The 220,597-nt window shown below is 41.9% G+C and overlaps 7 protein-coding genes across 14 annotated transcripts; 3 read left to right on the forward strand and 4 right to left on the reverse strand.

Annotated features, from left to right (window-relative positions):
* Window positions 1-8,710: 8,710 nt before the first annotated feature.
* On the forward strand, window positions 8,711-26,515 carry ASH2L (ASH2 like, histone lysine methyltransferase complex subunit; the record flags this gene model as incomplete). 2 transcript variants are annotated; one of them, XM_080929111.1, is made up of 17 exons in its annotated part: window positions 8,711-8,886; window positions 9,392-9,455; window positions 9,605-9,750; window positions 11,179-11,267; window positions 11,841-11,935; window positions 13,583-13,678; window positions 14,689-14,784; window positions 16,058-16,133; window positions 16,980-16,997; window positions 18,519-18,612; window positions 19,897-20,114; window positions 21,387-21,554; window positions 21,812-22,005; window positions 23,578-23,670; window positions 24,713-24,811; window positions 25,717-25,776; window positions 25,867-26,515. In XM_080929111.1, the coding sequence occupies 17 exons, from the start codon at window positions 8,711-8,713 to the stop codon at window positions 25,972-25,974; spliced, it is 1,890 nt and encodes a 629-aa protein (XP_080785237.1). In that variant the 3' UTR covers window positions 25,975-26,515. The 2 variants fall into 2 exon arrangements, with proteins under 2 accessions (XP_080785237.1, XP_080785238.1); XM_080929112.1 differs by lacking the exon at window positions 16,980-16,997.
* A 2,795-nt stretch (window positions 26,516-29,310) lies between these two features.
* Window positions 29,311-33,741, reverse strand: STAR (steroidogenic acute regulatory protein; the record flags this gene model as incomplete). The annotated part of the gene is made up of 7 exons (XM_080928509.1): window positions 29,311-29,424; window positions 30,294-30,387; window positions 30,753-30,937; window positions 31,036-31,194; window positions 32,413-32,540; window positions 32,759-32,869; window positions 33,678-33,741. 7 exons carry the CDS (start codon window positions 33,739-33,741, stop codon window positions 29,311-29,313), a joined length of 855 nt encoding a protein of 284 aa, XP_080784635.1.
* Window positions 33,742-39,636: 5,895 nt separating this feature from the next.
* LSM1 (LSM1 homolog, mRNA degradation associated) lies at window positions 39,637-53,106 on the reverse strand. Its single transcript, XM_080928383.1, has 4 exons — window positions 52,940-53,106; window positions 47,640-47,708; window positions 46,200-46,315; window positions 39,637-40,236 (listed from the first exon to the last, which is right to left on the reverse strand). Exons 1-4 carry the CDS (start codon window positions 52,983-52,985, stop codon window positions 40,066-40,068), a joined length of 402 nt encoding a protein of 133 aa, XP_080784509.1. The 5' UTR covers window positions 52,986-53,106; the 3' UTR covers window positions 39,637-40,065.
* Window positions 53,107-53,477: 371 nt separating this feature from the next.
* BAG4 (BAG cochaperone 4) lies at window positions 53,478-68,515 on the forward strand (the record flags this gene model as incomplete). Of its 2 annotated transcripts, XM_080928802.1 has the most annotated exons (5): window positions 53,478-53,750; window positions 60,587-60,691; window positions 64,247-64,504; window positions 66,314-66,565; window positions 67,449-68,515. In XM_080928802.1, the coding sequence occupies 5 exons, from the start codon at window positions 53,478-53,480 to the stop codon at window positions 67,932-67,934; spliced, it is 1,374 nt and encodes a 457-aa protein (XP_080784928.1). In that variant the 3' UTR covers window positions 67,935-68,515. The 2 variants fall into 2 exon arrangements, with proteins under 2 accessions (XP_080784928.1, XP_080784929.1); XM_080928803.1 differs by lacking the exon at window positions 60,587-60,691.
* A 12,668-nt stretch (window positions 68,516-81,183) lies between these two features.
* DDHD2 (DDHD domain containing 2) lies at window positions 81,184-110,488 on the forward strand. Of its 4 annotated transcripts, none has more exons than XM_080929006.1 (18): window positions 81,184-81,264; window positions 82,345-82,570; window positions 83,192-83,382; window positions 85,130-85,219; window positions 86,173-86,293; window positions 87,026-87,115; window positions 89,002-89,137; window positions 91,528-91,736; window positions 91,984-92,051; window positions 93,767-93,883; window positions 94,934-95,029; window positions 97,049-97,132; window positions 97,248-97,403; window positions 98,138-98,240; window positions 98,368-98,538; window positions 99,862-100,021; window positions 101,256-101,363; window positions 107,726-107,950. In XM_080929006.1, exons 2-17 carry the CDS (start codon window positions 82,351-82,353, stop codon window positions 101,335-101,337), a joined length of 2,094 nt encoding a protein of 697 aa, XP_080785132.1. In that variant the 5' UTR covers window positions 81,184-81,264; window positions 82,345-82,350; the 3' UTR covers window positions 101,338-101,363; window positions 107,726-107,950. The 4 variants fall into 4 exon arrangements, with proteins under 4 accessions (XP_080785132.1, XP_080785133.1, XP_080785130.1 ...); XM_080929007.1 differs by lacking the exon at window positions 107,726-107,950 and adding an exon at window positions 110,389-110,488 and having other exon boundaries at window positions 81,213-81,344; XM_080929004.1 differs by having other exon boundaries at window positions 81,213-81,344.
* Window positions 104,002-109,663, reverse strand: PLPP5 (phospholipid phosphatase 5). 2 transcript variants are annotated; one of them, XM_080929010.1, is made up of 7 exons: window positions 109,589-109,663; window positions 107,674-107,782; window positions 107,428-107,518; window positions 107,049-107,112; window positions 106,491-106,615; window positions 105,708-105,878; window positions 104,002-104,627 (listed from the first exon to the last, which is right to left on the reverse strand). In XM_080929010.1, the coding sequence occupies exons 1-7, from the start codon at window positions 109,651-109,653 to the stop codon at window positions 104,467-104,469; spliced, it is 786 nt and encodes a 261-aa protein (XP_080785136.1). In that variant the 5' UTR covers window positions 109,654-109,663; the 3' UTR covers window positions 104,002-104,466. The 2 variants fall into 2 exon arrangements, with proteins under 2 accessions (XP_080785136.1, XP_080785137.1); XM_080929011.1 differs by lacking the exon at window positions 109,589-109,663 and adding an exon at window positions 107,898-107,990.
* Window positions 110,489-113,567: 3,079 nt separating the features above from the next.
* Window positions 113,568-215,203, reverse strand: NSD3 (nuclear receptor binding SET domain protein 3; the record flags this gene model as incomplete). 2 transcript variants are annotated; one of them, XM_080929009.1, is made up of 24 exons in its annotated part: window positions 214,775-215,203; window positions 180,541-181,262; window positions 173,168-173,239; window positions 171,933-172,095; window positions 163,125-163,279; window positions 159,803-160,318; window positions 156,986-157,112; window positions 150,098-150,198; window positions 147,796-147,841; window positions 144,753-144,883; window positions 143,695-143,823; window positions 142,966-143,092; window positions 141,098-141,295; window positions 140,506-140,676; window positions 132,540-132,686; window positions 129,192-129,348; window positions 125,612-125,814; window positions 124,931-125,043; window positions 124,221-124,490; window positions 119,360-119,476; window positions 117,156-117,297; window positions 115,376-115,482; window positions 114,416-114,617; window positions 113,568-113,800 (listed from the first exon to the last, which is right to left on the reverse strand). In XM_080929009.1, the coding sequence occupies exons 2-24, from the start codon at window positions 181,216-181,218 to the stop codon at window positions 113,568-113,570; spliced, it is 4,305 nt and encodes a 1,434-aa protein (XP_080785135.1). In that variant the 5' UTR covers window positions 181,219-181,262; window positions 214,775-215,203. The 2 variants fall into 2 exon arrangements, with proteins under 2 accessions (XP_080785135.1, XP_080785134.1); XM_080929008.1 differs by lacking the exons at window positions 113,568-113,800; window positions 114,416-114,617; window positions 115,376-115,482; ... (10 more) ...; window positions 143,695-143,823; window positions 144,753-144,883 and adding an exon at window positions 145,640-146,892.
* Between the last annotated feature and the right edge of the window lie 5,394 nt (window positions 215,204-220,597).

Consider the following 220,597-nt stretch of genomic DNA (forward strand, 5'->3'; position numbering starts at 1 on the left):
TGGAGATATATTTGCAAAATTATACTAAAACAAAGTAGAATCTGGTGTTCTGGACACACATACACTGTTACATGCACACACCTACACACCGGGTATAAAATGGTAGGTGTGTTGTTGGATGATAATTGATTATTTAAATATGTATAGCTAAGAACACCAAAAATGGGCTGGGGAGATGACTCAGCAGTTAAGAGCACTGACTGCTCTTCCAGAGGTCCTGAGTTCAATTCCCAGCAACCACATGGTGGCTCACAACCATCTGTAACAAGGATCTGATGCCCTCTTCTGGTGTGTCTGAAGAAAGTGGCAGTGTACTCATATACATGAAATAAATAAATAAATCTTTAAAAAACACCAAAATATATACATTTCAAAGAATCATTTATGTTTTTAAACCATATGTGTGTGTGTGTGTGTGTGTGTGTGTACATGTATGTATTTTTGTTTATGAAGTAAAAATGGCTCCTGGCAGAGTATGGGTGTTTCTATATAAATGCTTCTACTGTAATGTGATTGGTTGCTTGAAACCATCAAACCGGCCCCTCATCTATTCCTTGTCTAATCCTTCTCTTTTTTTGTTTTTTATCTCTGCTCTGTCAGTAAAACCTCTGGTTCAACAGAGTTTAGAAAGAGATGACTCCCCTTTAAGTCTCTATTTCTTAAAGATTTATTAATTTATTATATATACTGTAGCTGTCTTCAGACACACCAGAAGAGGGCATCAGATCTCATTACAGATGGTTGTGAGTCACCATGTGGTTGCTGGGATTTGAACTCAGGACCTCTAGAAGAGCAGTTAGTGGTCTTAACCACTGAGCCATCTCTCCAGTCCCCTAAGTCTTTATTTCAAAGCTGTAAGAAATGTCATGCCTTACCATTTGTATGAGTGACAGGTGGAGTTTTAATCTCCGGTGCTGAGCCTGTCTCACTGTAGTCCTGGTTGTTCTGACATGAGGTGATAAGAATCTGGGGAAATACGTGCTCCTCTGGAGCCCAGTCTTACCAACTTGTGTAGCACACTATCTCCTGGAGACAAAGAAGGCATTTCCTGAACTGTCCTCTAAGTTCTTCTGTCATTTCTACTACAACCCTCCATTGGGCTGTGGCAGCATTAACACTATTGTTGTTAGGATCTCTGAGCACCAGTCTAGAACCTTCTGTCCAGTCACTGAGCAAGGTCTAAAGAGTCTTCTTAATTTCATAGTTTTATTATATGTCAATCACAATGATTGCTTGGTAGACTTATTGCCGGCATTCCATGTTTTAAAGAGCGTATTTAACACTAAGTGTGAGAAAAGATGTTATGCTAAGTAAGTGTGGTACTGAGGTTAGAGGATCATGAGTTTGAAGCCAGCCTGAAATAAGAGGTGAGACCTGTTTCTAAAAAGGAAGTAGGGGGCAGAGGAGAGATGAAAAGAGAGGAGAGGAAGGGACTGGAGGGGGAGGGAAAGAGGTGGGAGGGGCGAGGAGGAGAGAAGAGAGGTGTTGTGGGGGATGGTTTTGTGCCCTGAGTATTCAGATGTTGATAACTGCTCTGGGAGAGGTAGTCAACTATCTCCTGTCTCAACCTAGTGCGGAAAGTTGTTTTCCATCACCTCTGATTGGTTAATAAAGAGCTGATCCGCCAGTGGCTGGGCAGGAGAGGGAGAGGCGGGACTTCCGATCCCAGTGAGGCAGGTCCCAGGTGGAAAGAGAAGGGAGATCTTCAGGAGAGAGTCGCCATTGGGACGCGGTTGAAGACGGAGGCCAGGACGAGACCAAGATGGCAGGTAACGCCACAGTGGCTGGGAAGTGACTGGGAAGTAGGCCAGGCCATCATAGCCAGGTTTGAATAGATCAGACTTTGCCCACATGTAGTGCAAGAGCCTTATTTAAAAATGTAACGGCCTCTGTATTGTTATTTGGGAACAAGAGCAGGCATAAAAAAAAAAAACAAAACAAAACAAAAAAAAACTGTACTTCTACAAAAGAGAAAAGAGGAGAGAAAATAAAAAGTGAGCTGGTAAGATGATGCCAAGGCTGAACACTTGAATTCAATCCCTAGACCCATACAGTGGGAAGAGAACCAGGGGCTGCAAATCGTCTTCTGACCGCCACGTTTGCAGTGCCTCTCCCACCCCACCCTACTCCCCCCCCACGCACGCACATGCGCATGCACACGCACGCAAATACATAAGAAATAAATGTGATGATTTTAAGAAAGGAATAAAGAAGGCCCGTGAAATGAAATAACTCAACAAGTAAAGGACCTGCCAGAAAACCGGAGGACCTCAGTTAATACTCAAGGGCCAATTCCTAAACTTTGTTCTCTGACCTTCACATTTGCCCTGTGGCCGACTCCGTCCCCCTCCCCCTTCCCCTCCCCTTTCCCCACACATCCACACCCACACCCCTGGCGCTCACGTGTACACACACACACACACACACAATTCATTTAAAATGTAATTTAATAAAATGTTAGGGTCCGAGATTGGGAATAATACACCATGAAAACCAAATTAGAACCAACAAGTTTCTTTATTCAAAAAGGTGATAGTTAATATATCAGGAAGATGGCAGGGTCCAGGATCTAAACCATGTCAGCGGGGACAAAACAGCAACTTTTTTTTTTTTTTTTTTTTTTAATTCTTTAATCTCTCTTTTTAGTAGAGCTGCTCCCTCCCTCTTGGTCCGAACCCAACCGCTCACTATCCCATACTTCCTCTCCGCTCTGCAAGAGGATGTCCCCACCTTCCTCACCCCACTCCACCCTGTGTTCCCAGTCCCTGAGGCCTTAAGTCTCTCTAGTGTTAGATGCCTCTTTTCTCACTGAGTCTGGACCAGTCAGTCCTCTGCTGTAAACATGTTGGGGGCCTCATATCAGCTAATGTATGCTGCCTGGTTGGTGGCTGAGTGTCTTGAGAGATCTCAGGGGTTCAGGTTAATTGAGACTGCTGGTCTTTGGGGTCACCCTCCTCAGCTTCTTCCAGTTTTTCCCTAATTCAACCACAGGAGTCTCTGGCTGAAGACTGATCAACTTTTTAAAGCAAAAACAAACAAACAAAAAACCAGGAGGGGTAAGGTCAAGGGTAGTGGCTACCAATCTGACATGCATGTTGGATATTCCCAACTCTTTCACACCTGGCATCTTAAGTCAGTTGTTACCAGTCAAATACCTCATATGGCTTCCTGATAACTTGGCCTGGATGCCAATCAGAACCGCTTAAGCAGCTACTGGATTTCAATCTTGACTGGGTGCTAAGCAACAAAGCATAGGATGAGTTACTGTGGTTTAAATTCATATGGGGCACCTGGGGACAGAAGCTGTTTCTGGGAATTTAGCTGTTCCTTAGAATTCAGCTTAGAGATGGGGACTCTGAGGCTAAAGTGGCCTCTAATAGAAAAGATGCCAGTAAGTTTTGCAGTCCTTTTCAAAATGGAGAAAGAAAAGAGGGAAGGAGAGGTAGTGAGGAATCATTTTCAGAGCTGGAGGAATGGCTTAGAGGACCTACGTTTGGTTCCCAGCGCCTACGTCTGGTTGCTCACACAACTCCCTAGAACTCCGGGTTCAAGACATTCAATATCTCTGGCCTCATTCATGTGCTTATCATACACACATGCGTTTGATTCTGTGATCAATTATGTACCTACATGTGAGCACATTCGTAGGGAGGCTTGTAGCTATTTGGAAAATAAGGTCAGACATGTCCACGTCATGTATTCAGACTGCTTCTGCTTATACTGTTATTATTTTTTACTTCCTTGACATTCACCATTTAATATTTTCAACAGTATGTTGTCTGGGCATCATTTCCCATTTTCTTTCAGACAACTAAGCCCTTTTTGTCCCCTTGATATTTTATCATCAGTACATGCTGTAACATGGGACTGGGGAGGCGGCCCATTGGGTCTGAGGAACTTGCCACCAAAGCCCAAACCCACAGGAGAGAACTGACTCCCAAAGGTATCCTGACTCCAAGTGTGTGCTGCCACACACTCAGTAGGTGTAATTTTAAAATTAGGAGCGTGTAAGTGGGACTAGGGATGGAGTTCCATTGGCAAAGAGCCTGCCTGGTGTTCATGAAGCCCTGGGTTTGAACCACGTCCAAGCAGGAATGGCATCATATGCTTGTAACTAACCCGTGGAAGTGGAAAGTTCAAGGTCATCTGTGGCTCTACAGCAAGGCTGACGGTAGACCTTCTTGCAAAGCAATAAGCAATCCTGGCATGGTGCACACTTTTTATCCCAGCCCTTAAGAGGTAGGTGCAGGCCTATCCCTGAGAATTCCAAGCCCGCCTGGTCTACAGAATGGGTTGTAGGCCAACCAGAGCTACACAGTAAGACCCTGTCTAAATAAATAAAGAGGAAGGGAGGGAGGAACTATTGCCAATAGAGTGGTTACCCTCCAGAACTTGATGGTAAGACACTTTTGCTGAAGAAACCACCTGCTTGCATCATAGAAGGGGAGATATCAAGTTTGAGGTGACTTAGAAACTCTGTTTCTACTTGCTAGCTTTCCTGCTGCTACAGTGTATAATGTAAGCTATCAGAGAGAAAATAACCATCAATTATATGCAGCTGTGAACCCTGAGCTACAGGACTAGCCTGGCAAGACATGCCCACTAGTACCATAGTGGTGTGAACACCATGGGGTAACCAATCACTTTCTGGTTTGTCCTAGTCTACAAGATGAAACCCATACCTGGTACTATTGTCAAGTCAAGAACCTGTGACTAGACAGGTCATCCGCCATAGAAGAGAACCTCCTACGTTTATTCTGCTGAATGGACGTGGTATTTAGCCAACTCCTTATGACTTATAGTATAAATGCATCTCTACCAGCATCAGGGACTATCTACAGTAAATGGTATTAACAGAGACCTACACCTGGTCAACGTACAGAGAACAAGAGAGATCAGAATGTCCAGACCTAGATGGGACATCTGTACCTCCTCCTGTACCTGCTAAGAGACTGCCTCAGCAAAAAGGCCAACAGCCTTAAACTAGATAGATGTCTCTGTATCTGTCTCATCAGACCACAAGCAGGATCCCGAAAGCCCTGCAATAGAAAACTGACTCCACTTCTCCCAGAAATCAATTGGGAAAAGCTCATCATCTAGGGGTGGGGCTTCATGCCCACCCTCCCCCTCCATATGAGGATTTGGGATGGCTTGGCTTTCAAGTGTTCTTATGTGTTCTTATGTGCAGCTGCCCTGTGGCATCCTGAAGGCACATCTTCCTTGTACTCATTCACCTCTTTCCAACCCCTCTTCCACAGGGACTCCTGAGCCTTGGGAGGTAGGGTGGTTTTTACCAAGGGTCTCTCAGGTTCTTGGTTCTTTTGCACAAATGTTTGGCTGAATCTGCTAACATTATTCAAAGCTATTTTCTTGAAGAAACCTCAATGTCTCTTTAATCAGAATCCCACAACCCTAAGGGATGGGGGACATACTACTGTTCTTTCGGTAAATGTACGTGTCATCAGACTGCCTTCTGAGTGTTTGTTTAGAGCACTTGATGCTGCTCTTAGCCTTTTGCCAGAGAAGCTTTCTCTTTGCAGTGATTAATGCAGAGACTCATAGGCCAGTGCTAAGACTAAGTGTTGGGTGAGCACTTAGCTTTGGTGAGACATGTATATGACCTACCACCTCCCAGCACCCACCCGGCGAGCACCACTGTCTTCTGTCCATGGAATGACTATTGTACTCATAAACTTACAGCAGTTGTGATTACTTGCATAAGATGGGGTCTTGTTAACATTTTATCTTGGATGGGGAAAGGGCTCAGGAGTATTGATAATTAATGGTTGCTATAATAAGGGAAGTAATTATTTTTCAGCGATGTAGCCACTAGCAAGTTGTCCGTGCTCTGAACACAGTCCTCATTGTTGATTAGGGTTCCTCATTCTAGGTCCTGTTAGCATTTAGAGTAGAGGAACACTGTTGGGGACTGTACACTGCAGAATGATTATCAGCCTTTATGACCGTTACTGACCTGATGCCAGGAACACTGTGGTTTCCCCCTCTGAACTTTTGGCTATAGGTTTGTCATATACAGCTTCCATAATGCTGAGGTTCTTCCTCTTCAGTGTCTGTCTGTCTGTCTCTGACATATATCATGAAGGCATGTTGGATTTTGGCAAAGGTTTTTCTGCAATCACATGAGATGGTCGTTTGATTTCAATCTTTAAATCCATCTATTTATTGACTTCATATATTGAACCATTCTGGCATCTCTTGGATAAAGCCAACATGGTGGTGGTAGATGATCTTTTTAATGAATATCTGCATTCAGTTTTCAAAAATTTTAATCAGGGGTTATCAGCTAATTGCAGAGATTGGTTAACTGTGGGGTACCCAGTCCCAGTGGATACATCTCTAACAACACACCTAAGGTTCAGAAAACATTGAGGGAGATGAGGATAGAAATGCTGTACCAGCCAGAGTACTGGGAAGTCTGCTGTGAGATTATGGCTACTAGGAATGATACCACAACAATATGGCTGCCTAAACATGATCCAAACGATGGCAGTCCCAATAGACATATATTAACATGGAAGGGGGAAATCTCAGGGGCCTTGCCGCTAGACAATTACAGACCACTAACAGCTTGTGAAAGGAGGAAAGTTAGTCTTTCCGAGGAGGTTATATAATACCAAGTGGGCAGCCCTGAAATCAGCACAAACAACATATTTATATATTTTATGCACAAATATATTTACTACGTTTAAGATAATAATGATAATAAAAAGTCATGAATTTGAGAGAGTAAGAGGAGAATGGGAGGGGTTGGAGGGAGGAAATAATGTAACTATTTTAGTTAAATATTCTTACATTATAAAAAAGAAACCTTAAGTCCCCATTCACACAATACTGAAAGATGAATAGGCTCTACCTCAAGATGGTTGTGACTCACAGGGAAAGTGCTTCATACATGCTGTTTTTGGGGTAAGCATCTCTTTGTTGATAGGATGTGCTATCACCCTGGGGACACCACTTAAAAATTTGTCAGTGGCTCAAGATGTGTATGTGGAACAATTTAGTGGCTGTTTACAGTAAGCCGCCATTTCTGTGATGGGGATTGAACCCAGAGCCTCAAGCATAATCGGCAAGTGCTCTCCTACTGAGCCACATTCCCAAATCTATTATGGCTCTATTATTTTTGCTTTAAAGTTACCCTCTTTAATTTTCATTAATAGATATAATACTAAAACACCCTTCTTTGGTCTTCTAACACAGAAATCTTGTATATTGTAGGCCTCGAGCTCTTTATATAGCCAGAGATGATCTTGAACTTCCATAGTTCTGAGATTATAGACTCAGAACTGTATGCCTAGTTCTGCACGTTAAGGCATCGTTCCCAACCCATGCTCCTTTTAGAGAGAGTTTACTTTTGAAGGAATATGATCAATGGTTTGAATGAGAAGTGTCCCCCACAGTTTTGGGGATCAGAACACTTTAGTCCCAGTCAATATGATGTTTGAGGAGGCTTAGGAGGTGAACCTTTGCTGGAGGAAGTATGTTACAAGTAAAAAGTAGAGCTGCTTCCTTGAAGTTCTCCCTCACTGTGCTTGGCGATTCTGGTAGAGAATGCAAGCTTTTATTTAGTCTTACCTTACAGTCACCATTCCCATTGCCTGCTGCCACATCTCCGCCATCATGAACTCTACCTCTTTGAATCCCTCAATCAAAATAAAGTCCTGTTCTTGCTTGTTCGTGGTGGCACTGGAAAGTCACAGTGATCTAATCCTTAAGTGTGTTTGTTTTAGATCTAGGCTCTACTAAAATGTACTCTAACTTTAAAAAAAGAAAATGCATGGTTAGTGAGGTGGTTCAGTGGGTAAAGGAACTTGCTGCCAAGCTTGAGCTGGATTTTAGAACTCACATAGTGAAAGAAAAGACTGTTCTCACACTGTTGTCCTCTTACCTGTCCAGCGCACCATGGTATATGCATGCCCACACATCTTATAAAGCGTGTGTGCACACGTCGGGGGTGGGGCAGTTTGTCACCACAGAAGTGGAGACCATATGCTTCCCACTCACTCCAGGGTTTTAACTATCAGTTTCTGCCCTTCTTTTCGCTAAGCATCAAACCCGGCCGAACTCTGTTCTCTGGTAGCAGATTCTCCCCTCGGGTTTTATTTTTCTTCCTTGATCTAGCTCGTTGTGCTCCTAGAGTGCATACATAGTATTTCTAGCCGCCTCTGGCCAGTTGTTTCCCTAACGTTCTTTCCACCAACTACCTCGGGTTCTGGAATCAAGGCTCTGTATCTATAGTCTCTCCAAAAGCCATTTGGAAAAGGGCTCTCAGCGGCCAACCACTAAGTTACAGAAGCTCACAACAGGTGTGAGCCAAAGGGTGCTGGTTTGTTGTCGTTTGGAAGTTTCCTACGTCTTAGTATGATCGTTTGCTCGGCACAGTGTAAAGGGGACTCTCAAATCCTCATATTCGCAGTGATTTCCACTCCCAGCCATGAAAATGAGCAGATGGTTTTTAATAACGTAAACCCTAGAGGAAAGCAAATGACAGACCTAGTAACCGGCTTCCTTCAAACCTGAGTAGTCCGAGTCGCGCCCTGCTTTTTCTGACCTTAAAGCGGCGGGCTCAAAGTGTTTAATTCACTGGTGAGAGGTGGGCTCAACAACAGGTCTTTACCACTTTAAGAGCGCCCTGCCTGGCGACAGTTCACTGCACAGTTGTACTCTCGCGAGAGCTTGGCAAGTAGCAGCAATGGCGACGACTGGAGCAGGTCCTGGCTCTGGAGTGGGCTCCGGCCCTGGTGCAGGAGCTCCTGCAAATTCCACAACGGCAGAAGACCGAGAGACGGAGCCGGTGGCTGCTGGGGCTGGAGAGGGGCCGTCTGCAGCTCCGGGAGCGGAGCCCAACTCTGGAGAGGCTGAAAGTGGGTAAGACATCTGCAGCGCACGAGAACGCGCGAGGGCCCGCCCCTTGTGGAACCGCGGGGCTCGCGCCGCTTCGTGCGGCCCTCCAGACCCAGGCCCTCCCGCCAACGGCTCAGCCTGCTCAGTATCCTCCGAAACCCAGCTAGCTCCTTGGCGGGTCGGCTCCGAACTGCGCCCCAGACTCACTTCCATCAGCACCAGTGTGAGCCAAGCGTGTTTTCCTCTCTCCCGCCCTTGCACCTTGTAAGACTTTGCTGGCCACTCTTCCAATACTAGTTCCTGAAACAACCTAGGAAGGAAAGACTTCCCGCTCCCGCAGGACGAACTCTTAAGCTGTGAACACGTTTGTCTTGATAACCTCCCTCCTAATACTTGGATTGTTTTCTTGGGCATCCAGTTGAGGACGTGCTTAGCCAGAAAAGACATACAAGTAGGAAGTCCGTCAGTATTTAGATCAGTGGTTGTTTGTTTTGGAATAGGCATTTTAGTATTTGTGTTTTCCTTATAGGGATGCAAACTTGGTTGATGTAAGTGGTCTGGAGACAGAATCTTCTAATGGAAAAGATACTTTGGTGAGTTTTTTTGTTTTTTGTTTTTTGTTTTTTTTTTTTTTTTTTTTTTGGCCTTTGGAAGGCAAACTAGATCTTGCTTTAAAAATTTTAATCTATTTAATATGTAGTCAGTCAGGCCGTTTGATTCTCTTATTGCTCTGTGGCTCCAGGAAGGTGCTGGAGATACTTCGGAAGTGATGGATACCCAGGTGGGCTCTGTGGATGAGGAGAATGGGCGGCAGTTGGGAGAGGTCGAGTTGCAATGTGGAATATGTACAAAATGGTTCACGGCTGACACCTTTGGAATAGACACGTCGTGAGTACATTTCATGGACTTACAGAGAGTGCTTCATAAAATTTCAGCACAGTTCTGGAGAGATGGCTTGGCAGTTAAGAGCACTGGTTGCTCTGCCAAAGGTTTGGGTTTGATTCCCAGAATGCATATGGCAGCTCAGCATGGTCAAGGAACCCCAGTTCCAGGGATGGAAGGGAAAATTAGATAATCATATTTTAATCTAAAAAAAATTGACAATTATTTTTAAGTATACCCACCCCCCAAATCAGTGAGTACTGTTTTATGCTCACTCTAACCCTATTCAGTGACCAGTATGCTGACTGGAGAATTGTTTCCATTCCTTCAGCATATTTTTAAGTATCGAGATGGGAGCCTTATTAGGTATGTATGTGGGCACTGCCCTTGCTTTTGAACTTACAAGCTGATTGGGAAACAAGTCTGTGCAATTAGAAGGGATTATGTAATTAAATTTGAGACAATATATTTTGTGTATTTTGGGTTTGGTATTTACAGTGGGCAAGGCCTATTATGAACATTTGAAGATGTAGTGTTCATTTGTAGTGTATTTGCCTACTATGTGCAAAACCCTGGGTGGATCACCATCACTGGAGAGAAATGTTTTTAATTTCTTAAAAATATTGAGGTGCTCAGTGCTTTTCATGTCTAAAGTATACTTTGTTTCCTCTCTCATTGCTTTTAATGCACCCCAATTGGTATCTTATGGTTTTTCCCAGGAGGAAAAAAATACTTATTTCTAAACCTGTACCTGTTCTGGAGTTAAACTTGTATTATGATTCAGAGCCAAAGGTCTCCTCTTCTGTGGAGTAGGTCAGTAGGACTCAGTGTGAATAACTATTAGGGCAATCAATGGCTCTCTAACTACATAGCACTGGATGGCCTGGGGTACCCTTTGTAGACCAAGTTGACCTTAAAATTGCAGGAATCTGCCAGTCATTGTACCAGTCTTCGTTAGTTTTGAGGCCAGGCTAGGCTGCATAGTTGAATATCAGGTCAGCCAGGGCTGTACCTTAACACTTTGTCTTGAAGGGGGAAAATGTTTATTGAGTGGAGCTGGTTGTGCACACTGTAATTCAAGTACTTATGAGTCTGAGGCAGGAGGATCACAAGTTCCAGGTTGTATGAACTGTAGCTAACTCTAGAACAGGGTCCTAATTCAGAAAAAGCCAAACAGTAGGCTAGTGAGAGATATACTTCCTGAGTAAGTCTTGAGACCTGAATTTGGTGCCTAGAACCGTATGAAGTTGGAACAAGTGTACTGAGTCACAGGGTTTGTGCACGGTGGGACATTGTACACCCTGGGCATGTTCCCACACATGCATCATGTGTACACATACTACTTACTACTAATGGTAATAATACACCCTTTAAAGGAAGACATAGAAATGTGTTGAGTGGTTCACTAATCTGTATATTCTGGCTCATCCACAGGTCATGTCTACCCTTTATGACCAACTACAGCTTCCACTGCAATGTGTGCCACCACAGTGGGAATACCTACTTTCTTCGGAAGCAAGCAAGTAAGAACAACTCCCGAGTAGTTTAAAAAGATGATTGTCCCATGGAAAACAGAGGAGATCTGAGTTAGCACACTTAGGATATGTTTGCCTATGAGCTGGTTGGATTTAATTTGATATTTAGCTCTGAATAATTGCAGTTGCCCATTTCAAATCAAGTTATTACTTTACTTTTAGCTGCTCCCATCATTATTTTGTAGACTGCTGTCTTGGTTTCACTACCTGGTAATAGCATAAAATACCCTGACAAAAGCAGCTTAAAGGAAGAAGGTTGTAGAGGTTTACAGTTCCAGGTTCATTCCATCATGCCTTCACAGAATGCGTTATCACAGCAGCAGGCATCAGAGGGTCCAGCCACACTGACCTCATACTTGCAATGCAGAGCTGGATGGTTAAGGGCAGCCTAATCTGATGGAGATAGTCCCTCTTTGAGACTCTTGTTAGGTGGTTTTAGATTGTGTCAAATTGAAACTAACCATTACCCTTATTATATTGAATATACTCTTGTTGGTAGAAATTGAGTTTTAACAGGTATATCTTTTACCTTTTTTTTTTTTTTTTTTTTTTTTTGGATAGATTTAAAAGAAATGTGCCTTAGTGCTTTGGCGAACTTGACATGGCAGTCTCGAACCCAGGATGAACATCCAAAAACCATGTTCTCCAAAGATAAGGTAGAGTTAGAATTAATGCCATTGCAATATGCTAAAGAATCAAGTGGAACTTCTAGATACCCTCTTTAGCAAGCATGTTCTCCTCAGTTTTTATTAGTAAATCATGTAGTAGTTAATGCTATTTTTTTCCTTATCTAGTAGATGTCATTTGGTTTAGCTGTTATTATTATCAGTCTTTAAGTAAAACTTGGTTGGTTTTTTGAAGCAAGCAGTCAGCTGTTTCATAATCAGGTCTGGTGTAAACCAGTCTCTAGCCTTGGCTGACCTGGAACTGGTATCTTCCAGCTCACACACAATCTGCCTTAGCCTTTCTGTTTCACCTTGTTTCAGAAAACAAAAACCTCTGTCCTTGACTCTCCCTAAGGTCTCTGGAACATTTCTTTATACAAGCTGACTGCCTGGTTTCTGACTTCATCCTTATCCCTGTGGGGAAAAATATTAATTGGCCAGATGAGGGCCATTCTGTGCTAAGGCCCAGAACTGCTGGCAGAGGTGGGAAGGATGGGACCCGAGACAGTGCCATAGGGAGTTGTAAATCGCAGTTGTAGAGTGTCCAAGTGACTAGGACACTGTAAAACCACATTGTATTGCAAATCAGCAGGCTCACACAGCTCCTGCTTTCCATGGCTTTGTTGTTTTCTCCTGTATCTGCGTGAATGTCACGCAGCTTTCTTACATAACTGCCATAGTCCACTGAAGTTCTGACATTCGATTGTTTGACATTTGACCAGAAGAGCTTTGTCACCTTGACAGCCAAAACCTTTTGACATGTCCCCACAAGTTTCTTAACTACTTTCTGGGATGACGGTGCTTTCTGCACATTTTCCCAATTCAGATTTTCTGCCTGTTAAATGCTTAGTTTTCATAGAATAAACTATGCTGGTGATAGACTTTGGAAGACAATATAAAATGGTGCTGATGTGGCCAGCAGACCACGGTCAGACATTGTTTCAGTCAAATAAGCAGGAGCTGGCAAGCAGGGGCCACCATCAAAGCAGCTGGAAGGGAGCCTGGTAGAGGCGGGTGCCTCTTTCAGTTCATGTGGTTCTTTCTGGTTATAAAGCTTGTAAGAAAAGACACAATGACGTCAGGATGTCTAGTTGAAGGTTCTAAGTGATTAGTAATTCTTAATATTAAGACCAAAAGTAGAACTGTACAGAATAAACTTATAAAGAAGAGTGAGGTTTCTCTAGGTTGTCCAGAAGACAGTGTTCTCAGGACATAGAAACAAAAGCCAAAAGCTCAGACGTCATCTTCCACTTGACAGCCACAGAAGAGAATATAACTTCTATGGGTTATAAGTGCTGAATAGCTAAAATCTCTATATATTCATTTGAAATTTCCATAATCTATATATTTGGTTGGTGGGTTGTTGTTTGTTTGAGGCAGATTTTTATTCTGTTGCCCTGACCTTGAACTCATAGCCACTCTCCTGCCTTAGCCTTCCAAGTGCTGAGATTGTTAAGCTCGAGCCACCCTGCAGGCCATATGTTATTTTGAACAACTGAATATTTCTTTAGTACCTAACAGCTACAGCAGATTTTTGTTTTGATTGTAATGAAGTGTTTGAAAAGACGTGTGTGAATGTGTAGTGTAGAACTTTGAAAACAACTATAATTCTTAGTATATTTTATTTCTTAAAAATAGGATATTATACCATTTATTGATAAATACTGGGAGTGCATGACAACCAGACAGAGACCTGGAAAAATGACTTGGCCCAATAACATTGTCAAAACAATGGTAAGTAAATTAAAACTGATTAGATATCATCAGTTTCAAAAAGCCAATATTGTTTCTAATATATAAATTCTATTTTGTTTCAAATAATGGCTGAGACAATGCAGGCAATTTGATATTAATCATTGAATGAGATACAGGTAGTTACAAATTTTAATTTCTTTATACAAATTCAGTTAGTTACAGTCTTATGTGAATATCATTTCTCTTCTAAGACTGCTTTTATGTGCTGAAACCTTGTCTTTCTCTTTTTAAGATATATTTGTTTTATATGTACATGTATGTGCTTGAGTGTGTGTATGTATACTAGAAAGGGCCATTGGATGTCCTGCAGTTAAAGTTACAGATGGCTTTGAGCCACCTCATACTGATTCTGGGAACTGAACCTGGATCCTCTGGAAAAGCAGCAAATGCTCCTGACCACTGAGCCATCTCTGGTCCAGCCATCTCTGCACACCACACTTTTGCAGATTTAATTTTACATTAAACTTGGATATATATTTTCTTTTTTTATTAGATAAGAAAAGTCTTGTTCTGAACATTGACTTTGGAAGTAATGACAGCACTTGAGGAGAAATCTGCTTAACCCAGACAAGAAGAGAGGAGGGTTGTGGTGCACTGACCCTCACTGTTCTGTTATTTTTAGGTCTCTTGTAGGCCAGGCCTTGAACTCTGTGTGTAGCCAGGGGTGATTGACCTCTGACCTTGCTCTTCCTACCTCAGTGTTGCCCTGCTGGGCTTCCATATGTGAGCCGCCATGCCTAGTGTTTGTGTGGCACTAGGGCTCAGACGCAGGTCTCCCTGCATTCTAGGCAAGAACTCTGCCTCCCGCTCCAGCCTGAGCAGGCTCTGAGTGCTCTCACTTGAGTCATTACGGCCATGTACTCATTTTCTAAAGAGGAACCTGGGGGTTTGAAGAGTACAGTTAGGAATTAACCGTTTGCAGTTAGTGAGTGAATATCTGCACTTTTAAGTAAAATGTTCACTATTACTAAGACACTGTTTCCTTATAGAGTAAGGAAAGAGATGTGTTTTTGGTAAAGGAACATCCTGATCCAGGAAGCAAAGACCCAGAAGAAGATTACCCCAAATTTGGACTTTTGGATCAGGTACATTAATCTTCCTTCATAGGATCTCTGTCTCTTTTTCTCACATAGGAAGTGTGTGCACTATGTATAGTGGCTGTAGATGCCAGAAGAAGGAGTTGGAGCAGAATCCCAGAAACTCTGAGTTACAGACAATTGAGCTGCCGCGTGGGTGCTGGGGACTTGAGGACCATTGGGACAGTGGCATGTGCTCTTAATCGCTGAGCCATCTCTCCAGCCCCATATTCTTTTTTATCAGAAGCCATGTAGGGGTGGTGAAGCATGTGGCTGGAGATGTGGTTGAGTTGATAAGAGTCCTTTCCTGGGAGTCATGGAGTACTCATGATAGTGCACTAAGGAGGTGCAAACAAGGAGGATCATAAGTTTGAGGCTAGCCTGGGCTACATGAGGTCTTGTCTCAGAAAAAAAAAAGTCCAGAACAACAGCATGAGTTTGTATCCTTGGTTCCCATATAAAAGTCTGGAGTTTGCAGTCATCTTTTTGTCACAAGATCTCACTGTAGCCCAGGTTAGCTTAAACTCATGATTGTTCTTTCTGCCTCAGCTTTCCAATTGCTGGGGTTACATGTGTGAGTCACCATGCCTGGCTCAGGAACCGGTTTTGATTCTGGTTGTTCCTCCGTGTTAGGGCTTACTTTTTTCTAAGTTTTTTTTTTTTTTCCCTAATCTTCCTATTATCTGAAATTTTGGTCCTAAAAGCTTTCTTTGTTGTAAAGAAATTTTGGGGGAAATCTGTGTTACTAGACCTTATGGGAAAAAGAAATTTCAATTTTTTTTTTTTTTATTGTAGAGCAAAGGACATATTGGCAACTAAGAATATTTGCTGTAAAGTGTCTGACTTGCTGTCTTTTTTGAGATGAGATCTGTCAGTGTGGTACAAGCTCAGGAACTCTATCCCCAGCTACCTTCTTAGATGCTGAGGTGAAGCTGATTTGCTGCCCCTGAAGGGGACATCTCAGTGGTCATCTGTAGAATGAACAGTGAACATTTAGTTCTGGCTCAGAATGGGACGGCTCAGCTGTGTGGGTCAGAGTTCCGACAGCGGGCAGAGCGAGGAGACCCAGCGTCCTGGCCTGCCGTGCAGCTCTCCCCACCTGTGACCTGCTGCACACATGCTCCTTTATGAATTCTTGAAGCATCCAAGTTGAGGACCTTGCAGCTTGCTTTTTAGGATATGACTTTCATTTTCTGTACTCTAATTTTGTCCATTTTTGGAGCAGTTGCCAGATTAATTTGCTCATGTGGCCTTTTTTTTACTAGGCTATTTCTTCTTCTAGGATCTTAGTAATATTGGTCCTGCTTATGACAACCAGAAACAAAGCAGTGCTGTGTCTGCTAGTGGGAACCTAAATGGTATGTGTTTAAGTATCTTGTGGAGCTTTGTGAATGATGAAAGTCTGGCTTGCAGTTGGGGGTTCTTTAGGAGGAGCCAAATCCGGGTAATTACTAAAATGCTTTTAAGTTTGGAACTGAGATTTTAGCAGCTCACTAAACACCTGGGAAATGATCATGGAAGAGAGCTTTTGTCACTTTACAGCAGTTTGCTCTTATTACTGTTATTACACATTAATTTTACATACTGGTGTGAGTACTTTGGATTTCTAATTATGCATACATTAGACATTAAGAACATCCATCCTACCAAATTCAACTAGGACCGAAGTGAGACAGATTTCAAGACAGTGTATACTTTGAAAGTTAGACTTCCTGTGTTTTTGTTAGATTCCACATCAGTATGATAATAATTATCAGTATGATAATTTCCCACCTAATCTGGGAAATTCATTTGATCTCTACTCCTTTTTCCATGGCTCAACACTTGCTTGACAAGCTGCCTTTATCAACCTCACTTTTCTTGCCCTGAATATTTCAGCATATTCATATGTCAGCATTTCTGTACGGGTCACCCACTCTGGCATTTCCCCCCTTGTTGGTAATCCAGCTAATAGAAGGAATTCTCTTTGCTGCTAATCTAATAAAAAAACCATCGGGGCAGGCAGTAGCTTAGTGGATATCCATCCCACACATGGCAACACTCATTAGCTTGTCTTTTGGAATTGGAGCATCTTAAATATATAATTCAATCCACAGGTAACTTTCTAAGGTGTGTTCGCAATGCAAGTATATTGTTTCTGTTCTTACGCTGTGCTTTCCCTTTCGGACTCTCGACAATACATAGTGCCGCTTCTGTTCTTACAGGTGGAGCCACTTTGGGAGGTGAATTCCTCTCTGTCTTCTTTCAGCCTCAGACTTAAGTATCTTGTGTTTGAAGTGCTTTTTTGCTGAGCTTTGGTAGAAGCTAAACTCCGTAATTTAAAGCATTGTGAAAGTGGTGTGGCAGCACTTACTTTGTAGCTGTAGTTCCAGTTTAATGGTGGAAATAAAAGCTTGATGTTGTCATATTCTGCCTAGCATGGCCAGCCAGCAGTCCCCTTCACTGTTGCTTACTCTGTTGAAGCAGCGCCACGTGGCAGTAGAGGATTGGCAGGCTTTTGATTGATAATCATGTCATTTTAAGTGTTTAACATTAAACCTTTTATGAGCTGTATGAATAGCAGCCAGGTTCATAAAAGGACATTGTGCATTCATCTGGTACTGTGTGTGCAGAATATGACCTGCTCTCCATGTCCTCCTCCTCTTTATTGCAGCAGAGCTGCTGATAACTTCCAAGCTTGTCCCAAATTTACATGTAGTACTCTATGCAGTTGTTTACATAAAGGTGTTTTCCTGCAGTTCAGGGACTGTTTTCTGGAAAGAGAAAAACAAATTGAGAGGAATCATAGAAATGAAAAAAAGTTAAAACTACTTCAAAACACATAAGGCAATAGTCTTGGTGATCTAAATGTGTACCTAAGTGTGGTAATATAAAATATATGAATTATTTTATTTGCCCTTAACTTCACAAGCCAGGTTAATGTAACCTACTGGATTCATTGGCACAGTTTAAGTATATTGATACTTAACTCAAAATTGCTTACTAAATTTAAAGCTTCTGTTCTTTTATGTATAACCATGATAAATTTACAAACACTGGAGAGAAACACCTTTTTAATATTTCTGTTTTTGTTTTCTATGTTTGATGTACTTTTGTCTTGTTGGATATTCGAGTGCTTTATGTAGACAATACCTTAATATGTTATGAAATACATCATGCAGTTGAAGCAAGTGGACCTTGACCTTCAGTAAGGACATTTTTATTGATGTTTGTATTAAGTGTTGAAAAGCATAGCCCATGCAGTGTTTTCATTCTTTTTAGCTGTGGGTGCTTGGAATGTGGGTACAGATGCATTTGTGTCACAGTCCCTTAGGAAATGTTTGGAAAGATGACTTAGCTAGTAAAGGCACTTACTGCAAGCCTGGCAACTATAGTTCAGTCCCTGGAACCCCTGTAAAGTACAGAAGTAATTCTACAGTTAGCCTTTGATCTCCACATATACATTAGTTAGTTGTTTGCTTGGTTATTTATTTGTTTATTTAAAGAAGAAAGGAAGGTTGAAGATGTAACTCAGATATCGGGTGTACTAGATTCATGTGACCTTACTGTCTGAACATTGGTCAGGGATTTCAGCTGTGAACAGCTGATCCTTTCAAAACCAGGCTAAAATCCAGTATAGGTCAAGAAGAAAACCGTCTGTGATGTCACACAAATGCACATTGGGAATGGTAGTCACCATGGACTTTGAATGCCCCTGTGCCTCCATAGTGGCTCTGTGAAAATGATCTGCCTTCTCTTCCAAGGGGGGATCGCAGCAGGAAGCAGTGGGAAAGGAAGAGGAGCCAAGCGTAAGCAGCAAGACGGAGGGACAACAGGGACCACCAAGAAGGCCAGAAGGTGTGGTCACCCCACCCCACTTAGTCCCTGGGTATTAACTGTGGGCAGAATCCACTGAAAGGGAAAGGAAAGGAAGGATAGTCTTAGGTTTTGTTTGCTTGTTTTCGGTGAGTTCTGAGCCTCTGTTAAGACAGACTAACTACAAGTGAGGTCTTCCCTTTTATGAACTCATTACTATAAGATAGATGCTTGCTCTGGGAGTATAGCTTAGTGGTAGAGGGCTTGTTGACATGGTGAAGCCACAGGTTGAATTCCCAGCATTGAAACAACAAACAACAGTCCTAGTAACAGTATTTTCTGTTCTGAGGAATAAAGTTCCCTTAGGAGGTCCTGAGGCTCGATGGGATGTGGAAACAAAGCTTATTCCATGTTAGCTCCTTAACGTCCTGCCTCTCCTTTCTGTGTCTCTTCCTTTCCCTTTGTCCAAAGCTGAGGTGATAAAATCTAGGTCACTTCTGATTTAGACTGGCAACTGGGAGTAAATCTCCTGCCTCCGGGTTTCTGTTCTTTGGTTTATAAACTAAATGACATAAAGAGAGCTGGAGATGTGTATGGCTCAGTTGGTAGAGTTTCCCCTAACATATGCAGAGCCCTGAATTTGATCCCCAGAACTGGATAAACAAGAGATGACAGCACAGGCCTGCAATCCTTACACTGGGAAGACAGCAGTAGGGGGATCATAGTTTCCAGGTCATTCTTGGCTACCTAGTTAGCTGGAGGCCAACCTGGGATTCATGTTGTCTCAAAAATTAAGTAAAGCAGGGGCTGGAGATACGACTCAGGTTAAAAGCACTTGTTCTTGTAGAGGACCTGGATTTGGTTCCCAGCACCTAGATGGTGACCCAGAACCATCTGTAATTACAGTTCCAGGGGAATCTGATGCCCTCTTGTGGCATCCATGTACACCAGACCATGTGTGGTGCATAAATATGCATATCAGCCAAGCATATACATAAAGTAAAAACAAGTCTTTACAAAGTAAATGGGCTAAAAGAAAGCAGTCACGTTTGCCCTGTTTCTCCTGTGCCTTCTTCCCTCAATGTGACTGTTCTGTTTGACATGTGTAAAGATTACCCAGGAGTTAGTTGTCAGTCCCTACAAACTACAAGTAATTTAACCAAATCTTTGCAGGGCATCAGGTGATTTATTGAAGTTAAATGAAGCTTTTGTTGTAAACTTGTGATTTCCAGAAACAGTAAACCAGAGTCTTTTTTATAGGACAGAACCCAGGTGAACTAGAAAGAAGGGAGGATTCTGTCTTCATTTTGCTTCTCTTTTTTTCAGTGACCCTTTATTTTCTGCTCAGCGTCTCCCTCCTCATGGCTACCCTTTGGAACATCCATTTAACAAAGATGGCTATCGGTATATTCTAGCTGAGCCTGATCCTCATGCCCCTGACCCAGAGAAGCTTGAGCTTGACTGCTGGGCGGGAAAGCCTATTCCTGGAGACCTCTACAGAGCCTGCCTATATGAACGAGTCTTGTTAGCCCTTCATGATCGAGGTGTGTTAAGTTTTAATGATCATTTAGGAAGAGGGAATTGTAAGTGAGAAAATACCTCTATCAGGTTGGTTTGTGGGCAGTCTGCTAGGCATTTTCAGGGTAATGTCCCATGACTAGTTATTTTCACTGAGTACAACTTTCAAATTTGTACCATCTCAGTACAACCACATAGGAACTGAGCTTTCTGCACACACTCTGTGGGAAAGAAACTCAAACAACATCCAAACCATAGCACGTATGCTCACATTAGTGGGTCTCAGTGCCAGATGACTTCAGATCCCCTGAAGTTGGAGTTATAGGCAGTTGTGAACTTCCTGACATAGGTGTTGGGAATTAAACTCAACATCCTTTGGAAGAATGCTCTTAACTACTGAGCCATTTCTTCTGCCCTTGTTTTCCATTTGAATAGCTTTATAAGTACTCCAAATAATCTCTATAAAAAAGTGATTTGAGAAAGTGGTCATCTTGTATGGTGCTAGTCTCTGAAGTTGGTTGTCACTTCAACTTGATTGACTGCTGAGGATTAAGCCCAGGTACCGTGAGTGTGTTCACCGTACAGCTAAACACTGAGTCTTCAGTATTGCCAGTCAGTTACTTAACCTGGGCATGGTGGTACATACATGTCATTCCAGCTCTCTGGATGCTGAGTCAGGAGTATATCTTAAATTTGAGGCCATGTAATGCATACCTGGCTCTCCCAGAGCTATGGTGCAAGGTCCTGTCTAAAACAAAACAGTGTCACTAAGTCCCTCCCACACTCAATTGGAGTGAACTGAAATGTCTCTATAGAATCAGCATGTAGTCAACAGTCAGGAAATGTGCATCTCGATGCCGCCATTTCTCAATTCCTCCTTGGGTCTCCTGATCATCCTGCATTACAGCCTCCCTAAGGAGCAGTTTTTGGGTTTTGACTGTGTTGTAGTGATAGACAGTAGCATTCACAGAGACTGATGGAAGGGACTTAAACTAAGCTGCCATAAAGACCTGACTTAATACCTCTTACCTTATTTCTTTCTTCTTTACGATTTTTTTTTCTTTTTTTTCCCTTTTTTTCTTTTTTGTAATTTGTTTTGAGACAGGTTCTCACTATATCACCCTGGCTGTCCAGGAACTCAAGGAGATCCTCCAGCCTCTGCCTCCAGAGTGCTGAGATCAAAGCTGTGCCCAGTGCCAGCTCTCTTTGGGCCCTTTTTATAGTCTCTGTGTAGTCCAAGGGACTCAGGTCTCCTAAGTCCCTGAAATAACTACTGACCTTGGACTCTCCCACTCCAGCTCCCCAGTTAAAGATCTCTGATGACCGGCTGACCGTGGTTGGAGAGAAGGGCTACTCCATGGTGCGGGCCTCTCATGGGGTGCGGAAAGGGGCCTGGTACTTTGAAATCACTGTAGATGAGATGCCACCAGATACTGCTGCCAGGCTGGGCTGGTCCCAGCCCCTAGGTAAGCTGGGAGCACTGTAAGGGCCTCACAGCAGGGGTAGTTGACTTGGGGTTTATCAGATCATGGTCTTAAAATTAAATTCCTGAAGTCACAGCCAGTTTACTACTCTTAGAATACTGTGAGAGATTGTTTATAAGCAGTTTACAAAATTGGTCAGAAATGTATACAAAGAAAAGTAGAAACTTTTTTTTTTTTTTTTTTAACAAACTAGTTAGTTATAGTCCTCTGATTTCCACGTCTCTTTTTCATTGGGACAGGTAACCTTCAAGCTCCCTTAGGTTATGATAAATTTAGCTATTCTTGGCGGAGCAAAAAGGGAACCAAGTTTCACCAGTCTATTGGCAAGCACTACTCATCTGGCTATGGACAAGGAGATGTCCTAGGGTTTTATATTAATCTTCCTGAAGATACAGAGACCGCTAAGTCACTGCCGGATACTTATAAAGATAAGGTGAGATTGTCCTCCTTCAATGGCACCCTGGCTTTGGCAACCTGTGGCAGTCAGTGCCTATACCTATTGCTTGACTTCTTTTGTGATGGTGACCCCTGGTGTGCGTGCTTTCCCTATCTTTTGATCTGAACATTTTCTGACATAGCAACAAAATTGAAAGGTTTTAAGGTTTAGTTCCTGAATGGTCACCTAACTTCTACCATTAACATGTTATCAATTCATTCTTTTTTTATTATGTACCAGAAGGACATTACATTCTTATAATCCCCTAATAAGTATTTCAGGAAATATATCATTAGCCATTGTTCAGCCTTGTTTACATATGTATGTATAAACATATGTTTATATATGTGTGTGTCACTTTTTAAATGAAATATATAAATGCTAAGATTTATCAGGTACAGACTTTTTTTCACATCTTAAAAAAAAAACAAGGATTTTAGTGTTTAGAATCAATCCTAGAGCCTTCTACATGCTAGGCTGGCACCTCAGCACTGAGACCCACTTTACCTTTTTCTTTTTAGGTTTTTAATTTGTTTTTATGTATGAGTGTTTTGCCTGCACGAGTGTATGCCTGCCCACAGAGGGAGTTAGATTCCCTGAGGCCAGAGATAGTTAGGCACTGTCATGCAAATACTGTGAATCAACTGGGTTTTCTGCAAGAGGAACAGTTTCTAGTGGTGCACTCCGGCAATCTCAGCAGTCAGGAGGCAGAGGCAGGCGGACTGTAGATCACGTTCCAGGACAGCCAGTTCAACACAGAAATTCTATCTCAAAAAACAAAAAAAGTAATTTTTTTTATTTTTTCTTTTATGAGTTTTTTGCCTGCTTGTATGTGTGTGGTTACCTGGTGTCTAGAATTTAGGACAGGGAGTCCCCTAGAACTGGACTTACAGATTGTTGTGAGCCAGGTCCTTTGGAAGAACTGCCAGTACTCTTAACTGCTGAGTTCTTTCTCTAGCCCTCTATCCAGTTTTGTTTTGTTAAAACTTATTTTATTTTTGTTTTTTAATTAATTTACTTTCTTTCATAGGCACTTTGTGGTTAAAAAGTGTGCGTATATAATTCTCTTACTAAGGGCCTTTTAAAACATGTTTAACAACCATGCACAGCTAGTTTCTTTTAAGAAATTAGCAGGGCTGGAGAGATGATTCAGTGGTTAAGAGCGCTGATCTGTTCTTTCAGAGGTCTTGAGTTCAATTCCCAGCAATACATGGTGGCTCACAACCATCTGTAATGGGATCGGTGTGTCTGAAGACAGTTACAGTGTACTTATATACATAAAATAAGTAAATAAACATTTTTTTGAAAAAAATGAAGCAGTTAGCAACCAGGTATAGTGGGTCATACCTTTAATTTTACTATTTGGGAGACAGAGGCAGGCATATCTATTAAGACCAGCCTGGTCTTCAGGGTGAGTTCTTGGGACAGCTGGAGCTACATAGTGAGTGTGGGGAGGGCGACAGCTCTGTACAAGGCCGTGGCACTGTCTGTGAGTCTGACTTCCTTTTCTCCATGATGATTCAGATTCTCTAATGTATCATTTTCTTTTTTTCTTACTGCACTTTCAAGGCTTTGATAAAGTTCAAGAGTTATTTGTATTTTGAAGAAAAAGACTTTGTGGACAAAGCAGAGAAGAGCCTGAAACAGACTCCGCATTCTGAGGTGAGTCAGTCATAAACATGTCAGGGTAGTAAGTATTTGAAGATAGAGACTCCTTGAGGATAAAGGGAGGCAGCTGAGGCTTATGGGGACTGAGGGATGCCTGGTCCAGCTGCCTGCAGCTAAGAAGCCCCTTCTGCCTATATCCCAAACTCCTTCTGTTCTCTGCTGCATAACTGTGTTCTTCTTGGGACCGTAAAGAAAGGGCTACAAAGTCAGTGACCTGAAAAGGAACAGTGTAGGAGAGTAGAGAAGCCAGTAAGAGAGAGATTCTTCTTATCGAAGGAGATGCCAGCACAGAGGGAGACCAGAGAAGATTGTGCTGTGTCACTTGGAGATAACCAGGGGCTGGATGCTCACTTACTGTTCTGGAACTCTCCTTGTTTTCCATTCCCAGGAATCAGTCCTGCAGCCCAAGGTCACAGCACAATCAAAGGACTACTGCACACTGAGTCACAATCAGGGGCCAAAGATAAGAAAAGAAAGGGGAGTGGGGAGAGGTAAAGCTCTGGAAAGTCATGGGGGTCAGTAGATGATGCCTGAGATGAGAAAGAGTTCTGTTTGGTTTTTTATGGGGGGGAGGAGGGGGAGATTAAAATTTGAGTTAAAAGCTGAAACAAGCATACTAAAGGTCATGCCAGGAAGAAATCTCTGATCATTCTTAAAAATACAGAAAGATGAAAGCTGGGTATGTGGCAATGCCATATGTAACCACAGTGCTTAGGAGAGGTACACAAGGGGTTGAGGGTCACCCTTAGCTGCTGAGTGAGCTGGAGGCCAGGCTAGACTATGTGAGACTGACCCAGTCATTCCTCCATGGAAAGGATAGTGAGTAATGGAATACCAAACTGTTGGCTATATGTAGTATGGAAATTTTAAAAAAGCCCACCTAAAGTGGCATATGTAAGATGTATGTTATTCTTAAAATGAGCACTTTAGATTAGTGTCAGTCTGGTAAGTGTTCTGTTCTGCAATTGAGTTGTTGTTTTTTTTTTTTTTCAAATCTTTGTGAAATTCTAAAGTAAAACCTTGATCTTTGTTTCAGATAATATTTTATAAAAATGGTGTCAATCAGGGTGTAGCTTACAAAGATATTTTTGAAGGTGTTTACTTCCCAGCCATCTCACTGTACAAGAGCTGCACGGTATGTACTGCATTTGGTCTGCACATTAACTTCAAGGAAGTATGTGGACAGGTTGTGATGAAAGCCTTTGATTTGAGAGGAAAGTGATGTTTAGGAGGAAATGGGCACATCCTCTGGGATGCGTGGAAATGTACATCCATTGTATGTCTCAGTGTTTGTGTGGGTGATATCAGGTGTGACTGCACTGTGCTTTGCAGGTCTTGTTTGATGGGAAAGATACAAAGCATAACCATTTATGAACCATTGCTGTCACATGTTTGGTGACTTGCAATTGGTGACTGTTGCTTATCCTTTTAAAAAATACACACACAAGCATACATGGGGTGGGGTGCAAGGGGAGGAGTATAGGGAGTGAGGAGAGAGGGTTACCATGCTTAGTGGTGCAAGCCTTTGATCCTAGCATTTGGGATACAGAGGTTGGCTGACTTCTTGAGTTCAAGGCCAACTCAGTCTACATAGTGAATTCTAGGACAGCCAGACCTATCTTAACAAAATAATAATAAATAAAAAATTCCTGCCCTTACTGCTTGCTTAAAAAGGAAAAATTAGCACATGGAGATTTCCATGTGTTCATTAACTTCTATTGAAAGATGAGAAAATCTCTAGGTTCCAAACAGAAATCCGTGAAGTCTGTTTCTACCTAATGCTTGATAGACATTAGGATGTTGGCTAGGTCTAGCAATGTTGGCATATGTCTGTCTTGTTTGTTCCAGTTAGACCTTAAGTATCTTAGAGACATTGTTCTTATTTTGAAACAGTGTCTGTAGTTTTCCTTTAAATATCCCTGACAAATGAACTTGTTTTTTTTTTCTCTTTATTTTGTGTGTGTGTGTGTGTGTGTGTGTGTGTGTGTGTGTGTGTGTGTGTGTGTGTGCGCGTGTGTGCTTGAATTGAACTTGTTGCAGGTTTCCATTAACTTTGGACCATCCTTCAAGTACCCTCCAAAGGATCTCACATACCACCCTGTGAGTACCATGAGAAAGCCTACACTCACTCTTGGTCTTCCTGTTTGCTGCTCTGCCTCTGTAGTCACCCATTCTGTTTTGCTTCCGTAGATGAGTGACATGGGCTGGGGCGCTGTGGTGGAGCACACGCTGGCCGACGTTCTGTATCATGTGGAGACAGAAGTGGATGGAAGGCGTAGTCCACCCTGGGAACCGTAACCGAGCCATGCTTCTGATGACATTGTGAAATGATCCTGGGGGTTTGCTTTTGTTTATATAAAGTGTCAAGTGTTTTCCCAAAGATGCTGCAGTACACTTTCATCAAGGTAAAAGGCTAGTTGAGACTGCAGTATTGCCTGCCCTTCAGCATTCCCCCCCCCACTCCACCTACTGCTCTGAGTGCCGTAAATCAACTGCAATTCTGAAGCGCCCATGAGCTCCCTGAAAAACTGGTGCTGTGCCACTGACCTGCCAGCGAGGGCTTGTCACTTTGCTATGTATTCTACACGTGAGTACTCATGCTCACACAGATAGCTCATGTAAAGATGTTTCCTCCCCCTGGTTTCTGGGGAGGCAAGCTTGTTTCTGAGTGGCTAAAATCAGTAGCAGTACATTCCAGAGCAGTCTAAAGGCAGTCTTCTTGGTGTGGAGTTTGGGGAATCTGTGAAGCTAGTGAGGTTCTACAAACTAATTGTGAAAGGAATTTGCCTGGGGGTTTAAAAGCTAGATCTTTCTTCCAATAAAACTTGTTTTCAAGCTTGTGTGATACTTGGCTTCACTTGAAGTTGAGTTCCTGTTGGTGACTGCACTGTGAGGTGGGGTGGGAGAGAACTGGCAGTGTAGGACAGGCTTCTGTGGTACCAACCCCACTTCTGTTCTTCTCTCCAGGCACCCAGGTGCTTTCATTGCCCCGTGACAGTGGACTCCCAGATAGCAAGAGCATAGAAGGCCTGGAGCTGCCGTGTGCGGCTTGTCCTCTTGCCTGCCCTTCTAGTAGCCAATGCTTAAGATCAAAGCATGACAATGAACCTGCCTTTCAGAGGACCCCTTAGTGCCCTCTGCTTTTAAATAAACCAGTCTGTGGCAAAGCCCTATAGTTACTAAAGACTTTCCTATGTAGTTTTTGTTTTTACCTAAGTACTAGGTAAAGTGATTAACCAGGAGCTAGATAGAATGCAGGATTATAGCATATTCCTATTGTTCTTGTCGTGCGCCTAACGTCTTGCCAGCAAAAACGACTCGAGGCAACAGGATTCTTCTGTGAACAACCTTTATTGTAACGAACTCTTGAACAGGGGACTCCGAGGAAGCAAAGTGCACTGCTTAAATACGCCCAGGAGACTTGTGCCGCTACCTGATTGGTGCGCCCTCCAGTATCTCATTAGCATGCCCGGAGAGCGAGCTGTGACGTGCATGGTACATGCGCACTACTTCCCTGAGGCTGGACAACAGCTCTGTTTGCTGAATCATCCGCAGGAAGCCTGCGCCATCTTTGGGTGCGGCACAAACGGCAACCAACGGTTCTAATGATTTTGTTTTGTTTTGCTATTTAAGAGATTCCCTAAGGCTCTAGTGACTGTTGTCTTAACACAAATGGCAATTCTGTTACACATTTTTTTGCTTTGAGGCAAGGCCTGTCTACATAGTCTGACAGCAGAGACCTGCCTTGCTCTGCCTTCTTTAGGGGAGTCAGTATTATTTTAAGCTGGGGTCACAGCCTATCAGTTGCTAGATACCCACTAAAGCAAGGACTAGTCTGAGAAAGGACAACTCAGCTTATAGTGAGGTCATAGGTGTTAAAAGGACAAATGGGAGGCCATTGGGACCACTCTGGGTTCAGTTTTTCAGTCCCCTCCTTCCATCTCTGTGACTTCCTGGAGTTACCAGTCTTAGTGGCAAGGATTATGACACACCGAGTCATTTTGCTGGTCACAACTTAGGTTTTTGTGATTTTTTTTTTTAAGACAGGGTTTCTCTGTGTAACAGCCCTGACTTTTCTATAACTTTCTCTGTAGACCAGGCTGACTTTCTCAGCGATCCACCAGCACCTGCTGGGTTGAAGTTGTGTGGCACCATCACCTGGTTCCCAATTTCTATCTTTAAAGTGTAACTTCTCCAAAACCTAGAACAGGAATGTTACAGCTTTACTGACTTCTACCTATTTATCTTCTTAAAAGGTAGTTCTTTAACCCAAGCTGACTCTCATCTGTTACTAACTTCATAAACAATAGGTGTAATCACTTTATCTTAGTGTTATTTAGTATTTATCATTCAGTACAACTTTTAATTAGGTCAATGAAAGTTCTGTCATAATCTTCCTGCCAAAGAGCTATTAATCTTAACTCCTAACTCTGAAGAGTTGTGAGATGGTCTCCCTGGAGTCCAAGCTGGCCTGGAATTTAGGGCAGTTCACCTGTGCCATCATTTGGAGTGTTGAGATTTAAGCTATTGCGCCACCATGCCCGACTAGGGTTCTGTTTTTAGTGTTTATGGGTGTTCAGCCTACATATTTGTATATCTGTGTGCCATGTGCAAGCCTGGTGCCCACCAAGGCCACAGGGTATCAGATTCCTTGGGACTAGAATTATAGTTGTGAGCTGCCATGTGGATGCTGGGAATCGAACCTGGATTCCTTAGAAGAGTAGCTTGTGCTCCCAACAGTTTAGCCATCTTTTCAATCCCTGGTTTTGTATTTTTGAGACCGTCTCATTACACAGCTCTGACTATCTGTAGACCAGGTTGGCCTCAGTATTAGAAGTCCCACCTGCCTCTGCCTCATGAGTGCTGAGATTGAAGGCAAGCGTTACCACACTGGCTTTTAGCTGGAGTTCTGTAAGAACCAGTGTAGAGTTGTATTTGTTATGAAATTACATTTTTACGAAAAAGTCTAAAACGGTCAAATGAATCTCCAGAAGTTTCATTCCTTTTAATGAACTAGGAGATTTAAACCCAGAACTCTAATGAAGCTGTGATTCCTAGCACCAAGTCCTTAGACTGGGGTTTGCTGTATACCGGCTGAAATGTGAGTGTGTGGTTCTTTGTTGTCATGGGATAAAGTCGAGAAGTCGCACAATGATTACTTCCTTTCTCTTTAGAGAAAAGTTGGAATACTCTGGGTAGTTTTAAGTTCTGGCCTTCTACAGAGGAGCAGAAGGCCACAGAGTTTTCTAGGTAAGACCTTGCTTTGTGCACACACTACCTTCAGGTAGTGTGTAGTGGCATTTGGAACTCATAAGACAACTGTTCCCCATCCTTAGCACCTCCTTGTCACATCAGCTGCTGACATTTTTAGTAGGGTTTTTTTAGATCAGCAGGCCTAAAAAAGGTTTCATAGATGCCTATCCCTTAGCCTTCACTTCACAGTTAGTCAGTGGGAGACACTGGAGGACTTTTATTCTAAGCCTCATTTCTATTTTCCTGACAGTAGGTTTTACCAGTCAGTCCTAGTGTCTTAAGGTAACTACCCCTCCCGTTGTCATTAACTGAAGATGAACAGACTTGCAGGCTTCTTGTGAGAGCTTCCAATGCCCTGCAGGTCGATGTGGTGGGCAGTCCTTAACATTGGGCCTCAGAAGCAGGGCTGGACTCCAGGCGCTTGCGCAGGTGGCTGGCAAACTCGATCTGGGTCTGCGATAAGACCTGGTTGATGATGGTCTTCGGCAGCCACCCCTGGGGTAGAGACAAGAGTGTTGGGATCCTGGGCTCAGTTCTGTACCCCACATAGGCAGGGGTACTTCAAAGTTGGTCTTATTGGTTAAGGGTACAGCCTTTGCTACCCTATTGTTAAAGATAGATTCCCAGTGTGATCCCAAGACATCTGTGTCACCTGAAAGGTAAGAATCATTACCTACTGGGCCTAGGATCACCTCTTTTTAAATGGTCATAAATATACATAAAACTGATTAAAAAAAAGATTTATTATGTACACAATGTTCTGCCTATGTGTATGCCTGCACACCAGAAGGGGTCACCAGACCCCATTATAGATGGTTGAGAGCCACCATGTTGTTGCTGGGAATTGAACTCAAGATCTCTTAACCTCTAAGCCATCTCTCCAGCCCATAAAACTGATTTTTTAAAAAGCATTTTACTATGTTAGCTCAGACTATCTTGGAATCTCAAATGTGTGATCTTCCTACTTCTGTGCTCAAGTACTGAAATTTATGACACTACACCCAGCTTTTTAGATGAGCTTTTGCAAGCGTCCACGGTGGCAGACTAGCAGGTCCATTGCCTATCCAACAGCCCTGAGACTATCAAATGCAAGAGAAAGGCTGGCAAGATGGCAGAGGGTCAGAGTTCCTGCCTGACAGTCTGAGTTAAGTTCCTGGGACCCAAAAGGAGGAAAAGACCCAAGTCACCAGTCCTCTGACTTCCACATTGCTGTGACACGTGAACACCTACGTTCACATGTACACAACAACAAAGTATTTTAAAAAGTCGAGAACAAACTCAAGAAGCGTCTCCTCTGTGTTGGGGGACGAGAGCATATTTTTGTTACTGCTTCCTACTCCCAGGCCCTCTCCCGTGCCTCTCACCTTGAGGTCAATACTGAGCAGCCAAGTGAGTTTGGTCTTTGAAGGACTTCCGGCCAGTGGATGAAGCACCATACAGGTGGGGCCATGTTCAGCTCTGGCAGACAAAGAGAGTTCAGACAGGACAAGTGAGAATTCTTAGGCTGTGTACTTACATCCTTGAATTTTAACAGTTGGCATGGGTACTAGCTCTTCAGAACCCTCTGGTGTGGCTGAAGGCCTTAAGCTGGGCCACCATTGTTAGACCTCAAAGAAGCCTGCTCCTAGCTTTGCAAAATTATTAGGACTCTTAGTTCCTGGGAGGGTAGAGCAGACCACCTGGCCATGGGGGCTACACTGGCCATTACTTTCTTATTAAAGCTGAGAGTGGGGTAAGGACTGTTTTTTTTTTTTTTTTTTTTTTTTTTGGAGGTGGGAATCAGGATTATGACTGTACAGTTTGGAGACCACTGCCAGTTTTACCTGATGACACCGCTTTGCTCGGGCATCTCCCCAAAGTGTGTGGCCATGCCTGCCAGCACACAGGTAGAACCTCTGCGCTTGGTACAGCGGACGCTCACAAAGTCTCGGGGCCCCACCAGGTTGCCTGCTGCTGCTGCAGCCAGCTCATGGGTGATGACTGTGTCTTTTCCAATCTTCTGTAGGACCTAACAGAGAGTTGGAGTTAGGACTCAGCCAGTGGTAGGCTAAACACCCATAGTTCAGGACTGCATTCGCTTGGTTCCCACACTTGGGTTCTCGTCACCTTGATCTCCTTGACATTTGGGTTCCATTCTCCCATGGCCTCCATGCGGTCCACAAGTTCTTCATAGAGTCTGTCCATGGGCTGGTCTACCACCACCTCCAATCGGAACACCTTGCCCACATCTGGCACCACCTTACTTAGTACTTCATCCCCATTCTCCTGTTAGGAATAAAAGAAAGCCATGGGGTTATGGTTAGAGAAAACGATTCCTTGCTTAGGTTCTAGACAATACTAGGAAAGGGGACAGCAGGTCTGTGAAGAACATTAGGGTATCCAGATCATGACCTACTGTCCTGATAATCCAGTAGGTAGACACTGTAGCCACAAACCTTATACTTCCATCGGAAGAGATACTGCGCCTTTTTTTTTTTTTTAAGATTTATTTATTATCTGTGAGTACACTGTAGCTGTTCAGACACACCAAAAGAGGGCATCAGATCCCATTATAAGATGGTTGTGAGCCACCATGTGGTTGCTGGAAATTGATCTCAGGACCTCTGGAAGAGCAATCATTGCTCTTAACCGCTGAGCCATCTCTCCAGCCCTTGCCTTTTGTTTTGATGCATGTTGGTCGCATGGGCAGGTTCAACTGAAATAGCCCATAATATATGTCACTTTAGAAGAACCTGGGGCCAGAAAGTTTCAGGGATTTGCTCAGGGATGCTTAGCAAATAGAGTCTATTAGTATATTAGATCCTGTTAGTCTATTTCCAGTACTATAAGAGCTTGAGCAACAAGATGTTTCATCTGAACTTTGGGTATTGGACAGTGTAAACTTTTGTTGAAGATAAGGCCACCAAAGTAGATCTAATAATAGAGCTACTGGTTTTAACATAGGTTTTGCTTCTGTGTGTCAGGACGAGATCATATTAGACACTGAGCTCATACTGCCACAGTAGTTGAGAAGTACAGAATGCACAGTACAGAATGCACTCTAGCATGATAGTTCTTGTAATGGTGGGTGGTATGTCCTCTAATACGTGTGGGTTACTGAATGACTGCACTGCTTTCTGAGGGGAGTTAAAAAATAGGGATAACGTTTCTTAATGCGGTCTTATGGAGGAAGGGTTATCTGAGGACATACTTCTTGTTTGCGTGTTATGAGTAAGGATCTTGCTATGTGGTCCTGGCTGAGCTGGAACTTGCTACATAAACCAGGCTAGCCATATACTCCCAGAGAGCCACATACCTCAGTCTCCTGAATGCTTAGATTAAAAGGAATGCACCCTCACCTCTATCTGATGATATTGAGAGTTCTCCAGAGTAAAACTACTTGACTGTTTATCAATTGTGAATGCAGTAGAAATCCCAGCAGGCCTTGGGCATGGTAGTGGGATAATCAGTAATTGCAGGTTTTCCATAGCTGCCTTTACTTACCTGCTGGCTTTCCTTCTTCCAGCCTTCCTGGTTGTTGAGTATGCCCAAGGCCTTTTGCATAGCCATCTCTCCCTGCTGGATGTAGGACAGCTCCTGGTCACTGTAGAGTGTTGCTTCCAGTTGAGAACCTGTATTCATAGCCAAGGAAAGAAAGAAAAAAAAAACACAGCTCTCATCCCTTTACCCTCTGAATGTGTTCAATCCTCTGAATAGATGAGATCAAAGCCATAGGGTCCTGCCTGCAAGTCAAGGTAGACACAGGAGTTGGCAGGGGACCAGATTCATGAGCAACATTTGCACCTTAAGACCCATCACTGGCAGAAGCTCAGAAAGCCCCAATATTTACCAAGCAGAGAGCTCCGACGCCGAACCTGACCCATCCACCCAGGACTGGGGTCCCTTAGTGCTCTCCAGTTCAGCTCTTGGCCAATGGCCAGCACAGCTTGTTGCCTCAGTCCTGCAGGAAGGGAAGGAAACTTATCAAGGAGCTAGAAAATCCCTGAGAGAGGAGTCATTCTGTCTACTCACCACATTTTGAGCAAACTGGCTCAGAAACAGATCCCAGCAGGGACCCCAACTACAGCCACATTTCTTAACTCAAAGTTCAGTGTTAAACTTCCTTTAGCATTTCCAGGGCCCAGAAATCGTTTCCATCTTGAAAAATAGGGGTGGGCTGGTCAGACCTCGCCCTTCTTGGTAATTAACAACAACCTGGGCCTGCTGTTAACTAGAAAAAGGCTGCTTGGATAGCAAATAGGATACAGTCTGTCTCCTGAGGGTTGCCTCACTAGCAAGGTCTGCCTCTTGGCTCTCCAGTGACGAGAGTCACCCCACTATCCTTTATGCTGTACTTCTGCCCAGCTTTCTTTCCTGTTTATCTTCTTCCCAGACAATGCCTCAGACTTGCTTCTTAGAGTGAAGGCTAGCTTCTGTATTTCTCAACTACTGTGGCAAAGACTTGCCTGGGACCTTTGGTATAGACTCAGTCCAGTCCTGAAGGAAGGTAACATCAGTACTGGTTCTAGAACAACTAAGGCCTTAGAGTACAAGCTAGAAATTACAGAATTTGGGTGAGATATGGCACCTTAGTAACCATGGCAGTTTTTTAGGTGAAAATCTGAGGTCCAGAGAAGAAAAGCTTTACTCGGGCTCTCCCAGTTAAGAGGCACAGCTGGTACCAAAGCCTGGGTGGCCATCCCTCACCCAAGATCTTTCCCACAAAACTGTTGCCTAGAGGCTCTTGGCTCTCATGCCCCGAGACTCACCTTTCATGTTCCGCATATGTCTATAGGAGCTTCCAGCACACAGCTTGAACGTAGCTAGTAACATGCTTTCTTCACAGATACGGCAGTGCTACAGTTGCTGCTGCTCTCAAGGACTTGTTCTTCCTGAGCCTTTCAAGGTTCTGAGTTCTGCAGCTGTGGCTCAGATCAAGCGCTCTGCCTTAAATGCTTCCAGCGGAAGGCTGTGCATCATCACTTGAGATAAAAAAAAGCCATCAGTCATTGTGCAGAGGGTCAAGGATGGAATGATTGCCTCATACTGCAGTGCTGGCCGAGGTGGGAGGGGGCTGACTGCGTAAAGGGAATAGAGCAGACCAGACTCCACAGGTAGGGAAAACCAGTAGTCACCGATGGGGCTGAGGGTATATAACTTCTCCAAAGTTTTAGATATAGACTTCAAGTTCTGGGTTCAGCAATCACTTAAATGCCCAGTGACTGGGGTGAATCAAAAAGTATACTCTGGCTAAAAGAGGGAGCTAAGGTAAAAGAACCAAAACGTGAGTTCTTGCAAGAAGACCAGAGCCAGGCATGGTGGCACACACCTTTAATCAGCTCTCCCAGGCACAGTCAAATAGATCTCTGTTGAGTTCAAGGCCAACCTGGTCTACATAGTAAGTTCTAGGACAGCAAGGGCTACACGGCGTGACCCTGTCTTAAAAGAAAAACAAGCTCCAAGACCATCAGGTCTGAAAGATGCCAATGGCTGAATCAAAGACAAATAGGATGTCTGTCAGGGCTAGGGCAATATAGGGGTGATAGCTCAAGTCCTCAGGCTGGCCTCGGTTCCTCCCACATGGGGCCTCCTGAGCACCCCATGTGTTCAGTTCATTCATTTGCTCACACATTGATACAAACTCCATTCTAACTTATTCTGGGGACTATCTGGATATGAGATGACACATCCAGTAAACTCTCAAGGCAGAGAGTGATTTAGGCCTAAGTTCCACCCTGCTCCTTGCTCACCCTTTCTGAATGCAGGTAAGGCTGGCCAGCCCTGCTGCAGGACTTGACCTGTGCACAAAGGTGAGAAACACAAATAACTTGGACATTCATTCTCATCAGTCTCTGCAGGTATGTGACCCTGTGGTACTGAGTCCAGGTTCATACGTCAAGAATGTCGTCAGTAATGTCTAATCAGATTTGTTCTGTCCCAGACCCCCGCCGCTGCCGCCAGTAGGATACTTCTGTATCCTGTCATGACTGTCTCAACAAGACGCAGTGCCTCAAGGCAACTGGATAAATGGATATATATGGAACCATACAGGACAAATGAGGCCTACAGCCTGCATGTCTGTCCTGGTGAAGTTATGTGAAAGGCCTTGTGGGAGCTGCTGCTGTCTTGAGGCCCCTGAGGCTCCAAGGTCTAGCTTGTCCCAAAGGCCCACTCTTCTGCCAGAGTTCATTCGTGTGTGCCCCAGCTTTCTTGTTCCCACGGTAAACACCCTCCTAAGTGCCCACTAGAGAGATGGAACCCAGTTCTTGATTCTTGTCAAGTGTTTGGATGGAGAGATGACTCAACAGTTAGGTTCACTGACTGCTCTTCCAGAGTGCAATTCCCAGCAACCACATGGTGGCTCACAATCATCTGTAACGGGATCCAATGCCCTCTTGCGTGTTGTGTGTCTGAAGACAGCTGCAGTGTACTCATGTACATAAAATAAATCTAAAAAAACTGTCTAACCTGGTCCGTCCCCGAACTTGCTATGTAGCTCAGACAAGCCTTGAGATCCTGATTCTCCTGCCTTTAGGCATGCCCTGCCACACCCTTTTCTTTGGGATTAATTCCCACAGGTACTGATTGCTTACCTCAAACCACTGTTGGCTCCAGCACTCAGTTCCTATGTGGACAAAGTGTTCTTATTCCTCTTTTGGACTTAATAGGGAAGCAGAAAGGGACACAGGCACACCTTTGGTTAAGGAAACTCGCCCACAGGTGTTACTGCCAGCCCTCAGTCCCAGAGAAGACAGAAGCCTGCTGTTCCTCTGCAGCCTGTACCTAGGTGTGCTGGCAGGCTGGCTGGCCTAGCTGAGTCCTACCCATTGCTTGGTACACGTGCTACCACAGACACACGTGGGCCCTCCTTCAGGGAAAGTGGTAGGGAGTTGGGAGGGGGTTGTGGGACAGGCCATACAGATAATGTTCAAGGCCTTGCTGTTGCCATTCTGTGGAGAATTATGGCATTCAAGGAAGGAGGGGGTAGTGCGGGCAGACTGGAACACTGAGGCATACAGCTGTTGCTGATGTCAGAGACTGCCACTGACTCAGAGGGGGTGTTGAATGACCTCCCCCAGTGCCAAGACTTCCTCTTTTTATCCTTTCCAGGCTGAATGACTACTTAACTCTTGCTGTTCCTCTGAGTAAAATGGTCAAAAAAGGTCTGGGCCCTCTGATTCTGGGCATCTAAATTTGGCTTTCTCTTTTGATTAGAGCAGAGCCTACATGGAAGAAACCAGATGGTTGGACAGAGCAGATGAGAAGGAGCAAGGCTTTGGAACAGAGAAGAGAATTCCATTAAGTACCCAACTACCCTATATTGAATGTCCACTATATCACTCAAAGGCAGGTATTTTGCCTGTACAGGGTGAGGGAGAAGGGAGCGCCATGCAGAAACATTCCTCCCTCTGCTTCTGTAAATGCTTAAAGGCATGGGTTGCCTTGCTCAGCACCACTAATGCTCTCCCCCTACACACACACCTCCCCCCCCCACCCCTTGAGTTCTATAAACGATTTGCTTTCAATGTATGTCTGTGCACCACTTGTGTGCTGGGTGCTCATAGAGGCCCAGAAGGCATCAGGTGCCCTGGAATTAGAATTACAATTGTGAACTGCCACATAGGTGCTGAGAACCAAACTGGAGTCCTCTAGAAAGGCAGTCAGTGCTCTTAACTGCTGAGCCTGAGCCATTTCTCTAACCCCTTTTTAAAAGCTGGGGAGCTCACTATGTTGTAGAGGCTGGCTCTGCCTCAGTTTCCCTAGTAGCTAGGAACTATAGGTGCACACCCATTTACCCAAACTTTACTCTTGATTCTTAGGCCACTTGGTAGCTGTGAGACCTATTGAGCAGAGAACAGCAAGGGCCCACAACAGAAAAGGACTTTGGAGTGGTGATGTGCAAGTAAAGAGTGGACACTTGAGTTTAGTTCCCTGGAAGACCAGCCTCAAGGCTCCTCTAGTAACCCCAACAGGGGTCCTAGCTCACTCTCCACCCGTGTTTCTCTGAGATGTGTCTTCAGAAACTTTGACACAAATTCTTGACACCTGGAATCTGTGGCTTGCAGCTAAGGCAGTGCATGCGTCAGCTGACCTCACCTTTTGGTATGCTACTGGTCCCTGCAGGGTCTTGAGTCACCTTGAGCTCACATCCATAGTCTCACCCATGTGTCTGTCTTCCATGAGATTTAGCCACTCATCGTCTATGCTTCCAACAGCTTCACAGGGATCATTCAGACATTGGGGCTACATGATTAAGCAGATAGAAGATCCCTCTACTGGTTTTGTTTAGTCACGAAAGGATCTATGTAGCCCTGGTTATCCAGAAACTGTAGACCAGGCTGGCCTCAAAATCAGAGAGACGCTGTGCTGGGATTAAAGGTGTGTGCCACCAGCACTTTTAAGGACTCATATAGCCCAGGCTGGCCTCCAGGTCATATTGTAGCAGAGACTCACCCTACATTTTCTACCTTCTGCCTTTCAAATGCTGGGATTATAGGCATGTGCCCATACAGAAGAAATCCCACTTTTTAAAGATTTTATGTTTTTTTATGAGTATACTGTTGCTGTCTTCAGACACACCAGAAGAGGGCATCAGATCTCATTTCAGATGGTTGTGAGCCACCATATGGTTGCTGGGAATTGAACTCAGGACCTCTGGAAGAGCAGGTCAGTGCTCTTAACCTCTGAGCCATCTTTCCAGCCCGAAATCCTAGTCTTAAGAATGTACTCTAAGAGATTGACAGTAAATAATGACTTTTGTCAGCTGTCAATAGTGAGAAATGAAGTCAGAAGGGAAATGGGTGGGGTGGGATTTTTGAGGGCTTTCTCCTGCTACTCGGATGCTGGGGGCTAGAATCCAGGGCCTTGTGCATGCTAAATGAGTTTTCCCTCACTGCGATCCCTTCCAAAACTAAAGATGGTATTTTTTAAGGTAGTCAAGGATGGTGAAACTTGAGCAGAGATCTTAAGGTAGAAAGAAAAACATTCAGGCAGTGGGAAGGTATTCCACTTAAGATGACCTACCCATGCAGCAAAGTTATTCATCAGGGGTTGAAATCAAGGCTAGGACAATCAAAATGTACACACCAAACCAGACTACAATGCTTTTCAAGTATTTGAGTCACTCTCAGAGGCATGTATAATGAAGTTAGGTTACATAATATACTCTTTCATCTGTTTTTGCACTTTCCTCTTCTTTTTATTTATATGAGTACACTGTAGCTGTTTTCAGACACACCAGAAGAGAGCACCGGATTCCATTACAGATGGTTGTGAGTCACCATGTGGTTGCTCAGGACCTCTGGAAGAGCAGTCAGTGCTCTTAACCACTGAGCCATCTCTCCGGCCCCTGCATTTTCTTTTGAATTCTATTTAGAATAGAGAGTAGAGGATGTTGTGGTTTAATAAGCAGAGAGCATGAAATCAAATATGAAGACCCTGGGAGACATCAAATGCCTGAAATAGACATGCTCAGTTATTTCTGAGTGCAGATGGCGACAGTGCTCTGGGGGATCTTGTTCTCCCTGCTGAAAGCTGTTGCCTGAGCTGGTAGGAGCTTTGACTATGGACTGGAATGGTGGCTGTAGTAAAACAGGAGCGTGTCTACAATGGCCAGTGGACAGAGCACTGCTCTTCAGTCTAAACACAGGGAAGGGCAGCTAAAGCAAGCCATTCGGCTGAGAAGCCAGAAATAAGAGGAAACAGTCCTGACAGTGTAACTTTTATGATTAATTCCAGGCTGCCGCATGATAAGAAAGGGAAACCTCATACAACTGAACCTTGCAAAGAACATGGGTTCAAGAACAAGACTGTCCCTTTACTTTTATGTCCTATCTGTTGTTACACTGGAATTGTTTGACTAATACTGAAATAAGTGACCTACAGCTCTTGAAGGTGCTAAATGTTCTGAACCAGCAGAGTTCAGTCATTCTGCTGTCACTGAACAAGGATGTCATTGGACTTAGGCATGTGACATGTGAACTTTGCATATTCTAAGCAAGCATTCTACTGCTTACTGAGTCACAACCTCAATCCAAGGACAGTAACTTCAAAAAGTATGTCCTTCCTATAAAATACTCAACAAGAAAGAATTCATGTGCCAAATGGCTTACAGATTATTTTAGACACCTGAAAACATAAAGTGTATTCCATATTGCAGTATGAAATAATCCACAAACATCTTAGGAAAGAGTACTATTGTCCACAAGATTATTAAAAGACAGATGTATCCAAGATAAATTACTGAGAATCATTTCAGTCTGTCAATAAGCCAATTTCTACATTCTGTGCACTAAACCACATTGCTAAAAAAATATGGCATCTGCTAAGACTGACCACACAATCATTGCTCTCCATCAATCAAGCCAACAAAATGTGGTGTCATTATGAATCAATTGTCACTAAACGCCATTTGAGGGTTAATTTTCTGTATGCGTGTGTGTTTTGTTAGTGAAAGATGGAGAAGAACGCTATTCTGAAGACATTCTTATAGTTTTCTAAACCAGAGGCTTCTGCTGTAACCAGTGCCTTGAAAACTCCCTTCTTCTCAAGCTTAAAACCTTACAAGGTACAACTATAAAAATGAGAATGGGAGGCCAGCAGCAGTACAATGTCTTCCTGAGCAGCAGCTATGAACAGCAACATCCTCGTGTATAGATGCTCATGCCTTATGTTGCAGTAGGGAATTTTGTCTTCTCACCAGAAGCAACTCCATTTTGTGAAATGACAGTTCTGAGATTCATTTTTTATTTACAAGTAAAAGAAATATTTTTGAAAAGAAATGTAAACTCTGAAATAAGAAAAGCAATATCAAGACATGATTCTTGGCTCCACAGTGACACGTGTGAAGGAGATCATGCTACTGTTTCTTTAACAGTAAACCTTGGCATGGGGGAGTGAATCCCACCTGCAATCCCTCAAGCTAGAGGTCATCCTGGTTTACATAGTGAGTTCTAGGTCAGCCAGGACTATGTGTTGAGACTATCTGAAGAAGAAAAGCAAATATAATATGCAATTATTTTGTTTAAAAACAAAATCCCATGATTTCTTCGTGTTGGCATCCATGAAAGAATAAGATCACTTTTCAACGTGATTCTCTGGTGGAATGTGTGAGGTCAGGTGACAGCACCTGCTCTCTAGAGCAGTCCTTGCAAGGGATTAGTATTCATCCAGAGTGTCTGCACGAGGAATGGAGAGACCCCGATCTTTAAGGGCCTGGACCTTCAGCTTCTCGGCCTCCAGTCTGGTCTGCTGTTCTACCCTCTGTTCCTCTAGGATCTCTTCAATAGACACCTGCTGAAGGGGTGTGTCGCTCTCCTTTTCCAAGTCCTGCAAAACAGGCAGGTTTGAACAACTTTCCACCAAGACCAAGAACAGAAAAGCGTATGGCTCTAAAGACAAACAGATACCAGTATGTAGCTTAGAGTGTTTTTGTAATTGTGGTGAGGCCAAAGTACCCTTCTTCCTGCAAAGAGGCAGCAACACTGCTACACAACACATGAATCCAGAATGCACATGGGGGTTGCTATCAGCTCATTGAGCAAAAGTTCAGGTTATATAAAGTCCCATGTTATGGTTAACTTTAAATTAAAGAATAACTTTTCTTCAAAATAAAATTTGAGTTTGGGAGATAACTTAGTGAGGAAAGTGCTTGCTGTGCACATGTGAAGACCCAAGTTTGAACCCCTTGAAGTCACATAAAGCCAGACATAGTAGTGCACACCTACAATCCAAGTGAACCTACAGTGAGATGGGAAGTTACACAGAGAATCCCTGTTAATGGAGAGGCAGCAAGCCTGGGGTGCAGTGAAGAGACCCTGTCTCAAGGGGCAAAATGAACACCGATAGCCAAGGTCATCCTTTGCACGCTACACACACCTAAATCTGTACCTGCACTTACAGTATACCTTTGCTAGTGCGTGCACGAGCGCATGCACACACATAAAAACACTGCTCTAAGGCTAGTTACAGATATTATGCTAACTATGTAGGATATAAAAAAATTATTCAAGCCATGGTGGCTACAGAAGAGTTTTACAATCTCAACATCAATTTAATTTCTGGGGTTTGTTGCTCAGGAAGAAGTTACAAAACCTTGATTCAAATGTACACCACACTCTTCGTATGTTTCACTAACTAGGAGTCTCTAAATAATGATACTGTTTCCTCTGTGGCAACCATTGATAGAAAACATCATGAGGCCAGGTAAGTCATTTTAGTTTGGTCCAATGCATTATTTCTCTAGTAATTAAAATAATTCCTTTTGAACAGGGTTTTTCTCTGTAGTCCTGGATATCACAGAACTTCTTTTGTAGACAAGGCTGGCATCTGCTCTCAAATGCTAGGATTAAAGGCACCCACCACCATGCTTGAATAAATTATTTGGTTTAATAAAAATACTTCATTTTCCTTACTTCAAAAATACAGCATAGCAAATGTATACTATAACCAGACACTTTGATGATAATTTGTATTTCTCGTATAGAACACAAATACTTTGGTGAATATTATCAATTTTCAGATGTAGGTCAGTCTGTATGTTATCAGAAGCATTGAGTCTATGTGTATCTTCTGGAGCTGTGTTTTTAAACTTTGTGTCTCTGCATGTATGAAGGGTTTAGGACAGCTTGGTGTACCATCCACTCCTCCCACTCACTTGAGTTATGGGACTTCAACCCTGATTGTCAGCCTTGTGGCATCTCCTAGACCTAAGAACTGTTTCTGCTCTGTGGTGCTAGGGATCACCCAGAGCCTGAGTATGTCAGGCGAGCATTGTATTGCTTAGCTACATCATCAGATCAGGCGCATCTATGACTTAGAACAAAACCAAACCCATTATGAAAATAGTGACTAAATTTTGTTTTCATTTAACACAGCATAGTATACTTTAATATTTAATAGCAAACGTTGTATGTAGAACTAGAAATGAGCCTCACTTATCCATTTACCCTTAAAATGTATAGGTATTATTTATATTTCTATAACACAGAAAGTCTTACAAAGTAGCAAAGTATTGCTGGGCTCCCCCTACTAAGCCCAGACAGGCTCTTGGTCATTCAGCAAAAGCTGTCCTAGAATTCACTCTGTAGCCCAGGCTGCCCTCATACTCACTGTCCCCTGCTAGTGACTACTGGGATTACAGGTGTGCCACTACAGCAGGCAATATTCTTGTTTCTGTGATAGATTTTTTAAGATTCATTTTTATTTTATGTATATGAGTACACTGTTGCTGTCTTCATGTACACCAGAAGAAAGCACCAGATGGTTGTGAGCCACCATGTGGTTGCTGGGAATTGAACTCAGGACCTCTGGAAGAGCAGTCAGTGAGTGTTCTTAATCACTGAGCCATTGATGGATTTCTTTCTTTTAAAGATTTTATTTATTATGTGTATAGAGGGTATACCTGAAGAGGCTAGACAAGGGTTCAGACCTTCTAGAGCTGGAGTTAGAGTCAGTTATGAGATACCCTATGTAGGTGCTGGGAAGGAACTTTGGTTCTCTACAACAGCAGGAACCAATTATTGAACGATCTCTCCAGTTCCTTTTATGATTTAAAAAAAAAAAAAAAAAGTGCAGATGTTCCAGTCTGGATGCTGACTGACACATGCCTCCAAGGCTGCAGGGCTCAGCACTTGTGGTATCAGATGGAGGACTCTTACCAGATTAGAAGCCACACAAGTTGCATAAGTCACCTGGGTCAAAGGTTATCTGCTAAAAACTATATAATCACTCATCCCTTTCCTCATAGCTCTGGGATGAAGAAAAGACATCTTGCATCCTGGTTTTTAGCTCTCTTCCTGGTTTTCAGTGTGTCACTCACTCAGCTACTCACCATGATTGTGAGACAACCATCTCTCGACATCTCTGTCCTTAGGGCTGGGATCCTTCGTCATCAAGGCAGAATCCAGACACCCTTTTTTCTTTTCTTTAATTTTTGGAATTAAGGCCTTGCTCAGGCTGGCAATAAGCTTGCGATCTTCCGACCTCAGCTTCCATGCCACCGTGGGTACCATTAGAGACTACTTACAGAATGTAATGTTTTTCTAAATAGATTCTGGTTATGAGTTTCTTGAGCTTTAGTACATAATTTCTTCAGACTGATTGCTGATTCACATAATCATCCTTTTTTTTTTTTTTTAAAGAAATGTATATGTGCACTGTGTGAGCCCTCAAACTTTTTAAGTTACAGATGACTGTGAGCCACCATGTGGCTGCTGGGAAGTTAACTCAGGTTCTCTGCAAGAGCAGCCAGTGCTCTTAACTGCTGAGCCATCTTTTCAGCCCTACCACAAAAATAAATAAATTAAAAAAATGAGGCATTAATACATATTACAGCAGTATTTGGCAGTACATGCAGGTTCATGTGCATGTACAAGTAAAGGCTGACATAGGGTGTCTTCAACTATCAAACCTTCTGAGTCATAGTCTCTCAAGGAACCTGAAACTATGTGCTAGACTGGCGGCACAAAACAACAAAAAAACCCAAATCAGCTGTTGTTTTCAGTCTTTACTTTCTTCTTCCTTCCCTCTCTCCTTTTGTGATGTTGAGGACTGAACTCAGGGTTCCATACATGACACCCACGTATATTGCTACTGAGCAAACCAACTCCTCCTGCCCCATTTATTTCAGCCAGTCTCATGGGTACGTTGATTTTCCTAGCAAACCCAATAGGATTCAAGGTTAAAATATACTTAAGAACATGTGAATAAAAACATATCTATGCCATACACATATATGCATACATATAATCATCTATTATGTAATACATATAATCATGAAGAACTTGTAACTGCCTATTTAATTTTACTTCTTAAAATTATGTGTGGGGGTGGTATATACATTTGACATATGTACCCTGTGATCCCCTGGAGGGTGAGTTATAAGCAATTGTGAGCTGGGAACCAAACTCAGGCCCTCAGAACAGTATGTGCTCTTAACCACGGAGGCATCTCTCTAGTCCCTAACTATTTAAAGGGACATATACCACTGTGATAGACTCCACCTCGAAACTGTAGCTCTTAATGTCAGGACAGGTAATTTAACTCTAAATTTCTGCTATTGAGATAAAACACTACATGATTGATGAATGTATTTGTATTATGAATGTATATGAAAATGCTTATTACATTGGAGCTCAGGCTAGCCTCAAACTCACTATGTAGCACAACACAGCCTCTGTGGTGCTTTGAACATGCTTGACCTAGAGAGTGGCACTAAAGTGTGGTCTTGTTGGAGGAAGTGTGTCACTGTGGGCATGGGCTTAAGACCCTCATCCTAGCTGTCTGGAAGCTGGTATTCTGTCTGCCTTCGGAACAAGATACAGAACTCTTGGTTCCTCCTGCACTGTGCTTGCCTATATGCTGCCATGCTCCCACCTTGATAATGAACTGAATCTCTGAACTTAAGTGGAAACTTCTAGTTTCTTTGGAAAGTGAGTTATATCAAGTGGTGTTTTGCTGGGGCAGACATGTGAAAGGATGTTTTCCTGAAGCAGACACAGGTAAAGGACGCATAATGTTAAGAGGGAAGGTAAATATGACCCAATAGACGGATGGTATTGGTGCACCTTGCCATTTCTTACTGGTCATTGTTTGTTGTGACTTCATAGAGAGAAATGCGCAAAAAAAAAAAAAAAAAAAAAAAAAAAAAAAAAAAAAATTCTGGTGGTGTTCTGGCGGTTTCTCGCCATTGGCAAAATGATGTCAGCCAACACAGACTCGTGGTGTTTTGCTGAGGAAAGACCAGTGGGAGGACACATGTTTTGAGGGAGTATATAAACAGAACTCAACAGACAGTGACTGGGAGCTTGCACAGCTAGCTCTGCAAGGCTTCACTGTTCTCCAGTCTTTGTCACCGGTGACCTGCACTTCGTTGAGAGAGGCCCAGCAGAGAACTACTTCTGGTGTTCCTATTTGCTGGTCCTGGTGCATATTCAGCAGAGGGAAGCCTGGTTGTTTTCTGCTGGGTCATAGCACCACTGCTGATTTGTGTTCGCTATCCTGACACTACTGAACTGGACTTCTAATATATATCCTGACAACACAGATTGGATTTGCTCCAAAGAACTATTTCTAAACAGGCCCAACCCCCAATATTTAATAACCTTTCTTTCCCACTACCTCTGGTGGATGGTGGGCTAGAAAGAAAGTTAAAGCATTTAAGACCCTTAAAAAGTAGGATTTGAAAAATCTAAGCCTACACTGAACCTGTAAGCCAGTTCCAATTAAATGTTGTCCTTTGTAAGAGTTAGTCATGGTGTCTGTTCACTGAAGTAAAACCCTAATTAAGACAGAAGTTGGTACTAGGGACTGGGGTATTGCTGTGATAGGCCTGAGCATGCTTTTGTTTTGGAAGAATGTAGGTAGGTTTGGGGACTTTGTATTTGAAAGCAGTGGAATGCTTTAGATGGGATTTAATAGGCTATCCTAGTACGAATAAGGACTCTGTTATTGAGAGTGATTTGAATTGTAAGGACCTGGCCCAAGAGGTCTTATATCTAACTTTTCCACATGTGTCAGCTTAATGGAACTATTTGGGGTGAATAAATTGTTTTAAAATTATTAGATGTTCCAAAACCTTGTATTTTCATTCTCAAGTTTGTGTTCTAAAACTGATTTCACTGTGGGCTTGGGCTTTAATACTCTCAGCCTAACTGCTTGGAGGATGGTCTTTTGCTGGCAGCCATTAGAATAAGATGTAGAACTCTCAGCTCCTCCAGCACCATGCCTACCTGGATGCTGCCATGTTCCCACCTTGATGATAATGGTAGGAACTTCTGAACCTTTTCGCCAGCCCCAATTAAATGTCCTTTATGAGTTGCCTTAGTCATGGTGTCTGTTCAAAGTAGTAAAACCCTAACTAAGACAGCCTCAAACTAGAGGAGTTCCACCTAGCACAGCGTCCTGACTGCTGAGATTTTACACATGAGTCACCACACTGAGCAATGTTGTTTCTTTTTTTCCAGTTGAGAGAATGGGGAACAAAACATGTGTGTGCAGCCCTTGCACAGGCCATGTTAATCTTTGTGCTGTTTGGACCTTAGTGTGTGTGCTACTGAAGCAGACACCAACAATATTGTTTTCTATCAGATGAAGCCAACAATATTTAACTAGTGAGATCAAATCTTTAAAATGCCAAAGGCTACAGATATCTCTGCAGTACTGCTCTAGCAACTATAGCTTCCCTAGTTGGTGGCTTCCTGTGAGAAGCTTGGTAAAATTGGAAAGCAGCAGCCAGCATCAGTACCCAGCATCAGAACCCAGCCCCACAACAGTTTAACAGTCTCACTTACTATTTCTCCTAGTAGGACCACATTTTCTCCTCTGACCACGAAAATCCCTCGAGGAATATCACCGTACTTTTTGCCCACATGAATTCGCTCCACAGTCTGATGGAGCACTAAGTTAGCTATAAGCACACAAAGAAGAAACAGATATTCAGTTCATATTGTTGACTAAAAAGGTCTATAATTCAATTATTTAGTTATTTTTTCTAATTTCACCAATTACAATAAGCCATTAATGAGAATGTGTTTATTTTAGGGGGTCAGGGACAGGGTCCCACTGTAGTCTCAGCTAGCCTGGAAATTATGATGTAATCCAGGCCGTCCCAGCATTTGTGGTGATTCTCCTGCTTCAACTTCTTATACATACTGAGATTACAGACATGTTTAGGAGACCTTCAATAAAGAGTATTTGATTACGCTGTGTTAATGAATGACGGTGGCAGGAGAAAGTTACTTCTGTATCCTTTCGCCTGTAGTATCAACATAGTCCCTAGAAAAATAAAAATGAGTGGAAATCTAAAAACTTGAGCCTAGACAACTATCAAGACCGAAAGTCTGCATTTTAGAAGGAGAGCTTCTTTACTGTATGAATATATGCATGTGACGACTTTAGTGAGATTTAATTTTTTTTTTGGTACTTATGACTTATGTAATCGAATCTAAATGTTATGGATCAGGACATAGCAATGATTTATATCTTCATGCATTGTAATCTCAGTATTTGCTTTTTATCTCTTCATAGCACTTCAATGAATTTAACTTAAGATGTAGAACATTAACTTGTTAAAAATATTTTTCTCCTTTGAATTAGTCCTATTTGTCTAAAGTAAAACAGAAGTTGTATTGATTTGGTGTGAGACGGTTCTTGATCTGTTTCCAAAGTGACCCTCTTGCTCTACCTATAAAGTCCCTGGTACTATAGGCACATGGTTGTTTATACCTCCTACAGTCTACGGTTTCACCTGTTTCCCCCTTACTTAAATCCAGTGATCTAGCACATGACCAACAAGTGTCTGTGTGAACTGAGAAGTTTCTTACTGGCTTCCCTCAGAAGGTGCAGACTGACTACTGAATCTCATATCTTCCTGTATGTCAGCTACTGAGCTTATGTGTGTTCTGCCCCAACTAAAGTTTCAGGAAATGACTTCTACCCTATTTTCATTGGATTGAGAGGGATCACCTCCAGGAAATGATTTTAAGACTAGCTTTATTTCTATCATTTGGCTCCCTCTAGTGGGGAAAATAAAAACATCAGTGAAAATCAGTTTTAGAACACAAACTTGAGAATGAAAATACAAGGTTTTGGAACATCTAATAATTTTAAAACAATTTATTCACCCCAAATAGTTCCATTAAGCTGACACATGTGGAAAAGTTAGATATAAGTAAATTTCAATATGAAGTAATGCCAAAAAAATTCAATGGGATTATATAACCAATACATACCAAACTGATCAATGCTTCTTAAAAAACCTATAAGTGTCCTTCCATCTCGAAGTAGGACCAAGTGCTTTTCTGGGGAAATGAGAAAAGATCTTTAAAACAAAGGTGTCAGTTTCACTGAGCTTATAACTGTCAATAAAAATTCAGTTAATAGCTGTGTAAGCTGTACCAGACCCTCTTTTAATGTATTTAGGGTGGAGTTCAATGTAAAACCTGAGAGGTAAGACTGTAGTCTGGGATTTAAATGACATCAGCACTGCAAAGACTTGGAGCAGTTAGTGCTGCAGAATTAGAAAAGGACTCTGAGGAGCCAGAAAAGCAAGTGCTTCCAGCTCTGATGTTACATTTAACACTTTTAGTGTCACAATTTCTCTACCTCAGATAGAGAAGCTTAGTTCAGATGGTTTCTATAACCTAGCTGGGCTCAAATTCACTATTTAGCTAAGGATAACCTTGAACTCTTTAACTCACTTTCTCAACAGTTACAAGCACTCTGGTGCCCTCTTCTGGTGTGTCTGAAGACAGCAACAGTCTACTCATAAAATAAATAAATCTTAAAAAAAATGATTTAGATTTTTTTATATGTGAGTATACTAGTTCTCTTCAGTTATAACAAAAGGCGCCTCAGACCCAATTACAGATGGTTGTGATTACAGACCATGTGGCTGCTTGGAACTGAACTCAGATCCTCTGGAAGACCAGCCTGTGCTCTTAACTGCTGAGCCATCTTTCTAGCCCCCAACCTTGAACTCTTAAATGTCCTGTTTCCATCTAAATTCTGGAATTATGGAAATTCTATTGAATTAATTATTGGCTAAATTTCTATTACCTTAATTCTAGAATTACTTCAACATTTGCTTACAATCTAAGAAACATGAAAGGAAAACAGTGCTTTAGAGTAGCTGGATGTGTAGCTGAGAAGCAATGCCCCAGAGCCCTAAATTCACTCCCCAGAACCAAAACCAAAATTTAGAAATGCCTCAGACATGCAAGAAGATGTGATCTAGAACAGAAATTCAAGTAAAAGCTTTTAAAAACATATGTTGTGTTTGTCTATGTACATGCTTGGGGAGACGCATTAGACTCCTTTAGAAGCAGAGTTACAGTTTTCAGAGAACCGCGAATGTGGGTGTTGGAAATTACTCTGGTCCTCAGGAAGAGAAAGAAGTCTTGTTAGATTGAATCAAACATTTACTGAGAGCTCTAAATCAGCAGTTCCCAACCTGGGGGGTAGCAATCCCTTTGAGTTCAGACGATCCTGTCACAGAAGTTGCATATCAGACATCAGATACTTATAATTCATAACATTATTAAAGTTAGTTCTAGATTTTGAGAGAGAGAGAGAGAGAGATATCCATGACCCTCACCAGCTTGTTTTTAATTCTTCTGGTTTTTTAAAACAGTTTTTCTTTGTTTAGCTTTGGTTGGTTATCCTGGAACTAGCTCTGTAGACCAGACTGGCCTTGAACTCAAAGATCCATTTGCCTCTGCCTCTGGAGTGTTAGGTTTAAAGGTATGTGCCACTACAGTCTGGAAAATTAGGTTATAACGTACCAACAAAAATAATTTTATGGTAGGGAGTTACCACAATATAAAGAAGTGTATTAAAGAGTTGAAGCACTAGGAAGGTTGAGAACCATTGCTCTAAATTATTCTGAGGTCTCAAAGTCACCAACTTCATGAATTTATACTTACTGAAGGATGAAAGCAAGATAATTACATTTTGTGATAAATACAACAGAATAAGAACAGTGGAATGAAGGACACACCAACACAGCCAGACTGAAGAGAGAGCTTTAAGGTGACAGTAAAGAACGTGATAAACATCCTTTAGAAAAGCAAGATTTTAACCACTCATTTCTTTAATGCTATACATAAAGTACTTTTGGGTCTTTTTCTTTTTAAGACAGGGTCTTACTATATAGCCCTGGCTGTCTTGAAACTCACCTACCTCTGTCTCTGCCTCCCAAGTGCTGAGATTAAAGGTGTGTTTCATTATGCCCAGCTCAAAAAATAAAGTACACACACCAAGCAAGGTGTTGCAGTGAATGCCCTGCCCTCACACCCCATAACCCCTAGGGTTTCTCTGTATAGACCAGACTGTCCCGGAACTCACTTAGTAGAACAGGCTGGCTTCAAACTCACAGAGCTGGCTACCTCTACTAAATGCTGGGATTAAAGGTGTGTGCCACCACTACCCAGCATAAAGTACTTTCTGTCTGAAAAGAGGGGCAATGGCCTTTTCAAAAGGAATGTCATCATTAGGCTATAATTAAGTACCATAAGCAAGCAAATTTTAATTATGTAGGACTTAGAAAAGAAACTGGACCTATCCCAGTTGGATCTTTAAGGATAAATAAATTTTGGCTATGAGAAAGGGAAAGTGGAAATGAAAAGATTGGAGAAGTCTGTAAATTAAGCATAGCGGGAAAGTAGCATATTCACAATCGGCTCAAAGTTAAAAGAAATAGGAGCTAAATTCAGAAAGGTATTGAAGGCAAGTTTAATTTCAAAAAATGAGGAAATATTAAAGATTGATGTATAGAAAAATAGAAAGTTATGATGCTCAAGTATGTCTAGAATATCAAGTATGTCTAGAGATTTAGAGAAAACAAAACAAACATGTAACTCAGACCACACATTTTAGAGAACAGCAAAGTCCAGAGAACTAAGGAAACCCACAAGAACTAGAGTTAGAGAAACCAAGAAAATGACAGAGGGCAGGTGATATGGCTCAGTGGCTAAGAGCACTTACTGCTCTTCTAGGGAACCCAGGCTCACTTCCCTGCACATCTATCAGGTAGCTCACAATTGCCTGAAACATCAGTTCTTGCGTGAACATGATGCACATAAGCATACAGGTACACATACTTACACATACATTTAAATATATACCCAAATACACAACCCAATGTACAGTGCTGCAGGAGAGAACTTATAAAGGGAAGGCCTTACATTTATGCCTATGAGTACAGCTTCAAGGGGCTAGAGAAATGGCTCAACAGTGAAGAACACTGCTCCTCTTGTAAAAGATGGGGTTTAGCTCTTTTCTAACTCTAGTTCCAGGGCATCTGATGCCCTAGTCTTTTAATCCTGCACACATGTACAATGTAACCACTCTGGCTGTTCTGGAACTCACTCTGTAAACGAGGCTGGCCTTGAACTCAGAGAACTGCCTGCCTCTGCCTCCTGAGTGCTGGGATTGGAGCCAACACTACAGTTTTTAACACCAATATTTTATAGACCTAGACAGAAGGAATGCTGTGATTTAAAGAGGCCAGCCTGGCAGCCACCCCTTCAAAAATGAAACCAAATCAAAAAAAAAAAAAAAAAAAAAAAAAAAAAAGAACAAAACCCTAAAGTTTCTGACAGCAAAATCCAGACTGTAAAGATAGTCAGAAGAGTCAAAGCTGCCATGACTCAAGACACGGAGGAATGCAAGTCTGATGGACACACAACTGAGCACATATATGAGCTAGAAAGATAAAAGCATAGTTGAGCCAGGCATGGTGGCACACGTTTTAAAAATCAGTGATCAAGGTAGAGACAGGGACATTCTAGGCTAGCCAGGACTATAGAGAGATCCTCCTCAAAACCCAAAACCAAATCAAACCAACCAAACAACAACAAACGACAAAACAAAACCAAAAACTAGAAAACCCAAAAAGTCTTATAAAAGACTGGGACACTCTTTCTGTATGTGTCCTAATGGGGGACTAAAGGGTTCTTTTGTTTGTTTTTGTTTTTGTTTTTTTTAGAAATGGAGAAAGTCTAAGATCCACAAAGTACAAGAAGGCTTGCAAAGACAAACAAGTTTAGTGAAGCGGCAGATTTGTTGTTAGGGGCTTCACGTAATTGAGATAGCTAAGGGAAGGTGAAGGTAAAAAGCTCCACCAAAAAAATATTTCATTATACTTCACAGATAGGCTTATAAAGTGGTTAGTGTGTGTGTGTGTGTGTGTGTGTGTGTGTGTGTATATATATATATATATATATCTGCAGATATAAACACATGAGCAAAGTTTAATATATCTGTCCCAGTTAATACAATCATAGATGCTCTCTAATCTGCAAACTCACACAGTAAATTTATAGACTTTTACTTGTTTAAAGTCGTATAAGTCACTACTTTTGAAGTCACAGGATTAAAATGATGTTAAAATACTGACTACAGAGCAGAGAGATAGCTCAGTGCTTAAGAGCCCTGGCTGCTCTTCCAGAGGACCCAGGTTCGATTCCCTCTTCTATCTCTCCAGCACCAGGCAAACACACACTGCACATACATACATGCTCATATACATTTTTTTTTAATGCTGCTTTAGAAGTTCTATTTGGGGCTGGAGAGATGGCAAAGTGGTTAAGAGCACTGACTGCTCTTGTAAAGGTCCTGAGTTCAAATCCCAGCAACCACATGGTAGCTCATAGCCATCTGGTTGTAATCTGTTGCCCTCTTCTGGTGTGTCTGAAGAAAGCAACTGTGTACTCACATAAAATAAATACATCTTAGGGGGGAAAAAGATCTGTTTGAGGAATCATTCACAGGTAAGAACTTAGAGGGGAAAATGAAAGTGGGGGCTGGAGAGATGGCTCAGAAGAACACTTGTTGCTCTTGCAGAAGATCTGAGTTCCCTTCTCAGCACCCATACTGTGACTTTAATTCCACAGGATCCAAAGAAAAGGTCATCTGGCTTCGTGGATACCAAGCAGTTTAATTACATGTAGACAAGACATGAATATACAGCAAGTAAAATTAAACCTTAAAAAAAAAAACGAAATTGTAACCTCTTGGTATGTACAAGACTAACTTCCTTTTAGTAAAAGCAAAACTGTCGAACAGAAAACAGTAAATCTGAAGTGACTTGGCATTTGCAGAAAAGCCAGTTCTTACGCCCTACACCTGTCTCTACAACTTTAATCTGAAAGTGCTAATGACTCTCACAGAAAAAGAAAACCGCCAAGTGGCTATACAACAAAAGCCTGCGTTCACTGCTAATTAAATTCAACTGCTGTTGTCGGAACATTTTCGGGGGTGGTGTGTCCTTCCTATAAGCATTCTCCATCCATCCATTGTCAAATATAACTTTGAAATGCTACAGTGAAGGGCAGAGCACGCGAAGGATGTCGCCTGGACCACTTGCGCCCCTCAGAAGGAGTTTCACAGCTTGGGGGACAGGGAGGTGTCACCAGCTCAAGGACAGAGGCAGGTTGGGGATGGGCTCCGAGACTGTGAAGACAGTCCCGGGCCCAGGGATCACGAAAGGGTCCCACACCAGGCTTCTCTCGAGGGAGAAGTAGGCACTCACTGTCGATGTCCTCGATGAGGCTGGCGGTGCCGGGCATATAGTTCATTTTGAGCTCTCTCGCAAGGTTGTACTGGACGGCCGCGAGGGCGCCCAGTCGCCCGTCGGCGGGACGCGGACGGGAACCCGCCGCTCACCTGCACCTCCAACACCGCTAGTCGCCGGAAGCGTTTCAGGTTACCCCACCCACTTCCGGTATCGCCTGTCCATCCACCAAAAGAGGCGTGCCGGGCGTGCGGCCGCAGACAACGTTTTCTTCCTCTCTAGTCAGTGAAGTGAAGTGCAGGTAGGAAGGGCGAAGGATAGGCGTTTCCTCACGCGTGGCAAACGCTGTTCCTCGCCTCACTTTCCTGCTCCGAGGCCCGGGTTGACCCGTACGATCCATGACTGCTCGGCGCTCGGCGTGCAAGGGGCGGGTCCGGCTCGGGATTGGCTGTAGCCGTCCTAACCCCCTTCACCGCTCGCCAATACCTGTCGCCCGCAAGCGCCTGCGCAATGGGACGACCGTGGGGGGCGGGAAGCGCTTCGCGGCAGCAAGCCCATGTCGGCCCTGAGGCGCTCGGGCTATGGCCCCAGTGACGGCCCTTCGTATGGCCGCTACTATGGGCCCGGGGGTGGCGATGTCCCGGTGCACGTACCTCCGCCTTTATACCCTCCGCTTCGCCAGGAGCCTCCGCAGCCTCCGGTTTCCTGGCGAGGGCGCGGGGGCGCCCCGGCCGAGACCACCTGGCCGGGAGAAGGCGCAGGTGGCGATGGCTACTACCCCTCTGGAGGAGCCTGGGCAGAACCGAGCAGAGCCGGAGGAGGCCACCAGGTAAGCTTCGAAGTCTTTTCCGGGGCTCCGGTAGGGAAGTCTTGGGCGGAGGTGAGGACATTAGGGGCTTTTTACTTAGGGTTTGTTACGACTCGGGTTTCTGATTTGTTCTTCTGGGAAGGGTGCACAGACGAGGACTGGAGATGTGAGGGGATGGGTGCTTGGGTTCCGTTTGTCCCTTCGTTTTTACTTCAGCCATCATAAGTGTGCCTGTTACCACGAAAAGGAAAAAAAAAAAAAAAAAAACAGAAAAAATTATTCTGCGCTGACTTCCTAAGCTTAGTAGCAAGCTGCAGGATGTCTCTCCCCAGAGCGTAGGTTAGCGTGATTGGGCTGTAACAATTTATCCTGCGTGGCTAGGGGAGCTGCAGCCCCAGTCCTTACTCAGCAGCCCCTCCCGCGGCGAAGGGATCGGAACGGGGCGGGCTGATGATTTAGTTCCTTATCACTGAAGCTCTGCCTGGAATTGACTCAGGAGTAATCAATGTTGTAAAGTACCTTTATGTTCTATTTAATCATCACAAGACTACAAGACAGGTGTTATTAATGCTTCCCAGTTTTTGAATGAAGAAGGCACTGAGAGATCAACTTGCTTAGTCTGTTTGGACCTGTAATGTTTTATTGCATGCATGCATGCCAAAAATGTATTTCTGTTTTCTCCTTGTATGGGGCAATCATTCTAGGATGGTGGCACGCATCTTTTGGCCTTCATAACATTCTTATTTGCTGAAAATTAATTATAAAACTCACACACCCATGATGGGATTGTAAAATAGTACAGTGCTTCAGAAAATAGCTGGTCGTTCCTAAAACTTCTGACAGAGAATTTATGATCTAGCAGATCTACTTGTAAATATATGTAAATATATGCAAGAAATGCAAAACAAGGGAGTGGTGTGAGCATTTAATCCCAGCACCCTGGAGACTGGCAGACCAGCCAGCCTAGTCCACATAGACATAATGAGTTCCAGTACAGCCAGGGCAACATGGTGAAACCCTGTCTCGAAAAAAGAACAGCAAAAAAACATGTCCACATAAGATTTAATACATCTTTTTAGCATCATTAATGATAATGGCCAGAAATTGGAAATAACTTGTATAGTTAGTTATCAGCTGATTGCTGGATTAACAAACATGGCTTACATTTTAGAACAACATCTAGAAAGGTATGAATTCCATCCTTCACACACACACACACACACACACACACACACACACACACACAAACTCTCATATTTGTTTCAACAAGGAGTGAACCTTGAATAGATCATGCTTGGTGGATGTAGTCAGTCACAAAGATTGCATTTCATATTGTGTGATTCCATTTATATGTGGTGCCCCATAGTAAGTAATTCCTCTAGACAGAAACATGGGTGGGCTGCTGGGTTGGGGGCTGGAAGGAAGTATTGAAAACCTGGGCTTTGAGGTGATACAATGTTCTGAAGTTGGTGAGGGTGGTTTCATAACTCTGAGTATCCTAAAAACCACTGAACTGTACATTTTAAAAGAGTAGGCTAAATTGTTTCTCTATAAATTGTATAAGAAGAAAACCATGTATCATTCAGAAGTTAGCTGGGAAAGAAGGATCCCTATGTACTGTGCTGATTCAGGAAGAAGGATGGAATAAGTAGGCCGATGATCTACTTTAATCACAGGATCTAGGAATGAAGGACTCAGCCCTTAAGTACCCAAATTAAAGTTGAGTTGATGAGAAAAAGGAGTGGAGCTTTAAACTGGCTTCTATCGAGTTTGCTATATTATTAAACTAAAAGTTTGTCTTGTTAGGGAAAGACTTACAAAAGTTCAAGTTCAGCATCACGTAAAGAGTTGGAGTAGAGCTGTGGATATAGGGTAGGTTATAGGGCTAGAGTAGTTTGAAATAAACTGGAAATATATAATGGACATCTGTAAATTTTGTTGTTTCAAGACTGGGTTTCTCTGTGTAGTCCTAGCTGTTCTGGAACACCATCTGTAGAGCAGGCTGACTTCCAACTCACAGAGATCCACCTGCCTCTGCTTCTGCCTTTGCCTATGCATGTTATCATAGATGTACATTTTTTTAAAAATCCACAATCTTAGCTTTATTGATTTTTACTAAATTTTATACTACTTATCTGTGAAGTTTTAAAATAAGGAGACGGCACACCTTGCAAGTATACAGACTTGGGCTTTGCGTCCCTAGAACCCACATAAATGTCGGGTGGCTGGGATGGTTCACCTGTAATTTCATTTTTAGAAGGTTGAGAAGGATCCCCAGAGCTAGCTGGCTAGCAAGACTAGCTAGCTGGCTGTGTGGGAGAGCTCTGGGTTTGACTGAGAGACCATGTCTTGGAGTGATGTAGAAGAGCTATGGAAGGAATCAGCCTCAGGCCTCTCTATGCATGTGCATCCCACACAGGTATGTTCCCATACAACTAAGACTTGACTATTAATTTTTCTAAGATAGGGTCTCTTGTATTTTAGGCTGGCCTTGAACAAACTATGCAGCCATGGACGATCTTGACTTTTTCAGCTTCTTGCCTCTATCTCTCAAATGCTGAGATTATAGGTTAGCCCCACCCTTCCTGGGTTTTAAATTAATGTATTTAAAACAGCTGGTGGTGGTAGTACTCGTCTTTAATCTCAGCGTTTGGGAGGCAGAGGTGGATGGATCTCTGAATTCAAGGCCAGTCTGTTCTACAGAGCAAGTTCCCAGGATAGCCAGGCTTCATAGAGAAACTGTTTCCAAAACAACAAAAACCCACAAAACAACCAAACAAAATTAATATGTTTAAATGACACGGTGTAAGATTGGAGATCTACCACTTTCATCTTTTTTTTTTTTTTTTTTTTTTTTTAAAAAGAGAATGTCCAAGGCTGGAGAGATGGCTCAATGGTTGCTCTTCCAGAGGACCTGGGTTCAATTCAGCATCCACATGGCAGCTCTCAACTGTCTGTAGGATAGGATAATATTTTTATCCTATTGCCACTGTTCTTGATCAGCCACCAGAACTGGGTGGTAAAATCTCATTGTTGAAGACACCACATACTTTCTTTGTAGGACATAGAGAAATCAAAGTGAAACTGAGCTGGAAGCTTTCTCTCTGGCTGATTTTCACAGTGCCTGGAGTTGCTGTGAAGGCTGCTTGAGGAAAAAAGTTTGTGAACAGTCCTAACTAGATATGGATGTTGGTGTCCAAGAATGGCCTTACAAACCCCACGACAGGGATAGTTTATTGAGCATACATCCCAGGACTGGTCAACCAGGGCCATGGTCCAAATTCGGGAATCGAGCCATGACTCCGAGTTAGATTCTGCAGGTTTTTTTAAGCCCCAAATCCATAAACATCTGTGCCAAGTTATTCCACCAATCAGGATTTAGAGATGGAGGGTTTCCTTAGGACTAAGTCTTTATTGTACATTTATCCTCTTTTCATTGGTTGGGGGTATTCAACTGTGGCAGGGGACTTGCTTTGTCTTAACTTGTCTACCAGGATGGGACTTGTCTAATATTCATGTCTTGTCTTGACAACCAGGATGTCAGTTACCCAGATACATGTCTCTTTCTGCCAAGTAGGATGTCAGTTCCCAGGAAGTCTTGGGAATTTAAATTTTACTCAACCACTACTCAAAACGGAAGTCTTATTCCAAATAGTTTTTTAAATTGCTTCAGCTGTTTCTCTTATGTTGGGGTCCATCCCTGGGGCAGCTTATCTTTAAAAGGCAAGCACATAGGTGCAAGAAGTGCTGTGGGCGGTTGTTTCAGGTCCAAGCTTATGGGTAACTACAAAACAGTTGTACTGATTTCTATTGTGATTGGTTTCCAGGGGCACAGAACATAACAGAATATGCAGTCAACTCGGCATTAAAAGTTTCCTAGGAACAGCAGAAACATATGAGGTTTCCTTACAAATGGCAGGCTAGCCAGGTAACTGTTAACCTAGGCCTTAATATTGTAACCTAGGTTCTAACAGTGGATTCATGCTAAACCACTAACTTGCCTGGCAAGATGTGCCTGCCTACCTCTGTGGTGGGGTGGCATGAATGCTATAGAGTTCCTGAACACTTTGTGTTTGAGTCCCACTCTGCAGGAGAGAATTCATGCCTAGTACTGTAAGCCTGTTCAGAACCCTTTGGCTGGGGAGGTTATAGACCCTGATGGGGAAACTACTACTACTGTTGTTTTGCTAAATCGGCAAATTGTGCCTACCAAAGATCTTCCTTCTAATTATGTCTATGTTCATAGATTAGTGCTGTTCTCAGGTTTGGTCAAGGGTTTTTTGGTAGGGTAGTTGTGTGTGTGTGTATTGTAGTGGATGGTACTAATAATGCTCCTACTCAAAACTGGTTACTGTCCTGTTGAATGCTGAGCCCTAAAGAAGTCATGCATTTTATTCCCTTCAAGGATCAAAGAAGGTTATGGAAGTGGGAGTGGAAAGACTAAGAGCCAGAGGAAGGAGAAGGGTGTTATGAAAGACTGTCTTCTGGGCATGACATGATGGTTGCATTGAAGTCGTAGCTGCTGTGATTACCTGTTTAAGACCTACACACCACTGGGCTCAGCAGCATTCCATCATTGATAGAAGAGAGGCTCATTAGGCCCCACCTTTCTGAGGATTTATAGGCCATAAACAGAAGTTGGTAGAGAGTGGCTGACAAGGCACTCCCCCTTCCAGAGGAGAATGACAGTTAATAATTGCTGGGGATGGGGTTGGAGGTGATCTTCGATGATATAGCCACTGTTATGTTGTCGGTGCTCCTGTAAATAAACCCTCATCCATGATCATTTGAGCAACCGTAATTAAAAGTACTTAAGAGATTTGAGGTGACAAAAAGTAAGATTGTCATGAAAAGTGAGACTGTGAGCCTACTGACTGTAATTGTTACAGTGCTGAGCGCCACCGGAGCCTAAGGTAACAGTGTAAAGTGGAAACAGGTGAAGTGCTTGGCACAGGCCAGAAATCCCAACTTTTGAGGTAGATTACAGGAGGATAGAAAATCTCAGGCCAGACTGGCAACTCCATAAAACCCTGTCTCAAAACAGCAAATACCTAGGTATGTGCCACACTGGTAGGACACTTGCCTAGCATCACAAACTCTGGGTTTAATCTCCAGTATGGAGAAAAAAAAATCCAAACTAAACAAAAAAAGCTAGAGAGCTGCTTGCATTTCCTCTACACAGCTAATGACTGCATTTCAGTGTTTGTTTTTTTTTTTTTTTTTTTTTTTTTTTTTTTTTTTTTTTTTTTGTGAAGTGATTTTGACTGATGAAGGAAAAGCAAGGATTGTAAGAGGAAATGAATACTGTGGAAGGTCCTGGTTTAAATGGAACCTTAAGGATTCACCTGGCGAGACTGAAGATTTAGGCTTGGGTTTACCACAGCTAGGACAGTCAGCTTCAGCGCCTGTCTTCTTGGTAGAGAGTGTAGATATACAGTTGCTCTAGGTTTAATCCAGCAAAACAATAAACCATAAAACCATCTACATAAAGGAAATAGAAGTGGTTTGCTATGAGCCAAAAGTGCACTTAAACTGCAAGTTCAAAGCAAAATAGCTCACCTTTCAGAAGAATAAGAAGATCGTGTGTTCAGCTACACAGAAAAGTTTAAGAATTGGTTTGGAGGACTTTTATAAGAGTTAGTGCCTTAGTGCACTGTTTGAAGACAGAGCCTGTAAAGATGATACTATATATAAACAGAAGGCTTGGGGTAGGAATACCAAAAAAAAAAAAAAAAAGTACTTGTGTAGTAATAGTTTTATGTTCCAAAGTTAATATAATTCTAAATAGTGATGAGTAACTTATTTTGTACTAGTTAAACAGGGTAAATATTTCATATTTGAAAGTATTTCAGGTTTCAGATTTTTTAAAGGTTTATTTATTATTATATATATTATATATATAAGTACACTGTAGCTGTTTTTAGACACACCAGACACCAGAAGAGGGCATCAGCTCCCATTACAGATAGTTATGAGCCACCATGTGGTTGCTGGGAATTGAACTCAGGACCTCTAGAAGAACAGTCAGTGCTCTTAACCACTAAGCCATCTCTCCAGCCCTCAGACTTTTGAAAGCATAAAACATTGTGAAGGCAGCTCCTGAATCTAAACATGACAATTATTTATGTATAACTTTTACATGTGACTTTGAGAGTAACTGTACAGCATTTTAATGTTTCTGCATTTTGTTTGTTTTGCTTTGCTGGGGATGAAACCCAGAGCCACTAATGTGCTTAGTCAAGTGCTGTGCCATGGAGCCACACACCCATTACCATATTTTGACTGCAGCTCATCAGATCAGATCAAGTATGATTTTTTTCCTCTTGGGATGTCATATCAAAGCTCTGGATGTCCAGAATTAGAGCATTTTGGATTTCAAGTTTTCAAATTTTGTATAATCAAAGTGTACTGATGAGTGGTGGTGACTGAAGTGGAGAAAGGCAAACTACTGTCTGTGGTTTGACTGGTCCCATTGAGGTAGAATCATTTTTATTATCACTTCAAGTGGTGTGCCATATAATGCATAAGACCAGTGGTTTACTTTGATATTCCTCTTCTTAAATAATGATTATAATGCTGCTGTACTAGAGCTCCTTTTTTGTCTTTTTGATTCTCCTAAGCTTGCCTCATGTTTTGCTTGTTTTGCTGTTTAACTGGTATTAAGAGAGAATTGGACCTGTTAATGCTCTCTGTAAATCTAGTGCTAGAAGGCAGAGGCAAGAAGAGGGTTGTAAGTTTGAGGCCTTGGTGGTGTAGTAAATTTCAGGCTACTTGGTGTATGTAGGGAAACTCTGTTGCAAAAGAAAGTATCAACAGCAGGAAAAATGTGATTTAACTTGTTTCCCTTTTTTCCTTAGGAACAGCCACCATATCCTGGCTATAACTCTAACTACTGGAATTCTGTGAGGCCAAGGGCTCCATACCCAAGCACATACTCTGTGAGGCCAGAGTTACAATGCCAGGTATGGTTGATAATGGGCAGATCTCTCCTCTCCTCCCCTCCCCTCCCCTCCCCTCCCCTCCCTTTCCCTCCCCTCCCTTTCCCTCCCCTCATCTCCTTTTCTTTATTTCCCTTTTTCTTTCCTTTCTTTGTCGTTGTTTTTTGTTTCTATGTCCTGGTTGTCCAGGAATTCACTCTGTAGATCAGACTGGATTTGAATTCACAGACACTTACTTCTCTTGAGTGCTGTAATTACCTCAGCTTTCTTTCTTTCTTTCTTTTTTTTTTTTTTAAGACAGTTTTATATATAGCACAGAATGGCCTTGAATGTCTTGACCCTTGACCCTCTTAAGTGCTAGGTTTATAGGCCTCTTACCACACCAGTTTTGTTCAGTGTTAGGGATCTCATTCAGGGCTTCTTGAACACTAGGTAAGCACTCTGGCAAGCTTCAATTAAAACAATTATTGGCATATATTAAGTATATGACAATGGATTTCATGACATTTTCTCTCTTTTTATTAAAAAAAGTATTTTTAAAGATTTATTTATTTAGTGTATGTGAGTACACTGTAGCTGTCTTCAGATACACCAGAAGAGGGCATCAGATCCCATTACAGATGGTTGTGAGCCACCATGTGGTTGCTGGGATTTGAACTCAGGACCTCTGGAAGAGCAGTTAGTGCTCTTAACTGCTGAGTAATCTCTCCAGCCCCCCCCCAATTTCTTATTGAGATCAAGTCACATGACATGTTTATGAGAACTATCTCTGCAGGAAATAATTTTATGGACAATGTGATAACAAAACAACGATTTCTCTTCAGGGACCATGTTTTGAGGCCACAGCAGCAAGTGGAGGTAGTGTGGCTCAGAAAAAGCACCATCTTCTTTGCTAGCAGGATGATCAGAATGGCTTGACTAGAAATGGAGGAAAAGTGGTCAGCCAGAACTAACTGGAGCTGAAGTGGTGGAAATGGGGTCCATTTAGAAGAGAAGATTTACGTTGTAGATGACTGGCAGATTAGCTACATACTGTGGCTGGCTTATTAGTGCTGGCTTTGTTCTAACGACATGCAATTGGTCAGCCAGGAAAAGTAGTAGCGCCAGTGCTTTAATTGTGTCAGGTATCTGGAGCCATTCAGTATTTGTTTTGGGATGAAGGACAACAAGATAATTGTAGCTATTAACAAAGACCCAGAAGTTCTGAGGTTCCAAATGCAGATATGGGCTAGTCACACATTTATTTAATGGTTCCTGAGATACTGAAGAAAAAATAGGTCAAAGTCATAATCATAGCTTAAGAAAACTGTCAGGACTGTGGTGACTTATTCCTTTCTTCCCAGATTCTCTACAGAACAAGTTCCCAGACAGCCAGGGCTACACAGAGAAACCCTGTCTGAAAGAACCAAAAAGATAAATTTAAAAGAAAGAAAGAAAGGAAGGAAGGAATGAATCTATCAGTATTCTGCTGAACTCAGAAATTTATAGTTTTAGGGAAAAATTCTAGCAGCAGCCACAGTGTTCTTTAATGAACCGATTATTATATTCCTTTTTAAATTATTTATAGTTCCAAACAGTTACTTTGTGAAATTTTCTAATTCTGTAATATATAATAAAGCTTTTAAAAATGTAAATTAATTAATGTAAGTGTTTTAAATATCTGGAAGCTGGGCATGGTGGCACATCTTTAATTCCAGCACTTGGGAGGCAGAGGCAGGCAGATCTCTTGAGTTTGAGGCCAGTATGGTTTATAGAGTGAGTTCCAGGACAGTCAGGGTCACACATTAAAACCCTGTTTGGAAAAAGAAAGAAAAAAAAAAAAAAAGATGGAGAGGCAGAGCTGAGGTGAATCACAAGTTCAGCACTAGCAGAAGCTTCACAGAGAACTTAAGAGTAAGACCCTTATATAGACAGACATAACACTGAAAAATCAGCAAAGAATGAAAATAACTTGTTTGTGCCATCCTAATGTGACTGAGTTTTTCAGTGTTTAGTGTTCTGTCTGTGTGAGTGTGTGCTTTGGTAGTTGAAGTGTGCCATAGTGCACTTGTGTAAGTCAGAAGAGCATTTTTTAGAAGCTCTTTTCACTGGATCAAGGGATTAAGCTCACGTCATTAGGCTTGCAAAACAAGCACTTTTACCCATTGAGCTATCTACTGCCCCATTGCACATTTCTGTTTGCCTGTCATGTGCGATTTACACACTCGATGACAGGAACTTCTTTGTTCTCACCCCCATAGCTCTCAAGCTTTTGAGTGCTGGAATTAAGGGCCTGTGACACCCAGCTTCTTCCTCATTTTCTTTCATATTAAGGACACACACACCCAGCTTCTTCCTCATTTTCTTTCATATTAAGGAAAATTTTAAACAAAGGTAGAAACAAATATTCCTCTCAGCTTCAACAAGTCTCAGTTCTTGATCTTGATCTATTTATCTTTGGAGTGTTTTGAAACAAATATCAAATAGTGTAGTTTTGTCTCTTTTAAATAAACTTTTAAGTATGTGTATTTAAGAACAACAAAACAAAAAACCCTACCATATTGTGGTAGTTTAAATGAGATTGTCCCCATAGATCCTGACATCTGAACAATTGGTTCCCAGTTGGTGCGACTTTTGGGAGGCTTAAGAGGCATAAGTCTTGTTTAAGGTACTTCTTAAGGCATATTTTGTTTCTGTGATTTGTTTCTAAAACAGGTCCTGCTAATATAGGCCAAGGTCTTCTGCCTCATAATCTTCCTGCCTCATCTTCCTTAGTGCTAGATTACAGGTGTGTACACACAATTAGGGTTCCTCCCTTCCCTCAAATAGGGTCTCTGTGTAGACTACTAGCTACAAGCTTGAAATTCTTCCTGGTATATCCTGCTGGGAGTAACAGTTACAAGAAAACATGATTCTGTGTGTTTAGTATTTTAAAAACTAAACTAGGCAAATAGTTTAGTGGACAAAGTGCCTTCCATGCAAACATGATGACCTGAGTTTGGATTTCCAGAACCACATAAGGTCTGAATGCAGCCCATGTGTCTGTATTCCCTAGCCTGGAATTTAAAACTAAATAAGAGGTCCTGTGTCAAAGGCAAGTGAAAGACAAGGACTCTCTCTCTCTAGGTTGTCCTCTGACTTCCACAAGCATGCTGTGACATATGTATCCTCTGCATCATACACATACTCACATCACACACACACACACACACACACACACACACACACACACACACACACACACACATCACAGTCAAAAATAATAGAAAATGTTTTAAAGTAATAGTTTCTGATTTTTTCCCCCTCTATCTTGTTTCCCAGGATCCCTAGAGTTGCCTCCTGTGGGCACAAGCTCTATGCTTAGACACTGTTTTATCTGTCATCACGGTGTAGTCTTCCATTGACGTACTATAACTGACAGTCTCAGCCTGATTATAGAGAATAGAGAAGAGAAAGAACACCTCATAGACTGCTTAAATAGCCAGTTTGTCAGTTACAGTTTAGTTTACTTCCTAAAGTTTTCAAGGTTGAACTTTGAAGGCACTGTATCCCTTCTGCTCATTCATCTTTTCCTCACTGATTGCCGCTTTTTTTCTCCAGAGTCTGAATTCTTATGCAAATGGAGCATATGGTCCACCTTACCCTCCGGGCCCTGGAGCAGCAAGTACTGCTTCTTATTCTGGGGCTTACTACGTACCTGGCTATACTCAAAGCAATTACTCCACAGAAGTTCCAAGTACTTACCGTTCACCTGGTAACAGCCCAACTCCAGTGTCTCGTTGGGTGTATTCCCAGCAGGACTGTCCGACAGAAGCGCCTCCTTTGAGGGGTCAGGTTCCAGGCTATCCTGCTTCACAGGTAAACAGTTTCCCATGAGGGAAAAATGACTCTTATTTCCTGGATTTTAAATTACCCATTTATACTGATGCTGTGTAAGAAGACAACTAGAGCCACACATACTGTGTACACCTTTAACCCAGTTTTCATGAGGGAGAGGCAAGTGAAGCCCTTTGAGTTCATGACCATTCAACACTATATAGTGTGACCTTGTCTCAAAAACAAAACAGAAAAGAAAATGCTGTAGATATTCAGAGATTATTTGACAAATGAAGGAATGGGGTTTCTTTTATATTGAAGCCTAAATGTGACCAAGCCAGCTCAGTCAGTCAACAGGTTTTCCAGGGCAGGAGCAAGGACTAAAAAGAAAAGACAGACAACAGTATAGCATGACTCCAGCTGGTTCTGAACCTGAGGTAGGTTTATTTTTTCCCAATCTGCTTTTATACTATTTTTATTACATGCAAGTAATAAGGTCAGTTCTAGGTTAAGGAACCAACAAGACAGTGAACACAAAAGTCAAGGAACAGGCAGGGCCATAACCAAAGTCCTGAGATCACTGTTTCTAAGGACTTATCAGAGTGACAAAGTTACCTGAAGCTACTTCTCCATCCTAACCCAAAGTCATACTCTTGCCTGAAGCCTACCTCTTTGTTCTAGCCTAAAATCATATTCCTGCCTGGGCTTACTTCCCTGTCCTGGCCCAATATCAAATTCTTGCCAAGGGACCCCAAAAGCTCTCTACATAAATGGATTTGGCTTAAGAGACCTTAAAATGTCATAATTATAACTCTTTTTAAATTCTAAGCTATTTATTGTTTGTGTGCATGATTAGAGTTGTGAGGGATGACACACATGTACCACAACCCATGTGTAGAGGTCTGAGGACAACTTTGTGGAGTGTGTTTTCTCTTTTCACTTTTTGTGGGTTCCAGAGATCAAACTCAGGTCCCAAGACTTGCACAGCAAGTGCCTTTACCCACTGAGCCATCTCTCCAGCCCATAATTTATAATTTTTTTTCTGTGGGTTTTTTTTTTTTTTTCTTCTTCTTCTTTGAGACCAGGTCTCAGTATATAGCCCTGGACACCTGGAACTCCCTATACAGATCTAGTTGGCCTCGAAGCAAATTGCCTACCCTTCCTCCTGCGTGCTGGAAGTAGGGACATATGCTGCCACACCTGGCTCCTCTTTTGTTCTCTCTTATTTTTTTTTATTTTTAATTCTATGTGTACTCTTGTGGCTGTGTGCTCATGTACATGAATGAAGGTGTGAGCCACACAAAAGCCACAAGTGTGAGCACTTCTGGAACTGCTGTGACGGGTTTGGGAACCACCTGATGTGGTATGTAGGACTTGGATCCTCTAGAAGAGCAGTATGTACTCTTAACCACTGACACGTTTCTCCAGCCCCCACAAGATTTTTATAATACGTCTTTTGTTGTTGCTTGAAAGTTTCCCTAACTTAATCTTTTCTAATGCTGTTAGGTGTTCATTAATATGCTGTGAGTATGCCAAGCTTATTACTGTTTGTTTTGAGATCACTTCTACTGTCTTCATATATATAGTGTGTGGATTCAGTTATCTGTAGTGTTGTTGGAAAATAAATGCTTCATTCAGTGAATTTAAAGACTAATTCATGAGTCTTTCACCAACTCTGTTCTTTGTGTTTTGGAAGCCAGGTTTTCTCAGGTGTGGAGAATTTTTGGTAACTGATTAATGAGTTACTAGCAGGTCTGGACCTATCTGTGCTATTTTTATTATGTTTAAGCTTTGGTTTTTTTTAAGTAGTGACCAACCAGCATACCAGCATATTTGTTTCTCTCGATCTAGAACCCTGGAATGACCTTGCCCCATTACCCGTATGGAGATGGCAACCGCACTGTGCCACAATCAGGAGCAACTGGACGACCACAAGATGATGCATGGGCTTCTAGTGCTTACGGGATGGGAGCCCGTTATCCCTGGCCTTCAGCTGCACCCTCAGCCCCCTCTGGGAACCTGTACATGACTGAAAGTGCTTCACCATGGCCCGGCAACAGTTCTCCTCAGCCACCTCCTTCCCCTCCACCCCAACAACCTCAGGTAGGAGGCCTTCCAAATGCAGTTCTGATCTCTAGGCATTTAAGAGGACACAAGGTGACACTTCTGGATTAGTCAGTTAAATGCAAAACAGTTGGTGGCTACTACCCTAGCTTAGTTTTTTTCTTATAAACAATATTATTTGGGGATTTCTTTTTAAGGTTCCTATCTTTTTTGTACTTTTTCATCACTTTTTATGTGTATGGATATACTGGCTGCCTATATGTCTATGGACCACATGTGTGCTTGGTGCCCTTGCAGGCCAGATCCCCTGGAACTAGAGTTACAGATAATTATGAGCTGTCTTGTAGCACTGAGAATCAAATCTGGGTCCCTGGGAGAGTAGCCAAAGCTCTTACCTGCTGGCCATCTTTCCAGCACCATATCTTTTTTTAAAAAAGACAGGAAAATGCCTCTTGTTTGCTGTGATACCATCTGAATATTAAATAGAATTGAGAGATGTATTTTACAGCCTCAGGACATGCAGCAGGAGGGAAAACCAAGTGAAGTAGCACACACTGGCTTGCATGTTGGCTTTATATAGGCCACTTTCTGCTTTTCCTATGCTCTGCAAGCGTTTACGATTTGAGAGAAACTAATGATTAAGTCACTGATCAATGGTGAGTAGTAAGATTGGTTGGAGAGTGTTCACAGGAATGACTTACACTGAGGTAGATCCCAACCATCACACAAATTCTGTGCCTCTCGCTTGAAAGGGCTTTCCCTCTATCTACAACAGTGTTGACATCTGATGGTTACTCAGGAGCCAGTTTTTGGGAATCTTTTCAAGTACTTTCCTGGTTGGTAAAGGATGTGTACTAACATTTCTGATGTTGACAGCTTTCCATGAAAACAACTTTTCTTCTTTCTGTCTTCTCACTCCAAGGACTCCTCGTACTCCTTCAGCCAATCGGGGCAAAGCGTGAACCGGCACGGCTTTCCTTGCAGCGTCCATCAATATGAATCTCCGGGAGCAATGAACAATGATAGTGCAGACCTTTTGGATTCTCAAGTCCAATATAGTGCTGAGCCTCAGTTGTATGGTAGTGCCAGCAGTGAACATTCCAGCAGCCAGGTTCCAAGTAATAATCTCCCTGAAGAGTGTTTCTCTTCAGGTGAAGGCACTCCTCCAAGTATTAAAAAAATCATACATGTGCTGGAGAAGGTCCAGTATCTTGAGCAAGAAGTAGAAGAATTTGTAGGAAAAAAGACAGATAAAGCATATTGGCTTCTGGAGGAAATGCTGACAAAGGAACTGTTAGAACTGGATTCTGTGGAAACTGGGGGCCAGGACTCTGTTCGTCAGGCCAGGAAAGAAGCTGTTTGTAAGATCCAGGCCATACTGGAAAAATTAGAAAAAAAGGGATTATGAAATAATTTGAAATGCAGGGGAAGCCTGTTGCTGATTTGGCCAAAGAACTGTTTAATTTGGTTAGTTCCCATTTTTTGAAATGCCTGTTGTGACAAGAAGCAACACATTCCAACTGACCTAAAACTTGAATGGAAAAAAACTGGAAAAGCCTGCAGAGGAATAGAAGAGCAGCAGCGACAAGATTCTTTTCAGTGTTCAGATGACTGAACATAATGGGAAACTGGAACTATCAGGATTGCCAAGTAGACCTACCTTCTTAAGAAACCCACGGTGTCTGGAGGCTGCTGCTTATCAGATCACAGAAGGGAGATGGACTTTATGTATGTAACAGGTTGTCAAAAACCTGAGGCAAACAGGCTGTTTTGTAAGCATCTGGACTGTCCCATTTTTGTGCATTGTGACTGCATATACTTCATGTGTATATTATAGCTTAGACTCTTGGACTTCTGTTCTGTTTTCTTACTGCAGGTCACAAATGTAATACTATTCTACTTCTTCGTACCTTTTGTAGTGGTATGTTTAATATAATCAAATATTGGCAGCCAGATAGATGAGCAGCTCTGAATGAATTCATATCCTTTTACCACTTGAATATATCTCAGTGTGTAGTGGGCTCAAGTCATTTGTCTCCCTTTCTGTGCAGCATGTTTCCTTACGTTCTTCCCACTTGTGCTCTTCATGACAGGAAGGTCACTCTGAAAATTACATTAACATAAGAATGACAGTGTTGGTGGGCATTCTTTGCTTTGTTGTATTTGGATAAAGATCCACTTTGAAATTGCTTTTTTAAGAAAAATATCTTTTGGCTATTGCTATTTCTATAAAGAGCCTTATGATAAAAACATGGAAACTTAAATGCCACAGTTAGTGTGCATAGTGACTGCAAAAAAGTAGCAACTATGATTTAATAACACCATTCTCCATTCTGTAGATCTGTGGGACAGATCTGAGCTCAGTTTATAGTTGATAGAAGGAAAAGAAGATTCACACTCAGGGAATGAGTCAGCCATAGCTGAAGTGGAAAATTCATTATTTTCTTTTAATTTAAATTTGGTCTTTATTTAGTAGGATAAATTGCATAGAATTGCCTGTTTCATAAGAAAGATATTATTTATTATTAATAACAATTTAGAGCCAAGTTTAAGAAAAGGGGCCTGTCTTGGCTATCCATGTATGTTATTATACAGAGACAAGTTAACAATTTACCGTTAAAACCTAAAGTGAGATCTAGCATACACTATCCACTTTTGCAGCAAAGGCAGTTTCTTATTAAAATACCAAGGTGATGCTTTTTTCTAGGCTAGTGGGCCTTTATGTTAAGTCATACTAGACCTATGGCCATCCTTCTACACAAGAATCAAACAAATGCCAACATAAGAAGAAACGTAGTAAAAATATGGTCTAGAGGCTGGAGATGTGGCTCAGTAGAGTTTTTGCCTAACATTCATGAAGTCCTGGGCTAAATCCCCAGTATTATATAAACTACCTAGAGGGATACACACCTGTCCCAGCATTTGGGAGGTGACCCAGGAACACTGCAAGTTTTAAGATCATCCTCAGCTACATAATAAATTCAAGGTCAGCCTGAGCCAGAAAAGATCCTGTCCCAAAAAACATAGGATAAGTGATTCACGAAGTGATCATTTTACTCCAGGAGTCTGTACTTTTTAAAAGACTTTATTTGGCTGGGTTTGGTGGTGTACACTTTTTAATTCGGGCAGAGGAGGCAGGTAGATCTCTTGAGTTCAAGGCCAACCTGGCCTACAGAGTTCTAGATCAGTCAAGGCTACAGAATGAGTGAGACACTATCAAATCCATCTCTATCTATCTATCTATCTATCTATCTATCTATCTATCTATCTATCTATCTATCTATCTATATCATCTGTCTGTAGGGTGTGTGTATGCTTATGCACATACGTATGTGTTTTATATTTATGAATTTCAATTTTGAGACAATTTCATGCTGGGTTGGCCTTAAACTTTGCATGTATCCTAGGACAACCTAGAAATTCTTGTCCTCTTGCCTCACTTTGTTACACAGTTGTGTGCCTGGTTTATGTGGTGCTGGGCAAGCAAGCACTGTACTGAGGTATAGCTGTAGCCCTGATTCTCTTGTATAGGAGATATATATATATAAAGAGAATATAGAAATGTTTTTAAAAGGCTTTCTAAGCTGGATTAGTGGCACACACCCGTCACCCCAGCACTCAGAGGCAGTTAGATAAATCTCTGAATTTTAGACCATCTTTGTCTACATAGTGCTAGGCTAGCCAGGAGTGAGATCTCACTACCCCTGGAATAGTTTTCTATGAAAGTTTGACAGTTGAAAATTTAGGAGGAGAAACCTTAAAGCCGTGTTGCCAGTGAGACAGTGGTAGATTCAGATAAAACATGTCTGCTTATGCTGCCCAAGATGCCAATTAATGCACATCCTTCATTTGTGTATATGTACATGTTATGCACAAATGTGTATATATGTATATATGTGTGTGTGTATGTATATATAACTTATTTTTTGAACTATTAACATGATTTTAAACTTGCAGAAGAGTTGTAAAAATAGCGTTCCTGCGTATCTTCTATTCACCTTCCCCTTGTTTTGACATCTTCTCTAATGAAAACATTTGTCAAAATGAAAGTTAATAGTGCTGTTAATATTAGCTGAAGTAGCAAGCTAAAAGTAGATACTTTATTTATCTTTTAAGTAGCATCCTCGTAACTGGTCCAGATCTATTTTGCAGTTGGTTGTCTGTCTCAGTAGTCTTTTGCTCTGTGACATATCATAAGGATAGCTGGTGTTGTCATGTGTCTGGCGTGGTTCACATCGAGCGCTCTGCTAAAGTGGCGTCTGCTAGGATCCTCTGCTGTAAGCTTTACCCTGCTTTCCTTTGTAATTACTGAGTACTTGCTAGAGACACTTTGAGACTATGCAAATGTCCTGTTTCTGCTTAGAGTTTGCCTTTTACTATCTCTCCTGGCAGATCTTGCTTGTGGCATTTACTACTGTGGTGTTTAAATGGTGATTTTCTATTCTCATTTCTTCTATATTTAATAATTGGAATTCTTCTGGAAGGAACTGTGATTTCTGAATTTATATTTTTAATTATAACAAGATATTCAGGATAGGTATAAACTGAGAACTTAAAGATATAAATTATGTTAATTGATTCCAGTGGCCAGTATCAAAGAAAAAAAAGGCAACACTTGTGACCTGTTTTTGAAAATGTAATGAATTTAAGAAGGAAACTAGCATTTATGATTTGTAAATTTTGTTAGACTTTTGACTTGAACTTGATTTGAAACTGAAACAATTTTCTTTTGAAACTCACATCTAGACTTTTTTAAGGTGTCTTAAATTTATATTACTTTGGGGGTCATTTTTGTCAAAATCTTGAATAAAGTTACCTACACCTGGCATGATAAACAGCTGTCTTCTCTCTAGCACCTTTGTTCAGGTAAAATGCCAAGGATAACAGACCAGCCTGATGACATTTCTGGAGCCTGGTGGGTTCTGTCTTCACCTACTGCTGTGTGCTTCTTTTAAATGTTTTTAAAGGAAGAGGTTTGCAAAAACAACAACAAAAGGAATAGTGCTTTAGTTAGTTGGCATAAACAATAACCTTTAACTAGTTTGTTTTGTTTTACATTGGAAGGTATAGACTAAATTGTCTTTTAAGGAAAGTCTTGAGAGGGTAGATAGTTGATAGAGCTTCCTTTTTCTTTTTCATCTTTGATTTGTTTTTTAATGCCCTTCTTAAAGTTGTGTATTCAGGGCAGGTGAAATGTCTCAGTGGGTTAAGGTACTTAAACCCAGACTTGAGGACCTGAGTTGAATCTCCAGGACCCACAGAGGGAAAGAAAAGACCTGACTCTGCTTTTCCTATGACTTCATGTGTGTGTCTGCCCCATCCCCCAAACATGCACATGCACACTCAAAAGTATGTTAAAAAATGTACATTCTGAGTTTAATGAGTCAAATCATGAAAAACAGCGTTCTCCTGGTCCCACTCCCCTCTTTTCCCTCTGAAGGCAATCACTTACAAGTTTTAACAGTGCTTGCCCCTTTATCCCCAGCATTGGGGAAGCAGAGGCAGGCAGATATCTGTGAGTTTGAGGCCAGCCTGGTCTATAAAATGAGTTCTAGGACAGCTAGGGCTGCACTGAGAGTCCCTTATTTTGAAAAACAGGTTTACTATTTTATGTGTTTTGGGTGTGTTGCCGGCACGTATGTGTGTTCAATGTATATGCCTGTTGCCCTTGGAGACCAGAAGAGGGTATCAGATCCTCTGGAATTAGAGTCATAGTTAAGAGCTGCCATGTGAGTGCTGGGAATTGAACCCCAGGACTGCAAGAGCAGTAAATGTTTATCTCCAGCCCTGGCGATCGCTTTCTAGAGTAAAATATACTTTGGAAATGTATTGCTGACTTTTAAATAACACAGTTGTATTTTCTCTCTTAGTCTCTTAGTCTGCAGATTGGCTTTGAGCTTGCTCTGTAGCCCAGGGTAGCTTTGGAATGTGCTCTCCTGTCTCAGCCTGCTGGAATTATAGGGCTTTACTGCACCCTCCTGCATTTCCCACAGGATGATAGGCGTTTCTTATTCTGCCACTTCCACAGTCAGGCACAGTCTGTCCCTCCCTTCTTCTTGCAGCCATATCCTTGCCATCACTAATCAAGGCTCAGTGCTGCCTGTAGTGAGTGGTGATTTCTTGAACAGCTAGTTTTCCTTGTAATTAATGTTTGTCTTACTTGGATGCCTATGTCCTTAATGGTCTCTTTGGCCTCTAAGTATTTTCTCAAGATATGTGCTTTATTTCATTTTCTATCAGATTCCTGGGGAAGTCTGCTGGAGCCTTTTTTCATAGGTGGAGAACTCCCTTTGCTTGTTTTCATGTATTGTATGTTGTGATTATTTGTATATGCTCTCTGCCTAGGGAATGGCACTATTAAGAGGTGTGGCCTTATTGGAATAGGTGTGTCACTGTGGATGTGGACCCTCACCCTAGCTGCTTGGAAGTCAGTGTTCTGCTAGCAGCCTTCAGATGAAAATGTAGAGCTCTCAGCTCCTCCTGCACCATGCCTGCCTGATCCCACCTAGATGATAATGAACTGAACCTCTGAACCTGTAAGCCAATTAAATGTTCTTAAAAGACTTGCCTTGGTTATGGTGTCTGTTCACAGAAGTAAAACCCTAACAAACACGTGTGTGGTTTTGTTAGTGGTGGTAGTTTTTTGTTTGTGTGTATTTTTTTTTTCTTAGCTTATTTCAAGAGATGTATTTTTAGTAGCTTCATGGGAAGTGTTTGATTTGAGATAATGTGTAACTTAAAGTGTTAGTTTTACCAACATTGGACAGATAGTTTATTAGGTGAGTATAAATACTAGAAAATGGTTCTTTCCCTTCCCCCTCTCTCCCACGTGCTCATGGCCGGCCTCTACTCCTCTACTTCTCTCTCTCTGCCTCTACCACCCTCTTAACTCTCCCATGACCTTAATAAACTCTATTCTGTACTATTAAAAAAAAAAAAAAAAAAGAAAGAAAATGGTTCTGTTGTCTCAACTTTCACAGTTTAGTTTCTAGAATTGCTTCTGAGAAGTGTGTGTCCCTGTGGTCATCTGTATAAGACCCTTTAGAGAGGGTGCTGGAGAGTTGGCTCAGCAGTTAAGAGCGCTGACTGCTCTTCCAGAGGACCTGAGTTCAATTCCCAGCAACCATATGGTGGCTCACAACCATCTGTAATGGGATCTGATGCCCTCTTCTGGTGTTTCTGAAAACAGATACACTGTACTCTCTAAATATAATAAATAAATATTTAAAAATAACTTTAGGGAGAGAGGACAGCTTCATATGCAGCCTAGACTGATTTCATACTTAGTATGTGGCCAGTGATGGCTTTGAACTTGTGATTTTCCCCATCTCTAGCTCTCAAGTGCAGGTTTATGTGGCTATTCCTGTTTTGTTTTTTTAAATGTGGTTTGTTTTTTTTTGTATTGTTTTAAGACAGGGTTTCTCTATGTAGACAAGGCTGGCCTTGAACTCAGAGATCCACCTGCTTCTGCCTACTGAGTGCTAGGATTAAAGATTATCTCTGCCAGGTTAGCTTGTAAGGTTTTTAAAAATTGTCATGAAATTTAACAGTGTAGTTTTGGTGTGGGTCTATACATTTTGGGGGTCATATTCATCTTAGAAATCAAGCATTTAAATGAAATTTTATTGATTTTTTTTTTTAATTTGGCTTGTTAAGTTCCTCTCTTACCTAGGCCTACCTTTAACAGAGTTACTACCCTACATTACCCCCTTTTTTTTAATGGGACAAGGTTGGCAGCCCTGCAGTCTTAGAACTCTCTGTGTAGACCAAGCTGGCCTACAGTTTACAGAGATCTTTCTGTCTCTGCCTTCTGAGTGCTGGGATTAAAGATTTGCACCACTATACCCAGCTTGCACAACTATTACTTTATCTTTTTCCCTTGACATTCTCTTTGTGTAGTTATAATACTGTACATATTATTTATTTTTATAAATAAATGTTTATTTCCTCTTCCTGGATTATAGACTTCCTCTAAAATTGCCTTTTAAAGTTTACATTTTTGTTAACAGAGGTATTTTTCATTTTTATTGGATATTCTCCATATTTACATTTCAGATGTTATCCCCTTTTCTCCCCATCCCCCCATCTTGCTTCCATGAACTCTCCCAATAACTCTCTCCCACCTCAGCACCTTGGTGTTTGTTCCCTTACACTGGGAAAATGCACCTTCACGGAACCAAAGGCCTCTCCTCCTATTGATATCAGACAATGCTATCCTCCACTGTATATGCAACTGGAGCCATGGGTCTCTCCATGCGAATTCATTGATTGGTGTTTTAGTCCTTGGGAGCTCTAAAGGGTTTGTTTGGTTGATAGCATTATTCTTCCCATGGGGTTGCAGACCCTTTCAGCTTCTTCAGTCCTTTCTCTAGCTCCTTCACTGGGGTCTTGTATTCAGTCCAATGGCTAACGGCAAGCATCCTCCTCTGTATCAGTATGGCTCTGGCAGAGCCTCTGAGGAGGCATCCATATCAGGCTCCTGCCAGTAAGCACTTCTTGGCATCAGCAATAGTGCGTGGGAATAGAGGAATTTCTTAAGGTCTGTTTTTAGATTTTTGTTTTTGTGATTCTTCATATTGTGGGGAGGTGGGGGGGTTCCCTTCCACAGTGACTATTCTAAGAATTGGACTCAGGTCTCCAGCCACCTCACTAACTCCTACATGTGCACCTTTCCCCCTTGATATTGTTTATTTTCCATCCATCCTCTTTCTGCTTTTCTTATTTACAAAAGAACAGCTTACAGCCCCAGCCAGACAGTAGTCTTCCTTCCCATTCAGTGACCTGTCATAGGAACTACAGACTGGTCCACGGTCTAGGAAGTCCAGTCTGGATAAGCCTCTGCACTCCTTAGGATCAGGCTAAGTATCGCTGAACTCAGAAGCTGGTCCACTTATCCTGAATGTCCTTGGTCACAGCCTTCTCAACTGCAGCATATCATTTCCGTATTTCCAGGATGTCTGTAGACTGTCCCCAGAGTGTTTCTGGGAGAGCCAGCACCCACTGCATCAGACCCTCTGCGTAAGCCTGGTTGCTACAATGGCAAACTCCACATATCACAGAGGGGAATCTGTTCTACAGAGTGCAGTGGTAGACATCTGTGACAGGCTATGTGGTCAGTCACCAACCAGAGAACATAGCTCCCAAAGTGTTGTCTGCATCTGATTACTGAAAGCGTTGGGAATGAAGCACCCAGTGATTGGAGCAGCAAACGTGAGCACAGTCCACTGGCCAGTGTCCCTGTTAGATGACGCTGACATCAGCAGGGGTTTCAATAGCAACATGGGCACAAGCTGCCAGCAGCAGCTTTCGAAGGTCTGTAGTGATGTATCGTTTCTTAATTTCTAAGAGACTGGAACTTTTATTGAACCTCACAGCCAGCGTTAATACACCTTAGGTTCACTTAAGACTGTTCTCCTACTGCGTGTTCAGCTATTTGTTTAATATGCCTTTAAGAGAACTATGTGACAACCGACCTATTTGACTTGGGTTTCCCATATGTAAGCTTTTACAACCTAAGAAATACATAGCTGTAATTTTAAGTTATGTTCTCTTCCATACACCTGGCCTACAGTAATGTGTGTGTGTGTTTGTGTGTTATGATCATCATTTGCTGGAGACAGCACAAAGGCTGGAAGTAGCATTGATATTGTTATCTGGGTTAGTTTCATCCCTCATTCCTTCCAGGTGTAATCCTTTGCTTTCTGTGTTGTTCAGTGGGAGAGGACAAAGCCCGTTGTTAGACACAGGGCAGAAGACAGAACAAGGCTTTCATGCAGAGGAAGCACCAATTCAGACTGATAAACAGGAGCAGGGAGAAGACCCAGAGCAGAGAATGCAAATCTGAGCTCGCTCTTGGTTAAATGATACCTGAAGTGTGTTGATTCTGTCTTTCATGTGACACCAGCACGTCACTGGTGGCTCTGGGTTTATTATCAGTGTGATCAAACTGACTGCACAGGTCCTCTTCAAATTTATAATGTAGATACCATCATTTGTCCTTTTTTAGATGTACTGTTTCTTCTGGAAGTCAAAGTTGGTGCTGCAGTGGGTTCCTGTAGGAAGGAATTTGAGGATGTCCTCTTCCTTTTGTAGGATATCAAGGCTCCAGACATGGTGCAGAGGTTTTCCTTTAAATTATAACATGAGTCAAGGCTACTGTGTGAACCCCTCCCTGGGCAGCACAGAAAGTCCATTTTTTGTTCAAAGATAAATCTTGCTAGAATACTTAATCCTCCTGCTTCAGGCGTCTATAGAATACCTGGGATTATAGGTCTACACCATCATCATGCCTGGCTGGTTATGGGGTTTCCAGTATAATTTTATTGCAGTATAAACCCCAACTGCTTCTAGAAAACTCTTTTTACCTACGGAGATGATGCAGCTAGTAAGGTTTACCTCAAGTACATAGCCTAAGTTCTGACCTCTAATGCCTTTGTAATCTGGCAATGTGTACCTGGGAGGCAGAGACAGGAGGATGCCTAGGACTTACCACCCAGCTAGTCCTGCCAAATCATTAAGTTCCAGGTTTAGTCAGAGAGACAGAGCCCAGTGGATCTATGAATTCAAGACCAGCCTGGTCTATAAAGTGGTTCCAAAACAGCTAAAGCGGAAGACATCAGGCCTTACCCTGAGCCACCCCACACATTCCCATGCGGTTTTTACTTTTTCAGATAACTGTAGATTCACATGCAGGGTTTTTTAATTGTGCTTTAAAAAAATTTTTTTTATTAAACCAGATTACAAAGGCACTCATCAGCTTTATCAAGGTGATATATATATGTGTGTATATATATATATATATATATATATATATGTGTGTGTGTGTGTGTGTGTGTGTGTGTGTGATATATATATATAGGTGATATATAGATATGTATGAGATTTATATATGTACATGTATATATCTAATATACATATAGCATATATGCTATATATTCATATATACACTATGCATATACTACATATGTATACTATATATAGTATATATAGTGTATATATGTATATATACTATCAACATGACACTGTATTTGTTGACACCTTAATTACTAGCTAGAATAGTATCTGTCAGATTTCTACCCTGTAACAAAACTCTTATAAAATGTTTTTCTTCATCTTGTAAATGTACGTGACTTACTTTATAGACCAATTTATAAGTTGAAAATTCCATAAGTCAAAAGGATTGAGGGCCAGTGAGATGGCTCTATGGGTAAAGGGGCTTGCTGCTAAGCCTGATAGCCTGTTAGTCCTTGGAATCTACATAAAGGTGTGTCTTGGTTACTTTTCTATTGCTATGATAAGATACCACAACCAAGGCAACTTGCAAAAGAAAGAGTTTATTTGGGGCTTACAGTTTCTAGGGAGTCAGAGTCCATGACCTCCACGTCAAGGTATGGCAGCAGGTGCTCAGGCATGGTGCTAGAGTCTGAAGCTATAGGCAAAGAGAGAACCAGAATGAGCAATGAGCGTTTGAAACCTCAAAGCCTGCCTCCAGTGGCACACTTCCTCCGACAAGTCCACACCTCCTAATTCTCCCCAATTTCACCCACTGGGAAAAAGGATACATACCCAAGGATATGAGCCTACGTGAGGCTGTTCTCAAACTACCAAAGGGGGAAAGAGACAACAGACTCCACAAGTTGTCCTCTGAGCTCCACACATGCACTGGGTCATATTTCCACATACAAAACCCAAACATGGGAGCTGAGTAGTTAGGAGCACTGACTGCTCTTCCAGAGGTCCTGAGTTCAAATCCCAGCAACCACATGGTGGCTCACAACCATCTGTAATGAGATATGATGCCCTCTTCTAGTGTGTCTCAAAACAGCTACAGTGTACTTATATATAATAAATTAATAAATCTTAAAAAAAAACCAAACACTTAAAATACTGAATTAAACGAAATAGTGCTTATTCTGGAAAAAAATAGAAATTACACTTGCTATCCATCAGTTCCAACATTGAGTATAAATCTCTTTAGGCACCTTCTAGCTACTAGATCATGGGCCAGCAACTACCTGAGACCAAATTTGACTCCCCATCTCTGTTAGTTTGCATAATGTCTCTGCTACTTTTGTGCTGCCAGCAGGCCGGTGGATCAGCTACAACAGAGACCTGTGGCCACAGGACCCAAAATATTGATGACACACACACACACACACACACACACACAAGATTGCTCAGTGGTTAAGAACACTTGCTCAGGAAAAAGACTGGGTAGGTTTAATTCCCATAACCCATAGCTTTCTGGCCTTTGTAGGCACCCAGATATATACACATATAACTAAAAAAAAAAAAAAAAATAATAATGAAATAGTGAAAAAATAATGAAATATTTACTAAAAAGATTTAAACAACTAAACTCCCTAAACTGAACTTTTATTTATGAGAGTAGAACACTTATTTAAAATATAGATGCTAAAACATCAGATTCTTGGGTCCTGCCAATATTTGATTACTACTAATGTATGTAGTGTCTTAATCTTTTCTAGCACTCACTAAGATACAGTCATCTGTTTACTTGTTATCTCTCTTGGCAGGACTATGAACTTCATGTAGACACTGGGCTAACTACTTTTGTGTTCAAAGTTCAGAGTGGGCACGTGGAGTGACTAGAATTCACAAAGGGGTCCCTGGGTGACGGAGATTTTGGAGATGCTTCTAAGAGTAACAAAAGCAAATCTATTTTCATGAAGCCATGAGGATCACAAGTTCAAGATCATGGTCATTTTGAGCTACATAATGAGTTTGAAGCCAGCCTGGGATATCTAAAAGAAAATGACAGACTATTTTAAAACTAAAGAAAACTCACGAGTCCAAGATAGATTGATATATTTTAATGGTATATTGTAATGGTACAGTGGCCATTCCTGGTTGTCAAATTGATTATATCTGGAATGAACCATAATCCAGAATTGGAAGGCTCACCTGTGATCCTGATCTTGAGCTTGGGAGATACAAGTTTTTGACCTGGATCTTGGCATGGTTCTTGAGGCATAATGGCTATGAATCCCAGGAGACTAAGGCAAGGAGATCTCTAAATTCAAGGTCATCTGGGACAAACCAAGTCCCAGATCTGGGTGTGGTGGTACACACCTTTAAACTGTGACACACCTTATGAGGGAGACCTACATAAGGACATTGGAAGGAAGAAAGGCTCTCTTTCTTCATCTGCTTGCCTTGTGGGACCAAGCAACTGTTAGATCTTTGGACTTCTACTCACAGCTGCTGCCGATCACTGTTGGGGAGTTGGACCACAGACTGTAAGTCACCAACAAATACCTTACTATATAGAAACTATCCATAAGTTCTGTGACTCTATAGAGTCTTGAGTAATACAAATGGGATATGAAAAAAAAATCATTATGTTTTCAGATTCCAAATTGCAACCTGAGAAGCATCTTGGGGGCTACACGTATAGTTCAGAGGCTGAGATCTGATCTCTGGTAATGCAAAATGAAAACTAAGGTCCAGGGCCTGAAGAGCTGTCTTGACAGAACATTTGTTGCTATTGCACAGGACCATGGCTTGGCTCCCAGAACCAAAGTTACCATCACCTGTAACTCCAGTTCCAGGGGATCTGCTGCCTCCTGAACTACACAGGCACCAGGCACACATGACACACATACATGTGTAGGCAAAACACTCATACACACAAAATAAACCTAAAAAATTAAAAATGCTATTGTGAAAAGACATCCGGCCCCCTCTCTCCAAAATGGGGGCTTTATGGTGTGGCCTAGAGTCACAGCAGGTACAATCCCTTGAGACAAAGGTGTAAATTTGATCCCCAGGACTCCTGCAAGCTGTCCTCTGACTTTCACATAGGTAGCAGCACATTACATCTCACACACACACACAAATAATTTTTAAAAGTTGAAGACCAATAATGGGGCTACATAGCAAGGCCATTGCAAAGCAAAACACACCGCACAAAAAAGGGGTGTTACATAAACGTGTGGATATTTGTATGTAGCTGTTGACTTGCTAAAACTATATGGAAAAAAAAAAAAGTTCACGTTCGGTTCCTTCTCAGTTTCTGAAAACAAAATCTCGAGCCTTACAGTCAAATTAGAAAACGGTAAAGCATCTTGTTTTCCAGTAGCACCTGCTAGTCGGGCGCTTCAAACAATCCACAAACTGCATCTCTAGCCCTGCCAGTCTCCAGAGTGGTGGCTTGTGTGAAAAGCCACCACCATCACGTTACATCAACTAGGATGGATAAATAAAATAGCTCACTTGCTGCCTCTTGCGGCACCCATATGCTGTCAGACTCACCTCAGGGATACCTTATTTACCTTGTTGACAACTTCTCAATCCCAACAGAGGGAGTGGGGACACGAGTGGGTGGGAGAGTATGAAAGACAGACAGACCCTTCAGTCACCGCAGTCCTGCCCACCGGTGTTGTCAGGTCTCAGTAGGGGTCAAGCCTCCGAGTCCCCTCAGAAAAGCGTCGAGCTCCGGAGGGTCCCGTCTTCTCAGCTCCTCCCTCAAAGCCTCCAGACCCGAGCCGGTCCGGCGCGTGGCCCCCACGTCGCCGGCGCGTGCCCGGCGCGTGCCCAGCGCCCGACGCCTGCCCGCAGGAGGAGCTACATCTCGCGCGAGTGCCCCGCACATCTCGCGACACCTCGGCGGGCGAACCGACTCCGCCAGGCGCTCTGCTCGCCGCTGCTGGAGCGCCGAGGAGCCCTCGGTGCGGGATTGGGGCGCGGCCGCAGGCTCCGCCCGCCCGGCTTGGGAGGTAGGCTGCAGCGGGGATGTGCCCCGGCTCCCTCTGCGAGGGCCGAGAGCGCGAGCGGTGGCGCCGACGAGCGAATCCAGGTCCGCGCGGGCGCCTGGGCCGGGGCGAGCCGGGTGGGGGGCTCCAGTGTGCACAGTAACCCCCGGGGCATCCGTAGGTGGCTCGGCTGCTCTCACCCGGGGCGGGAGAGACAAGATCCCCGAACTCAGAGCCCGGAGCTGGTGTCGGGAGCGGGTCTGGAGAGGAGGGCAGGCCGAGCGCTCCGGAGGATAACGGGGAGGCCCGGGGAGCGTTTGTTCCTGAGCTGTGGCCGTCGGACCGTTCCCGGTGCAGTGATGCCGCTCGTCCCTCTCCCATCCCGGGCTTTGGCTTCTGCTTCTGTGTCTGCAGCGCTCGTCCGCCGGGTGCTTTAGTGTTGGGTCGGTGGGAACTCAGCCATCCTTCGCCCAGGGGGCAATTGAGGTCACTTGTTACTTCTCTCCCGAAACTCGGGCTCTGCGTCTTCGTGGGTCGCTGGGCAGCTATGACTGCAGGCGAAGTTTCTGTCTGGGCGTTAAAGGTACCCCAGCCCGTATTGAAGCACACTTGGAGAGTGAGTCAACATGGTTTCTTAAGTGACTAGTTCAGTTTTCTGTATATTAAGATTCCAGTATTATAATAGAGCCCGGAGCCTTAAACCTACCTGTTGTTACTGTATGACACACTAAATGGCACAGGTGGAAGCAGAGAAAATTCTCGACCTTTGGTACTACGTTTAGGTTGAAAACTGTGGTAAGATATCCTGTTTCAATCAGTTTTGACCACGTGTTTCTTGACATTTCTGGGTTTGTTAAAGAACTTGTGGTATGATTAAACATTTTTAGTTTTCTAAGGAAAATTGGGGGCCCAATGCAGAATGGTGCAGCTGAACATTTTGTTTCCTTTCCCAAATAATTATATATATTTTAATTATGTAACTTTAAATTTTTGTTGCTTTCAAGAACGGCTTCTAAAAACGATTTTTGAGAGTGTGAATATTTACAGTGTTAATAGAGGCAAAATGATTCTCCTGAAAGTTTTTTTTTTTTTTCTGTCTTCTAGAACGAAATGTCATCTGGGGAGTCACCCCAGGAGCAGCTGTCTCAGTCAGATCTGTCCCCATCACCAAACTCCTGTAGTTCCTTCGAGCTGATAGACATGGATGTCAGCAGTTTGTATGAGCCTGTTTCTCCACATTGGTTTTATTGTAAGGTAATAGACTCCAAGGAGCTCTGGATTCCCTTCAACTCTGAGGATTCACAGCAGCTGGAAGATGCACATGTCTCTGGTAGGAAGAAACTGGTGACTCTTAACAGATTCTAATAAACCCACGACAATAGCCCCTTCTGTGATTGCTATTAAAGTTAAATTTTAGAATTACTTCATTTTCATCTTTGTAAAACTTAAATTTCTACATAGTTATCCAGTATAATTTTCTGTATTCTAGCTTGTGTTTTACTTTTTAGTCAGAAAGTTTGTGCATACAGTGAGGTATAACATTGCAGATAGAACTAACACATCACTTATGTTCTCATGTAACAAAGTGTTAGTGGTGGTAGGTATAGCATCATAATTGCCATTAATCTGCCTTCCATCCCTCACATAAAACTTCAGAAAATTCTATGTATCTCTATGAGCATATGAATGTATAAAAGGCATTATTGTCTTAGTAGAGGAAAAAAAACAGTTCAGGTAGTATTTAGGGTTTTTTTCCATTAAAATATAAATGGTTTGAAATACTAAAAATTGTTCTTGAAAAAGATGAAAGCTAGGAACCAGATCCTGATTACAATGTTGCCAAGTGGAACCTGTTTATGGTTCACTTGCTTGTTTGGACTGTAACTTACAATTGTATTTTGGGAGAGTTGTGACATAGTGTACTTCTTTTCTCTTTTGCAATTCTTGATAGGAAAAGATTGTAATGAGAGAGTTGTTCCCACTGATGGGGGCAGATATGATGTTCACTTAGGGGAGAGGATGCGGTATGCCGTGTACTGGGATGAACCGCCATCAGAAGTGAGACGGTGTACGTGGTTTTACAAGGGAGACAAAGACAACAAGTATGTCCCCTACTCGGAGAGCTTCAGCCAAGTTTTGGAGGTATTCCTCTGCTTCTGGTTTCCCTACGGCTTCTTCTGTCCTGTCGTTTAGTGTGGTCTTAACATGATCCCTCTAACAGATCATGTGAAACTTCCAGGAAGAGATCACCTGCTTTTATGGCAGACTTTAAGTAATTTCTCTCTGCAGGTTAGTTTCAGATTAAAATTGTAATTTTAGATTTCCAGTTTTATAGAAATTATATTGTGCCTTTTAAATTTAAATGTAGCTGGGTAGTGGTGGCACACACCTTTAATCCTAGCACTCAGGGAGCAGAGACAGGTGGAGCACTTGAGTTTGAGGCTAGCCTGGTCTACAGAGAGAGATGGAAGAGAACCAGGGAAAACAGTGAAACCTTGTCTCTAACAGATAAATAATTAATTAATCAATTAATTAAATGTTTCTCAATGATAATTCTTGTTAACATATAAAATATCAACCTTTTACGTAATTTTTGGAAGATTTAAATTTTTTTTTGTTTGTTTTTGAGACAGGGTTTTTCTTTGAAGTGCTGACTGTTCTAGAGCTTGCTATGTTTACCAGGATGGCCACAAACTTGAGAGATCTGCCTTCCTCTGCCTCCTGAATGCTGGTACTAAAGGCGTGTGCCATGATGCCTAGCAGTTTAATTTTTTTATTTTAATGAGGGAGTGTTTACTTGTATGAAAGTGTACTGTGTGTGCAGTGCCCAAGGAGGCCAGAAGAGGGCATTGAAACCTCTGGCTGGAACTGGAGCTGCCTTGTGGATACTAGGAATTGAACCCAGGCCCTCTACAAAAGCAGCAAGTGCTCTTAACCACCAAGCCATCTCTCTAGCCCCAATTTGTATTATTCTTACTCTGAAAAACATATTGGTTTTCTTGAACTTAAATTGTTATTGATATTGATGTTATTGAATAATGATAAAATCCAAAGTAGTATTTTTGTTTTTAATCTGTTTTTTATTTATTGTGTGTTTGTTTCTTTGGTATGTTTCATTTTTTTCTTGAGCCAGAGTCTCACATACCCCAGACTGGCCTCAGAGTTAACAGGTAGCTGAAGATGATTTCGGCTTCTGATATTCCTGCCTCTGACCCCTTGAAGGCTATGATCCCTCACTACACCTGGATTCATACTTTGCTGGGGATAGAATATGTGCCTTTCTACGTGCTAGGCAAGCACTTCACTTTTTTTTTTTTTTTTTTTTTTTTTGAGACAGGATTTTGCTGTGTATCTCAAGCTGGCCTGGAGCTCACTGTTTGGCCTAGGTTGTCCTGAAATTCAAAGTAATCCTCCTGTTTTAGCTTTCTAAGTGCTGGGGTTACTGGAAGAGGTCACCACTGTGGCTGCTGGTCATTGTAAAAGATGGTAATGAGTGAGGAATATAGTTCCATGGTGAAGTGCTTGTCTAATATGTGCAAGGCCCTGGGTTCATTCTCCAGCACTGTGCTACCAAGAATTTTTAAATTCAGGCTGGAGAGATGGCTCAGTGGGTAAGAGCACTGACTGCTCTTCCAGAGAGGTCCTGAGTTCAGTTCCCAGCAACCACATGGTTCACAACCATCTGTAATGAGATCTGATGCCTTCTTCTGGTGTGTCTGAAGTCAGCTACAGTGTACTCATACATAATAAATAAATAAATCTTTTTAAAAAAGGAATATTAAGATGAATTTGTTAAGCTAGAGAATGATTTTCTTATTGAAATTTATTAAAAAGCTTGGGTTTTAAAAAGTTATTAGGAAGTCTAATATAAAATATATTTTCTTTTAAGGATACGTACATGCTTGCGGTAACTCTGGATGAATGGAAAAAAAAACTAGAATCTCCAAACAGAGAAATTATTGTATTACACAATCCAAAGGTAACATGAAGTAAAGTGTGTCACTGATATTTAGATGAAAGGTCAATGTATTAGTAAGGGGAACCAATGGCTCGTTTGTTCTATGGATGCCACAGAGAATAACCTTTGGCCCAGTTTGTATTGCACTCACCACTATAAAAGTTATTAATGTTTATCGTTACTATTTACTCCATTCAGCTTCTGTGTAAGAATTTCTGTATGTGTATGATGAATATATGTATAGTGTGTGTGTGTGTGTGTGATTTGTGTACAGTGTATGTGTGAATGTGGACAGACATACAGTAGCTTGCTTGTTGAAATCAGAGGGCAGATTTGAATTGGAGTCCTGTTCTAGCCTGAAACAGTTCTTCACTGTCCTCTGGTGCGTATACCAGGCCATCTAGCTTTTAAGGCTTCTCCTGTCTACCTTCCAGAATCCTGTGCTCTGCCTCCCATCTTAGCATCAGAGTGCTGGGTGAAGATTAACGTGCTGTTGTGTCCACCATTACATGCGCTCAGGGGATTTTAGCTTGGGTTCTGCATTATGATAACGGTGTGGGCTTCACACACTGAGCTGTCTCCCCGACCCTAAGAATTTTTCTTAGGGAAAATGATCTATACATCATGTAGGCATGTCTTTTATGTATAGGATTTATTTTTTAAGAGTGTTTCACTTTGGCCTTGGCTGGCTTTGAATCACTATGTAGATCATACTAGCTGTACAGACCAAGCTGACTCAAACTCACAGAAGTTCTTACCTCTGCCTCCTATGTGCAGGGATTAAAACCACCACACCTGGCACATCTGATCTGTTAATTTAATAGATTCTCAGGCTTCTTACTGTAGGCTATAGGACTTGGATGTCAAAGCTCCAGTTGAGGTTTGAATATATGAAAAAATGTGTGTCTGTCATTCAAAATGTATTAAATCACAAGTTAATGTAGACTATATTGCTCTGATCTTTTCTGTTTAAGCTCATGGTACATTACCAGCCAATTGCAGGGTCTGATGAATGGGGTTCAACATCCACTGAACAAGGTCGGCCAAGATCAGTAAAAAGAGGTGTTGAGAGCATCCCTGTTGATATTCACTGCGGTAATGTTAATCCTTTATTTTTCCTTATGTTCTGATGTTGGTTTATTCTTTAAATTGTGGCTTTTTTCTTTGGATTTTTATTACTTTGGAGGATTAAAAAGGTTCTTTAATTATGCAGGATCATTCTAAATTAAGACTAATATCACTTCATCTAAGTTTTGCTTTTGTTTTTGTTCTTGGTTTTTGACAAAGGGTCTTATGTAGGTTAGGACTGGTCTTAAACTCATTTTATAGTTAAGGATAACCCAATGTTTTGATACTCCTGTAACCATCCCCCTTGTGCTGAGAGTAGAGGTGCGCCCTACTTGGACTATTCTATGTGATACTGAGACATGGTATCCTGGACCTAAGGCTTCCCTGGACATGATAGTGTGTATCATTAATCACAGGTTCAGCAGAGGACAGTGGATCTCTGTGAGTTTCAGACCAGCCTGGTCTACATAGTGGGCTCCAGGCCAGCCTTTGCAGCATAGTGAGACTTTGTCTCAAAATAAGCAAAAAACATAGGGCTTTGTGTATAGTAGGGAAGCATTCTACCAGTTGAACTACATGGGTAATGAGTGTGTGCACTCAGGGAGTGCATGTGAATGTCACCAAAAATTTTAAAAATTAGAAAGTAAAATTGATGTTTTATTAAGTAGTTAAATATATGGCTGTTTTATACCTTTTATCTATTTTTATTTTAATTTGTTATGATCTGTTTCTAATTTTTCTTTTTAATTCTATTTCTAGGAGAACCTTTACAAATAGATCACTTAGTGTTTGTAGTCCATGGGATTGGACCAGCTTGTGATCTCCGTTTTCGAAGCATTGTTCAATGTGGTAGGTCTGCAAAGCTCGTAAGATAGCTCATTTGAGGAGAATTATCTCCTGTGAGTAGGATCAAACATTGTCTTTGGCCTGTTGTCTTAAGTACATAAGAAGATTTGTAGAGCTAAGGCTGGTGAAAAGGGAGTGAAGGTCCCTTAGACCTGAGGGTTAGTAATTTCCAGAGAGTTAATACTCTTAACTAGTATTATTTGCTGTGAGTGTATAAGCTGGTAATCCTGGTGAAACTCTCCTGTGACTTAACCAGCCTTTTTATAACCCAATTTAGAGAGAACCATGAGGACGGACTTTTATTAATAGTGACTTATCAGTGTTGTAGTTCATGCTCGCCCTCAGCTTCAATGTCACTTAATTTTGAAAGGTAGAATCTTCAAAGTTTGATAGAATTCAAAGATTGAAAATTCCCTTCTACTTGGTAATGGTTTTGAATAGGTTAGGTTAAGGTTAATGCGATAAGAATGTTGAACTGTGTACTTTTCAGAAATATAAAGTATTAGGGACTGGGAGAATGCTCAGCAGTTAAACAGTCAATGGCTGCTCTTCCAGAAGATCAAGGCTTGATTTCAGCACCTGCAGAGTGGCTCCAAACTCTTGGAAGGCCAGTTCCAGAGGATCTGATGCCCTCTTCTGACCTCTGCAGGCAATGCATGCATATGAGTAATATAAAAATAACCTTTTTTTTTTGTTTTGTTGAGAAAGGGTTTGGTTCTTCCTCTGGCTGTCCTGGAACTCTCTGTAGACTAAACTGGCCTTGAACTCACAGAGATCTGATGGCCTCTGCCTCCCAAGTGTTAGGATTGAAGGCATGGCATCACTACACCTGTCTAAAAATAAATTTTTAAAAAGTAAATATAAATTATTGGCTAATTGATGCTTTTAAAAACCAGGAAGTTTTGACTTTTGAGTGGTTGTCTTCCCAGTTTACTAGCCTATTTCCATTCCAGGAATGTGTGTGTGTGTCTGTCTGCCTGTCTGTCTTTTTAGACAGGCTCTCACTATGCAACACAGGCTGGCCGGGCATACATTATGAGGATGATCAGCTGGCCTCAGTTCAGAGTTCTGCCTGCTTCTGCCTCCTGAGTACTGGCACTGAAGGTGTGATCTGCCACTCCCTGCTGCCTTTGTCTTTCTTGAACTGTTTCTTTAAAAAATTTTTTTAAGGTTAGTGTCTTTTTTTTTTTTTTAGAGCTGTAGTCATTCTTTTTTATTATTATTATTTACTTGTTTTATTTATGAGTACACTGCAGCTGTCTTCAGACACACCAGAAGAGGGCAGCAGATCCCATTACAGATGGTTGTGAGCCACCATGTGGTTGCTGGGAATTGAACTCAGGACCTCTGGAAGAGCAGTCAGTGCTCTTAAGTGCTGAGCCATCTCTCCAGCTCTTAAAAATAATTTTTAACTGTTAAAGAATTACATTTTTGTGTCTGTGTTTGGGCACATATTTGGCAAAGCACACATTTAAGGTCAGAGGACAACTTGAAGTCAGTTCTTTCTCTACTACATGGGTCCATGGTCTTCAGACCATTCTGATAGAACAACTAGCTAGCTGATCTGTTTCTATCAAACTCACATGGAAAAATCAAACAGAAAAGCAATGACAACCATGGGTAAGAACATGACTACAAGACTCTTAACATGGAGTCGTGTGATTTTAAAAAGTAAAATCATTCTACTATGCGGTGTTTTCTATGATAAACCCAAGCTTTATATTAAATAAACTTCTCCTAATTAAATGTCTTAGTTTTTCCTAAGCTAATTACTTTGTCTCCAGTCAGTGTGTATTCTAAGGGTGCAGAGCAGGTGCTGCTCATGTTTTGTTGAATCTAGAGTCTGTACTAATTGCTTTGCTAATGCATCCATTAATTTTCTTTTCTAGTCAATGATTTTCGAAGTGTTTCCTTGAACCTGCTACAGACACATTTTAAGAAAGCCCAAGAAAATGAGCAGATTGGAAGGGTAGAGTTCCTCCCTGTCAACTGGCACAGCCCTTTGCATTCTACTGGCGTGGATATGTGAGTCATCCCTTTATCCTTCATGTTAACTAGGATTGGAGAGTTTGGATTGTCACCATGCTTAAGTACACTTTTAATAGCTGATTACATATTAAAATAAAAATTAAAGATGGACATTTTATTTAAAACCTGTCAGAAATTTACAGTTGGGGTCAGTGACAAAGCATTCATATTTAAAATGAAGGTCTGTAACTACTCAAGGCCGTCTGTGACTGCAGGCCTTTCCACCTGGCCTCTTTGTTCCTGACTGTCTTAGGACACAAAGAAACCCAAAACAAAAAGAATTAAACTTTTCATAAAAGTAGTACCTTTCTGATACTCAACTTAGTAGTCTCTTCCTCCTTTTCTCCCATGTCCTCTCCTCCAGCAGAGTCCACACCAACCTTCTCATTGTCTTCCATAAGACGGCCATGTCCTCAAAGGGCCTCAAAGCCTCCCTGTTATGTGTTGTTGGGCACAGATGCTAGGCAAGCCTCTGCTGTGTCCTCATCTGTCACACATTTAACAAGCCTTTTGTTGAGTTTTGGAGGTGTTAATTTAGATAGATGTCCCATGTCTGGTTAAACACCCCAAATCACTTGTTTTCAGCATTATCCAGTTATCAACCTCTAACCACAGCACCTGTCACCGAGGTTGAAGTCAGCGCTAATCTGTGGGTGAAACAAATATTTAATTTTTTTTTTTTTTTGAGACAGGGTCTCACTATGTAGCCTGGCTGGCTTAAACTTGAGACAGATATAGATGTATAGGCTGGCATGGAACTCACAGAGATTTGTCTGTTTCTTTCTCCTGAGTGTTAGGATTAAAGGTGTGTGTGCCAACATGCCAGACCTTATAATGTTCTTAATGTTTAACTTTAAAAACCAATGTTGACTGGTTGTTGATTGGGGTTTTAGAAGCTAGTTACAATTTACTAAAACAAGTACATGCAAATAACATTAGTTTTAAACTAAAATGCTTCCATCTTACTGTTATTACTGTTCTGAGTAGACTGCCTCAACCAGTGACCCAATGTGGGAGCTGTAGTTCACGACCTGTAATTCCAATTCTGGGGTCTTCACCATGCTCTTCTGGCCATGCTGTTGCACGTCTTTAACCTGAGCGCTCGGAAAACAGAGACAGACAATCTGTGAGTTTGGGGCCAGTCTGGTCTGCACAGCAAGTTCCAGGATGGCTGTGACTATACAGACATTGTCTCAAAAAAAAAAAAAAAAATTGGAAAAAGAAGAAAGTAATGGTTTAAATTAACATTCAGATCTCTAAATCTCAGGCAGCAGGGAAGCCTGGTTCAGCCACCCTTCGCAGATTCTGCTCCCTGGAGGAAGAGTGTTATAGTGTGTGTTCTTCCCCAGTGCTCTTCTCCATCCTGCCTGAGAAAAACTGGATGTCGGGGACGAGGAAGGGAGCTAGCTAAAGTATAACCTTTTCGGTGGCATTAGAAGGAGGAAGGACCTACTCCACCTTCTCCACACCCCGGCAGCCCCCACTCAGTGTTCGAGCCTCTGTGCTCTTTGGACACCAGTTGATGACAGTCTGGGAACTTCAGGCATATGGCAGTTCTCATGGGGAAAATTTCTAATTTTCAATGTCCAACACAGATGTACGCATATATTTAAAACTGAAATCTAAGCTCTGCACCTGTAATTCCGTAGTGGAGAGACTGAGCCAAGAGAATTACAAGGTCAAGGCTAGCCTGGGTTACAAAATGATAGCCTGTCAATTTTTTTCTAAACTGAGATTCAAACAAAGTTTGTGCTCTGAAGTTACATGGTATGTCTCCTTTTCCTTTTTTTTTTAAATTTCTTTTTGTTTGTTTGTTTTGTTTTTGTCAGTTTTTCTGAATGTAGCCCTGGTTGTTCTGGAACTCACTCTGTAGACTAGGCTGACCTAGAAGTCATAGAGAAATAGAAGACCTGCATGACATGGCATGCCTCTGTCTTAACTGTCTTTTTTAAAGATTTATTTATTTATTTTATATATGTGAGTACACTGTACTTGTCTTCAGACACACCAGAAAAGGCCATCAGATCTCATTACAGATGGTTGTGAGCCACCAGTATGGTTGCTAGGAATTGAACTCAGGATCTCTAGAAGAGTAGTAAGTGCTCTTAACTGCTGAGCCATCTCTCCAGGCCCCTATCTTAACTTTCTAATATTTTTGTTTTGTTTTGATTTTACAATTTCTGTATTGAAGAAACTAAGTTGTCTTTATTTGATCACTTTGCTTCACAAAACATGTCTTTCAAACTTCTGTCTTTTGTCCACCTTAATAAGTATCTCTTCTATTATTGCATATTTAATTTTAAGCTTTAAGAATTAGCTAAGAAATAACTTAAAAGTAGCAACTACATTTATTTCCTGCTCAAAATACCTTTTTTTTTCTCCCTCAGAGATCTGCAGCGAATAACCCTACCCAGCATCAATCGCCTTCGACACTTCACTAATGATACAATTCTGGATGTCTTCTTCTACAATAGCCCCACCTACTGTCAGACAATTGTGGACACAGTAGCTTCTGAAATGAACCGAATATATACACTTTTTCTGCAGAGGAATCCTGATTTCAAAGGGGGTGTATCCATTGCTGGTCATAGTTTAGGTAACAAATGAACTCTCTAGCCAGAGAGGACTACCACATTTTGAAATACACTGTCTTTAATAAGTGTATTTCACAGAATCAGAGAACTACAAGTAATCTGTGATGAGTTGGAAGGGGTTGGAAGGGTGGTGGAAAATTGGAAAGATTCTCTGTGTTGATTTTCTTATGTTTGTAATTGACTTATAACTTTTTGTATAAAGGACAGCCAGTGTCTTAGAAATTGTCCCATCTTCTATTTTACTTATAGGTTCGCTTATATTGTTTGATATCCTAACAAATCAGAAAGATTCTTTTGGGGATATGAACAGTGAAAAGGTAATTTGGAAATTTATTAGGTTCTATTGTAGTATTCTGTACTAAAGATTTTTGCATTTCCAGCCTTTTATGTTTAGCTGTTTAGTCTTATACCATGGTGTTAAATGTACATTTATTTTAAGAGCCTGGTAATTATGTCTTTTACCTGATAGAAGGTAGTGTTCTGGGTCTACAAATGCATGACGTGTTGCAAAATTAGTATAGGTGTAAATGTGCACTGCCGGTGCGTGAGTGGACTGCTCTCCTGCTCATTGCAGGGTGTGTGGATTTGTAGAGTGTAGACTTGGGTGTATCGTAGATGGTATGTGTGGAGGCCAAGGGGAGACAGGATGATGAGACCTTTCTTCATAAAGTCCATGGACATTTTACCACTAATAGGATTGATTCAGTATTTGATAGACACCGTTTTCTAATTTATTTTTGTAGCTATCCTGTTTACCTTTGGGTTCTGAGATCTTCCAGGATTTGGGTTCTGTCTTAGACTATTTTATACCCTTTTGTTTTTTAGATTTATTTTTTATATATATGACTGTTTTGTTTTGTTTTGTTTTATAATCTATATATGAGTTTTGCCCGAGTGTTTGTATGTGTATCAGAAGGTACAAGAGCCCCTGGAACTGATGGTTGTGACCCAACATGTGGGTGCTGGGAACTGAACTCCAGTCCTGGATGAACAAGTTCTCTAACCACTGGGCCGTCTCTCTGGCCCCGGTATAGCTGTTTTGCCTGCATGTGTATATATTCATTGTACATGTACCTGATGCCTGTGAAAGTCAAAGGAGGGCATCAGATCCCATGGAACTGAAGTTACAGATAGGTGTAAGTAACCATCTGTGTGCTAGTTACCATCCAGACCCTCTACACGAGAGCAAGTTGTTACCTGCTGAGCTACCCCTCCAGTCTCCTCATCCCTGATTAAAAATTTTATGTGTATCAGTGTTTTGCCTTAATGTATGTCTGTGCTCCGTCCTTGTACTGGTGTCCTCAGAAGCCAGAAAGGACATTGGATTACTGGCACTGGAGTTACAGACAGTAGTGAACTGTCATGTGGTAGCTAGGAAGTGAACCCAGGTCCTCTGGAAGAGCATCCAGCACTCCTAACCACTCAGCCATCTCTTCAGTCCTGACTATTTTATCTCAAATTATGTTTTCTTCAAAAGCACTCAGTAAGGGCTTTTTAATGATAATGCAGAATATTTTGATATTAATTAAAAATATTTTTTGCTAGATGTAGTGGCACATGCCTTTAATCCAAGGTCCTGGAGGCAAAAGCAGGTGGATCTCTGTTTGAGGCCAACTTTGTCTATTTGTATAGCTAGTTCTAGATAGCTAGGTCTAGATAATGTATGAAACTGTTTCCAAAAGAAAAACAAAAAACCAAATTTACAAAAATATCTGAGGTTGCAAAAAGTGGGAGGTCAACAGTTTTTTTTGTGTGTAAGTTAAAATTTATTTAAAACTGGGTGTAGTGGTATATACCTGTAATCCCAGCACTTGGGAGGTTGAGGCAGAAGGACCCAAAATTAAAGGGTATCAGTACTTACATAGTAAGTTTGAGGCAAGCCTGGGCTACATTAGACCTTACCTCAAAAACTAAGCAAAAGTTAGTTAAGGTTCCTTATAGTAAATATCTTACGTGGCATACCTCAATTATAAAATAGTATTAATAAAAATCAACAGATTTTCTGAATAATGATGTGTGACACAATGTTTAGGGTTCACTGAGTGCTGCGGATCAAGATGTCTCCACATTAGAAGAAGAGCTGAAGAAGCTTCAACTCTCTGAGTTTGTCTCTGTCTTTGAGAAAGAGAAAGTTGACAAAGAAGCTCTGGTAAGAATAGGCTTATATGTTACCCAGGCACGTCTCAGTCCCCGTGTGTTTATCAAGAACATGCCTTACGAAGCTTTCTGTTTACAAATGTCTCACCACCAATGATGGCCTTCAGCATTGCTTACCTGCTTTCCATCAAATAAAGGGGTCTTTGCTGTGTAGGAGCTCAAGGTTCCCAGGGGCCGTATTGATGCACACGTCAGAGTGTGATTTAAAGCAAGCTGACCTAAAATAAAGCAGCTGTGTCAGGAGAGGCTCTGGTGTGAACAGGACTGGTGTATTTTCTCTCACGCTGGCTGTGCTTTGTCTGATTTGATACATTGGTTCACTTTGCAGGTATTTAATACGTGCCCCCTGTGGTCAGGCATATGCAGCGGTGCTAGTAAGGCAGAGCTGGTTACTGTGTTAATCACACAGTTATGTTAAGAACTGATGACACTGTACTTTAAGAATGCAAAGGGAAGGACATCCTTCACCACTAAAGTGAGTGGTACTTATGCTGAGATTTTGATACTAACGTGTTATGTCATCCTTCTGTGTTGGCCAATGTCCATCAGGAGGAGTCTAAGTGACCATCACTAGATACCAGCTTTCCTAGTTGTTCTCTTCCACACGGTATCCTATGACTCTCATATTGACATTGTAGTTTTTGCTTATACTTCTTGGATTATTTTATAATCAAAACAAGACTTTCTTTATCTAAGTCACTTGTGTATTATACCTTAAGGATGTCAGATCAGTATAGAAACAAGAACAAGAGTGACTCCTTTCAGAGTCTAGAACATTTAATTGATTTTATTTTGCCTAGAAATTAAAAAACAGGCATGGAGAAATGGCCCAGTGGTTAAGAGCACTGACTGCTTCCAGAGGTCCTGAGTTCGAATCCCAGCAACCACATGGTGGCTCACAACCATCTATAATGGGATCTGGTGACCTCTTCTGGTGTGTCTAAAGACAATGACAGTGTACATATATATAATAAATAAATAAATCTTAAAAAATTAATTAAAAAACAAACCAAAACAAACCTGTTGTGTTCTTTATGCCTAGGCTTTATGTACAGACAGAGATCTTCAGGAAATGGGGATTCCTTTAGGACCCAGAAAGAAGATACTGAACCATTTCAGTGCAGGAAAGAATTCAATGGTATGTGTCTAAAATGGCTTAGTGGGGTAAGACAGTTCTTTGACACTAATAGTATCCCTAGGCTTTATGAGATATATACCCTGCTAACCAAGTGATGCTTTTGTTTGAGTTCTATACTAGGGATGAAATCTAGGACCTCGCCACACTAGGCAAACACTCAAAAACTGGACAATATCCCTATTGATTTTTTTTTTTTTTTTTTACTTTTTATTTTGAAACGGTCTCATGAAGTTGCCCTGGCTAGTTTTGAATTCATTCTATAGGCCAGGGAGACTCAAGCCTCCCAAGTAACTGGGTCTGTGGACCTGCAGCACCAAGCCCAGGTCTGGTTTGTGTCTGTTTTGTGAATTGATGAGGTGAGGCCTCCCTGTGTTACTCAAGCTAGCATCAGACTCTTGGCATTTTTATTTCCTGAGACAGGGTCTCACTATGCAGCTCTGACTGTCCTGGAACTCACTAGGTAGGCCAGGCTGGTCTTGAACACACAGAGATCCTCTAGCCTTTGTTTCCCATGTGCTGGGATCAAAGATATGTGCACCATTATACCTGGCTTAGTTTTCATCATTATACGTGACTGTTGCTTTAGAAGTTAAACACATTTTCTTTATCTGCATCTTTAGACGTGCTATTGGTTTCATGTCTCTTCCTAGAGCTCCTACCGTTAAGATTTATCTTTATAACAGTGTTGTTAGTATGATTCATATCACGTCATCTGATTAACCTTTCAAAATACAAATTCAGTTGTTTTTAGGCTTTCATATTTTTAAAGTCATTCCTACTAATTCTAGCCTCTCTCCATCACCTCCAGAGGAAACCCCATACCAATTGTAGTCACCCTCCATTGCACACCACTGCAGCCTTTGCCAGCCACTGCCAGTCTCTGTTTGCTTCTGTTTTTAGTAATAGTGCATTTTCATATAAGTAAAACCATGCACATATAGCCTTTTATGACCATTTAGCAAAATGCTGCATCCTAAGATCCACATGCCCTCTGTGTGTGGGTGTATGTGTGGGGGTTGGATATGTAGATATAAGGACAGGGGATGATCCTTGTCCTTAGCCTCTGAGTGCTGGCATCATAGGCACTACATGTAGTTTCAGGCCTTAGTGATTAACTACTTTTCAACTTTTTAGTGGAAAACTCCTTTTTTTTTTTTTTAAGACACAGTCATGTAGGCATTCATGCATTCATGCATTCATTCATTCATTTTGAGATAGGCCTTACTGTGTAGCCCTGGCTAGCATGAAGGTTACAGAGATCTGCCAGCCTCTGCCTCTAGAGTGCTGGCCTTAAAAGTGCATGCCACCACCTCTGGTTAGTCCCAAGTCTTGATCCAGTATTTGTACTCCATGTAACACCCAGAGATACGTCAGATTTGCCTTCATTACAAGTGCACACACTTATTAGAATTTAGCAACAATGCTTTACTCTTGTCTATCATATGGTTGCCTGAAATTTTAGCTGCTTCCAAAATGGGTATGCTCCCATAATCTATTTTTATTTATATATTTTTTGATATACATGGTCTTACTTGTGTAGTTGTAGCTGGCCTAGAACTCACATGTAGATCAGTCTGGCTTTAAACTCATCAAGATAGGTCTGCCTCTAACTCCTCCCAAGTGCTGGGATTAAAGCTGTGTTCCACTATGCTCAGGATTTACTTTTTTTTTTTAAGATGTATTCTTTTGTTTCTATATATTTGACTGAGTTCATGTCTGTGTATTCAGTGTGCATGCCTGGTACCCGTGGAGGTCAGAAGAGAACATTAGATTTTTTGGGTCTGCAGTTTACAGCTAGTTTGAGCTGCCACGTGAGTGCTGGGATCAAATCCCACGTCCTCTAGACGAGCAGCCTTACCCACTGGGCGTCTCTCCAGCTCCACTTCTACAATTGTTCAGTACATTTATCTTGCTATATCGAATTATTGGTTGCCAGCTTAAAGCTTTTCCTTTTACCCTAGCAGCTATTTCTAGTGAATATTATTTCCATGAAACAATTTTTGCTTTTATTCTTTTTAGGGTATTAATAGACCAGCCATGTCAGCTTCTGAGGTAAACATCCCCAAGGAAAGTGGTGACTATCTGGATGTTGGCATTGGGCAGGTAAAAATACTCTTTTTCATTTTGCTGTTTTTTACTACTAGTAGTCATTGGTAGGAACAGATAAGACTCATCATTAATGAGAACTGTCTTTTTTTTTTTTTTTGTCTTCTTTCAGGTGTCTGTAAAATACCCACAGCTCAACTACAAACCAGAAATATTCTTCGCCTTTGGATCTCCTATTGGAATGTTTCTCACTGTCCGAGGACTAAGAAGAATTGATCCTAATTATAAGTTTCCTACATGCAAAGGTTTCTTCAATATTTACCATCCTGTAAGCATTGGATAGGTGTATTTTGTATTATGTTTTTACATAAATACTGGGATTTCTTAGCAAACAGCATATAATTTTGTGTTACATTTATTTTCTTTTTCTATATTATTCTTCAAAAATTAGACAGTAGTATTGATTAGGAAGAAAAAAAATAGGACCCAGTGCTGATGCATGCCTTTAATCCCTGCACTTGGGAGGTAGGGAATATGGATCTCTGGGTTCCAGGCCAGCCTCATCTCCAGAACTGGTTCCTGGACAGCTGGAGTGAGGAAGGAGTTAGTTAGGAGAACTGTGTATTCACGAGTATGAGCCCAAGGACAGCCATTTATCAGTATCAGGTGTTTTCTGTTTTTTGGGTTTCTTTTTTTTTTTTTGTCTTGTCTGTTTTGTTTTTGAGACAGGATCTCCCACTGATCTGCCTGCATCTTGTCAAGTAGGCTAAACTGTCTAGCCAGTGAGCCTCAGGGGTCTGCCTGTCTCAGCCTTGCCTTCCCATTGCTGGGATTTACAGGTGTTTTGTTTCTTTCTTTCTTTCTTTTTTTTTTTTTTTTGTAATATTGGGCCTAGGGATTAGACTTTGGTCCTCTTGCAGGTCAAGTGCTATATTGACTAAGCCATCTCCTAGTCCAAAACTGTACTTTTTTTACAAAATATACATAATTATTTTTACCTAAGATACCATAATCTTCACACTGTCTTTATTGGGGATAAATAGCTGTTATTTTACTATGCAGTTTGATCCTGTGGCATATAGGATTGAACCAATGGTGGTCCCAGGAGTAGAGTTCGAGCCGATGCTGATCCCACATCATAAAGGCAGGAAGCGGATGCACTTAGGTGAGTTTGTTATAGAACTTGATGATTTTGAGTGTTCTGATGAGTATAAACCAAATGGACCATATTTTCTTCTCTGCTTTATTTAAACTTGATATGATATAACGTTCTTTATTCACTTACATTTCAGAACTGAGAGAGGGCTTGACCAGAATGAGTATGGACCTGAAGAACAACCTGCTGGGTTCACTGAGGATGGCCTGGAAGTCTTTCACCAGAGCGCCATACCCCGCCTTACAGACTTCAGAAACGGCAGAAGAAACTGAGGCAGAACCCGAATCAAATTCAGAAAAGTCCAGCGGTGAGTAATAGGACATAGGACCTACCTGAGGAGGGATGCCATGCTGTGGAGTTCTTTCCCAGGGCCTGCTTGCCTTTTCCTTAGTTATGTGGGGTCATTCTGTGAGTCGTAGTTGTCCTTGAGCTATGCTAACCTTTCCTGTCATTTTAACAGTTGAACATTAGAGTGAAACCTTACCTGTGAGGAGAAAAATGTCAAGAGAAGCTATTAATTACCCTGAACCATTTCCCACTTTGCTTTTGGGATTGAGTTTAAAAACCTACTTTGTGTCAGGCATGGTGACACAAACCTTTAATCCATCCCACTGCTTCGGAGTAGAGGCAGGTGATCTTTGTTAATCTGACACCAGCCTGGTCTACATATTTAGTTTCAGGCTAGTCAAGGCTGCATAGAGAGACCCTATCCCTAAAAGCAAAAAAAAAAAAAATCCTACTCTCTGAAGTCTCTACTTAAAATAATAAATTGTGTGTTTGTGTGAGTAGTGGAGGCCAGAAGAGGTACTGTATCCCCTGATGCTGAAGGATGCATCTGTGAGCTGCCCAACAGGGGTGCTAGGAACTACACTGTGGTCCTCAGAGGCCAGAGTCACTGGATCCCCTGGTGTTGGATTATAGGGGTTATGCCTTCCTTGATGTAGGTGCTGGGAATTAAACCTGGGTTTTTTGCAAAAACAGTAATTACTTGCTGAGCCATTTCTTACTTTTTATAAGGTGAATATGTGTTTTTTTTTTTTTTAACCAGTTTTATTTCCATTGCTGAGGACTACCCAGGATACCTAGAATACTCAGTTTTCTACAGAGCCTATCTTGGTTTGCATTTAGTTTATCAATAACTCACAGATGTACAGGTGATGAGATGTATTGATCAAAAGAAGAAATTGAACAAAATTAGTGTGACTCAAGGAACTTTTAAAAAATAGAGAGGAAGAAGATAGAGCTCTGAGCAGAGTACCTCATAAACATGGAATCTGAAGAAGTGCAGATCTTTTAGATAAACACGTGCGTGTACACATATACTTGTGTACAGATGTGTATGTGTGTTTGTATACATGCATATGCAGGCCAGAGTATCTTCCATTTTTCTCCACCTTAGTTCATTTAGACTAAGTTAGTTTATTAGGGCCTCTCACTGAACCTTGAGCTCACCCACTGGCTAGCAGCCCTCCTGCCTCTTCCTCCCCAGTGTTTGGATCAGAGGCCCATGCTGCCACGCCCAGCTTTCTGTGTGGCTGTCTGGGCTGGAGGGTAAGCAGTTAGCCACCTCAGCAGGTTCATTTCTCCAGTCCTTTCACTTAGGTTCTAACAGTGGCTCTTCTGTATCCAGATGCCAACATAGAAGAGCCTCCTGTGGAGGTTAAAGAAGAGGCTCCCATCAGTGTGGGAATGCTGAATGGAGGCCAGCGCATTGACTACGTGTTACAGGAGAAGCCCATTGAGAGCTTTAATGAATATTTATTTGCTTTACAAAGCCATCTGTGCTACTGGTGAGTGTTTTGGGTTGTATTTTTTGTGTGTTCTGTTTCCTTTCTAATCTTCCCTTTCAGCTTCTCTAGGGTTGATCAGGGTCTCAAGTGCTGACACCCAGCTTCACCCCAGCTGGCTCTGACCTTTAACGTGTATCTTTTGAAACCAGTGTGATTTTTTCATGCTTGTAACTCTAGTATTTGTGATGCTGAGTCTGGAGGCAGCCTGAACTACCCATCGAAACCCTGCTCCCCTAGGATATAGGGGTGGGGGGTGAGGAATAAAAGAAAGCAACCATTTCAAAGCATTTACAATATCCGTCACATGTATTATTATTGTTATTATTAAATATAATTAATTGCCTGATGGAGTGTAGATCAGTAGTGGTGGTTACTAAATTTTGCATAATTTAACAATATAATTTCCTGCAACCCAGGAAGTGGTTATAAATGTAAAATATGCATATCACATAATTTGTTTTCCATGTATGGTGTTTGTGTGTGTGTACCTATATGCATATGAGGTGACCAGAGGACACTGTTTTGCTCTGTCATTCTCTAGTCCTTTGAGACAGAATCTCTCAGTGCATCTAGAGTTAGGCTAGTAGCCAGGAAGTCCCAGCAATCCTCCAGTCTCAGCTCCTCACTCTGCTCTTACTATGCACAGCAGGTTAAGCAGCCTGACTGTACATGTGTCATGTTCCAGACTCAGATGCTGTCTAGCCACAGAGCCATGTCTCCTACCCCCATTTGGTATATTTGGAATTCTGGGTCATACAATCTTAATTGCCTTTTCCAAAAAAGCAAGTAAAACTCTAAAAATAAAGGTGATCAACTGGGTGGCTCCTCACTGTTTTTTCAAGAATGCCTCTGTAGAGTGGTGGTTTAAGCTTGTAGTCCTGGAGTCAAGAGGCTGAGGTTGGAGGGTTTCTGTGAGTTCAAGGCCAGCCTAAGCAAGAGAATAAGTTCCAGGCAGTGTGGGCTAGAGTGAGACCTGCCTCAAGCAGGCAAGCACGGCTCTGTGGACTCCTCGTCATTTACCACCTTTATGCGGAAAGGTGTAGCCCCCCCACTCTGTTTTCAGACATAAAACTTTGCCAGATCACCTCCCAAACCTTAACAATGCACCTCTAATCCACACGTTTTTACAACAGTTAAAAATAAATAAAAGCTCAGGTATTTGTATAGATTTCATGAAAAGCTTATGGAACCAGATTGCTCTATCTTTTCTCAATGTAAATTTTTCTCTATACAGGGAATCTGAAGATACAGTATTGCTGGTCCTCAAAGAGATCTACCAAACCCAGGGTATCTTCCTTGATCAGCCTTTACAGTAACAATGACCTGTCTGTGGCTGCTTAATGTAAGTTTTTAATGAAGTGTTTACATGTGAATGTGATAAGGAACATTGGAGGCTCAAGCTCTTTATACAGATCTGTCTACATCCCCACTATCTAGGTAATACTCACTTGGAGGGCACTGGTTAATTCATAGGAAGTGTCCAGTAGCCTACTCAGAAAAGGATTATGCATATCTTTTGCTTGATCCCAAGTTACCATGCCCAGCCTTCAGATAGGAACCTGGGAAGTCTGTGTTAGACTGCGTCTCCGTGGTGGCTGCTTCTCCTGGTTGACCACCCTGACCTTCTCCCACTCTCTCCATAGACAGACACTGAGAGAGCCTCTCCTGAAAAACCACAAGCTTGTTGCTGCAGCTTCTTCTCAGCTACCTTGTGTCCTGCATGTTGCCTGCCTTACTCCACAGGGTCTTTACACGATCATCCTCTTTGGAAATTAGTGGAAAGCAGAGGGAAGACTGCTTTGTGTGAACACTCACCAGTTTTTGTAGCTAGGAAATTTACATATTTTAATGCTTTAACAGCAGCACTTCCTTGTTTAGTATATGGCAATGAATATAGTCTGTTTAGGGGCTTAGAGAGGTCCACGCCTTATCCTTAGAAAATGGACCAGTTTGGGAGCACACTTAGGGGTCCAGTCACTGTGTCTGCACTGGAGGGATAAGCATAAATGAACATGGAATAGCTGCTAGTTTTGGAGCCAGCATCTCCTTCCTTTGTGTATTACATGAAGGTCAGAAGCTTTCAAATAAGAGTTTGCTGCACACTGTCACATGGGTGCTGTATGAACCACTGCTGTCGTTTGTTCTTACAACTGCTTCAGCTTCTATAACCCTGAAGGTTGTATGGGCTGTTTGTCTGCCTTTCATACCGTATTCCAAACCGGGGGTGAAGCTGAGGAAGTTACTTGTAATACTTACTATGAATGTCAGCCTGAAATTGCATGGCCTTTGTCAGCTGTTTATGTTGAAAGTTCCATCTTATAGTAGCAGTGACTTAAGTCACTTGCTCCTTCCACTTGAGTAAAGGAAGTATCATGACATAAATGCCATTGCTTCCTGAGGTATCATCAAAATGTTTATGTAACAGTTGGCAGCCAGTGTAGTTGAGTGTAGTTGGGAAAGACCACATTCTGAAAGAAAATCCTTTCCACAGGGTCTAGGAGCAGCTGAATTTGGAGAATTCAAAGCACTTTTATCTTGAGTTGACTGTATGCCTAAATTAGCTCCTCTGGTTTCTACAGGTCTCTATAGGGTCTCTTTAGCGGAGGTGAGCTGTGTTTTGATTTTTTTCTTTTTTTTTTGTAAATCTATCATGGTGTGCAGAGGCACTGCATATAACTGGCCCTCTAACTCCTCAGGTGGCAGTGCCCCTTACAGACAGGCAAGCATAGGACAGTCAGGCCTGGCCTTCCTTTCTGTTCATGAGTAATACTGGATAAGCAAGCTACTGAGGAATTCTAGGTATATGGAAGACTTTATTTTTTCTACAGTATGTCTTGAGTAAGAGTATCTGAGAATGAAGTAGTATTCATTAAATACTAAAGAGTACGTTTTGTCAATTGCTGTCTTGAGATGTTTACTCTTGTTAGCAGTCATTATTACTACTTAAGAGTAAACCAAAGCACAACTGAGTGTGTTCTTGTGACCAAAGATGGGCAGTTCGGCCCTGGAGAGCTAGGCGAGCCACTGCAGAGTGCGTCTTCCCGCAGTCCGCTGCAGTGACTGAAAGAGCTGGCACCTCACCGTCCACTTGTGGGTGTCATGCGAGTGAGTGGGTGTGAGGGACCTGGGTACAGATCTGCAGTGCAGCATTTGTTATCATGTACAATCTCTTGACCAAAGGCTGTTTTTACTCTAGTGTAACAGCATTTTGTACAAAATTCTGGCTGTGCAATTAGTGACAGACTGTTTGCAAGGGAAGAGGAAAAGCACTGGTCACTTTTCTGATAGTCTGCACTTTCCAAATGTCTGTTTTATATGTAACTGTATTTAAGACTTTAGTAAATGCTGAAATAAAACTACTGATCATTTACATCTACATTCACGTGGCCTTATCTACCAAGAAAAATCAACATAGTAGGCTTTTTCTCTTTTCTTACATGTTGCTAAATTTAAAACAAAGTTTTGGGCAAATAACTAATTTGTAAAGTATTTTCCCTTGACTAATGTTTTCATTTTCGTAGCTCAGAATTTAAAGTGTGGCAAATACAGAAAACACAGGGCCTGCCTTTCAAGTGTCAGCTTCTACAGTAGACACCAGCAGTTAATTGCACATGCCAGATGAGAGTCCAGTGCTGATCGCCTAGACCTGAATGGTTCAGAAAGCACAGAACCTCAAGCACACTCTTCTAGTTCACGTCAGACTCACTGAGAAAGAATTGCCTTTCACTGTATTGGGACTGTCATGGCTGGGCAGTGCTGGTGCACACCCTTAGTCCTAGCACTCTGAAGGCAGAGGTGGGGGATCTCTTGAGCTCAAGGAGGGGAAAAGGTATGTTATAGGAAGAAATATATAGGATGGAATTTAATTTAAAGTATAATAGAGAAAAGGTAGCAAACAGGTGGTCCTCAGTCTCAGGTTCTGGTGATAGCCTTTAGTTGTTCCAGATATTTCTTTGTGAACAAAAGACAGAAAAAGATACATTTATCTTTACTAATGTAGTAAAAGTAAAAAGGGCCAAAATTGGATGTTTTATTATTTAAGGCTTAATGGAATGTTACCACAAAAAGTAAACAGAATCAAAGTTTAGCTGGAACTGCCCTTATTTATAAAGGACAGAGATTATGTTTGGTAATTAAGCCTTCTAGGATAATATCGGGTCATAAAAAGCTTCCTTTGTGAGAAGGTTTCTTCAGGAGTGACATTCACCTGACCCCAATCCCGTGAGCCAGGCTCATTAACCTGGTGTGAGAAGTACTTGGAAGATCCCCGTACCAGGCCAAGCCATGGGACCTCAGGGTCTAGCCTTGGAAGTGGGGCAAAGGTGCACAGTGTGGCTGTGTCCTCACTTTGACCTTGGAAGAGGTAAAAGCCAGAAGTCCTTGGCTTGTGCATGGTGTCCAGTTAGGAGCGTTGATTTGCTTGTTCTCCATTGAGGTAGATTCAGCTAAATATCCAAACGGTGAGACTCACTGGGCTTCCGTGAAGACGGAAGTTGGTGCTTGTCCTGAAATGGCTTATGGCAGTCTCCGTCAGTCAGAGGCGGGTAGTACTGCCTGTAGCAGATGTAGGCACATGTCATCCCGATCATGGACCCAACCAGCACATCTGGAGAGAAAACAGCACCTCCTTTAGACCAGGCTGCACTGGGCCCTCCCAGTGTTCTGCTTGTATGGCTAAAAAAACAGCCCTAAGCCCATCCTATTAGTTTCTTTGAATGACTTGATTTTATCATACAGTTACAGGATTATTAGTCAGATTGTTCTCTAAACATCAGATCAACACACCCAGCTAAATCAGCATGGACTGAGTTAGAATTTTTTAACAAAGAATAACAAACGGTTTTTGTGACTCTAGTCATTGACTTGTTTTCACTATTTCAAGAATTCTGCACACAGTCATGATCCCAACATTTGGGAGGCTGAGACAGAAGCCTACTTCTATCTAGGCTTGGGCTGGAGGTGGGGTCCTGTCTTAAAAATAAAGGGAGCTTAGGTAGGGTGATGTGCATATTTTTTATCCCAGCATCCAGCACACAGAGGCAGCTGTAATTCTGTAGGTTTGAGGCCAGCTTGGTCTACATAGCAAGTTCCAGGGCTAACAGTGAAGCCAGTCTGGTGGGGTGGGGTTGGGTTAACAGTTAAGAGCCAAGGAGCTGGCTGAGCAGGTAAGAACACTTAACTTGCATCAACAAGAAGACATAGGTTCAAATCCCTAGTACCCACATTAAAAAGCTGAGCGGCCCTGACTTATGCTGGGGAGGACAGAAAGGATTACTGCACTTGCCTAGCTTTCCACATGATGGGTTACATGCACCTACACACACGTGCACATATACTGTATACAGATTAATTTTAAAAATTTGTGTTGGGCAGAGATCCATGTGGAGGAGAGAGGACAACTCTGGAACTTTCTACCTGTACAAGTGTTCCAGGGATCAAACACAGGTTGCCAGACCTGCACATCAAGTGCCTTTAACCCCGAGCCACTGCACAGCCTCACATTTGTCCTCTGTGGCTGTAAATGCACACACACAGTACAACACAGGCTGTCGCAGCTTACTTGCTTGCTCATTCATTCAGCGGATGCTTAGTAAGCCACGTCTCTGCCAGTTTCTAGGGTTAAAACAAGCAAAGCAGAAACTCCTGTGGCATAAATTTAAAACAAATGTTTAAGAACCCTGCTTACCTTGCCAGTGGTGCTTGTAGTCACACGTGCGGGACAGTGCAATCACAGCTGCAAAGAGTAAAGGTGACAGAAAGGCACAAAGCCTCCAGGACTTCCCTCGCCCTTGTGGTGTGAAACAGTGCAACTTCCCTGCCAGGTAGAAGGAAGCAAAGGCCAGACCAGCAAATGCAACTAGAAAGGGAAGACTTGTGAGTTGTGTGTCCTTCTGTGGGAGCCCCATCACTCGTGTCCAGACAGGGCAGGGAGCAAGAGCAGGCTTTGCCTCTCCTGATTACAGGGAAAGGGGAAATGAAGGGCTTTATGTCTTGTTCCAGAGTTAGTATTTTAAGTAACAGTAGTTTCTGGAATAGACGTTATTACCGTGGGCAGAGCTGTAGACTCCTCATCTATAAGCAGAAATCATAAAAATTGTAGAATATACCTTGCTGTGTTCTTGGGAGCTACAAAGGTAATGTAAAGGCTCAGCAGCCCCTCATAAGTAGTAGCTCTTGAATAAATTTTAATTTTATGACTAGAGTGATGGCTCATTCCTCCAAAGCTTTGTAGGTTCAATGTAAGCATATTTAAAGCCCTAGTTGGAGCTGGAGGAGCGGAGAGTTGACTCAGCAGCGGTTAGCTTTTGAGAGGACCTTGGTTCAGTTCCCAGCACTCACATGGCAACGCACACTGGTCTCTCTCTAACTCCGGGATCTATCACTGCATTCTAGCCTCTACAGCATGCATCCACATAAAAGCAGAACACATCACGTGTAAGTGTTGAAGTAGTTCACATGAAACTCATACAGGAAGAATGTCCACTGGGGAAGCTCTTTCGGCCCTCATTCACCACATCCTTGTCTCCTGTGCAAGTCAAGTCAGAATGGGCCAGCCCATCTGGGAAGCATCGGTAGAAGAAATCTGGGCGTGGCCTGGAAGAAATGAGCATAATTTGAGCACACATAATTTACTCTCTCAGAAAGTATTTTTCAGTAATAGTAGATTTCAATAATGTGTTAACCACTAATGTCATAGGCAAAACAAATGTAATGGGGTTAGAATAGTGTTACTACCAAGAAAAAAGGCTTTAGTCACATGGCCAATGTTTAAGAAAGTCTTTAGCACATGATAGTATCTTAGCAAAAGAGCAGCTATTCATACTGCAGCTTTAGGTAACTAAAGACTGTGGGAAATGCTGTCAGGACAGGGCACAGACCAGGTGGTACATTTAGGACAGGCAGAGAGAGCAGGGAGGATGCGTTCTGGTGAGAAAGGAAAGACTAGTCTGAGAATCCAGGCAAAGAATGCTTGAGAACATGCTGGAGGCTGAGGGAGTTTTGTTTGAGTGGCGAGTCTCTCACTTACCTGCCCACTATCAGTTTTATTATGTTGGTAAAGACACCATTCAGAGCTAGGGCAAGGCTGGCAGCTGGAAAGCAAAGAAGCCGTTAGTGCCCTCTGCTTAGTGCCACCACCTTCATTGCTGCGAGGTAGAGCCCAACCAGAAGCAAGCTTAATAGCAACTGTGGTCCTTGTTCCAGAAAAACTAAATGGCCCAGGGGCACCTGTGTGGTTCCTGTGTTAAGCACGTTCCTAACAGCGCTACTGCTTTTTGGCCTCATGGGGTAACAGGTGGAGTAAGAGAAGGAAATGGTTTTTTGACATACTTTAGGGGTACAGGGTGGCTGAAACCCACAGCCACTTGCCAACTCCTAAGACAAGAATAACTGGAAGGGCGACTTACCAAGGCAGGCTTGCTTGCTGTCGGTGGCATCGGCTTTCCTCAGAAACTTGGTGAGGAAGATCAGGGACAGAGGAGTGAGAAAGGCAATAACCTGAACGAGAACAAAGGGCAGGTAAAACCACAGTTGCCGCGCACTAAGATCGGGCTCAGCCCGATAGAACTTGAACAAGAACTCTGAGCAACCAGCACAAGGCGGGGAGGAGTCCGTGCCGGGGTGGGAGGACGGCGGGAGGGCAGCTCACGCACAAACATGGGGCCGGTGGGGAAGTAATCCGCCTCCATGTACGGGTTCCGGTAGAGCCACAGCTCCTCGGGCTGGATCCGCCGCTGGAAGGGAGGGAGCAGCTCGGTCACCCTGAGGAGGAAGCGGGGAAGATTGACAGGCTACTTCGGCGGAAGAACCTGCCGCCCCGAGCAGCTTATAAAGTGCGAGTGCCCTGGGACGCCGGGGAGCGGCGACAGATCCTTACAGGAAGGCCACAAAGAGCAGGACCCGCACGCCCAGCTCGACTCCCAGGGCTGCGGTCCCCATCCCGCCACACGCTCGGCCCGCGGATCCGACGCTGACGTGGCTCCGGCGCGCCGTGGTTCCGTCCGCCTGGGACCCAGCGCCACCTAGCGCACCCCGAGGGGATTGTTCCAGCGGGGCCTCCGGGGAAGCAGGAAACTCAGCTCACGTGCTGTGTTCTGAGTACCACCTAACAAATAACAAAGGCACTGTCCTCTGGTTGATCAGCATGACCTGACTATTGTCCAACCAGCAGGTCACCTTAGGGTCTCGAAGCAATGGGGTAAAAGTGTCCTTCACCAACCCCAGATCAGCTTGTGGGACACGAAAAGGAACGCCATTCTCTTCCTCTACAAAAGCAAACCAGGAAATTCACTCTAAAACGATTTCTTAGCAGCATTTCAAAAGGAAAAGACTGGGCTGGGGGTAAGTGGATGTATTTTGTGTATCATTTCCCAGTAATCTGTACCATGAAATTACAGGTAAAGAAGAAGCCCGTATTAAGTAGACTATACAGGACAATTTATTAAGTCAACCTCAAGCAAGACCTGAAATCAATGGAGTGCCATTAAAAGCTTTCCCACATTCCTACAGAAGCAGAGAACATTTGTATTCTAAAGTATCTGTAAGATTAAAAGGGCAAAATCCCAGTAAATACAATACAAAAACTGTCCCACCAGCACACATCAGTAATTAGCTTAAATGTTACAGGCAAGCTCACATACACTACAGCTAGTCAAGAGCTATCTATATACAGGTTAACCAAGACTGGTAGGCTCATACTTTGCAATAAGACATTGGTCAATAAACAGAATCCTTAAAATATGTTTTGAAGTCATTAAACAGTAATGCCCTAGTAGAATACCCCTGGGGAAAATTAACACTAGTCCCTTAGAGTTAGGAGCTCCAAGTCACAGAAACTAATGAGACTGACCAGTGAATGTTGACACTTTGATATTTTAAAGGTCTACAGAGTTCATTACAGGTAAATACAGATGTAAACAATCTATCAAGAACTTTATTCAAAGGACACAAAGTGAAGATGGAATCTGCAATGTGTTTATTGTGTAATATTCAAATGGACACAAATGGATCTGCCACAACAGTTGAAAATACACAAATCTTTGTATATAAAAACGTCTGTTAGCCAGCTGTAGTCAGTTAGCATCTTGGTTATTAGCGGCAATATAGTTACCACAGGGTAAAATAAATGAGATGTTAATTGACAACAGAAGTGTAATTTTCCTCATTCCTTTTAACTGACAAGAATACCCTCTGAGGCAAACGGGCAGGTACTTGAAAGCCATTTGCACACAGCAAGGATCAGTCAGCAGGTAAGGAAGGCTTCTCATCTCTTAGCAGACGCAGTGAAGTCACAAGAAAACCAAGGACCGAATACTGACTTTGGCAACTTCTATTTTCCCTTTAACATACATGTTAATGACTTTCAGAGCTACTGAAGGACAAGATATACTTTTCTCCCCCCGCCCCCCACAGATACAAGTGCTCACATTTGTCACTTTTGCAGCAGATTGACAAAAGCCCAACAATTTTTTCTTTTTTTCTCCCCTTTTTGAGACAGAATCTTTCTACATAGCCCTGGCTGACAGAGAAGTCATTATGTAGGCCTTGAACTCACAGACATAAGCCTACCTCTGCTTCTGGAGTGCAGGCATGCCCAGCGGAAATGGTTTTTTGAAACAGGTTATACACAGCATTTTAGGAGTATGACATAAATGTGCCTCTCCTCCCCACACAAAGGCATGTGTTAAACAAAAAGAAGAGGTACCTGGGGATGAGGCAAAGGGAAAAAAAGCAAAACAAAACCATAGGTAAATAATCTCTAAAACTGCTGATAGCTCATACAAGAGCCCGTTCCTCTAAGTGCCAGCAAGACCCTCGTGCCTGTGCTCCCATCGGGAGAACGGCATTTCTGACAGTGTACAAAGTGATGCTTCCCATTTCATGATTTTAAAAATATAAAATGTACAACGACAATCTGAAGTCCCCAGTACTTGAAGAACCTGAATTCAATGGGGTGGGGGTGGGGTGGACTGGGTAACGCTGGAGGGGCTGGGCTCTCAGTGTTACAGGAACTACAATGTGCCTTTCCCTCTTTCTCCCAAGATTCCCAGTACCTACCCAAGGTAAAAAGTGCTGATGTTTAGTCCATCATTATTTGTTAATCCACTGCAAAGCTGTCTACATTTATTCCTTTAGTCCATTTGAAAATGGGCTGCCCCTTTTTGTTACAAATAGCAGAGACCAAATGTGGGTGGTCCTTCCTCAAGGACTTTGCCATCCCATCACCTCCCACGCTGCCCTTAAAGGGGGTGTGAAAAGCAGTTCAAGTCTAGAGATAAAGCAATGCCTTTGTCATCTCATGAGAAACAGAAAAACTGCAAGTTGTTCAAGCTCAGAGACAAAGGCAATTTGTTTTCTTCTTCCATTAGGACATGGCACATGGCTGGCAGCATCTTGGGGCATGAATGCAAGAGGAGTGTTGTCTTGACAAGATCAGCAGCAGCTCCCAGAGAGCCAGGTACAATGCTCTGAACAGCTAACATTAGGATTTCAAACTGTAGTCTGGCTTTGACCCTAACATATCCTGTAAGAAAGTACTCAAAAAAGAAACTGCTGCATAAAAGCTGCCTACCAGTCCATCCGAGTATTTCATATGAGCAGGCAGGCAGATATCTCAGAGCCACATCACTCACACACACTTCTGCAAACACTGCAGTGGGAGACACGGGCAGAAAGCAGCAGGCTGCAGGGCCCTTCTTAGGTTTTTAGTTTCAAATACTTCCTAATTCAATGTCTGTGTGTGTGCCATATATATACACATACATACACACATATATGCATATATAATGTTATTTATATAACACACAGAAAACAGTCTATTCTACAGCTGAGGAAAGGTAATTTTTGAGAATTAAAATAGAGTAGGGCTTGCAAAGCAGAGGTGGAGACTGGAAAGTCAGTGGCTGCTGCTGCACACTGGCAGTGAAGAGCACTGGCCCGTCCCGTGCAGCCAGGCACACGCAGCTGTGCCGGCAGCTCAGTGAGGCCTCCAAGGCACAGCCTATCTGGCCTCGTGCTATCATCTCGAGCTCCTTGCAGCCACACTCTAAAGCTGTCCAGTGATAATCAGAGCTCTCAAGGTCAGGAAACCACTATCATCTCATGCTGCTTTAAGTCCTTCGTTTCGGGTTGAATAAAGTCGACCACAGATGCTATATACCAAAATCATATTTAAAAGCTAACAACTACCAGCTTCAGACTCTGAGTAAGCACAGTGCCTTTTGGGATGTCACTGACATAGGACATGAAAGGACGGTGTATGTACACCTTCTGTTTTCTTAACCCACAATCCTAAGACACAGGCCACGATGGCACAGGAAGACACCCTCGCACTGGCCCGGCAAAGGCAAGTTTGGAGCAGGAGAGCTGCTGGGAGCAAACCCGTGAGTCACCTAGCAAGAAAAGAGTTGAAAAGTGCAAAACCCTTTTATAGATATAGAAAGTAAGCCATCCCAGAGAAGCAGAACAGAGACAGGTCAGGGGAAGATATTTATAAATACATGGTGCACCTGGAACTTACTCTATAAAAGTTATCAGATACTAAAAAGCATGAGGTCAAAAAGGAAACAAGATACAATCTCCTATCGGACATTGTTCTCATAAGGGTTACATTGGAATATCAAAGAAAGTCCCTTATCAAGGAGTTTAAAAAATGTTATGTCTGTATAAAATAAAATTTAATATGATAAAACCCAGATACTCTTACATTATTTTTTAAAGGACATCAAACTTCATAATTTGCTCAAGAGCAAAGTTTAGTGTTTGCATGGGCTGTGCTTCACGTCAGTTGTAATAACTGCACTGGATGCTGAGCGCCATCCTGTCTGCCTCCTCATGGGAGCTTGTCTAACCAGCAAACTTACAAGAATTGCTACAACCAGGTAAATGGCAGTTTAGGAGCTTAGAGAGGGGAACTGTAGTGTTGTTGTCTATAAATTGCACATATATATATATATATATTTTAAAAAGAGGCACAAAATTGCTCTTTCTTTTGTCCAGAAAAGAGGTCTGAATTGATTTGTAAAAAATTAAGGAAAAACACACCTAACACAACTACAGGGTTTCAAACAGCATCTCCCACCCCACGTTAGTGAAGTACAGGTTCTTGAGGAAAATAAATCCTACTGGGTGCCTCCAGTAAGCAGTTAAAACTCACTGAGAAAGTTCGTGTTTCATGGTAACTAACACCAGACTTTTATTTAATGTAATGTCACCACGTCTGACATGATTTCATACAAGTTAATACTGGAATAGAGATATTCCTAAGTGCTAGATGCAAGGGAGTTCTGTGGGCAGACACCTTGGTGTGCTTGGTGTACTCTTTAGGCGTCACAGCCATGTTTGCAAACACTGACTTTCTGGGGAGCATTTCAAGTGCTTTCTAACATGAAGTGCCTCTGTGGCTCCTGCATACCCTGTGAAAGAGCAAGTTCCTCTGTATGCAATGGGGACAGTCTTAAGTATTGCATAATACTAAGTAGAAATTGTTCACATATAACTTCGGATGTTTCTGTCCACTTGCACCATCCCTAAGTTAGGAAATCAACTGAAAATGTCAATTAAAATATAATTCAGATTCAGTTACATAGCTTTACCAGGAAACATGACCGAGTGACCCAGCAAAGGAAACATGATTAGCAGAGGGAAAGACAGAAAAGAAAATGCCCTTAAATTCCAGGTCAGACTGGAGTCTACATTAAATTGGTCAGAAAATGGTGCATATATGATCCAACTTTTGGTCTGTGCCTTAATTTTTCTTTAGCCCCTTGCCAGTGGCCATAACAGCAGGAATCTACTCCTGTGTATTCATGTCCCTCAACATGTGTCAGAAAAATCTGTGAACAGGTGACATTTCACAGTAAGTGAATGTACTCATCCCTTTTCCCTACAAGACATTTCTAGGAAGAGTTGGTGCACCATGAAGCCCACCCAGTTTAAGACCACAGAGGTAAACGCTGTCAAGGAGTTTGTTTCCAAGAGGCTAGTCTGAATACTTGCTGAGAGCCTTCTCTGACATGAGAAAAGGCATGTGAAAAAGGAAAGAGAAGTTAGCCAATCTACGGCTCAGTAAAGAGGTATATAAAGGTGGTCACGCCCGAGAGAGCACACACGCGTGTGTGCGCGCACACACACACTCACACAGGCACACAATCACGCACGCTCACAGAGGTTAGATTGTTTCAACTACACTTCTCAGAATTCCTAAAATAAAATGAAAATAAATACAGGAGTGGCTTTACACGACCCAAGATTACACCTCAGGCTTCACACTGATCTTACTGACAAGACTTTCTTTTAACTCTCTCTCGACTCTAAAAACGAGGACACCTCTTTTGCTGATCTCAGAGACACGGAAGCATAATAAAAGGCAAGAAAAGACCAAGGGAAGTTTGCTGTCCACAAAGTTCCCCCAAAACAACAGAACAGAAAACACCAAGTGCTCTGCCTGTGTGCGCTGGCTCCCATCCCGTTAGAAGGTGGTGGACGGCAAGCACGTGGGCATCCTCTCTTTGCCTCTTCTGAGAGCAGCAGGGGAGGAAACAACACCTCATTCCTTTACTTCTTCTTGTGATTCCCATTTACATCTGATCTTGCTCCAGTATTCTGGTGACACAGGAGACGCAGGGTCGTGGTTGGAGCAGCAGAGACGCCCTTCTAGTGCAGAGGGTACCAGAGCCCCCTTTTCATGAGCCTTACAGAAGGAGCGTGGACAGAACTCACAGAAGGACACGGCTGCGGCGCCACACTCATCACACCGATGCCACGGGCACTCCCACTTTCCTAACGGAGGGTTGGGGAGAGGGAGAGCATCCGTTAGCTTGTTTCTTGAATACCCAGCAGAAAACCTACAAGGTACTCCCCCCGAAGACGGGGTCTCACTGTGTAACCAGGCTGTTCTGCTACCTGTTTCCTAAGTGCTAGGATTAAAGGCATGTGCCATTAATCCTGTTTTGAAACAAGGTCTGACTAGAGAATGTAGAAAACTGTCCTTGAACTCCCAAAGATCCACTGGCTTGTGCCTCCCAAGTGCTGGGATTAAAATGGGCACCACTGCACCTGCTCATACCCTACCTTCTTTGTGTAGAGACTGGAGTTGAATCCAACTCCAAACTTCAGCCAAACAAACATACATTTTGTAGTGTTTTTTCATATAGATATGAGCTACTGGCCCAAACCTAGTGTCATTGGAGCCAACTACCACCTATGGTGATCCTAAATAAGAAATGTGCCCTTACCACCACATGACGTATGTCATTTGCATGCAAACAAATCTCTGGCAAGTAGTTTTGTTTGTTCTGTTAAATTGTTCTAATTCGTGGTTGCATTGAAGGGAGCAATGTATCCCAAATCAATGGCAAAACCTGAAGCAAAGAAGGGCCTGCAGGTCTAGCTTACCGTAGGGTGGCTGAGTCAGGTTAAGGCATAGGAGGTGGTATGCTTTGGGACAGTCTTTTTTGTCACACATGACCAACTCTCCACTATCTCCACACCGAAAACAAGAATCCTCGTGAATCTGCTTTGTTTCTGCTCTGACCTTCCGTCTCTTCTTCAACTTGGCATTTTTTGTCTTCTCGTCAACCGCTGATGCACATGCAGACTGGTAAGAAAAACAGTATCAAGTAATGGTGACGCTTTACACAGAAAGGAGTGCACACCATGTGGCCTTAAGTACATCTCTGCATGTGTCCTAAAAACAGAAGTGCCTGTCCTAGAGGCCACTGTAGTGAATACAGTACTTCGGCACTGAGGCTGAGTGAGATGACTCAACAAAGCAGCTGCACTTGCAGACCGCTCGCCCTTCCTGGGCACAAAGGCAGCACACGAACTGACACTGAACTGGGGGACTGAACTGCAGCCTGCTTTGACTATTCAGACTTCAGACAGCCTGCGGGTTTTCCCAATGAGCTAGAATTTACATACTACATACAACATAGAGCTTTTTATTTATGCAGGGTTTTACTTATTTATTTTGGCTAGTGCTAGGATTTGAGTCGCCACACCCACGTAAGGGTCACCATTTAAAAAGTATATAATTCAATGGGTTTTATACATTTCAGAACCTATCAGACTTTACTAAAACAAGCTTCATTAAAAAGTGAGAATGGCAAGTTGGGTGTGGTAGCCTGTGCCTGGAATCCCAGCATTTGCGGAGGGTAGAAGAGTCGGGAATTCAAGGTCATCCTTAAGAACGTGGTTCAAGGCCTGCCTGTGCACCAAGAGCTCCATCTCAACACAGCCACGCATTAAACAGCAGCAGAGCAGCGGGAGCTCTGTAACAAAGCCAAGTGGGTTCCAAGCTGACTCCAGTAGCACATCCCTCTCCTGCCCTCGGGTGTCGCGCCCTGTACGACTGACCTTTGGCCGCACTCCTAGGAAACCACTGCAGTTGTCTGCGCCACAGTGGCACACTGTCCTGCCATTGCCCAGACAATCCAAGTTGTAATTAAATGTTAACTCCATCCCTAAAACACAAGGGAAAACAGTTATTCACAGTGACACCTGAGGAACAAACACCGCTAGCCACTTTCACATAGACACACGGGTCTGACACAAGATGGCTCAGGGGTGAAGGTGCTGTGTAAGCCTGACCTGAGGTGGATTCCTAGCCCATGGTGGAAGAGGAGAGTGAGTCCTAGAAGTTTTCATCTATCCTCACAAGCACATACAAATGCACACATCAGATACAATGTTAAAGACTCTTCCTCCTTCATACCCCATCTCACGAAATGACAAAAAGGGGGCCATGTGGTTAACAATCCCTGCCCACTGACGAGTAAGCCAAAGGTAGCTGTTCTAAAAGAGAATACCTGTTAACAAAAAGTGGCGAAAACCAGTGAAATAAGAACCGTGGCCATGTGACCTATGGTCAACAAGGGCTTCTAGCCTCGCCCTCTTTCTACAGCTAAGCTCAAGTTTCTAAGTGGCATGACCGTGGTGTCATGACAGTGTTAGGAATGCCTTCCACTGTGAACCAATACATGCTCACAACTGTGAAAGACCTGGGAACCTGAGTGAAGGCCTCTCAGCAGCCTTTCAGCAGGTGCCCCAGCTAGTGAACTGTTCTAACCACTTCCCTAAACTTGAAAAACTAGCTGGTTCTGCTGACATGCTCAGTGGGTAGGAAAAGGAGAGGAGTAACCGAGGCTCTGTGACTCCAGCACCTAATCTGAAACAGAATGGTCCTCAGAGTTGAAAACTAAGGAAAGAAAAAGAAACCAGTTGGTCTGGATACAAATTTTTGCTTTCTTAAAAAAGTATTTACTGAGATTGTAAGTGTGTGTGTGTGTGAGAGAGAGAGAGAGAGAGAGAGAGAGAGAGGGTGCCTGTGGGACTGGAGGGTCTGCCCCTGTGGCTGGAGTGAGCTGCCCCACATGAGTGCTGGGCATTAATCTCAGGCCCTGTGCAAAAGACTATAGACTTTTAACTGCTGAGCTGTCTCTCCAGCCTCATAAGCTGATTACCTTCAATATGTTTTTAAGAGCACATAAGAGCTAGGCCACCTGGTTCCATTATGCAGACAGCACTGTTTTGGGAAGTGACGTCCACACTGAGGTACTGCACTGTGGCACAGACTCACATCCGGACAGGTTTTCTCTTCAGATGTAGTTTTACCACAATGGCTTGTAACACCCAGTCGTCTGATCAGGGGCTGAGCCTTAAAGGACAATGTTCTTCCTAACAAGACAGGTTTCCTCCATAGAGGGTAATATGTTTATAAAGAGTTAAAGAAAAGGTATGTCCCAGGTTTTGGTACCAACGCTAGGAAAAACATAAAGAGAGTAGGGGGGATATACTCCATACATACACCATACCATACTCCAGGTGTGGTGAGGCCTGGGGGAAAGGAGGATGTGGGGGAACCGTGTTGGGCATCTATTCCCCTGAGGGACCAGCTACATGACGGTATAGTACAGAATAGAGTTTATTCAGGGCATGGAGAGGGGAGTTAAGAGGGCAGTAGGGGCAGAGAAGGAGGAGTAGAGGCCGGCTATGAGCCCATCGGGGGAGAGGAGGGACAAAGGGGTAAGGGCAAGAGAGAGGGGGGCAAGCAACCCCTTTTATAGTGCCAGGTAACTGTGGGGTAGAGTTTACAGAATCCCAACAGAGGGACCCCAGCAGCAAGTTGCCCCTTTACCTGCAGGAATGTCACAAAGAGCAAACAGTCCAACTCGAACATCTCCATTTACGGTCCACTTCTGTGTCTCACAGTTGGGATTACAGCTGTGGTTCATGAAACGAGAATAATTCCCCTTTGGTCCAGCATCAATTATGCGGTCCTTCAGAAAGAAAAACAAGTGGGGGACTTTGACATAAACTAAACACAAGCTCATTTAGAAACATTCAGTTAGGGAACAGAAGCCAGCATCATTTATTGTCACCTGGTATGTGCCACTGTCTGCTCTGCACATACAGACACTCCTCTATGGAGTTAGCACATTTTCTATTTGAGGACCTTAGGGATTTTTTTTTAATTGTTTTTCTTCTAGAAACTGCATAGAAACTGCTAATGGTAGTCTAATAATGAAGGTCGGCAGGTCATAGGTCTAGGCATTTTTGATCACGAGGTACATGGCTCAGATAACCAATTACTTGGCCGTTTCGTTCTCAGCTTCTCTCCCACCCTAAGCTAGAAGTGAAATGCTATGGACAGGGAAGCGCAGTCAGAGTCCCCCGAGTGGGAGGTGACAACCCATCTCTGCTCTCACGGGGCTACCTACACAGAAAACACCAGTCAATTCAGCCTCAGGATGCCCCTAACAATGCCCACAGGACTCTGTCACTGAACTGAGCTCAGTAATCCTAGAATTCAGACAGACTACAGCATAAGCCCCCTTCTCCCACCCCCGCAGCAGAATTCACATGGGAACCACGTGACAGTTCACACTTGTCACATAAAGACATGACTACGTATGTTATATCTAGCTGCCTTATTTTCTGAGACAGTGTCTCACAGTGTGGCTGTGGCTGGTGTGGAATTTGCTATGTACACCTAGCTGTCCTTGAACTCAGAGTTCTGCCTGCCTCTGCCAGGATTAAGGGTGTCTGCCCACAACCTCTTTTACTGTTTTTTGTTGATTTTCTGTCAAGTTTTTGCTTGTGATGAGGCTCAACCCACAGCCTCACGTTCATTCATCACATGCTTTAGCACTGAGCCATGAGCTCAGCCTGGAAGATATTCTGACTCATTTAGAAACATCACGGAACACAGGGAACACGTGTACTATTCTTAGTCCTTAAAGTGTAATAGTGTACTAAACGACTGAATTGTGCCTAGACCTGGACTTCCTGTCCTCTGTAAAGACAACTATACGAAATGAGGTCATGGCTGCAATGAGACATGCAAACACAGATCAATGTAACGGTTACATAAGGTCTTTGATGTTCTGTTTCCTGTGTTTGTTTCTCCTTTATTTAGACAGAATCTTTTTTTAAAGATTTATTTATTTTTATGTGAGTACAGTCACTGTCTTCATACACAACAGAAGATTACAGATTGTTGTAAGCCACCATGTGGTTGCTGGGATTTGAACTCAGTGCTCTTAACCACTGAGCCATTTCTCCAGCCCAGATAGAATCATTATTATATAGCCCAGGCTGGCCTCTGACTTAAACTTACAACTCTCCTTCCTGCCTTAACCTCCCAAACGCTGGGAGCACAGGTATGTGCCACAAGGCCTGGCTGAAGTTTTATTTAAACTAGTTTACACCCATTGTTCTTGTGATTTTATTTTTTTGTCACTCGTTCTACATGTATGAGCGTGTTGACTGCATGTATGTATGTGAATCACATTGAGTCCCCAGTGCCTTTGGAGATAAGAAGATGTCAGATCCCCTGGGAATGAAGTTCCAGATTGTGTGCCAGCATGTGGGAGCTCAGAACTGTACCCCAGTTTTCTGCAAGAGCAACAAATGCTCCCAACCATGGAGTCATTCATCTCTCTGACCCTCCTGTCATTTTTTTTTTTAACTTAATAAATACAAATAAATTTTGAGGTTTGGCTAATCAGAAGTTTCAAGGTATTTTATAACTCAGAATCATAGTTGATTTCCCCAGCAGTGATAAAGAACCCAGGTCTCTCACTGCCTCAGATCTATGACTAGGACCCAGCAACTCCAGTCCAGACATGGTCGCTTTGTTTCTGCTTAGCATTGCCCTGTTGCTGTAGTCTCCTGACTATGGAGGGTTCCTTCTGCACTCTGGAGATAATTACAGCACCGACTACTGAACATCATCATAGTTTACTTAGAATGAAATGAACAGAAACAGAGGTCAACAGAAAATTATGAACAAAGCATAAAACGGCCTTTTTTCTTACCAAAAAATAAAAGCAATTTTACCTTGGTAACAGTTAACATATAAAAATTAGTTACACTGTTCTCGTGGGCTCGCTTGATTCGAAGTCTGCACTCTTCCTCATCGATTAATTCACCGACATACTCGTTTACAAACTCCCCCTGCAACGGAGCATTTAACACACGTCAGTGCTATACTGTAATGCACATCCTAACACCAGGTGCACACACAAGAAAATCAACTAAAAACGTTTCTGAGGACCAGGAATGTAATGCAACTAGTAGAATCTCTGCCTGGTTTGTCTAAGGCCATGGGTTCAGTCCCCGACAGCACATAAACTGGTCATGGTGGCACATGCCTGTAACTATAATGCTGGGGAGAGTAATGGCTGAGTGTGTAACCTGAACCACGAGAGGGAATGAGCAATGTCCTGACTTCACCAGGCACCATGGTGTGCATGTGTGGATCTGCCTATGCCCATTTTCTCAGACAGGGCTGTGAGATGGCCCAGTCAGTGATGTGATGATATGAGCTCAGATCTCCAGAAACTGAGTGTGGTGGCATATGCCATGTTGTTAAATTCTAGAGACAGTGAAGCTCACTGGCCAGCTTGGAGAAGGTCCAGGCAGTGAGAAACCCTGTCAAACAGCAGGTTTGTCCTAGTTGTCCTGTTGTCAACTTGACAGGAGCTTGCATCACTTGGGAAGAGGAACCTTGAATGAGAAATGCCTTGATCAGATTGCCTGGTGGTGGTGAGTCTAATGACAGATGTGGAAGAACCCAGCTCACTGTGAGCAGCCATCCCTGGCAGAGGTCCTGGATGGTCTGAAGAAGCAGGCTGACCAGGCGTGGGCATACACTTTTATTTCCAGCACTCGGTGGGAGAGGCGGTCTCTACGAACCAAGTTTCAAGACAACCAGAGCGTGAAAACAAACACAGCTCGCTGACTGACCCTTGGCGTCTGCTTCAGTTCAGGCTTGAGTACTTGCCCTGAACTCCTCTCCTGGCAGACACAACTGTAAACAAAAAATCAGCCTTTTCCTCCCCAGTTTGCTAAGGAACACACATTGAAGTCATGAGAGCACCTTAGAAACAACACCCGGATTGTCACCTGACGTCTACGGCCATGAGCACATGCCCTTATACCCACAAAAAAAAAACAGAAAAAAGGACCCTGAAAACCCTGCTTCCCCCCTAGAGATAAATAGTTATTATTTACTCACAGGTATTTGGGTGGTAGGGATATTCCTGTGTAAGTGCTTCCAAAGGCAGCAATGCACTTACTTTTTCTTGCTGACATTACTGCTATATCCCCAAGTGGCACCTGTGTCACTAGATCTTGGAATAAAGCCAACCCTGACTCTTGAAGCCATCGTCATCACTAAAATCACAACCTTCTACTAGAGGGATGGTGGCATTTAGGGACGAGAAATGGAAAAGGTCTGGATCTGAAACAGGTAGGGTATGTTCCTGCTCTCTAAACCTTTTATTTTGAAGCAATTATTTTTACAGCAAGCTAAAGAAAATGCAGTGTTTTTACTGTTCTCTCAGAGTTCTCCAACGGTAATGTCTCACAGAACTATAACGGTGCCAACACTAGGAAGCTGTTGGCACCCACCCACTCGGACACGAAGTCCTGCTACCGCAAAACCATGCTCAAGATTGTATGAACAGCACAGAGTGTCTCCAATTTTTCTTTGATGGCCATACCCACCCTCTAATCAATATAATTTTGCCATTCAAGGATGTCCTATAAACAGATTTATATAATATATAATCTTTTAGAGACTATTTCAAACATGGTTCTCTAGAAGATCAGCCAGTGCTCTTACCTGCAAAGCCATCTATCTCTCTAGCTCCTAAAGACATGTTTTTATTGCAGGATATCTGATGCCTTCTTTTTAACCTCTGCAGGCACCAAGCAGACACATAAAGCAAATACATACATATAGAAAATATTCACACATAAAATCATTAAGGACTTTTTTATTTGATGCATATGAATGTTTTACCTGAGCGTGTGTGCGTATAAGCACACGCATACAGTGTCCTGACAGGGGCAGAAGAGGGTTTCAGATGCCCAGAAACTGGAGTTCAGATATTTGTGTGGGTGATAAGACTCAAACCTGGGAAGTAGCAAGTGCCCCTAATGACTGAACCATCTCTACAGCTAGGAGGCTAGGTTAAAAAAATAAAATTAAATTAAAAGATAAAAAAAAAGCTAATTCTCAAATCACTCAGGCTGTGTGTTTCAGTTGTCTTCGATGGCTCGGTAGGACTCCTCAGTGTGGGTACCACCAGAGTCTAACTATTCACTCACTGAAGCCGACCGGCCAGTCTTTGTAGATTTTTGCTATGCTGTACACATTTAGGGAGAGTTTTTACCTGATTAGGTTTTCATTTTCCTGGCTTACATAGCCACAGGAGGATTTGTTGTACAGTGCAGTGTGTGAGGAACCTGGCAAACTACTGTGGGCAGTGGCCGCTCCATTTACGTTCCCACCACCAACACAGAAGAGGTCCAGGACTTCTATATCCTTGAAAAACCTTGGTACTGTCATTATTGTTCCAAGTGATGAACTCATGGTAACACCAGGCAGTAGTCAGCTCCTTGGGTTTATACCATCGCTGACCGTTTTATCCTGAAAGCCATGCTCACTCAGTCTAGGGCAACTGCAGTATCCAAGACTCACCAGCATGTCAAACCCGTCGGAGGAGAAACAAGTACGTGTGTGCTTACTACTCTAATGGATACTCACTCCACATATACATCAGTAATGTCCGTTTCATCTCCTGACCGGCTGGAACAGGCTTCATCCTAGCACTTTTTCCTTTCTCCAGGTAAAGTTGTTCTATTAAACTCCAAATGTGCCAGGTCCTCAAGGTTGCCCAGATCCTGTTTCTGATTCATGCCATTCATCATATGATCCCCTCCTCAAAGGATGTGACAACAGTGATGGCATGTGCGGGCTAACAGGCATGCACACGGCCCTGTCTAAGACCTCAATGCCTGTCACACTAAGTGGAGTCTGTTATACCTATGTTGGGAACCTCAGGTAGCAAGGAACCAGGGAAGCCACTGAAAGTTAGGAGTCATTATTGACCAAGAGCTGAGGGGGAAAAAAAATCTCAAAACACAAGTACTCAGACCACAACAACAAAGAAAGACGTTCTGTAACTACCAGGTAAGCTGGGGAGCGGGTCCTTCCCTGGGTGAACTAAGAATGCAGGTTTGGTGACTTCTTGCAATCCTAATGAGGATGTAGCTAAGCACAGCCTGACCCACGACCCCACCAACTGTGATAATGAAACTTGCATCATGTTTATATTGCTAACTCCTGTGTGTGTGCTTGTCCTTATACCATGGGCAAGTCTACCACCCACAGAGGCCAGAAAGGGTATTAGATCCCCTGAGACTGGTGTTACAGATGCTGTGAGCCACCACGTGGATGCTGCAAATTGAACCTCGTTACTGTGGAAAAGCAGATGGTGCTCATACCACTGAGCCAACTCTCCAGTCCCTTAAGTTACTAACTTATTCTGTTTTTGAGACAGGGTCTTATTTTTAAGGCTAGGCCATAATTCCCAAGTTTATACAGACCAGGCCAGCATAAAATTTTTGGTGCTCCTCCTGCTTCAGCCTCTCAAGTGATGGAAACAAGTGTGAGCACCACAGCCAGTTTTAAGCTCCTGGCTTTGTGGTAGTACTCTTATGCAATGTCCCTAAGCCAGCCTCCTAGAGTCAGCCAGTAGTTGTTGCCTAAAGGACTGCTTTAGACATGGCTCTTGGCTACCTGTCTCAGCTCATGCCCTGTTACCACTCAGTCTTCATTACTAGTGTCTGGGCTCAGTTTGCTTCTGTCTCTTGGGTCCTCTGTGAGAGCATGAGGCATGCTTTAACACCAACACATCTCCCTAGCCTCCCCACTTCTTAGGTTTCTTATTTTCTGTATATAAGTGCATTGCCTGCATGTGTATATGTAAGTGTATCAGATGTAGCTGGTGGTGCCCAGGTTAGAAGAGGGGTTATGAATGGTTGGGAGCCAAATTCAGGTGCTCTGCAAGAGCAACAAGTGCTTTTATGTCTCTAGCCCCTGGTTGGTTGGTTCCTTCCATCCTTCCTTCGAGACAGGGTCTCACTATCTAGCCTTTGTTGTCCCAGAATTCACTATGTAGATCAGGCTGGTCTTGAACTCAGAGATCTGCCTTCCACTGTCTCCCAAGTGCTAGAGTTAAAGACACGCCCCCCTCTTCCCACAGCTGGTTTCTTGACAAGAGTCACAGGAGATTCTCAGGTTCTCTAAAAGCTAAGACCCACTATTTGAATAGTAGGGTTTACTAGAGATTTAAATTTTTCTTTTAAGCTCTTTGGCTTTAAAATATTTCTGCAACTAGTATATATTTCTTGTGCTGGGGGATAAGTTAGAGAGTTATCTCAGCTGCTCCTGCCCCTCTTGCACAGATAATCTGAGTCTTTCCCAAGCTCTGACTACACACAGTCTGCAACAGTGATCTGGTGATTCCATCACACTTATGGCTAATGACTTGACACTGCAGCAAAGTTCTGGATTTGCAAGTTTCTGCCATAGTGGGTAATCAACTCTAACATGTTGCTTCGCTGACATGTTTATCCACCATGAAAAGCAACAACAAGAAAGTGAATCAATTCACTTAGTAATTAAAAAAGAACAAATACAAGCAGCACACTGCCCCTCTGTTTAAGGCTCATCACATAATGGTGGCAGCTATGCCTTCTGCTACCCTTCCCTACTCCTCTCTCTCAACAAGTGCCATACCCTGTGAGGACTCACGACCTTTTGTCTAAGTAGCCATGCTTCTTCTAGCCAGGTCACAACGCTACTGAATCCTAAGAGACAAGGGCAGCCGTGCGGCCGCCGCGTTACCTTTTTAATACTTCTTTTGGTTCTGAGGCCCCATCCTCTCCGCTCTGTTTTGATGATCTCTGCATCGGGGTACAGCCTCTTTGTAAAGCACTGGTTCTGACAGCGGTCCCCAGCAGGACACACTTGTGGGTGACACTCATACTGTGACATTCTGTTCAGACACTCTGACTCCAGGCCACATGGGTTTTCATCACCAGGCTTGCAGTTACAGCGGGGGATCTCCGACAGATCAGCAACCTGGATCTGCACCTTCCCTATGACTTTGTTGGCCTGGGAGACAACAGAGGAAGAGAAGGGCGAGAGAAGGTGAGGATCTCTGAGCACCATGACATGACTCTGCAGACAGCTCTTTATCATGATTTCTCCAGAATAAAGTAGCAATGATAACTGTGTCTGTTTACTAGACACAAAGGTTGAAGCTTGATGTCAAGTCTTGGTTTATTTTTTTTTCCCGCTTGCCATAGGCTGATGAAATTTAATACCTGAATCAAGAGACAATAAGCTATTTGTGAAATCTGTGGAAAAGGGAGGCTAAAGAGCTATGTGCTCATTTGATTGCAGGATGATCTGGTAGAAACAACAGAATTCCAAGTAAGCCACAGTTCCCAGGTTGTGTGGCCATAGAAATTACTGGCTTACCAAGGAGAGGGTACCCATCAGGGAACATCTGTAAGTAAAGAGGCTTTGACCAGCAGGGAGGGCATGCTCACCTTGATGTGTTTGTAGGGAGGGGGTTTTCTTGAGGTCTTCTCTAGCTCCAGAGCCTCCTTACTTTCACGCTGAGCTTTCAACTCTTGGAAACGTTTTGCAGCTTCTTCCAGTGCTGACAAGAGCAGACGGGCGTCATTAGAATGCGAGGGTGTTCGGTAGGAAGGTGGTTCTACCACCCTAGGAATACTGCCTCTGGCCTGAGGTTTACTTTTTAATCACCAGTCACCACCATTAAAGGAAATAATAAATTAGCACAGGCCACATCAAATACTGTGCTTAATACGTGCGTCAGAGCACAGGTATGACATCAATGACAAAGACCTCTAAGTGACCCTAGTAAGAGCAGTTCTAGATGTATGCCCTGTTCTAGATTTAAATTAATTTTACCCTTATTCAGAAAGGCAGACTTCTGTCATGTTGCAAAGGTCCTGAGATCTTCCTGGGAAGCCTTTCCTACTTGTTTGAGGTAAAGGAGTTTCACCTGATTAAAGACACTCCCAACACAGCCTGGTGCCCCAGGCTTTATGCATCTCAATCTTGGTCCTGATGTCATAGGAAGTTTATGGATGCAAAATCCCAAAGCCTGGTGAACATTCTTGAGTGGCAGAAGCTTCATGTGCAAATAAGAAATACACACCTGAGTATTAATTCTGAGTCTCTATACACATGGTCCGACTTACCTTTCTTGAAGGTCTTGTTGATGCTAGTCTGTCCTTCAGCGAAGTGTTTATCTCCTTCGACATAAGGGAACACTCTGCCTTGGTGGACCCAGTAGTAGTCATGAGAACCAAAGAAGAACACAGGGAAGTCCCCCAAGTCATGCTTGAGGCCCTGGATGTTGAGCGGCACAGACCTGGGGCTGCAGATCTCTGCAGGCCACCATCTGAGAACAAAGGAAAGAAGGGGAAACCTTACTCTCTTCCTCACAGGCTGGAACAAGAGAAGGGTTCAGATTTTGTAAGATTCACTCAAATTCTAAAATACACAGTAATTAATAATCTGCTCATTTTAAAACAATTAGTGAGCCAGGCATGGTGCTACATGCCTTTAATCTTAGGCAGAGGCAGGCAAATCTCTGTGAATTCAAGGCCAGCCCGGTCAATGTAGTGAGTTTCTAGGACAGAGCTACTTAGTGAGACCCTGTCTCAACCCCACTTCCCCCAACACCAGCCCCCACCAAACCACCACAACCACAACAAGAAACTATTGATGAATTAACAAAATAGAAACGTAGCTTAAACAAAATAGGCCCTAACAACTTTATGTAGTTTCTTTCTTTTAAAAGATTAACATTTAAAATTTATAAAATATCATAAAATATTGGTTATACCATCTAATTAGAGAAGGACAATGGGCCCATTTCCCAGCTCTGGAATTCGGTGTTAACTGATATGATTCCAGCCCATTTAAACTGTGGAAAGTTCCCTTTCCAGACTTGATGTATTTACTATCTTCCCAGGTAAAGAAGAGTCCTTCGAGGGATGAAGAACTATTTCTAGCAGTCAAAGGGATTATTCTGAGACTAAGGCACAGCCACAGTGATAAGTAAACACTACATCTCCCCTGTGCTCTTGTCATGGAAACCATCAACATTAGATGTGTCCCCCAAATGGTAAGAACATACTGTACAGCAGGCAGGGGGTCCACACCTTTAATCTCAGTCCTGTGAAAGCGGAGTTATGAGCATCACAAGTTACAGGCTAACCTGTAGAGATAGTCTGTCCCCATAAAGCCAAACAGGAAAAAAAAAAAAGACTACATGTATCCAGAACTATTTCGCATGTATCCAGAACTATTTCGCATGTATCCAGAACTATTTCGCATACGCACGCGCGCACGCACACACACACACACACACACACACACACACACACACACACACACACTTTTTTAAGATTTATTTTTATGTGTTTGAGTATTTTGCTTACATCTATGTATATGCCCTTTGTGTGTGCCAGGTGTGTCTGGAGGTCAGAGAGGGCCTCGGATCCCCAGGAACTGAAGTTACAAACAGTTGTGAGTGCCACTGCAAAAGCAGTCAGTGCTCTTCCTGCTGGGCCACTTCTCCAGCTCCCAATTAAAAGAATACAAAAACAACAACAAAACAAAAGTCCCTGCAACAACATAGCAACAACGAGCAGTGCGGACAATGGCAGTCTCACCCACTTGAGGACTGGGGCAGGAGGATCACCTAAGCCAAGGTTAGCCCAGGAAGATTCTGTCCTATCCTCTAAAGGGGGCGGGGGTGGGACAAAACATGGATACATACTGCTTATGTTTAATATGGTCTTTAAACTCAACTCTTTATGCAAAAATAATTTACAATATGGTTACGATTACCTAGAAATGTATTTCCTTCAGAATTCCAATAGAACTCCTGATATGGTAGTGCATGCCTTTACTCTGGAGGTAGAGGCAGGTGGATTTCTTTAGTTTAGGTTAGCCTTGTCTGGACACCAAGTCTGAGGCTAGCCAGAGTTATATAGTGAGACCCTATCTTAAAAAACAAGCAAACAAAAAGTCAAGGTGGGTGTGGTGGTGCGTGCCTTGAATATCTGGAGGCAGCCTGGTAGATATGGTCTACATATGCTCCAGGCCAGAGAGAGCTAGACAGTGAGACCCTGCTTCAGAATACCTATCATCACACACAGCAAGACTGTTGATTGTCCTAAAGGAGGACCTGGGGAGATGGCCTGGCAGCTAAGAGCACAGGCCGCTCTAGCGGAGAACAAGTTAGATTCCCCAGCCCCACATGGCTGCTCACAACCGTCTGTAACTCTACTTCCAGGGAACCTAACTCCCTGTTCTGGTCTCCCTGGGTACACAGCACACAGACAAACACAGAGGCAAAAATCACCCACACGCATAAAATAAAAATAAATAAATAAAATATCAAAGCCGTAACATGTTGGGTTTCAGATCCAGGAGAAGAGGCTGAAGGGCCCAAGAGTAGCTTCCCAATAACCCTGCCGCACATTCTAATCAGACTTGAGTTGGCTCATTTCATTGGCAGAGAAATAACCTATCATATAGGAGATGTTTTAAAATAATATTTATCTATCTCACTCTCTCTTTTCACATTTTACGTTTCTATTTTTTATGTGCAGACAGGAGAGGATGTCTGACTGCCTGAGCTGGGTTCCAGGGGGCTGTGCACACCTGACATGGGTGCTGGGAACTGAACACAGATCTAAAGAGCGGCAGCTCTCTTGACCATCTCTGCAGCCCCTGTTCTCATGCCTGAAGAACTAAGGCTTGGGCTGCTGAGGTGGCTCACAGGGACAGCTGCTGTTGTCAAGACTGACCTCCTGAGTTTCTCTTGGGTAAGAGAGACCCAATTCCTGAAAGTCATTCTGTGACCTCTAAATTGTACTATGGCACTTGCATGCCCCCACATAATAAATAGATACAAACAGATGGCTCGTATAGGAATAATCTCCATTTTAAGTTTATATGAAGAAAAAAGCACTCTGCACATTGCTTAGGGCTACTTGAGCATAGTGGACCTGGTTTAGAATCAAACTGACCTAGCAGGGTGTGGCAGCACATGTCTTTTATCCCAGCACTCTGAAGGCAGAGCCAGTTAGATCTCTGTTAGGTCAACATGTCAGCTTGGTCTACAAAGCAAGTTTCAGGGCTGTTACATAGAGAAACCCTGTCTTGAAGACAAAAAAGCAAACAAAAAATGTGAATGGATCTATTGTGATAAGGCTGCAAACTCTTGATCTCATTAGAAATCAAAGGCATGAAGAGATTGCTCAGTGGATAAAGCACTTATTGCTCTTCCCAAAGACCTACATTCAATTTCTAGCAATTATGTGGCAGTTCAAAGCTGTCTGTAATTCAGGTTATGACACCTGACTCCCATAGGCAAGCACACACACGGACGTATAGGCTGGTAAAACATTCATACAAAATAAACATACTAAATAAATGTTTAGAAAAAGAAATTAAAGATACTAAAAAAAAACAACAAAATCTCTATTCTTTATGTAAATCCTTCCATTACAAAATTTGGTAGTACATAATTCATCAGTATAAAATAATTCTCAGATCTTAAGCAAAGTAAAAAACCCACTCACAAAGAAAAAGGCAAACAAAAATCCAAGAGAAAAATAACCTTTGCCATCCCCTAAAAATCCAGACCATCCGCCATTGTCTTTCATCCCTTTTGTTCAGGGAGCCACGTCTGTCTTTCTACCTGTGTGCTAACCGCAGATCTTGAAGCCAGTAATTCCTATTTGTGCTTGGAAAACTTGCCTGTAATTTCCCAGTTTGACCCAAACAATCTGTTTGTAGTGCAGTTTCTTGCCAGCTTTACAGTCATTGCAATTCCAGCAGCCTTCGGGCATGTCTATGCTCAGGCATTCTGGGTGGAAGGAAGCAGGGCACGACTCACAGCAGAGTAATCTTCCACCTTAAAACAAACAGAAGCCTCAGTGAGGGAGCAGAGTAAGAAAGAGTTCTCTCTTAAGTACACCAGACTTTATTCCAATGGGAAACAAAGAGACTGAATCATGTCCACAGTGATAGGAAACAAATGAAATTGCTAGTTTTTAAGAAGTCAGTGGCTAGAAACAGTTTTCCAGTAGGACGAACATCAACTCTGTGCTCCTTTAGAATATAAGCAACTGGGGAGTCTGGTGTTGGCTAGCTAAAATATCACAAGAGGTAGAGAACCCCTTAGCCTATGTAGATTTGAAATTAGGCTTTCAAACAAATAGCTTTCTTTTGTTCTTTAGGACTAAGAAAGAAAGTAACAACCATTTTAATTTTAATCCACTACCATAGTTAACCAAGTCCCTTTACAATAGAGTCAGCCAAGAATAAAAACAATTAATAGTTGATCAGTACTTATTTTCTTCTGATACAAAGGTGGAACACAGATGCTCAGACTGGTAGCACTCATTACTTCCCAGTGCGAACAGCAGTCCAGCAGGCTACACAGCAGTGGTCTGGGACTGTCACCTCGGCCCCTTTCTCCTATTTATGACCTGCGTTTTCAAAATCATACCAACCAAAGATGAACTTGCAATTCAAGATGAAGAATTTTCGTTCAACCTTTCTGGGGATGGAACCTCACTATGTGGCTCATACCTCCCATCCTCTTGCCTGTCTCCCAAGTGCTGGGATTGCAGGCGTGTACCACCATGCCCGGCTCTCTATTTATATTGACCAAAGAAATGCATAACAGCTAGAGCTATGATCCAAAAGCAAAGCAGGTATTAGCATGTGGAACAGTTAAAGTCATAGCCAAATATAAACTCATACAGCCCTATAATGTATGAATGTGTAAATTCTCTTAATTTTCCAAAAATGCTTAGAATTTTTCTTTGTTTTTCCTGACTCAATTTTGAGAACCACTGCTTTATAGCACAAAACTATGTAATTGTGAGTGCAGAATGAAGGGTTATGGGAAGCTCCTTTTAGGTTTCTGCTAAGCCCTCTCTTTGAAACCAAAACAGGTGCAACAAACAGAGTGATACTTTGAATGTAAACAAATAAAAATGAGGGGATGGGGTTAGGTATTTCTAGTATGTATATTAACAAGTAACAGAAAGGTCACCACTGAAGACAAAGGACATTTCCACTGACTAGTCAGTTTTACAATTAACAAGTAAAGAGATTTAAAGTCTCACAGGCAAAAGATCCAGAGCCTTCTATAGAACTTGACCAAATCATGTGCTCCAACCTTTTAAAGTTTCCCAGAAATCTTGTCTTCTTGCACCTTCAAACCCCAACTGTTATATGCAAAGAGGAAACCTAGACACAGCAGTGATGGACCAGAGAGCTGCATTTCCTCTGCCAACCTTCACATTAGCAGTTTTCCCCTAGACTACAGGAATCAGTGGGATTCGTTGATTCAATTTTCCAGCTACTTGGATGTTTTGAGATTTTTGGTTTTTTTTTAAGACAATGTTTCTTTGTGTAGCCTTGGCTATCCTGGAACTTTGTGTAAACCAGGTTAGCCTCCAACTTACAGAGATCCTCTTGCTTCTGCCTCTGGAGTGCTGGGACTAAAGATGTATGCCGCCACCGCCATGCTCTGAGGCTCTGCACAGGTGTCTAAATCCATTGGAAAGGACTGACCAGAGGGACGCCTGGCCTGCAGACAGCCTTAGAGGATATGCTATCATTAGCAGCACTGTGGAAGTTGGACTGGTCATGTTTAGTGTTAATGTACATGGTTCTAAATGTTCAGTCTTACTTCTGAGCCAGAATCAGTGAAATCTGTCATGATAGAAATGTTCAAAATATAGAAATATAAAGAAAAGAATGAAAACATGAATGTCTCTACCTTGGTGCTATGCAGAACAAAACACAAACAAACAAAAACAATAAAACAGTAAAAAAAAAAAACAAAACAAAACTGTTTTCCAGATACAAGAGAGGAAATATATCATTCAAGCTAAGTAGAGAGCTCAAAATAATTTCAATTGATGTCAATATTAATACTGAATGCTAGAAACAAAGCAACTGAGTTAATCTAATTTTACAAATGCACTGACAGACTAATTCTATCTTGTTGAGGAGTACTGCAGGCCCCTGCCCACCTTCTGGAAGCATATGACATCACTAATAAGGCACTGCAGGCTGACCTCAGCAGAAAGCATCCAACCCAAGGCAGGCCAGTGGCTCTAGCCTTGCCAGATAGCGCTTCTTTCAGTTAGTAGTTGCCATTCGAGCCAACAAGAGCAAGGACAGATCACAGAGGCAGCAGACAACAAATACTAATGAAAACCTATTTTTGATATGCCTATATGGCACATTAGGTATGAATGGTGATTTTTTTCCCTTATCAATTCTGAACTTGGATCATAATAAGAATATATTAAGCAAAGGTCTATCTGTACCTTCTAAACTCACTGATGCTTTCTCTGAGATAATAATCCCCCAAATCAAACATGAAGTCACTTTCTGTTTACTGTAAGCAGGCTATGGCAAGTTAAGCACAGCTAAGAGTTTTCTTTCACCAATGACACCACTTGAGAAAATGTGAACATAAATTTAGCTCATTTTTTTATGAATAAACTATCTATCAGTAGTCAGACTGGGCTACTTTTCACCATCTAGTATTTGGGGTATGACCTCAAGCCCAGCTTCCCTCCTATAGGAAGGGGATTTGTTTTCATAGGATCTTAAGTAAACATTTAGAAAATAAAAATCATACAATATGCTCTAGAACATTTTTTTCCAGTATCTGCTACTTGTCTCTCATTTCTAAATGGCCTTTCCAGTTGTTTAGCTTATAAGGAGAAGACAACCTGTATCATGGCTATTCTAGTCTGACATAAATAATAGTTCTTTGTCAAGCAAATCAGGAAGTTCTTTTATGTTATATAAAATTCTAGTCTTTGTATTTTAAAAAACCTACATCTTTGAATGGTGAAAATTGAGTAAAAAAGGAAAAGTAAATATCTGTGATAATAGAATTATTTTAAGCCCTTTGGAAAATTCCATAGCCCTATGAAGACAGAGTCATAACCACAAAGGCAGGACCTACCAGAAGCAACAGGCAGTGCTCGACAGGCATACACCCCCCTCCACTTAAAGAGAAAAGGAAAATGCAGAAATTAAACACAAGATAAACTATTTAGTCATTATTACCTTTCTCACATCTCTTTTTGGAAGTTGACGAAGAAGGAATCATAGGTAATTTCATCAACTCAGCACGGTTTGATTCACTCAGTAGGTAGTGGGACTTATAGGCATAGGAACTGAACATGGGGTCTGAATGGTCCTGAACTATCAGCCCTATATGAAACAAACAGAAAGAGATGAGCTGCCATGAAACTACCCATGATTCCATGAGGGAAAAAATCAGCACCTATTATGTGACCAAGCCTTACAGTTAGAAATGAGAGTGTGTGAAAATGAAGCAGCCCTACTTCCCTGACTTCCCGGAAGGAGTGCAGACCATTTTAGATTCCTTCATGCTGTCACAGGAAGTGCTTACCACCTTAAACGTTCTAGAAAGCTACTGTGACCTGCCTACATATCTGTCCTATTTGGAAGAAAACACAAGATCCACTGTAACACCAGCCCCCAGTACCTCAAGGTGCATCTACAGTGCAGGTGGATGCCACTTTCTGCCCAGGGCACTGCTGTTCTAATGTTCGTTACTCTGTTGGTTACAAGTCTGTAAGTCACAACCATGTCACACAGGGACCACTTTAAGAAGGAGAGTCACCACTGACTTTTGCCTGTGGGTGTGATTTTCATTCGATGCTGCCCTCCACTGAGATGGTGTCAAGAAATGTCTGAACCAGACGGTGGTGCATGCCTTTAGTCCCAGTAGTTGGGAGGCAGAGGCAGGGGAAGCTAAGCAAGTCCAGAACATCCAGGACTCTGCTACATAGAGAAACTGTGTCTTGAAAAACACACAGGAAGAAAGGGAAGAAGGAAGGAAGGAAGGAAGGAAGGAAGGAAGGAAGGAAGGAAGGAGGAAGGAAAAAGAAAGGAAGAAAGGAGGAAGGAAGGAAGGAAGGAAGAAGGAAGGAATAAAGGAGGAAGGAAGGAAGGAAGGAAGGAAGGAAAAAGGAAGGAAGGAAGAAGGAAGGAAGGAAGGTCAGTCTGAACTAGGTGACAGAATGGAATTTGACATTATTACTAACACAGGAATCTTGTAAGAAAAGTTATGTAATCCCAATTTTTTTTAATTCATTTACTATAAAGAGATAGTATTTAAAAAAACAATGAATGGAAAGAGATTTTTGAAATCAGGAAAGTCTGGTGCAGAAATTGTCAGAGTGGCCAAGGATTGGTCCAACTTGAAGCCCATGCCAAGAGAGGGAGTCCACTATGGACACTGCCTGGAGGACCAGGAACCAGAGGCTGGACAGCCTGGAGACAGAGGACGGGAAAAAAGTCCTAGCATAACTGTCACCAGAGAGGCTTCACAGCAACTGACGGGAACAGATGCAGAGACCCGGAGCCAGACATTAGATAGAGCTCAAAGAAGGAGCCCCATGGAAGATGGGGAGGATGGACTGCAGAAGCTAGAGGGGTCAAGGACACCACATGAAAATGATCCACAGAATCAACTAACCAGGGCTCACAGACACTAAACTGACAATCACAGAGCATGCGTATGTATGTATGTATGTATGTATGTATGTATGTATGTATGTATGTATGTATAAATGTATGCATGCATGCATGTATGTATGTATGTATAAATGTATGTATGTATGTATAAATGTATGTATGTATGTATGTATGTATAAATGTATGTATGTATGTATGTATGTATAAGTGTATGTATGTATGTATGTATAAATGTATGTATGTATGTATAAATGTACGTATATGTATGTATGTATGTATGTATGTATAAGTGTATGTATGTATATGTATGTATGTATGTATGTATAAGTGTATGTATGTATGTATGTATAAATGTATGTATGTATGTATAAGTGTATGTATGTATGTATGTATAAATGTATGTATGTATGTATGTATAAATGTATGCATGCATGCATGTATGTATGTATGTATAAATGTATGTATGTATGTATGTATGTATAAATGTATGTATAAATGTATGTATGTATGTATGTATGTATGTATGTATGTATGTATGTATGTTATGGTTGTGTAGCTTGGTCTTCTTGTAGGACTCCTAACAGTAGGAGCAGGAGCTGTCTCTGACTCTTCTGCCTACTTTTGGGACTCTTGTCCTCCTACTGGGTTACCTTGTTCAGTTTTCATATGAAGGAAGGTGCCTAGTCTTACTGCAACTTGATGTCATGTTTGGTTGATATCCCTGAGAGGCCTGCCATTTTCTGAAGGGAAATGGAGAAGTGGATCTGAGGAGAGAGATAGAAGGACAGGGGCCTAGGAGAAGAGGGAGGGGAAACTGTGGTTGGGATGTAATTTATGAGAGGATATTAAAAAAGGTTTTGAGCAGCTTACTAGCTATTTAAACTATCTGTAAAGTTATACTTAAAAAAGAATAAAATACATTTAAAAACTCTACAGTTACTATAAATTCTACCACATGATCATAAAAAGGAAAAATGAGGGAGGTCAAGTGGAATCTCCCCATTCAGCAGCCTGTGACCTTAGGAAAATAGCTCAGCCTAGGTTCTCGTGTTCTCACTTACAAAGACCAGGACACAGTTCTCCTGCTGCAACTGTGGCAGTCACTCCACACTGTCTCTATAGTGTGACACACATATGTAAAACAGCTGTGGCAGCTACTGCACATTGTCTCTACTAGTGTGACACACATATGTAAAACAGCTGTGGCAGCTACTGCACATTGTCTCTACAGTGTGACACACATATGTAAAACAACTGCTGTTACCACTATTAAATAAAAAGAAAACCTAACCTATCAGCTCCATTACAAAGAAAGGTTTCAGACGTTAAGATTTTTATTTTAAATAGTAGTCAAGAAGCATGAAGATTTAAATAATACAAACTGCACTGAAAGACATCTCAGTATTTTCTATGCTGTTTCAAGTTGGCTGGAGATGTAGGTAAAACCTCTAAAAATATTTCTAGACCTTTCAGTCCTTAAGAATTAACTTTATGACTTAATTTTTCATTTAATTAACCATGTATGTTAGAGCATGTGCATACATGAATGCAAATAGAGGCCAGAGGACAACTAGTAGGGACAGGTTCTCTCCTCCCATCGGGTACATCCCTGGGATAGACTATCAGACTGTTAAGTTTGGCAGCAAGTACCTTGACCCTCTGAGTCATCTCATGGCCCAGGCTTAATGATCTTAAATATTCAGTAACTAAGAACTAAGAAAAAAAATCCCTGTGGGAATAGAAAAAAAATCTTAATAAGGTTAGAAAGAGAAAATAAACAATATTTTCTAATTCTAAAACATATTTTATTAAGTGTTTTCTTGTTGTTGTTGTTGTTGTTGTTACTATGGTCAGTCTATTTAAAAATAGGTGTCCTTAAGGAAAGATTACATGCTCGTACTTTTTTTTCCCTTTTTGGCTTTTTGGGGGAGGGTCTCATGTAGTTCTGGTTGTCCCATAACTCATTATGTAGACCAGGCTGGATTAGAAATCACAGAGATATGGCTGCCTCTGATTTCCAAATGCTGGGATTAAAGATGTGTGACACCATTCCTGGCTTACACATTTGTCCTTTAAAAGACTTTGGTTTAAATTTTCTCAAATTGCAAACATCTGATATGTTTAAACTGATTTTTTTGTAAAATGCTATGAGAGAAAATGAAGTTTTCTTCTAAGACAAAGTTAATTTCTATACAGTTAAAATGTGTGAAGTTCATTGCATGGGTATTTAGATACAGTATTGACAGATACTCTCAAGCTTTTAGTTAATGAGCATCAATTTAATTTCACAAAATGGCAAAAGTCTCTGTAACTATACATTTTCTATCTGTCCTAAATTGAAAACAGTTTTAAAGAGCAACCAATTAAAAAAAAGAAAAGAAAAAAAGAAAAACAGCTGCGTGTAATGGCACACGCCTTTAAGCCACACTTGAGAGCAGAGGCCAGCTGTCTAAATACTGGGTTCTACAGACAGATTCTCTGTCTTGGAAAACAAACAAAACAAAGGGATCAATTATTAAAAGAAACATAGCACAAAAATATTGGTTAAAATACTGTCTGAACTGGACTTAGAACATACACCAAAGTAAGCTAAATTCTAGTTATAAACTGACATTTCTTGTCATACTATGATAAAGGGTCTGGAAGAGCCAGAACAGAAAAGGGCTGCAAAGCAACCAGGGCTGCATGCTGTCTCGGATCTTCTGAAAGTCTCTAATGCTATGTATATCAAATTTATAATTCAACAGATTGGAGTTGGAGAGGTGGCTGAGGTTAAGAGCACTGGCTTTCTCACAGAGAACACAGGTTGGATACCCAGCACCCACATGACAGCTCACAACCACCCTGAACTCCAGTTCCGGGGTACTGGATGATCTCTTATGGCCTGGTGAGAACTGCACGCACGCACGCGCGTGCACACACACACACACATTCTCTCTCTCTCTCTCTCTCTCTCTCTCTCTCTCTCTCTCTCTCTCTCTCTCTCAGGTATACACATACCTGAATTTAGGTCCTTTCTGATCACCGGTGTATTCAGTAGCAGAAGATGGGGATACATTTTTATTTAGCATTTACCTGTCAGACTCCCTCTAAATCTTTCTGTCACCATTGACAGTGAGGCAGTGAATACCTTGGTTGAACTCCTGCAGGCTTCAAAGCAGGGCAACTGTAACTACTCTTGCTTCAGGGTGGGATAAGGCTGAATGGTAGAGCATTTGTCTAGTATGAGTCCTTGGTTTAATCCCCATACCACAAACAAACAAATCAAAACAAAAATATCAGTGCTCCTTACTTGATGACAGATAGCATATATGCTTGGAAAACTGAAGAAGACAGAAAGCCCCAGTGTAAGAAATCCAGCTGGCCACAGAAGGGACCATATATATAAGCTAACACAGAAGTGTTTAATCGCTAACTGCCTATCTCTTCTAAGTTATTTTGTTGTTATTGTTTTTAATGCTGTTATTATGTCTTTATAAGTTGGCATGGTAAATAAAATACCTACAGTCCCAGCTACTTGGAAAGCTAAGGCAGAAGAGTCACTTGAGTTCAGAAGTTTAATACTAGCTCCTAGATAAATCTCATCTTAAAATGGAAAACAGAAAGAAAACCTTTAACTTACAACAAATTAACTGTGTTCTAAAGCAAAAATAAACAAGAAAAGGTTTTGAACTTCAGTAAGGCCTAACTATAACACAATAGACTTGATATATCTAGTAGTTCTTTCCAATGTTACATAGAGGGAAATGCAAAAAATTTTTTAAAAAATTTTAAACAAAAATGACAGTATTAAGCAGACATTTCTAATGATTACTAATTATAAAGATGTAAATTTTATTATAATACAGTCAAGATAAAGATAGACAGTGTGTATAATAGTCAATGAAGTTTTATTTTACATGTACCATGTATTGGCTTGGATGAGAATGACCCCAAAGACTTATGTGTTTGAATGTTTGGTCCCAGTTGGTGGAACAGTTTGGGAACAATTAGAAGGTGTGGCCTTGGAGAAGGTGTGTTATTGGGGGAGGAGGTTTTGAGGTTTCAAGAGCCCAAGCCAGGCCTAGTTTCTTTTCTCTGTCTCATGGTATTTGACTCAATATGCAGGCTCTCAGCTATGGCTCCAGCACCATGGCTGCCTGCTGCTACGGCCCTCATGTGATGGGGAACATCTGAAACTGCAAGTGAGCCCCTAACTAGGTGTTCTCTCTTCTAAACTGCCTCGGCCATGTTTCTCCACAGCAACAGAAGAGTGAGTGGTGTACTGCTGACAGAAGGGGAGGACGGCTGAGGACAGCAAGGCTGGACACTGTGATGGGACTTACTGGCCATCCTCCTAGCACAAGGAAGTCAGCAGTGGTAGGAACAATGGGACTATGGAGGCTTCAGCTCACCATGAGTCAGAGGCTTAGAGACAACTCTTATAATATTTTGACAAAGAATGTGGTTGGTTTTTACCCTTGTCCTAAGAATCTGCCTGAGACCAAACTGAAAAGTTATGGATTAATGTCATGGGCAGAACTTCCAAGATGACCTAGTACCGACTGTGTATTATGGTTGTTAGTGATTACTCCTGTGCAGCTCTACAACGAAAAAGAACAAGCAGAGAAAAAAGAAACACGCATGTACAATTAGAGGGAAAGAAGAGCATGAGGAAACTGGATGTGGAAGCCAAGTCTCCGTGCTCAGAGATGAGATTCAAAGAAAGACCCATTTGGAACTGGAATAAAGGCAGCAGTGCTCTCGGGCAAGACCCCACTCAGCTACGAGTCTACCTAGTAAGAAGGAAATGCCTAAGGAAAGGAAAGCATATTCAACCTGAAGAGCACCAACAAGTCAAAGTTTATGCAAATGTAGTTGGGGAAGGGCAGGCCCCATCCCAAGCAATGCAGCAGAACAGGGTAGCATCCCCTACATGGTTCTGGCTTAAGAGTCAAGAATACACAAGAGGCTGTAAAATCTTCCTTCAAGGTTAAGGAAATATGTTGAGGCCAAGTGTGTGACAGGGGAGTACCTGCATGTAGGCCCAGAGAGGCCATTGTATGAAGCTGAGAAAATGAAGTCTGGATTGCACTGGAGACCCCACAGTGTTGGAGATGCCAGAGCCCTGTGACATCTGCCAAAGAGAACTGCAAACAGTATGGAAGCAGTCCAGAAGAGAGAAGTGTGCTGCAGACATCAGAGCTAGAAGGAGCGGGAAATCTGAAGAGCCCTCTGACATCAAATACAGAGATGCAGAATTTGGAGTTTGCCCTGCTGTGTTTTGGTCTTGCTTTGGTCCAGTACTTCTTCAGTATGCTCATTTCCTCCCCTTTGGAATGGGAGTGTACATTTTGTGCCATTGTATGTTGAAGTATGTAACTTGCCTTTTGATAGTATAGGGGCTCCAATGAAGACATTGCCCTGAAGAGACACCGAACTTTTACAAAGCCTTGAGACTGAGAGACTATGGGGCCTTGGAAGTTGAACTACATGCATTTTGCATAATGAAATAGCCATAAGCCTATGGGGGCTAGGAAGTGGAATGTGGTAGTTTGAAAATGTAAATCATGCCTATAGGCTCATAGGTTTGAATGTGTGATTTTCCAGTTGGTAGAATCAATTGTGAAGGATTAAGAGGTGTGGTCTTGTTGGAGGCAGTGTGGCCCTGTGGGGTAGGCTCTGACATTTCAAAAGTCAAGCCATCCCAGTTGGCTTGCCCTCAGCCTTTTGATTATTGCAGCATGTGCGCTCTCAGCCTCTGCTCCAGCACCAAACTGTCATGCTCAGGGTCATGGACTCAGCCTCTACAACTGTAAGCAAGCTCCCAGAAAAGTAAGACATGACATGAACTTTGTTGATGCCATCTGGGCCTCCATAGGACACAATACTGTTTTCAGTTTATCAAAATCCTACATAGCTGCTCTTAATTAAACTAGCACATGTGTCGCCTTGACTACATCTTATCAGGCCCTCAACAATCAAAACGTACAACTGAGAATGTGCTGTCCTTGCTTTACACATGACACTCCCAAGCAGCTGACACTAACAATGCAGGAAGTCATTCTGTTTTAAGTCAAAAACTAAAGAGAATAATCTTTTGGTTGGTGAAACAGAAACTGACCAACAACTTACTTGTAACTCTAAGCTTTGTTTTTTTCTTCCTTTTTGAGTCAGGGTCTCTCTACACAGCCTTGGCTGGCCGGGAACTTGTTATGCAGACCAACCTTGCCTAAATTTGCCGAGATCCTCCTGCTCCTGCTTCTCCAGTGCTAGGATCAAAGGTATGCACCACCAAACCCAGCTTAAGATATTTTTAAAATGCCAATGTTAGTTTAGCTTGTGGAAGAATTACTATTCTCACAATGTAGATGTCTGCCTGAAACGTTCTCTCTTAGTTACTATATATGTAACAGAATGGAGTCAGCACTCACTGGGACATAGTGCCATGAGACAGACAGATGGAGTTCTCACCAATGCAGAGACACAGTTAAATGAACTATGTCAATAATGTCAGAACAAGGAAATAAAACAGATTGACACTCACCTCTGGCACAAACGAAACAAAAGCCTACGTTTATAGCAGTAGAATGACTACTCCGCTTGGAATGGTTACTACAGATGAGAATGTGGGAGGACACAGATACACTTCCAGCAGCGACACATGCATCTCCAAAGTGATAGGCGATTGGGCATCTCAAGCACCTCATCATCCGGCCTGTGTAAAGACAGGTTAAGAAGCGGTCTACAGCATGCTGACTGTGATCTGGAATAGGGATCCCCCTGTCATGTGAAACTGGTTATAGTTAGTACAGAATGCTCTCCTTTGCAAGGCCAACACTGTGGCTGGTGCTGTCATTCCTGTACTTCACAGTCCCTAGATTTGAGGCTAACAGTCATGAAGGGAATCCTCCAAAGGAATTAGGCTTTACTTCAAATACTGTATCTGCACCTAAGGAAGTTTTTGGTGTAGTCTGAATGTCTGAATTGACAACTTAACTTCTGCCTAATACGCCAACTGTTTGGCTCAACTTTTAAACGTAGAGATAAACAGAGAATGCCTGCCGTTGCTGACAAGATGTGCTGAGCACACTGTCAAACTGCACTCCACACCCTGTCCCTCCTTTGGCTCTGGTTACCTTTGCTTGCTTTGTGGATGTCTTTCTCCATAGAGCAGGAAGAGCAACAGTGCTGGGGACAGCGGAATCCTTTTGACTCAAAGATGGCAGTAGGGAATTTGCGGACACAGGCTTCATGATAAAACTTTCCACATACACTAACAGAACAACGTTTCACATCCTTACCAGACACTTTACATGAAAAACATGGGTGCTGCCCTAGAAAATTGATAAAAAACAAAATAGGTTAAGTAAGATCTGGTTAAAACATATTCCAGTTCATTTAGTGAACCATTCAAAGTGGTGGGCTTAGGCCTGGGGCCTTGGGCATGGCAGGTAGGGACTCTAACACTGAGCTACATCCCAGCACTTGGTTTTTTGAGACAAAGACTTTTTTAAGAGAAGTACCCCAGACCAGCTCAAATTCGCCATCCTCTGGCTTCAGTGTCCTTACCCCTCAGATTAAAGGTGTGTGCCTCCATTACAAGCTGAATACTCCTTTTCTATAGAAGCAGCTACAAACATGAAAGAGCTGCTCTTGAATGGAAGAGCTTACATGTCAAAACTTAGCACACAAAAAGAAGCCTGACTGGAGGGATGGCTCAACGGTCATGACCATTTGCTACTTTCCCAAAGAACCTGTGTTTGGTTCTCAGCACCCTCAAGGCAGCACACAACTGTCCGTAATTCCAGGACTGACACCCTCACACAGACACGCATACAGGCAAAATGCCAATGTACATGAAATAAAAACGAATAAATATTAAAATGTATAACTAAATTTCTATTTTTAAAAAGATTATAAAACATTACTGTATATTTACTAATTTGAAAATTCTTATCAATGGAAAAATTCCTAGAAAAACCAAACTTACCAATACCACAACAAAAATAAATAGAAAATGCTTGACTTAGTCCCTAGCAGGTACAGCCATTTTGGGGGGATTAGGAGGTGTGGCCTTGCAGGAGGAGGCGTGTCACTGGGGGATGGGTTTTGAGGTTTCAAAAGCTCATGCATGCCCTTCCCAGTTAGCTCTCTTTACTTCATGGAAGCTCTCAGCTACTGCTCCAGTACCATAGCTGCCTACCCGATGCTATGCTCCTTGCCATGGTCATGAACCTAAGTCCCCAATAACTCTTTCTTCTATAGGTTACCTTACAGAAGGTAAGGGTGTCTCTTTACAGCAATAGAAAAGTAACTAAGACAACTGGCTATGTTCTTTCAGATTGAACAACTGCTTTCTAATGAACTTAAACAAAACCATGGCTATATTAAAGAAGAAACAGGAACTAGCGTATTCTTCGTATGCTACAAGAAGGCCTTGGGACAAATATAGTGGGAGAAGAAATCAATGATAAATACTAAGGTTTAAAAAATTTATCAGCAGGTCTGGCATGGTGGTACAGACCCTTAATCCCTGTACTGGGGAGGCAGAGGCAGGTAGATTTCTGTGAGTTTGAGGCCAGCCTGGTCTACACAGTAAGTTATAGGATAGCCAGGACTACATAGTAAGACCCTGTCTCTAAAAACAAAACAAAACAAAAACAAATAATAGCATTATTTTTCCCACAAAATATGTAATCATATTTACAGTTTTACTATATTTTTACTTAGTATAAATATTTACTATATTATATTTGAATATTTGCTATAACCATAGAGTTTCAATATACTTGTTTAGTCTACTAAAGTATTTTAAACTTACATACTCAACAAACAAAACAAAGTTTTTGTTTTTGGCCATGGGTGGCTTGGACTGTTTTTTTTTTTTTTGACCTTGGAAAGCTTAATACTGAATGGTTCTGGTGGGAAGGGAGGAAAGCTTGAGTGCCTCATGGAGAGACATCATCTGGGAACTCTCAGCCCTGCCCAGCCTTCCCCAGCTCACCAGTCTCACACTCCTCACAGGTGAAGTGTCCCTCAGGAACTGCAGTCAGCCCCAAGCACTCCAAGTGAAAGTGTCTGCAGCACTCCCCCTCACAAGGGACAAGAGAGTCTCCAGGGTTTTCACAGATCTGCAAGAGCAAGAAAGCAACAGTTCTCAAACCTGTGCATCAGACTGACCACGGAGCTTGCTGAGGTATAGGCCATTGGACTTCTCTCCTCATATTCCGAGTTAGACAGTCTAAAAAAAGGAACCCAAGGATTTGCAGTTCTTTTTTCTTTTCCTTTTTGTTTTGTTTTTCTGAGACATGGTTTCTCTGCAAAGCCTATGTTTGGGTTCCCAGAACTTACACGGAGCTCACACACCCATGCGATTCCAGTTCCCTCTTCTGACCGCCTCAGGCAGCAGGTGAGCCTGTGGTGCACATACCCTCAAGCAGGCAAAACACAAATAACTCATAAAACTTAAGAAAGAACAGTAGCTGGGCACTGTGGCGGCTCAAAATTGGGCCAAAGTTGGCCTGGTCTAGACAGCAAGTCTCAACAGCAAAACAACAAAAACCTAATGAAGACTGAAACTTGCATGTGAATGACAAATGTCCCAATTCAGGATGGGGAGAACCACAGGTAGCCTTTAGGCCAGAAGCTTTAAAGGACTGTAATAAACAGTAAACAGAACAGGAGACAAGACAACTGCTGGTAAAACTCAATCACATTATAGCCACCTGCCTACCTGACACACAGTGTCCTTCTTACTCGTGCCGACACCTCTCCGTGACAGACTCGAGTCCACTGACTGTGCGTCAGAAGCATCTGCATCAGCAGCAGCTGACGGGCTATCTATTTGTTTTCCAAAGCCTACCTATGTGGAAAACAAACAGCACATGATAAAGAAAGAACAGTTCCCTTCGGCACAATGCAAGAGTCCATCCCAGCCCGCCCGCCCTCTTTCCTTCTATCCTTCCTTCAACCCAGGGATGTTGTCTGTGTATCTGTCATTTGGGAGAAACTGAAGCTAATATTTAAAAAGCAACAATGACAAAACTCCTCTGTTATGCAAGAAATCTACAAAATAAATTTGACAAAACCGAAGGGATATTTTTCCCAGCCAAGCTATACCTTTACCCTCAGCACTGGGGAGCCTGAGATGGGCAGATGTCTGTGATTTCCAGGCCAGCCTGGACAAATGGAAAGTTCCAGGCCACCCAGAGTTATGTAGTGAGGCTGTGTCTCAAAAAACATTTTTTTCTAAGAGTACTGATTAATTATTATCACCACCACCACCACCATCATCATCAGTCAAGGTCTTATAATGCAGCTCTGCTATCCTGGAACTTCCTATGTTCTGCAGGTTGGTCACTCGAGAGATCTGCTTGTCTTTGCCTTCTTAGAATGGGATTAAACTCATGTGACACCATGCCTGGCCTGTAAAATTTTTAAACCAGGGCTGACCACCACCACATGAAGCATCTCCTTTGGTTGGGCCTACAGTTTTAGAAGCTTGACTAGACTTTCCAGCAGGAGACTGCAGCTGCTCATATGCATAGATATACATATATAGAACAAGACTCTCCTCTATTGGGGAAGGTTTAGGAGAGTTACATATGCAGCGATGAAGAAAGGAATGCCTACCCAGACAGGTAAGCTCAACTACTGTGGTGACCAAGAGTTAGCGATGACCATTATTTCCCCTTACATTCTATCCTACCATGAGTATGCTCACATTTCCCGGATTCTCCCATGAAAGCATGCTACTGTGAGTCATCTGCTCAGACCCTAGCACACACTCACCTGCCCATCACTCAGTCCTCTAGAATCGGAGTCAGATGTATCTCTGTATGTGCAACTAGCCGTTTCTACATCAGTTGAGGCGCGACTCCTTTTCTTTAGAGGCTTACAGGAATCTGAAATCTCGCTGGCACCTTAACATAACACACCGAAATTAATCCTAAAATAGTATTTAGGGTAACTGTTTTAAGTTTTTTTGTTGGTGACCGTTTTCTTTCCCCAAATTCGTCTTAAGTATACTGGGGAAAAATTCACAGCTCTCTGTAACACTGAAGTTGCAAGCCAGGACTTTGTAAATCTCTGACTTCCGGCAACAAGTGACCCCATTCACAACTCCTCTGCAGAAACATCAAGTGCAGTTCTGCTTGTCACCATGTCACCAACAGAGCCCACGTTCCACTCCAGACATCCACTCTATCCAAACTGAGACAGCCAATTGATTTGGAACAAGTCAGAGAACCATTCGATTTTGTAAGGGGAAGACATGAAACCCAACACAGTGTAGTTTACAGATATGGTTGCAGAGACACCTCCATCTTGTTTTATTAGGGATGTGACAAATCTTTGATTTGTATTCGATTCGTACACGGATAGTGCCATTTCAACCCCCCAATTTTGCAATTCGGTTGATTATTATCCCCCCAGTAAATTTTGGATTTTCACAGTTGCCCTTTCTTGGTGAAGTGGCATTTATCGTGGCCGTTAGCAAGTGCTGCAGCACGTCTGTCTACACACGTTGTGCCGTGTGGGGGGCACATTACTGAGGGCCGTGATGGACAACCAGTGTGAGAGTCAATAAATCACCAAGGACTAGACGAGAGGCCTCCGGACTCAGTGAGGGAGAGAAGAAATATATATGTATATACATGGAAAAAAAAGGCAGAGAAGAGTGTGGAAAATTTCTTTAAAACTGTGTGTAATACAAATCCAGCCAAAACAATAGTGCAAAAAGTTACAAAGCAACAATCTCTTGGGCTAATGCAGTAGGCTATAAAGAGACAGCCACGATGAAATGTGCAGATCAGGCACGGTGAATACCAAGGAACCAAGGAGACGGGCAAGATTTCCACCCACAGTTTGCTTTAGATGTCCCCCCAAACTTTCCATACAACAGACATCTAGATCAGCCCAGCAAGCTATGGTGGAAGTGTGCAGTCCAGAAGAGACTGTGGAGAAGCCAGTCTCCTGAGGCCATGAAGATCCGCAAGAGGCCGAATGATAGCGCTTGGTGTATAGCCATGTTCTGTGGTGGAGGATGTGGGCCTCGGGAGACTGCTCTGGTTACTGGAACCTTCTTAGCACATCCCATCCTACAAGTTTGCACTGAATGCTTCCTGACAGCTACAAATGAGGGTGCCTGCCCATGTCAATGCTGATTAAAAAACACAAGTACACAAATCTATCTCTTTCATTGCTGGTGTGTGGAACCAGAACACCACCACAAAGTATTTCCTTGGCCTAAGAGATCACTGAATTAACAAGGATTTTTAACAGAAGAACAGGAGTGCTGTACTGAGAGGCTTGCGAAGGGAAACACAGGTCCCGCCAATTCCGATGAATTTCTGAAAACACTAGAAAAATGACAGACTGCCAAAGGCAGCTGTCCTGTTGGTCTCCATGATAACAACACTAATGTTTTTTTTTTTTTTTTTTAAAAAAAAAAAGAGCTTTTAATGATTGCAATGTATACAGTTTGGGCCATTTGGCAAAACCCTGCGGATATGTATTAATGATGCTTTATTTAAAAACAAAAAACAAAACAGTCCATGTTGCAATTGATCAGGGTAAGTTAAATGGTTTTTTTTTTTAAGGCTGGACCCATGATTTAAGCTGTACCCATCCAGCTCAAAAAAAAAAAAAAAAAAAAAGGATAGAAAGAAATCATCTGAATGTTAAAGCAATTGTTCAGTCTTGAAGAAGGAACTAGGCCAGAAAATGCCAATAATGATGATTGGCAAAATCAAAATCAAAACAAAAGGAACTTTATCGAGCCGCCGACAAAGAACTCTTGCACGGAGACTCCAAGTCTGGAGTTTCTGGGATGAAATTGTACAGGAATCTCAGTCCACAGTTTCCTCTTTCGCTGCAGAGACGGAGCTGTCACTGAATCTGACAGAGCCCTGCGCTCCTCGGTCCGCCGACCCTGTGGAATGGTGGAAACACAACGCAATCAGGCCTCCTAATCTCGCAGCGATCGATCGCGATGTCTTTTCTTGGAGCTCCGCCAAGCAGTGTTCCCTCCGAGAGGCGTTCAGTTCTGCTGAGGATCTCCACGGAGACCATCGCTGCAGACTTCTCCCCGAGAGTGCGGACAGGCTGGTGTTTTAGTAAACTACAGGTACTAAATACAGTTTGAGCTCACCAAAATTTCATGAGTCATGCTATGGAGTTTGTAAATACTCAGATTGCACACAGAAAACATATATAAGTTTAAGGCTTCTTAAACTTTGTGCATATCTCAAGGAGATTTACATATGGTCATCTAATAGTGGCCATAGTTGTGCTAAGGGTCAATTTACAAAAGGGTTGTACAGCACTGAAAAGGTGTGGCATCATTTTCCTCAGTCAAGCTGTCCTGTCTGATTTGCCATAGTCCATTTTTGACAAGCATTAATAGCTACTATTCGGTATTCAGTCGAATACCAAAAAAGTGGATTCGTCACATCCCTAGTTTATAAGCCAGTGAAATCCCAAAATCTTATGGAGAAAAGTTGGAGACAGTACCAAGTCTACATGGTGTTCTCTAATTTATTAAAACAAAAAAGACTTCTCACATGGAAGTACAGAGTAGAATCAACACACTCTCTCTCTTACACACACACACACACATACACGCACACACGCACACTCACCCCCCCACACTCACACTCACACACACACACACACACACACACACACACACACACGCACGCACGGAGGGTGAAATTCCACACTGAAAAGCAACAAAGATTTACAAAGACAGACAAAAATACATAAAGCACAAATAAATTATTCTTAGAAACTGGTTTAATCAAGAATGCAGAGCAGCACCATAAGAGTAACTCACCTTTCTGTAATCCGGTCTTCAGGGAAACCTGAGAACTTGTTTCAACCTGTTTGGACAGAAAAATACAGCATTAACAGGAGGGTTTTCCAGTTGTAGAAAATAGAGGGAGAAAAATGACATTTTCATCAGTCTAAATAGTGATGAGTGATTGATGTTATTGAAAGTGTGATTCAATCCCATCTTCTGGGTCAAGTTGTCTGTCTCAGGGTCTGGAGGCTTAAACCCTAGCTGCCTGTGCTGAGTACCAAGTGACAGCTTAGCCTCATGCTCTTCAGCAAAGACTTCCCACCACTCCCCTGGTGCGTGAGGAAATCCAGAGTATTTTCCTCAGTGTCTGGGAGGCAGGCTAGGGGCTGTGTCTGTGACCAGCCCCAATGTTGCTATGGACCCCTCCCCCCCAAAGACATTAGGATAAATGTTTACTTACTATGATACTCAGGTTAATGTAACTCACGCCACTTTAAGACCCTTCCTTCCGCGCCTGCACTCCCAGCTAAGTTGCAGGGAATCGGGACCCTCTCTGTAGAGAGTGCTACAGGGCTCCATACAGCTGGAAGCTCAGTACTTGTGCTGCTAGAACAAACTTAGTAAGTTTGTGACACTGCAACAGCACTTTCTTGAGTGCCTTATGAACAGTGTCTTGATCCTACATTAGGAGAGCGAGATCAGAAGTTATTCTGCCAATGTCTATGTCACACACGTGGTACTGGAGGACTGAACCATTGGAACAGGGAAAAGATGCTGTTTGCAGAAGCTCCTGTTTAGGCTAGGATGGAATTGTATGTCTCTTTAAGATGTGAAATATGCATGTTGAAACACATTTTGTAAATATATTTAAGGATTGTTCTAAGCTTTTTAAAAATTTTTTTATTTTTTTTTACAACAGGTAAAAAAACATACAACAGGAATGCTTTTTGTACGATACAATTAGTTGTACAAATATAAAATCTTCTAAACAATCACTGGTATTAGTCTACTACTAACTATATATAACACAGTGGCAGTAACAATTTGTCCCATTATTTTTACTCATTCTGTTTATTTTAAACTGACTGGTCACAGACTGAATTTAGGAACCAGGTGGCAAAGTCACAATTTCATTTTGGTAACAAATACTATAGATTTATCAGACTTGAATTTTTTTTTTTTTTTTTTGCAATTTCCCATATATGGAAATTACATGATAAATGACAAATATTACTGAGATTTTAGCTAAATATTCTCAAAAATGTTTAATATGCTTATGATACCATAGAGCACCCACAAAGTTAGCTTTTAAATTTGGAATTTTAAAATTATGAAGTTTTTAAATAAAAAAAGTATATACTCTTCCATGGCAAATTGCTTTAAAATATTAAAGTTACTGGAACTAATTCTGAAATTTTAATACTAGATGATCGGGCTATAAAAAATAAATATTCTAAAGCTGGTTATGGTGTCAGACACCTTTAACCCCAGCAATGGGGAGCTGAGGCAGGTGGATGCCAGCCAGCCTGCTCTATGTATTTTGTTCCAGGCCAGCAGGGCTATTCAGTGAGACCATGTCTCAAAAAGGGAAGAGAGGAAAGAAAAGAATGGGGACCAGCTCATTGGCAAAGTGCTTACCTAAAATGGATATTCATTCATTTTATAAAAATCAAAAAAAAAATCTGTGAGTTTATAATTGATAGAATCACTTCTCAGAATTCTTTGAAAAGGTAACTTCACATGTATATTACTACATTGATTACACCAGTTGAACACATTCAATCAAAATGTAGCCCCTCCCCACACACTTTATACTTCAATATTGTTTCTCTGACAGTTTGATTCCAGATGAGTGCCATTCCACTGGAAAAAATAACATTTCAAAAGATCTATGATACCAACAGAAAAACCAGACCATCTATGATTACCTGATTCTTAAATATAAGAATATAAATTAATTTGATTTGTTTAAAAAATAAAAACAATATATACCAGCAGCTTAAACCAAAAATCAAAGTTTTTAAAAAAGGAACTCAATGATGGTTCCAAAGAAAACTCATGAAAACATGAACTTATTGTGCTTATAACAGAAATTTCAAAATGGATGTTAGGGTCTCGCACCGCTGGCTTCCCATCTCCCAAACCTGTTCTCTGTGAAAATGCTTGAAGCACAACACAGGACAGCTGTTTGAGAAGTCGCCACTGCAACCCCGTCAGGACAGATGGAAAGATAGTTCAGGAAGGAGGCCAAGATGGGGAGGATCTTTCTTTGGTGACAAGAAATAAGCCACCACATTACAGAAATGCTTTAACTCTCTACATGTAGGAAGCCAACCTGCTCCTTTTTGATCTTCTTCTTTGGCACAACCTCGGTGGATTTCTCTGACTCAGACCGAGTCCTGATTGATCTTCTCTGCTGCTTCTTCTCTACTGGGCCTAGGGTGACATAAGCACACACAACAAAACGGATTTAAGGACTGGTTCACTCGTTTGCTTAAAATCTGACCAGATTCTTAACTTTTAAAATCCATTACTTACAGAATTTTAATTAAAAGTCATAAAAACTTTTATATACTAGGAAATGCAAAATTATTTAATAGCTCAAATAAGCTGAGAACAAGCTCTATAAAAGATCCCACTTCCACAAATTAGGAGATTCTAGTTTAGTTTAGTTTTAAAGTCAGGCCAAAACAGCAGAGGCACAGTTTATACTGAAGGTAGATAAACATGCTTAAGGGAGTGTAATGCGGGGATGAAGGGCTGCACGAGGCTAATCGCAAAACCAATGAGTAAAACAAACAAAAGAGGAATCATGGGAAACGAAGTACAACAAATTTTTTAAATCTTTCATGCTAAGTAGTAAAAATGAGCTTAGGATGAGGGTGTGTGTGCATGTTGTGTGTGTTGACACAGGGTCTCACTATGTAGTGTTGGCTGACCTGAAACTCACAGACATCCAACTGCCTCTGCCTCCTAAGTGCTGGGATTAAAGGGATGAGAATCCGGGCCTAAGATCTTTAGACAGTATGGCTGTTTAAAAAATAAACTGATAAAAACTTACATGAACTTCATGTGAAAACTAAAGCAGACCTGGCAACTTGGAAGAGTGCTGAGCCAGGAGTGAGTCTCCCTCAGACACTATGAACAGCAACCATCTGTCAGGTCTTTAGTATAATTGACCAAAATTGTCCTTCTACACAGAACTCACTTCCTGAACTGGGGAAATGGCTCAGCCAGTAAAGGTGCACTACACCAAGCCTTCTGTCCCCAGAACCCACATGGTGGAAGGAGAGAAGCAACCCCATGTTGTCCTCTGACCTTCGGCCGTGAGCCTCCTCTATGGTCAGAGACAAGTGTCTCCCATGCAGCAATGCAGATAACCTTCACAACTCTTCACCCGGTAGCTCTGAGTTACACAGAACTGTTTTCCTTCACCTCAGCTCAAAGCCACAAAAAAGAATTGTAGTCCTTTGGCTTTAGAAGAAGTGGTAGTTTGGTAATAAATACACATTGTATGTACCTGTGCATATATATGGGAACACATGCCACCGTGCCAGTGTGGAGAGCAGAGGACAACTTGTGGGGGTAGGTTCTCTCCTTCTACCATGTGGATTCTGGTAATCAAACTCAATTATCAGGTACCTCTACCCACTGAATGTCTCCTTGGCTATTTTTCTTTTCATGTGTATCTGTATGGGATATACCTGTGGGCAAGCACGAATTAGTACACACACTGGTGAAGGCACTATCAGGAATCAAACCCAGGGCTAGTCTCCAGAGCCACCTTCCAAGGCAGGGATGTAGGTGGGCTGCCTCACTCATGGGGCAGTGTGGCAACAGTGTATTTCAGAATTATAAAAGTCTGCTTCTACAGCGATGTCACATCTACTCCCAGAAGTCAATGAAGGTTCTAAAGCCATCTTTTACTCTCAACTTTTCTCCTTAAACTGATAAAAATGTTTACTAAAGCAAGAGATAGCCTGCCCTCATAATGAGACCAGCTGAGGGCCTCAGAGCCACACTTTAATGCAGTCACCACTATTCCATTTCTACCTGCAAGAAGAAGGAAACGACTTGGAAGCAATAACAAGCAACCAAGCAAATAGAACCTGACTATTTCTAGGGGACACGTGGGGTTGGCAAACAGTGCAAACTGTAAACAACCTAGTCACAGAAGCCGCTATACTTTCTCACTGTTGACCAGAGGTGGTTTTAGTTTTGTTTTGAGATGGGCTCTCATTGTAGAACAGACTAGCCTTGAACACACCACAGTCAAGGGTGATCAGGAAGTCCTGACTTACCTGCCTCCACCTCTCAAGTGATGGGCCGCATAGGCACAAGTCAACAGTTTATGTGGTGCTAGGGACTGAACCAGGGCTTTGTGCGTGCTAGACAGACACAACACCAGCTGAGCCACACTCCCAACCCTGATCTACATCTTACCGAAAGTGAAGCAATGATTATTCTGGGGCTGGAGAGATGGCTCAGTGGTTAGGAGCACTGACTGCTCTTTCTGAGGTCCTGAGTTCAATTCCCAGCAACCACATGGTGGCTCACAGCCATCTGTAATGAGATCTGATGCCCTCTTCTGGTGTGTCTAAAGACAGCTACAGTGTACTCATATAAATAAAATAAATAATTAAAAAAATTATCCTGGTCAGATGGTGGTGGCAGTACTGGTGGTGTGCACCTTTATACTGAGCAATAAGGAGGCAGAGGTAGAGGCAGGCAGATTTCCAAGTTTGGAGCTAACCTCATCTAAGGAGCAAGTTACAATACAGCCAGGGCTACAAAAAGAAACCCTGTCTTGAAAAATAAAAACAAAAACTATTCTAAAAGCTAGCTAAAGTACAAACACAATTTAAAACCACTAACAACTTTTACATTTATTTTCTAAAGGGTGTATGGGTATGTATGTGTTAGAATTTGGTAAGTAACCTAGTATGAATATAAATATTATTTCTTCAAAATCACAGAAATGTCACTGGTATATATTTAAGATTTTTTAAAAAGTTCAAGGATTCTTGGCTTGCAGCTGAGACAATGGCACAATGGCTTCTGAGGGAAAACAGTTTGTCTTATGATCCTTGGACTACTAAAATTATCTCTAGAAAAGAGAGGTGATCATTTAAAAAGACAAAAGCTGGGCTGGGGAGACCGCTCAGGGGTTGAGAGCACTGACTGCTCTTCCAGAGGTCCTGAGTTCAATTCCCAGGAACCACATGGTGGCTCACAGCCATCTGTAATGGGATCTGATTCCCTCTCTGGTGTGTCTGAAGATAGCTTCAATGTACTCATATAAAATAAATAAATATTTTTTAGAAAAAGACAAAAGTATGTTTATCAGCCACATGGCAAGAGCCACAAGGCAAACTCAAAACCCTAGCACCCATCCCTGAAAGCAGGTTCTGGTCAAACCTTAGTGCCTAAGCTCTGTGTGTCTTAATAATCAGACAACATTTTCCTAAGTTCAAAGTAGAACCTTCACCTTAAAACAAAACAAAACAAAACAAAAAGTTCACAACAGAACTTGAAACTAAAAACAAACAGATTACACAAAGACATCATGTTCAGTAGCTGAGGAAAAGAGAAAGCGACCCACTAATAAAAGCTGTGGCACTTAAGAAGTGTCCAGTAGTAAATGATGACTAATTTGTTTTCTCCCCTCTTGAGAGACTACAGCTGTGTAAAGATCTGGATATCCCGCTTAACGTAAGACAAATTAATGAGGTGGCTATAAAAACGGATATGCCTATTTGAATAGCAGATGCCAAAATGTTTTTGTTATTGTTGTTGTTGTTATAGTCAAAGAAAGCAAACATTATGCCATAGCCAGTTAATGCAAAGCCTAAGTTACTTGCTCATCTTCAACTTCACCGTATTAGAAGGTGTCTGACATGACGCAGACAGGCTTGCGGTCATTTGCTACCCCCTTATTCAGCTCAGCTTTCCTTCCCAGCTGCTGGATAAAGATGCTGTTCACTGTGCCTCATTCCAGTCGTGTCCAAGCCCGTGTGAATGGCCGCACCCTCTCCTGCGTCCCTCCTTCACCCTAGTTTGAGACAGCCAGCCCAAGTCCTTTTCTTTCTTCTCTTTTTCCCCTCCAAGACAGGGTTTTTTCTGACTAACCCTGACTGTCCTGTCCTGAAAGTTGCTCTGAAGACTGCTCTGTAGAGATGTGCCTGCCTCTGTCTGAGTGCTGGGATTAAAGGCCTACACACTACCCCTGCCTGACCCAAGTAGAATGGTGGTTGTTATATAGTTTTTGTAATAATGCAGATTTGACTTAGATTCAACTCACAAAAATAACCCTCAGTTTCCTCCGTCACAGACTTGCCTACATTTCTACTGACTCAAGATCTCTATTCTTTTTCTACTTTCCAGACTCTGACTCTTCTAGAAGATTATCTGACAGTATACTATCACAATACAGTAAGAAGTATACTGAACCAGTGACACACCTCAGTGGGTAAAGGCACTTGCCACCAGAGATCCACTCTGTGGAAGGACAGAACCGATTTCTGCAGGTTTTCCTAACCTCTATGCACAGTGGCACACATGCACCAAACATACAAATAAATAAATGAATGCCATTTTTGAAAAAGGAAGAAAAATATTTTTTTCCTCTGCCCTTCATTCCTAAATCCCTTCTAATTCTCTAAATGGTATAAATTCATAATTTGTTCTGTTTGGTCTTTGACTTAGTTCCTGGCACAGACCTTTAAGAAGATGATAGCATATCTGTCTTTTACTCTGGTGAGACAACTCCTGGTGGGCTGCTAGGCAGTGGATGGTCACTAGAAGGACAAACCCCTGGTGAGGATAGGCTAGAACCTAAATTACCAATAGATTGTCTGTATGTGCAGCACCTTCTAAAACCCTCTGAACTATGGCAGTAGAAAACTTCCAGATGAAGAAACAGGAGGGGGCTGGGAGGACAGAGACCTCAGAAGGACAAAGAAACTATACGGCCCTTTGTCTGCACATCTGTGGTGTCTTTAATAACAATCTGGTAAGCTTCAGTGAAGTGCTCACCTAAGTCCTGTGACCAAACAACTCAGTCAGAGGAAGTAGTAGCAATCCCAATGAGTAGACTGTCAACCAGAAACTTTGGAGACAGGGTTAGGGATGGCGGGTGAGGCCAGAGGATCTGTAAGCTAAAGTTACCCTGGGCTACACTGAAAGAATCCTATCTAAAACAAAACAAACAAAACAGAAAAGCACCAAACCAAACCAACCACCACCAAGTCGTGGAGTCGTCTGGAGTCTGTCATGCCTGGGGTGTGGGAACCGATGCTGGTTGGAGCAGCAATGGGAGTTGGGCAAAGGGCAGCAAGTCCAGGCAGACAGGGTTTCCTAGCACACGCTAAGAAACCACACACAGGGAAGCTTAAACCTGAAGGCTCTGACACAGAGAAATGAATAAGAAACAAAGTGGTACACCTTTAATCCCACATGAGGAAAGCAAAAGCAGGAGGTATCTGTGTGTTCAGGGCCAGCCTGGTCTACAGAGATCTTCAAGGATAGCCAGGGCTATGTAGAGAGACCCTGTCTGAAACAAAATAAAAATAAACAAACAAACAAAAAGGTTGCTTAGCAAGTATCTAAGAACCAGGCAGTATGGGGGAAAGTAATCCATTAGTCTGGGTCACAGAACCGTTCAATGTGGCCAATGCATGGCAAAACAGAAATGGCTTAGTTTTTTTCTTCTTCCTATATTACAAACAAATATTAAAAAACAAAATAAAATAAATTATTTCTAGGATAAGATTCTAAATAACCTTGCTAATTTAAAAAGTCCTTCAGCTAAGTGTTGAACTTAGACCAGTGTGCTTACCAGACAACCGCTCTACCGCTGACCTGTATCACAGCCTCAGGGGTGGGGAGGAGTTGAGGCAGGTTCTCACTCTGCAGCCCAGGCTATCCAGGAACAGCCCAAGGTAACTTGGGCTGACAGTGATCTTCTTGCCTGGCCTTCTGATTGCTGGATAACCACCACTTGGCTCCCAACCCATAATACCATTTTATTTTGGCACAAGGTCTCACTAAGCCACCTACACTGACCTTGGAATTGGGATGCTCGTGAAAGGCTCGCCAACTGATTACAGCTCTATTTTTACTGACTGTGTGAAACAAAATAATATGTAATACTATTTCTAGTAATATGCATTAGAAATAATATTCATTATATCATTCATATAGTACTGTTGTTATGACACAAATCTGATAAAACTAAGATACATTTTAAAGTCTTTTTGAGAAATAGCTTCAGTCTGATACGGCTCAGTGAATACGGGTGCTCGCTGCCATTTCTGGCCTGTTTGATCCTCAGGATCCATATCAAGAAACTGACTTCCACACGTAGTCTCCTGAGATCTACATGCATGTCACGGCATGTGTGCAAGTGCACACATACACACATAAATCAATAAAATTAAAACTTTAAATAAAAGCATAGACTTAAAACTTCCGAAGGTACAACCTTACTAAATGCAGCTATTTTTCTTTCTGTTTTTGTTTTTGCTGTTTCTGTCATTTTGTTTTATACAACCCTGGCAAGCCTTGCTATGCAGGCAAGACAGGCATCAAACTCACAGAGATCTGCCTGCCTCTGCTACCTACTCCCAGTTCAGGCATTTTTCTTTTAAGGATGAATAATACTGCCATGTTCAGTTCAGGGTGCCTGCTAGTCAGAGAACAAGGTACATTAGAGTAACCAACAAAGGATAAAGGAGCAAATGGGGAGGGTGAGATTGTCTCCTGCTGCTGGAGAGGAAGCTGCCATTCTATGCTATGAGCTATAAAGGACTGTCACGTGCTTATAAGTCATAGCTGTAATGCCCCACCCCAATGCCTATTTTTCTTTCTTTTTGCCACCGTGTTCAGTATAGAATTTACAGCTAGACTCTACTTATGGAATTATGCTAGTATTTAGGGGAAAGAACCATGACTACGACTCTCTAGCTCTGATTCATTATTTCCTTCTAAAAGAATTACTTCTAGAATCAAAATGATGAACATGCTGCCGACATGTATGTCTGTGCACCACATGCACCTGTGGAGGCCAGAAGAGGGTGTCAGCTCCCCTGGGACTGGAGCTACAGAGTTAGCACACAGAGCAAGGACTCTCACTATGAAATACCAGTCTTCATGGTTGACCTTTGATAACGGGGTTCTTAGGAACCTCTCAGGATGGATCCAGGTGCTCCTAGGTCATACCCACCTGAAGAACCAGATGTCGCCTCCGGAGATGACGAGCTCTGAGTTGGCTTTTCATTTCTCTGACTTGGTGAAGAGATTATAAGCCTGTCTTGCCCCCTGACACTTATTTCTGTTTTGTTACCAATTCCCTTTAAAACGAGGCAGAATAAAAAACAAGTGATTAGGCACATAGTATCGTGAGCTTATAAAGATGGCTTAACATGGTTGTAATTTGCTCAAACTTGTATTGTCAGTTATGATTAGCCATTATCAGAAAGATGCTAAATCATCAGAATGTATTTTAATGAGGTCCCTTGAAAGAAAAATAAAATTTTTTCTTAAGTCCAGATGATAAATATTCTTAATAAGTAAACCTGCATTACCCCATTTTCTGTCCAAAAAAAAAAAAAAAAGTAATTCCTAGTCTGAACAGTTTTTCTTTACACCACTGTCATTTGGTGAAGTCGCCTGTTTCAGAGATGAAAGGTCACTGTGTCTTGAGATGAGAAAACCTTTAGATAAAGAATAGGCCATTTATATTACAAAATGAGATCAAATAGGTAACATGAAACAGAAAGACAATCGTGCAGTTAATTTAGATCTTAATTTAGGTAATTTTTAATGTAATGAAATAAGAGTACTTTTAAGTGTTATATTTATTTTTCAAAAGATCGATTTGTTCTTAAAGATTTATTTTCATTTTAGATACATGAGAGTTTTCCTGCACTTATGTGTACCACATATATGCCTAGTACCTGTAGCAACCAGAATGTAGCCTTGGATCCTCTGAAGCTCGTGATGGATGGTTGTGAGCTGGGAACCAAACCCAGGTCTATGCAAGAGCAGCAAGTGTTCTTAAGGGCTGAGTCACCTCTCCAACCCCCAGATAAAAGTTTTAGTCTTAGGGTGTTGAGGGTATTTTCATACAGAAGCAAATAAAACTAGCTCTAAGAATAAAGGCAATCTGCATTCAAACAATATGCAAATGTTGCTATCAAAAGAATTAAGTTGGGGCTAGAGATGGCTCAGTGGCTAAGAGCACCTGCTGATCTTCTAGGGGACTGAGTTTAGTCCTAACACCAATGTTGTGGGGCTCACAAGTGCCTGGAGCACCAGCCTCAAGGGATCTGACACTCTTTTCTGGCAAGAAAACAAAGTGAGAAAAAAGGAAGTAGGGGATGAGAGGAAGAAGGGGGAAGGAGAAAGCAAAGGGAAAAACATAGCAAGAAATCAGGTGAAAACTGTAATTTAAGCTTTTCTGGGAAACTCAGCCCTATGGTAATCAATCAAATCCACTGGCAGAAAGAATGGATACAGACTCCTGATATTTCTAAAACCAATTCTAAGAATGAAGTATCACTATATTTAATCAATTATTTTAATGTCTATATATGTCTATGCTAATGGGGAAAAAAGAACATAATTGCTTAATATACACATGTAAGTGATGTAATTAAATCAGAATCACAAACCCCAAATTATGAAGTGGGCTAGAAGGTATGTACATATTTCAATGTCATGAAGAATTCTGACACCTTCAAGCCAAAAACTAACTGCCTGAAATGGAAACCCAGGGTGGACTCATGGAGGTTTAAACAGAAACCCAGGGTGGACTGATAGAGGTTTAGTGGCTGACCTATACCATTAATTACCCTTTCCTCACCATCAGTCAGTCCTAGACTAACAGTAATGGAATTTCTCTAAAACTCAACAAGATGTCCCGAGCTAACAGGAATTTAACAAAACTGCTGACACAGCAACACCAAGCTAAATGTGTGGCCTTTTCTCAAATAGTTTCAAGTTGGATGAAGAGAAGGATGATGAGCAAGGTGTAAGCACAGCTGTTAGGAGGAGTCCAGGCCAGGAGGGATGACCAGCCATATTCTTAATTTTTGAGGCAAGGTCTAGCTACTTAGGCTGGCCTAATTCCTTGTCCCTCTGCCTTGTCCTTCTGCTGGAAGATAGGCATGTAATACCAAGCCCAGTGAGATAAGCACATCATTTATTAGGACTCACCACGTGCAGATTTAAAGATCTGTAAGAAATCCTCATTAATGTGCATGGCCCAACACAGCAGCCACATGTGGCTGATCTGAAATGTGGCTAGTCTCCATTAAGATGTAAAACACGAGCTCAGCTGGTACAAAGCTTGTCTATGAAGTGCAGGGCTGCATCCCTAGCATCAGGTGTATGGTGCACTTCCCAGCACTTGAGAGGTACAGGCAAGAGAATCAGAAGCTAAGTCATACTCAACTACACAGTTTAAGGCTAGGCTGGGCTACATCACACCCTAGAGAGGTGGATGGAGGAGGATATACACTGAATTCCAAAGAGTTAGATGACAGAAAAACGTAGGAAACAGCTTACCAATTACTGTACTGACTATAGATTGAAATAACACTTAGGTACATTGAGATAAATGAACTGTGTAGATAAAATTAAAACAAAACAAAAAACTACTGCAACCAAAAAGATCAGCAGGCACAATTATTCCAGTGGGTTTTTTTTCATAGCAACAGTTAACTCAGATAAAAGAAAAATTTTAATAAAAATCACTCTTTACAACAAAGAAAAAACTAACTCTACAAATTAGAAACAGGCAAACTGCCCAGTTTTTTTTTCCATGATTTTCAGGAGCTAAGCTCAATTTTGGCTGTATTGCTCAAGATTAATCTACTACAGAAGGGAATGCTACAAGAGGGAATGAGAAGGACAGAGCTTTCTGCCCAGAATGGACGAGAATGTATGCTTCAAATGCACTGGATCCAAGGGAGACTTAAATCATATTCTTAGGTGTGTTTTAGTAGCATTCCCCAAACCCCTATAGAACAAGAGGTACCTTCGTTGAATAAACAAACTGATCAATAAACTTCCCATCTCCTGTTGCATTCTGGAGAGCAAACACTTGTTCAATTTTCACAACTGGAGACATATTACACTTCTGCAAATCTAGGCTCCCTTTGTGCATTGTAATGGACGCTGGTAAGGACTTCCTTGCGGCTGCTGTTTTCCAGGCTATTTTAACGGGAGGTGGCTCTTCCTCTTCCAAGCTAGTATGCCGCCTCTGGCTCTGTCTTCGAAGGTCAGTACTTGATTGTGAGGAAGCCACCTCCCCAGCACTGGTCTGTTCTGGCTGACTATTCGGCACAGATCTTGGTCTTCGGGGTTTCTTGACTTCCGTCTTAGAGGTAACATTCTTCTTTGCTTGGGATGAAGCCTCTTCTGGCTGCTTATCAATATAGATGAAAGTGTACTGCTCTACTCTTTCCTCTCGAGTCATTTTCAATGCTTTCTCTGCATGAGCAATGCCAATATCCCACTGGGCACGTTCTCTCTGAGGTCGGGGTTTCCGAATCTTTATGAAAAAGATAAGAGTCTTTATGTGAAATGTTTAGTTCAACAGGCACATTAAAATCAACCTGTATTTTCCAATCACTCTGCAGTTTTTTTCAAATGCACATAAATATTTTTAGATTCTCCAGACAAATACAATGTGCTGATCCCGTGCCATCAAAAACTAGTATTATTCTATTAAACGGCACAAAGATCTGTTCTTTTATTTTTCTTTTGTTGACTACTCTGCTGAACAACACCCCAAAGAGTTGTTTCACATCATGCTAAACAGTAATAACAAACTCGAAGAAAGACTACAGAAATGACCTGTTTTCAGGGGCCAATAAACTAACGTTAAAGATGCTCCTGCAAAGCCACTTTCCTCCATGTGTGGGCAAGAAAGTCAGGTACTGTGGAGATCTCAGCAGAGTTTGCCACCAATATCTAGAGACATGTGGCCAGTCAATGCCAATATGCCAATAAGGATAGAATGAAGAGAAAGAAAATCCAAGGGAGCAACAAAACAAAGGAAAGCCAGTGTGTGTAGGGTGTGTGTGGGGCGTGGGGGTAGGCAGTGTTATAGGGTAGTGGTGAGCAAACCCTTGGATGTCTTTCTACAGAGGCTGAGCAGAAGAGCCTGCATTGGCAGGAGGGTAAGAAATGGAAGTAATGAACAAAGCAATTAAGTATTTAAATAGGGACCTGGGGGTGCTCAGCACAGGTTTTGCCTCCAAGCCTCACTAACCATCCTGGGACCCACATGGCAGGAGAGAAACAGCTCCTCCAAGTTGTCCTCTGACCTCCACATGCGCATCATAGTAGGTGAGCTATAGACGTATAGACAAATAAATATAATAATAGTGCCGGGCAGAATGGCTCACTAATGCCAAGACTGAGGAGACAGAGAAAGGCACATCTGTAGGCGTTCTAAGCCAGCCTGGTCTACAAAGTAAGTTCCAGGACAGGCAGGATTACTTAGTGAGACCATATCTCAAAAAACAAAACGTGTTAATTTTTTTTTTAAAGAGGCAGACTATGAGATGGCATAGTATATGCTAAATGTTGATGACTAAGTCTTTAAAGTCTAGTGAAATGAACTAAAATCTGGTGTCCCCACACATGGAGAGATGGCTCAGCCATGAGAGTATGCATTGAAGGCAGGCATGGTGGCACACACCTTTAGTGGCAGCACTTAGGAGGAAGAGGCAGGCAGAGCTCTGAGTTTGAGGCCAGCCTGGTAGTTTCAGGATCTAGTGAATTTCAAGACAGCCAAGGATACCAAAGGGAGACCTAAACCCCGCCCCTCCATTCCCCGCCCCCCACAAAAGCACGTACTGCTCTCCCAGAAGACCAGAGCTTGAGTCTCAGTACCCAGAAAAGGCAGCTCATAACTAGCTGCCTATCACTCCAGCTCCAAAGAATTTGATGCTTCTGGATTCTGTTTTATGTTTTTATTAAAACAAATAAGTAATAAATAAATGGTGATGATAATTACTTTTTTTTTTATCCTGTGATTAAACTTCATTGGTGGTAGTTAAAACTTGTTATGCAGACCAGGCTGGACTTGAATTCACCCAGACTTACCTGTTCCTGCCTCCTATATACTGGGATTAAAGCACATGACACTCCTAGCCAATATTAGCAAGTATAAAACAATTAGAAATTCTGAATTATAAGAGACCTACATTAATTGCATGATATACCTGAAAAATTACCTATTTGAAACCTAGCACGGGCATGTATGAAGAATATGCCAGTATCATAAAGTAAATAAAATATAACCAAACTAACAAAGTGTGTGTGTGTGTGTGTGTGTGTGTGTGTGTGTGTGTGTGTACGCACGCGCAGTGAGAAACACTTCCTGGTTCTATAACTCATATGCTGTGAGATGAACCAGTGACCTAAGCCTTCTTAGTTTCTTGATCTGTAGAAAAGAAAAATACCTTATTTAAATTATTATAAAGATTAAATAAGTACATACTTTAAAGAATACTTATTTCACAGAAGGTACTAGATAAACTTTTTTATATAGTTTGGTTTTGGTTTTTGAGATAGACTCACTGTGTAGCCTAAGTTGACTTTAAACTTTGGACCCTCCTATGTTAGCTTCCCAGATGCTGGCATTACAGATACCACACATTGGACTCTTATAGGGTATCTTTAAATCTTTGATAAAAATAAGTTTATTGATAGAATAAATTAGAATTACAGGAAGATATTAATACAGAAAAAACATTTATAACCCTTAGCAAAATAAATTTCATTAATATCTTCTGGATTTGTGCACATCAACTGACAAGAGATTATAAAACTGGATTTTATTTTTTGAGATAGGATCCCGTGTGTCCAAGCTAGCCCTACACACCATGTAGCAGAAACTGAGACTCTGATCCTCCTGCCTCTACTAGATATGCTGCCTGTCCAGTTTAGTTTTTGTGGAAGCAACGACCTGACTCAGGGCTTCATGTATGCTGGCAAGCACTCTACTCCATGAGCTACAGCCTTGGTCCCCAGTTTTAGCAGCGCTATAATGTTCCATGACGTACACAGTCATTTATTTATTATGTTTTTTGAGACAGGGCTTTACTATGTAGCTCTGAAGAGCCTGGAACTTGATATACACACCTCAAACTTTAAGGTGACGCTTGTGCTTCACTAATGTGCGCTCGGATTATGGGCACATACCACTAGGACCAGCTATAAAATGTTATCTATGGATGGGGGTATAGTTTAGCAGCAGATTGCTTGCCTGCCATAGGAAAAGCCCTGGGTTCCATCTCCAATGTAACAAACAAAGCAAACCATCAAGATTAGTAGGCTGCAGTTACCTTTTGCTTTTCAGAATGATTGCTGGCTTGCTTGGCTGCCTCAGCTAGTAACTCTTCATACTGCTCGTGACCTCTGTACTCCCGTACCCGTTTCTCATGAACCCATGCCCTCTCTGGCTGGTTGCTAAAAAATTGGACATGATATTCCCTGGCACCTGTAAGTAAAAACTCATATTAATTATGTTAGGACATAAAAATCCACATATACTTTGCCAAAGAGTCATTGAAATACAGTTTTTTTTCAGCATTTTTCCATCAAAACTTGGACATTTTAAACTGCCCAAAGATATATGACAACTCACCAACCTTGTAACTATAAAACTATAAATTCATTCCATTAAAATCAAGGCAGCAAGTTTTAAGAGACAGAGATGTGAAACTCTGCTAATTGCCCCATTTATTACTCTAATTGTGTAATTTACTTTTAATTTGTCTCCAATATTGGAATACAAGCACACAACATTTCCCTCCAAAACTGAACATGTTTCTTTGGACTTTTAAGAGCCAAATACTGATCCGATTATTTTTTAGCTATATAAACATGAGGTTGTTTTAGGGGTCCTGTGACCCCTATAGTAATGCCCTAATAATATCACAGTGATTTCTCTTTACATTTAAGGCAGAAAAGCACTAGCAGATAAAATTTCTGTCATCTCAACACAAGCACTGCATGGACCACATCCAGCCATGGGTTGCTTCACTGCCAAAAACTGGCACCTTTTCAAAAGGATAGTTTTATGCAATGGCCTTGACAAATCAGCAAAAATTACTAACTTTCCTAAATTTCAGACTTGAATCTGTCCCTTTAATATGCCATGCAATCAGAAAACAAAAGAAATGGATGAAACACTTCCGCAGACTGGACAGTGAAGGCTGCCTTGGGTAAGCACTAAGTATGTCATCTGGGAGCAAGAAGGAACATCAGTCCCTAGAAAATGTGCCTTTCTGCAGTTACTCAGATGTAAGAAGGTGGTAGATATCTCTCAAGAACAAACTCCTACTTCATGGAAAACCACATTGTTTGTTATCAATGATATACTTTGGAATTCTGGAAAACCCATCTTTGCCCTCTGAGTCTTCCTACTCCTCAATAATCAAAAAAATCCTGAGAAGAGGTGATTTAAAAGAACAGCTAGCTGGGCTGGTGGCACATGCTTTCAGTCTGGGCACTAGGAAAGCAGATCTCTTTTACTTTAAGGCCAGTCTGGTCTACGTAGAGAGTTTCAGGACAGCCAAGGCTACACAGGAAGACTCTCAGGAGGGGTGGGGGAGGGAGAAAATAACTACAAAGGAATACATCAACATATGAAAAATCTTACTAAAACAAGAATTTTTCAAATGGCTAGTGCATGCACGTAAACTCATGGACAGTAAAAGACCCATCGAAGTACAGTATATTGAACTATACAAAACAACTAGTAAAAAGGTTGTTTTGTTGTCTCTTTTTTTGGTTTTTTTTAGACAGGGTCTTGCTGTATACTCCTGGCTGGCTTAGAACTCACTGTGGACCAGCCTGAACTCAAACTGACAGAGAGCTGACTCGGCTTCCCAAGTGCTGGGATTAAATGTGTATTGTTGGCACCATGCCTAGTTGAACCAGGAGATGTTAACATAAAAATACAAATGATCACTCTTCCATTAACTTAGAAAAGAAAATCACATTACATTATGTGGACAACTTTTAGGAGATGGATCTCTCTTCACACCATGTGGGTTCTATGTATTGAACATAGGTTTTCAGGCTCGGCAGCAAGTGCTGAGCCATCTCACTGGCCCCTCATTAACTATCGCTTTTACAATTTTATTTCATTTTTAAGTCTGTACAATTGTGTGTATGGTGGGGTATGTGCATATAAGAAGCTCCCCTTGGAGGTCAAAGGAGACAGATCCTCCTGAAGCTGGAGTTAGACAGGCATGAGCTGCCTTGTGTGTGCTGGTAACTCAGGGCCTCCTAAAGAACAGTAAGTACTCTTAACTGCTGAGCATATCTCTGGCACCCATTAACTTTTTTAAGAAAATAGTTTTCTAAAAAAACATAATTAATGATTACATGAAATAACTTGTAAGTGACTAAAAGTTAATTTCTAAATTAAATAGTATTATATATAACCTACAAAAACTATTAAGGCTCTTTGTTTGAGATGTCAGGGTCTAGTTATTTAGCCTAGGTTGACTTTAAACTTAATGCCCCACCTTATCCTATTGAGTACCTCTGCAACCATGGTCAACAGAACAAGTTGGATTATTATAAATTAGGCAGAGGGAGGCTGAAAATGGCTCAGAGATCAGTAACTCTTAACGGCTCTTTCAGAGTAGACTCCTGGCACCCAGGAAGTAAGTCATCTCTAACCCTAGCTCCAAGGGTTCCAATGCCCTCTGCCGGTACTTACATGTATACACATATATACACAACAAAGATGAAAAATAAATCTTTCTAAAATAAACAGAACAAGCTCAAAGCAAGGATCTAAAACTTGTATAACAACTTGACACTATTAGGACATATGGACACTCAGTGAGCTTGCATTTCACATTTAGAAAAGGGCTTTCAGTTTTTAAAAACAAAAGTTGGGCCTTTATCAAAGATAATTTTAAAAAATATTATCTCTCAGAAGTATCACATCAATACAAAAATGTGGGGACTATGCTGGAGAGATGGCTCAGTGATTAAGAGCACTGGCTGTTCTTCCACAGGACCCAGGTTTGATTTCTAGCACCAACATGTCCCAGGGTATCTAATGTCTTCTTCGTCTGACCTTGTGGGCACTGTACATACATGCACATATATACATTCAGGCAAAACACTCCTACACATAAGACAAATCTAAAATAAAATTTAAATTATAAAGGGCCTAGAGAAATAGCTCAGTGGTTAAGAGCACTGACTGCCCTTCCAGAGGTCCTGAATTCAAATCCCAGCAACCACAGGGTGGTTCACAACCATCTGTAATGAGATCTGATGCCCTCTTCTGGTGTGTCTGAAGACAGCAGTGGTGTACTCATATACATAAAATAAATAATTCCTTTTTTAAAAAATGTAGCTTTATGTGTGTGTGTTTTAGTGTATAAGAATTACAGGTACAACTTAAATCCTAACTCTGGAGGTAGAGGCAGAAAGGTTAAGAATTTGAGGCCAGCTTTGGAAGTTTAATGAGAATTGGTCTCAAAGAATAAGGGGCTAGAGAAATGACTTGCTGTTAAGAGCATTTGCTGTTCTTGCAGAGAACTGGACTCAGAGAGGTCACAACTCTAACTCCAGTTCCAGGGGATCTGACAACCTTTCCTGGACTTCTCAGGCACTGGGCACACACACATAAACATGTTAATGTATGCAGGCATATACTCACATACATAAACATAAACAAATCATTTAAAAATAAACAATCTAAAAAGACTAGGAGTGTAACTCTGTCAGAGCACTTACAGGGGCTCTGGGTCCAATCCCCAGCTGTTCTTACCCACAGTCAAAAAAGCAAAAGTAAAACAAAATAAAATCAATCCTAAGACGTGAAAACTAAAGGAGCAAGCATGTGTGTCTGACTAAAGTTTTAAAGCTTTCTATCAAAGTTGTATTTTAGAAGAAATGTTTTATATCTGAGAAATCATGCAGGGGCTAGAGAGATGGCGGAGTGCAGGAGAACACGTAGGGCTCTTCCAGAGGACTAGGGTCTGCCCCAGCATCCATGTCAGGCAGTTCACAACCACCTAGAACTCCAGCTCCTGAGCTTATAACTCTAGCCTTGGTGGACCCACATCCAGAATTAAAACCAAAACAAAACAAAGCTTAAGTCTTCTTTAAACCCTTTTGTGAGTGGTGTATGAGGACTGACGGCCATGACGGCCTCAGGTACACTTCTGGAGTACAAAGTGCTGGAGTGCTGCTTGTCCATCCCAAAGTGCCACATGCCACCACTGTACTGAATGTGCATCTTTGTACCCAGCCATGTAGTGACACAAGTCCCACTTATGGTACTTTGTGTCTCAGCTAAAGAAGATGAAGAAGTCACAGGGGTAGATAATGTTCTGTGGACAGGTGTTTGGGGTCTGACCACTGCTACCTTCACCGTCCTACTGTGACACGGGTACCCAGCACCGTAGCTGTTCTCACTCCATCCAGAGTTAACGTGGAAGAGGCTGCAGTGGGCAAGTGCTGCTGGCCGGGTGTCAAACAGTTCCACAACTCCAAGACCAAGTTTCCATTGCCCCAGTACGTGCTGTGGCACCAGCACAAGCCATGCCTCATTACCAAGATGCCCCAAACCTTTTACACCCAAAGACTCATTGAGTGAAACTCCAGGGTCAAAAAGAAAGTCTTTTAAGGTAGGGGCTATAAAGAAGGCAAAGTAGTTAAGAGCACATTGCTCTTGCAGAGGACCAGGCTCTGTTTTCAGCACCCGCATGGAGGCTTACAGCCAACTCCACTCCAAGGATACAATACTCTTTTCCTGCGCCCCATACGGGTGCACATACACACCTGCAGGCAAAATACCCACACTCATAATCTTTAAATAAAATGATGCAAAGGTAAAACCAAGTACTTCTGAAAACTTTAGAAATATTGTTGGTGTTAAAAGTAAACATGGGAAGCTGGCAGGTGGCACAGCTTTAACCCCACACTCAGGAAGCAGAGGCAGGCAGGTCTCTGTGAGTTCCAGGCCAGCGTGGTCTACATAACAAACTCCAGGCCAGTCTACATAATGAGACCCTGTCACAAAGAAGAAAAAAAGGGGAGGGAGGGAAGGAAGAAGAGAGAGAGAAGGAAGGAGGGGAGAAAAGCACGTACGAGGCATGAGGCTGAGAGAAGAGAAGATGGCTCAGCAGATAAGCACACTGCTGCACAGGCATGAGGGCGTGAGTCATATCCTCAGCACCAGGGTGAGAATCCAGGCATGATCTCATGCGCCTGGAAGCCAGTGCTATAAAATGGAGACAGGACGAAGGCTGGGTTTTCTGGCCGTCAGATAAGCTGCAGATTCAGTAAGAAATCCTGATTCAAAGGGAATAGGATAGACAGCGATAGACAATAAGACACTCAACGTCCTTCCATTGTACACTCAGTGTGTGTACACGGGTAAACACACCTACATACAGAGTAAACAGACATGTTATATGATACAGTACTCAGAAAGCTGGAGAACTACAAGTTCCAGGCCAGCCTGGGCCACACAGAGAGATAATTCGAAAACAAAACAACCCCTCCCCATGAAAATGGTTCTGTCTGTATGTGTGCATGTCTAAGCTCCAGTGCCTGATGCTCAAGGAGAGCTGCAGAGGACAGCAGATTCCCTGAAACTGGAGTTAAAGATTGTGTGCGGGTGCTGAGACTTGAACCTAGGTTCTCTGGAAGAGCAGGCAGTGCTCTTAACTGCTGAGCCATCTCCAGCCTACCTCAAGCTTTAATAGTGTTTACACAGACAGAAGTTGGGACATGGACATCTCTTGGGTTCTGTCAGTTATACTCAAGAGTTTTGCCCTTCCCCAATCAATATATAATATTTTTAAAATGGAAAAAGCATTTAATTTCAACTTAGAATGTGAAGTAAACAATAAAATACAACTTAAAACAGAAATATGGTGTAAATATCTTTCAACACACCCTTGCAAAGAGTTGTTAAATATTTTGTCCAATGCTAACAGTCTGATTTAAACAATATAGAAAACAATGACTGTCCTGTATGATCAGGATCAACTGTACAGAATGGCTTAGATATAAAGCAGCACACAGTGCTTCACAGGCATACCGCCCCCTCCTTCCCCATGCAACATACAAGAATTTAAAATTAAGAAATAAAGTTTAAAAGGAAATATGTGAAAGTGCCTTAATCTCAAAAGATTGCTCTTGTGTGTGGAGAGAACAGGAGAGAACATGACTTTCATGTGGTATCATTTTGAAAGCTCCTGAGTCCTAGATATGGACAGGAATTGTTTTATTTCGGGAACTGATTTAGTCTCTTTGCCAAGCCTGCCCACTCTCCATAAGCAGAGTTACAGAAGTTCCAAGGTCCTGCACAGTGCTGACCTAACACCTGTTTCTATATGCGCTTCTCTGAGTTACGCAGCTGGGGAAAGCTGTAGAACAAGAGTTACAACATGGCTTTATACTACTTTTCTGAGACAGAAGAAAATACTCTATAGGTAGGCTGCAGAGGTAGCTCAGCTGTGCTTGCCTCACATGCAAAGAACCCTGGGTTCATCCACTCCCACATCCATAAAGCAGGTGTGGTGGTGCAAGACTGTAATTCCAGCAGAAGGTAGAGACAGGAGAATCACACGTTTTACATCATCCTCAGCTACATAGCAACTTTGAGGGCAGCCTAGGCTACATGAGACTGCTTTAAAAAAAAAAAAAAACAACTCAAGAAAATTCATAATACAACCATCTAATACAGTACCTTGCAAAAAAACTAAATGAATAAAGAAATGACAGTGCTGAGCTTCTTCATTCCTACCCCACACTGCTCTCCCAGCCTTTCATTAGCACATGATACCAAGAAGAATTTAAACAATACCAACTACTATACTTTGGCAAATTCCTGGCTATAGCCAGTATCACCAGTAGGGCAAAACCCACTAATTTGACTTCTAGATACTTTTTTCTTCTAATTGAAAATGAACAGGTATCAAGAAGGAAGTTAAATGTCAAAAAGACAAAAAAGTCACAGATAATGAATTCAACAGATGACAAAGATACATTCACAAAGCAAGATATAACTAGAGTCAAGGGATGCTTCTATGTCCTGTCAAATACATAAAGCTTTCTAAGTATATTTACAGAGTCATAAATGAATTAGAATAGAATAAAAGCACTGTGTGAAATTTAATATGATGAAAAGTACTTGTTTGGGTGAAAATGATTCTCACAGAAATCCACAGTGAACTTATGTTCACCCAAGTTAGGCATGGTGAATAAACCTGTAATCCCTGATCTTAGAATCATGAAGCAGAAGGGTAATTCTCTTGGGAACAGCTGGAACTATAAAGAATGAGACCCTGCATCAAAAAAACAAAATAAAACAAAACACAGAATAGCTTAAAAAAGGCTTAGACTATATATTAAACTTCTACAAAATATCTAATCACTTACAAATATGCTTCCATTTTTAAATGAAGTATGAAAGCCAGTAAGATTAGTATCCTTAAGATAAGGAAGCATGAAAGGAATTATAAACAAATCTAGGAAGACAGGTATGGTGGCGCAGACACATAATCCTAGCTACTTAGAAGACTGAGGTGAGAATATTGCAAATTCAAGGCCAGCCGGAGCTCACAATTCCAAGTTACAGCAGGGATGTCAGAGAACTGTTCACATCACAACCACAGTCAAGAGCAGAAAGCAGTGAATTAATGAATGCCAGTGCTCAGTTCACATTCTCTATTTGTTTACTTATTTATTTGCTTATTTACTTAATTTATTTTTTTGAGACAGGGTCTTTCTATGAGACAGTTCTGACAGGCCTGGAAATTACTAAAGATATCTGCTTCCATAGTGCTGGGATTAAAAGCATGTACCTCACCACACCCTGCTTTGACATTTTTTTAAAGAAACAAACAAACAAACAAAAAAAAACAAAAAACAAAAAAAAAAACCCAAAAACCATTCATTCACTGAGTAGTGGGCAGCACAGAGGTCAGAGGCCATCTTTTCCAGAGAGCTGGTTCTCTCCTTCCACTATGTGAGTTCCAGAGTTCTAACTCAGGTCAGCAGGGTTGCTAGTAGCCACTGAGCCACATCACAGGCTGGCTTTCTCCATTCTTCCACACAGTGTGGATACAGCGTCCAGGGACTGAGACTACACACATTTCTTCCCACCTCTATTAATACAATTAAGATAATCCCTCAGGTACTCTTAGAGGTTCATCTCCCAGGTGGACAAAACAGTTTTTTTCCTTTAATAAATTAATTTAAAGGTCTGTGGATGAAGGGCTGGAGAGATGTCTCAGTAGTTAAGAGTACACAGAGCTCTCAAGGAGGACCCAGGTTTGGTTCTCTTCACCTACATCAGGCAGCTCTCAACTCTGGCTCCTAAGACTCTACTATACCTACACTTATGGCCCCTGTGGGTACAGGGTGCACATATCCTAACACATAATTTAACATTAAAAGAAAAATCTTTGAAAAACAGAAACAACAGGGGGCTATTAAAACTTGGTAGTAGAATGCTCACGCCTACTGTGTGCAAAGCCCTCATTTCAATCCCTATTTTGGGGGAGACAGCTATTGAGGGTTGGAGAGATGGCTCAATGAATGGTTAAGTACACTTGTTACTACTCTTCAAGAAGACACAGTTTGATTCCTAGCACCCATGTCAAGAAGCTCAAAGTCACTGGTAATTCCAATTACAGAGGATCTTCCTCTGGCCTCTGCGGAATTTACATCACACACAAATGTAAATACACACACATATACAAACATGCACGCATGCACGCACGCACGCACACACACTGGGCTGGATGTGATGGCACATGCAGCACTCAGAAGGTGTAGTGGGCATCTGACTTCCAGACTAGCCAGGGCTACATAGTCAGATAATAAAGACATTATAGAAGTTCTCTGCCAGTTTAAAATGACCATAATTCTTTCATTTGTCATTTAAAACTGAGATAACCTGGAGAAGCAGAGGCAGGAGGACTGTTGCATGGTCAAGATCCTGTATCAAAAACACATCACAAAAAGAAACAAAAATCTGATAAAGATTCATATTTTTATGCCAAATAATATATATGTATATTCTTACATTCACATACAATATTGAATGTTCACTTTGCTTTACTGCAAACGTGTTACTTAATATCTATTACTTTTCTTACCTCTTGTGTTAATTTTGGTATGGACCTCAAGCTGGGGATCACTTGAAACCATACAAGGCCACCAAGGATAGGTTCCCACCTTGGACCAAACAAGATCACCAACCTGGAACTTAACACCAGTGGACGTTTCTGTTGTTGGAACAGAAGACAGTATTGGCTGAACCTACAGGAAAAGGTCACAAAACTCCATCAGAAAAGAATGAGAGAAAGAAGGAAGGAACCTACACAAAAATGTCACAAAATTCTATCAGAAGAGAAACAAGAAGGGGGGAGGGAAGAAGAAGAGAGGGAGGATAAAGAGGTGAAAATGGAGAGAACTATGTATAAAGTACTTTCTAAGTGCTCACAGGCTGGGGAGATGGCTCAGTGGGTTAGGTGCTTGTCACTCCAGCATGGGGTGCTGAGTTAGAATCCCCAGAGCCCATGTCAAGCAGGTAAGCTAGCACACATCTGTAATCGCAGTGTTCCTATGGAGATGAGAGGTGGAGAAGAACATTCTCCAGAAGCTTGTGGCCCAGTTGGCCTGGCAATCATGGGGGCAAACAACAAAGAAACCATTTCCACAACAAGGTGGAAGGACACACAGGATTGTCTGTCCTCTGACCTCTAAGCTGTGAGCCGAGGCATACACACACCCATACTCATGCACGTGAACACACACAGAGTGCTTACAATGTAAAATTTATATTCAATTATACTCTTGTCTGGTATTGGCTATCTATATCTAGCAAAAAGCATGAGGGAAAAACGCTATGCCCATCCTCGATAGTGAGAACAGGGCCACTGGTCTCCATTGCCAATAAAGCATCTGGGAGCTGGGTGAAAACAAATGATCATGGTTTTAAAAGGGCACACTCATTCATAGAAAACACCTGGTCCTACAAGGTGCCCAGGGTTTTTTAGTGCACTCTGACCCTCAGATGGCACGGAGCTGCAATGGTGGACAATGTTAGTCAGCAGCTATGCTGTTACCTCTTTTTGTTCTTTGAAGGCTTATGTACTTTACTCTTAATGCATTAATATTTTGCCTGCATCTGAGCAACATAAGCATATGTGTGCTCAATGCCACTGGGGATCAGAAGAGTGTTGGATCCCCTGGAACTCGAGCCAGCATTCAAGTGCTGGGAACTGAACCTGGGTTCTCTGGAAGAGCAGTCAGTGCTCAGAACCACCAAGCCATCTCTCCAGCCCCTTCTGACACCATAGCTGGTCACAGTATTAAACAAGCCACTCACCGGGACGGCCTCTTTGAGCACTGGCTCTTCTCTTGGCTTTTCTGGTGCAGTGTCCACCCTCTCATTTGGTCTCTAGGCAGAAAAATGTAGGGGACAGAATAAAGAGGCAGTAAACCTAAGACAGGAAACTAAGCATCGAAGACCATGAAGGACATACACTGACAGAAAGAGGTTTTACTGAGTGCATGGCGCGGTGGGTTAGCACCTGTCCACTCCACACCACAGTCAGAACTAATTGCTTACTCTACCACCAAGCAGACTGGCTTTTTCCTTTCTTAAAACTGTATTTCTTCTCCCACCTCCCCCACCTGTTACTCTGTCTGATGTGTGTGCAGAGGTCAGAGGACAACATAGAGTCTTCTCTCCTCCCACCTTAATCTAGGCTCCAGGCATTGAACACAGGTAACCAGGCTTCCCCAGAGCGCATCCTTACTCATTGACATTTCCTCAGCCATTTTCTTTTTTTATTACATTGAAGAAAAATAGGACACTGAAACAGCTCATAAGCTATAGCTTAGAATTCTTCTGGAAAGTACCTCGGTAATATGTATGGAGAGCCTTAAATTTTCAGATTTTTGTCCAGGAAATTTTCTAAAATTGCTCTGAAAAGTCACTGATAAGAAAAAAAAAAGTTAAGTGGGAAGATATGGGAACCAGTCCTGCTTCTAAAACCCACACCAAAGACAATGTAGCTGGGGCTGGAGATGGGTCAGCAGTTAAGAGCACCCGCTCTCACAGAGTTCAGTTCCCAGCACCTACATCTGGAGGCTTGCAACTGCTGGTAACTCTAGCTCCAAGACCTCTGACCTGTGATGACATTCATGTGCACACGCCCAGATAGATACAAACACACATAAGCATAATTGAATCAATTCATAAATCTTCTCTAAGATATAGTTATATAAAAATGAAATTGATTAAATATAAAGGCAATTTGTATGTGTGTGTATATGTATGTATCTATGTATGTATGTATATGAGTATCTATGCATGTGAAATTAAAGCAGAAGATGGGTCTTTGTCTAAGGAGACCAGCCAGACAGGGATGGGGGTGTCAGAAAAGGGTGATGCTTCTGCATCCAAATAAATGACATAATGCAACCTATTACTTTATACGTTAATTGAAATATTAATTTAAAATAAAGAAATCTGAAATTTCAAAGTATAAACTATCATATTACTTTTTAAATCATGAGCTCCAGAAATACATTCTTTTGAAAGTGAACTTTGGAAGACTGGAGAAATGGCTCTTTGGTTAAAAGCACTGGCTGCTCTTGCAGAGGACCTGGACTCAGTTCCTAGAACCCACATGGAGACTCACAGGCATGACACTGGACTCCACAACTCCAGTTTCAGGGGATGAGGTGCCTTTTTCTGACTTCCGGAAGCACAAGGTATGCACATGGAACACAGACATGCATGCAGGCAAAACACTAATACACATAAAAAGTTAAATCAATCAATAATTTTTGAAATAGGGACCTTTGGGCTAGCAGGATGGTGAAGATACCCGCCACCAAGCCTGACAGCCTGAGTCCATTCCTGGAGCCACACAGTAGAGGACAGAGACTTGACTCTTCAAACTGTTCCCTGACTCCCTCTTATGCACCCTGGTAATGTGTGTGTGTGTGTGTGTGTGTGTGTGTGTATACACATGCCACACACATGCCACAGCACAAGCAAACAAACAATGTCAAAAGTAAATGTCTAAGTTGGGTCCAGTGCCACACACTTGTAGCACCAGACACTCTAGCTAAGGCAGGAGGGTGGTTTGAGCTGAGACCAGCCAGAGTAACAGAATTTTTCTCTTAGAAGAAAAGCATGGGGGTGGGGAAGTAGCATAGAACTGACTACGGAAAGCTGTAATCCCATCCCCCCACACACACTAACAGAAATTAAGAAGACACTCGCAGGCAGGTTAGGTGAGAGAGCTAGAGCAGAGCGTTTGCCAGAGCATGTGTGAGGCACCGCGCTCATTTCCTACAAGCTCAAAGGAAACAAAGAATTTCTATAAGACAACCGGGAACAAGCTACTGAAAGTCTAAAATATATTTACTCCTTAATTCAACAATTACATTTCAGAAACTAATCCTATAGAACATAAAAAGTATAAAAATAAAAAAATCTAACCAGAGATGGTAATTATAGTATTAGTTCAGAGCAGTAAACCCACACATCTATCACCATCTTCAAACTTTTTATTAAAACAAACAACAACAAAAAGGTGTATCTTGAAAAGACTTGACACAACATAAGTCAAATGTATAACAGTAATTACTGTTTTGACAATGTAATTAAGGAAATGCTAAAAGAAAAGCTATACTTTTGTATTATTTGCATTTTCTATAAAAAAAAAATTTTTTTTCTTGGGTGACAAGAGCAGGCCACCCGAAACTAATAAGACTTTGCCTAAAAAAAAAAAGTTGATTATTTATTTTAGGTCTCTCTATGAAACCCTGGCTGAAATTCACTCTGTGGACCAGGCTGGCCTCAAACTCACAGAGATTCCCCTGCCTCTGCCTCCCAAGTGCTGAGATTAAAGGTGTGTAGCTCCATACCTGTAAAAGTTACTTAGTTTTGATTTCTTTTCAGATTTCAGAGAATAAAATTCAGATAAATTAAATGAGGCCATAAACCTATAGATATGGCTCTGATCTGGAGGTCTCTCTATAAAGAAACTCATAATCTGAGAATAAAAGGAAGAGAAGTTGGCTTAGTAAAATCTGACCTGGAGGTCTCTCTATAAAGAAACTCATAATCTGAGAATAAAAGGAAGAGAAGTTGGCTTAGTAAAAAAGTAGAGAAAGAATACAACAGCAAGAAGGAAGGAATAACAGGCAGGTAGAAAGATTTGAACAGTCAGCTCCCATAGGAGTCATACTTTTGAAGGCCTGCTCTCCAACTGGTGAACCTCCTGAGAAGGATTAAGGAGAAGTAGCCTTGTTGAAGGTAGTGTGTTCCTGGGGTAGGCTTTGAGGTTTTCAAAAGCCTATGCCAAGCCCAGTCTGTCTCTGTCTCTGTCTGTCTGTCTGTCTGTCTGTCTCTGCCTACTGCCTGCTGATCAGGATATAAAGCTCTCAGCTACTTCCCCAGCTCCATCTTATCTGCTTCCTGCCATAATAATCATGAACTAACCCTCTAAAAGTCTAAGCAAGCCCCAGTTAAATGCTTTCTTTTATAATAGTTGCCTTGGTCATGGTTGTCTCTTCACAGAAATAGAACAGTAACTAAGACAGCATATGTGAGGCTCCCAAGGTCAAAAGGCAGATTGTAAGGTCATGTCCACTGGGGCTGGGAGAGATGGAATGTCTAAGAGCACTGGACACTCTTTCAGGGTTTGATGCACCTATCTGGCAGTTGACAAGTGTCTGTAATTCCAATTCCAGGGGCTCCAATGCCCTTTTCTGAGCTCTGCAGGCACCAGCCATATACATAGTGTAGACATAGATGTAGGCAAAATACCTATGCACATTAACATAATTGACTAATTCATTAGTTTTTTTTAAAAAAATTATTTATTTATTTAGTAGTTAGTTAGTTCTGACTGCATGCCAGATCCCATTACAGATGGTTGTGAGCCACAAGGTGGTTGCTGGGAATAGAACTCAGGACCTCTGGAAGTAGTCAGTACTCTTAACCTCTGAGCCATCCCTCCAGCCCAATTTTTTTTTTAATAAAGTCACACCTACTGACCCAGTGCCAAAGGAAGGGAAAGAAGCTCGTGAGAACGGAAGAGCAGGCTAGATTGCAAGGGTCTTGTAAACCATAACAAAGTATATACATTTCATCTCAAGAGCAATGAAATGCCACTGAAGAGGCTTCGGGAGACAAGTAATTTTTTGTTTAAAAGATGATGTTGGCTGCCATGTGGAGAGAATTCTGGAAGGAAGCAGGAGGGGAGCAGAACTTCCTTAAGTTAAACAGAACTTGCTTAGCTAGAACATCACAGTAATCCAAGCACAGCTAGCTTTGTTGGAGGCTTTGGTGGTGCTGCCATGAACACATGCAACAGGTGGAGCACACCTTTTAGCACTCAGGAGGCAGAGGCAGGCTACAGAGAAACCCTGTGTCCAACAACAAACAAGAAGCAAACAAGAATCCTTCTCATGACTCTCTCTACCCAACCCTCTCATGGGGAGGGCTTCCCTATGTAGTCCAAGGTGACCTAGAGCAAAAGATCCTCCTTTTCCCACCTGCTGAGTACTGGGATTCCAGGTCTCTTTTGGAGGCAGCTGGATGGGACAACATACAAGAAGCCTGCTGTAGTAAGAACTTATTTCAAATCTAGGCATGTCTGCTTGCCCCTTTCTGGATTAAAAACAAGATTTGTTTCTATACCTTCTTATTCAATGTCTTGTCTTAAAAAAAATGAATATCTTAGGGGAAAAGGAGACTGGGAGGAGGGAAGGGAAGAGTGACAGGCTTTCATGGAGAAATGACCAATAAGAGTTAAATGCAGGGTTAGAGAGACGGACTCCACAGTTAAAGGCACTCTTGCTCTTGCAGAGGACCTGGGTTCAGTTCCCAGCAACCGCAGAATGGCAAAACACCTGTACCTTAACTGTAGTTCCAGACAACCCAATACCCTCTTCTGGACTTCTTGGGTGTTGTGTGTACAAGGTACAGGCATATATGCAAGCAAAATATTCACATATAAAATAAAAATAAATAAAAATTTTAAGTCAAAACTGGATATGGTGGCACACAGCTTTATGTAGACCAGCCTGATCTAGATAATGGTTAAAGAACAACCAGGGAGAGACTCTATCTCAAAAAAAAAAAAAAAAAAAAAAAGAGTGAAGTCAAATGCTCAGAACCAAGAAAAATAAGGATTTAGAGAATGCTGTCAGATTGCTTCTGAGTATGGAATCCCTTCCTCCTTCAACTGTGAATGGAGAAGAAGAAAGTTTACAGACTTCCCGATACCCACTGCCACTGAGGAAGAGGAGTGAACCTCGAGAAAGGGAAGCTGCAGCTCAGCTCTTCCTTACACTCCATCACCTTCGCTTTAATTGTGTGAGATTATGAATATATACTGCTTCTAAATTATTTGCAGGTGTTCCTACATGGGACAATCTATTTCCCAGGAAGAAATCACAGTAAAATTTCTTATTTCTTTTTAATTATATGAAAAAATTAATAAAAAGTAAGCAGAATCCTCCCTGATCTAATAGCTCCATTTCTAGTTGCACCCTCAAATAAAAAGCAGGATCTCAGATAAAGATCTAAAGCTGAGACATGGAATCAGCACACACAGTATAAATAAATACACACATAAGGAAGAAAGGAAATTCTGGTAGAATGAAAGCTCGTAACAACATTAGCTAAATAATTCTCAAAGACATAAGCAAAATCATAGTCTCCAAAAGAACAAAAATACTAATGCTCACAGGCCAGCACGGCAGAGCTCAGAAATTAAGCTAAAAGCCAATTCCGATGTGAATTTTTGTGATACTCCACAGCCATGTGTCCCAGGTCTCTTCACAATGTCTAGAGAAGAAATGTCACGGTGAGGCTGGGAATGCTGCTCAGTGCTACAGCACGTGCTGACCCTGAAGGCTAATACAAGAAATGCTATAGTGAGTGTGTCTGCGGTGCACAGCTAACTTCTATCTTCCCTTGTTCATTTACTCAACACAAAGGCAATATAAGACACCATGGAAGCCAGTTCTGCATGGGGCATTTGTTAGATGACATTAAGAGCTCATGACGGGCTTGAAGACGTGGCTCAGTGGCTAAGAACTTTTACTGCTCTCCCAGAAACCCAGTTCAGTTCCCAACACCCGTAACAACTGGCTCACAAGAGACACAACTCTAACTCCAGGGGATCCAAGACCCTCTTCTGGCCTTCATGGATACCTGCATGCACATGCATGAACATACACAAGAACTCAAGAGGGAACAGGTAAAACAGCTTGAAGATAAAGGCATTTGCTTACAAGCCTGACAACCTGAGTTCAGTTCCTGAGATCAACATGTCAACATGGAGAACGAGGAGAACCTACTTCCCAAGTTATCCTCTGACTGTCACATCATGCAGTATGACTCTCACACACACACACACACACACACACACACACACACACACACACACACACACACACGAATGAACTAGAATATAAGCACCTGTGAACAAACATCTTTTGCTTTTCATTCATAGTTACACCTTCAATTCTTAGAACAGTGTCTGATGTGTGATATTCAATGTGTTAAATGAGTAAGAAAATGACAAAAATTAGGGAAATACATGAAGTACCACCTGTGGGACTCATGACAACCTAGATTTACTGCGACCTTTATGGGGGAGGGGAGATCACTCACATTTGAGTCATACTAAATAGTAGAATCCAGCTATCTAAGAAATGTTCAATTACTAAGTAATCTTCTCTTAAACAAAAGACAACAAATTAACTTATTCAGATATATAAAATATGCAGGCAAATAACTGTCACAAATAAGCATTATTTATTCCTCCCTAAGTGCATATCTAGAAAACATCTGTATTTATATCATAAACTTTTCATTCAAGTTAGAGATAATCTGCTACATATTTAGTATTATTATCTTAGTGCCATGAAATTCACAATCAAATATCAGATATCAAAATAATCTACCAGAGCTAGGCATGGTGACTCATGCCTTTGGATTAAAAAACTAAAAAGTAAATTAATAACAACAAAAAAAAATCCACCAGTCTTCATGGGCTTTTAAAAAAATCTCCATTTGAAGACCTAATCAACATATTTAAATATTAATATTTATTGTACTTTATCTTTGAGACAGGGCCTCACTGTGTAGCCCTGGCTACATAGACGAGGCTAGTCTGGAATTTACAGAGCTCCCTCCACCTGCCTACATCTGCTTCCACTTCCTGAGTGCTAGAACTAAAGACGGAAGCCCCAGCCCCGGGGATGCTCTGGCTGTAGAGACACCTGCCCCCTTCCCATGCTTAGTTAGTAGCAACCATCTTAAATTTAAGATCTGTCAGCAAGTCTGGCCTAATATAAAATCCCTTTTTCCTTTGCCTTTTGTCTCCATCTTCCAAAACCAGGAAGAAGTCAAAATAATTGAGCCTCACAAGAGGCAGGGGGTAGGTGGATCTCAGGACAGCCAGGCTACACAGAGAAAGACTGTCTCGGAAAGCCCCCTCCCTAATAAGGCGGGAGGAGAGAAAAGGAAACAAGATTCTTGGTGTAAAAACTTCAAAAATATTCTCTACTCATCAAGTATTTACTCATTACATTCCCAGCACCTCATCAATGGCGGGAAGAGCTCACTAGAAACATTCGTATTTGAAAAGAAAAACATAAAAAAGATTTTCAACCTCCAGTAAACATGGAAGGCTATAAAACTGCACAGACCATTTGACTTACATTCTGCCCCTCTGGCTCTAACTTGGGGATCTTGTGTGACTTGCGCTCTTCGGATCTGGATGACTCGTGTTTGTTGCTCTTTTTCCTCTTTTCCTTTCTGCTTTCATGCTTTGACTTTATGTGCTCACTTGCCTGTACTTCATTTAAAAGGTCTCCACAAAGGGAAGACTCAAACAATTCCCTGCCATTCTGGATAGTTTTGGTTATTTTTAGTTTAATCTCGGGTGAGCCTGTCTTCTTTGGAATCACAGTTTGTGGTACCGAAGGAGGAGGAGGAGGTGGCTGTGGAGGAGAAGATTTTTCCAGAATTTCATGTGGTCTTGTGTTTGGAATTTCTGAATGGTAATAGTCAGTAGGGCTAAAGTTTCTAACTGCACCAAAACCGTTGGCTGACCCATTGGGGTACTGATTGTATGGCGGGTATTTGGTTTGAGTTTCATACAAGCTGATTGAAGGTGGGTAGCCATTTGTGAGTGGAGGAAGGTCTTCCGTTGTAGGTGGATATTGAAAACCTTGTTGCAAAGTAGTTTCGAAGGGTGTCGGGCCACCATCTTCAACAATGTCACTGTTGTTGTCAAAGGCATCCTCCTGGCGGATGTTGGCTGAGTCAATGAGTTGAGGTGGTTGCTGAATTGTGTTTCCCATGATCCCTTGCATGAAAGAGAAAGAGAAATCCATTGTTCTGCTCCAGCATCCTTAACTTTCCCTTTCTCTCATCGAGCCTACAATTGAAAAGAAGAAAATTAAAAAGTATTAAAATTCTAATAGGTAAGAAGCCAACTAATGATTATACAAGCATTTTATACCTGATTTTCACATTCAGATATGCAGAAATTAAACCTACATAAAACAGGATATCCTTAAACTGAGAAGCCTCCTGACTCATCCCCACAGGTATGTTTCTGAGATTATAGAAGCACACCATCACACCCAGCAAAAGTCCTGCTTACTTCCATAATACCTTTAGCATGTATAAGTCATTTTCATACATGTATACTTTATTCCTCTTCTTCTTCTTCTTCTTTTTAAAGATGGGGTTTCTCTGTGTAGCCATGGCTGTCTTAGAACTGAATTTGAGGATCCCTCGGGCCTTGAACTCAGAGATCTGCCTGTCTCTGCCTCCCTAGTCTGGGACTTAAGGTGTGTACCACACCTGTGTTATTATACTGTACTCTTTAAACAGTTATATAACAAACTATAGCATCACTTTAACAGAGTCAACCATGTGTGTACTATACATTAATTAGCTGCTTACAAGTTTTTAGTATACAAACATGTCTACAGAAAAGAACTTTTGAGACAGGGTACCACTATCCTCACATTCATGATTCCCCTACTTCTCTCCTGAGTACTGTGATTACAGGCATGTACTATACATATACAGCTCCTGAAGAATGTTCCCTTCAGCAGGGTACAGTATTAGATGCCTGCCACTGCATGACTGAGGGGTAGAGACAGAAGATTCTTGAGCTGGAGGCCAAACTGAGCAATATACAAGAAGACCCTGTCTCAAAGAGAGAGAAAAAAAATCAAACTATAAATCTATGCATATATGTATTCATATACGGCAGATGTTAAAACTTTTTATCTAACTGCAAAACTGTTCTACTGTCCATACTATACAGTTCATATGATCATATTGCTAATGTGTAAGGCTGTCTAATTATCTATACTCTTGGCCATTATCTATTTGTTTTTAAAGTGGCATATATTGCAAAATCATTTTTAAATGCACATGCTGGTATCTTACTCTTAAAGATTCCACTTTAATAAAGTCTGTGTGTAGGGGGTTAAAGCATGAGTATTTTACGACCACATCCCAAAACAAAACCTAGCAACTGACTTTTGAGCCAAATCCATCCACTCATACAGCTGTTGTTCGTTCTACTGTGAACAAATGGCCTGAGACATTTTTAAATTGCTTACAAATTAATTAGAAGGCAAATGCTACCAGTTGTGGTGGCTCACACCTTTAACCTCAGCACTTGGGGAAGCAAAAGCAGGCAGGCAGATCTTTCTGAGTTCAAGGCCAACCTGATCTACACTGTGAGTTCCAGGCCAAACAGAGCTATGAAAGAACATCTAAAAAGATGCAGGGGGAGGGAGGGTAAGCAGCAGTCTCACTCTCTTAGAAGCTCCTCTGGGCCAGGTGTTTATATGTCATTTCATCTACTCTTCATAACAACCTGCTAGTTAGGCACTGTGATTCCTGTAAAAACAAAGGTCTGAGTGAGGGGTTAAGTGGCCTACCAAAACCACAAAGCAAGGCAGCTCTAGACTAAATGCAGGCTCATGTGCCTCTAAAGCCCATTTCCTCCTCCAAGCTATCAGTTTCTAGAGGGTTCCTTCTTTTTGTTCAAGTGCTTTATTCCTACACAAATGTCAAATTAGCAACTATTCTAATGACTAACTCCAAGGTTTAAACAGTGCTTTATACAGAGTTCAACACTGAATCCTCTCAATAGCCTTTCCCCAAATCTTATCCCTTGTAACAGATGGAGAAGTAGAGGCAGTGAGAATTAAGACAAGTAAACACAACTCTGTCAGCTGACAGTTAAGGTTCAACTCAGTTGGCTCCAGAATCTGTGCCCAGCTAACTAACATATGCCATTCACTGACAGTGCTGAGAAACGTTACAAATGATGTCTTAGGTTACAAATAAAGACAGAAACATTTCTCAAGTTTGAGCCTTGACAAAAACATAGCTCACAGCAACAGACAGAGGATTCTCCTACCTAGCCACAGCTGTTAACCAGGCACATCCCAGAGTTATCTGAGTCTCACTGGGGGACTGCTCAATCAGACTGGCCTGTGGGCATTTTCTTGATTGGCAAATGGTACAGCAGGCCCCGCCCACACTGGGCAGCACTATCCTGTGCTGGTCTTGTGCAATGTAAGAAAGCTAGCTAAGCAGAAATGAGGAGCAAGCAACATTTCTCCATGGTTCCTGCTCAACTTTCCTCAAAGATGGATGAAACAAACCCTCCCTCTTCCCATGCCAAGTTGTTTAGTCATCACAGTAACAAAAAAGCAATATATAAAAGGGTGACTTCTAATTCTGTTACCAAACATACAGTACCACACAGATAAAAATAAAACTCTTCATGGATACTTCCACCTAAAGACATGTTAAATAGTAACATCCAATAAGCTACAAGCTGCATTTTAGCTGTGGTTACTGTCATGATACAAACTTCCAAATGAGTCTCCCAAATCAGTCTACCAAGTTTTCATATACATGTATTCAGACTCAAGTTTTTATACTTTTTATTAATCAAAAGTTTAAAAAAATGTTGACATTTTTCTTATTTCCCTTCTCTAGCCCTAACTACAAATGATTTTGTTTTAGTTTGAACTGAAAAGTGCCATAACCACCTTATATTACATGGGGAACTGCAGTGACAAGAGTGTTTGTACACGCTGAGAGTGAGAGAGATTACACCCAAGGCCTTGTGTATGCTAAACATTCACTCTACTCATGAGCTACATTCCTGTACTGTAAGTATTTTTTAAATTTGTGTGTGCATGCACCATGTGTGCATACATGTGATTCAAGTGCCCATGGAGGTATCCAGATACCCCGGAACTGAAACTGCAGGGTCTGTGAGCTGTCCGAGGTGACTCTAACCTCTCAGTCATCTCTCCAGGCCCGATACACATGCTTATTTGATGTGCTAAACAACTCTAGAAGGCTGCCAAGGCAGATGTGCATTAGCTTCACTTGTTAGATGACTACACTGAATGCTGGAGAAGTAATTTCCCAGGGCCACAAGCTAATCAGTGTTGGCTTGAAGACTAAACTTCCTGATTTCTAATCTATTCTCAGAGTCTTTGCCACAGAGAGCCTGATGGCATGAGGACAACCACACTTTCACCTCAGGAGTCACACCCTCGGGACTGAAGCAGGTCTTTCCCTAACTCACTTCTTCATCTTCTTTGTCGGGCTCCACCCTTTCATAGCTTCCAGATTACAAAGCACAGACTCATATTCTCTCAAATCATTAAACTAGTTTGAACAAAGCCAAAGTTTCTTCTTATTTTGTTACATTTTGTTTTTCCTATGTTGCACTGGAATTTGCTATACAGCCTCAAACTCAGATATCCAACTGCCTCTGCCTCCTAAGTGCTAAAATTCTTTAATTGTAGGTATGCAGCACCATACCTGGCAGTTTCTTTTAAAATCTGACTTATTCTTTGATTTCTATACTAATTGCAAAACGCACCAGCCCTCAACACCTTATCCTACACTATGATAATTGATTTTCTAAATAGTTCTTTTGTTTTGATTTGAATGTAGCCCAGGTAGACCTGGACTTAACTCCTGCCAATCTTCCTGTCTCAGCTTCCCAAGTGCTGAGATTAAGGGCAATGGTCAGCACATCTTGCTATTGAGATATGTCTTGCATCTAATGTCTTTCTTCACAGCAGTTAGAAAATAGTTCTTGAAATCAGACTTCCAAAATGTCTAACTGCAAACTTAGAAACAGTACAGCTTCATAATATAACAAATCTCCTCCAGGCCTGTCCTAGGTTTCTGTGCCCTTTTCCTCTCAATCTAAGCTGCATGTGCATGAACCAATTTTTCTGAGCCAAACAGCTTTAAACTGTGGACTTCCTATCACATTACACTCACTTAACTCTACATTTGATTTGTTCTTAGTCAGTGCAGCCAACAGGAGCTGCATAAAATGGAAAACGCAGCTCTTCGCACAAGGCACCTTCCTGAATGTGCCTTCAATGTTACTACTGTGGAGACTTCTCACTTCCTCAGAAACTTCACCAGGAATCTAAATGCCCATATCTCCATATCTGACACCCAGTTTTTATTCTATCTAAATGTGTTCTTCAAAACAAAAAAACACCACATGTGTTAGCAAGAACCTGAGGATCATGGGGCACCACTTGAGTTTTATTTCTGACATATGTAACTCCAATTGTTCGTGTTGTCGCATCTCTGTTGATGATCTTATTCCACAGCTGCCATTATGGTTCATGTGAAAATGCCCCCCTAACCTCCAAAGCTCATGTATTTAAATCCTTGGCTCTTTCCAGGTGACCTTATTTTGGTAAGTTGTGTGATTTTAGAAGTGGAGAAAGCCATTTTGGGGAGGATGAGTGTCTCATCTCATCTAGTCTCTTCTCTCCCTCCTACCCCTCCTCTCTCATCTTCCAACCACCCCTCCCCAACCCTTCCCCTGGTCTTCCCCATGTCCCTCTCCTTCTACTCCTTTATCGGAAGCATGTAATAAGCAGCTGCTGCATGCTCTCCCCACCATGAGCAGAAGCTGCTTCCACTGTGCCTTCTCCACCACAATGAATATACCATTTCACACTATAAGTCAAAATAAACCTTCCTTCCCTTAAGTTGCTTCAGGTCAGGCATGTGGTCATAGGGACAAGAAAAGTAATTAACACCGACACCTCCTAACCTCCTTCTACTTCTTCATAGTCTATTTTCCTTATAATATCCAGTCACCTCTAAAAAGAAAGTCCAATTATTCAACCTATTCCCCTCAAAATCCTTTAACAAGGAAAATGAATGATTGCTATAATCAACGATGAAGACCCCTCATAAATATCATGCTGAAGGCTGTGGGTGTGGCTCAATTAGTACAGCATTTGCCTAGTATGCATAAGATTTTGGCTTCTATCTGCACATAACGGGTTCAATGGGAAAGAGATGGCGGTACTTTATTCTGTTTAGTTTTGGTTTTTCGGTCTTTTGTTTTTGTGGGGTTTTGTTGATTTTTGGAGACAAGGTCTCACTGTATAGTCTTGGCTGGTCTCAAACTCATTATATGGACCAGGCTGGCCTCCAACTCACAAAGATCTAACTGCCTCTGCCTCCTAAGTGCTGGGATTAAAGGATGTTTCACCATGTCTGCCGTGGTTTTGTTGTTGCTGCCCCCTTAGTATTATTACTAAGGCACAGAACAGTAACAACATGAAGCCTCTGCATCTACCTCTGTTGCTACACTCGCTGGCTTCTCTTTGGTGTTTCAAATGTGCCATGTTTATTTGTGGCACACTCTAGGGTTATAAAAAGTTGCCAGGTGCCGTGTGGGTGCTGAGGACTGAACCTGGGTCCTCTGGAAAAGCAACTGTGCTCCTAACCAATGAGCCAACTCTCCAGCCCTACCCACTCAGGAGGCAGAGACACACAGTTCTCTGTGAATTTGAGGCCAGCTTGTTCTATAAAGGGAGTCCAGGACAGCTAGGTCTACACAGAGAAACTGTCTTAAAAAAAAAAATTAAGAAGCAAAGAGATCTTAAATGACAAGTAAGGAGAACATATTTTCAAAGCAGAGCTAATAAAGGGCGTTGTATCAGGAACTAGTCCTAGGTTTCTTTTATGTGCTCGAGAGAAATGAGTTTCACACTGTAGTACATACAGACTTGTCTCCATTTCCTAGGTGCGTATGGCCCTCAGCCTCCAAATGCTAAGACTCCAGGCATGTGCCACTACGACTAGGAACAACTTCGTACTACTCTAAGACTTAAGGGGCTACTAAAGGTGTTTCAACTAAAACAGCAGTTTAAAAGTCACCCTAGATTACTTTTTAAATAAAGATAGAAAACAGAAATATATATAATGGAGATTGTCTTAGTTACTTTTCTATTTTTGGCAAATACCACAACCAAGACAACATATTAAAAAAAAAAAAAAAGACATTTAACTGGACAGATGGCTCATGGGGTTGGAGTCCATTATGGTGGCGCAAAGGCATGGTGACAGGACCAGCTGAGAACTAACTAGATCCATAAGCAGCAGGCAGAAAGAGCATCTTGGAGTCTTTTGAAAACTCAGAGCCCAACCACAGTGACAAGCCTCCTTCAATAAGGACAGTCCTCCTTGTTATTACCACAAGGAGCAAGAATTTAAATGGCCAAGACTTATGGGGAGGAGGGGGGGAATCTTATTCAAAGCACCAGAGATACGTAACAGCTAGCACTTTAAACTGGTTACTAGCAAATATTGACCACAGTGAGATATCCATGGTTACGTGGCTCAGAATGTGATAACCCAGTACAGCAAAAGCTCTGAAGTATCATTTCCAAGGCTAAGACAATCTAAGAAAGAAATGATACATGGAGCCTACAAGATGGCTTAACCATTAAAGGTGCTACTTAAGTCTGACAACCTGAGTTTGACCCCCAGAATCCATATAAAGGTGAAGGAAAAAAGTGACTCCACTAAGTTTTCTCCTGATCGCTAAACCTCTAACTACACATACATGTGTAGGTAACATCTACATAGATATATAGAGATAGAAATAGGTAGGTAGGTAGGTAGATGATAGATGGATATATGAATGGACAGATAGGTGACAGATAGATAGATGATGGATGGATGAATAGATGGATAGATGGATGGACAGAAATAAATAGGTAGGTAGGTAGATAGGCAGGCAGACAGACAGACAATCTTTGAGTCTACTGTACTGTACTGTTTTCATGTACATGATTCCAGGGTTTTTACTTTGTTTGGTTTTGCTTTGTTGTTGGTGGTGGTGTTTTTGCATTAGATAACCAAATAAGTGTTCATCTCTGGAAAGAATAATTCTCCTTCTCTCCGTCAGTACTTGCCAGTAGATAGTCTCTAAGGTAGGACTCTTTGAGGACTCCCCCTCCCTGTTAACATACCCAACAGTACTGTCATTGTTTAGGTCTTGCTTAGGCAGTCATGTTGCTGTGTTATTGTGGTTGTAGCTTGTCATTTCTAAGAGACATAATCTTTTAAGTTTGTAATTTTGTTTGTGGTGCTGGGGTTGAACATAGGGCCTCGCACATGCTGTACAACTCCTGTGTCTATACCTCCAGCTGCAGCTAATAATTTTCAGAAGTACAACACTAATCTAACTTACATGAGAATTCCTTATTCTTAGGAAACCCATGTCTTTTTCATTTTTGTTTGTTTGTTTGGTTGGCAGACTGGATATGAGATTACTAAACATGATTTGGTAGAGTACAGACAGCACAGTAGATGACTTCGGAGTATAGGCTCTGTCCCTTGTAAAAGGCACCGTAAGTGGTTTTATAGCTGACCCCACAACCAGAGAACTAAAAACTTTAAGTTGCTTCTATCCAGGGCCTTAATCACATGTTCCTTATTCTGCAGTTTGGTGTGGATGGACATGACCTGGCCATTGTGTCCTAGGGCTTCCCCAAAGGCATCACACGTACCTGTCTGGAGCTTAGTTTAATGACAGCACTGAGATCAGACACACAGGAACAGCTGCCAGGAAACTGTCCCTAGGATCCCTTAGGGCAGCCCATTCAGACAACAAACATGTCCTACAAGGACACTGCTGTTTGCAGCCATACCAGGTTCCGTCAAGAAAGGGACCTGCTCAGTTTAACTGGCGGCAGATTGCACCCCCCCATCCCCATTCACGACAGAGTCCCACTGTGTAGTCTTGGTTGGCCTGTAATACATTATGTAGATCAGGCTAGTCTTGAACTCAGATCCACCTACTCCAGCACTTGGAAAGGCAGAGGCAAATGGATCTCTCTATGAATTTGAGCTCAGTCTGGTCTACAAGGGGAGTCCAGGACATCCAGGGACACAGAGAAAACTTGTCTCAAAAACCAGCAAACAACAAAAAACAAACAAACAAAGAAATAATTAGTATCACCAACAGTTAACAGTTAGCAGTTTACTATATATCAATCAATATTCCCCTAAATGTTTTATATTTGTTACATTATTTAAGTCCTTCCCCAAATATTTCTATATAAAAAAATACTATTATCCACACTTTTCAAACACTAAGATCACAGTCCCACAAACAGTGAAGTTTCCAAATACATGCGCTGCACAACAACATCAGCTCTTAAAGAGTAATTTTATTTCCCAATTCCTAAATATGTGAAATAAAAAACAAAATAACAACAAGAAAGCAAGCACTCCACATACTGCATGCATGTGCACGAGCACACACACACACACACACACACACACACACACCCTTCTAGAGCTAACAGTTTGGTGAAAGACAACCACAGCACTTCACCTAGACTTTCTTTTGACAGGGTCTTATATAGCTCAGGCTGGCCTCAAACATGCTCTGTAGTCAAGAAAAACGATAAACTTCCAACCCTCCTGCCTCCCACCATACCCTAGTTTTATGCTGAGCTGGGTATCAGGCCTGTGCTTTGTCTATGCCAAGTGCTCTAAGTGACCTACATCCCCAACCCTGTAATCTGTACTTTTAAGTAAATAAAACTGCATAACAAAAAGCTTTAAAAAAAAAAAAATGGCAGAGCAAGCTGGTGAGACAATCAGGCCTTCCTACCAAGCCCAACGATACCAGCTTCAATCCTTGGAACACATGGTGGATGGGAAAACTGACAGCTACAAGGTGTCTTTTGGCCCTAGGTTCTACATGTACACTACACACATGTCCTCATGCACATATACACACTAGGGAGAACACAGATAGACATCATGAGGACAATTGAGGATGACACTAATTGCTGTCCTCTGGTTTTCACATGAGCATACAATGAACAAGCATGCATATATGCTAATTGCTGTCCTCTGGCCTTCACATGCACATACAATGAGCAAACATGTACATACACAGAAATATACATGGATTCATATTAAAGATAAACTTGCTTAATGCTTTTTAAATTTCTGTTGCAGCTATCCACACAGTTTCAAAGTAAGGAAAAATGAAAGGAAGAGAAGGAAAAGGAAAAGAAGGATGGAAGGGAAGGGGAAGAGAGAAAGTTGAAAATGATCAACTAAAGTTGTAAACTCTTATTTTTCTTCCAATTTATTTATGGGAAGGATAACAATTTTTAAAAGTATATCGAGCCAGGCATGGAAGGTCACATCTTTAATCTCAGCACTCAGGGTGCAGAGGCAGGTGGATCTCTCTGAGTTCTAGGCCAGATTGATCTACATAGCAAGACCTACATAGTGAGACACTGTCTCACAAAAGAAAGAAAAAAGAAGCAGAAAGAAAGAGGATTAGATTCTTAAGTTAAACCAAAGACAGAAAAAGAAAGTACCCATATTACGTATTTTAAATGAACAGCTTTAAAATAAAAATACCAAGCATTAGGCATTAACATGTTAAATGCATAGCTAAGACACCTAATGAATCAACAGAATGATCAATCTTCTTTGGCAGAGCGTGCATTTGCTGGACTCTACCTTTCAGACTTACTTGTTAGATCATATACATTCTCCTTTATTTCAATGTCAACCTCTTCTCTTTAGATTTGATTGTACTTCAAAAGTCCTTCTATGGATCACCACTAAGGCCTTTCAGAATCAGAAGTGTCCCTCAGATGCTATATACTTGACCTATTTCTGCTTCAGTCCACTTAACCCTTCAATATGTCAGTTTGTAAATTTGAATGCATTGCTTTCCAGACAAACTCCTTTCTTAGGCTTCCCACTACCTAGAAACGTCTGAATACCGTGACGGAAAGAGCACTTAAGACCCTCCAGGCAAGGTCTACCCTTCCTTGGCTACTCTCAAGGCTCTCTGCGAGGACTGTGCTCTTATGTCACACCCATGTGCCTCAACTACTGTCAGTTCCTACATAGAGAGCCCTTTAAACACCTTTTCCTCTTAACTCCACCCACCCCTTGAGTTCCCAGTGATTCCAAAGAAACAGCTATAAAAGCCAAGTTCGTCTTAGTAATTCTCCTGCATTCCTGCACATGACTCTTAAAAGGAACGCTGAATTATCTGTTTATGTGAATTTTGTTTTAAGATTTGTACATTGTGGAGTCTGAAGAAATGACTCAGTCTGAAGAAAAGAGCTCTGGCTACTCACTTCCAGAGGATCCTGACTGGATTCCTAGTGCCTGAAACACATGTGGTGCACAGACACACATGAAGACAAACATTCATACACACAACATAAAAATATTTATTTAACACTTAATAAATATTTTAAGACTGTGTGTGTGTGTGTGTGTGTGTGCGCGCGCGCGCATGCACCATGTGTGGTGGAGGTGCTTGAGGAGGCCAGAGGATACCCTGGAACTGGAGGTCTAGGCAACTGTGAGCTGCCTAATGTCCTGAGAATCGAACTCAGACCCTCTAGAAGAGTAATACATACTATTAGCCACTAAACTTTCTTCCCAGCCCTATTCACTTTTAAGTGTATGGATGTTTTGCTTGCTTGTGTGCCTGTGCACCACATGCATGCAGTGCTCAAAGAAGTCAGAAGAGGGCATCAGATCTCTGGTGCTAGATGAAAGATAATTATGGAGTCACATGGATGCTGGGAAACAACCAGGGACCTGTACAAGAGCAGCATTTGATTCCCAGCATCCATATCGTGCTTCATGACCATCCTTAACGCCAGTTCCTTGAGATCCTACAACCCTCTTCTGACCTTCTTGGGTACCAGGCACAAACATCTATTTAGACAAAACATTCATACATATAAAATAAATAAACCTAAAAAAGAAATTTTAAAAAAAAGTTGTTGAAGGCTTTCTCACAAATTTGATTGACAGCTGCTTACCTTGCCACCACTGAGATTCCTTTTAGTCTAACCAAAGTTCCCTAAATTTTAAATAGTCCAATATGGTATAAAAAGCTTACGGGGAGATGTTAATATAACGAAAGCATTATCTTAAAGGCCATTATATAAACATATCTACTTAAAACCCTGTGATTAGTACTACAGAACTGAAACTTAGAACATAGTTTCCATAATCAATAGAATCAGCAAGAACATCAGAACTACTCCAGCAAATATAATCCAGTATATTTGAAATAACCACATTATAACAACTAAAGTATCTGACTCTAACACATTCTCTACACTGTCCAGAACAGACCTGTTATTTTATCAGGAAAAACAAAGATTCAAGATGTTTCTTCATATAAACTGTTTATGATAAATCTAATGACAATGTGTTTCCATAGCAACAAGAATGGAATGTATGTGGTTTGTGGAAATGAGCCTACTATGCTGATCCTCAAAAACCAGGCAATTTTATTGTTTGTCCACCACTATGGCAAAAACAAAAAGCAACTAAAAAGACATTTAACCTTTAAAGAGTGGAACAGTGTAAAAGTCTTTGAAGTACACAGAGCTGTCATCCTTTTGGGGTTCTGTGTTCAGTCTCTGTATAGATATGATCAGTGTGAATTTTGAACTCTAAATTACAAATTTTGAGGATAGGTGTAGTGATATTTACCTTTGATCCCACCACTGGGAGTTAGGGGAAAAGGCAGAGGCAGGCAGATCTCTTGAGTTCAAGGTCAGCCTGGTCTACAGAATGAATTTTAGGGAAGTCAGGATTACACAGAGAAACTGTCTTTAAAAAAAAAAAGTAATAATAATAATAATAATAATAATAATAATAATAATCAACTTCTGTATTGTCACTTTGATTTCATAATTTAAAATTAACATTTAGTAATACAACAAATATTTAGAATAATGGAAATTACTATTTTGCTTTAACAAATATTTAGAATAATGGAAATTGCTATTTTGCTTTATACCTATTTTAAAACTGGAAGCCACTCAGCAGCTAATAAGAACAGAAGAAAAAGTCAAGTTCTACCAGTCCAAATTACACCAAAAACAGCATTCTTCTTCTATAACTCATATAATCTTTTGGTTTTTGGTTTTGTTTCATCTTGAGACAGGGTCTCTATCCTGGAACAGAGATCCTCCTGCCTCAGCTTCCCCAGTGAGAGGCTCTAATGGGTTGTTTCTACTCACAGTTTTAATGTATTACCATTAAGTTATAAATGGTGATGGAGTTCTTAGAAAAAAATAACAGAACTCCACAGGATTCTAAGAACCTGAACACACCTCCACAGCACCAAGAAGGAAATGAGTAACAATGTTTACCTTCACAAAAAGCAGCTAGAATTGATAAGCATCTCATCTCTTTCCCAGAGATGAAAGGCAATACCGGAATTAGGCACAGTAACTTCAATAGAAGACCAATCTTTCAAACAAAACAGATCCTCCTTGAAAATTTTTTGTGGGTAACTACAAATTTTCGAGTGGCAGTGGCTGTTTTATTTGTCTGTCGATCATCCTGCCCCAAGAGAGCAAACAGTAGATTACAAAATTCACTATTTGCCAACAAACAAAACGTACTGCTTTCAATGACATTTTATATAGACATATACAAAAACTGGGGTAGAAGTATCTAGTTTCTGACTACAATTTGGGCATTTTCTCTCAATTTGTGAAACCTGTGGTAATGCAAACACAATTCAGACCACTATATAATAGCATTATCTCTCCAGACACTTCACAGATTTTTAAGTTTTCCTGTGGCTTTTTAAAAGACAATTTAAGATATCAAAGTTTATGGTTTGAAAGGAACTTCTACCAAGCCAGAGTTTGTAGCACAGACTTTTATCCCAGCATTTGGGAGGAGGCAGGTGGATCTCTCTGAGTTCCATACCTGTCTGGTCTACATAGTGAATTCCAGGACAGCCAGAACTACACCGTGAGACTGTCTTGAGAGAGAGGGGAGGGGGAGGGACAGAGGGAAGGAGGGAGGAAGGGAGAGAAGCAATGAACGAATGCCTATCACTTTGGTTGATGCTAAGTGAAAACTAAAGGCTATGGTATAGGAAACCTTCCCCTGAATGGCCTCCCAGCAGTAATGCTAATAAAACAGTTTTATCTACAAAAGCACCACAGTCTCTTCCTATGAGAACTAACATTCTGTATTAGTAACCTCATCTGTGGATCTTCACTAAAGGTACTTTCCAAGGTAGCCTTTCAAAAACAAAAAATACATATAAGCTGATGACTAATTTCTGAGTTTAAATGGAAAACCTACTTGCTCAAAAAATAAACAATTAAAAATTAACAAAAATAACAAGTGAGTTGAAAAGATGGCTCAGGCAATAAAGGTGCCCTCTGTCAAGTCTGACCATCTGAGTTCGATCCAGGTTGGGGATTCCTACAAGTCATTCACTTTATATTCTCATGTGACTTTACTTAGCTTTCAAAGACGCAAATCATATCTAGTTAGTGAAGTTTCCAGGATTCCCTGATTCTAGCACAAGCTCTCCTCCCAGCTCAGCCTCAGGTAGCTGGACTACCACAGCACTAGGTCTCAGATTTTGAAAGAAAAAAAATTTAAGTCTTTACTTTATGTGTAATGGGAATTGGGGCCTCTGGGTAGAAATGACTGTTGTACAACCTATAAATAAATATACTAAAAGTCACCCCACTGTACACTTAAAGAGAATTTTAGCCAAGTGTGACAGTGCATGCTTTAGGGGAAGATGTTGTGACAGACTGGAGAGGCAGATAGGAAGATCTCTGTGAGTTCAAAGCCAGCCTGGTCTACATAGCAAGTTCTAGGCTAACTATAGCTATATAGTGAGACCCTGTCTAAAATAAAAATTAATTAAAATTTAAAAAGAATGAATTTTAATAAACATAAATTATGTCTCAAAAACCTCCTACAACTAGACAAATTTTTCTCTTAAAAAATTAAGTATGTACATTTCACAATAAAATTTATATTATCCATCCAAAGACTTGCTGGCTTCAATGTACATGGTAACTGTGCTTAAAACAAAATGGTTTACACTTATCATTGAGGTCTAGTAATTAAAAGGTGAAGTAGCAGAAAGGGACAGACCAGAACAGAATCTGGACACAGTCACAAAAGCCAAGCCTGCATACAAGTGACTGGACGGAGGCAGCGCAGCAGAGCAGAAACAGCCAGGAAGGAAAGACACTGAGACAACTGCTCGCCACGCAGAGAAAGACAGGCAGCAGAGCTGGGCATGGTGGCCAGTTAATTCCAACACGCAGGAGGATATCTGTGAGTTCGAGGCCAGCCTTGTCTACACAAGAAGCTCTAGGACAGCCAAGGCTACAGAAAGAAACCATACATACATACATACATACATACATACATACATACATACATAGTGACGTCTCACCATACTGATAAACAATACACCATGTAGACTACAGAGCTATTATAAAAGGTAAAACAAGGGATGGAAAGTTGGCTAAGTAATTCAGAGCACTTGATGTGAAAGACCTGGGTCCGATTCCCATCACCCACATCTGGCTCATTACCTCCTTGGGCACCCAACATTCATGTGATGCCTAGATGCACAAGCAGGCAAATACTCATACACATAAAATAATAAAAATAAACTTTAAAAAAGCTTGTAAAAGGTAAAACAAAAATATTTAGGAAAAGCAGACTCACAACAGGAGATCTTTATTAGTGAGGATTAGAGATCTTTATTAATGAGCGTTGCAAAAGATATCCCTTTTTAAAAATTTTTATTGTGTTTTGTTGGATAGGGTCTCACTACATGGAATGACTGGCTTAAGTTCCGTATATAGACCAAGCTGGTCTTGACTCACAGACATCCATCTTCCTCTGCCTCCTGAGCTTCACTACCAGACTGCTTTTCATTTTCTGGGCATTATTAAGAACCCCTGTTGGAAGCTGGAAAGATGGCTCAGCAGTTCAGAGCACAGATTCCAGAGGACCTGAGTTCAATTCACACGGTGGCTCACAACCATGTGTCATGTGATCCAATGTCCTCTTCTGATGTGTCTGAAGACAGCTATATGTGATCACAACACTTTCTGGAGGCTTAGGATCAAGGCCAGAGGAGCAGGGTGGTCCACACAGCTAGCTCAGGCCAGAGGAGCAGGGTGGTCCACACAGCTAGCTCAGGCCAAAGGAGCATGGTGGTCTACACAGCTATCTCAGGCCAGCCAACATTACACAGTAAAACACTGTCTCAAAGAGATAAAAACAAAACAAAAACCAAAGAGATTGTAAGACAAATGGCTGCTTGCATCAGTCTGAGTTTTTAGAGGCATGTGACAGTGAAGCCCACCAGTGAGAAGACAAGCTGCAGTCAACACAGGCTCCACTCTCCCGTTCTCTCCCAAGTCCACCTACTTCCTCCACTCACTGCTTATGCTGGAAGATTCCTTACATTAATTAGAACGTGTTTCCTAACTCGTGTTCCTGTTTCCCTCATTATCCATCCCTGACCCATGCTTTACAGCATAAACAGTACTTAAAAACAAAACAAAAGACATATGTGGCTTGACTAAGAAATGTTCCCCAAAGACTCACTCATGTATTTGAACCCTTGACCCCCAGTTGGTGGCATTAGAGAAGGGTTAGGATGTAGAGCACTGCTAGAGAGAGGACATGGTGGGATTGAAGCCTCACCCCACTTCCTGCTTGCCCTCTCTGTCTCTGGTTGCTTCCTGGGCCATTATGGACATCCAGCCCTCTGGAGCTAAGCTAAAATAAACTCCTCCAAAGTTACCTTTGGCTGGAAGGATGTGGTTCAGAGGTTAAGAGCATTTCTTACTCTTGCAAGAGACCTAGAGTTGGGATCCCAGCATCCACATTTCCTATTTCAATCACAACCGTATTTCCTATTTCAGGGGATCAAATACCCTCTTTTGGCCTCTATGCATACAAGGTATTTACATTGCACACATACATGCATGCAGACAAAACATACAGATCTCATTAAACAAACAAAGCAACATTCAACCTTAATAGACTTTCTATGCCTCAGAACAAATCAAAAAAGTTGAAGCCCCTTGATATTGTGGCACCTGCCTATATAGTCAGAGACCTTCAGGTCTCCCATTTGCCCTCCACCATGTTACCATTTTTTTCTCTCGGCCATCACTCAGTCTTATGATTCTGTTCAGGTGTTAATTCATTCCAAGAGGCCTTAAAATGCCATTTGGGGTATGGTAACACATCACATAACCTCTAAAGCAAGGGCAAGTGCCTCCCCCTCTAACAAAGCATTCTACTTACATTCCACCACAACACTAAATACCTAGTACAGGACTACTTTAACATAAAGAAAGGAGTGTGTGCGCGCGTGCACACGGTGAGCATGTTCTCAAAACATCTACACAAGAAGGAACAGTAGAATACTTGACTACATCAATTCTGAGCACCAGCTGCTGTCAATTACCCTTTGTGGTCTGAGAAGGTCCAGGGAAGGCTCATGCCTGCGCCACCTTCCTTCCCATTCTGTTGTTGCTATAATGGGAAAGAAACCAAATGTTACAACCCAGCTACCCCCCCAGCCCCAATCTATTCAGATTTCTCTAAAGAACAAGTGTTTATGGTTAGACACTGAGCTAAGTCTAACAGTAGAGGGTGAAGACTCTGTCTTGGCCCCATAATCCTACGGCCTACAATGGGCAACAGTGGAGGTGGAGCTGAGTCCAGTCCCGATAAGAGTGCAGCACTTCCTGTGGAGTGCCTGCATTATGTCAAGTCCTGAGCACTAGAGATAAAAGATAAATGAGACAGAGTCAGTCCCTCCTGGCAGAAAATATCTAGGCTAAAAAGGTGAGATGTGGGCTATCAGACTTGTCCAGGCTGAGAAGAGCCGAACGGTTCTCTGAAAGCTGACAGTAGATAGCACTTCAAAGAATTTCAATTAAGAACTTTCAGAGCTCCTCAGCATTATAAATACCAAGTTGGTTTTTAAAATGTTCTTTCTTGAAATGCTGTGAAATCCAACTAGATGCATTTAATGAAAACACACCACATAACTGGGGATGGAAGGGTAGGTACCAGAAACTAAGGGGAGAATTAAGTGCATATTAAGAACACTGGAATAAATTCTCTTTGAAGACCTGCAGCTAACTGCAGTACCTGGTACAATATCAATAAATTAATCCTGACAGAAAAAAATACTAGGGAACACAGGACTGGGTTAACTATCAAAATATTTTATTACCATTAAGTGTAAGTGTTACTGAGAACCAGCAGATGTTTGTAACATGAATTAGAACTGATAAATTAGAACAGATTTGCTATGTGCACCTGTGGGTGGTACACGCTTTCCTGTATTACTCTACTTTTTATCTTCTGAGACAGGGATCTCTCATTGAACCTGACCAAAGAACTCCAAGGAATCCTACCTGTCTATTCCCAGTTTCAGGGTCACAGGTGAAACTGCTATACCTTGTTTTTATGTGGGTATCGGGTTTCCAACCTCAAGGCTTCATGCTTGTGTGGCAAACTACCAACTGGTCCAGCACCAGATTTGCTTTTTGTTGTTTGTTTAAGGCAGGCTCTCACTATGTAGCTTTGGCTGTCCTAGAACTCACTATACCAGGCTGGCTTTGAACTCACAGAGGTCACCTGCCCCTGCCTCCTGAGTGTGAAACCTCCTGAGTGTGGAATTAAAGGCATGCACCACCATGCCTGAGGAGATTTGCTTGACTTTGAAGAAGGCTCAGAAAGTATCTGCAGCATTACTTCATGCTCAGCACAAAGCACATTAGCAAGAATCAGATCACTATAAAACAACCAAATAAAATTTATCCCAATCATTTTTAAACCTTTTCAGTAACTTTAATATGCAATTTTATTTTAGCTGGTAATACTTTCACTAAAAAAGTAAAATTATGGGGGGGCTGGAGAGATGGTTCAGGAGTTCAGAGAACTGGCTGCTCTTCCAGAGTACCCAGGTTCAATTCCCAGCACCCACATGGCAATCTATAAAAAAAAAGCCAGTGGATTTGATTCCCTCACATGGACATACATGTAGGCCAAACACCAAAATGTACACAAAAATAAACAATAAATAAAAATTTTTAAAATAATAAAACTAGAAGGCATTTACTAAATGCTGAAAATAGGATGATGATGACCTGGTTCAATCCCTTGAAGCCACATGGAAGAGACAATCAATTACCAAAAGTTGGCTTCTGATCTCTACTCATGCAGGATGGCATGCACACACAAATAAATAAATGCAAAAAATGCTGAAAATACACAATATATGTCATCTAAGGGTCACTAACTAAAAAAAACCTTTTAAAATACTATTTATATAATCTTACACAACATGATATTCTCTACCATGCATCTAAGAACCACAGCATATATGAACTGACACTGTGCTACAATTCCTATTGCATACATTATGAAGTTCTGTCTTCTGTCATCAGTACTGAGTCACTATTAATGAGATTACAAGAAACTCATAATATTATCACTGATAAAAATATTAGAATCTTAAAAAAAAAATTAGAATCTTGACTCTAGTAAAATTAGTACCCCCCAGAAAGAAAAATGACTTTTGATATTAGGTACAAATTAATACAAATCATATTTGTATGTGTTTCAAGTGTCTTTCGCACAGCGTCACTGTTGACACACTGGCCAATACCTAAAATTCATGGTTGGTTGTTTTTTCCTTGAGACTGTCTCAGAGATCTTTTTGCCCATTTTTCCCTCCCAAGAACTAGGATTAAAAGAGTTTGACACCATGACCAACAAATATTGATGTCTTTAACATCCAAAACTAACTGTGGCTGTGCCTTCTTCTTCTATGGAAAAGAAGGAACTCTTGACAGAAATTCTTGGTAACAGCTACACAGGGTGGCATATGCTTTTAATCCCAGCACTCAGGAGGGGGCGGCAGAGGCAAGCAGATCTCTCTGAGTTCAAGACAGGGCTGCACAGTGAAACCCTATTCCAGAAAATGAAGCAAAGCCAACTGGCAAAAGCCCAGCTAATGTGCATGCTGCACTCCTGTCTGCAGCTCCAGCCCCAGCCCCACAGAGGAACACAGCAGCTGCGGAATGAGCTCAGACAGCAGGTAACAACTATGCAAACACACTATCCTGTCTTACTGCGCTGAGCCTAAATAATCACAAGGATCCTATGAATAAAGTGGTGCATGGAAGAGGGTTAGGGAGAACACTGAAGATAACTTTGTTGCTGACTTTGAAAATGAAGGAAGGAGTCAGGTACGGCTGTACACACTTTTAATCCCAGCAGAGGGAGACAGAGGCAGGCAGATCTCTATGAGTTTCAGGCCAGTCAGCTACATAGTGAGAACTTGTCTCAGAAAAATAAAATGCAAGAGGGCGGCCTGGAGAGAAAGCTCAGCAGTTAAGAGTACTTGCTGCTCTTGCACAGGACACTGCTTTAGTTCCTGGTCTCTACATAGGTGCTCACGACCATCTATAACTCCAGTTCCAGAGGATCAGACCCATTCTTCTTGCCTACTCCAACACTGCATGCATATATATGGTAGACATACATGCAGGCAAAGCACTCACATACAAAATAGAAATCTTTAAAAACTGCAGTGGAATGACAGAAGGCACTGTAGCACTAGCCTCTGGCTCGATACACACCTACACCAGTGAGTGGGACCACACACATACCCAGAGACACAATTATGAACAAGTTCCCTAAATAAAAAACTTCACATCTTAGATAACTGCTTCATCATTTAAGAATTTATAGGACTGGAGAGGTGGCCCAGTGGCTAAGAGCACTGTGACTTTTGTAGAGGATCTAGGTTCAATTCCCACCACCCATATGGAGGCTCACAACCATCTGTAACTCCAACTCCATGGGACTGACACCCTCCAGTAAGTACATGGTAGACAGGCAGACAGATAGACAGGCAGATATATATATGCAACACTCATATATAAAATAATTTTTAAAATGTTTGTATGGGGACTGGAGATTGATCTCAGTTGGTAGTTCTTGCCTAACACATAAAAACCCCTAGTTTTTAACCTCAGCAACCTATAAAACTGGGTGTGGTGGCACATACCAACTATCCCAGTGCTGGGGAGGTAGAGGTAAAAGGACCAGAAGTTCCAGGTCATTCTTGCCTACATAGTGAGCTCCTGAGGGAGGGAGAAAATAAAAGCAGGTGTACAGAAATAGGTGAGAAGAAACAAGTCCTTTCTACACAGATTACACTGACTGTCTGTTTAGTTTTTATTGTTGTTTTAAGAATAGGTCTCGTGTAACCTGAGCTATCTTCTAACATACCATATAACTGAAGATGAACTTAAATTTCAGATCCTCCTGCTTCCACCTCCCAAGTAAGGGATCATAAGCATGCACTAGTCCAAAATATACAAACACAGAGGAAGCAACTTACATTTACAACATTTTATCGCTGCTTCTCTGAGTTTGAGGCTTTCATGGTATACACAGCAGGTTCCAGGACAGCCGGGGCTACAGAGAGAAACCCTGCTTCAACAAAACAAAACAAACAAGCAAACAAAAAAATTAAAAAGAAACATTTTATTGCTTAGCAGTAGATCTGCTATTAATTCCATTGACTAAAAGAATTCTAAGGGCTGCCTTGTTTGGCCTCAGTGGGAGAGGAAGTGCCTAGTCTGAAGAGACTTGAAGAGCCAGGGTGGGGGAGATGCCCAGAGGAGCCCCCATCTGCTCAGAGGAGAAGGGGAGAGGGCATGGGGGAAGGATTGTGGGAGGGGATGACTAGGAGGGAGGCAGTGAGCAGAAATAAGTGAAACAGTTAAATTAAAAGAAAACTTCGGGCTGGAGGGATGGCTTAGTGGTTAAGAGCACTGACTGCTCTTCCAGAAGTCCTGAGTTCAAATCCAAGCAACCACATGGTGGTTCACAATCATCTGTAATGAGATCTGATGCCCTCTTCTGGTGTGTCTGAAGACAGCTACAGTGTACTTACATGTAATAAATACGTAAATCTTTAAAAAAAAATTCTAGGAGGGCTGGAGAGTTAGCTGGCTCAGTGATTAAGAGCACCGATTGCTCTTTTAGAGGTCAATGGTTCAATTCCCAGAACCATATGGTGGCTCAGAAACACCTGTAACTCCAGATCTGGAGGATCTGATGCCCTCTGCTGACTTCTGCTGGCACCAGGCATGCATGCTGTGTACAAACACATATGTAGGCATAGCATCCAAACAAAATAATAAAACAAATACATTCAAGCCAGCCTGATTTATATAGAACAAGTTCCAGGTCAGCCAGGTCTACACAAAGAAACCCTGTCTCAAATATCAAAACCAAAGTCAAAAACCAAATACATACATATATACATACATACATGCGTGAGTGTGTGCGTGCGTGCGTGCGTGCGTACATGTGGGTGTCCTGGGCTGGAAGAGTTCATCGTTCTTGTAGAAGAGCAGAGTTCAGATTACAGACCCCATGCCAGGTGGCTCCCAACTACTCTGGCTCCAGATGCCCTTTTCTGGACTATTCAGCATCTTCATGCACATATTCACACAAAGACATATAATACATAAAATTCAAACTTTTAAGGTCTTTAAGACTGTAGGGAAGGCATAAGCAGCAGCAGCCAATCCTTAGCTGCGTGACTGGAGTCAGAAGTTCAAACATAGCAGCCAGTGCTGGCAACCTTATCTCAGGGGGAAATTCAGTTCTTTCTACCCCCTTCTAAGCTCTACTGCACAGCACTATCCCTTAAACAACCTCATGAAAATATCCTCACATGCTTATAGAAATGAGGTTAGTCATGAACTCTGAAGAAATGGGTAAATACTGTGATGCAAGAGAGAAATCACCCTGGTATGGTACCACACACCTTTAATCCCAGCACTAAGGAAGCAGAGGCAAGTGAATCCCTGTGAGTTCAAAGCCAGTCTACATAGACTGGGGGGGGGTGGGGGGTGGACAGAGAGAGAGAGAGAGAGAAAGAGAGGGAGACAGACAGACAGACAAAGAGAGGGAAGGAGGGGGGGAGAGAGGAAAAGGAAGGGAAATCACCTACATGGACATGGAAGCAATCATACTACATGCTAAAGTGACAGGTAAATCCAAAGACGAGCAGAATGTTCAGAGTAAAAGCATGTGCTAGTAATGCTAGTCTTAACAGTCCTTTGCAAACACTTTTTATTTGGCTTGTATAAGTGACTTGCCTGCATGGATGTCTGTGCATCGAGTGCATGCCTGGAACCCTCAGAGACCAGAAAGTTGGGTTCCCTGGAACTGGAGCTATGGACAGCTGAGGGTCACCAAGTGGGTGCTGGGGATCAAACCCAGGTCCTTAACCATGGAGCTATCTCATTCACTGTCTGATATGTGGGAATTAAACCAAGTGATTCAGTACCTGAAATGACACCAAAGAATAGAAGATACCATTCCTCCAGATGTCCATATATAAATATATAGCTTGGAGTTTTATTTTGACATTAAATTAACTTTAAGGCTCAATAGTCTTCACATTATTTAATAACTTTTATTTGTAATAACAAACATTAAGTGAAATTTACATCCAATGCTCTTAGCTATATAAGCTTTTACAGATATAAAATCACCATGACTACCATACTGTCTTCATGACATCTTCAAAGTAATCAAAACATGTCCAAAGCTGTACATGTTCTCCTAATTTTCCTTTTTTACATTTACAAAAATTTAAACAACAAAAACACATTAGCTGTGCTGCTCCATAATCTGGTTAGCTGTGCTGCTGTCACCTTAAATATTTCCTTAAAAAGATACATTTGAAATTTCCCATACACAGTATGCTATGGTGTTGTAATGTAGCACTCGGGATTTGGAGGCTAGCCTAGCTACAATGGTGAAACCACCCCCCATCTCAAACCAAAGTGCTAGAAGAAAATTGGTTTTCAAAGAGACTATCCTATGTAAGGAGAGTGACCTTCGTGACATGGAGCATAATTAATTAATTAATGAGAAAAATTTAAACCTACATTTAAATTCAAATACCCATAAACCATGCTATTAAATTCAATGTTTTCACTTGATTATCATTTCAATAAATTATTCAGCATTTTAGATCATAGATCAGTTTTTTCTGACTAAACCACATTACTGTTTGACTACCTTGTAACAATACAATGGTTACTAATTAAATGCTGTTTCCCTTATTCACCCAGTTCCACCTCCACAATCTTTACTTTGTTCTTGACTACACCAAACAACAACAAACATGGTTACCACTTCAAGATGTGTATTAGATGTTTGTCCAGTTTCTTACCACAAGAGTACTGGCTCATACTGAAAGTTACTACAAACTAACCTATTTCTTTTAAAAAAAATTGATTGTATGTGCATGTGTGTGTGCCTGAGTGTGTGTGCTCAAGTGTATTATTTATACTCTATGTGTTAACACGTGAGTACAGGATCCTCTAGAACTGGGTTACAAGTGGTTGTGGCCATGAGGGCATTAGAGAGCAAACCCAAGTCCTCTGCAAGAGCAGTAAGCTCTTAACCACTGAGCCGTCTCTCTAGCCCCAACTAAGCCAACTTCTATCTGTCATCTTGTTCTACTCTCTTTAAAATCGCGTAAATGATAATAAGATAGCTTCTGAAATTAGTTCTTATCAACTTATTTTGAGATGGGTCTCACTATATAGCCTCGGGGATCCTGGAACCATGTAGAACAGGCTGGCCTTGAACTCAGAGATCCTCCTGCCTCAGCCCACTGAGTGCTAGGATTAAAAGTAAATCACCACATCCAGTTGGTTCTTAGATTTTATAAATGTTCAAATTTTAATTTCTTATACCTTGGATTCTGTTAGCCTCAAGTTAAAAAAAATAATTATGACAAAAATAATAGGTGTTTTAAAGTACTAATCAATGTATCAAACTAAAACCTGTAACTAAGTTTTTCATTTACTATAAAGATGATTAGGTGTTTTCTGGAGTTCTGTTTTGTTTTCTGTTTTGCTTCACTGGTTTTACCACTTCAGGACTTTAGGCTCTTTATATTCAAATTTTACATCGCATACTGGCTTCATCAGAACACCAAGCATTGGTGCAGTTAGATGCATGATGTTACAGTAACTAAAGTGAAAGTAAGTCTGAACTGGAAAGTTAACTTCTTGTTCATACTTGTACTAACATGAATTCTCTTACTGAGAACACCCACACAGCCTATGCAAAGATGCTGCTCCAACATTTCTTAACTTCTGTTAAGGCAGCCAAGTGAGTTCATCTCTTCATCCACTAAACATGCAATTAAATACAACCTCATTTGTAGAGGTTTTCCTTCTTTCTTTCTTCCTTCTCCCCCCCCCCCATCTCTTTTTTAAAGCTGAAAGTCAAATCTAGGGCCTCTTTATACACAGAAAAGCATTCTACTACTGAGCCACACCCTCAGACTCCAATATTTTATTTCTGTTTTTAAGAAGTGTGAATTACCAACAACAAGCCTACTATAGTCTGGTACTTTAGCACTTTGGTTTGAAGCTCCACAACTCTAAGTAGTCATTTCTTTTTTTCTTTTCTTTCTTTTTTTTTTAATTACATATAAATACACTGTAACTGTCTTCAGACACACCAGAAGAGGACATCAGATTTCATTACAGATGATTGTGAGCCACCATGTGGTTGCTAGAATTTGAACTCAGGACCTCTGGAAGAGCAGTCAGTGCTCTAACCACTGAGCCATCTCTCCAGCCCTAAGTAGTCATTTCTATTCATCAACAAGAGCACTGATCTTCAATGGTAAGGTAAAATGGTGATAGGAACTCAGATATCAACTTAGGCCCTTCAACTCCACTGCCCACCCAATTTAAGAGGAGGGAGTTGGAGAGATGACGCTGGTTGACAGCACTTGCTGCACAACCATGGTGACCTCAGTTTAGATCACAGCACCCACATAACAAGCTAGGCATGATCTCACAAATGTGTGTAATCTCAGTCCTGTGGAGGCACAAGCAGGAAAACACTGAAAGCCTGTTGGCTAATAGCCCAATAAGAAAAAGAATACAAGCTCCAGGTACAGGGAGAGACCCTGCTTCAGAGGAGACAGGCAGTAGAGAAAGAAACCCAGCAACTCTGTGCTTATGCACATAAGTGAATATACACATGTGTATGCATATGCCAACCCCCCAATACACACACAGTTTGCTAAACTGGCTTAAAGTAAACACACCTGCAGAACAAATACTAGGAAAAAGGTCAGTTAGATCAAAGCAAATCTCTTACAGTGAAGTAAATGGGGACAGTTTTTAAAATAAGGTGTTTATAAATCAAATCTGAATCAAATCATTTTACTTTACTCACTTAACTGCATTTATTTCTTTGTATATTGGAGGCAGAAACATGCATGTGCCACAGCACTTGTGTAGAAGTCACAGGACAGCTTGGGAAAAATTCATTCTCGCCTTTCCACCATGTAGAATTTCAGGGATTAAACTCAAGTTACCAGGCTGGGTAGAAAATACCTTTACCCAGTGAGCCATCTACTCAGGCTTTTTTTCCCCCCAGAGACAGGGTCTCACTGTCTCTCCTTGCTGGCCTGAGATCACTGTGTAGTCCAAATTGCTAGCCTACATACAGCTCACAGATATCTGCCTGCTTCTGCTTCCTGAGCACACCACCATTACCCAGAACCTGCACACTTAATCCCAGCACTGGGGAGGCAGAGGCTGGCAGATCTCTGTGAATTCTAAGCCAGCCTGGTTAACAGAAGCAGTCCCAGGACAGCCAGGGCTACACAGAGAAACCAAGAGTATGAACCGCTATGTCCTGCCAGTGCTTGTTTGTTTAAGATGTGCTCTTCCTAAAATGCCTGAGCTGGTCTTAGACTCCGATAGTCAAGGGATCCTTCTGTCTTTGACTCCGAAGTATCTAGAACCATGGCAGTCACCTCCACTTCACCTGCACTTGGAGAGCAGAGAGAATTACAGGACAACCAAGATTACACCAAGAAACCTTGTCTCAAAAATGACAAATGTGCATGTCCTTGATGCCAGCACTGTGGAGGCAGAGGCAGGAGGATCAGCCTGATCTACTAAGCTAGTTCTAGGATAGCCAGCTCTACAGACACAAACCCTGTCTCAAAAATAAACAAACAAACAAATAAGCCAATTGATTAACTAATTTGGCTTAAGAGCCAGCCAACTGGCCTACTTATCTGAATGCATTTGTGTGGACATTTAGAAAAGGCTGTCAGTGCTGATGCCATATTACCAGCCTTAAGAGCAGTAAAGTCTTTAGGGTCCACAAAAGTGACTATGATACTGCAATGCTAAAAAGCTATTAAAACTTCAAATTAAAAGTTCACTAGTTCTGGGATATAAATACTTGAGAGAAAAGGAGAATCTAGGTTTCTGACATTCCCTGATGGTGGGTCATGTGTGTTTGTGCTTTGGATGTTTTTATAAAGTATATAATAAAAATAATCCATGTTGGGCTGGAGAGATGGCTCAGTGGTTAAGAGCACTGACTACTTTCCAGAGGTCCTGGGTTCAATTCCCAGCAACCACACAGTGGCTCACAATCATCTGTAATGGAATCCAATGCCCTCTTCTGGTGTGTCTGAAGAGACAGTACACTCACATCCATAAAATAAATAAATAAATCTTTTAAAAAAATAGTTTTAGGCTGAAGAGATGGTACAGCCGCTCTTCCAGAGGCCCAGGGTTCAATTCCCAGGACCCATGTGGTGGCTCACACCTGTCTGCTCTAAGAGACCCAACATCCTCACATATACATATATGTAAGAAAAATGATCAATGCACATAAAATACAAAAATAAATTTTGAAGTAGTAGTTTAGAAGTAGTCTGAAATCCAAAAACCTACTTTATATTAGATGATTAGTCTTTTTGGTCTTAGGCATTGAGGAAATTTCAAAATCTCCCAGATTCAGTTAAACAATTATATTGTGCTTTTAGATTAATTTTTAAAATGGAGTTATTATGGGGGTATTTATAAAATAAACCAAGAAGGCACCATGTAAAATGTTATTATATAGCTTGAATACATAATTCTTTTTCATTTACCTATTTGCTTTCTCAACATATCTTAATGATGACTGAGATCGTGTCTAATGCAGCTTTGATAATGAATGTCTACAAACCCCAAAGGCAGAGGTAATATAATCAGGAGTTCAATACCAGTCTCTCCCACATGACAGGTTGAGGCTAGCCTGTCTCAAATAGAAAAAAAAAAAAAAGAATCTGGATCTAGTTCAGTGTAGTATTGCATACCTAGAGCTCTGCATTTGGGAAGTAGAGGCAAAGAAGTAATTTTTCAAGGCCACTCCCAGATACATAGGAAGTTCACTGGAGGCCAGCCTGAGCTACTGGAGACCCCATCTTACAAAACAAACAAAAAGCCATGACTATAATTTTTAAATAAGCTAAGAATCCTCTTTCAATCTTGTTAATGTCAGATGTGCTAGAGGAGAAACAACACACATCCAGTAACATTTTCTAAATCACAAAATTTTAAATATGCCACACTAAATAGGTATTACACCTAACATGGTAGCATTTAAGAAACTTACTATGGGGTTGGGGATTTAGCTCAGTGAGGCCCTGGGTTTGGTCCTCAGCTCTAAAGGAAAATTTTTAAAAAAAGACAAAATAACAACAAAAAAAAAAACTTACTATGTATTTCCTAAGGTTAATAGTAAAAATGAAAATGAAACCGTAAGCTTTTCAAATATACTAGCTAGGACCAGCCAGATTGTTCAAGGGGTCAAATGCTTGCCTAGACAGTCTGACTGTCTGAACTTGAACCCGAAAGTGTTCCACTGACCTCCACATACACCCGCACCTGCACAGATACACACGCACACAATAAGAGAGACATTTTTAAAAATTAGGTCACTTTAGAACATCTACATGGTATATTTACTCTTTAGTTTTTTAAGATTAAATTCATTTGTGTCTGTGTAGTTCAGAGGACAACTTACAGGAATCAGTTTTCTTTTTCCACCATCTAGGTCCCAGGGATCTAATCGGGTTGTCCTCAAGCTTGGTGGCTAGTGCCTTTACCTGATGAGCCATCTCAGCCATCTTATAAATATCTATGAAAAGATTATTCTAAAGAAATAAAACTCATTAGTTATTTAAAAACTCAAAAGGTAGATAGATGTGTTTATTAACAAAAAAATCATTTGAATTGCTTCTTCAAAAATGCTTTTTTCTCTAATGTAAAATTAAAAACAGCCATGCAGTGAAAACAGATTTTTGTGAATAACAACTTCTAAAGCTTTTAAAGCTTTAGCAACTTTAATTTCTTGGGACTGCTGTGCTAGTCACGGTAGAGCAGTGTGCATGGAATAAAGACTTAAGTTTGGAATCATAGAATCATAGAATACGTTTTCTTTTGGTAGATTCACTTAGAACTATTTCAAGATTGATCCATGTTGTGTTTATCATTTATTTCTTTTTTAAAATTATCAGTATATGTAGCACTGTATATGTGTAACACAATGTGTATGTGTTGGCGTGTTTGTGTGTGTGTACTGTAAACACATGCGCTGTTTTCTGATACAGTCTGACTGTTTTTAATCAGTTTGACCCCAAACCTGAGCTCCTCCTAAGTGGTGGGATTCTAGGTTTTTACCACTTTTGGCTTCATATATAACAATTCTTGATAATTACCTATTTCTGGACTCTAGTCCACTCATCTAACTTTATGCCAATAAAACATAATCACTGTGGCTTTATAACCTTAGAAAGGTAGATAAGTCCAGGCTCAAGAAATGGCTCAGCAGTTAAGACACTGCTGATCTAGAGGACCTGGTTTAGTTCCCAGCACTCACATGGCAACTAACAACTGTTTGTAACTCCAATCCCAAGACAACCAACACCCTCTACCCTCCATGGACACTGCACACACAGAGTGTGTAGACATATATTCAGGCAAATACTCATACACATAAAAATGTTAATCTCCAAAAAAATTGAAATAATAATTTTAATTTCTTTTGTGTCTACAACAGGTGAGGCTCTCTTTTTGTTTTAAGAGACTCAATATGTTCAGCATAGTGGCACAAAATTGTAATGCTAGCAGATGAGAGGTTAAGGTAGAGAAAGTCATGAGTTAGGTATGCTGGCCTGGGCTACACAGTGAGGTCAAGTCAATCATTTAATATGAAGTTGTGGCCACCTATTTTTTTTTATAGAAAAAATAATTAAAAGAAATCAACAGTGTCTCTTAAGATGTTTTTGGTTTTTTTTTTTTTTTTTTTTTTTTTTTACTTTAATACAGGGTCTCTATTACAGAGTTCCTGGCTGTCCTGGAACTCACTATGTAGACCAGGCTGGCCTCCAACTCACAGAAATCCACCTGCCTCCACCTCCACCTCCAGAGGACTGGGATTAAAAACATGAACCATCATGTCCAACCTGAGATATTTTTAAAAGTATTGTTTTTAATTAGGTTTTTTTTTTTCAGCTCATTTAAAAAAGAAAGAAAAAGAACATTTGACCAGTGTCTCAATTTTACTTTGGGGCCAGGACTGGATTTCTGATTTTTTTCCCCCTCATTGCTAACTATTTCATTGACAATTTTATTACAAGGGGAAATTTTCTGCCAATACCTATTCCATTACACAAAACACAAACTTCAACATAGGCTGGATATAATCCAGTTACACATAAAAACACTCTGTCCATATGCTGCCTGTCAGAAAATGAAAAACGTGGAACATGACAATTGCCTCATGCAACTCCCTGGGACTCGGTATACCCACACTGCCTGACCTCAGCACAACCCTTCACCTTGAACTTGAAAGAACAGATCAAATACTTTCACAGTAAGGAAATAAAGTAATAAGGTGGCACCAAAACCTTGCTTGTACTTAAACTTTATAGACCTCAGGTTTTTTCTCCTGTAAAATAAGGTAGATTGGAACATTTATCCTCCATTCGGACAGACTGTTAGGAATGTAGTCAAAATCATTCTTTTAACAGAAAAAAAAAGGTTAATTTAGCTGGACCTGAGGTGCACACCTTTAATCAATCACAATCACAACACTGAGGAGGCAGAGGCAAGTGATCAATCACTATGATTCAAGGCCCAGCCAGAGCTACTTAATAGAGACCCTGCCTCAAAAATAAACAAACAAAATGGTTAGTTTAAGTGGCAGTATTTTACCTAAGTCTCAAATAAAAGTTAGAGGCCCACATGTCTGCAAAATAAAACAGAAAACTAGTCAGGGCTGTGTGCACATAATCTCAGACACATGAAAGACTCAAGCAGGAAGACAACAACTGGAAATAAAATAATGAAGGCCAAGGTTTAGCTCTGGCTAATATAATATAGACCTGGGTCCTAGAATTAATGTGAGTCCATTCTATATATCTAAGTAAATCCACAGAAACTGCTAAGGACACTCAAGACACTTCTAACTAGTTAAACTGATAACTGGGGACACTAATCTTTTAAAATATTTTAAAATAACAAGCACATGTTATTTTCAAGTTAAATTAGAAGGAGCTAACAGAAACAGTTTGCTTCTCTGGGTTTTATAATTTAAAATACCTACAATACCAGCTTTGTTATTTAAATATTTAATAACATCTGTAACATTATCTAACCTGTTTCTGCATTTGCAAAAAGCAGTTAAAACTAGAGTCTCAGAAAACTGTTGGGAAGATAAAAAGAAATCATAAATGTATGTAGCATAGTACACCACAAGAGGATAACTATTAACTGTTAAATTATGATTATTATTTAAAATTCCAGAAAATATTGCCTTTAGAGTCACTTTGGACAGTTGGAACAAAAATAACCAATTTTGTGGGCAATTAGCTTCCTTCATTTGAAACTCTTTTAATCTAATCATTACGAGACCATCTGTTAATTTGTCACTCAAAAAAAGGGGGGGGGCGTAGTTTAGTTGGTCCCAAGGTGGGACTCCCAGCACCAATAAACCAGGCACGTTAGCACACGGTTATATCAGCATGCTCAGATGAATGAGAAATCAGAAGTTCAAGGTCAGCCTCAGCTATACTGAAAGCTTGAGGCCAGCATGGGATATATGAGACATCTCAATAAATAAGTTTTTTAAAAAGGTATCAGGGTCAGAGAGACAGCTTGGTGGTTTAAAGCACTGTCTGCTCCTCCAGAAGATCCAGGTTCAATTCCCAGAAACCATATGGCAGCTTACAACCATCCATAATTCCCATTTCAGGGGACCTGTTGGCCTCTCCTGACCTCCAGTAGACACCAGGCACAAATGTTGTACACAGACATACATACATACAGGTAAAAACACTAATACACAAAAAAGAAAATAATTTTTAGAAAATTTTAAGTACCATGTGTGCAGAGGACAAGCACAGTAGTAACCACGGAGATTTGATTCTGTGTGTTTGGTAAATACAGCAGCCTTGCTGGAAACCTGTCCAAGGAACGCAGACAGAACACTCTAAGAGGGCTCATTTGAGCTTCCAAATAGATATTCTCTGTTGTAATATACAGCTGCTCATTTTCCTAAATGTGATGGCACTGGCAGTTCATGCAAGTAAGTCTACCAATTACAAATAATATGTCAACCAGGAGAGAAACACAAATAAAATGTCTCTATCAAAATAGATAAATTCCAAGTACATGCTGAATGACTTTGAATGGAACTTATCTTTAGAATTAAAAAAAAAAATTTCAGGCTATATATTATCAATCAAAATACACCAAGTTATGAATCTGACATTTATTCCAATTCTAATCTCAGAAAGTACCATTCTAACACCATTAAATTTCAGTTTTCCACCAAATTCTATAAAAACCGAGAGAACATTACTATTAAGACTTGTATGTAGTACAAATGGACCAAGCCCACTGTATAGTTAGCAGGACTTGCTGGTATTAGAAAACAGTTCCAATACTAACACATAGCTAAAGTTTGGATTACCACAATTACAATCATTTTAAGCAAAGTGCATAATGAATCCTTTTCAATATGAACAGAAAATAGATTTCACCCAATACCAATTTATCTACTTTGTCAGGACTCAGACCCTAAGTCTAAATTCAGATCAAACAAGTAGTTATATCTGAATACATTAAGAAATTGCTGGCGCTTTCATGAGAGTGACAGAACTTCCCATCCACCCACCCCCCAAAAGCTGGCAACTCAGTAAGGATCTGAGGATTACATGTGTACTTCACAGATCACAGTGATGAACTGGCATTTGGAGACTGTATTGAACTAGCTACATGAAAGCAAAGGGCTGAGATGAAAAAAAAAGCTAATAAAAAAGCATTATTCATAACAACATGCATATTACCAGGAACATCTCTAATTTTCCAAAATTCTAAATTCAGCAAGCAGATGATCTACAACAGGCTGATTTTCCCCACCCCTTTCTAAGAGTGCCCCAAGTAAAATAGCCAACGCAATTTCCTTGTTTACTTAAAGAATTGGAAAAAAAAAAAAAAAAAAAAAAAAAAAAACATGTTGACTTGCTTCTGAGGTGTGGGAAACCAATCAATATTTAAGACTTTTCACAGTCAAGCTTGGAATATGGTAACAATGATTTCTTTGGTTAGTTAAAAAAAAATCTAAATTTTAAATTTATAAAAAGGGTTAAATTTTACACTGCAGTTTATCAGTATGCCCTTTCTTGCAACCAGAAGGAAAAGGGGAAAGAAAGGAAGAGGCAGCAAAACACACAGATGGGAAACATCGCCGCGTCCTTCCGTGGTTATGAGTAATTGTAAATGACCCAAGAGGTAAGAGAAGTTCATGAATAGAAGGGGAGATGTAACAATGTGAACTGTCGGCTCCTGATTCACGCAGATGTCGTAGAGGAAAAGGAATTTATTTACACTGCAGTGCCTGGTAGCAAACATGGCTGCCCCTGCCCCCTTTAAATCTGAATAGTCTTTACTCCCTCACCAAAACCATCAAATTATGGCCATGTCTTTCCCTGCCTCCCTACCATAACACAAACACATCTCTTCTCTCAGAACTGTAACACCCACACCTCCTCATTTCACAACAATCACAACCCCATAAACCACTAGCTTCTCTATTTCTCTAGCCTTGAAATACAAGACAGAATACACACAAATATAGGAACAAAAGGCTTTCCCTTCTAACACTTCAATAACAATCCTTCTTTTCCTCACACTCTGTGCTGCCTGGTCGATAATTCTCATCCCTTCCAACACTCAGCTAATGTCCTTCCCTAGCCCAATCGTATGTCTTTCAGTTTCCTGCGTCTATTTCCTATCCTCCTCTTGCATCCTGACACGATCATTTTTCATCCCTGTTTCCTAATTTTATCTTTTCCTCCACTTTGATTCACTAGTTTCTCCCCTTGATTCCCAGAAGATGTCTCGCTTCTCCATCAACCCTATCCCTTTCCCCCAACTCTTCTAGTTTCCACACTTCGTTCCAGACCGACCCTGATTTGCATTAGATCGCTAATGTCCAAATCTAACTCTTCTCTTTTCCTACCCCTCCCCCGTTTCCATCCTTATCCCCGCCCCCATCCCACCTCTACTCCCAATTCCCAGCTCAGCACCACTACATCACATCCCAAGCCTACCTGCCCCACCTCCCAATTCCTTCCACACCCACCTTACCATCTGCTCTTCCTTCCCCGAACCCTCTCAGGCCATCAGCGGACCCTTCTCTTCCAGGGTCTCACTCCTTACGGGTGCCTGAGTCTTTTAGGTCGCCCCCACCCCAAGGATCCTCCTCAGCCCTGACGCGCAACACACACGTACACAAGCACTTTACCTTCAGTTTGTTCCATTCTAACCCCCCTGCCGTGTCAGTACGATCACAGGAGAGACACGGAGGCCCGAAGTGGGGCTGGGTTGCCGGCAGCTGCCGGGACCGCGGGCGCAGGAGACGGAACCGAGCTAGGCCGCATGAAATCCTCGGACTAGATTTCCCCCGCGCCGAGCACCCCTGCCATGGCGGCCGGCACTGAGGAGGGCCACGGCCCGGCCGGCCGGGCTCGTTTGCGGGCAGACGGAAGGCTGCGGGCGACGCGGAGCGAAGGGGAGGCGGCCGGACGGGGGTCGCCGCGTAGCTGCTGCTGCCGGAGAGGAGCCGGAGGCTGGCGGACCCGAACCGCAGCGGGGTCCCGGGGCTCCAATCAAAAGCTGCACACCTCTCCCAGGCGCCCGGCACCCAGCCCCGACCTCGGCCTCCGTCCGGATCTCCGCGCCAGCTCCCGCCGCCGTCGCCGCCGCCGCCGCCTCCGCGCACAAAGCCCCCCCGCCCCGTTCGGCGCCGCCGCCGCCAAATTCTAGGTCTCTCATTGGCCAGAGGCCGCGGCGCCTGCCGGGAAATGCAGTCCCAGGCCGGGCGCTGAGAGCGAAGGAGGAAGAGACTTGTCAGCCACGGAGAGGAGGGGCGCGCGAGAATCTGGAGCAGACGCGAGACCGCAGGCGATGAGGCAGAGGGACAGGAAGGGCTGGTGCGGAGGGGCAGCCAGGTCGGGCCTGCGAGGCTAATACTTACTAAACGGCAGCACGTACTAGACGCTATATGGTATTCAAGTGGCCCTGCTCTACAATTCCTAGATGTTAGGAAGAACCTAATGACCGGTACGCGATGACGCAGACCGGGGAGTGCCGAGGCTCTGTAGTCGCTGACAGTCTGACAGCTGTCAGCAGAGCGCCCTGGCCCCCACGTCCCAGACACGGGGCAGCACGTTAGGACGAGAGCCTGGGCCGGGCAGTCTCCCTCTCTGCCACGGTGAGAGACGGGTGGCTGCCAGTTTGAAAGCACTGAGGGTGCGGGGCAGAGTCCGCGTCCGGCTCAGAAGGCACCCGGACCTCCCGGGCAGGCAGTGGACCCGATTGCCCTCTTCCTGCCCGCACCGGGGTACAGAGGCTTGTGGGTAACCAGGAGGAGGACGTCAGCGCGACTGCATCCCGGGCCCCGGGCCACAGCGAGGACTGCGGGCGGGTCACGTGCCCCGGTCCTGCGCTGCTCCGAGCCAGACCGCCGCACCGAGTGACGTGGGGGTATTTGTCCCAGAGCGATCACCCGAGAGTGAGAGGAAGAAGGCAGTCCTCTGCAAACCCCTAGCCCTCCCCATTCTAGGAAATACGAGTAATACAATGACAGGGCTGGGTAAACATTCTTGAAGGTGTGTGCAAATCTTGGGACCGGGTGGTAATTACTTACTTAAAACGTCCGACCCAGAGACGTGAACTTACAAAAGAAACAGACACAGACGTAGGGATCAAATGAGGAAACTGATACACACTCTTGCTTTCTGTTCTGAGAATTACTACAAAGTGGCATCCTCCTCTCCTAGAGACTACAGTGCTTGAGCTATTTGCTACCATTACGAGAAATTCGTGGTTTCAAATACCGCCTCAGAAGTGTTTTTAAGATTTTATAATTTCACGTTTATGAATGCTTTGCTCATATATATATATATATATATATATATATATATATATATATATATATATATATATATGTTTATATATATGTGCGCCCTGTGCATGCCACGTCCCTGAGGAGGTCAGGAAAGCTGTCAGATCTACTGGAACTGGTGTTATAGATGGATGGTTGTAACCTCTTGGTGCTAGGAATCGAACCCTTGTACTCTGCAAGAACAAGTGCTCTTAACCATTGATCCACCATCTCTCCAGCCCACTACCTCAGAATTTTAGAAAAATCTCTGCAGTTTACTGCACTAATGCCAAGGGTGACTGTGAAAATAATTCCATTGATGGTGATGTTATTATTATTATTATCATATTTTTCGCTTGGGTTTCTTTTCGGTTTTTGGAGACAAGAGTTTCTCAGTGTAACAGTCCTGGATGTTCTAGCACTCCCTTTGTAGACCAGGCTGGCCTCGGAGATCCACCTGTCTCTGCTTCCGTAGTGCTTGGATCAAAGGCATGCACCATCATCACCTGAATAAGGTTTTTGTTTGTTTGTTTTGGGCTTTTTTTTTTTTTTTTTTTTTTTTTTTTTTTTTGTGAGACAGGGTCCCTAGCTCTTCTGGAACTTTCTGTGAAGACCAGGTTGGCCTCAGCCTAACATAGTTTCTGCCTCTGCTTGCCAAGTGCTATGATTAAGATGTGTGCCACCATGTAAGGGGCCAACAGTATTGATTTTTGTGTTATTTTGTGTTACTGATTTTGTGATATTGTGTAAATATCAAAGGGGTATTTGTGGGAGCTAGTTCCAGACTTTCATATGTTACAGGGCTTAAACCATGGTTGTCAGTGTCACCACAAGCACCTTTTCAGATGAGCTACCCCCTTAGCCCACTTTACTGCTCATCTGTACAGGCTTGTTAAACCCAGGTTGGTCTTGAACTCATGAAGATTGTCCAGCCTCAGCCACCAGGATATTAGGATCATAAGCATAAACTACCACTCCCAGCTAATCTGTAAACTATTTTCTATTTATGTTTACTCATTTATTTTGAAATGGGGTTTGCTATGTTGCCCATGCTACAACTGGATCCAGCGATTCTCCTTCCTCAGTTTACCCTACCCACTCAAAGAGATTACAGGCTGGGACTACTAAACCAGTCTTTTCACTATTTTAAGCCTATCCTTTGTGTATTACTACAACTAAAAGGAGCCAATATTGCTTTTATAAGGCAAATTTATAAATAAGAAAGGTGACTAAGGGAGTGACGTGAACGGAGCGTGATCCTGCCCCAACCTTCCTGCTTTCTTCCTCCTGAATTGCTCTTACTTTTTTGATCAGCCATCTGAATTTCCCATTTCAGGAGCTCAAAAACGTCCTTAGAGGTTTTATTTGGGGGAGATAGGCACACATAATACTTCATGTTTTCATCATCTGACATATTCTGAGGCTCAAAACATGTTTTCTCTTTTCAACAAATAGCAAACGAGCAAAATTTTTATCAAGACAGAAACAGAATAGGTTGCTCCAAATTATGGTGGTAAAAATATATTCAATTTATCTTAAACACCAAATTGTCAAACCTAATAAAGTATACAGGCATGGAGAAAGTATTCATTGTTTAAACAAATGGGTTTCATAAGGGTTCTTATCCCCCGCCCCTTTCAAATAATTGGATTGTTAACTTGTGACCATATTAGAAAATCTACTTTATGTTTCAAATACTGGGTACGGGATAGTTCATATGGCTTATAAATATTTAATAAACTTTCCTGGACCTGTTTGTGAATTAATATAATTCATAGGTAAGAATTTGTCCAGTATAAGATCTCATTGTAAAATAAGAATGTTTTTTTGCATGCAATCAATATGAAAATAATTCTTGTAGAGCTTAGAATTTTCAGGGAGAGAAAACAAAAGGAGGAAAGTTTTAGCCTGGGACAGGGGTGCACTTCTTTAATCAGGAGCCAGGAAGATCTCAGTGAATTCGAGGCTAGCCTGGTTTACCCAATGAGTTCCAGGCCAGCCAGGGCTACATAGTTAGACCCTGTCTCAAGGCGGGAAAGGAGGAGGTTAAGTTTTGAGTCTTAAAGATCAGACTGAAACGAAACCCCTAGTGGAAAATTGCTTGACATGCACAAAGAGACCCCTAGTGGCCAAACTGAAAAGTTTTGCTCATTTTAAGTAGTCCATTTGGTTTAGTTGAACTATACGTGTGTGTGTGTGTGTGTGTGTGTGTGTGTGTGTGTGTGTGTGTGTGTGTGTGTGTGTGTATTGGATTAAAAACGGCCTCTGTTTTTTTCTTTTCTTTTTTGGTTCTTTTGAAACAGGATCCCACTGTGTGGCCCTGGCTGTCTTGGAACTCACTTTGTAGGCCAACGAGACCTTGAGCTCACACAGATCCGCCTATCTATTAAGTACCAGGATAAAAGGCATGCTCTACCACACCCAGGCCTCAAAACTTATTCTATTCTGTACAGCTTATAATTTTATCATTAGAGTTCTCAAAGAGAGAGGTTGAAGAAAGCTTGAGCCAAGCATGATGGTACATGCTTTTACATCTGAGCAATTCAGAGGACCAGGTAAGTGAATCTCTGAGTTCAAGGCACACATTATATGGTCCACATAATGAGATCCAGGCCATTCAGGCCTACATACTGTAACCCTGTCTCAAAAATAAAAATAAACAAAAATATCTAAAGAGTCAACGTTGGTTGTAGTGGTACACGCTTGTAATCCAAGCACTGGGAAGGCAGGCAGGAAGTTCAAGGGTTCAAGACCACTTTCTGCTACCTACTGAGTTCCAGACCAGCCCGAGTTATGTAAGAGTCTCAAAGAACAAACAGAAATTGAGAAATTCTATTAAAAGCTAAATAAACAAATAGAAATAAGAATTTTTTCAGAACTTTAACTTTCCAAAGATGGCTTAGTTGCTTGCCCTAGGAAGTCTCCTCAAACTCGCAATGTCTATCTTATTTAACAAGTACTCTAGAATATATTTTGAATGTTGAGATTTCTACACAAGTAATGATAAGTGACATGAAACCAATTTCTTAGAAAATCAAATTCTGGATGAAGATTTCAGAAGCATCCCAGTCTTAGACCCCGCAGAAGGTGTTTTCTTTCTCAATGCTGCCCCTTCTGCCACCAGAACCCCACAACCTCCTCCGCCAAACCGAGACCTCTAGGCAATTTCGGCGTTTGAAGGGTGAGAAACGGAAACATCAAAGCGATGTCATTAGTGACTCCAAGATGGGTTACAAAGGCCTTATTCTGGTAGAGCCTTCATTCAAGGAGTTCTCGGGAAGCTAGCCAGACTACAGAATGACGGAAAGGACGCAGCTTTGGTCCTATTGTACAGACGCTGCTAAACTAACTCCAACCCAGAAGTGACTTCGCGGGTTCGTGCGGGGACCTTGCAGCCTTCCGCACGGCTACCGTGAAGGACGCGAGCCCGTCCCAGGATTTGAGAGCTCATTGGATGGTAGTGGCGTCACTCGGAGTGACGTCACAGGGCGAGGCGCAGGAGGTGGCACCATGGAGACTGGGCTTCCGGCCCCTCTAGCTGGGGGGCGGGGAGGAATTGGGAAGGTTGGGTTTGAGGCCTTAGTCACTTCGCAGCGGACGCGGTCTCCCTCGGCGTCTCCCGTCAGCCCCCGACCTGTCCCCTAAATTTTGGACACTCTCCCCTACGGTGTACCTAATCCCTCTCCAACAATCCCCAGACCCACTACAGTCCTCCCCACATTCCGCGGACGCCACCGGCCGAGAGCCGAGGGCGCCTTTTGCACTGGTGCGGCGAGCGCGGGGTGCAGAGGTAACCCCGCAGCGCTGGGCGTGGGGTTCCCTGAAACGCCGGGCCGACTGCCCGGGAGTGGCCCGGGGCCGAGGGCTGGGGAGCCTCCGCAGCAGGCCCGCCCCCCTTCCTGAGGAACGCCGTCCGCAGTGGGGCTGGTTTCCGAGGTGCTGAGCCGGGTTCCCGATGTTAGCTTCTGTAGCGGAGGTTTCCATGGGATGGGGGGGCGGGGGGACCTCCTTCCGGCACGATTGCGAGAGAGCAGAGTTATGCCAGTAGCTGAAAAGTGGCTGGGGTGGAGAACGGTTTTAGTTAAAGGTACAGAGCTTAGTTCGGACTCTGGAGATTCAGTAACCTTAGGATGGAATCCGTTTGCATCTGCGCTTGAGCTATCAGTAGGTACCATTATGTCT

Source organism: Micromys minutus (assembly GCF_963924665.1).
Source record: "Micromys minutus genome assembly, chromosome: 14".
NCBI lineage: Eukaryota > Metazoa > Chordata > Mammalia > Rodentia > Muridae > Micromys > Micromys minutus.

Excerpts from the sequence above, each read along its gene's own strand:
- LSM1 (XM_080928383.1), bottom strand. The coding sequence starts at position 52,985 with ATGAACTATATGCCCGGCACCGCCAGCCTCATCGAGGACATCGACA. Across the intron at positions 47,709-52,939 it reads CCTCATCGAGGACATCGACA|AAAAGCACTTGGTCCTACTT; the intron begins GTGAGTGCCTAC and ends TCATTTCCCCAG. Across the intron at positions 40,237-46,199 it reads TGGTCCTACTAGGAGAAATA|GACTTGGAAAAGGAGAGCGA; the intron begins GTAAGTGAGACT and ends CCTGTTTTGCAG.
- DDHD2 (XM_080929006.1), top strand. The coding sequence starts at position 82,351 with ATGTCATCTGGGGAGTCACCCCAGGAGCAGCTGTCTCAGTCAGATCTG. Across the intron at positions 87,116-89,001 it reads TCGAAGCATTGTTCAATGTG|TCAATGATTTTCGAAGTGTT; the intron begins GTAGGTCTGCAA and ends TTTCTTTTCTAG. Across the intron at positions 91,737-91,983 it reads CATTGCTGGTCATAGTTTAG|GTTCGCTTATATTGTTTGAT; the intron begins GTAACAAATGAA and ends TTTTACTTATAG.
- PLPP5 (XM_080929010.1), bottom strand. The coding sequence starts at position 109,653 with ATGCTGTGTATAACCTGTTTCAAAAAACCATTTCCGCTGGGCATGCCT. Across the intron at positions 107,783-109,588 it reads CCTGCACTCCAGAAGCAGAG|GGTGACCGAGCTGCTCCCTC; the intron begins GTAGGCTTATGT and ends CTTCCTCCTCAG. Across the intron at positions 107,113-107,427 it reads CAGCAAGCAAGCCTGCCTTG|CTGCCAGCCTTGCCCTAGCT; the intron begins GTAAGTCGCCCT and ends TTTGCTTTCCAG.